Below are 244,309 nucleotides of genomic sequence, written 5' to 3' on the forward strand. Positions count from 1 at the left end.
ACCTATTTAACTATTACAGTGCAAAAAAGCACACGCACCCCACAGCCAAAATAGTTAAACGTGCATAGAAAATATGCATAGACCAAGCCTTATTCTTATGAAGGGGAGTTTATATTATATTAAAAGATACAGAGTCAAATTGAAAGACACTAACATCTGAAAACGTTGTATCACCTAAGATTACTGAGGCTACTTAGTGAGGAAAATTCTCCATTCGGAGTTTTTGTGCATTTGGCAGAACTTTATCTATAGTCCATTGACCAACAGAAAAGCCCCTTCATAAACAAATGGGAGCAGAAAAACCACCATACACACAGTTTTTAAAAGGCCTTTTAAAAAAAATTTCAGGCAATACTATTTAAAAGGTGCTCTCATAAAAAGGATTTTTTTTCAAAAAAAAAGGGTCACTTTGAATTAACATTTTAATCCACAGTTCCAAATGCAAATTAATGATTATAAAGGGCCACGTTACCACCATTCCTCCCTCAGTTATTGTATAAAAATCCACAGTTATTGTATAAAAATCATAGAATATTGCAATTGAAACATTCTCAGGGAAAAATGGGTTTGTCACAGCATGGTATTAACGCCTGCTGGGAATGTGTTAAGTCTTAACAGCATGATTCCATAGTCTGTCCTTTGCTTTGCTCTCTTCCAGTACTTCTGTCCCCTCCTAAAGAACAGCTTGGCAAGGATGTTCTTGACTTCAAAAGACTGTTGTATTCTCATGCCTGCCCCAAAACAGCCAAACAATATTATGTTGAAGGAAAAAAGAACTGTGTGTTACTGTGGCTGTCTATGACCCAACCCCGTCACACAAACAGGGGGTAGCGGACGGAAGTGCACTGCCTACGAATCCTCTCCCAGGCTTTCCAGATGACCAGGTCAGGATCTGAAGTTCAAAACACAGGTGATGGCCCCTAGGATTGGGACAGCAATAGAGCCGCCCTTGAGATGCGGGGCAGCGTGGCCTAGCAGCCCAAGTTCAATAGGGCCACCTTGGGCTTCTGGGCAGCGTGGCCGAGCAGCCAGAGTTCAATAGAGCCACCCTTGGGATGCAGGGCAACATGGCCTAGCAGCTGGAGTTCATTTGGGGGGGGAAGGGCGCCCACCAAGGGGTGTGGCGGCCCCAGTAGGGGAGCCCAGGCCCACCCAACTCCACCAGGCCCCAACCCAGGGCCCTAAGAGTCGCGGAGCAATTTGCCACTGACTCAGCATGGGGGCGGGGGTCTTACCAAAACACGCTGAGGTTTCCCAGGTGGGAGGTACCACTTGGTCACCCTCCCTAGGTCACTTCCTACCAGTGTCTGTGTGGCGGTCTCCCATGAGGCTTCAGATTCTCCATGGTCTGTTGTGACGGTCGCCTCCTGTGGCTCCTCCAGTCGCAGGGCTTCAAGCTGGTCTGGGGAGGCTCTAGTTCCCGGCATAGACAAGGGCGGTGGCTGGTCCTTTGCAGGAGCTTCCCAGATAGGTCCTTCCCCTGCAGCCTCCATCCCAGAATGAGCTGGGCTTCCTCTCTTTATACTGCTAGAGCATTTGAAGCATGCCCAGTCCCGCCTGGGAGGTGAGACTTCCGCTGTCAATAATATGGGCTTAACCCTGTCTGGGCTAGTTCGGGGTAAGCAGACCCCGTCACACACCATCCCCCTTAAGAAGGGCCTCCGAGTGTGGTCTGTCTCTTCTTCCTCCCCTTCCTGTCTAGAAAAAAAATCTGTGTTAACGTGGGTCTTACCCGGACGATGAAACACGCACAAGTCGTAGGGTTAGAGTGAGAGGTACCAGCACATAATCTGGGGGTTCATATCCTTCATGCTGTGCATCCACCTGAGGGGGGCATGGTCCCTGATTAATGTGAAGATGTTCCGCAGCAGGTAATAGCGTAGGGCATCAATAGCCCATTTCATGACCAGAGCCTCTTTCTCTATTGTTGAGTAGTGTTGTTCCTGAGGAAATAATTTGCGACTCAGGTACCGTACTGGGTGTTCTTCCCACTCCAGCTCTTTGGAGATTAAGGCCCCTAAGCCCACCTCTGAGGCGTCACTTTGGAGTATGAACTCCTTTGGAAAGTCAGGGTGTCACAAGACAGGTTCCTGTGTCAGTCGCTCTTTCAGAGTCTTGAAGGCCTCATCACACTGGTCAGACCATCGCACCTGTCGCAGCTGAGAGTTCTTCGTCAGGTCCTAAAGGGGGGCGGCTATGGTTGCAAAGTCTGATATGAAACGGCAATAGTACTCGGCCAGTCCCAAAAATTGGCATACGTATTTATTCGTCTTGGGCGTGGGTGTATCCATAAGGGCTTGTACCTTATTAATTAGGGGGTGCAATTTCCCTCCCCCTCCTACGTACCCAAGGTATGTCACCTCTTCCTGCCTGAGATGGCACTTCGTCTGGTTGGCAGCGAGGCCGACTTCTCTAAGGGCCTGGAACATCCCAGCGAGGTGTCGCAGGTGGTCCTCCCAATTACTACTTTAGACTATAATGTCATCTATATAGGCCACCGCATACTGATGGTGAGGCATCAAGATCTTATTCATCAGCCGTTAAAAATAGCTGCAGCTCCATGTAGCCCAAACAGCATGGTTACAAAGTGGAAGACACCGAATGGCATCAGAAAGGCCATTTTTTCCCCCGAGAGTTTGGTGTTAGGGAGATTTGCCAGTACCCTTTGGCTAATCTAGGGTTGACAAATACCTTGATCCCCTGAGTCATTCTATGAGTTCTTCTATATGGGGCATTGGGTACGCATCAAACCGGGAGATAGCGTTGACCTTCTGGAAATCAATACAGAAATGAGTGGTCCCATGAGGGACCAGAACGATTGGGCTTCGCCATTCATTCTTTGACCACCCCCATCTCAATCATTGTATCCACTTCCTGTCATACTGCAGCCCACATCTTCCTGGGTAGCAGTCTGTGGTTGTCCATCACTCTCTGACCAAGTGCTGTCGCGATGTGATGGCTCATAAGGTTGGTTCGTCCTGGGTGGGTTGATAGAACGTCAGGGAAGTCCCTTATGAGCTGCTGTATTTGCTCCTGCTGTGCAGGGGCGAGGCCTTCCCCAAGTGTAGCCAGCCTTGGATCCGGGGGTTCCCCCATTAGTGGTCCAAGTTCTGGGTCCGGGGTTGACGGGATGATGAACAATGCCTTCCTGGCCTTCCAGGCCTTCAGAAGATTCACATGATACGTACGGGTCTCCCTCCATTGTCCTGGCAGCCGGTCTTCATAATCTACTGGCCCAACCCGCCGGGTTACCTCGTAAGGCCCCTGCCATTTGGCCAGGAGCTTTGACTCTGTGGAGGGCAACAAGAACAACACGCAATCCCCCGGGTCAAAACTCCGCACCTTGGTTCCCCTGTTATAGAACCGTTCTTGTGTCTTTTGGGCCTGCATCAGGTTCTCTGGGCGAAAGCACCCAGGGCCTGGAGCCGCTGTTGGTGGAGTAGCACATACTGGGTGATCCCAAGTACTTGTGTCTCCTGTGCCTCCCAATCTTCTCTCAGGAGGTCAAGGATCCCGCTGGGTTGCCTGCCATACAGTTCAAAGGGGGAGAACCTGGTCAACACTTGGGGTACTTCCCTTATAGCGAACAGCAGGGCTGGCAATAGTGCATCCCAACGGCTGGGATGGGGTCCTCCTCCTTGAATTTCTGCAACATGGACTTCAGGGTACTGTTAAAGCGCTCCACTAGACTGTCCGTTTGTGGGTGGTAGACTGACATCCGGAGTGTCCATATATTCAGGAGGCGGCACAGCTTTGCTATCAGTTTAGAGGATACGTTACTGCCCTGGTCAGTCAGAATTTCTGTGGATATCCCGACCCTAGCGAAGACCATCACAAGCTCGGCATCAATCACCGGCACCATGGCTATTCGAAGGGGGACAGCTTTGGGATAACGTGTTGCATAGTCCACGATCACTAGAATAAATCGATTCCCTGTCTTATTTCTTTCCAGGGGGCCAACCAGGTCCATCCCGATGCATTCGAAGGGTATGCCAACAACTGACCAGGGCATCAGGGATGCCTGGGGTACAACTTTCAGTCCAGCCCGCTGGCATTCTGGGCAAGATGCACAGTAGTCTCAGACCTCTTGATGAATGACAGGCCAAACAAACCAGTGAGCCACCCTCTGGAGTGTCTTTTCCCGCCCCAGGTGTCCTGCCCAGGGATTTGCATGGGCTAACTGTAGGAGGCTTCGTTGCAACCTCCAGGGGACCAAAAGCTGACAGAGCAGCTCAAGTGTCTGTGGTTCCTGTACCCCACAACGTAGGCAATCCTGACAGATCTCAAATCGGGGCCCCTGCGGAGGTCTCGAAGGTGCACCCCCACAAGCCTGGGGCGGTGGCCTGCTCCCAGGCCCTACTCAGGGTTGGGTCCTCTCTCTGCTCCTGTATGAAATCTATATCTCATTCCAGCTCTGCCTGTGCATCGTCCACGGATGGATACATCGCAGCGCGGGAGTTGGCAGCCGCCTTCTTAACCATAGACGTTCCTTCCCTGGGGTCTGCCTCCAGTGTGTGTCCGAGTAGCCCCCTCCCTGGAGGCTAGCCCCTTCTGCTCACGGGACAGGCGGTTGATACTTCCGGAGGATATCCCTGAATTCTGGCCAGTCTCTCCCCAGCACTACGGGATAAGCCAATCTGGGGGCCACACCCACGTGGAGGACTTCTTCCTGGTGGCAAAACTCCATCCTCACCCAGGCTGTGGGATAAGGACAGATATCCCCATGGACACATTGTAAGTGCATCTGTTCACCAGAGAGTTTAAGGTCAGGGACCAGTCCCTCCCATATGAGGGTCTGGCTACATCCCAAATCCATGAAGGCATTCGTGGTGGTCCCTTTGACCCGTACAGGGACCAAGAACTTTCCCGGACCTCTTTTTCGAGCTTCTTGGCCGGTGACCCAGACTTGCACATAGTTGCAGTCCATGAATGGACATTCCTGCCGAAAACGCCCCTCTTGGCCACACTCCCAGCAGTGATCTCGGGCTTCTGTGGGCCCTTCTTTTGGTGGGCTTCGTCCCTCTTGTGGGTGCCAATCACTTTGAACCCAAGTTTGGGCGACCCGGTGTCTGGGTTTGGGGCTGGGGGGCTTAGTGAGCATGGGGTACGTGATGGATGGGGGGTTCCCAGGCCTCCACTTCCCGTGAGTTTCCCTTGCCTGGCCCGTCCCTTCTGCCCAGGCTTCCAGATCCCCAGGGTGGTGCGTTGGCCCCCTCAGCCGCCAGATAGTCCTCCATCAGGCTCATGGCTGTGAATAAGGTCACTGGTCGGTGGTGTTGCACCCATTCTCTCCCTCCTGCCGGGAGGATCTGGGTGAACTGCTCTAGTGCCACCATCTCTGCCACCTGGGGCTTGGTCAAGCCTTCCAGGTCCAACCATCTCCAACAGTGGATCTGTACCCGTAGAGCCCTGGAGTGGGTGGGGGGGGGTACTGTTCTTTGCGGAGGTGCCAGCAGTAAGTCTTCGGGCTAATGCCGGTATGGTCTAATATGGCTGCTTTCACGCGGGGATACTCCAAGGCCTCCCGGGGATCGAGATTATGGTAGGCAGTCTGTGCCTGTCCAGTCAAATACGGAGCTAGCAAGGTGGCCCAGTGCTCCGAGGGCCACTGGGCAGAAGTAGCGACCTGCTCAAATGTGACCAGAATCGCCTCGGGGTCCTCCCCAGACCCCACCTTAGTGAGACGTATCGGCAGTCCCACCAAAGTCTCTTCGGATCCTGCCCCTGTGGGGGCGGGGGCTGAGGCTCCCAGCTGGTGTAACAGAGTTGCCACCTGCTGGACCAGGCGTTCTTGTTGTACTTGTTGCTAGACAGCCAACTCATGAAGGAGTTGCTGCTGCTGTTCCTGATGCTGGGTCATCTGCAGCAGCTGCTGCTGGCTGGCCATCTGCTGCATAATCTGATCCTGTTGCCGTCACTGTTGGGCTGCCTGCTCTTGCTAACTCTCCAGCACCCACTTTATAAACTTCTCGGTATCCATATTAGATGGCTGTGGGGCTCCCATCACCTAGGTTCCTTCCCCTGGACCTTTCAGCATGTCCTGGTCCTTGCCCACATTCTCCACCATCTCCTGGGCCCACCCAACTCCATCGGGCCCCAACCCAGGGCCCTAACAGTGGCGGGGCAATTTGCCACTGACTCAGCGGGGGGGGTCCTACTGAAACACATTGAGGTTTCCTGGGCGGGAGGTACCACTCCGTCACCCACCCTGGGTCACTTCCTACCAGTATCTGTGTTGTGGTCTCCCAGGAGGCTTCAGATTCTCCATGGTCTGTGCTGGTCGCCTCCTGTGGCTCCTCCAGTTGCAGGGGTTCAAGTGGGCCTGGGAAGGTTCTGGTTCCCAGCACAGACAGGGGCTTTGGCTGGTCCTCCACAGACAGGTCCTTCCCCTGCAGCCTCCATCCCAGAATGAGCTGGGCTTCCTCCCTTTATACTGCTAGAGCATTTGGAGCATGCCCAGGCAGGACTTCCACTGTCAATAATAGGGGCGTAACCCTGTCTGGGCTAGCGCCGGGTAAGCAAACCCTGTCACAGTTACCAATAATGAATGCCAGAAAATTTTTCTTTTGCTCAAGAAAAAAACCCTTGTAATTCATGAACTGAAGAAAAATCTGTCTCATATGCCATGAGGACTGTGTGATCTTATATTGAGCCTGAAGAATGATCAAATGTATTATAGCAAAATGCCAGGTCCTCCACTCAAGAGAAATGTAGACTGGTAACAATGATCAAAAGAGCTTAACTCTGACATGAACTAATTCACATTGGCAACTTGGGAGTAGGAGGGGCCTGTTAACATTGGGACATCTCACTACAGTCCACTGTGGTTGATTTGCTCCTTTTTCTAGCTAAGATACTCTTCTTTGTAGGCTGGCTGACTTGTATAACACACTGTAGCCTTTGTATGGATGCCAGTGGGCACAGGTCCACCTACAAAGTTGGTGATATTCTCTAACAGAGGAACTGCATTAACATTAATATGCACATCATTTATTGTTTTGCTATGAAATATCACATTTCTTGTTATGTGTGTTGTTGTGGGACAGAGGGGGCTCCAGTCATGAATCATGGCCATGGATCATGGCTAGGCACTATATAAATACGTAAGAAAAATATGGTCCCTGTCTCAAATAGTTGATAGGCTAATAAGTACAGTGCAGTCTGTGATACTCTTCTGTCTGCATGGTAAACTATAGTGATTTTTTGACAGGTTTCAGAGTAACAGCCGTGTTAGTCTGTATTCGCGAAAAGAAAAGGAGTAAATAGCTCACGAAAGCTCATGCTCAAATAAATTGGTTAGTCTCTAAGGTGCCACAAGTACTCCTTTTCTTTTAGTGATTTTGTTTTATTAAACCAATCCTCCAGCTTTTGATTTAAGGCAAAATTTATTGTCTTCTGATTTTTATATTCTCTGGCATATTTTGCATCTTTAATATTCAGTAAACTATCAGTTACATTCTCCTTAATTTGTACTTCCAGTTGGCTTTTAATTTAGTTGTCAACTTTCTTATAGCTAAACTCATATTCAGTCTCCACTTCCAAGAACTTTTAGCCTCAAAAAATGGACTTTTAAGGAAACTTTTTTTCAAATTGAGCATTTTAAATTGAACCACTGTGTGAACTCTTGCAAGGGGAGTAAATATATTCCTAGTAAGATAGCAATGGACAAGGTGGCTGGGGTAGGAGAATAGCCATAAGCCAGATTTCCTGACAGTATCAAGTTTTACTTTTGCTGTCAGGCAATTAAAAAAAAAGACCCACATCATATCTACACAGGGGCAGGGTCCAGAGGTGTTTCCTATTCTGTGTCATGGTCCAGGTTTTTATAATGTGCTCATCACTATGGTATCAGGATAGTGGTACTCAGTAGAGCTCACGCCACTTTCCCTCACAATTGCTTATACCGCTACTCATGTAGGTATTTAATTCACCCTGTCAGCTGCTTTTCTCAGCATCTGATTCTTATCTGGGTGTCTTGAGCTTGGGATATCAGAGCTATGGAATTCACTGAGGAGTACATAATTCTTTATCACTCCACAGCACCCCTGCTGGAGTGGCACTAATCGGCTCGCAACAGAATTCCAACCAACCAATCCTCAGGAGCTGAAAAGTGAACCAGACACTGGGGTGTTGAATCCATAAAGGTTTTATTGAGTTGTAATGAACAGAAAAGCAGGGTCATATCAGATCAGGGTCTTGCCACAGGATATAGAGCAGAAATGTCATACCACCACTTCCTGTTCTCCATAATCTGATAATAAAAGTATCAGTTGTGTGGCTTCGCAGAATGAGTAAAAAGATCATTAGATTTTCATTACTCCTCATGGTAGCTAGGTTTTGTTTCTGGACTTGTAAACTTTCTTAATTTTGGTGGCTGATTTACATAGCAGCACTGGTGAGCTGTGGTACGCAGTGCAAAGTATGCTGTAAACTGTGTGTAAAACACCAGGGTTTCACATGTATAATTGATTCCTCAGATTTCTTTATATTACCTTCTCTCTCCCCTTGGTAGTGCCAGTCACTGAGAAAAATATTAAAAGAAAAGTGTCAAGTTTTAGAAATAACCATTCCATGTTTTTTTAAAAAGTGTTTTTTCCCCAAATTCTATTAATTATTTTTCTATACATTCTACTTCATTTACTCCTTTTTTGTTGTTGTTTGAATTAGGAGATTCTTCAGTGTACACCAGCAAAAAACCTCACAACACCTGTGTAGATGAGATCTGTACTCTTTCTAGTTAGCACTTATAGATCATTTCATGTTCAAGGTACTTAAATTTTGCATCTCACAACAGCCCTGTGAGGTAGGCAAGTATTCTCTCTACTTTAAAGACAGGGAAAAGTGACATGAAGAAGGACAGTGGCTGTCCAAAGACATAAACAAAAGGTTTGTCTACACTTCAAGCTGAGGATGTAATTCTAAGCTTGTGGAAACACACTGTGCTAGCTTCATGAGAGTTGGCACGCTTAAAACCAGAGAGGGTAACCCCTGCTACTGGTCACATCACTGCAGCTACGTTCTGTTTTTAGTGCGCTAGCTCTAGAATGGCTCCTTGAGCTGGGAATGACATCTCCAGGTGGAAGCATAGACACATATCCAAAGAGTCAGAGCTGGGATTAGCATTAGGGACTTCCCAATTCTAGTCCTGTACCTACACTATCCCTCTTTCTGATTCCAGGGGGGATGGAGGGGAGAAGGGATAGTTTATAAATATGAAACACTTCATGGTTTTTATCCATAAACCAGCTGGAGAAACTGAAGAGTAGAGAAGTTCAACGACTTACTCTAGATCACACAGCAGGTCACATAACCACAGTTTCCTGACTCCCACTCCTGTGCCCTAATCATTGGCCCACACTGCTCCACTTAGATCTTTCATCCCTGAAGAATCCTACCTCCGTTCTTCTCTGCTGTGATTCCCCACTCTGACCATCACAGAGCCAACCAACACAGCTCTTTCACTAGTCAGGTGTGGGTCACTGTTGGGAGAGAAAAGGCAAAGACAGAGCACACTGGCTCTCTTTAGCTCTGTCTGAAGAAGAAGAATAGAGCAGGACTTAGACACACATACACATTACAATTAGATTTGAGTTGCTGATATACATTACAGCATTATACACATCAAAAAGTGTGGTGAGCACAAACCACAGTGACACTTTGTGTGAAGGCCACTGTTGCAGACCTACGTTATGGTCAATACTGTCTTTAATGACATCCAATCACACTGAGTGGTTTTGTAGACCCATGTGTAAACACGGAAATAAATAAATAAATAAATAGCAGCACAGTTCCAATAACGCATTATAAAGATCCACTCCTGAATTTTTTCCAATGTTGTAGAATTAGGAATTTAATACATTAAAATATTTTTTCCATTCAGTAATCAGGAAACAATTCCATCTGTCAAACACAAAGGTCCACTCTGTACCACAGTAAACCCCATTATCACAAAGTTCTGAGGCAATTCAGGGACAGCTTCAGATCTTACCATTTAATTGCTTGCGCTGTACTGAAATGCAGCCATACAAACCTGAAGTTCACAGCTTCCCTCAAAAGAACTTTGAATACCTTCATCAGACATTAAGAGCTCTGACAGTTTTTCATCTCCACTACGTAAGTTCGCAGCTCAGAAGAGCTCAGTGTCCAGGTTTTATGGATAAGAGCTAGGGTCAGCACCACCAGCCAGGTCTTCATTGGGGAAAGGAAGAAAGCCAGAGTTCCATAGGTCCGTTGCAGGAAGTAACAGGAATAGACTTGCCAGGCCAGCAGGAGCAGCATGGTTAGATGGATTGGCACAGCCAGGAAGTGCCTGGCATGACAGAGATGAGAGCAGAAGCTATGCCCCTGGCATCGTAGTAACAGGCACCAGCACAGGTAAGCCATCAAAGGCAAGTTAAAAAATATCACCTGGAAAGGCAAGCAGAGAGAAAGGAGAATTTAAATGTGTCAGGAATGTTATATTGAACAAGTCAGACCATGGGAAGATACAGGAGGGCACAATAACTATCCCATAGACTGGTCTAGTAGCCAGCAATAGCATTCCAGAGGTATAATTCCTGGAGTTAGATTCTTCCACAGAAACTATTGCTGACTGGTAAAATTGGGAAGGCATTAAACTCAGACTGGTGAAAGTGGGAGCTCATATCTATTTAACACAGAAACCTACTGACCAATTTGAAGGGTTTGCAAAAAATCTTAACCACTCAGTCCTCCTTGGCTGGAGCATGGCTCAAGTGTGATGGATCGCAGCAAGAGGAAGTGGAAAATCATAGAATCATAGAATATCGGGGTTGGAAGGGACCCCAGAAGGTCATCTAGTCCAACCCCCTGCTCAAAGCAGGACCAAATTCCCAGTTAAATCATCGATTCCCAGTTAAATCATCAATTCCCAGTTAAATCATCCTTTGCTTCCAACTGGTGTACAGAAGAGTCAAAGGAAAATTAAACAGAGAGAAGGAAAAGAAAGAAAAGGTTGAGAGAGAGAAGCAACATTGCTTTTCCTTTCTGCTCCCTCCCTAAGGCAGAGAAGAGGTAGTGTGAATTAATGATTGCTAACAGAAAGCCAAGATTTACTGATGATATTTAAGAAGGAAAACAAAGGAGCATCAATAAGTCAAAACTTCACAAGGGAGTGGGCAAAAATTGATAGAACTCCCTAATGAATGTTCCCCCTTTTTACTATTTGGAGTTTTCTCTTGCCAGTTCTAAACCCTATTCCTTCCTCCACTTTATCTGGCATGGATGATTTGGATGTTTATGTGTGTCGAAATATCACCTCTATAATACATCTAACTACCACTAAGGCAGTGGCAGCTACTCTACTAGATACCAGTTAAAACTGCATTCTGCATCACATCCACTCTCCCTAGGACCCAGAAGTGTGCATACCCCCATGCAAATTTCAGCTGAAAATTTTAATCTGTTGTCTATGATTTCTGTTGTCCAACTACACTTTGAAACAGAGCAACAGGTCCATTGGTCTTCCAAATGGAACCAGAAGTCTGTTGAAGAATTCTGTTTTCTTCTGTGGATAAAAGAGGGCAAAGATGAGGAAGCTGAAGGGAAGAAAAAAGGACTGAAAATTAACCAATTGGTAAAGACTAAAAAAAAAAAATAGAATTTAAAAATTAAAAAGAAAGCAAATAAAGTAGAGTTTCTGGAAAAACACTTGGGTAGGTGTTCTGTTGAGTTTTGTAGAGGAAAACCCATTCATTTGCATACTATGCTGCCAAGCAGTTCTTTTCTATAGTGTTTTTAGTCCCTAAGAAGTGATGTTGTCAGAGGAGGGAACAGTGAGCTTTCAAATGCTCTTCTGGATCTTATAATGGCTAGTTGTATTCTGTGTCATGTGTGAGTTTCAGCACTGACACAGATTCAAAAAGAGATGCTAGAGTTTTAAGAGTCCCTTTTGGCAAATACTTGAGGGCAAGAGCAGGGGAGCAAAATTGGGGTTCTGGTGTGACAATTTCTAGGACTCTGATACTGCAAAGGGGAAGGGAGGAAGGAAAATACTTAAATTTAATGAAAGAAATCCTACCTCACACCTGAAGCATAGAAAAAAAATCTAATGATTAGGAAAGGAGAAATAGCACAGATATATTTAGCTAAACAAACAAACTAGTAAACAGGAACCTTGCTGGCAAAATAGAGGAAATAAGAGCACCAACACATTAAGGATGTTTTCCTAAAAGATATGCTCTAGGAATTATTTTGGGGAAGTTCTATGGCCTTTGTTAAAAAGCCTTCTATCTATCCTTAATCTAACATCCAGGTTACAATGCCATCTCTCCTGCAGTATCTCAAATGGCCTCCGTATTTGCCAGGCAGAAAGCTCCAGGGTTAGCTCACATTTCTTAACCCTTTGACTCCAGGACTACAGATTTCCTAACAGATATCACAGTCAATAAAGAAAAGCCCTATAAAACACCTATGTTGAATTGGCTATACAGACAAAGAGCAGAGACTACTAAATGCGCTCCATGTAACTTACCAAATTCCACTTAAACTGTGGTCTCAGTTTGAAAGATCAGAGTTTTGACCACCATATTGTCACTTCTCCCATCTGCCACAACCCTCCTCCTCCACCATTTCTAAAATTCAAAGAGCTTGAAAAAAATCTCACAGGCTAAAGCAGCTTGCCAATGTTCATATCTAAATTCTCACCTGTAAAATTCCAACCACGAATGTCAAGCTGCCTTGCAGGAAATGTCCACCAACAATTACCCCAAAGGAAAAACAGGTGCCCACCTGGCCATCTATCACCTCGCCAATAAACCAGGGTCCTGTAGGAGAGGAAATAAATTCAACAGCAATAGTAAATACAATACAGAGATGACTTACTCTGCCAGCCCAAAGCATGAGCTAGTATTAGGAAAACTACTTGTTTGTCTAGTGATCACTTTAGAATGAACACTATGTATTGAGCCTGATAAACATTCCTGGGTGAAACTAACAAAGCATAGTGCATCATCAACAGATGCCACCTAAAACCCTGCAATGAAAATATTCTTATATAAATCTAATCTCTAACAATTCTTATACCACACAGAACATTTTGCTGCAGGTAGAAATGGTGTATCCATAGAAACTATCCTTCTGAAACACAGATCTTTCACTAGGGTTACAGTGTGTTTATGCACTAGTCTTTCACATGTTGTTTTAAATCTGTCTTGGGTTACAAATGAAAGTGAGCTTGGCACACTCAGTTTTAGTGGATGTTTTACATAATTGGTACCATTTTCTTAGGGAAAGACCAGACTAAGTAAGCAAGGTGTTTTGATGTCAAAGCTGAGGTGTCGTCATAAGCTATAATGTGAAACAGACATACCATGTGCTCACACTTTGCCAAGCCATAGCCAGGCCTCAGTCTTTTATTTTAAAAAGAATAAGTGAGTCCTAAGTTAAACAAAGTGAATTTGTTTTAAATGTTCACAGAATAATTTAAGAATACAAAGTCATGACATTCTAAGTTTGGAATACTTAACAAATAAGCCTTCAGTTTTATTGTACAAGAATTTTTAAAGTCACAACTCAGCTTTGTAACCCAGCTAACTTTTTTATTTTGTATATAATCTAAAAGTTTTTATTGAGAAACCTCTGAACATCTCTGCACATTTTAAAAATACAATGTACATCCTCTAGTATTCTAAGCTACATACCCAGAGCTGTATACAAATTCAGTATCAGAACAGAGTAAAAGAAGATGTTTGTTTTGCTCAAGACGTGAAGTGAAAAGGAGGTCAGCATTACTAATCCTGGAGGTCCTGAACGAAGGAAGCAGTTCAGAAAAATTATTAATTCAGAGCATACAGGATACATATAAAATGTGTCTGTTTAAAACAAATCTACACACTGTTTAAACAGAATATATAAAATAAGAAAAATAAATTAACAGAATATTGAGTAAGTTTTGAGCACCAACACAAGAGAATAAACAGGTAGCTTCTCTAAGAACATCAGAATGATCATAGTGGATTGGACCAATGGTCCAGCTAGCCCAGTATCCTGTCTTCTGACAGTGGTCAGTGCCAGGTGCTTCAGAAGGAATGAACAGAACAGGGCAATTATGAGTGATCCATCTCCTGTCATCCAGTCCCAGCTTCTGGCAGTTGGAGGTTTAGAGACACCAGGAACGCATGGTTGTTGCCCCAACCATCCTGGCTAATAGCTATTGGTGGACCTATTCTTCATTAATTTATCTAATTCTTTTTTGAATCCAGTTATACTTTTGGTCTTCACAGTATCCCCTGGCAATTAGCTCCACAGGTTAACTATACATTGTGTGAAGAAGTACTTCCTTTTGTTTGTTTTTAACCTGCCACCTATTAATATCAACATGTAACCCTTAGTTCTTGTGTTATGTGAAGGTGTAAATAACACTTCCCTAATCACTTTCTCCATACAATCCATGATTTAATAGATCTCGATCATATCCCCCCTTCTGTCACCTCTTTTCCAAGCTGGACAATCCCACCCTTTTAAATCTCCTTCTATGGAAGCTGTTTCATACCCCAAATCATTTCTGTTTCCCTTCTCTGTACCTTTTCCAATTCCAGTATACTTTTTTTTAGATGGGGCAACCCAAACTGCATGTAGTATTCAAGGTGTGGGCATACCATGGATTTATATAGTGGCATTATGATATTTTCTGTTCTATTATCTATCCTTTTCCTAAAGGTTCCTAACATTCTGTTAGCTCTTTTGACTGCCCCTGCACACTTTGCAGATATTTTCAGAGAACTATCCACAATGATTCCAAGATCTCTTTCTTGAGTGATAACAGGTAATTTAGATCCCATCATTTTGTATGTATAGTTGGGATTATTTTTTCCAATGTGCATTACTTTTCACATATCAACACTGAATTTCATCTGCCATTTTGTTACGTAGTCACCGATTTTCTGAAATCCCTTTGTAACTTTTTGCAGTCTGCTTTGGACTTAACTATCTTGGGTACTTTTGTATCATCTGCAAATTTTGCCATCTCTCTGTTAACACACTTTTCCAAATAATTTATGAATATGTTGAACATCACATGCCCCAGTATACTTGCAGGACCCTGCTATTTATCACTCTCCATTATTAAAATGGACCATTTATTCATACCCTTTGTTTCCTATCTTTTAACCAGTTACTGATCCATGCCCTGGTCTACACTAGGACTTTAGGTTGAATTTAGCAGCATTAAATCGATGTAAACCTGCACCCGTCCACACGATGAAGCCCTTTATTTCGACTTAAAGGGTTCTTAAAATCGATTTCCTTACTCCACCCCTGACAAGTGGATTAGCGCTTAAATCGGCCTTGCCGGCTCGAATTTGGGGTACTGTGGACACAATTCGACGGTATTGGCCTCCGGGAGCTATCCCAGAGTGCTCCATTGTGACCGCTCTGGACAGCACTCTCAACTCAGATGCACTGGCCAGGTAGACAGGAAAAGAACCGCGAACTTTTGAATCTCATTTCCTGTTTGGCCAGCATAGCAAGCTGCAGGTGACCATGCAGAGCTCATCAGCAGAGGTGACCATGATGGAGTCCCAGAATTGCAAAAGAGCTCCAGCATGGACCGAACGGGAGGTACGGGATCTGATCGCTGTATGGGGAGAGGAATCCGTGCTATCAGAACTCCGTTCCAGTTTTCGAAATGCCAAAACCTTTGTCAAAATCTCCCAGGGCATGAAGGACAGAGGCCATAACAGGGACCCGAAGCAGTGCCCCGTGAAACTGAAGGAGCTGAGGCAAGCCTACCAGAAAACCAGAGAGGCGAACGGCCGCTCTGGGTTAGAGCCCCAAACATGCCGCTTCTATGATGAGCTGCATGCCATTTTAGGGGGTTCAGCCACCACTACCCCAGCCGTGTTGTTTGACTCCTTCAATGGAGATGGAGGCAATACGGAAGCAGGTTTTGGGGACGAAGAAGAAGAAGATGATGATGAGGTTGTAGATAGCTCACAGCAAGCAAGCGGAGAAACCGGTTTTCCGACAGTCGGGAACTGTTTCTCACCCTGGACCTGGAGCCAGTACCCCCCGAACCCACCCAAGGCTGCCGCCTGGACCCAGCAGGCGGAGAAGGGACCTCTGGTGAGTGTACCTTTTAAAATACTATACATGGTTTAAAAGCAAGCATGTGAAAGGATTACTTTGCCCTGGCATTCACGGTTCTCCTAGATGTACTCCCAAAGCCTTTGCAAAAGGTTTCTGGGGAGGGCAGCCTTATTGCGTCCTTCATGGTAGGACACTTTACCACTCCAGGCCAGTAACATGTACTCGGGAATCGTTGTAGAACAAAGCATTGCAGTGCATGTTTGCTGGCATTCAAACAACATCCATTCTTTATCTCTCTGTGTTATCCTCAGGAGAGTGAGATATAATTCATGGTCACCTGGTTGACACAGAGTGCTTTTCTTCAGGGGACACTCAGAGGAGCCCATTCCTACTGGGCTGTTTGCCTGTGGCTAAACAGAAATGTTCCCCACTGTTAGCCACAGGGAGGGGGGAAGGTTGAGGGGGTAGCCACGCGGTGGGGGGAGGCAAAATGCGACCTTGTAACGAAAGCACATGTGCTATCTATGTAACGAAAGCACATGTGCTATGTATGAGTCGAAAGAATAGTAAATATGGCAGGCGACCAGCTTGGCTTAATGGTGAAATCCTAGCGGATCTTAAACATAAAAAAGAAGCTTACAAGAAGTGGAAGCTTGGACATATGACCAGGGAAGAGTATAAAAATATTGCTCGGGCATGTAGGAATGATATCAGGAGGGCCAAATCGCACCTGGAGCTGCAGCTAGCAAGAGATGTCAAGAGTAACAAGAAGGGTTTCTTCAGGTATGTTGGCAACAAGAAGAAAGCCAAAGAAAGTGTGGGCCCCTTACTGAATGAGGGAGGCAACTTAGTGACAGAGGATGTGGAAAAAGCTAATGTACTCAATGCTTTTTTTGCCTCTGTTTTCACTAACAAGGTCAGCTCCCAGACTGCTGCACCGGGCATCACAAAATGGGGAAGAGATGGCCAGCCCTCTGTGGAGATAGAGGTGGTTAGGGACTATTTAGAAAAGCTGGACGTGCACAAGTCCATGGGGCCGGACGAGTTGCATCCGAGAGTGTTGAAGGAATTGGCGGCTGTGATTGCAGAGCCATTGGCCATTATCTTTGAAAACTCGTGGCGAACCAGGGAAGTCCCGGATGACTAGAAAAAGGCTAATGTAGTGCCAATCTTTAAAAAAGGGAAGAAGGAGGATCCTGGGAACTACAGGCCAGTCAGCCTCACCTCAGTCCCTGGAAAAATCATGGAGCAGGTCCTCAAAGAATCAATCCTGATGCACTTGCATGAGAGGAAAGTGATCAGGAACAGCCAGCATGGATTCACCAAGGGAAGGTCATGCCTGACTAATCTAATCGCCTTTTATGAGGAGATTACTGGTTCTGTGGATGAAGGGAAAGCAGTGGATGTATTGTTTCTTGACTTTAGCAAAGCTTTTGACACGGTCTCCCACAGTATTCTTGTCAGCAAGTTAAGGAAGTATGGGCTGGATGAATGCACTATAAGGTGGGTAGAAAGCTGGCTAGATTGTCGGGCTCAACGGGTAGTGATCAATGGCTCCATGTCTAGTTGGCAGCCGGTATCAAGTGGAGTGCCCCAAGGGTCGGTCCTGGGGCCGGTTTTGTTCAATATCTTCATAAATGATCTGGAGGATGGTGTGGATTGCACTCTCAGCAAATTTGCGGATGATACTAAACTGGGAGGAGTGGTAGATACGCTGGAGGGGAGGGATAGGATACAGAAGGACCTAGACAAATTGGAGGATTGGGCCAAAAGAAATCTGATGAGGTTCAATAAGGATAAGTGCAGGGTCCTGCACTTAGGATGGAAGAATCCAATGCACCGCTACAGACTAGGGACCGAATGGCTAGGCAGCAGTTCTGCGGAAAAGGACCTAGGGGTGACAGTGGACGAGAAGCTGGATATGAGTCAGCAGTGTGCCCTTGTTGCCAAGAAGGCCAATGGCATTTTGGGATGTATAAGTAGGGGCATAGCGAGCAGATCGAGGGACGTGATCGTTCCCCTCTATTCGACATTGGTGAGGCCTCATCTGGAGTACTGTGTCCAGTTTTGGGCCCCACACTACAAGAAGGATGTGGATAAATTGGAGAGAGTCCAGCGAAGGGCAACAAAAATGATTAGGGGTCTGGAACACATAACTTATGAGGAGAGGCTGAGGGAGCTGGGATTGTTTAGCCTGCAGAAGAGAAGAATGAGGGGGGATTTGATAGCTGCTTTCAACTACCTGAAAGGGGGTTCCAAAGAGGATGGCTCTAGACTGTTCTCAATGGTAGCAGATGACAGAACGAGGAGTAATGGTCTCAAGTTGCAGTGGGGGAGGTTTAGATTGGATATTAGGAAAAACTTTTTCACAAAGAGGGTGGTGAAATACTGGAATGCGTTACCTAGGGAGGTGGTAGAATCTCCTTCCTTAGAGGTTTTTAAGGTCATGCTTGACAAAGCCCTGGCTGGGATGATTTAACTGGGAATTGGTCCTGCTTCGAGCAGGGGGTTGGACTATATGACCTTCTGGGGTCCCTTCCAACCCTGATAGTCTATGATTCTAATGTTAACAGCAAGGTTTACCCTGAAAGAGTGTAGCCACTGTTTTATAAAATGTGTCTTTTTAAATACCGCTGTCCCTTTTTTTTTCTCCACCAGCTGCATGTGTTTCAATGATCACAGGATCTTCTCCTTCCCAGAGGCTAGTGAAGCTTAGAAAGAAAAAAAAACGCACTCGCGATGACATGTTCTCCAAGCTCATGCTGTCCTCCCACACTGACAGAGCACAGACGAATGCGTGGAGGCAAATAATGTCAGAGTGCAGGAAAGCACAAAATGACCGGGAGGAGAGGTGGCGGGCTGAAGAGAGTAAGTGGCGGGCTGAAGACAGGGCTGAAGCTCAAATGTGGCGGCAGCGTGATGAGAGGAGGCAGGATTCAATGCTGAGGCTGCTGGAGGACCAAACCAGTATGCTCCAGTGTATGGTTGAGCTGCAGCAAAGGCAGCTGGAGCACAGACTGCCACTACAGCCCCTGTGTAACCAACCGCCCTCCTCCCCAAGTTCCATAGCCTCCACACCCAGACGCCCAAGAACGCGGTGGGGGGGCCTCCGGCCAACCAGCCACTCCACCACAGAGGATTGCCCAAAAAAAAGAAGGCTGTCATTCAATAAATTTTAAAGTTGTAAACTTTTAAAGTGCTGTGCTTAAAGTGCTGTGTGGCATTTTTCTTCCCTCCTCCACCACCCCTCCTGTGCTACCTTGGTAGTCATCCCCCTATTTGTGTGATGAATGAATAAAGAATGCATGAATGTGAAGCAACAATGACTTTATTGCCTCTGCAAGCGGTGATTGAAGGGAGGAGGGGCGGGTGGTTAGCTTACAGGGAAGTAGAGTGAACCAAGGGGCGGGGGGTTTCATCAAGGAGAAACAAACAGAACTTTCACACCGTAGCCTGGCCAGTCATGAAACTGGTTTTCAAAGCTTCTCTGATACGTACCGCGCCCTCCTGTGCTCTTCTAACCGCCCTGGTGTCTGGCTGCGCGTAACCAGCAGCCAGGCGATTTGCCTCAACCTCCCACTCCGCCATAAACGTCTCCCCCTTACTCTCACAGATATTGTGGAGCACACAGCAAGCAGTAATAACAGTGGGAATATTGATTTCACTGAGGTCTAAGCGAGTCAGTAAACTGCGCCAGCGCACCTTTAAACGTCCAAATGCACATTCTGCCATCATTCTGCACTTGCTCAGCCTGTAGTTGAACAGCTCCTGACTACTGTCCAGGGTGCCTGTGTATGGCTTCATGAGCCATGGCATTAAGGGGTAGGCTGGGTCCCCAAGGATACATATAGGCATCCCCACCAGTTATTTTCTGGTCTGGGAATAAAGTCCCTTCCTGCAGCTTTTGAAACAGACCAGAGTTCTTGAAGATGCGAGCGTCATGTACCTTTCCCGGCCATCCCACGTTGATGTTGGTGAAACGTCCCTTGTGATCCACCGGAGCTTGCAGCACTATCGAAAAGTACCCCTTGTGGTTTATGTAGTCGGCGGCTTGGTGCTCCGGTGCCAAGATAGGGATATGGGTTCCGTCTATGGCCCCACCACAGTTAGGGAAGCCCATTGCAGCAAAGCCATCCACTATGACCTGCACATTTCCCAGGGTCACTACCCTTGATATCAGCAGATCTTTGATTGCGTGGGCTACTTGCATCACAGCAGCCCCAACAGTAGATTTGCCCACTCCAGATTGATTCCCAACTGACCGGTAGCTGTCTGGCGTTGCAAGCTTCCACAGGGCTATCGCCACTCGCTTCTCAACTGTGAGGGCTGCTCTCATCTTGGTATTCATGCGCCTCAGGGCAGGGGAAAGCAAGTCACAAAGTTCCATGAAAGTGCCCTTACGCATGCGAAAGTTTCGCAGCCACTGAGAATCGTCCCAGACCTGCAACACTATGCGGTCCCACCAGTCTGTGCTTGTTTCCCGAGCCCAGAATCGGCGTTCCACAGCATGAACCTGCCCCATTAGCACCATGATGCATGCATTGGCAGGGCCCATGCTTTCAGAGAAATCTGTGTCCATGTCGTGATCGCTCACGTGACCGCGCTGACGTCGCCTCCTCGCCCGGTATCGCTTTGCCAGGTTCTGGTGCTGCATATACTGCTGGATAATGCGTGTGGTGTTTAATGTGCTCCTAATTGCCAAAGTGAGCTGAGCAACCTCCATGCTTGCCTTGGTATGGCGTCCGCACAGAAAAAAGGCGCGGAATGATTGTCTGCTGTTGCTCTGACGGAGGGAGGGGCAACTGAGGACACGGCTTACAGGGTTGGCTTCAGGGAGCTAAAATAAACAAAGGGGGTGTCTTTACATCAAGGAGTATTTCAGGCAGGACTTCACGGAGGGTTCCAATAAGAAATGGTGCACCTAACTTATTGTTCTTATTGGAACAAGGAGGTTAGCCTGGCCTCTGATTGATACATGGCTAGATTTACCTCGCTGCACCTTCTCTGTGAGTGACTGCAGTGTGACCTAGAAGAATGAGTCCCCTAGACAGGGGAGGGGGGGGGGAAGCAAATGAATACAGAACAAATCTGGTCTATTTCTTGTTTTGATCCACTCCATCTATCTTTTACATCTTTGGCTGGCAGCAGACGGTGCAGAAGGACTGCATGCCATCCACATCTCATGGCTGCTCGGCAGAAGATGGTACAGTACGACTGCTAGCCATCCTCATCTCTTGCCTGCCTGGCAGAAGATGGTACAGTACGACTGCTAGCAATCCGTATCGCCTGCCTGCTCACCATAAGATGGTTCAATAGGACTGACTGCAGGACTAAAGAGAATGACCTGGTCAAGTCACTCCAAATTTAGTCCCTGCACCCATGTCTGTCCAGGCGCTCGCAGCCGACGTGGGCAGGAGCACCTCGGACATGACGATGATGGCTACCAGTCGTACTGTACCGTCTGCTGCCACAAGGTAATGGGTTGCTGCTACTGTGTAGCAATGCCGTACCGCGTCTGCCAGCACCCAGGAGACATAGGGTGACGGTTACCTGAGCGGGCTCCATGCTTGCCGTGGTATGGCGTCTGCACAGGTAACTCAGGAAAAAAGGCGCGAAATGATTGTCTGCCCTTGCTTTCACGGAGGGAGGGAGGGAACGGGGGCCTGATGATATGTACCCAGAACCACCTGCAACAAAGTTTTAGCCCCATCAGGCATTGGGATCTCAACCCAGAATTCCAATGGGCAGCGGAGACTGCGGGAACTGTGGGATAGCTATCCACAGTGCAATGCTCCGGAAGTCGACTCTAGCCTCGGTACTGTGGAAGCACTCCGCCAAGTTAATGCACTTAATGCACTTAGAGCATTTTCTGTGGGGACACACACACTCGAATATATAAAACCGATTTCTAAAAAACCGACTTCTATAAATTCAACCTTATTCCGTAGTGCAGACATACCCCATGAGAGGACTTTCCCTCTTAATCCCATTACTGCTTAGTTCGCTTAGGAGACGGTGGTGAGGGACCTTGCCAAAGGCTTTCTGAAAGTCCAAGTACTTTATATCAATTGGATCACCTTTGTTCATATGCTTGTTGACCCCCTCAAAGAATTCTAATAGATTGGTGAGGCACGATTTCCCTTTATAAAAACCATATTGACTCTTCCCCCAACATATTGTGTTCATCTGTGTATCTGATAATTCTGTTCTTTACTATAGTTTCAACCAATTTGCCTGGTCCTGAAGTTAGGTTCACTGGCCTGTAATTGCCAGAATTGCCTCTGAAGCCTATTTTAAAAAATTGACATTACATTAGCTATCCTCCAGTCACCTGTGCAGAGGCTGATTTAAGTGACAGACTACATACCAGGTAGTAGTTCTGCAATTTCACATATGAGTTCCTTCAGAACTCTTGGGTGAATACCATCTGATCCTGGACTTATTACTATTTAGTTTATCACTTTGTTCTAAAACAGGGGTGGGTAACCTACAGCCCGCAGGCTGGATCTGGCCTGCCAGCCATCTTAATCCCACCCTCGAGCTCCCGCTGGGGAGCAGGGTCTGGGGCTTGCCCCACTCTGGTATGCTAGCCGGGTAGCAGGATCTGGGGCCACTCTGCACAGATCCCAGAAGCAGCAGCATGTCCCCCCTCTATGCATAGGGGCAGTCAGCGGGCTCTGCTCCGCACGCTACCCCCACCCCAAGTGCCGCCCCTGCAGCTCCCATTGGCTGGGAACTGTGGCCAATGGGAGCTGCGGGGGCAGTGCTTGCGGACGGGGCAGCATGCAGAGCCGCCTGGCCACGCCTCCACATAAGAGCTGGAGGGGGGACATGCCGCTGCTTCTGGGAGCCGCTTGAGGTAAGCGCTGCCTAGAGCCTGCACCCCTGACCCACCCCGCCTGTGCTCCAACCCCTTGCCCCAGACCTGATCTCCCTCCTGCCCTCTGAACCCCTCAGCCCCAGATCGGAACACCCTCCTACACCCCAAACCCCTCAGCCCCAGCCCAGAGCCTGCACCACAAGCCAGAGCCCCCAAACTGCCCTCCGCACCTCAACCCCCTGCCTCATCCCAGAGCCCCCTCCCACACCCTGAACGGCACATTTCTGGTCCCACCCCAGAGCCCGCACCACCAGCCAGAGCCCTCAGCACCCCCTGCCCCAACCCCCTGTCCTAGCCCTGATCCCCCTCCCACCCTCCGAACCCCTCGGTCCCAACTGGAACATCCTCCTTAACCCCAAATCCCTCATCCCCCTGCCCCACCCCAGAGCCTGCACTTTCAGCCGTAGCCCTCATGCCCGCCCCCCCCACCCTGCCCCAGCCCGGAGCCCCCTCCCGTACCCTGAACTCCTCATTTCTGGCCCCACACTGGAGCCCACACCCCCAGCCAGACCCCAACCCAAATTTTGTGAGCATTCATGGCCTGCCATACAATTTCTATACAGGTAAGTCGCATCATACGCGCATTTAACTTAACGCGAATTCAACTATACGCATGCAGCAAAAAAAAAAAAAAGAAAAATAACACGATACCTGTAAATAGTGCAGGCAATTCCACCCACCATTCCACTCAAAGAGTGTATGCCCTGGAGTGAGCGTGAGATGGGAGACGTGAATCTGCTGTTCCCGCGTGCCTCTCAGAGTGTGAGCATCTCGCCGCGCTGAGTGTGATTCTAGTGTTTAAAGATACTCTACGTATTTTTCGTACAACATGGCCCCTAAACGCAAGCCAACTACTTCATCTGGTGCTCAGCTGAAGAAACAGCTATCTGTTCCAACGCTGGAGGAAAAACTGGCTGTGTTGGACTTATTGAGAGACGGTATGTCAGTCTCCAAAGTGGTGCATAAATATGGCCGCAACGAATCTAGCATCTGTGCCATCAAGATTCGAGAGAGAGAAATTCGTCAAGCTGTGGCATCAAGTGCTCCAATAACTGCTAAAGTGACGAGCCAGGTGCATGGTAAGACTTTAGTGAAGACTGAAAAGGCATTAAACTTATGGCTGGAAGACATGAACCGTAAACGTGTGCCTATCGATGCCAACACGTTGCGAGAAAAGGCACTTAGCCTCTATGCGCTGTTCAAACCTCCCGCCGAAGAGGGACAGCCTTCTGATGAGAAGGAATTCAAAGCCAGCCAAGGTTGGCTTAACAGTTTTAGGAACCACTTCCACCTCAAAAACGTGCAGACTACTGGTGAAGCTGCATCTGCCAATGAAGAGGCAGCAAAAGACTACCCCGAACAATTAAAGAAAATCATAAAAGAAAGGGGCTATCTCCCGGAACAAGTTTTTAATGCCGACGAGACTGGGCTCTTCTAGAACAAAAATGCCCAACCGCACTTACACTTCGAAATCAGAAAGACAGGCCCCTGGCTTCAAAGCAGCTGAAGACCGTGTGACCGTGTTGTTTTCTGGCAATGCGGCTGGGCATTTAATAAAGCTGGACTTGCTCTACAGGGCTGCAAATCCCTGTGCCCTAAAAGGCAAGAAAAAAATCTCCTGCCTGTGTTCTGGCAATCAAATAAAAAGGCTTGGCAGCATTATTTCTGGATTGTTTCCACAAGTGTTTCATTCTGGAGGTCAAGCGGTACCTCGAAGAGAAAGGAGTTGACTTTAAAGTGTTGCTGATCATAGACAATGCTCCTGGCCACCCTGCGGCACTCCGATTTGCGCAGAACGACATTGAAGTATTCTTTCTCTCCCCAATACCATCTCCATCCTCCAACCTCTCGACCAAGGCGTGATTCGCTGTTTCAAGGCCACGTACACGAGGCTTACGTTCTCACGGATATGTAGTGCTATGGATGCTGATCCCAATCTTAATGTGATGGAGTGTTGGAAGTCCCTCAACATTGCCAATTGCATCACTTATATTAAACAGGCAATAGATGCAGTCAAGCCTGAAACAGTCAATGCATGTTGGTGAAACCTATGGAAAGAATGCATGAATGATTTTAAGGGTTTCCTGACCATTGACAAAGAAGTGAAATGCATTGTTCAGGTGGCCAGGCAAGTGGGTGGTGATGGCTTCGTCGACATCCTTGAGGAAGAAACTGAAGAATTAATTGAGAGCCATAGAGAAGCACTGACTAACAGAGTTAGAGGAACTGATAAAATCGTCTACAGAAGACGAAGATGATGACAACGAACAGGAAGAGCCAGCAAGTTTGCTTAAGTGTTCCAAGTGTAAATTTGCTGAAGTGTTCCAAGCAGCAAAACACTTGAATGACTAAATTTCTGAATATGATCCCTCTATGGAACGAAGCCTCAAAATCACATGTAGTATTACGGACGATTTGAGACCGTATGAAGAAATGTTTGAGCAGCTCAAGAGACAACAGCGACAGTTGCTGATCACCATGTTTTTCAAGGAAAAACAACCAGCAGCAGATGAGCCTACGCAATCAACTTCTCAAGCTGAACCAGAGCCAACCATTTCGTCTACGACTCACTCTCCATCCCCCAAGCTCTCCATCACCTCCGTCTCCTGGACTGACATCAAGCCCTGGAGACCCCCTGTAATAAACCTCCTGTAATTACTCCCTGTAATTAAAAATATAGTACTGTAAAATTATATTTTGCATATGTACTCTATTATATACTGTACATTACTGTATACATTATACATATTACTGTACAGGGTTGTATACACAAAACCATGTACAGTATACTGTACTTTATGGGCAATTTAAGGGATTTTTAAGAGTAATTTTGACTATACGCGATTTTCGCCTTACATGCTGACTTTAGAACCTAACCCCCATGTAAGATGGACTCCACTGTACCCAGATATGACTCTCAGGCCAAAAAGTTTGTCCACCTCTGTTCTAAAATCTCCTCTATTGACACCCCAATCTGGGAGAGTTCCTCAGATTTGTCACCTAATGGGGTCGCCAGGGCTGGCTTAGACTTGCTGGGGCCAAGGGCTAAAGCCAAAGCCTGAGACCCACTCCCTGGGACCAAAGCCCAAACCCTGGGTGGTGGGGCTCAGGTTATAGGCCGTCTGCCTGGGGCTGAAGCCTTTTGGCTTCGGCTTTGCTCCCCCCTAAAGGGTATTGGGGCTTGAGTGGACTCAGGCTTTGGTCTCCTCTCTGCGGTCATATAGTAATTTTTATTGTCAGAAGGGGTCATGGTGCAATGAAGTTGGAGAACCCCTTGACTAGACCATATTTTATTTGACATTTCAGAGATTCTCTGAGCCCTTCTGGAAACAAAATGGCAGCTTCAAGGGACCGACTCAAGCTGAGAGGTGCTACATGCAACGCTTGCACAGTAAATAGTAGTATAATTATTATTAGGGTTTTTTTGCTGTCTTGATAGCACAGGATAAAATAGTGAATAGAGTGTGGAAAAAAATCAAAATCCTCTTAAAAAATACAGACAAAACACTGACTCTTACCTTTGAGCATTGGCTTTCTAAGGTACCTGAAAAGAAGAAGCAAGGTGATCTGAACCAGAACAGTCAGCCCAAACAGTACTCGAGCCTGAAAACAAGCACAATTATTCCAATAAATCAAAACTTTAAATGGTATCTATCTTCTTAGTACAGCTGTGTGAAAGTGAGAAAAATTAATGGTTTAATTAAAACAGGTATTTTGAGATTCCAGGTGCCATCACATTTAAAAGTAACAATGAGACTTCAGAAACAGGGGAACTTGAGAAAAGTCAATAAATTCAGGTTAGTTCTGGTTTCTATCAGAAATACTTTCACAGTGAAACAACACTGACTGCGGTAATACATTTATAATAATTTGCAAATTAGTACAACAGTTGTAAGAACTACCAATAATTAAGTTTCCATATCAAAGCAAAATGGAAGAGGAATTTTGCAGTTGGTTTCATTGGGTTTCCAAGCTATTGGGATCACACACATGCCTTGCTTTCTTCAATAAACACAAAAATAAAAAGTAAATTAAAATATATTTCACATAGGAAGACACTTATCACCATATACATTTTCAGATTGCTGTGCTAAGTAAAACTACAGTTTTCTTTTAAGTGACTCTGATGAACATCAGAGTTACAAATTTAGAGAACTAATATCAGAGTTTTCAGAAAGTCACAGGTACAACCTAAAGCTTTCTTTATATAATTCTATTAATACATATTAATTGTATGATTCCATCCTCCTGTTTATTCCAGTTCTGGTCCTTTGTAAGGGTGAAATCCTGTAACTGTTGAAGTCAATGGGATTTTCTACTTTAACAGGGCCAGGATTTCACTTTTCATGTTATCTAGTGTTTGTACCAAGCACACCTTGAGCAGATGATGTACAAATTCTTCCTATAATCCTGCTAGTCCACTTCTGTAGTAATCTTTTTTCACTACTCTTCTTTAAATTTAGTTTGGGCTTCACTTTACTCCAAGCCAGACTTGGTGGCTTCATTTTTGTATAACCACTCCTACAAAATACATACCTAATTCATGCACAAAACATGCATGTGTGCAAAATGGACAGCTGTGGATACAAATGTGAGGTTTTTTCCATGTATAATCAGTGCATGTTCGTCTCTGATTGGTGCAATTTGGGAACTGAAGTCTGAAAATATCTGCAAAGTTTCTTATATGACCCCATCACTGTAATATCTGAACAACTCAAACATTACATAATTTATTCTCAACATGAGGTAGAAAAATGGCTCTGACAGTCTCTAGGAGAAAGAAAGTAGGTATGACCGCTATTTTGGCTGAAAGCACCCACCAGGATGTAGTGGTCTGTAAGGAGAATGAGAGATGACAAGAAGCCAAATCTGAGAGAGAGGTTTTCGTTCACAGCAAATGTATGACCTTGAGTGCTGCTCTTCCCAATGGCATCCTGGTTGGGAATAAAACAGAGAAGTAATCAGATGTAAATTGTGCCAAACAAGCGTCTTTCAAACCACTTTCCAGAATAATTCAAAATTTCAGGTTAAGGCTCCTGGCTAGGATTGCTAACTTCTCTGGAAAGATCTCATTAGTATGTACACAGACTGGTAGATTGCTGTACTAAATACATATTATTGCACAGGTATATTCTTTTTAGGTGAATTATGACAATGTAGTTTTATGTTGCAAGCAAATGTTTAGCCCTGAGTTTATAATCAGGAAGTGTTGCATGGGAAAGGGACCCCTTCAGAGACTCAGCAACTTGCAGAAGGGGCTAACTTCAGCCATCAGTTTTTGTTTTTTGTACACAACTCCAGAGACCCTCACCTCTGAAACAAGTCTGGGGGCTGTGTTGTGTTCCATTTTTGATATTTTCTTTAACTAAATTGTAATTGCTGTGCTCTCACCTATAAGCCAGAGTATGGTAATACATTTTCTTCCCAGTACTGCTAGTATATTTATTCAACATAATTCCATGATTTTTATTTGTACATTTATAGCACTGAGAACCTGTCTCCCAGGACATAATAAATAGGATATTTATCAAATTGTCAGGAGTATATAGTACATGTTAAAATATAGGTATGATCACAAGGATTTAAACTTTGAACAGTCTCATAAAATTGTGAATATTAAATACTAGACAAATTAGAAAAAATTATGAGAATTCACATTTTCTCCAGCTAAATAATCAGAGTTAAAACCTGACCCCTCTGCTCCTCCACTGGGACATTAGCTTTTCAGAGCATTCAGTTACTGGATGCGTTAGTGATGTATGACTGGAGAGGACCAAAAGTTCATTTTTATACAGCCCCAAACTATTAAAATGGTGGTAAATGCATATATTCGCACACTGTACTACTGGTAGACAACCAGTCCCACTCAATCCTAGTTGCATGTTATCTAGTGTTTGTGCATGTGTGTAATGGGGCACACAGGTCCCACACTGGCAAGGAGGAGGGTTAATGAAGGCTTGTAGACCCACTGAGCCCTACCCAACTACACTTGCAACAGATATCAGCTGTGGAGGTGGGAGTTAAAAGGAGAAGGCCCAGCTCAGATCACAGCTGGCCAAGAAGAATAGAGTTTGGCTTGTCCCATGCTGAGGAAAGTTTGGTTTCAGCCAAGAGTCCGAGGCAGCTTGCTGCCTGGACGAGTCTCCTGGTGGATGAGACGACAAGGTCCAGGGAGACTGACCAAAAGGACAGAGTGCATGAAGACAAGCCCTGCATAGAAGGGTGAGGTCCTGCTGACGACTCATAGGGTGGTTTTGAGTTTGAAGCATTTCTTTATTTTTGGATGCAAGTATTGAGGAAAGGGTGAGGTTCAAGTGTGTTTGTCTTAGCTGGAGGGCTAAAGCACCATTGTAGTGGGCCTCATGAGAGATGGCAACCAACTGTTGGAGGTCCTGTGACAGAGTGAGTAGTGCCCTATAGAGCCACAAGGGGGCAATCTGGAAATGAGCCCTGTAACAATGGTGGCTTTCCCGCTTCATTTGAGAAGAATCAGTTCTGAAATTTTAATGCTTTCTTTAGGAAGAAAAAATAAAAGGTTAAGAACAAGCTAGGATGTCCAACATTAACAGTACAGCAAGTTGACTACAGAAAATCCTTACTGTCCTTATCTTGCTGTGTGACAAAGAGAGAAAGTTACATATATGGATGAGAACACTTACCCTAACCATTAAAATCTCAGAATCTGAAGTCTGACTCCCTTAAAGAAGAGAGTTTTCTGCCCTACAGAAATGCTGTCTGGCTAGGCAATGCATGGTCATAGTGAGACAGAAACTGACTTTCTCAATACTATTGATTTCTATGCATAAATGTATACAAAGATGGAAGAGTTTGCTCAGTTTCTATTAGAGCTTCTTAAAGGCACAGTACTAAACTACAGCTGCCAAAAGGAGAACTGTTCCTCACAATGTTATATTCAAACAACATAATGTCAGTAACAATTTGGTGTTCTGTGATATAAAAAACATGTTAGGTGTTAGCCTTTGACAAATTTTTAGATGAATTCCAAACAAACAAACAGTTTACTACAACTTCATCTCCAAGGCCCTTGAGATTTGGATCCTTGCCCTTACTAGGCAAGGATCTGCCTCTTTCTTAACTGTCTAAAAATTTGCTTGAAGAAACATCACATTAACATATTTATTGTCCAAGTTAGAGTGCCCCTCTTTTGAGGCAATCCTAAAATAGCACTTGTGATTTGAAAAACCTTGTTTACCAATGATCTGATCTCCCCTTGTATCTGACATCAATACATTTTCAGTTTGAAGTTTAAATCCTTTTGTACATACCCTTAAATAAAGTCTCAATATTAGGGATTCAGACTTTTTCATTGAATAACTCTGATTTCCATTTCTGCTGCCTGGCAGACAAAACTGGAACGTATGAATATTTATTTAAACTAAACTCATCCCTACTTACATGAGGCAGTACGTTGATAGTCTAGGACAGTGGTTCTTAACCTATGTATCACTGTGGGCTGCATATGCGGCCCACAAAGTGTTACCCGGGCCACAGGTTGAGAATCACAGTGCCCACCACCTAACCTCCTCCCACACAACCCCCTATGGCCAGCGCCCTCCGCCCAGAGACCCCAACATAGAGTGGGGCCGGGAGTGGAGAGCTGGGCATGGGGCGGGGACCCTGACCCCCGACCCTACTGCAACCCTAGACCTCACTGGGTGGGGCAGGGAGGCAGCCAGGATCTCAGACCTTGCTGGGTGGGGCCGGGCAGCACCCGGGAGCCAGGACCCTGCCATGTAGGGCCAGACAGCAGACAGCTCCCAGGACTCTGGATTCCACCGTGCGGGGCTGGGCAGCAGCCGGGACCCCGGACCTTGTATGGGGCCGCGCGGCAGCCCAGAGTCCAATGTGCTGGGCTGAGCAGCAGCCAGCAACCCAGACCCCTGACCCTGCTGCGCAGAGCCAGCAGCAGCAGGCAGCCCAGACCCAGGAGCCCACTGTGGGAGCTAGCGGGAGCCAGCCACCCGGAGCCCGCTGTGGGGCAGGGCAGCGGGGAACACACAGCCTTTAGCACACAACTGAGGTGGGCCACAGCTGTGTGCTAATTGGGTCACATGCAACCCGCAGGCTGAGAAATGCTGGTCAAGGCATTATAGGTTAAAGTAATAAATGCCAGTAGACAGCTCACCTGGACAGTCACATCTATGTGATGTAATCCTTCACTGTAGTTTTGAGGGTTCCACTTCAGTACGTAGAGAGGACCAGACTTATGATGAGCATCCCCCAAATGAACTCCATCAATACTGACCTTCACAGAGGTGATTAAAGAAGGAGAGAAGACCAGAATTCTAAGAAGTAAAAACAAACAGGTTCATCATGAGATTTGCAGGAAGGTTTGTCATTACCCCTTGGAGACAAGTCATTAGGTTATACTTCCTAATAGCTAAAAGTTCAAAGGATTAAAAAAGGGAAGAGCTGGAGTTATTGTGGGAAATCCTTGAGATGTTAGATCCTGGCTGTAATTTACAAAAGAGGGGGACACCCTCCCTAGCTATACCCCTAATCATCCTCGTCAACTTACTGGGAGCCAAGAGTGAAAAGGAATGTGGCAGCCCTCTTCTAAAAAAGTGGGAACAGTCTAGGAGAAGAAAATCTTAACAAAACCGTTAATACACAGGGTATATGTAGTTCTGCTGAATCTATATATGACATCAATTCCCATGATCTCCTCAAATATCTTTTTACTGAAATAAAAATTTAACCAAAGTCTGTATTGGTGATTTACTGGTAGCACAATGCCATGCAAGAGATTCAAGTACAATTCTCAGCCTGGATTTCTGACTCTCTATATTGGCATCCCCAAGGAGAGATGCTCTGGAAAGGAGGCTTTTTTTATTGTATTCAACTATGTCTACAATTTACCTTTGCCAAGGTCAGATGGTGCAAAACTGGACTGTAGAATTGATAAAGTTATAGGTATCCCTAGCACCCTAACTGGAACAGACTTAGCTAGACCAGATAAAAGCAAAGGGGATCCATTTATGTCAAATATTTCATACCACAATTGGCAGACATGGGTGAACACGCATACTCGTGCACACACATGCATAGAGATTTTGCTGACATTTGTCAGTCCTTTTTAAAAGTTCTTTTTATTTTTTTTCCCCAGCAGTAGAATAATTTGGTTTATATAGCTCAATTTTATGAGAAACATCAACACCCAAGTATCTTAAACAAGAGGACGCTATTTTAATGGTTTTCCCTTCAGTACTGTTGCCATTTCAATTACAGCATCGCAGTTTGCTTTTTCCCCCATGGTAATTTTGTACCCTAAAATCTTTCCAAGTTCTTTCATTTCTGGTAATGCAATAGGCAAAGTGGAGTAGGGCTCCCTCAAATGAAGTAGGCTATTATGCACATATGGTGAAATACAGCTGTGTTTTCCACCAGTTAATATACGAGGTACTGTTGGGATGATACTGAGTTAGTTGGATGAAAGGTTCTAACAGGATTGGAAAATTGGAGGGGGGCAGGAATGGACAGCTTTGTCTGGGCATTCCTTTCTAACTGAAGAGGGCAACACATTTCTGTATGTTCTAATTCTACCCATACATGATTTAAATAAAGAACCAAATTAAAATATTTTAGTGCTTTTAAGAGGAAACCCCACTCCACCCTATCAAAGATCCTAGAGTCTAAACTTCAGATAGCTCTTCCTGTTGACTGAATCCTCTGTTTTATTTAGCATATGAATACTGACTAAAATTACTTTCTGCTACAAAGCCTGCTTAAGTTCAATGTACAAGTTAATACTTCCTCAAGTGTTAAGACTACAATTTTCATGCAAATGTGAGAATCCTGATTCAACATGGAGATTGTATTACAAGATGCGCACCTCACTGGATCTCTAGTTTGTTTTTAAAATACAGATTGCAGACAAAGTTAACTGTTGAGAAGAGATTTCTTCCTCAATGATCTAGCTGAAAGTTTTCATAAGATTGTAGTGATTTTGGCAAGTAAGCTTTTGTAAACTTCTGTAAAACTATCTGCTTCAAGTGCTTTCACCAAATTAAGATGAAATACAGCTTTAGAAACTTCAGCAGGTGTAACACCTTTTCATAGTTCCTATTTCTTTTCCTTTGTAAGTTTACCTTTTGCATGTTATTTTATATCTGTTGTTGATTCACAAAATTCAGATGTGTAATAAGACTTGAAACATTATCATACACTACAGACTCGTTTTTTGGATCTGGTAATTCCCCAAATTCATCCAACAGCTCATTAGTTGTTTTTAGAGTTTCTTTCTTAAATTACTAAATGAGAAGCTTTCATGTTTTATTCCTTCAATCAAATTCTCTTGCTTTATTAAACTGTAATGATTTCTTCCTGCCATTTCAAAGTTAATTTTCCTATATTCTTGCCTAATATGAAGTTATAAACATTCCCATCTCTGCGTGTGCATGCACGTGCACGCCCCAAGAAACCCTTAATGCCACCTGGCAAGGGGGTTACAGGAATGTCCTGATTCTGGTTTGTACATTCTTGTTCACCAAATGATGTCATGTGAGGTGTCAAATGAAAGCCAAGGGTCTCAGTGGACATTAATATCATTGTGAAATGTATGTACAGATACTATGCAAAGAGTATGTTTTAAAGTCTGTGTTAAGGCAGAGTTGACAAACAGGTTTTCTGTCAGGCAAGAGTTGTTTATTCACTTCTCTCTCTGTTGAGATGTAAATTAAGCATTGTAAACTAACACAATGAATGTCTATTTACATATAAAGTCAAAAGGGAGATGTGAAATCAACAGGGAAGCAGCACATAGGAAAAATAATCCATGGATGGTTATTCTGACTCTGAGAACAGTAAATATAAGTAGAAGGCAAAAAGACACCTCTTTATCTTGCACTTAAGAAGTCAGTATTGATTACATTTATGAAAACAGGATCTCAACCAACTTGGTTGAAATGCTGCAGAGAACTCTGGGGGTGAGGTAAACTTCTGTAGACAGGAGGTTAGCTTGTTAAGTTTATACTCTAGAAAGCATGTTATAATTTTGTTTTATATGTAACCTTTGGTTTCCATTATCCTTACTCAATACCTCTTGAATCTTTTGTAATAAACTTATCCATGTTTTCACTATAGATATATCTTAGTGCTGTGATATTTAGCAAGGGGCTGATCCTGAGTTGATTCACACAAGCTGGTGTGTACACTGTTCCCTTGGGGACAGCAGATCTGGTATTCCTATGAGTGTTCAGTAGATAAGGGACTGGACACCGCAGAGGAACGCTTCAAAGGAGCTCAAGGACTGGGGTACATCTATTGTTAACCTGCAAGGCAGAATAAGGGTTGGCATAGCCCAGAGGAGAGTGCTTGGGTGGCTAACAGACTGGTGGTGTCAGAGAGTTGACACCAAGTTAAACACAAGCAAGTCTCCATTGTAAACAAGGTTTCAGAGTAGCAGCCGTGTTAGTCTGTATTCGCAAAAAGAAAAGGAGAACTTGTGGCACCTTAGAGACTAACAAATTTATTTGAGCATGAGCTTTCGTGAGGTACAGCTCACTTCATCGGATGCTCAAATAAATTTGTTAGTCTCTAAGGTGCCACAAGTACTCCTTTTCTTCTTGTAAACAAGGTGACTCTCAGTTCTGGGTACCCCAAGGTAGGGGTAGGTGTAGGTGTAGGTGTGTGTGTAGTAACTGGCAATTAGAGATTAAACCATTTATTTCCCCCTGCCTTTTTTTTTTTTTTTTTGCATCCCCAAGAGGAAGCAGCAACAGGGTATACCAGATCCGCATGAGAAGGTCTCATCACTGCCCTCCTTCTAATTTCTAAAAAGCCTTCTAGGGAAGTAGATACTGTGCCACATCCCCCTCATCATATGGGGTGAGCACACTCTCTCAGGGAACAGCTTATGAAGGTACTTACTCCCCTCAGAAGCCCCAGTTACATTATCATTTTATAACTATGGATGTTTTAAGAGAATTGTCTGTCTGTGGAGGAAGATGGAAAGGGCATGCCCAGGAGAACAGGAGTAATCAGGAAACAAACTGTATTATTCAGTATTCTTATAAAGCCAGCCATATTAACAATTTAAAAGTAAATAAAAATAGAAATAAAGTAGTAGAGTTTTAAAAATACATAAATATGGAAATAGGCAGAAGTAGAGGGTTTTTTTTATAAAAAAAAAAATTGAAAATAGGCAGATGCAGGCTAAAAAAACCTGATGAAAGCAGAGGCATAAACACACACAGAAACACTCAGATGAATATAAGCAAATATAAAAACTGAAATTGATAGATGCAGTGGTATACTGAGAGATTAACAACTATTATCAAGGACTGATTATGTGCCTAGTTCTGCCCGCTTTGATCACACAAACAGTTCCATCAGCTTCAGTGGAAACACTTGCATGAGTAAAGCAAATGTAACGTGGCTCTATATAGCCTGCTTTTATCATACAATAACCTTCTAGAGAATTGGATTTGGAGAGGAATGAACATATGTTAACTTATGATACATCCACACTGAAGAAAACAAACAACCCAAAACCAAAACATGGCAGCAAATCTCAGAGCCAAGGTCAACTGACTCAGGATCACGGGGCTTGCATTACAGGGCTAAAAATAGCAGCGTATATGTTCCTGCTCAGGCTGGAGCCCAGGCTCTGAGACTTCCCTCCCTTCACCAGGTTTCAGAACCTGAAAGGGAACATCCATACTGCTATTTTTAGCCTTGTAGCATGAGCCCAAGTCAAGTGACCTGAACTCTGAGGCTCGCAACGGGTTGGTTGGTTTTGTGCAGTGTAGACATACCCGTATAGACACATCTACATTGATTTAGTCACAGAGAAACACCCAACTGTAAAAGAACTTGTTGAAAGTTTCAAGAGACCCCAGGATACCTGATGTGGGTGGAGTGAAGAATTTTCACTAGTGGTTCATGAGTAGAGCTGCTATAAAGTAACGATTTGGGGTTGGTGATGAGAACAGCTGGCCATTCCTCAAAGTTCATATCTGCAAAGCTAAGGAGGTCATGATCAAATGCAAGGATCCGGTACCTGATGATAAGAAGTTAAAACAAGACAATTTTGTTAATGTGGGCTATTGCAAGGGCAGAGAATTCACAAATTGCTCCAAAGCTTTTAAATAAGACTGATGCATTTATTTTCCAATTTGTGTGTGTGTGTGTGGAATGAGTAGCAGGTGATACAGTTTTTAGACTGAGACTTTCAAATTCATTTTACTTATTGTGGAAGCGCCATGTGCAGTCCCATAGTTAAGACTGAGTTGAGTTTTGATCTTGTAGCAGGCATTCAACCATTTTGTTATGTATGAAGAATTATTCTTATTAATTATTTGTATTACCATAGTACTTAGAGCTCTAGTCATGGACAAGGACCCCACTGTGCTAGGTGCTGTACAACCACACTTATCCTCCCTAAAATCACAGCATTTACTTTTTGAGCACAGAATGAATTTTCTGATAATTTACAAATCAATGGGTTAGTTTAGGATTTAACAATTAAAATGGGTCCTTTTGAGATATTTACATCCCATATCACACAGTTTCTGTCTCACAAATTATCTTAATAATAGGCTAAGGTGGATGCTTCACACTTCCGTTATAGTTAAAACTCACTGAAATTTTGAGCATAGGCTACCTGTGAAGACTTAAAAAACCCCCACATGATTAAAGTTCATTCCTCCACCCTCCCCGACCTCCCATTCTTCATAATTGAAAGTTTCCTCTTCAGCAGGATCTGACAAACTATGTTCTACTACAGAAAATTCTATGTAAAACTGCCCACTTTTAAAACAATTGCCATTTCCTGTTGTTCTCAATGGGACTGAGGACATAACTTGCCCACAGTTAGACACCTTTCTGAAATGGCCACAGGCTGCTCATGAGGATGGCTGCTGGCTTCACTCTCACTGGGAACAATGGTAGGCAGTGGCCATTTTGAAAGAGGACACCTTTCATTGTAACAGTACAATGAGAGTAAGAACAAAAAAGAGAAAATCCAATGCATCTTTAAAAGTTAGCTTAAATCTAATCTGAGACCACAAATACTAACATGCTTTAATTATATTGTTATTGCATGGTGTCACTACTTGATAAAGTTAAGGTTGTTTGGGTACCTTAACTGTGTATTTCCACACCTCAACATTTTCAGATTTCATTTAAAATTAACCTGATCTCTGAATTGCCTCAGTTTTATAATGATTGGGTGTTGGGATAATTACAAAATCCCTGCATGACAGGGTGTGCATCCTACACCATCCCTGATGCAGGCCCTCATTAACCCTAAGGCCAATTAGGTTACCTGGCGTCACAAGCGAGAGGGAGGTCCAGGGTTAATTTAAGAGTCAAGCCCAGCTGGAGAAGGGCTGGAACAAGACTATAAAGCCAGGTGGCTGAAAGCAGAAAGGGGCTGCAGGGTAAAGAGCTCCAGTCACTCCCTGGGATGAGCAAGGTCATCAAGGTCAAGAAGAAAGTCCAGGGGGAGAGTAAACCCTGAGATCCTGTCCTGGCATAAGGAGTCTAGCAAGAGGCTAGGAGAGGGTGAAGTAGCCACGGGAAGTAGAGTAGACTCCTGTGGTAAACCCAGAACCAGGCAAGGGAAGTGAGACAAGATGGGTAGGAAGGAACCCAGGGAAACACCAACAGGGATGGGGATTGAGCAGACCTGGATTGTTGTGTACAGGGTCCCTGGGCGAGAACCCAATGTAGTAGGTGGGCCCAATTCCCATGTTAGCCACTGGTATAGTGGCAAAGTGCCCCAAGCAGGGGCTGAACACATCCAGAAAAGGCATTGGACAGTGGTCCTGTTGGACTTTGTAACCCTGGAAGGGGTGGACTGAATGGGGACCTGGCTGGAGGGCCATCATGTCTGCTGACCTCTCCACAAGGAATAAAAAGAAAGGGTCACCACTTCACCAGGTAGTGTCTGTGTATAACATTTGCTTTTTCACTGGAGGTTTACTTACTTCCTATTTTCCATCCAATCTCCCAGCTCCAGTTCCAGAGTGCCCTGAGGGTGCCGACTATGCAGGACTGGCATCAGTCCACCCAGTGTATGGAAGTGCCCACACAAATAGGCTGTGGCAGAGCTAGTCAAAAACAATATGATTATTATTTTACTGGGAAGAAAATGCCACCTCAGAATAGCTGATTGTTGAAGTGGGGTAATGCTGGAAATATGCAGAAAGAGAAGAGAAATCTTACCTCATTACCATTCGTACTCCTGGAGATGGGGAGATGATTGTTGAAGTGGGGTAATGGCCAAACCAGATGGTTTGGTTGCTATGATGACTTTCTGTGGCCAAGGAAGATAGCTCTTCCATTTGACTCTGAAATAGCGGACAAATTGAAAAGGCGTTTCATTAGCATTCAAGCTATTTGGATCCAAGAATCAAACAACACATACCAGAAATCACCTTTAAACTATAAAGAGTACTTTTTTTAATTCCTACAGAAGCATGCACATAAATGGAACTTTCAGAACTTCTGTCAATATCCCCCAATTCAAACAAAATAAAATGATCAGACATTGGAAAAAATAAAGTTACATAGCACTCAAAGTACTCCTTTCACTTAAGCAGTGGCAAAAGCAGCATAAAGATCTGCATTTGATTTGTTTTTCCCCAAGGAGGTTTTTGCCCATTTTTGCTTCAGCGTAAAGAAGGCATGCACGTTAAGAGAGGTGACAGAAGTCCAGAGGAATGTGCTAAAATGTTGAGAATCCTTCCTGGAGAGACAACCAAAAAGCAGTGAAGGGAAACTACACTTTCACCAATAGAACCCTCACTTGTGGAGTCCCATAAGGATCAATTCTCTCTCCAGTCCTTTTCAACATCTGCACACAGCCATTAAGTGAACAGACCCTAGTGTCAGCAGTATGTAGATGACATACAGCTCTGCCTATTCTCTACACACAACCATATTGCTACTGCCAAGATGGCCCATAATATAAATGGGATCAGCTCATGGATGAAGAGCAGCTGGCTGAATCTAAGAAAGACAGAAGTGATGCTAATGGGTAAAGGAAAGCATTTTGGAGAGTTTGCAGCTGCAGTGCTGCTTCTGTTGGTTGAAAGTACACACCCACAACTGACCAATTCACTCCATAGTTTAGGACTACACTTGATTCCTCACGGATGCTAAAGCTCTCACACAGCAGCATCCACAAGTAATGCCTTCTATCATCTCCAATTGGCTAGGAGACTCTGATCCATCCCAACAAATGGAGAGCTGGCTTTATTTATTCATATCTTTGACACCTCTCAGCTATACTACCACAATATGATATACCTAGGCACAAAACTTTCAATATTTAGGAAACTCCAACTAGTACAGAATGCTGCAGTGCATCTCCTTAGCAACACAGGCTACCATAATCACATCAAACCCATTCTCCACTCCATACACTAGCTTCCCATAGAATCTTGAATCAAATTAAAGGTCTTGTTCCTTATCTTCAAAGTTCTCCATAGTTTGGGCCCAGGATATCTAAAAGTTCGCCTAAAGCTCCAGGATGAAAACAGTGGTTGACAATTATACTCCTCTGGCACAGTTGAACTCTCTTCAGCAAAAGTAAAGCTTTTCTGTGTCGGGAAGTGTCTTGGGAATAGGTCTGAAAGTGTGGAATGAACTTCTCCAGAAACTAAGGACCATCACGAACCTCATCACTCACCCCTCCAAGATAAATACATCGCAACACATATTTATTAAAAAACCACCCAAGTCTCTATTTGGGGAGAGAACAAAGACATGACAGCTGTTAGTCACATCGCTTAACGCAGTACTGGAAAGTGCTCAAATACAAAGGTGATGCGTGTGGTATAAGAACCGATACAAAATAAAATAGAAGCTTTGGGTTTTGTTTTGTTTTTTAAATCTGCTTATTTTTTACCTTAGAAGTTTGAAGTCTGGTCATCTTTGGTACTGCCAGGGACCTACTGTAGGGATGAAAGGGCTCAGAGAATGTGCATTGTCAGCTCTAACGCCTTAATTGAAGGGGCATAGGTGCTGAATCTTTAACAAAGACATTCTTTCTCCAAAATGTTTGACATTAGAGTTAAAATATTCAACAAAAAGTTTTAAATAGTGACTAAAATTCCTTTCCCTCAGTTGTTCAGCTTTCAACCTCTTGACTCTTGTGATAAAATTTCACAAGTTCCCCAATTATCAGAGTTCAGAGAGACTTCCAGGATTGATAACACCTCAATTTCTAACATAAAAAGGTTAGAGAAAACAAAACAGGGCACAAGCCCATTGGTTTTCCCCCTTTGCAAGTGCCCTTTAACGGAGTCCAGGAGGACAGCCAACATATTTTTCTGCCTTCTCACCTGAAGGTAAATGTTGCAACATATAAGCAGAGAGGGGAGAATCTGAGTTATAATCATACAAAAATGGGATGAATTCTGGATGTCAAACTATGTTAGCATAACAATGCTTTAGTAGCTACAACTAATATTTCATTTGCCTTGAAGGATTTGTGTATTTTCTGCACCCATGTTAAAAACCCCAGGTGTACAATCAAGTCACTGATAAAATCATAGATACATAGCGACAGATGTCCACTGATCCTGAACTACCTATTTTTTCTCCATCCAACAGTTTTGTGCAAATGTTTGCAAATGACACTCTTCTTACTCCCATTTGCTTGCTCCTAAGTAAAAGCATGCTTGATTCACAGCAGTCAAGGACAAGAGATCAGACTCAGAAATAAACAGTCTCATCTTGAATTCTGCCTGCAAAGCTAGTGCATCCAGCATTAATTAGAACAAACAATAAGAACAATAATACTGTATTTTTGCACTGCTATAGCATCTTTCCTACAATTATCTCCAAGTGCTTTACAAACATTAACTTACTTAGGGTTTGTCTATACATGGAGTTATTCCAGAATAACTGAATAGTGTGTCCACTATTCTTGAATAGCTTTTTGGCTTTAAATTTAGATCCTAAATTATTCCAGAATAACTGGCATGTGTACATGAACCCTTAGCCTCAACACTCATTTGGGGGTAGGTAAAAGTTAGGGAACATTTTACTCATCACTCAACGCAGTCATCTCAGGGGCAGAAGAGGACATCTGTTTAACAGAACATAGCAACACTAAACAATATTTTAGGAGAATAAATGAAAAAGAATACCATATCGATCAGAAACTAGAGAGGGAATTTAGGGAACCAAAATGCAACTATTTGAACTGGAATTTGACCTAAACATCAGGATTAATATTCCTACTCTTTCAAATATTGCCATAGCATCTTTAATGATCACAAGAAACAGGACCTCAGTTTTACATCTTATTCAAATGGTCCAAATATCTATACCTAGGATACAGACCAGCTTTCACATAAGCTTCATGGACTGCAGTACCACATATTCTCAACATAATTGATGATGCTCATGCACAAATAAGAACATAAACAAAAAAGAAACAAACACACAAGGAACATGTTTAACAAATCAAAAAGGACAGAATCGGGAAGGAAAGCATTTTTATTTTAAAGCTTCTAAGGAGCTGATACCAACATTGATGTGTAACAAAAACAAAAAACATAGGAAGTTCTTGACAGTGTCCTTTAAAAAAAAAAAAAAAAGGCCTCTCAATCTTCGTTTTGGTATCAGAACGATACCAAATTATTTCTTGCAAAAGAGAGAGAGGGAAAAACATTTTCTCCTACTTTTAGAGTATGGTGTAAGAAACATTAATTTTCTTAAGGAAAAGACAAAACAATATTAACATACAAAGACTATCTTTTAGACGAATGGTAGAGTTTGAAGTGTTGTTGTAGCTATGTTTGACCCAGTATATAACAGAGAAAAGTAGGTGAGGTAATATCTTTTATAGGACCCACTTCTGTTGATGAAAGACACAAGTTTTCAAGGTACACAGAGGAAGAGCTCCATGAAGCCCAAAAACTTGGCTTGTCTCTTTCATCAACAGAAGTGGTTCCTATAAAAGATATTATCTCATCCATTTTGTCTTTCTCATCAGTTTGAGACATTTCTCTCTTTAAAAAACAACAAACAAATACCAAACCATATATTATTTAAGCTCAGTACCAATGTGGACACAAGAACAAATGGATATAAACTGGCCACCAGGAAGTTTAGACTTGAAATTAGACGAAGGTTTCTAACCATCAGAGGAGTGAAGTTTTGGAATACCCTTCCAAGGGAAGCAGTGGGGGCAAAAGATCTATCTGGCTTTAAGATTAAACTCGATAAGTTTATGGAGGAGATGGTATGATGGGACAACATGGTTTTGGTAATTAAATATTCATGGTAAATAGGCCTAATGGCCTGTGATGGGATGGGATCTCAGTTACCCAGGAAAGAATTTTCTGTAGTATCTGGCTGGTGAATCTTGCCCATATGCTCAGGGTTTAGCTGATCGCCATATTTGGGGTCGGGAAGGAATTTTCCTCCAGGGCAGATTGGAAGGGGCCCTGGAGGTTTTTTGCCTTCCTCTGTAGCATGGGGCACGGGTCACTTGCTGGAGGATTCTCTGCTTCTTGAAGCCTTTAAACCATGATTTGAGGACTTCAATAGCTCAGACATAGGTGAGAGGTTTTTTGCAGGAGTGGTGGGTGAAATTCTGTGGCCCGCATTGTGCAGGAGGTCAGACTAGATTATCATAATGGTCCCTTCTGACCTAAATATCTATGAATCTATTACAAGAAGTACCAGCAGCTTGTGAACTGGAATGCAAATTCTTCTACAGTACCATGTTTAAAATCCCAAAGAAATTGTATGGTCTCTTGGGGCCTGGGCTGAGGGTGGCATCCACACAGATGAATGAATAGTTTCCAAAAGGCGTCCTGTGCACATAATGGAAAGAGCCATCCTTATGCCAGGCAGAGTATCTCCTGGCAAAACAAGATGGAAATATTGCAGTCAGAAAAGTTTAGAGCAGTGGCAAAAGAGAAAGGATATAGAACAAATGTAAGATTTCCCATTTACCTCAACAGGAAGACGGAATTTAAGTCCACTCTAAAAATCTAACAGCATTGGAAGGTCTGTACTTCAAAGAGGACAAACATTCTGACCCATGTACCACATACTGGAGTTAAAACCAGGTTAGCACTCAAATGGTTAAAACAGGGGTCAGAGTAAGTAAGTTTTCCCTGTGCAAAATGGTGCTCTTTACAAATAAAGGACATGGACAAATGCAGGACAACACCAGGCAGCTCAGCTGAATGACAGGGTAGCAGAGCCACTCGCAACCCTAATTAAAGGAGACCTGCAGAGGATACAAGTTGAGTTTGTATCCTGTGTTTATTCTTGGTATACAGAGAAGGCCTGAAAGAATTTTCTTTTGGGGGGGGGTGTGAAATTGTGCTTACTTCCTTAGAAATACCAGGAATGTCAAGTCTTGTCTTCCCTATGTTACTGGAGTTCTTTCCTAGATCATTCTAATATGGACTATAAAAAAATTTAAGCCATTGCCTAAAAGGATTGGGTATTGGATTGTTAAGTTTCAGAGTAACAGCCGTGTTAGTCTGTATGCTCAAATAAATTTGTTAGTCTCTAAGGTGCCACAAGTACTCCTTTTCTTTTTTGGATTGTTAAGTGTTTTCCAAAACAAAACAAAAACAAAACAGAACACCACACAAAAACTTTTGAACAATGAATAAAAATAACTTCCCCTCTCACTCAAGTTTAACTTTCCTGGTTGCTGTGCTACCATAATCCCACCAGTTCTCCAGTCACTCACAGAGTCACAGGAAAAACAAGACTTGAATTTCTTATGTAAAATACAAGCAAATTTTTTTAAAAAAATTTCAGACCTTATGGGAAGCTTTCCTTTTCACATTACTTAATACAAGTGTTGGAATTAATTTATTTTAAAAAGAGGTTTTTAAAAATAGGGAGAGATGGAAATAAATTTTCCTGTTCAAGGCATTATACTAATTTGTCATAAAGAAATGAGGTATAGAATAAATGTTTCTTCCTGGTATACAGGTGTCCTTAACACTAGACATTGCTGAGTTCTAAATAAAGATCGATGAAAGTGTCATCTTCTTGAAAGATTTTAGTGCTTTGCTCCATTAGGACAAGAAGTCAATCTTCCAGCCAATGGCATTTATTAAGATGCTCAAATGAAAGTTGATAAATTCTATATGACATCTAAATTATAATTGTGCAAAATTCTACAATTAGCTGAGTTTTTTGTTTTTAATTCTGGCATTTTCTAAGTCCCATGGTAGGTACAGGGTAAAGTGTCCATCAATTTAAATAAGGAATATAATTTGTTCTGTTCAATTAATGCATCCAGAAAATGGAATTTGTAACCTCCACCAATTAAAGTAATTGTAAAAGGCCAGAAAGCTAGGGCTGAAGACAAGAAAAAAACAATACCTTAAAAATAAGTTTACTGAGCATGTATCAGCACTGCAATTGGAATGATCATCTTCTAATACAACATAAGACTATTTTACCAAACTTATTGTTAAGGACTGCCTTAACACAGCACCTCATGAATTGCAATAAGAAAAATCTGGGAGTTTGATATCGCCACCCTAAGAAGGCTCTGTTTTTACTCTCACTTAAAGTATGGTGAACAGATTTGAGTTTTACCCTCACTATGTTCATGAGGCAGAGAAATAATAGGCACTGCCGTTCTTGAGTTTAAAAAAAAAAATCACATCATTTTGCTAAATCTTTGCATTCTAAGTACAATTGCTGCCTTTTACAATTTTAATACTGAACACTTAACAGAAGCATGTAATGTTGAGAAAAAACATACTCCCCCACCTCTCCCCTATTTTTGTTTTTAACATCCTGCAAGCCATAGTACTATAAGGTGTGCAACAAAAACAATGTTTTTTTGGAAGTGTACAGAGGCAGGGGATTCATCTTCCTTTGACCCAGACAAAAGACCTATTGTTCTGAATCATTGCCTAGTCCTGTTTAAATAGGAAAATGCCTCCATAATTCTTCATTCTACTCTCCCATCTCCTTCTCCCTCATTCCCCACCCCTTAAGCCTAATATTATTTAATTTGGACACCCGATGAATGAGCCTCATCCTCCAATACACCAGCATGCCTTGTACTGATGCTTAACAGTGTTTAATGATTTCAGTGCAGTTTTTCAGTCCAATACAGGAGGAACCAGGAGTCTCATCTTTAGGACCCGCCATAACAGCAAGATAACTAAACATAGTTACAAAAATTTACTAAAACAAAAGTAATTTATATTTAAGGATGAAAAACTTTTCCTTCCCTCACTCCACCTCCAACACCGGAGTGTTCAGAAACTGACTATCTGGAATTATAATAGCACCTTTACATAATTTTCTAATGATGGATCCAAAGGAGTTTATAGTGTATGGGCCAAATTAGTCTTGGTGTATAGCAGGTGAGGTCGGAGACATGTATGCTTAAAACATATATGGGAATATCAATCTGCTGTTAAGTGGACTAAATGCAGTTGCTTAATAAGGAATTTACCCAGTGCCAAAATAATTCCATAAAAACAAGTCAGCTCAAAGTTAATGAGCAGAAGTCAACATCGTCTCTCCTCCTCTGTGCTTTTCCAATCTCCTTCAGTAAGGATATGTCTGTGACATTGCACTCCATATGATTTTATGAAAATATGCTAATAAGTGTGAATATAATGTAACTGGAATATGCTTCATGCAAAAGGTCTCTTGTAAGGTATCATTACAAAGCTTATAATCTACTGAGTGTGGTCATCCTCCTTTTATAAATGTATTATTCTTGTATCTGAAACTAGAAGTATGAAATATAACTCTGAGTCCTATTGTAATTAAGCAAAGTGTGGGCCATTAATGGTGGTTTGGAATCTTGATGGCTCCCATTAACCAGGACAATTAACTATAGATGACTTCTGTTTACTTGCAAGCCTTCCTGAGAGTCAGGCCGGGAAGAATGAAGGCTTTGGGGTCTCACAGGACATGTGACCATATCATCTGGTACTGAAATCCATCTTAAACCTGGTGCTTTTCCATTTAGAAGGTGGGGTGGGGACCCAGAGAGACAAAAGATTCCCGCCTTGTGCCAAAGCTATAAAAGGGGGTAAAACAGAACAAAGGGGGCTGCAGTCATGAGAAATCCCCTAGCTACCACCTGAGCTGGAACAAGGACTGTACCAAGTGAAAGGACTGGGCCCAGACTAGAAAGGAGTCTAGTCTGTGAATGAAGCTTGTTGGAACATCTCTGAGGCTGAGATTTACCTACATTTAGTTTCTTAAATGTATTGGGCTTAGACTTGCATGTTTTGTTTCATTTTGCTTGGTAACTTTGTTCTGTCTTTTATTACTTGGAACCACTTAAATCCTACTTTTTATATTTAATAAAATCACTTTTTGCTTATTAATTAACTCAGAGTAAGTAAGTAAGTCCTGGGGGAGCAAACAGCTGTGCATCTCTCTATCAGTGTTATAGAAGGTGGGCAATTTATGAGTTTACTCTGTATAAGCTTTATACAGAGTAAAATGGATTTATTTGGGGTTTGGATCCCATTGGGAACTGGGTATCTAGGTGCTAGAGACAGGAGCACTTCTTAAGCTCTTTTCAGTTAAGTCTGCAGCTTTTCAGGGATGTGGTCCAGACCTGGGTCTGTGTTTGCAGCAGGCTAGCGTGTCTGACTCAACAAGTCAGGGTTCTGAAGTCCCAAGCTGACAGGGAAAACGGTCTCAGAAGTAGTCTCAGCACATCAGGTGGCAGTCCCAAGGGGGTTTCTGTGACCCAACCCGTCACAATGTCTTTACAGCAGAGGTAGCCTGCATGTTCTGTTCCCAGTTCTGAGCAGCTGGCTTACCCCAGAGGTAAGGAGCAAGACTGCAAAGCCATACCAAAGCTACCAGGTCTCAATGGTGCTGTATCCTCTGTGTGTTTCACTAAGATTTATGAGGACATAGCCCATGTTTTTGTGCTACAGTAAGCTCAGCTGCTCTGATTCTTTCCCACTGAACTGTGGGAACACTCATCTGTCCTTCTGGCACATAGGAGGAATTGTGGGAAGGCCCTGGAGGACTATCTACACTCTAGTGATTTAGCCTGTGCTCTCACTGCAATGAAGGTGGGTTCCCAGCCCAAGTGAAATTAGAACCCGTGTTCTAACCTACATCCTCCAGCTGTTTCAGCTAGCCCAGTTGAAAGCATCACTAAATTCAGATGAGAGATTGGTGAGAGAGGAAGGACCTGGAGGCAACAGCCAGATAAGACCTCAGGCTAATTTTAGCAACAATGAAGACCCTACCTAGGAGGCTGACAGAATCAGAGTTTAAGCACTTATGTATCTTTCACACCTCTAGCCTACGAATGCATTGTTGTCGTCCTACTTACTAACAGAGAATGATTTTCTTCTGACTTTCATCAGTTGCTATTTATAGGGTGTACATTTCCTGAACCATCCCACTGAAAGTTTTATACTTGAATCTCTAATTTATTCCTTAGGGTTCTCTCTTTCTCTCACCTGTGTCTATACTCATTTTCTTAACTCCCTCAGAGCTGATGAACCAGCTCAGGTAGGGTCCCTCCTGTTGTGCAGATGTAAATATTCCTGGGGATGCAGAAGGGAACACTAGAAAATGAAAAGGATGATAAGGGAATCCTTCTAAAATGCCAATGGCACACAGGTTAGTCACTCAAGTGCTCTGGGAGAGAATGATTACATGATGTTCTGAGCACTTCCTAGTTAGGGCAAGAATTGTTACAGGCATTGCTACAGGCACAGCTACAAAACATACAGGAGGGAGATATTAAAAGGGTGGGCAAAAGATACTCTGGCTTTCTGTAGCAGCCCATTCAAATGTTAGTGGCTAATAGGGGCAGATTGGAAGACTAAAACCAAACAGAGCCCTATGCTGGTAAAAAATCAATTGGTCATGATGTGTATTTGGCAGAGGTGAGCTAAAAACAGACTATTCCCTGTCCACAACACAATTCACTTTACTCTTGAATGTATGGACTCAGTGAGGTATTTAAAAAAAAAAAGAGTACCTGTAGTAATTTTGGATGCTGTCCAAGTGTGGAATGTTGAAAGAATCTGTAGTGAAAGAGAAAGAAAAGAGACTATTCAAATGAAGCCAACTATTGCTCTGAGTCTTCTATTGCTCACTGTTGGACAGCAGTCTCAGCAGGCTTTGGCAGATTGTACTGACTGTAACTGTAACTTATCTCTATTCTCATTGAAATTCATGAAGTATTGTTCCTTGCCATGTGAAATCATCTGGATCCAGTAGCCTCCTTTAGCTCTTTGTATATATGCATCTGGAGATACAGATCATACCTTTGACAAGCTCAAACCACCAGTCTGGGTGATAGACTAGCATGTTAGCATTTCACCTCTGGAGACTGGTTAGGTCACCAGCAAATTTCCCTCTAAAGGCTTGTCTATACAAACACTTAGTTTATGACAATCTGGTGTGTAAATCTGTTCAGCACTAGTCTGCCATGCGCTAAGTGTCTGTGTGGAACTTGCTGCCACACACTAATAGTTTCCCAATGTGCTTTAATCTGTTCCCTTTACAAAGCGCGGTAGGTCAACGCACATTAGGTGCATGGCAAAACACACAAGCATGCATGGCAAGCACACAAAGTCATGGCAACAAGGTCCAAATGGACACTTAGTCTGCAACAGGCTAGATTTATACCCCAGTTTGCTGCAAACAACTCCTAAGCTACATGCATGCCCAGCTGCAGTGCCTGCCACAGAAAGAAGCTTTCTACGCTGAGGCATCTCCCTCTTTGCCAGTGGGAGCTCTAAATGCACTGGCAGTCATATAGCCATATAAGTTGGAAGACAGCCACAAATATAGCTACCTTGATGCCATATGGATACTGCTACAGGAGAAAGATGAATCTGAGCAGTTACTTCTATATGAAGTAACTGCTCCTGGAGCAGCTTCACACAGTGGAGCACCGCTTTTGAGCTTGGCCAACTATCACCAACTTGCGGGACAAGACAGTAATGCAGAACTAGGATGACCTGCAGTGGTGGCAGAAGTTCAGGATACAGAAGACTACTTTCTTAGAGATTTGTGTAGAGCTCACCGCAGAGCAGCAATGGTGGAACACCAACATCAGAGTTCTCATCAGCACAGAGAAATGCATGTCTAATAGCATCTAATGGCCCACCACCCCCAATTGCTACTGGTCAGTAGCTAACCAGTTTGGTATTGGTAGATCAATTTTCAGAATTGCTGTCATGTAGGTTTGTGCTGCTATTAAGAGGGTGTGCATGACCCACATCAATGCACAGAGGCAATGCACATGACGTTGATGGATTTGCATGACTGGGGCTATGAGTTGTATAGCGGCCACTAATGTGGGATGGTCTGAAAAGGTCTATAGTCTTTAGAACTCATTTCCACTTTATGCAATGAAAAAAATGGGACTTTTGCTCCAAAGACCATTATGGACATTAACAGTGTTGTGATCTCCTGTCATTCTGGGAGACACAGCTTACTGAAGTTATGAAGCCTTTTACTGGACACCTGAATAAGAGAAAGGAACTCCTGAGCAGCTGCAGAACAACAACAGAGTGCACATTTGGAAGAATGAAGGTAAGGAGTTGGTGTCGTATGACAAGGCTGGATCCTTTTGAGAAATATCTGCTTCATGTTATAGTTGCTTGCTGTGTTTTGAACAACATCTACGAGAGCAAGGGAAAGTGCCTCATCAAGTCAGGAGTGAAGAGACTTGTAGAATTTTATCATCATCCAGTGATGGTGCCTCTGCAAAATGCCCCAATTGGTCAAAGAGGAATTGTACTCCTACTTTGAGATCAGGATGTAGCAGAGGAAAATGTAATGTAACCAAAGAAATTAATACTCTTTGTGTGATGATATTATTTAGGAACGGAGGTTATTAAGCGGGAGTTCTACCTCAATGAAATTTTCAGCAGAGTTGTAAATAAAAAGCCTTTATTGATTTAAACAAACACAGAACAAAGTTAAAACCATTGGAAATAGGGCACACATGCTCCAAGTGCTGAGTTCACACATCTTTATGCAGATAGAGTCACAAAAATGTATAGGTGGGTTTGTAGCTGTTTTCCTTCTCTTGAGCGATGGAATAGCATGGGAAGGGACTTTCCCTTCTAATCGGAGCCTTGAAAAGGTGTTCCCAATATCCTGTATTCTCAACAGACTGCAGGCTACGGCTAGGCTGGAATATTGGGCATGAGTCAAGCAACACATTGTTTTCCAGTAGATTCGTCTGCTTCTGTGATCATGTCCAACATCTTTTCCTTGATGGTCCCTTTCTCGGTATATAATCCCTGTCCTCTTCTCTCTCGTTTTTTTTCTGGAGCATGAAAATTTCCCTCTAATCTTCTGTCTTTTTGGCGCTCTGTTGGGATGCTGTCACTAGGTCAGCAACTGTCTCCTCCCTTGTCCTCTTTCACTTCCCTCAGAGATTTGCCAGGCATTGAACAACTGATAGTGCTCTTTCTGCAAGGGCAATGGCACATTGGGTGCTTAATGCCTGGGTCTCAGGTGCCTGGGTCTCTGGCTCAGGTTGGGCGTATAAAGAGTTCTTGGCTGTCTTGGCGAATCTCCTTCTCGCAGGATTCTAGGATTGGTTTCCATACTGAAATAACTCATTCTGATATGAAGTTATGTCACTTCCTAAGTGGATTAATTAAAGTGGAATAAAAAGCCAGAAAAACTGTAAATATAACTTGTGTGTGTGGGCACAAGGCAGTTTATGCTGAAAAAAAACTAGTTTTACAGAAAAAACCTTTAAGTGTAGACAAATGCTAAGAGCTTCAGGAACAGCTGCATCCCATAAAGAGATGGCTGGTCAACAGTTGATTTTGGGAGGAGAAGGAAAAAAGAGGACAGAGATAAGATGAGGGAGAATGTGAATGAGGGAAAAGAGAATGAATGGGAAGATGGGAAAATGAGTAAATGAGAGGAAAACAGTGATAAAAGGAGGGAGTAGCGAACATAATGGAATTTAGGAGAGTGGGTAGGAATGGGAGAGATTGAACGAGAACAAGTGAGGAGAGTGAATAAACCAATAAATGTGAACATGGAGGGGGGAAGAGCAGGTGTTCCTAAGTATTTAATTTGCACTTACATTCATTCCTTACACAGAAAATAAATTAGTCACCAATTAAAATTAATCTGGGTGATCTCAGATTAATCCTTAGCAATGTTCTTGACAACTGAAGAAAAAGCACTGAAAGTTTTCTGAAAGATACATGTCCAGCCCCTCTCAGTGAAGGGAATTCACTATGACAAGGGACCTTCAGGGTGTGAGGACTGTGGAATAATGAGAAGAATGCACCATGCAGTCTCAGTACAGTCCTTTATCAGTGATCAGTATGTTTTTGAATTTCCCTTCACAAAGAATTTCTTGTCAGGAGAGTGATGAGTTGTTGAGACTCCACATTGTAGTTTTCAGGGATATAACCAATACCCTTCCCTAAGAGGAAAGCTACATCAGGTTTCATCTCTAAATTCATTAACTACATAAGACTCCTACCATGTGGAAACAAGGGAATGAGCTAATGTAGAAACTAATGAAATTGTGAGGCTACATAACCAAGTGGATGAGAGGAAAGGCAGAATTCATTCTCTCTCACCGAGCAACGACTCTCATACTGGGAACAGGTAAAGAGACACTCTGGTAACAACCAGACAGAAGATTCACTTCCGTGTAATTTGTTTTACTGGGGTTCAATGTTGTAAAACAGTTTTAGCCTCAGAATAAGAAACTTAAAGGAAACATTTACCAAACAAAAATCCCTGGTGCAATGAACTTTGTAAACTGACCAGAGAGCCTGTCAGTATTTGAAAGTTTAACCTTTTTATTTATTTATTTATATGCTTCCATTTTTGCTGCAGTTAACTTAGCATTGGAAATAATTTGACTGCTAATTTGGGTTTAAGATCAAAAAGAACAAAGTAGTCATAAACGAAATGTTTTACAAGTGGAGGTAGAGAAACTAAGGTAGTTTAGTTTTTTAATTGGTCAAAAAGGTATTATCTGTGAAAACTGCAGAAGTGTTTCAAAAACTCCTTCAGAAATCCCTTCTATGCGTCAGGAGCTAGACCTATCTATGTGATTGTTTATTTAAATGAGTTTCTTTAAAAATTTTACTCAGTTATGAGCCAGTCAGCAGCAAGAAGCAAGGGAAAGCCTTCCTCCTTGTTCTCTAAAGGCCCAATCCTACAATCCCTATAGACAAAAACACTTCTACCGACTTCAATGAATTGGGCCCTCAGTTGGCAAGCATATTTTAGGAGTTCAAAACATATATCAGTTTATTAATGAATATTAGCATCTTAAAATGGAAGGTTGCCTAGAACTTCCATTTGACTAGGTTAAGTTTCTTCTTTCCTGGGATTATTTGGCTGCTTCATTAAACTATTAGTTTTTTGGCTCTCTCTTACCATGATTCCCTTTGATGTCTATCCACTTGGTTTTCTCCATGACTCTTGATCTCTTCAGGATCAACTGGTAAGTTTGCCACTCCACCTCAATCTGCTCAGAGCCCAGTTTATCTTTTGTTTTGGCATCTGTCAAATCACCTGTAAGGGCACAAGGCCAAGACTGAACTACATGCTTCATTCTTCATAAATCACACAGAAGAGCTATATAATGCAAGCATTCAGTGCACATGCCTTACGCTCAACACAATGACAGACCTTCTGTGAACACATTCTAATGCCTACTGCCATTTGGTACTAGATTTATTATTGTAAGGTAAAGCCCTCTTAGCAAAGGCAGGCCACCTATAGTGTATCAGTTACATTCAAACTTGTGTTTAACATGTCATGGCAACACTCTTTAATGCCACATCCTTGCCTACAAGCAAGAAATATTTTACAAGAATGCATTACATTTTGAAAATACTAAGGCAGAATCCTCAATTACAAATAATGAAAACATCTTGTCACCAAGTTAACTGTTACATTTCCTGGTATAGAGGATCAGCCATTGCCCATTTTAGTACTGATTAAAATACGAGGTGTGTCTCCTGTCGCCTTTGTTCACATTTTCATTTTACTTTCCCTAGGAGTCTGTATTTTAAACCCTTCTTCCTTTACTTAAATGATGCACATTGTTTAACTATCTCTAAAAATAGATTAAAATGTTTCTGAACTGCTATAATTTATGCAAAAAGCTGTCTGGGAAGCAATTTTGCTCAACAAATGAGATATTCATTTACGGTACAAACTCTACTTAGTGACCCTGCTAGCACTTAGATTCTGGAGTCTTTCATACAGCTGTTACTGCAAAGTCTCCTCAGACCATTTAACAAATACTGATCCATATTGATAATTGTGGCAGAACAGTTAAATAAACAGTTTATGTCTCTTTTATTTGTCCTGATATGACATATGGTCAAAAGAACATGAGCAATGCAAATAAGTAAAAATGAGTTCTCACAATTACAAAAAAGTTATATAACTGAACAGAGGTTATTCTTTTTACCCTCAGAATACAGACATAGTAAGCTCCACCACCAAATCTGATGCTTGTTTTTTAGCCTGTGTATGAATGAGTTGATAGGATCTGTACTGAGACCTAGGACTGATGTGCATTGGCAGAACTGTAAGGAAAACTTCAGAATGCACCCAATATGTGCACCACCTAGTTACAGTCAGTGATGATGAGCACTAAAAATTCACTATTAACCTTCTGCTTGCACCTGTAGAATAAATTAAAACAATGCTAATTCTGCTGGGCATAGGAAAGTATCTTTTTGTGGTCTAACAACTGTTTTTTCACCTGCAATTTGATTTTCATTACTTAAGATGCCTTAAGCTTGGACATTTTACTTTGAGAAGCTAGACATTTTACTAACCTGAATGTATTACCAAGGAAGGGGCAATAGGTAGAGAAATATAATTTCTGAATTGCTTACCTGTCACTAGAACAAGCACTGGTTGAATTATATCAATTGTTTCAGAACAGAACTTTTCGAAGTCAGGAACTCGTTTGGGATCCCGAAACCTACTGATGTGAATGTCTGATACCTACAGAAAGAATATATTGGATAAAGGTATTGTATCACAGACGGAGAGACCAAAAAATATATTTAGGGAGAGATCATTGCCAGAAACAACTCTAAATGTTTTGCAAAGCAAGAGCCATCTAAACAGGACTTGAGAATAAATTAGTAGTTTCATACCAGGACCCAAATAATTTTTCCAGCAGCTTTACTCAAAGATTTCTAAAAATCACCCATGCAGAGATCAAGTGACAAGTCTTATCTCAAGAATGACAAAGACGGTTATTAAAACAACTAAACAGAAAGTGTACTGGATCAATTAGAAATGCCTTCATCAATGTGAGGGCTACCCAAAAGGGATTACTAGACCTTTTATATATTTTGAAGGCAGCTTTTCTTTTGAACCAAGACATTCAAATAATTCCACATTTGAAAATTATTAGGTTAGATAGGACTGACAAAAGACCAGACAGAACAAATTTGTTTGAATTATGGTTTACTTTTGTAAGCAGAGTCAGGATGAGCTCTACCCTGACATCTGTGGTGAGTTGTGGCGGGTTGTGGAAAAGAACTTCAGGGGCTGATCTCATCTGCATAGGCACACCCACCCCGCCTAGATGGTCACGTTGGCTGCTGTGGGATCCCCAGTTTCTCTGTTATTAAGGCAGGAAGAATAAAGTGTTATTATCCTGATTATGTGAATCAAGGACAGTGGAACTGTACTTGGCTTTTTGTTATGGTGGAGGGATTCGCCATCAACTAAGTAGCACTCGCCAGGCAAGGAACATGGGTTCCAAAACTCAGTGAAGGCTGGGGACAGGCATTTGTACATTGTGGTATGGGCCTCTTCTGAGAGCCCTAAATGCCAGCTGCATCGCCTCCTCTCTCTACTGTGTAATAGCAGAGCTAATTTTGATTCCACTAGGAACCTGGTTACAGATTGCAGAGCTAAATTCACTTTGGGCCAATGGTACACCAGCACTGGGGCTCCCCTATTATGAGCTGAAATCACTGAGTACAGTGTTAAGTAGTAGGGGGCCTGAAGATATATTGGTGAGTGGCTTGCAGGACAGCTACTGGAGAGGAGCAGCTGGAAGAGTGGCTTGCAGGATGGCTACTGGGAATGAGCAGCTGGCGGAGCAGCTCAATGGACGACTAGTGGAGAGGAGCAGCTGGAGGTGAAGGCTTCAGCAGAAACCCACGGAGAGGCGGGGCAGCCGTTTATTCTCTCTCTCAACCCCCCCATTTCCACACAGGCCGGGGTGGGGTAAAACTCTCCAGATGAACTTTTGAACTCTGGACTCACCAGAGACGGAGACTTTTGGGTTGCTGGACTCAAGAACCAAACGGAAAGGACACGGCCCAATTTGCTTGGGGTGGGTTTTTGCTCGGGGTGGGTTTTTGCTCATGGTTTGTGTTATGAATCCTGTTGGTGGTGTTTCCCCAACATAATACCACATTGTTTCTCTCGGTTATTAAAATGCTTTTGCTACACTCAGACTCTGTGCTTGCGAGAGGGGAAGTATTGCCTCTTAGAGGTGCCCGGGGGGTTGGTATATATTTGTCCCAGGTCACTGGGTGGGGGCTCGAGCCGGTTGTGCATTGTGTTATTGGAATGGAATCCCTAGATACTGAACCTGGCCCTTGTTGATGCCAACTCTGACAGGCAGAAGGGTTACATTTTGTCAGCAAAGACTTTCAATCACATTTCTTTAAGCTAGATATAATGGATTACTACACATTAGTCTTTCAGCTCAGGAGACCTGTGTTCAAATCCTGAATACCTCACAAATGAAAATTAGATTGTCCATTTCACAGCTCTTCATTTGTCCATAAGGCAGGTTAGGACTGAAGTGCGTTGTTTGGAAGATTACACAGTACTTGACAACAATAAACCGGGCTCTAATTTAAGTTATTAGTTCATTTTTATAAGAACCAAACTCACACAAACACTTATAGCTAATCTAAAAAGCAGCTGAGGTGCAAAACAACAAAAAATAGTCATAGGTTCCTCTCTACTTTTCAGCCATTTGAAGGAAGACTGCAATGATAAGAATTCTTATGTCTTGGGACCTGATTCTGCAGTCCTCATACAAGAAAATCTCCCACCAACCTCTATGGGAGCTCTCTCTATATCAGAACTCGACCTCAAGACAGATAAATGTATATTAAACAAATAATATGTGTTATATTTCATATCTATTTAAAATATTATGAACCTCACTAATTTGTACTAATGATGGGTATGCTGACTGCAAATGAATGAACTAGAGTGTAAAGAGATAGCACAATAAAAAAGTGAAGGTAATGAATACACCATAAGTATACCATATTCTTTATTTGACATGTTACATTTGATGCTAAATACTAATAAATATTTTGTGAAAATAATGAGGTCTTAGTAATATGAAACCTCACTACAACAGCTCAATTAGACCTTTGTTGAGAAGTGCTGCAAAACTGTCATCTTTGGTGTGCAAAGTAGTGAAGTTCTACTGAATCTGCAATTTGCTCATTTTTACACCTAAATAAAGTGATAACACTAATGAAAATATGTTGCAGTTTTCCTTTAAATCAGGGATCCAAAAAAGTCATACTGCAAAATGAGAGTTTAATTCAAAGTTCTCTCTCCATCTAGTCCTGTTGTCATCACATGTGAGATATAACTGATATTAGTAAAATGAAGACTCACTTTTTAGTCACTTATTTGCTGAAAAATTAAAGGTAGGTAATATTTTATTTTTTAAAAATATGCTGATGTAAGATTGACTTTTTGTGTATGTGTTCCTCACATTTATCACACACTGCATTACTGACCTATGGTAAGAAAAAAAAAAGTAGTTTTCCCTACTCAATGTATATATCGTAATGTCCCCTGGAATGCAAACAAGAACCACTCCCTGCTATCTCCTTGAAAATAATCATGAACATATAACAGGGCCTGGGAGCACTGTGCAGAAAGGAGTGGTTTTTTTACACAGCAGTGACATAACCAGGCACTGGAAGGAATCAGTTTCAGTCCTCCTTAGCTAAAAGAAAGTTGGCTGTAATGTGGAGTATGGAGGTTGTTGAAGTAGAAAGATTTGAAAGTTATGGAGAGCCTCAGGACTCCATGAGAATCACGGAAGATCCCAGGGATGGGAGAAGGAAAAATCTCAGCATGTGCCAAAATGACAGCTGAACTGGAGGAGTGACCATGTGGACGAGGGAGGTGATTCCATATATTCAAAATATCTATAACATAAGTGACAGTTTAGACTAGTGCACAACTAATATAGAAATGTCAGACATGTCACAGGAAACATTTACAGAACTGCAGGATAGCAGGAGAAAGCAAAGCAGGAAGTGTTCATGCAGATAAAGGAAGGGCTGTAAAAAAAGGCCAGAATACTGATCATGTGGATTTATATCTAGACACTGACCTGGAATTAGCCTTGTGGAATCACCAGGGAGCCAGGAGCATATTTCCCCCAAGATCAGAAGCTATTTTGGATTTAGCCTTTGGAAATTAATCAAAGCGGGTTAATGATAAAGCAGCTGTTAAAGATTTATACATGGTTGATAAGATTGCAGATTTAGTAAAGATATATTTGAAAGTCAGGAATATTTCAATATTATTGAAATTAAAGACAAAACTCTCTCTGCAGAGATAACTTCAGTGTAGGTAACTTGAGTTCACACCTCTTTAATTAGCCTAGATTGAGTGAGAGCAGGCAAGCTGCAAAATAATACTCTCAGAAACAAAGGGCTGGAAGGGACTCAAGAGGTTAATTCAGAGGTTCCCAAACTATGGGTACCCCAAATGAGGTCACGCCATCAGCAGATGGGATCATGGGTCCAAGAGGCCAGAGTTGCCTGAGAGACAATGCAATCTGCCTCTGAACCTGGCCAGACTTTCTCCACAATCACTATGCCAGGAGGCTACCATTTTTGTCTACAAAACTGTGGCCTCTTCATGGTGTTACCTCACATGTATGGTGTGTGCAAGGTCACACTGTGCAGAGGCCACTATTTTGTAGATCAAAATGGTGACCTCATGGGGTGGTATTTGTGGAGCAGTTCTGGACATGCTGGCTATGCAAACACCAGTTTGGACACTTGCACTGTCCAGCTATGCGAGCAGCCAGATGAGAGACTTCAATACAGAAGCTCCTTATCTGTGGGCAGCAGCCTTATCAACAGAGCATCCTCGCTGCTGGAGCAGGCAGGAGCCTTTGATAGCCTTTTCTGAGATGGGAATCTGCAGTGGCTTGTAAACTTCTTAAGGTGGAACCTATATCTTCTTTTATGTCACGCTGAGTACCCTGCTGGCACTTGATAAAGAATAACTGTAAGTCACTGTCTCTGTGCTGCCCTAGTATCACCATGCAGGGTCTTCCTAAGTCCTGGCCTCATTTGCTTAACAGTGAATTCCTCTTGCTCATTTGTGATAAGAGGCACAATGGACTCATTTTTACACAGAGTATCTGCTTAAACCTCTGGCAGTGAGTCTGGTGCAAAGAAACATGTTTGCAAATACGACAAGGCTTTCTTTGAGTATGGCTTCACCAGTGTTTTGGTCAAGAACGAAGAAATGCCAAAGTGCCTGCAATGTCACACAGTGTCATTTAGCAAAAACATGAAACCTAATAAACTTGAGTCACATTACAAAACTCCACACAAGGAGCACATTGGAAAACCAAAGGTCATTTTTCCAGCGATGGAAAGAATTCTTTCACAACAACAATCACAATTCTAGAGAGCCATGTCAGCCTCTGATCAGGCTCTAGGCTTCCTTTGAGGTGAGTTACTACATCACACATGCCTAGAAGCCTCACACAACTGGACTTTGATTTTGCCACCTGCAAATCAATATGGTGAACATGTGTGGGGAAACAGACGCAAACCAAACTCAAAGTCATACCAGCCTCCAACAACACAGTGAAGCAAAGGATTGAGGCAATAGCTGCAGATCAGGAAAACAAACTGGTGGAGCATCTGAAAAAATAGATTTGCTTTTGTTCTTCAAGTTGATGTGAGCACTCAGGGCCATGATGCACATTTCTTGGCTTATGTGAAATGAGAAGGTGCAATTCCCAAAGGCATTCTGTTCTCTCTCCCTCTTCCCAGACATGACACAGCACAAGGGATATTCAATGTGCTACATGCAAGACAAAAATATACCATGTTATCGTCTGATGGGCTTTTGCACAGATGGAGCTCCATCTATGACAGGCCACAAAGCAGGTCTGTGTGCCTTGGTAAAGAAATTTGATCCTTCTGCTGTGTGATTCACAGAGAACACCTAGCATCTAAAGCTCTGAGTCCAGAGTTAGGGGAGTTTTGCACCAGGTCATGTCTATTATGAACTACATCAAGATTCAGCCTCTTCGCAAGTGTCTGTTTGCAAAACTGTGTGAAGAAATGGGGTCCGATCATGACGTGTTGTTCCACACTGAAGTTCTTGAGAGGACATGCACTGGTATGATTTTTTGAACTAAAAGACAAGCTGCATGCACATACAATGGTCTGCAAAAAGAAAGAGTGAATTCACTGATTTTCTATGTGACCAAAGAAAGATGTGCCTTCTTGCCTATATCACAGACATATTTGGGAAACTGAATGAAATGAATACAAGTCTGCAAGGAAAGAACACCCACATCCTTCAGCTGAGCGATCAAATCACAGGATTCATGAAGAAAATTGTTTTCTGGAAGACTAATCTATTGAAGACAAACTATGAATCCTTCCCACAACTTTGCAGGTTCCTGACTCACAATGGAATTATTCAACGTCCCACACAGGTGATGACTGAGCTTCTCAGCCAGCAGGAAGAAGAGTTTGCATCCTTTTTCCCCCAACCTAGATGTGACAAAGTATTATTGGGTGCGAAATTCCTTTCAGTGCAAGTCTGATGCCATGGATTTGCCAGCTCATCTAAATTTCCTGCAATTGATTCTTGCGAGAAACATATGCCCAACTTTCTCTCCCAGAGTTCTGGTTCGCTGTCAAGAATGAATATCCTGCACTCTCAACATACACCTTCAAACTGATGATGCCATTCTCGAGCACATAGTTGTGTGAAGCTGGATTCAGTACACTTGTGTCCATCGAGTCTCGGTACTGATCTACCATTGATGTCATATCAGAGATTAGATGTTCAATTTCTACCACGCCACCGGATTTTGAGAGGCTGTGTCGCAACATGCAAACTCATGTCATATTACAGCATATTAATTAATGTACTTAATATGTAAATTCCTTGGATTCCTCCACAACTATGTTGCTTTGTTCCTGTCTGAGGTAATAGGAAACAGTAAGTCTGAAAGTGGGGTCACACAGGCAAAAAGTTTGGGAACCCCTGAGTTAGCTGTAGAGTGACTACTGAATAGAGTGACTGTGTTAGCAGCTGACAAGTTGTGCTAACCTGAGCTGTAGCGGATACCTCCTGGTAGGCCAATCACCTTGAGTTAAAAGCACCACCAACATTGACTCAAGGTTTTTGATATGTGGATGGGACTTGAGTTGGGCAGCACTTGATTTTAAACTGAGTTAACTCTACAATGATAACAAGCACTGCATGAGTTGAAGAAAAATAACTTAAAATAACTTATCTGGAAAACCCATAGAAGAGGAGTGGGAGGAAGAATAGGAGGACAAAGTTTGGGAACCGTGGTTATGCACAAGGAGCTCCAGTTGAAGTTAGTAAATTACTGAGCATATACAGGGGCAGATTTTTTCCCTAAACCTACCAGAATAAAAGTGAAGTGTCAAAGGTAGCATATAGCTCAAACAAAACAAAAACACATATCAACAATAAATAGGAAGCTATTACCACAGGAACCTATTAATAGATATGAAAGGTGGATGAATCATTACAAAACAGTCAAAGAAAAAATAATTACAAAGAAGAGTATAACTGAGCAGCAGGAACACAGGACATCTCAGCTGAATTTATTGTAAGTACATAAACAATTGGTGCACATTAAAACACTAAGTATCAATGGATCTAAACATTTATATAATCTTATGGATATGCACTGTATAACAGAGACTTGAGAAAAAATGAAGGCCAAGGAAAGGTTTCAGATATGACAACCCAGTTCAGATGCTATCAATGAGTTTTACACTAAAATCTTAAATTTGGTATTTTTAGAAAGTTTTATATAAAACCCAATATGAATTAAGAAGTGTTTTAACTTTTAATTATATTTAGAACTAATATTCATTTTTTATGCTAGAAAGGAATTTAACCATTTCCCTCAGTTATATAATTCCCAGAACAGCACCACCATTGAGGGCAGAACGCCTCTGATGTCTCACTAGAGCAGGGGTGGGCAAACTTCAGCTCGTGGTCTGGATCCAGCCCCTCTGGGCTTTGGATCTGGCCCGCGGATTTGCCACCCCCGTGGTGCTGTGGACCAGGTGCTGCTCCGGGAAGCGGCCAGCACCACATCCTTGTGGCCCCTGGAGGAGCGGGGGCAGAGGGCTCCGTGCACTGCTTTTGCCTGTGGATACCTCCCCTGATGCTCCCATTGGCTGGGAATGGGGAACCGCGGCCAATGGAAGCTTCAGGGGAGGTACCCACAGGCACGTGGAGTCCTCTGCGCCCCCTCCCCCAGGGGCCGCAGTGACATGGTGCCGGCTGCTTCCCAGAGCGGTGCGGGGCCAGGGCCAGGGCCAGGGTAGCCAGGCAGGGAGCCTGCCCTGGCCTCCGTGTGCGCCGCTGCCACCCCGGAGCCGCTCCAGGTAAGCAGTGCTGGGTCAGAGCCCTCATCCCGAACCCCTCCTGCACCCCACACTCCAAATCCCTGCCCTGAGCCCCCTGCCGCACTCTTCCTGTACCCCAACCCCCGGCCACACCCTGCACCCCAACCCCTTTCCTGAGCCTCCTGCCGCACCCTGCACCCCTCCTGCACTCCAAACCCCTGTCCTGAGCCCCCTCCAGCACTCCGCAACCCTCCCTGCACCACTGCCCTGAGCCCCCTCCCGCACTGTGCACCCCCTCCTGTACCCCAACCTCCTTCACTGAGCCCTCTCGTACACCCCACACTAGGGTGACCAGACAGCACGTGTGAAAAATCGGGATGGGGTGAGGGGGCTAATAGGAGCCTATATAAGAAAAAGACCCCAAAATCAGGACTGTCCCTATAAAATTGGGACATCTGGTCACCCTACCCCGCACCCCATCTGTGCCTCAACCCCTCGCCCTGAACTCCTTCCTGCACACCGCACTCCCTCCCACACCCCAACTCCCTGCCCCAGCCCTGCATTCATGGCCCTGCAAGCAATTTCCCCACCCCAATGTGGCCCTCGGGCCAAAAAGTTTGCCCTAGGGTATTAACCCTTGACTTAGCTGGATGAGTTCCCTTATCTTTCATATCTCCTTCAAACAAAGAGACATAGTCCTCCATCCAGTCTGGTAAACTGGTCAAGCCCCATCAGTTATAGTTAATTGTGAGAGAGACTGGGAACAGGAAAGTATTTTCCAGTTTACCAGGGGAAAGATGCCAGAATTTAGCCTAAGGAAGATCAACACTGTCAACTTGCCAGGAGTTTGAGAGCTGCAACAACTTGCATAAATAGGAGCAGCTTGCAGACACTCTCATCATTATATAGAGGAATAACCCACACCAGGTCCTGGCAAACACCTCTACACGTAACAGGAGGCCATGAGCCACATTTTGCTCACCCCAACACAGGGCTGGCACCTATCCTGATATTTTTGGTAACACGTCAACGCTGTAAAGAGATCTTGCATCCAGGAACCTGGCCTTGCAAGAGTATTAACGCTTCCAGGGCCTGCAAAACTTCAGCATGTTGCGCCATGATGACATTTCAATACAACGTTCCCCCAGTACAACATGAGTGACATGCGCATGGAACATCACACCGGAGGCCACTGCCATTTCACCATGATGGAGGCCATCGCCTCACAACTTCAGGGCAGAATCACCACTAGAACCGGTCAAAAGCGGACAGACATTTTGAGAGACTTTGAAAATGAAATACATTTCAACCAAACACGTCTAATCCCTCGCTCTCATGGCCGTGCATCACCATGGCTATGACATCCCCCGACATCACACCATTCGCTGCCACGCTGCTAGCACAGGCCACCGCCGCGCCACTCTACCGCAGGGGAACCCCTCTGCCGCCACGGGGAGGCCGCCAAGCCAAGCCAAGCGGCCCCGCTTCCCCGCCCCCAGACATCGCCATGGTAACGCTCAGGCTGCCCCTCCCTACAGGCCTGAGAGCAGCGGCCACCGAGAGGGCAGCGCACCCCGCTGCAACCGGCCGCCCCCGAACACGGAGCCCGGGATCCTGCCCCGCCCCCACTCACCTGCACCACCCAGAAGAGGTTGGAAGCCTCTGGCCCGGGGGCCGGCTCCCGAGCGAAAGGGCGGCGCTGGCCCAGGCGCTGAGGCCCCGCTGGGCCGTACCAGTCCAGCAGCAGCGCCACCAGGGCCGCCGCCAGCAGCCCCGCCGCCAGCCGCAGCATCCTCCCCGGCCCCACAACCATTCATCCACCCCGGGCAGCACCTGTCGCTGCGGCCGCCGCCTGCCCTTCTCCGGGCCACCCTGCTGGCTTCACCGCTTCCGCCCCGCATCGGCCCGGCCAGAGCGGGCCCTCGCGCCAGGGCTTGTCAGGCCGCCACTTCCTCCCATCTATGGTCTTCTTGGAGGACTCCTGTCTCTCCCTAGGCTAATCCTGTTCCCGTTGCAGTCAGTGCGGGAGGGGAGAGGTGCAAGTTAGTTGAATGGGATTTCAGCTCAACGCATTGAGTCTAGCAGGCCTTGCCAAGCGTCAGTGCTGTGGGGGAAGGAGGCCTCCTTCCTGCGGAGCCTGTGTTTATATAACGTATCATGTTTTAATTCATGTACTCCCCCATTGTCAGGCTGATGGATTTTGCTGCAGATGTTTTATCTTTCATTCAAATATCTCACCGATCGTTATGTGAAATTTCCCCCACAGGTGTTGGTCCCAGCTTTGTCCCCACTGGAGCCAAGGGTGAAAGTGGGCCGCTACGGCGTACTGGTAAAAAGTGGCCGCCGGTACTGGCCTGTGCGCAGCCAAAGTTAAAGCGCTGTTGCAGCAAAGGACCCTGCTGCACTTTAAAGTCATTGCTCCTTATGCCCCCCTGGGCCACTGACCGGGGGGGGGGGGCAGCAAAAGGGGCATCTGCCCTGGGGCCAGCTATTTAAAAGGGCCCAGGGCTCCCAGCCGCTGCCACCGTGACCACAACAAGAGCCGGAGCCCCTGGTGGCACAAGCTAGGCAGCACGGATGGGCTGGCTAGGGGAGGCTGACTCCCAGCCCTTCTACCCAAGGCCCCACCCCTTCCGCTTGAGGCTCTGACCCTTCTGAGGGTCCAGAGCCAGGCCCCCATACTGGTAAGAGCTTAATGTTATCTTCACCCCTGACTGTGCTGCTCATGTACTTGAAGGACATCAGTGTCAACTCTCCTGGTAGTTGGTGATTTTCTTAAAACCTTGTTGATTGTGTTAGCATATGTATTATGGCTCTAGAGCCTAGGGCTTGAAGAAGAAGAAGAAATCTCAGTTTACTGCTTTCAAAAAAAGTAGTAACTCTCTAACCCTCAAAAAACTTGAAAATTTGCACCCAACAGGCTCAAAAGACAAGAAAAATAAAAAGAACTCAAGATATATTAATTTAAAAATCTCAGTTTTTAAATTAATCTCATGAATTGGGGGGCAGAGGGAGAGACTCAATTTTTAATACTTGGAGTTGGCAATATTAGGACTCACCCCCTCTCACTTCTGTATTACTTTCTTGCAACAACCGTCCTTCAAAAAGGATGGCTGCATGGAGATTCCTTTAGAACTTATTGGCAACTTATTGGATACCCCTTTCTTGGCCCAGGGAAGGCCACCAACAAAGCAACATTTGTGGGGACTTCCTTTGCTTGAGTGGCAGATGTGTTGAAGTTGGAATGCTTTTTTAACTTGTCTCAAAAACAATAATATCAATTTAGGGATCTGAGGCATTTGCTGGACAAATGGCCAGATTAAATTCACTTACATCACTCTCCCCAGCATGGTAGTTGGAGTCACTGTGTATTCTGCACATTACTGCAGCTAAAACTTGAATTTTAACCCTTGCTGGATTGCCACCTTTAGAGGTGTCGTTTGTTCAGGGCAATTTTGTTGCATAAAATGTTGTCATTTATTTGTACAGTGATACTCTGAAAAAATGGTACATCAAAATGCAACTTCATTGCATGAAGTATGTCAAGGTTCCTTTCCCACTCTGAACTCTAGGGTACAGATGTGGGGACCTGCATGAAAAACCCCCTAAGCTTATTTTTACCAGCTTAGGTTAAAACTTCCCCAAGATACAAACTATTTTACCTTTTGCCCTTGGACTTTATTGCTGCCACCACCAACCGTCTCACAAATATATAACAGGGAAAGAGCCCACTTGGAAACGTCTTTCCCCACAAAATCTTCCCAAATGCTACACCCCCTTTCCTGGGGAAGGCTTGATAAAAATCTTCACCAATTTGCATAGGTGAACACAGACCCAAACCCTTGGATCTTAAGAACAATGAAAAATCAATCAGGTTCTTAAAAGAAGAATTTTAATTGAAGAAAAAGAATCACCTCTGTAAAATCAGGATGGTAAATACCTTACAGGGTAATCAGACTCAAAACATAGAGAATCCCTCTAGACAAAACCTTAAGTTACAAAAAGACTCAAAAACAGAAGTCTGCATTCCATTCAGCACAGCTTATTTTCTCAGCCATTTAAACAAAACAGAATCTAATGCATATCTAGCTAGATTACTTACTAAATTCTAAGACTCCATTCCTGTTCTGTTCCTAGCAAAATCATCACACAGACAAAGAGAGCCCTTTGTTTCTCTCCCCCGCCTTGAAAGTATCTTGTCTCCTCATTGGTCATTTTGGTCAGGTGCCAGCGAGGTTATCCTAGCTCCTTAACCCTTTACAGGTGAAAGGGTTTTTCCTCTGGCCAGGAGGGATTTTAAAGTGTTTACCTTTCCCTTTATATTTATGACAAAGTATCAAAACACAATTTATGGTGATACCATAAATTCCGTTTTAAAATAACCCCCCTTACTTCCAACAACCTTCAGCCTGTGTGGGCTTTGGCACACACAGAGCTAGGCTCCTCCTGGTCAGTGCCATGGGCTGGAGGCTCTTGGGCTTTCCTGGGGCGCCAGCCCAGCCAAGAGGCAGTGGGGGAAGGAAGGAGCCTGCTGGCAGGCTGCTAGTGAGCTAAGCACTCCAACCAGGGGCTGATTCTCCTCACAGTGCTGGGAGCAGGACATGCTCCGCCGGGGGGCGTGGAGAGAATATGGAGGAGCTGGGAGGCAAAGGGACAAAGCAGGTGGAGGACAGCAAGAGGGGGAACATGTAAAGGCTGGCGCCTGCCAGCACTCACCAGCTGCCGCAGCTCACAGCCAGCACTGGCCAGAAATGGAACAGGGGGTGGGGCCCTGCTGGCCAAGAGCCGGCACGCAGCGGGAGCTGCGCTGGCAGACCGGCAGTGGGAGTGGCCTGGCCCTGCACACTGCAGCTTCACCCTGCCACCAGCCTTGCATACCCACCCCCATCGCCAGCCACTGGACACCCCACCCTCCCACTTGTTGTTGGGGGGGGGGGTGTGTGGTGTGGTTGGCTAGCAGGGATCTCACCAGCAGCAGGACCCGCCAGTACTGATGCAGGGGAGGCAGAAAATATGGGACAATTTGCCTGTTTTTAAGAAATAGTCAGGACACCTGCAGGATGGCTTAAATATTGGACTGTCCCTTTAAAAACAGGACATCTGGTCACTCTAACTATGTATACATACAATAGATTTCCAAAGGGGTTCTGTATCTCCATTCATAATTTTTTAGGGGTCTGCAAATTAAAAAAGGTTGAGAATCACTGGACTTGATGACCCTTGTGCTCCCTTCTAATCCTATTGTTCTATGATTTCTACAGCAACAGCTCTGCCAAGCTGCTTCAACTAATCCTTCCACCATTCAATACAACTACACCCAGGTCTGAGAAAGAAGTTGGAGTGCATGCAGATAAGTATTGGAATTGAAATCTGTGGGGCCCACCACAGCCAATGGCGCATTCTCTTAGAACTTCCGCATCTCTCTTTATTAAGGCAAGGTTACATTAAATTCCATAAAACTTTCTTAACATTTAGAGTTAAAGTTGCCCAGTGATGACTGGTGGCTACCAGCATATGGAGAGAAATAGAAAGATAAGGTATACACCACCCTCACAATGCAGCTTCCAAATCACTACTGGGAATGAGTCCAAAGGGGGTTTGGACTCATTCCCAGTAGTGATTTGGAAGCTGCATTGTGAGGGTGGTGTATACCTTATCTTTCTATTTCTCTCCATATGCTGGTAGCCACCAGTCATCACTGGGCAACTTTAACTCTAAATGTTAAGAAAGTTTTATGGAATTTAATGTAGGTTGTCTAACACTTTTCATTATACAAAAGAGTCTTCTGACCTTTTGTGGAAAAGCTGTAACACCTCCATTGTTTGCAGCAGATCTTTGAAATTCAGTAGGTGGTAACACTTTGGGTTAGAGAAATTCCTTTCTTTATCCCATGACATTCCCTTCAGGTTTTGCCTTGGTATCGTCTATTTGAGAAATTTGCAACAGTTTAATTTAAGTCTGTTGAAAAGCAATAAAGCGTTTGTCTACACAGGAAAACTATACTTACAAGATGTGAATGCAAATGGCTGATGTTCTACCAGAATGACTGTGTGAACACTCTTATTCCAGAGTAAGGGCAGGTCTACATTTAAAATACTGACTAGGTGCAGCTGCACCGATGCAGTTTGCACCACTGTAGTGCTTAAGTGAAGATGCTCCTATGCCAATGGGAGAGCTTCTCCCACTGGCGTAGTTAATCAACCTCCATGAGAGTCAGTAGCTACCTCGACAGGAGTAGCTCTCCCACTGACATAGCATTGTCTACACTGGGGGTTAGGTTGGTGTAACTGTGGGTATGTTTACACTGTGAAGCTGTTGACAAAACTTTTTTGTCTCTCGAGGGTACTTAAAAAAGCCCCCTCCTCCTGCGAAAGACAACAATTTTGCCGACACAAGTGGTAGTGTGAATGCGGCTTTGTCGGCAGGAGCGCTCTCCTGCTGACAAAGCTAACGCCACTTGCGGGGCTGGAAGTATTTTGTCAGCAAAAGTGCCGACAAAGAGCATTTACACATGCTGACTTTTAACGACAAGGCTGTGTTGACACTGTGTTGACAAGGCTGTGTTGACATATAGGTATAGTTAAACTGATACAGTTATATAGCTCCTTGTTTGGACACATATTCTGGAATAAGGCCAGGACTACACTACAGACCTATGTTGGGATAAACGATGTTGCTCAGGGCTGTGAAAAATCCACACCCCCATGGGCTTGTCTACACCACGCAGCTTTTCGCGACAAGGCTGAAAAGCTGCATGGTGTAGACAAGCCCATGGGGGTGTGGATTTTTCACAGCCCTGAGCAACATCGTTTATCCCAACATAGGTCTGTAGTGTAGTCCTGGCCTTATTCCAGAATATGTGTCCAAACAAGGAGCTATATAACTGTATCAGTTTAACTATACCTATATGACTGGTAAGAGCAACTTCTTGTTAATCAACTTACTGTAAACCAAAATCCGAGTGGCCACACAGGGCTCTGCACTGGTTTATCATCACAGTGCAGCTTCCTCCTATGGACAAGCCCTGACGAGAAGAGCAGCCTTTAGCGCCACAGCCCCTCGGAAGGGGTGTTGAGCAGAGGCACCGTCCTTCTGCCGTCCACCCGCATTCTGGCCACCCGCGCTGGCTGCTTCCGTCGAAGTTCGCTTCCGCCACCACTAGGCGTCGGAAGCTCCGTCCCCCCTTCCCGCCCTTCCCCTTCCTCTGCCCAGGAAGCAGGAAACGGGATCGGCTCTGAGAGCAAGTAAGTGCAGCGGCTTCAGCGGCTGTGACTGAGCAGGCGCAGGTCGCTGGCGCATGGTCGGTGGCAGCCAGGTGCGCGCACTGTCGGCAGGCAGCTTGGGGCGCTGCAGCTTGGCCCGTCGGCCCCGGCAACTTGTTCCCGATCGGCTCGGTGGCGGAGAGGCGGGGCGGGACTTGCCTTGGCGGCGGTGTCAGTTGCCCTCAAAATGGCGGATGGAGGCGGTGGAGGAGCCGGATCAGGAGCGGCGGCGGGAGCGAGTGGTGGGATGCCCGTGCCGCCCCAGGAGCGGGCCATGGTGAGACTCCTGTCCTATGGGTCCTCCCGGGGGGTCGCCCGTGCCCGGCCCGTGGTGACTTGGTAACCTCCGCGCGGACAGGTTGGAGCCTCCAGCGGATGGGAGCCCGGCCCCTTGCCCGCTGCGGGAGTAGCGGAAGCCCTGATTGCCGCCCCTCAGGAGAGGTGAGGGCCCCCATCCGCTGGGGGTTCGCGCCCCGGGCTCAGTGTGGACGCACCTAGCCCCCATTGTCTGGCCTGCGGTCAATGGCTGTTTCCCAGTGGCACCGTCCCATGCGAGGGTGACACCCGTGCGCTGTGTAGTCTGCACAGCCTAAGCCTGAGTTAGGTGACCAGCGACCATCGATTGTCTTGTAGAGATGAGCGTCAGTGACAGGCGGAATAAAGTTTTCATTGTGCGAACTTGAGATAAGGGATGATGGCGATATTTTGCTTAAACGCAAGTTGCCCTGGGTTTGTATAGCAGAAAGACTGCTCGATATGCTTTAAGCAGCCACTCAGTGGCATGACAAGAATGGCCCTGATGCACCAGTAAAAGCAGTGTTGCAGCTGGGTACTCTCAGCAATATTTTGGAACAGGCTGTTAAAACAAGCAGTTGCCTAATAAAGGGTGATCTCTTGTATAGGTTTGGGTCACTAGTGAAAAGTAATATTTTCATAAGGTCAGTTGTTGAAAGTGATAAAATTAAATCATCCACCTCATCATTCTGATCTGAAGGTTGTCTTGAAGAATAATAATCTGTTGAAAGGCTCTGTGATTTTTCCATCTTCCTAGATTTGCACAGCTGAAGTCAGGGGAGGGGCCTTTTTGTCAGAGGTGATACATGTCATGAAGTTACATTTAGGTTTAAAATGGAGGACAAATATTCACTGAAGTTCTGGGTTGCTATATGGAATTTATTCTTTGGGACAGGTATGTTTAGGGGCCCTTTATTCTTTATTGTCACTTTATTATTGTTTGTATTAGTGTCTATATGCCCATAGAACTGGATCTTATTTTCTTTCATCAGCCCCTGGAAAGCTGATGACTTCAAATGAAAATAAAGGGAATGGTATTGAATCAAAAACTTTAACATAAAATCTTGCCTGAAAACTCTAGTCTGAGAACTCTTTTAAAAGCATAATAGTCTACTCTCCTATAACAGGACAATGTTAAGTGGGAGCTGCACATTTATCAAATAACTATTTTACCTATTTATCTTTTTCTTCTAAAGCAGACTTTAGAAATACCCAATAAGGCAGCAGTTCTTAACCAGGAGTGTGGGGCCCTGTAGGGGGCTGCAAGCAGGTTTCAGGGGGTCTGCTAAAATAGATCAGAGAGCAGGGCCGGTGTTAGACTTGCAGGGGCCCAAGGCAGAAAGCCTGAGCCCTGCTGCCCATGGTTGAAGCCCAAGCAACTTAGCTTTGCAGGGCCCCCTGTGGTGTGGGACCCCAGGCTTGCTACCCTCTAACGCTGGCCCTGGCTCTTAATCTACTGGATATGCAGAACAGTTGTGTGGTACACGTGGGCTGTGGAATTTTTATAGCATGTTGTGGGGGAAAGAAAAAGATTCAGAACACCTGCAATAAGGTAGTCAGTGTCCAATGCTGGGAGTCTTCTGAGCTATAGACTGGGCTTCAATGGTCACTGGCTTCTACTTTAACTAGCAAAACAACTGTTTTGTGCACTAAAGTAAAATTCAACCTTGTAAGAGTTTATTTTGAATGTGAGTTGGGAATTCCAGCTGCTTGACAGAATAGCAGGGAAAAGCAGAGTGTTAATGTGATTGGTAAAATGTAGTAGGATTGATACCATTCAACTCTCAGCCCCCAAATTCACAGAATAGGATAAGAAATAGAAAAATAATAGATATGGTGTCATTGGATTTGGATTAATTTAAATAACAACAAGCCTATTGCAAAGCCTAAATGAGAGGATTTCTTTATCATAGCACTCAGAAATCTCATTTGATACTTTGTGATCTACAGATGAAAATCATTTTATAAAAGTTTGTGTTCCATTTCCATACACACCTGTTCAGATAGCCACAAGTAGCTTATGGAGAGGTGACCGTCCTCTTCTTTGTGCATTATACCGTCTTAGTCTCCCTAAAGGGATGTTTCTGTATCCAGACAAGTGCAATTCTCTATCTCCCAACCCCTTCCAAGGTAATGATCATTTAAATGAGGTTTGGCAAAAACATCCACAATTCATTCCCTTCTATTTAGGGGAAAACTGCTCACCATACAATAGAGATTAACTTTTTGAAAGGTCTTAGTACATTTCCATGTGGAAAGACATTTGTCTGTTTTTACAGAAAAAGTGTCTGAATACAACATAAGATTCCTCTCCCAAGGATTCTTAGTGGTGTGTAATGCCATAAGACAACACTTCTGTAATCTTAAAAACCATATCCTTCTAAAGAGACACTAAAATGACTGGTAGAAGAGACCAAATGCCCTAAATAACTGTGGATTCTGCGTGAGCTCTTTTGACAAAAGTTGCAAAATGAGAAATTCCAAAGTTAGTCATTTGCAGCACATTGAGTTCAGGAGGAGTTGCCAAAATCCAAATCCAGATGCTGGAAGAGGAGGAAGTACCGAATGGGGAGGGAAAGAAAGAAAATGATGTTGTAGATGCAGCATTAACAAAGGCCAGGAAATATGGGAATAAATGCCATATAATAATCCTCCCCAGAGACCCCAGCTTCTTCTGTATGCTTAGCCACAGGTATCTAAATACAACTTGTGCTGCTTATGCTAGGTGCAAAGTTGTGTTTAAAACTGTGTTAAATTGTGGTGGCTTCTGCTCAAATAAATTTGTTAGTCTCTTAGGTGCCACAAGTACTTCTTTTCTTTTTGCGGATACAGACTAACACGGCTGCTACTCTGAAACCTGGGGTGGCTAATGCATTTTTAAAATAGATCATTTTTTGTAGTTTAGACATTCTCTGTGAACGATTAGAAGGCAAAAATAGTACCTTCACTTTATGCATTTGATAGTACTGTGTGCACAAACAGTTTCAGTTTCACTGCTTCCCTGTAGAATTGGTCCATTTCCCTGTTTGGGTTTTTCCCACAGCAACAGAGGAGAGAGAACATTTTTAAAATATAGGGAAACATGATTGTAAAGTGTAGGGAAACTCAGGGAGAGTGTAGTACCTGAAACTGCTGACATTTCTGATAATCTGTTACCACTTTTTTTGTTTTCTTGTTTGACTAGATTTCACATTCATGGTACCCACTAAAACAGTAAACTGTTCTGAAGTGATCCCCTGCCTTGGCAGGGATATGGTATTGAATTACTAATAGGTCTCTCTCTTTTCTAACTTTTATGACCCCTTACGGCTACTACTCTGATTTTCTTCATTTGCATTACTAAAATTCAGGAACTGGACATGCTAAGTTATGGAATTGGAATCTCTGACAAAGTACAGGGAGGCCAAGAGGATTTGTGCTCAGGAACAGGACTCCATGGGCTCTGAGAGAAGAGATGAGATCAACTGAAAGTCAACATTTGTACTACTATAGTCTGCTTTGCTTTCAGATTCAGTAACTGCAGCACTAGGAAGCTCACAGAATACCTGTTAAATTTAAAATAAAGCATTGATCTTATGACTGTGATTGTGTACAGTGAAAATTGAAGGGAAATCTCTCATAATTTAAACTCTGCTGTGAGAACAATGATGGCCAATGATTTGTTTTCTACCATGTCATCTAGCTGCAGGGTTAGACTATGAAATGGTAAAAACACTGGTGGTCAGTGTACAGTAGACCTTTCACTACTGCCAGCATTATTGGTGGGAGATCACCTAAAGTTCTCAGTGTGGACAAGGACGTAGATGTACTGATGTTGAGAAGATGAGGCACTTTATGGAAATTATGCAGTTTTTAATAGTCCGATGTTAATTATAGGTGGGTCTAATAGCATTGCCTATTATTAAGGTTGCTCAACCCTTCTCATGATAAGATCCTGTTCAGTTGCTTAGAACTTTGCTAGTTTTTACCATTTGGCTGAAAAATTCTAAACGGTGTCTGGTTCAAGTTGAATTTTTTAGAAAATTCTAATCAAAATAGTTCAGCTGTTTCCAAGAATGAGGGTAGGGAAAAATGTGTTGTTTATGTTACATTCTTGTCTTTGAAATGCTCTCATGGTTTGGAGCAGAGACTTGACATTTGCCTAGCGGTAGACTTTGTGTTGTGCCTTTTGCCATCCCTGTGAAAATTTGCCCAATTTTGGCCACATTACAAGCCTTTGAAAAAATTGTAGTTTGTACATGCATAAAGACTTGAGATTTTAGCTGTTGAGCTCTAGCAAGAGTCTGTCCTCACTGAGAATGCTCTAGCTCCTCACAGCTCTTAATACTGAGCAGACTGTACATGGTCCATCCCCACAAAGGGATTGAGCATGGTCTAGTTAAAGGCTATGGAGCTCAGGAAGGACTACATTGTAATAGCTGCTCCCAGCTGCTCAGGACCGGGTTGGGGATGAGCATGGGAATAGATAGCCTGTCTCTCCTGTTCTCTCAGTGAATCCCCGTGGGCACCCAGGTTGAGTGGAGAAGGAAGCAGTCTGATTTGAATGCAGAGGGGCCAAAAGCCAGACTGGGGGAGGTAAAGGAGTAAGTAGGGACAAGTAGCCAAGGTGAGACTGGGACTGTGTGGGGGTGTATAGGGGGAAGAGACCTGAAGATAGGGAATTGGAGACAAATCTGACAAGGAGCTTGGGTGTGATTGAGAGAACTGGGGGTGGCTAGGCAAAGAGACTGAGACAAGAAGCCAGGGCAGGGGCAGAAGTGGAGAAACTGAGATTGGATGAGGAGTCCAGGGAGAGAGCCTGGGACTGGAAACCAGTGAGGGATGGAGAGACACATTGGCTGAGGACTCAGGAGCCAGGGGTTGTACAACGAGTTTGGGGTGGAAGGATGAGACTGACTGGGCAAGGAGACTGGATCTGGGTGTGGGGAGAGACTGCGTGTCACGGAGATTGGGAAAAGGGACAGTGAGCTCAGAGCAGGAGACAAGTACTGGCTGGGCAAAGAGACTGACAAAAAGCTTGAGGAATGGACACTGGGAGTGGGTATGCAAGGAGAATGGGACTGGGACAAGGAGCCATGGATGGAATAGAGATATGACTTGGACGAGGACAAGTTGGAGGGGAGAGAGGCAGAAAGTATTAAGTTTGGGGAAAACAGACAAGTCTGTGCCCATCACAGCACATTCCTTTTCAAAGACTGAAATGGAGCCCAAGATTCCAGAGTCTCAACAATCAGCTGCTGTTGGCACGTATCTGTGAAATCCACTAGCAAAGTGTGGTACTTCCCCCCCCCCCCCTCTAATGCTGGCCTACCGAGAGGATGACAACCTACTGCTGCTACCAGTTATTCTGTTAACTCAAGTGGTAGAAGTCTGTGTGGTGAATCTAAATGTTCCAGCCCTGTTTATGAACCATGAAGGTGTCAATATGGTGCCCCATGATTTTTCTGATGTTTTTTTCAGTTGCTGGGAATAATTAAGAAAGGGATAGATAATAGGACAGAAAATACTGTGTTGCCTCTATATAAATCCATGGTACGCCCACATCTTGAATACTATGTGCAGATAGGGTTGCCCCATCTCAAAAACAATATATTGGAATTGGAAAAGGTTCAGAAAAGGGCAACAAAAATTATTAGGGATATGGAACGGCTTCCATATGAGGAGAGATTAATAAGAACACTGGGACTTTTCAGCTTGGAAAAGAGACGGCTAAGGGGAGATATGATTGAGGTCTATAAAATCATGACTGGTGTGGAGAAAGTAGATAAGCAAGTGTTATTTGCTTCTTCTCATAACACAAGAACTAGGGGTCACCAAATGAAATTAATAGGCAGCAGGTTTAAAACAAATAAAAGGAAGTATTTCTTCACACAACGCACAGTCAACCTGTGGAACTGCTTGCCAGAGGATGTTGTGAAGGCCAAGACCATAACAGGGTTAAAAAAAGAAACTAGATAAATTCATGGAGAATAGGTCCATCGATTGCTATTAGGTTTTATCTTTAAGTTAAATGTGAAGTTTTTTTGTCTTTCATGTGACAGATTTTCTTTAGTTGAGTCCACTAACAAGTTGAGCAGTCTATTCCTTCCATGTCAGACTCCCACCCTTTCCAAATTCCAATGGACTTGTACTTTTTGCTTGCTGGCTAGAGAAAATTTTATTGAGGGAGGATCATTTGTGAAAATAACTTGTATTTATGGGAAATATGCGTGTAGCTACCTTCTGACAGATGTATTTTTTTTGGCTTATGTTCACTAGAAATGCCTCCGACTTTAAAAAGAAATTAAAGAGTGGGAATACTATGAAAGAAGGCATGAAGTTCAGAACTGAAGAAAAGAAATCGAGCAGTTGGAAAGCACCTGTAGGAGTCTAAAGAGCTAGAATAGGAGCAAATAGCAGAGATGTGTCGTGGGGCAAAATATTAAGTCTCAAAGGTTCTAAAACTAAATATGAACTACTTTCTGTTGTTAATTTATCCTGTAAATGTGGATTTGTATTTTTCCTGGTGCACAGAACTTCAGATTGTTGAAATAGAAAATGCCCCTGGTTTTGTAGTAATCATTGTTTCTCCTTAGATATCCTCATTGCCTTAATTTTATTTCTCCACTGACGTATTACCCCAACTCTAATTTTCTTGCAGTGGTGGGATGAGAGAGTTGACTTTCAGGCTGCCTTTTTACAACAACTGGCAAAGTATGTTCCAGACATCTACTCTGCTGAAATGGACCCCTTGCTGGAGAAGCAGGAAGAAATGGCCCAGATAACCATATTTGACCCTCTGGAGTGGTACTTGTTTGGGGAAGACCCGGATGTCTGCCTGGAGAAACTGCGGCAGTGCGGAGCTTCTCAACTCTGCGGGAAGGTGTTCAAAGGTGGGGAGACTACATATTCTTGCAGGTAAGGCACTAGTCATCATGAATATTTCCTGTGAGGTCACTCAGCAATAATAGACTTTATAAAATTATTTTTGCTGCTAGATGGATCCCGCTAGGATCCTTGAGTAAGTGGCTATGATAATTGTTTTGCTATCACAATCTACTTTAAATTGAGCACAAATTATATTATATGTGAAAAGCAAAAGTTGAAGTTCTCTGGGTGTTTGCAAATCATATTAAGTTTCTTGACTTTAAATTGTCAATAGGTGTGTAGAAGACTTAGTCCCCAAAGCACAAGAAGTCTTTCAACTGCAGCATGGTTTGATCTACAGTCCTCCTATCCTATCATCTTCTTTTGTCATACTCCCACAATGCACTAGTCTGGGGAGATCCCCATCCCTTTTTATTTTAAAGGCACTGTGCAAGCTGAAATAATTGTAAAATTTAGCTATACTTGCTGATTTTTTTTAAAGAAGCTACATTTAATTTAGACTAATTAAGTATGTGGGATGAATCAAATTTAAGATAGAAAAGAGTGAAATATACTAGTTCCATTCAATGACTATTTCATTATATGAGCCGAATGTTATTCTAGGTGAGCTGGGAGCACTGCCTATTATAAGGTTTCCTGACATTTCCCTGAACATTTCATCTGCACTAAGCATGCTCCATCCATCACCTCACCACTCCTACATATGACCAGACCATCCCAACAGAGCAACTGAATGTGCCCCATCCTGGGATAGGGCAGGACTTTCCCTGCAGTTGTAGCTCTGGGCTGCTGCAAGTCAGGCTGGGGACTGTAATTGAGAGCAGGGAGTCTGTCTCTACTGTGATCTCAATAACTGCCCTGCTGGGCACAGACAGAGTGGAAGCAGAAGCTCCCTTATTCAAATGCAGAGGGGACAAGAGCTGGACTAAGGTGGGGGTCAGGGAATGTAGATTGGGACAGGGAGCCTGGAAGGAAGGTGACTGGAACTAGAGAATGGTGGCTGGGATTGGAAGCAGAGGGAAACTGGGAATTGGGGCAGGTAGAGGCTGGGAATGGGAGATTGTGGTGAAGGGGACTGCTAGCCATTGGAGAAGGGACAGAAATTGGATGAGGAACCAGGAGGGAGGGAATTGAGACTTGCTGTGGGGGGAGGGACTGGGAGTGTGCATGGGAGACTGCAATAGGGAGTCCAGAGATTTGAGGCTACCATTTGCTGGGCAAAGGGACTGGTACTGGGGTGAGAAACCTGTGGAGTAGAGACTGGAACTGCCTAGATGAGGAGAATGGGACTGGGCTCAAGAGCTAGGGATGGGGAACAGACAGGATAGGGTTAGGTTAGAGAGTACAGAGCAGAAAGGATCATGCTTTGGGGTAAAGGGCAGAAAAGTCAGTGCTCACCAGAGAACTCTCCCATTCAGAGCCTGGAATGGATCTCATGATTCCAGAGTGTCTCCATTCCTGTGCTGTTAGCAAGTATCTGTGAACCCAGTGGCAAATTGTGTCCCCTCTCGCTCCAATGCTGGTCCACATAGAGGATGACAACCGACTGTTGGTATCCATTACTCCTTTAACTTAAGTAGTAAAAGTCTGTATGGTGGATTTAAAGGTTCCAACCCTACTGATGACCCATATGGGTGTCATTATAATGCCAGATGATGGAATGTCAGTTGTTTTTGGTTTTTGTTTAATTTTTTTTCCAATTTGCTTGTTTAAAAACCTAGGAAATTGCACACACAAGGCTATGTTAAGATTGCAAAGTCCAGCACTCAAATATTAGGAAATGCCAGAATGAAAGTTGTCTATGCAACCTTAATTCCATTCCCTTGTGGGTATGTATTATGATATAGTTTGTTACATGATCACATACTATTTTCTCCACTGGACCCCTTCACTATTCAGTAAATGGGAAGTACAGTTGCATATCTTCCTTACTCAGTATGCAGGGTGAACATCTATTCAATCATTTGTTTTATCCTCTTTGTTTTAATGTGTGGCCCTAGGCCTTATTTACTGCACATTATTAAAATCCTGCTCCGAAGAGTCAATTATTAATTTCCTCATGGGCTTTTTCTGTGATGGTCATCACTATAGTATCTGAGTCCTTCACAAACATGAATTTATTTTCACAACACCCTTGTGAGGTAAGGGTTTGATATGTCCATTCTATGGATAAGGAGCTAAGGCACAGAGCTATTAAGGTCAAAAGTATCTACTAAGCTTGGGTGCCCAATTTGAGGCACCATGACCTGACTTTTCAGTGTATTTAGCAATATGAAGCACTTTGTATGTTCAAAACATAGCTCCCATTGACTTCAGTAGCACCAGTGAGTGCTCAGCATTTCTGTAAATTAGACCCAGGGTCTCAAGTCAAGCACCCAGAAAATGAGGAACACACCATTAATGATCACCTGTGAAAAGTTTGTTTTGAGTGACTTTCCCAGCAATAGAAACTCCGTGGCACTGGCAGAATCTAGTTCTTCAGGGCAGCGTTTATTTGTTTTTACCATGAGACCATATTTTCTCTTCCTGCAGTCCCCTGCCTCATTCCCTACACACCTTCCAAGCTCTGCATAAATGAGGCAGGGTCTTACAGATGACAGCCTTCTCTACACAACAACAATTCATTCCCAGCACAGGTCTGTCCAGTGCACTGAATGAGGCAGAGGTCCCGTGGAAAAAATATAGTATGAGCTCATGTAATTTAAGACTGTATCATAATGTATACACACTAGGGGGCTGAATTCAAGTTGAGCTGGAAACATTAATTTTGGCATTTCCGAACTTGAGAGCTTGACTTTGGAACATTAAAAACTACATTAAAAGAACATATTATGTGTAATTGTATTATAAAGGGACCCTTTCCGTATTATAAATTGTAACTGATGTAACACAGATGTAACATAGCTTTTACATCAACATCTTGCATTGTTAAGATGATTACAACTCTATTCAGAAACCACATTATAGACTACCCAAGAGTAGTCTCTAACATCTTGTTGTTCTTTAAGATCCCTGTCCATGCTAGGCAAGGGAACACTTGTACTAGCAACTATTGTTGGAAAATGGTAGTCAGGCTGGTTTTAATAGAACCCTGCTTATGGATGTTTAAACGGTAGCATTGCTAATATGGTTCAAACCAAATGTGGAAGGGTTGGAACATTCATTCTATATCAGTAGCATGACATAGCCATGCTTTGATGCCTGAAATTGAGTTTGGCACCAGCCGTAAAGGTGTAACTATGGCAGCAGTTCTAGTATATGAATATTTTATTTTAGAATGGTATCCAAGTTAGTATTTTTGTTGCAGAGACTGTGCAATTGATCCGACATGTGTACTCTGCATGGACTGCTTTCAGAATAGCATTCACAAGAACCATCGTTACAAGGTATGAAAATCTGTACTGTAAAGTTGTACATGTTGCTATGGAGAAGTTTTCTTGTGTGTAATAGCAATACACACAGATTATGAGAAACTTCAATTCCTACCCCCTGAAAATTACCAATTTGTTGAAATGAGTGCTGGAACAAAAAAGAGCATGTCTTTCATAGATCTAATTATTGTTATCCCTTTTGACCAGAGCAGTTAGACAAAAAAGTGTGGTCTAGTAGGTTGCTCCACTTAGGAGGGGAAATTGGTGCTAGTCAGATATTTGTTTGTTTGCAGTTTTGTTTATTTACAAGGCTGTACAAAGCCCTCTGTCTCTGAACAAGGAAGAAATCAAATAGCAGAAAACTGCTTCTTTTGCTCTCAGAACCCGAGAACACTTTTTTAGGCTGCATGTCTGACCCAGAAAACTCTTCCCTGGTTTCTTCCAGGATCAGACACTGTGCTTTCAGCTGCTCCTTCAGGCTGTCTCCCCGAGGGCTTGTCTCTCTGTGGGTTAATATGCACTAACATGTTTGTGCACTAGTTGGTCCGTGTAGACATTGCTGGTGCGCACTGCAGTGTACAGTGTCGTACTGCACTATGTTAAGTGCACTGTGAAACACCAGCAGCGTTTACATGGGCCGATTAATGCACAACATATTGGTGCACTTCAAAAGTCAGACCCCTATAAGTGCATTTATCCAACCGTGTATGTCTTTCCCTGTTTTTTGTCTGTTCTGTCTTACCTGTATAAAACAATACTCAGCAAAATCTCCTGGGTGGGTTCACATCCTCCTTTTGTTTTAGGTGAGGGTTTATCCTTACAGGTGTGAACTCACCCTTCAACAAACATAACTATCGGTCTCAATGAGGTTTTGACTCAACACATAAAAAGGCTTCATCCAGCGCATAACGCTATAATTGCATATTGGGAAAACTAGTTTTCGGGAAACTTTAGTTGCAAAGTTAAGCACTGAAAAGTAAGGTAATTGCAGAATTAAAATTGCAAGGACAACCTTAATGTGGCAACCTTATGTGTTGGCATTGTGATAGCTTTGCCCAAAATCATATACAGTAGACACCTGCAACTAGATACCCACAGGCCAGCCAACTCTGGCTCATGGGCTCCAGCTAGAGCCCGGAAGTCTACACAGCAATGAAACAGCCTCATAGCACATGCCCAAGTTGGCTCTCACAGGCCAGGTGCTGGTGTCTAGTTGCTGTGTGGACATACCTATAGTAAGTAAATGGCAGAGCTGTGCTCTCTTGTCCTGAATCCCAGTCCAGTGCTTTAAACAGAAGAGCATGTCATCTCCCTACAACTGTCTTACTCTGTCTATTTTGTGCGCAGAGCAAACAGTATGTGATCACATAGTTAGCCTTAGTTATCATATAGTCATTATGATTTGGTCATGGCAGTCATGGATTGTGTGACTTTACCAGATCTCTGTGACTTCTTCGGCTTCAGCCTCTGTGACTTCTTCGGCTGTGTGCCCCTGCCTTGTGGCGGGGGCTGTAGTTGGGGCCCTGCACCCCCCTCGTGGCTTCCGAGGGCCATGTGCATCTCCCTTCCCGCCAGTGGCCGGGGCTGTGCACCTGTGGTTGGAGGTGAGGCTGTGAGCCCCTGTCCCGCACTGTGGCCAACTCTGGAGCAGGGGCTGTGCGTGCCCCCGTTGCGGCTGGAGCCGGGGCTGTGGTGGCCCCCCCAGCCACCATGGCGAGGGGGCTCGGCCTGTCAGTCTCTGCCCCATGGGACTCCAGCTGTCATTCCTCCTGCCATACCTAGCTCAGCCACCCGGTTATTTTTAGTAAATTCACAGACAGGTCATAGGCTCTTGTGAATTTTTGTTTATTGCCTGTCCGTGACTTCTACTAAAAACAGTGACAAAATCTTAACTTTAATGATACACGCGCGCGCGCTGAACTAAGGTTGCACAGGCAATAGTAATAATCCTTGTAACTGGTAGATTATTCCAAAGAATTTAACAGACAGGTAGGTTGCCTATTAGATATAGAGGCCAGATTTAAATCTCAGAAATGCAGTGCACATGTTGCACATCTCAATTCCATCACTGTAGTTAGGGATGTGCAGGAGCAGGTTTTTTGGTTTTATTGTAGAGGTGTCAATTTCCATCTCCACATCGGAGATTTAAATCTGCCTTTGATTTAGTAGAGTACATTAAATATGCAAAATAATAAGTGGGCAGAGGCACTTTTTCCTCTCCTCTTCTTTAGCTCTTAGTGGAAAGAACAGAAAATACTGGAGCTCTCTAACCTCTCTCTTGTTTTGATATGATGTATAACTTTTTGGGGTGTTTATGGCTTTTTGGGAATGTGCAAAAGATATCTCAAACTCTTTCATTTTAATTGGTTTCGCTGTGCTAATCAAGCAACTTTTTAGCAAATCTGAAGAGGATAATTTAATTCATAGGACTGAGACACTTGTTATAACTTACAATTGTTAAAATCCATAAGAGATTACTTGTTCCTTTTGTTACTCTGATTGTTATTTACAATGCTGAAATTTCAGTTAAAAAGCGCATGTTTATCGAGCTTGGTAAAGTACTATAAATAGTACTTAAAAATGACATGTTTGCAAGCTGACCTTGATAAAGAGGTTTCCAAACCCATATTTGGTAACAAAATAAACATGTATGTATGCACAGGGACCAGTACAGTCTTTTCACCAGTCAGATCACTATTGCAGTCTACATACTGTTTTTGTCTATTTCTGCATTTGGATTTATGTAGTTTTTTTAAACTGCTTTGGGCTTGGGGCAGGGGGTATGGGTAGAGAAATTAACAAATGTTAAGTTTCAAATGCAGGAGATTGCTTTAGGCCTGGATTTTCTCTTCCTGATGGCCTTTTGATGGTCTCTGAGCCAAATCCATGTGACCAGTGAGAAATTCTAACTGCTGCTCCCTTATTTGGGGAAGGATCATTTGAAGTAACTCCTCAGGCTGCTCTCTTCCTGAACTGTCCTTTGCTGTCCCCTTTTCTGCCTGACTTCACTGGTGGTGGTTCCCTTTCAAAAGCCATTGCAACAAATGCTCAGTTTTGTGAACTGAGTGGAAGCATACAGGGATCATGAGCCTTTAAAGCTGATGTACCTCTGCAGAAAAGTTACACTAAAGAGCATCTAAACCACCATATATTCAACTTAATTGTAATCTTTCACAGTTTAAAAATGTACTAGGTTTTTAATGAGATTCATTACTTTGGCTGTTTAACTTGCATCCACCTCAGAGGCTCTTTCTACCTGCATCAAATGGCCATGACTGCCCTTTAAAGAGGAAGTGCTGGCTATGCGTGCACACATGTATTTAGTGAGTGCACCTTCACTGATAATCAAGTCAGGCATGCTAATCTAAGTGTATTATCCTGACCATAGGGTAGTCCAGACAAGGTGGGTGGTGAGAGAAACAAGCTTTCAAACTACACGGAGCTCTTCTTCAGTAGGGTAGCCTGGCAGTTTGGGAATAGGTTCAAAGAGCCTCCAAAATATTAGGGTATGTCTTCACTACCCTCTGGATCAGCAGGCAACGATCGATCCAGCGGAGATCGATTTATTGCGTCTAGTCTAGACGTGATAAATTGACCCCCGAGCGCTCACCTGTCGACTTCTGTACTCCAGCGCCGCAAGAGGCGCAGGCAGAGTCGACGGGGGAGCGGCAGCAGTTGACTCATCATGGTGAAGACATCACGATAAGTCGATCTAAGTACATTGACTTCAGCTACGTTATTCACATAGCTGAAGTTGCATAACTTAGATGGATTCTCCACTGCCCCCCACCCTGGTGTAGACCAGGGCCTAGGGAGTGGTAATGAGGAAGAAGGTGTGCTGAGAATAGTCAGATCAAGTACATTATTCTGCACTTCTGTGAAACTCTTCATCTGATGATCTTAAAGTGCATTACAAGTATTCTTTAAGCCTTATGCTATCCCTGTGAACTATATAAATAAAATATATGTAGCTTCCATATATTTTAGCTACATATATATGTTACATATGGATGAACTGACTCCCATAAAGGATACATTAAAAGGATAAATAGAAGCCAGGAGTTGAGTTTCCAGTCTTCTCTTCCTAGTCTCTTGGTAATTTAAGATGGCTTCTTTAAGGGCAAGTAACAGTAGTTGGAACATGAAGATAGCAGGTAAGTGGTTGTGATGTTTCCCCAGTTCGTAAATACATTCTAAACCTTTAAATTATGCTTTTTTTTTTTTTTTTTTGAAGGGGCATTTTTAATAGCAAATAACATTTTAAAAAGTATTTTGTGTGATAAGGCCACTTATTATTACTTCTAATAACTGTTTTATAAGTACTCTTGTAACTGGGATATCAGGGCAAATTATGTACAATTACTGGTCTTTCCTGCACTTCATCTTAACTTTATGCTGGACCACTAGCCAGTTCAGACTTCTCAGAAAGCATTGTGCAGACTCAAACTTGGGGCATTGCATTAAAACCCTGAACTTGGTTTTAATATCTCACAACACTGGTTCGAGAAAATGCTACACAGCTACTTAGTATACGAATTATATATATTAGTTTGCTAGAATAAGGATTTTAAACAGTACTTTGAAATACTTCTAAATGACTTGTAAATAAAGCTATTAGACAGCTTTGCTATCTGTAATCTTGTCTATAAAGACTTTCTATAGCAGTCTGTTTTTGCTACTTATGCAAAAGGTACCCCTGGAACAAATATGAATAATAACCTGCATCACAACTGTAAAGGCTGCAGGGCATTGGCATTCCTTTTTTTGATGTGTGTGCATGTGTACACACTCTCTTCCATTCAGAGTCTTTTCCAGAGATGAACTTGTGATTAACTGTGGGACCTAAGGTTTAATGCTTGTCAATGAGTTCTCAGACACTAAAATGAAAACGTAGTCGCTCCACAGTAAAAACAGTTATGCCTTTCCAGCATATAAAAGAAAACTCTAGTGCATGATATCCTTTCAGCAGCAGTTCAGTCTTGTGCTGATGGATGATTCTCTTGCCTCCCTTTCCCTATCTGATAGGAATTCTTGCTTGTAGCTGAAACATTACCTGTTTTGAAACACCACACACAAATTAATTCATTCCTTGGATTTCTGTAGCACACACACTCTGTAGGGTACTATCCTAAGCCACGCTTAGTCAAATAAGGAATCTACTAACCCTCATCTGTTGAGTTGTGCTCTTTTCTCTCACGTTGATCTAGAATCTCAATTTGAAACAATTTATCAGATAACTAAATGTGATTTCTATAGGCTTTAAGGATAATAAAAGCTCCTCTCACAGCTCTCCCTGTAGGCCCACACATCGTTTTTATTAAAGGTTTCCATGGTGGCTTAAGGCTGGCATAAACACTTACCTGTAGCTAAAATGTTACAGGCTTTCAGATCTGCCCTGACAGTAGTCACATTCCTGGCCTATCTTCCATCCTTGAGTCAAGTTTAATGGGAACTCTCATTAGCTGCTCTAGATATAATATTTCCCTTATCTGCCCACAAGCCCTCAATGGCTCTACCCCAGAGTCAAAGGCATGTTAAAATATGTAGAACTGCCTTAATGGTCACTTATATACTGGCTTCAAGCAGCTACTGGGAGCTTTCAGAAAATACTGCAGTGTCCCACTCTCCATTCTGCCCCTCTGGTCACCTGGGGTTCAATACATAGCCCCGCTAAAGGCAGTGCAGGTCCATGCAAATGCAGGGTTCTGCCTACATGGAACAATTTGCAAGGTTAAGACCCAGCTGTGTTCCCTACTCTGCTCTCTGCACATGTGTAGACACATAAATAATTTCAGCAAATCCCACCCTTCTACCCCACTGAAGTTCTCCCTTTCTTAATTAAAAAATAAAATAAAATGCTGCAATATGAAAGCATATGGGTTACACAATGACACTTCCTACAGGATAGCTATTTATCACTGTGTTAGAGGCACATAAAATGTGCATGTATTGGCGTAACAAATACATATTTTTCTTGTATTCTTGATTTTTTTTTACATGCGTATTTGTATGTCTGAAATGCCTCTTAATTTTTCAGATGCATACTTCCACTGGAGGAGGGTTTTGTGACTGTGGGGATACAGAGGCATGGAAGACTGGACCACTTTGTGCTAACCATGAGCCTGGAGCAGCAAGCACTACAAAAGCGGTAAAAATAATACATAAAGAAAATCAGAGATGAATATTGTCTGTAAAGCTTCAGGCTTTGCAACATGCTCCCTACCTGTCTAGAAGAGTTACCATTTGCTCTGCGAGGGGCAGGGTAGAGAGGAATGATGGCAGTATGTTTTTCTGCGTCTGTGAGGATGAAAAAATGTGCTCAGGATCAGGCTGCTGGCTTTTAAAAGGGTAGACTAAAATTTGAGTTTGCTGAATGATCTTTTCTAAATGTTAAAGGACAAGTTTCAATACACTACATTAAAGAAAAACACTCTAGACAATTTTTTGCATCTTGTCTGTTGCTAGTATTTACAACATAATATAAGGCATGCACATGTAAAATTCAGTATCCTTGGGTTGGGGTGAGGGGGGAACCAACCCAAACCCCTCAAAAACCAGAACTTGCAATCAAAAGGTGCTACACAAACTTTTAGACATCTAAGTCTGGGAAACGGAGCCCAGAAAAGCAGATGCTTCAAACCAAACAGTGGCTAAAGAGTGGTTGTTCTGCTCCTCCAGGCTTTCTCAGGGCGTTGACTGCTCATTGTTGCCTTCCAGCTCCAAATGCCCTGCAGAGCTCCCTGGTCCCTAGTATCCCCTGTCCCAGGCTCCCAAGGGTAGCTTGCATCCTACCTTCAAATGCATGTTGTAAATAGTAATAACATTTTTGAAAAGCTTTAAGATCGTTAAATTTGGGTATACATGTCTGTAACTTAAGGGTAAAAATCCTTTTCAGGAACATCATAGGGATTAAAAATACCTGACTACTAGCCAAGAAAATCAGTTAGTTTTTAAACTTAAAATCCAAACACACATTTTCGATACTTTCAAATATTTGCATTTCTTAAGTTTTAACCTAAACTTTGCTTTTTATGACTTTCTAACAGTTCTTCTGGGTGTTTTTTTTTTTTTTTTAATTTTTGCACTTTAAATTAATGTTAGGCACTCTGTACCTTAATTCCATCTTCATGCAGTTCTTGTAACTGAATACGATATAATATCATTTACTTATTGCTTTTCATCGTCAAGCTTTCCAACTGTCTCTGCTAACTGATACTTACTGTACAAATTGTTGCAGAGGTGAAATATAGCCACTTCTGAGGTGAAATGTAGCAGTTGTTTCATAAACATTGTGAAGTTAGCATAGGAAGTTAAGAATATTTTGTACAATTGATTACAGGATTGGACTCACAGGTATTTTTCAGGCTTATGCAGTTAATTCTTAATTATCCACAAGCTTTATGGTAACAAGAAAAGGAGTACTTGTGGCACCTTAGAGACTAACCAATTTATTTGAGCATAAGCTTTCGTGAGCTACAGCTCACTTCATCGGATGCATACCGTGGAAACCGCAGCAGACTTTATATATACACACAGAGAATATGAAACAATATCTCCTCCCACCCCACTGTCCTGCACAGTGGGGTGGGAGGAGATATTGTTTCATATTCTCTGTGTGTATATATAAAGTCTGCTGCGGTTTCCACGGTATGCATCCGATGAAGTGAGCTGTAGCTCACGAAAGCTTATGCTCAAATAAATTGGTTAGTCTCTAAGGTGCCACAAGTACTCCTTTTCTTTTTGCGAATACAGACTAACACGGCTGTTACTCTGAAACCTGTCTTTATGGTAACAGTTCTCACCATTTCCCTGAAAGAAAAGAGAGGAACCAAGCTGCCATTGCAGGGAGGGGGGAGAGAACAGGCCGAACACATCCTCCGTTTCATTCCCTGTAAGTTTGTAATGGGGAGAGAGGAAAAAGATCTTGTCCATTCTGGGTTTGGGTGTTTTCTTTTTTTGTCCCTTTTTAGGAGCCCAGAGAAACCATTAATTTACCAGGAGTTTTTTGGTATCTATTAAAGAGCGAGATATGGAGAGAGGTGCTCTATCTGCATACTTTCCTCACCTGAATGAGGGAGGGTGGAGGAAGACAGGGGGAAGTCTTTTCATTACAGGGTTGATTGCCTTTTGTTTGGAATATCCTTGTCTATAGCAGCCTGTTTTTATCCTTTACCAAAGGTCTGTGCTTGGTACGATTTACCCCTTCAGATGCCATACTGTAACTGAAATTTAGCTCAACACAACAGTGCTTCTATGAAGCCCAATTCACAAAGCTTCTGCCTGACACTTATCCTTTCTCCTCCAAATTTAAGAACATTAGTAGTATAGTTGGAGTAGGAAAAAAATTAAGCCCAGATATTTAAGACCTCTAATACCCAGGATCTGTAAGAACCTGACTTCAAATCATCACATGGGTGCAGAGAAAGATATTTATAAAATCTGTAGACATTTTAGTTGGCAGCCTTGACTTGGAATTCCTCTTCTAAAGCTCATCAGGACAGGAAAACTCTCTAGGAACTGTGGAAGCCATTGGTCATTTCACTTCATTACTTGTTTCATTTCTATTCCAGGTTTCCCACCACATGCACACTGTGTAGTTTTGATTTCTTTTTTTTATGCCACCTAGAAGCTTATGGGCTACGTGAAACTGCATGCTGCTTTAGGAAGTTTCCAAAGTCATGGTTCTTGACAATATCTAATTATATCACCAATATGTTATACCCACTTCTATCAAACCATATACTATTCCATGTGAATGGAATCTGGATTTGAGATCTTGGTTTTGGTAATTCTCTTTTCTCCCCATTTTCTTTCCCTTTCTCCCCATACAACATATATATTCTGAGATTTGCAAGCAGTTTAGTGCAACCGTAAAATTAATGGAAAATGCATCCAGATACGCTGGACTGCCTTGAAAATATCAACCGCTGTGTCTAGGTCACAAATCTCTGAAGTTTCTCCATTTACATCTCTAAACGTGGATACCAATATAAGAAGCCATTCCATATATTCAAAAGATGTAGTATTCCCTTATTATTAATGTCCCGCATATTCAATCCCTTCTTTTCACAGGGAAGGGTGACAGTGAAAGAGATCTGTGGCTGATGGCTGTATCTGTATGTTTGGTTACCTAGTGATTCATGAAAGGATGACTTACAGACATTTTGGGAGAATATGCAAACAGACTGAAAGGATGAGACATCAGGGACTGCAGTTCATAGATGACAAATCCAGGCCTGAACATCTTCATATGAGTCAGAAGCAATGTTGCCATCCTTTTTACTTTTGTAACCTAAGTTTCCTAACCCATTTAATGAAGCTTTTCACAGCCTGTGCTTAGATCAGAGAAGTTTACATGTTTTTCTGTATCTTATTTTCTTAACTAGTATCTTTAAAAATGCACCTATATCGTGTTTGATTTGGTGGATAAAACTGTTGTTGGATTATTTCTGAGAAATTTTGCAGGTAGTGATAGCAAGGAATTGAAAAGAGGTGTGTTTCACTTTTCCCCAATGTCACAAAGAGGCTTCAGTGGGGCTGTGTTCTTATACAAAAGATATCTTTCTGGTTGTGCAGTTCTCATTCATTCTCCTCAGCTTCATTAGTCTTGCTCCCTTTAGTGTAAAGTGAATATACCAGAGTGTATTGTAGGGCAATATATTTACCATTATGCCTGAGGTCAATATACCTTTCTAATGACACACACACAACTGTAATATGATTTCAGCTTTGCGTTGCATATAATCAAATTCAGTACTTTTATTGTTTCTTTAAATTATACTTATATGGCAAGGATTTTTTTCTGGAAAGGATATAATAATCAGCTGCTATATTACCAAGTTTTTTTCTCCGTTTTAGTATATCTATATTCCATATTGATATCTTGTCCTATCTTATAGAATTCTGAATGCCAGTTAAATGAAGAACTAATGGCACAAGCAAAGAAGATGTTCCCGTCGGTATTAAAATACATTGTAGATATGACTATCTGGGAAGAAGAGAAGGAGTTGCCTCCTGTGCTCATGACCAGGTGGGAGATATTGCCAATGATTTCTAAGTATTGGAACTGCCATTCAGGTTTTTTGCTACCCTATATAAACTTCGTAACACCCAGATCTCTAAATAGAACTATAACATTCCTGGACTATAATCTCTATAAAGGTACAACACTTCAGGGAACGTTTTGCATATAATAGTGTCCAATTAACCACAATAGAAATTGTTCAAAAATCCTCCTCCTCCTCCAAGATGAAAAGAGACCATTCATTTGATTGGTGACGAGAGCAGAATGGGATCCTTAAGTGCCAGGGGGAGAGGAGAAACAGCTACAGGATTAGCAGAGTACGTAAATACCTTGTTTCAGAGTAGCAGTCATGCTAGTCTGTATTTGCAAAAAGAAAAGGAGGACTTATGGCACCTTAGAGACTTAGAGAGCTGTAGCTCACGAAAGCTTATGCTCAAATAAATTGGTTAGTCTCTAAGGTGCCACAAGTCCGCCTTTTCTTTTTTCATAAATACCTGGTTGTACTTGAGCTGGTTTAGTGTCCTAAGTAGACAGCTTGGGTGAGGTAGGATGGGGGAGGGGAGGGCCTTTTTTGATTGGTTTTCATTACATGGTGCGAAAACCACTTGAGTCTTAGCCATATACTAACACTAGCACTTACACTGGTCTCAGCACCACAGTGTAGCTGCACAGTTTCTGGAAGCACTTACTAAACTTCCTAGGCCTATAGGAGAATGACAGTTTACCGTGCCCTTTAAATCTGTTGACAGTTCTCAAAACTTCACTGGACTGACCTCCAGTTTGAGCTAGGTGTGACAGTGAAGACCCAATTCCTAAATTCCTGAGTGGCATTAACATAAAAATATTGACCTTCTAGTTATCAACTGCAAGGAAAACTAGCATGTAAAAACTTTCATTTGGGGTGGAAGTGTAGTTAGTCTTAAATTTCCAAAACTTGTTAAAGTACTTTGTATCACCAAGAAGATCATGATGCTCCTCTTGTAATCAGTGGTCAGTGCATAGTTATCATGCTCTGTTCTTGTCTCAGTGAGAGGTGGAACTGCTTGCCTTTTTTCAGAATCTGAAGTTGATGAACTCAGTTTTCCCCTAGCATTTATTTGGATATATTTGTCACTTTCTCCCAGGAGTTTGCAAGTGATTTGTAGCCAATATCTGGATAGGAGATGGTTTTTATTTTCTCTTTGCTCATCTAATGAAATAACTGGCTTATCCCCAGTAGAGAGAAGACAGACCACTACTACTGTGTCCTTTTCAATGATGAACATCATTCTTATGACCATGTCATCTACAGTCTCCAGAGAGCGCTTGGTTGTGAGCTCGGGGAAGCCCAGTTGCACACTACTGCCATAGATAAAGAGGTCAGTGCAGTGCGTGTGAAATAGAAATTCTCTTTTTAAGGATTATACGCTGCTTCTCTATATTCTCTCTCATTCTCTGATCGTAGTAACTGTAGCTGTGATGTTGGAGCTTGGAAAGAGACAATGACAGATAATGCAACCTAATTGTTAATTGTAGTTGCATGGAATATGAATGCTATTAAAGAAGGTGATCTGGTTTTCATATCATGCTTATTTGTTGTTGAAGACACAAACCAGGGTCCAGAGGAGGGGAGAAGCAACTGATTTCTTAGCTGAGGTTGATCCACTTTCATCTATTGTCTAACACTGCCAACTTTCTCTAACTTTGTTATAAAGGTTAGTTTTATCTTATCTGATTTGCACTTCTTGGATGAGAAAACGACACATTTCAGACATACCACTAAAATAAAAATATATTGGTTTGCCTATTCAATAGTAGGTTACATTGTGCAAACACTTTTATAATTTTTCTGGTTCAGTTTCTGTCCTGTAATAATCTTTAAAGTTGTGATGCAAGTTATTAAAACCAGGGAAATTCCATGGTGAAGCTGATGTTGACCGTTCCACTTTTTGTTTCTCAGAACAACATTAAACATTCCTAATTATCTGTTCAAAAATTACTTGGGGGCATTCTGTATGCATCACAAAATTATGAAGTGTGCACATGTACGTATGCAAAGATTTTATACATATGGACGGACATATCCTTTATTAAAATTGGAAGAATTTTTAAAAACTTGCTTTTGACCATTAGTGCTGTTTACTTTCAATATTTGTCTTGGTTTGGACTATGAAAAAATTAGTTTATTTTTGTCTAGTCTCACTTTCAGCTTCTCATGTGCTCGGACAATGCTACATTGCTTGGGCTACATACACTACAGAAGGCTGTTTTCCAAAAATAGTTCCATAGTAACTTTAAAAAAAGGTAATATTTGTGTTTTTAGGGTGTATATAAATGGTTATTTCTAATAATAAAACCTAAATTTTAGGTCTAACTTGACTTGAGTATGCTTTTACAATGCAGTGGAAATTGTGATGTTCGCTACACAAAATGTACCACAAAATGTACTTTGCTTTAATGGCAGTATGTTTACAGGAAGCTATTGCTTTCTCTTCATCTCTTCTCAAATTCTGCAATGTGGAAGGGCCATGTTAAAGGCCACACTTGTATTTTCTTTTCTTTGGAATTTGGGACCAGACAGTTCTTGTCAACGTTGTTCCAGACTCCATTAAGCGTGCTGTTGCATGTTGCTCTGAACATTCCCACTATCTGATCCTCAGAACTAGGAAATCACTTGATAGGCAAAGGTTGAAAGAAAAGAGTTCAGGAAGAGTCCACTTTCTGCTAGGATGAAAACTGACACTGCTTCTGGATGGGAGTATTTTGCAGAAGTCCAGTTCTTCCATTTTGTCGCACCAATTTGTTCCTCTTACATGATGATGCGAATGTGTTTGTTTTTAACTTGCTGTTTTAATTTAATTCAAATTGGTAGGGTTATCCAGAGATTGTTTGTTTGTACCAAGTGGATTACTATCTCAGAATTCCTAGAGCACTATATTAAATGGACTCTAGGCACCACACAGAAGATGGGCCAAAAATCAGACCCTTTGTCCAAATTTATGCAATTTTAATATTCTTTTACTGAGAAGTTATAAGGTAATAAAGCAGTGACAAAGTTCACACTTGAATCCTGTATTCTTGTATTAAACCCTAACAAAGGCCTCATTTTTTAGGTCAAGTTACCATCAGTTGAATCCTGAGATGTTTTAATTGGTTTTATTACCCTTTTTCCTACATCATAAGGTAACTGACCTTTCTAACTATATGAATGTTGTTTTGTTACCTTCAAGAGGACTATATGGTTGTAAGGCCAGAAATAAACAAATGCCTCTTAGTGTCCCCACACATGCCAAACTGTTCCTTCTCCTGCTCTCTTCATTTAAATTTCTGTTTAACACTTTGAGTAAGCCTGCATTAAACTAAAACACTAACATCAGAAATGAGATGTGACACACCAAAAGGTCTTAAAATATAATTAATATCAAAATAGAGGTTTCAAGTCATCTCCTAGTAAGTGACACAGAAATCTACATAAACTATGCTACATTCAGTTTCTCTGTGTCAATGCAGGCAATGACTCCTGGCTAAAAGGATCAAGATTCCACTTAAAGAAGCTATAGCTGGCAAAGTGAGACCATAAACCTGAGTGTGTCTAAATACACATCTCAAATTGCTTTTGGAAATTTTATTACCTTTGAGCAAACTAAACAATGGTTCCAACACAACCATTAATGCACCTCTTAGCAATGTACAAAGGAATACATTAATTTAAGTAATCACCTCACAAAATACCCCAATTCAGAAGATTAAGAAAAGTAAACAATCGGTTTTTTAGCCATTTGGAGAACAATAGAATTTTAAGGCCAAATTTAATGACATCTCTATTAAAGCTAGAGGTGTTCAAACAAAGATTTTTTGTAATAGAGTAAAAAGAAAAGGAGTACTTGTGGCACCTTAGAGACTAACCAATTTATTTGAGCATGAGCTTTCGTGAGCTACAGCTCACTTCATCGGATGCATACCGTGGAAACTGCAGCAGACTTTATATACACACAGAGAATATGAAACAATACCTCCTCCCACCCCACTGTCCTGCTGGTAATAGCATCCGATGAAGTGAGCCGTAGCTCACGAAAGCTCATGCTCAAATAAATTTTAGTCTGCTGCAGTTTCCACGGTATGCATCCGATGAAGTGAGCTGTAGCTCACGAAAGCTCATGCTCAAATAAATTTTTACCAGCAGGACAGTGGGGTGGGAGGAGGTATTGTTTCATATTCTCTGTGTGTATATAAAGTCTGCTGCAGTTTCCACGGTATGCATCCGATGAAGTGAGCTGTAGCTCACGAAAGCTCATGCTCAAATAAATTGGTTAGTCTCTAAGGTGCCACAAGTACTCCTTTTCTTTTTGCGAATACAGACTAACACGTCTGTTACTCTGAAATTTGTAATAGAGTAGGTATTTCTGGAAATATATACTGTAGTTGGATAAATTCATATATATGAAGATATTTTTAATAACAAATTTTGGTGGATACAATCATAGTGTATGCTTATATTAGTAAATCTAGAAATGTATAAAGATTAAGTGTAGCAATTGTAAAATTGTATTTAGAAGATATTATTAGAAGTAGGACTCTTGTTGTTGTGTTGCAGTTGTTTTGAAGTATCTAAGACCATGCTTAAAATAGCTAGAGTATTGTAACCATTTGGAATTCAAATATTGATTTTATAAGAAGTCTGGAAGTTGTTTACAATAAAAATCAAATTGGGGAAAATTCTTCCTACCCTTAAGAGGAGATAAACTTAATTTTTAATTTTGAAGAGAGTTTAAGAAGAAAAGAATAAAGCTTCTAGAAGGTAATTACCAAGTTACAACGAACTATGAGAATTTTATTCTGTTAAATGTTTCAGGGATAGAGGTCTACTTGAGCCTAATTAGTAAACCAGACCTGAATCCATCCAACCTGACATGAGAAGTTCCAGTTGTTTTCCAACCCAACCCATCCTGAATCCAGCACCTGTAGTCAGGTTTCATTGGGTCTGGTCTTGTTGCAGGGCTCTATTCCAGAAGTCACAACAGAAATTGAGCCAAAAGACAGTTCGGTTAGTGTATGCTCTAATTAAACAATGCTAAACAAAGATAAAATTAGGGAATTTGAAGGAGAGGCTGGAAACCGTTGGAAAGGTGGACTTTTCTGAAGCTTGGATGCTATCTGCTGGATGGGAGGAAACATGTGATGTCACTGGATCTGTCAGGTCTTACTACTTGCAACCAGATCTGCATACATCCCAAAATCTTGGACTGCCCAATGGAAAGATGTCTGAAGCAATAAACTGCTCCCTTTTTGGAGTTGGGCTAGTCCCCCAAACAACAGAATGAAGAGAACTCATAAAAGTGTTGCAAAATCTCAGTTCGTTGTTCTCTCTCCACTTAAGAGATCCAGCTCTCTTCACCTTGGAGATCGTGTTCATTGCAAGTCCTGAGGTTTTGAATGCTGAGTGTCCAGATTCTGAACCAAGAAGAGCCCTCCTATTCATGTAAGCAGTGTTCAATGACTTTGCTCTCTAAAGAGAGAGTTTTTGTTAAAAGAAAGTCCTTTTTCCTGAGAAGAACCTGGGTTTTGGGACTTTTAAAGTCCCAAATATAAGGAGCCTTAGGGAAGAAAGCTGTCCTGAAGATGAAAGATATCAAGAAGAAATAATCAGCACACCAGAAGGCTCCCTGGATGACAGAAAGCATAGAAAGATTTAAGAATAAGTATTTACTGCTGAGATTCCATAGGGAATTTCTGGGCTTTGAAGGAAGCCAGAAATTGGCCTTGGAGAGCAAAAATACTACCTTTCTAGAATCCTGTACTTCCTTGTAGTTTAGATTCTGGTTCCATAAATCTGGACCATTGTTCTGGATCCTTGAATTGACATTCCAAAATAATAAACCCTGTTAAGATGTCCTTATTCCAAATAAATACCAAGAAAGATTATAGTAGAAGTAGGGAAGAAATAAAACTTTAAACTAGCCTTAACATTTGAAATCTTCTACAGTAATCATGGTTGGATGTAACTTAATGCCTTGTAACAACATGTGCCTAAATTCAGTTGTTTGCTCCTCACCTAGAGGACACTGTAATTGTGAGGAAATTATATTTGCACTTTTTATGTTAAGGGTGATCTAACTATTACCAGCTTATTAAAGTTATTTTGCTGTTGCTTAAAGAACTAGCCTTGAGCTTATAGCTGTTTTTACCGTGTATTTCAAGTATCTGGAATTGAACTGTAGATTGTTAGATCTGTGAAAATACATTGTTTTGTTATCTTATTTAAACTCAGTTCCTAATTGTAAGTGCTACTGAGAACTAGTAACATAGTTTAAAATACTGTTCTGCTCTGTGCTGTGTCTTACTCACTCACCCCCTCGTAGCTGTGCTGTGGTTGCGTGTGTGAATGAGTTATTTGCCAGTGAAAGAAGCATCCTCAGATTTCTCTCCCTTCTAACATTACATTGTGAGTAAGAGAAACTATCTTTCTAACTTCAAAAACTCACTTCAGGCCTCATTGCTATATGTTGTAAATTCAAGAATATTTTTATGCTGGCTTTAATTTTATGTTTCTAACCACAGAATTATCTGATGTGTTAATACCAGTGGTGAGCTGGAGCTGGTTTGCACCGGTTCACGTGAACTGGTTGTTAAATTTTGAAGCCGGTTTAGAACTGGTAGTTAAAGGGGTGGGCAAACTCTGGCCCATGGGCCACAGTCGGCCCGCAGGACCATCCTGTCTGGCCCGCCTGAGCTCTCGGCTGGGGAGGCTCCCTTGAGAATCCCTTTTTAATTTAACTCATCCGGCGGTACTCCGGGTCTCCGGTGGCACTTCGGCAGTGGGTCCTTCACTCGCTCTGGGTCTTCGGCGACGGGTCCTTCAGTGCCGCTGAAGACCCGGAGCGACTGAAGGACCTGCTGCTGAAATGCCACTGAAGACCCAGAGCGAGTGAAGGAACCGGTTCTTCAGCTTTTGGCAGCTCATCACTGGTTAATACCTTATACTTTTAAACTACTTTCATCTTTGTGTGTGGTAACTTAAATTGTTGCAGGTTTATCTTTGTTTATTCCAATTACTAGGAGCACTGCGCTCCTTAATTATTTTTTTTGTATATCAGTGTTGCTAGTGTTTATACTTAAGAACATAAGAATGGCCATACTGGGTCAGACCAGTGAACTGTCTAGCCCAGTATCCTGTCTTCTGACAATGGCCAGTGCCAGATGCTTCAGAAGGAATGAAAGAACAGGGGAATTATCAAGTTGTGACAAAGTTCCTGCTCTACCTTGGTGGGTCTTGTGCTTATTGGTGGATTTGCTTGCCTTGGAGTTTCACGGCAGCCCTCAGCTTGGCTGTTTTTCTGAACCCACAGTCCAGGTCGACTCCTCCTGTGTCTGACCAGGAGTTTGGGAGGATTTGGGGGGAAACCCAGGCCCGCCCTCTACTCCGGGTTCCAGCCCAGAGCCCTGTGGAATGCAGCTGTCTAGAGTGCCTTCTGGAACTGCTGTGTGACAGCTACAACACCCTGGGCTACTTCCCCATGGCCTCCTCCCAACACCTTGTTTATCCTCACAATAGGACCTTCCTCCTGGTGTCTGATAATGCTTGTACACCTTAGTCCTCCAACAGTCCGCATTCTCACTCTCAGCTCCTAGTGCCTCTTGCTCCCAGCTCGTCACACGCACACCATAAACTGAAGTGAGCTCCTTTTTAAAACCTAGGTGCCCTGATTAACCTGCCTTAATTGATTCTAGCAGCTTCTTGATTGGCTGCAGGTGTTCTAATCAGCCTGTCTGTCTTAGTTGTCTCCAGAAGGTTCCTGATTGTTCTGGAACCTTCCCTGTTACCTTACTGAGGGAAAAGGGACCTTCTTAACCTGGGGCTAATATATCTGCCTTCTATTACTCTCCTGTAGCCATCTGGCCCGACCCTGTCACAAAGTGTTCCATCCCCTGTTGTCCAGTCCCATCTTCTGGCAGTTAGAAGTTTAGGGACACTCAGAGCATGGGGCTGCATCTATTTCTTTTTTGAACCCAGTTATACTTTTGGCCTTCGCAGTATCACATGTAAACGAGTTCCACAACTTGACTGTGTGTTGTGTGAAGTAGTACTTCCTTATGTTTGTTTTATATCTGCTGCCTTTTAATTTCATTGGGTGACACCTAGTTCTTGTATTATGTGAAGGGGTAAATAACACTTTCTTATTCCCTTTCTCCACACCATTCAAGGTTTTATAGACTTCTATCATACTCTCCCTCAGTGGTCTCTTTTCCAAGATGAACAGTCCCAGTCTTAATCTCGACTCATATGGAAACTGTGCCATACCCCCCTAACCATTTTGGTTGCCCTTCTCTGTACTTTTTCCAGTTGTAATATATCTTTTTTTTTTTTTTTTTTGAGATGAGGCGACCAGAACTGCATGCAGTATTCAAGGTGTTGGCGTACCATTGATTTATATAGTGGCATTATGCTGTTTTCCGTCTTCTCTATCCCTTTCCTAATGGTCCCTAACATTTGTTAACTTTTTTGCCTGCCACTGCACCTTGAGCAGATGTTTTCAGAGAACTATCCATGATGATCCTAATCTTTCTTCAGTGGTAACAGCTAATTTATCCCATCATTTTGTATATCTAGTTGGGGTTCTATTTTCCAGTGTGCATTACTTTGCATGATCAACATTGAATTTCATCTGCCATTTTGTTGTCCCATCTCCCAGTTATGTGAGAACTCTTTGTAATTCTCCTCAGTCAGCTTTGGATTTAACTGTCTTGAGTGATTTTGTATTGTCCCCAAATTTTGCTACCTCACTGTTCACCCCTTTTTTCAGATCATTAATGAATATTGTGAATAGCACAAGTCATTGTACAGATCCTTGGGAGACACTGCATTTACCTCTTTCCATTATGGAAACTGTCCATTTGTTCCTACCCTTTATTTCCTTTTACTCTGTTGCTGGTCCATGAGAGGACCTTCCCTCTTATCTCATTGCTGTTTAGTTCGCTTAAGAGCCTTTGGTGAGAGACCTTGTCAAAGGCTTTCAGAAAGTCCAACTGCACTATATCTACTGGATCACTTGTCCATACACTAGTTGACTCCCTCAAAGAATTTGAATAGATTGGTGAGGCATGATTTCCCTTTACAAAAGCCAAGTTGATTCTTCCCCAACATAGTTGCTGAACCGACTAGTGGGGATGCCATTTTAGATTTGGTTTTGGTGAGTAGTGAGGATCTCATAGAAGAAATGGTTGTAGGGGATCATCTTGGTTCAAGTGATCATGAGTTAATTCAGTTCAAACTGAACGGAAGGATTAACAAAAATAAATCTGCAACTAGGGTTTTTGATTTCAAAAGGGCTGACTTTCAAAAATTAAGGAAATTAGTTAGGGAAGTAGATTGGACTGAAGAATTTATGGATCTAAAGGCAGAGGAGGCCTGGGATTACTTTAAATCAAAGCTGCAGAAGCTATTGGAAACCTGCATCCCGAGAAAGGGGAAAAAATTCATAGGCAGGAGTTGTAGACCAAGCTGGATGAGGAAGCATCTCAGAGAGGTGATTAAGAAAAAGCAGAAAGCATACAGGGAGTGGAAGATGGGAGGGATCAGCAAGGAAAGCTACTTTATTGAGGTCAGAGCATGTAGGGATAAAGTGAGACAGGCTAAAAGTCAAGTAGAGTTGGACCTTGCAAAGGGAATTAAAACCAATAGTAAAAGGTTCTATAGCCATATAAATAAGAAGAAAACAAAGAAAAAAGAAGTGGGACCACTAAACACTGAGGATGGAGTAGAGGTCAAGGCTAATCTAGGCATGGCCCAATATCTAAACAGATACTTTGCCTCAGTCTTTAATAAGGCTAAAGAGGATCTTAGGGATAATGGTAGCATGACAAATGGGAATGAGGATATGGAGGTAGATATTACCATACCTGAGGCAGAAGCAAAACTCAAACAGCTTAATGGGACTAAATTGGGGGGGGCCCAGATAATCTACATCCAAGAATATTAAAGGAATTGGCACCTGAAATTGGAAGCCCATTAGCAAGAATTTTTAATGAATGTGTAAACTCAGGGGTTGTACCATATGATTGGAGAATTGCTAACATAGTTCCTATTTTTAAGAAAGGAAAAAAGTGATCTGGGTAACTACAGGCCTGTTAGTTTGACATCTGTAGTATGCAAGGACTTGGAAAAAATTTTGAAGGAGAAAGTAGTTAAGGACATTGAAGTCAATGGTAAATGGGACAAAATACAACATGGTTTTACAAAAGGTAGATCGTGCCAAACCAACCTGTTCTCCTTCTTTGAGAAAGTAACAGATTTATTAGACAAAGGAAACGCAGTGGCTCTAATTTACCTAGATTTCAGTAAGGCCTTTGATACTGTGCCACATGGGGAATTATTAGTTAAGTTGGAAAAGATGGGGATCAATATGAAAATTGAAAGGTGGATAAGGAATTGGTTAACGGGGAGACTACAGCGGGTCCTACTGAAAGGTGAACTGTCAGGCTGGAGGGAGGTTACCAGTGGAGTTCCTCAAGGATCAGTTTTGGGACCAATCTTATTTAATCTTTTTATTAGTGACCTCGGCACAAAAAGTGGGAGTGTACTAATAAAGTTTGTGTACGATACAAAGCTGGGAGGTATTGCCAATTTAGAGAATGACCGGGATATCATACAGGAGGATCTGGATGACCTTGTAAACTGGAGTAATAGTAATAGGATGAAATTTAATAGTGAGAAGTATAAAGTTATGCATTTAGGGTTTAATAAAAAGAATTTTAGTTATAAGCTGGGGACGCATCAATTAGAAGTAACGGAGGAGGAGGAGGACCTTGGAGTATTGGTTGATCATAGGATGACTATGAGCCGCCAATGTGATATGGCCGTGAAAAAAACTAATGCAGTCTTGGGATGCATTAGGCGAGGTATTTCCAGTAGAGATAAGGAGGTGTTAGTATCGTTATACAAGGCACTGATGAGACCTCACCTGGAATATTGTGTGCAGTTCTGGTCTCCCATGTTTAAGAAGGATGAATTCAAAGTGGAAGAGGTACAGAGAAGGGCTACTAGGATGATCCAAGGAATGGAAAACTTGTCTTGTGAAAGGAGACTCAAGGAGCTTGGCTTGTTTAGCCTAACTAAAAGAAGGTTGAGGGGAGATATGATTGCTCTCTATAAATATATCAGAGGGATAAATACTGGAGAGGGAGAGGAATTATTTAAGCTCAGTACCAATGTGGACACACGAACAAATGGATATAAACTGGTCATCAGGAAGTTTAGTCTTGAAATTAGATAAAGGTTTTTAACCATCAGAGGAGTGAAGTTTTGGAATAGCCTTCCAAGGGAAGCAGTGAGGGCAAAAGATCTATCTGGCTTTAAGATTAAACTCGATAAGTATATGGAGGAGATGGTATGATGGGATAACACGATTTTGGCAATTAATTGATCTTTAAATATTCATGGTAAATAGGCCCAATGGCCTGTGATGGGTTGTTAGATGGGATGGGATCTGAGTTACTACAGAGAATTCTTTCCTGGGTATCTGGCTGGTGAATCTTGCCCATATGCTCAGGGTTTAGCTGATCGCCATATTTGGGGTCAGGAAGGAATTTTCCTCCAGGGCAGATTGGAAGAGGCCCTGGAGGTTTTTTGCCTTCCTTTGTAGCATGGGGCACGGGTCACTTGCTGGAGGATTCTCTGCTCCTTGCAGTCTTTAAACCACGATTTGTGGACTTCAGCACCTCAGACATAGGTGAGAGGTTTTTCGCAGGAGTGGGTGGGTGAGATTCTGTGGCCTGCGTTGTGCAGGAGGTCGGACTAGATGATCCTAATGGTCCCCTTCTGACCTTAGTATCTATGTATCTATATTGTGTTCATCTCTGTGTGTGATAATTCTGTTCTTTACTATAGTTTCAACCGGTTTGCTCCCTGACCCTGTAATTGCCAGAATTGCCTCTGAAGACTTTAAAAAAAAAAAAAAAATCGTCATCACATTAGCCATCCTCCAATCATCTGTGCAGAGGCTGATTTAACTGATAGGTTACATACCATTTAGTAGTTCCGCAATCTCGTATCTGATTTCCTTCAGAACTCTTGGATGAAAACCATCTGGTTCTGCTGATTTATTAGTTTAATTTATCAGTTTGTTCCAAAACCTCTGCTGCTGACACCTCAGTGTGAGACAGTTCCTCAAATGCATCACCTAAAAAGAATGGCTCAGATGTGGGAACCTTCCTCACGTACTCAGTGTAGTCTGATGCATAGGATTCACCTGGGCCTTGTCTTCCTGAAGTGTTCCTTTAGCATCTTGATTATCCAGTGCCCCCATTGATTGTTTAGAGGCTTCCTGCGTCTGACTGACTTAAAAAAAAATTGTTCTTAGTTTCTGTGCTTTTTTTCTAGTTATTCTTCAAATTCTTTTTTGACCTGCCTAATTATACTTAACGTTTGGCAAGTCCAGTGTAAACGTTACTCTCTATTTCCCATATTAGTATTTTACTTAGGATACCTTTTTGTCTCTAACCACCTCTTTTACTTTGTTGGTTAGCCATGGTGTGATTTTTTTTGGTCCTCTTATTATTTTTTTAAATTATGGATTCACATTTTTTTTCTTCCTCTGTTATGGTATTTTTAAATAGTTTCTGTGCAGCTCGCACGCATTTCACTCCTGTGGCTTTTCTTTTTAATTTCTTTTTACCTCACTTCCTCATTTTTGTGTATTTTCCCCTTTCTGAAGTTAAATGCTACTGTGGTGGGTTTCTTTAGTATTGTCCCCCTGCAAGGATGCTAAATTTAATTATATTATGGTTGCTAATACTGATGATTAAGCTATTCACCTCTTGTACCAGTTCCTGTGCTCCACTCAGGACGAAGTCAGGAATTGCCTCTCCCCTTGTGGATTCCAGGATTAGCTGCTCCAAAAAGCAGTCATTAATTGTGCCTAGAAAATGTATCTTTGCATCCTGTCCTGAGGTGACATGTTCCCAGTCAATATGGGGTTAATTGAAATCCCCCCCTTTATTATTGGGTTTTCTGTTTTTGGAGTCTCACGTCTAACTCAGCTTTTCTAAACTTTTTGCCTTGTGTAAAATTGAGACCGCCACCTTACACAATACTTGGTTAGACTCTGTTACTATCTTTCACCATTTCCGTTTAGCCTATTAATTCAACCAAAACAGAGAGAACCCTACCTGTTCCTTCCTTGGGTGATTTATATCCCAGCTTGCATAGAAATAACAATTTCTAGCTAGACAGCTGTGTCTGAACACTGATTAATGGTGAGCTGTAATTGTCATATGACCTTGAATTCATTTAGTTAAATCCTTTGTTTAGTCCTAGAATTCTGATTTCTTAAGATAGAGCTGAGGAGAATTATTTGTTGTTTTACTAGTCTCATTTAAGTTATTAAACTCAAGTACACTATCCTATTTATTTTTCCCAGTTTTATTCTTTTTCTTTAATCTAGGAGATTTTTTTAGATAGTTTTATAACCTAATTTACTTTAATTGAATTTACCTTGGTTACTTTACACTTAATGTGTTTACTGAAATGTTAATGATGTTTAATCATTAGCCTCTCTCAGTAGGAGACTAAGGGTATGTCTTCGATGCCAACGTTAAAGTGCTGCCACGTTAACATGGCTGTGTAGTTATGGCACTAGCACTGTGCTCAGGGGTGTGTTTTTCAGCGCTGTAAAGTGGCAGTGTAGACAAGGCCTTAGGGTTTATCTACAGGAACAACTAGACCACGGCAAGCCGGGGTGTGAACCTGCCCTGCAGTAGTTGATCATGGCCTTCGTTAACCGTTCATTGGAATGCAGCTCAAAACATTCTAACAAACTCAACAGATCAACAGAATGCATATGGACGTTGGACCACATTCACAGTAACGTCAGGGTAGATTCACACCCCAGCTTGCCATGGTTTAGTTGCTCATGTAGAGAAGTTCAAATACCCATTGATATATTTAGTGCCTTGAGTAGATGACTGAATATAGCATGGTTGTTGATTCTTATAGCTTTGAGTTTTATTCTTCTATGATAGAAATTTTGCCAATATTTAATCAATTTTTGTTGTGATTTTTCTCTTACATTTTAGAATTACATAAGTAATTACAAGTTAATTTAAGTATTAATACTTTAATACTCATTTACCTTTTATTTTATATGCTTATCTCATTTGCCTATTCATTGCTGATTGAGTTGTGTATTAATATTCTCTTGTCATTTTATATACTTATTGATTTATTTTGTGTATTGATTTTTCTCTTTATTTTAGTTATTTAAATATTTTCTTAATTTTGAAGAAAATAATTGTTGATTATGAGGCGTCACCTAGTGCATTAAAAGAACCCCTGCTACTAAAATAATAGTCTCCTGAATAGTCTGTATCGATAATTCCATCTTTTGATTTTGGTTTCCCTGAACTAATTTCATGAGAAACAATTATTTATTAATTCCATCTATTTAATTGTTGTTTCTCCCACTTATCAACCCTAATTGAATTATTTTTGTTTAGTAATTTTTAGATAAAATTAATTGGCAGTCAGATACCTGTTTCCTCACCACACCTGCCTTGTGCTGCCTGCTTATTTTGAATAATGTCACCTAGCAGGGACCTGGCCGAAGTGTCTTTTTTTAATTTAATTTAATTTAATTTATTCTTTTTTTTTTCAATATTTTATTTATTCATTTCTTATTTAATTCCTTGTTATTTAAACAGGGTCGTAGGGCTGTTAAAGAGGGAACTTATGTATCCTGTCAGGAAGCAAAGGAAGAAATCAAGGTAACTTCCTGAAATCTTTATTCCAGTCTTACAAATTTTGGTGTTCTTTGTATTTTTTTTATTACCTTTTTTTTGTTATTTGCAGTGATGATGTAGCCGTGTTGGTCCCAGGATATTAGAGAGAATCTGTGTAAACTCAAAAGCTTGTCTCTTTCACCAACAGAATTTGGTCCGATTAAAATATATTACCTCACTCAATTTGTCTGTCTATATTTTTGTTATGTAATCTTTATAACTTAATACATGCAGATTTTTTTATAATCTTTCTTTAAACCCCTTGAGATACAATTTATTCCACCATCTTTTGGTCAAGTTAGATACACGTGTTAAACACTGTCCTAAATCGGGAGTCAGCTGGTTTAGGTGTCTGAAGCAAAAATTTGCTTAAGTGAGAGGAGGGTTCGTGAACGGGTTAAGAAGATTAGAACTTCTGGGCCTTCTCTCCTTCAAACTTTATTTTCTTGTTTTTACCTGACTTGTAGAGGCACTCTGAGAATGTCTCCCAACGACCGCTTCATGTGGAGGTTCTGCATGCTGATGTTATGGCTCATCAGAAATTTGCTTTGCGTCTTGGTTCTTGGTTGAACAAACTTATGAGCTATTCAAGTAAGCATATAATTTACTTTGTTCCAGTAATGGGCTGCCAAAACTTTAGCAAGATGTACCCTCAAAAAATATCTCTTTAGGCAGCAATACATGTGATATTCCCTTGTTTAAAATACTCCCATTTTTCTCCCCTTAAAATAAATAATCTGTTTCTCTCTTCTCCCTTGCAATAATATATCTATCTTTTCATCACTTCACCCCTCAAACTGTTATGGTGTGTTCCCCTCCTTTCCCCGCCTCCAGAATCTCATGGAGACTCTTTAGGTGGCTTTCCTGTCTGTGTGCTGATTCTTTGGGAACGTTCCAAACCTAACTGACTAATTTTACATAAAGTGTGTGTGGAGAAGAGATTTTTAAAGTGTCTTGCTGCAGAAGCCAGCTGCTTGCTCCTTTCAGTCCTAATAATGTGTTTCTTTTCAAGATTCTTCAAAATGAAAATGGTTAGATTGTTTTTTGAAAACTTAGATTCTCCTCCCTGAGGCCCAAAGGCTGACTGTGTTAACAAGAGACTCTCAGGTCCACTCCAGACTCGTTATTTTTCCAAATTTAGAATGTTGCTTAGAAAATAAAACAAAAAATCCATTCATAGGCCCCTTTCTCTTCTCAGAGAAGTGGGTGCTAGGTTTAGTCCTTATTAAACTGAATCAAATCACCACTGTTTTTGCTTCTTGATTGCAAAATTGCATTGCACATAAGAAACCTCTAATATAAGGACTCATTTCCTAATTCTCTTTCACCAATGCTTTTGTCTTTAGAAAAGTGGCTATCATACATTCATCCTACTTCTGCAAATAATTTGTTTATCAATAACTTTAAAGAAATATAAGATGACATTTTGGAATCTTACACAAAGCCTATGTAATCCAACTTCGTAAGAGTACCCTGTGTAGGGGCTGGAAGAGATAAAGTCACATCCCAACCTGGCCTGCTCACCTGTGTTCAGATCAGGTGTAGAATTTTCTGTGCAAGGCTGTCTTGACCCCCTTCCTAGTGAAATGTCAGTCCTCCACAACTCCCTAAATTTCTCTCGTAAGTAGGTAACTCTACTCTGTGGAAATTAGGGAAGTTATTCTGCAGAGCAACAAGGTATGCTGAGATCACACTTGTGTAGAAATATTAAGGTTAGTCAGTGATCTGTGATTTTGGTTTTTAAGATCAGAATCCAGAAGTAATTTCTGTATGAAATTATCTCTTAAACAGACTTGTATTTTGTTGGGTGGACCCCTTGATTATTCAATGACATTACACAAACTAATGTATTTCTCTGTCTAGGTGACTTCCGCCAGATCTTCTGTCAAATATGCCTCAAAGAGGAAGCTGACTCTGAAAAGCCCTGCCTCATAAGCATGTTGATGCTTTGGGATGCAAAACTTCATAAAGGTGGGTGGGTGTATGTAAGTTACTCTGAACTGAAGTTGCAATCCACTTTAATATATTTGTTAAATATGCTAAGTAAATAAATGCCCTAAAATGGAAGCCATAGTAGTATAAGTTAAGTCTTCAATGTAGTTCTTAATTCTAGGGCAGCTGAAGTTTAAGAATATGATTGAGTTTTGTTAAGTGTTGGCCTCCTTATCCTTTCCTTTCAAATTTACATATTTTGGAGGATGTACTCTGGGAATGTAACTTGACGATGAAAACCTGCTCTCAGTTTTCAAATGTAAAATGTTACAAAATAGAAGGTATGAAAACATTTCAGCTACAGTGACATAAGTATAATTGTTTATATATGTATCTATAATGGCTAAGTAAAGGACAAAGGGAAGACGCACCTTCATTACTGAGAGTGGTAGGATATTCCATACAAAATAACCAGAGTAGAAAGTGTCTGAGAAGAGAATGATATGCCTGATTGGCATAAAAGATTTAAGAGCCCAGAAACTGTTCACAAATGGAGACGCAACCCTTCAGAACTAGAACATTCCTCCTGTTTCCAAACTAAGTAAAACCACAAAATGTCAAAGAGGATCTGTTACCCTTAAACAGCGAAGCTAAGAAAGCTTAACACGCATGACTTGGATGATTTAAAGAAACCTGTCTGCATACAATTCTTATACTGATTTAATTATCAGTTTAGAAACTAATATAGTTTGGTTGTAATCCTGTCATGTGGACGCAGTTACACAGGTATATTGGTGCTCGTAGCATGTTAGCTTATTTGTTTCTAAATTCTATATAGTGTAATTGCTACAAACATTGAATGTGGACTGGTCTTAGATCTTTGCTCATTGGCTTTCAAAGAAAGCTAAAAGGAAGTTGAGCTCACTGTGTCCCAAGCGGGTGGGGGGAAACAGAGCCATGTTGGACAAGTGGATTCCTGTATCTACCAGAGCTCTGAAGCAGTTACCTAATGAATGTTGTTAAAATGAATAATAGGCTACTTGCCAGTGGGTTGATTATATGTGTATATGCATAACTGTCTTAATACTTCTAATGATATGGAGTTTCCTTCTCTTTCCACCTGCTCTTTTCCTGCACAAAAAAAAAATAGTGTTTAGTGGAGTAAGAGTAAAACAAATTTTATTATCTTCACAGGGGCAAGGAAGATCCTTCATGAACTTATTTTCAGCAGTTTTTTCATGGAAATGGAGTACAAAAAACTTTTTGCTATTGAATTTGTCAAGGTAACTAGATGTTCATATTTTCTTACATATTGTGGTTATAAATTTTAAACAGGTGATGTCCTCAGAAAAAAACGGGAGAGTAAAAATTATGGATGAAATCTTAAACTGATTTTCATTTCCTAACTCTTCTTGTTTGTGCTTCCATGACCATGGAATTTTAAATTATAGTTAACAATATATTTTAATTTTTAAAATATATCGAGGAAGATATTTATGAGAGAGTGGAATGGTTACTCAGAGAATACATGGTATGTTTATGCCCTCTTTAAATGTACATTGACTTGATAACCCCATAAAACCGTCTGTTTATGGTGTTTTATAAATATTTTTCATGTTCACTAGCCTAATTTCAGAAAGTTTTTTTTTTTGTTTTTTCACATCCGTACTGATATCAGTTTTAAGGTAACTTGCAGTTTGTACAGAAATGCAGCATAGGTGCTGTCCATCTGTAATTCAGGATTCTCAATAAGGTTTTGTCAAGGATTATTTAGATACACGTGTAACTTATTCATTATCACATTGTAGCAATAAAGTTCTGTGGATACTTAGTCCAAAACAGTTCTTCATGCTCCAACCTTGAAAGAAGTTGCTGAAGTGTCTGAGAAGCAATACTGTATCCACTTAAGGATATAAATTAGTATACAACAAAAACCAAAACATATAAAAAACTTGTAAGCTGTATTCACTAGTTGAGATGGGTGCTAGGCAATTTGGCCCAGAGAACCAACAATCTTTCTCTAATCTAAAATGAGGTGCAAGTTCAGCCATAACCTAATGGAATGGACGATAAAAGCCATAGACTTGCCATTCTGGTATTAAGTTTAGAACTATGGAGAATTGTTTTGATTTTAAACTAATGAACTTCCAACATGGAGTGCGTTAGCAACCCTCCTAGCTCAGCCAAAAAAATATGAGACTTCAAGGTCCTTGCTTCAATCCCCGCTTTAGACATGTAGATGCTAATGTGCAACTGTGATGAGCACAGTGTATATATAGCTTTACTACATGCTGCTAGATTTCTGCTACCATTGAAGCAGTGGGTAAACTATCTGATCTTTTTTTTTCAAAAAGATAATGCAATATTTGAGAAATAAACATGAAGTAAGGGCTAGCAGAACATTTTTGTTATGAGAGACAATCCATTTATATTACGAGTGAAAAATGTGAGTGACATTGTTCCTCTTTGGAATGGAAATGTAAGGGAAAGAATTATGCTGAATCCTTAGAGCTTTTGGTGGCAGCTCTTCAACAGAACAGTCCATATTCTGTTTTGTGGAGGGGATAAAGACCTATTTTATGATTCTTGTAATTTCAAGAGCTAAGAGACTGACTGTGTGTGTGTGTGTGTGTTTTGTTTCCCTCATTGGAGAAGGATGGCAGTGTGGGAAATAAAGGAATTAGATTCCATCCGGCAAAGCACCTAAGCATGTGCTTAACTTTAAAGAAGAATCAGTGGTTCTACTCTTGTGTAAAGTTAACCACATTAAGTGCTCTTCTAGATATGGGGCTTTGTGCAGTTCATGTGTGTTGATCTGGAGCTGTTGGGGAGTGATAAAGACATCTGTTTTAACTGTAGTGTTTCTTCCAAGTGAAATTAAATTAAATGTTTTTTGGTTTTATTTAGCTTTAGCTGTTAATCATTTTCCCAATGTTCTCCTTTTCACAGTATTACAAGCTGTTGCAAAAAGAATACATCAGTGATGACCATGATAGAAGTATCTCAGTGACTGCACTCTCAGTTCAGATATTCACTGTACCCACTCTGGTACGTATAGCCAGCACCTCAGTAAATCTATCATGATCCTGGAGTGGTTTATCATGATACCATATCTATAGACTGCTGATTCAATTAGTAGGCAGTTTCCATACATTTGTAGCCAAAGCAAAAAGGGTATTTAGAGTTTGCTAAAATAAAAGGGTAAATTGTTTTGTCTGAAGTTTTTACGAAAATTCATCACAGAAATGAGAAGGGATGCAAGTAAATGGAGTTCTGCACAAGGTCATTCTATAAATCAGCTAAATTTCTTTTAGTCTGCAGCTCAAGATTACCTTTTTCCCTGCAGAGGGGAAAAAGTGTGTGTTTGTGTGTGTGTGTGTGTGGGGAGACCTGGGGGGAAAGAAAAGGATGAAGAAGTCCTAAAAGACAGGAGGCGGCATCTGTGTGTGTTTCGAAGGTAGAGTTCCTGCTTGGTTTTTACATGAGAAATTCAGATCTCTTCTACCTTGTCTTTCAAGGAAGTCTTTATAGATGACTGGGGAGCTAGTAGTTTGTCACTGCAGCTATTAAGGAAATACAGCGTGATCAGTTGAAATGAATGATTTTTGTTCAGCTTGTTAACAAATGTTTTGGACACCTGTGTAACTTGTACTCTTGCCAAACACTTAGACTCCCTGGCTGAAAAGAGTTGGCACCGGTCCCTCTTCAACAGAAGAATGAGAGCCATCCCACTCCAGTATTTTATTCCGCTAGTAAAATAAATAAATAAATAATAATAAAGGAAGACATGATTTGATGTTTGTAACATTTCTAAAGTAAAAATAATGAGGTTGTGTGTTCATACATCATAAAGAAACAAAGAACACAAACACATTTTCTTTCCTTTACAGTTTTGCCTTTCAAGTCAGGCACTAGATGAAAATACCAGCATACAGAAAATGAGCCAAATTCCACAGAGCTGATACAGAGAGGGATTACACCTGTGCAGAAGGAGGAATTCACCTTGGCATAGGGCAGTCAGTGTTGTGGTCACACCTTTTTCCTCAAGGTTTTCATGAGCTTTAACTCTCACCAGCTCTAACTTACCTACAGGAGATTCATTGGTAGGAGCCACTGAACCGGCACACATCCCTCCTCTCTGGCCACACACTCTGCCAGCCACAGCCATCCACTTTTCAGGTGATGGGACCATTAGAGCCCTACTGCCTGGCATTACTGCTATTACAGTAGCATAAAGCAGCCTCAGTCTTGTCCCTTGGCAAACTTTCTACCACAGGAGACTTGTTCTGTATCCCTTTGTCCCCAGATAAAAGGGAATCTCACTTCCCTGAAGAGAATGATATGGAAGTTGCTCAGAGGCTGAAGTTACTCTTTTTTTCACTTAGTGTCTCATAGTTCAGGTCCTGGCATTGCGTACTGTACTAGGGGGTCAAAACTGCGATATGGCACTATACGTTTTTAGACACCATCCTCTTTACTGCAAGTGTGGCTCAGCTGACACGCAGCACTAGAGAATGTTTGGCAAAGTATAAACCGCTTTGCCACAAGTGTCGAACATCCAAATTATGAATTAATAGGAGCAGAGAGTGTCTACCTATTCTTGCAGCCAGGCAGATTCCTATTGTTGAAACACCATTTCCCACACAGGCACGCCATCTTATTGAAGAGCAAACTGTAATAACCATCATCACAGAGACACTACTAGAAGTGCTGCCAGAGTACTTGGACAAGAATGAGAAGTTCAACTTCCAGGGTTACAGCCAGGACAAACTGGGTCGGGTGTATGCAGTCATATGTGACCTCAAGTAAGTGTACATTTGAGGAGGGAGTATGAAAAACTTCCACAAACAGATTGCCTTGTTGTCACCTTGCTTTAAAGTAGATCCCAACTAGTTTAAAGTATCAAAAGAAACTGCAAAAAATGCAGTACTACAACAAACCCAGTGGACACACATCTTTAATTTTGCCCTCATAAGATGGCTCCACTGGTATTTCATGGTGTCTGATAATGCCAGCATAGTCATGGGGGTAACGGTCATGCTAATTGTGAATTAGTGACACATAGTGGTGATGGATTAGTTTTACATTGTTAATGTATCTAATGCCACATTTCTGGCTATTGAATAGATGTTCAGTGTGTAGTTCAATAGTTGATAGAATTTTGTGACCGTTCTTTGACGTGTCATTCTTAACATAATTTGTTCTGAAAATTTTGGTTACAACAGTTATAAATGCATGCTTTAAGGTTCTGTTATGTATGTTTAGGTTATGCATCATGTACACTAAAAATAGTGTAATTGGGCAAGTAAGCAAAGAGATTTTAGTTATTTAAATCTCATTGGGTACTGTCTATATATTCGCACGCATGATCCCAATTGTAAATACCCATGACAGTGTATTGTGTTCAGAAATAGATTGATATCACCAGTTAGAATGATGAAAGTAAACCATGGAAAGATACAATTGGTGGATCATTACCAATGGAAAAAGCTGCTGTGAGACCATTTTTGCACATTTAAAGGGGGTCAGTTGCTTTGAATTTTTTTCATAAAACTATTAGAATGGCAAATATTTTTCTTCAATTTTATTTTAACCATAAAACCAAGAATATTAAAGTTTTAGAAGTTAGTGTTACAAAGGCAAGAAAAATGTGAACTTAAAATTGGTCAAGAAGTTCTCCAAAATCCTTTTCTTTTATGTAAAGCAATGAGAATCTCCAGGAAACACTGAGTTTATCAGGCTATCAACTATTCTAGCACACTCGTCATCCTTGGTTACATACATGGTGAGATATATACTAGAAATGAATAACAGAAATTACCTACTATGTTAAGCCCATGAATCTTGCACTGGCAAGGACTTCCCTACAGTATAACCTCCTTGCTAGCAAAAAAAATGACCTTTTTATTAAAAATGTTCCACTTACTGAGAACCTTGTTACACATCTCACTTCAAGGCCCGATCTAACTTGCCTTAAAATTAATGAGATTATTCTCATTGGGTGCACTGAGAGTTGGATCTTGTTTCTTTACTGGAGGTCTTCTGGTGACAGCAGAAGTGAAGTGAAGGCTTAAATCCAGTATGATTCTTAGTGTAAAAAACTTAATTCAGGACATAATCTAAAATAGCAGAATGAAGAGTGGCTATTATGCTAGTTTTTATACTGATACGGCTGCTTAATGAATGAGGTCAAAGTTCCCTAAACTCAGACAGTGGTGGTACTCCTAACATATCTTTCAGAGTAACAGCCGTGTTAGTCTGTATTCGCAAAAAGAAAAGGAGTACTTTTGGCACCTTAGAGACTGATCAATTTATTTGAGCATGAGCTTTTGTGAGCTACAGCTCACTTCATCGGACGCATACTGTGGAAACTGCAGAAGACATTATATACACAGAGACCATGAAACAATACCTCCTCCCACCCCACTCTCCTGCTGGTAATAGCTTATCTAAAGTGATCATCAAGTTGGGCCATTTCCAGCACAAATCCAGGTTTTCTCACCCTCCGCCCCCCCCCCCCCCACACACACACAAACTCACTCTCCTGCTGGTAATAGCCCATCCAAAGTGACCACTCTCTTTAAAATGTGTATGATAATCAAGGTGGGCCATTTCCAGCACAAATCCAGGTTCTCTCACCCCCCCACCTCCCCCCCACAAACTCACTCTCCTGCACCCCCCCACCTCCCCCCCACACCCTCCTGCTGCAGGAGAGTGAGTTTGTGGGGGGGAGGTGGGGGGGTGAGAGAACCTGGATTTGTGCTGGAAATGGCCCACCTTGATTATCATACACATTTTAAAGAGAGTGGTCACTTTGGATGGGCTATTACCAGCAGGAGAGTGAGTTTGTGGGGGGGGGGGCGGAGGGTGAGAAAACCTGGATTTGTGCTGGAAATGGCCCAACTTGATGATCACTTTAGATAAGCTATTACCAGCAGGAGAGTGGGGTGGGAGGAGGTATTGTTTCATGGTCTCTGTGTATATAATGTCTTCTGCAGTTTCCACAGTATGCGTCCGATGAAGTGAGCTGTAGCTCACAAAAGCTCATGCTCAAATAAATTGAGCAGTCTCTAAGGTGCCACAAGTACTCCTTTTCTTCTAACATATCTTGTAATGTTTTATTCTAGCTGCTTGGATGTGCAACCCCAAAAGCCTTCCTCCTAACTAGTTTTGTTTCTAGAAACTATTGCGCTAGGTCAAGCAAAGGGCATATTTTCAGTTGGTATTAGATGAAAATAAATATAAAAATATTGATGCTAAAAAAATGTATCTGATTAAATCACTTGTCACTGCCTTTGCTCAAAAAGACTTGGCAAAAGTACATTAACTGTGCAGATGACCGTGATGGATCCTGAGTTCACTAAAAAGTACAAAACTGCAAAATTTATTAAATTATACTTCCAGGCTCTGCCTTATCTCACTTCACTTTATATTTCAGTATAAAATATTCCCATAATGGAGGATGGGTAATAAGTATAGCTAAATAATATGTTCTTGCAAAAAGCTTTACAGCTACAAAGTGTTAAGTCTTAGAAGTCTTTTAGTTAGTGAAGACTATATGAAGAGAAATTTAGCACTAGTAAAGTATTATATGGACAAACATCTTTTCCTGTATTGACCCTGAAATAGGCTGGGTTGTTTCTATTCAGAAATCTGAAGTGGCACAGTGGATGACTAGAGCTGGTAAAAAAAATTGTGAAAGTTCACCAAAAATTGGAATATCTCATAGAAATATAAAGGTCTAAATGGAAAACAAATGTTGATGAAATTTTCCTGACAACTCCCCTTCCTTGTGCATTTTTAAAAAAATTAGCTCTATGGATAAGAAACATAGTAATACAAAAGTATACCCCCTGCAGTAAGGCGGTCTGGGAAATATGACTCTTTAATCCTTGCCATTCTAGTACACCTGGCAAAACTTCATAATACTCTACATTTGCATAGTACTTTGAATCCTGAGAGATTCCAAGTTACTTTTATGCACAGGATTAATAGTAATAATTTAAGAGTAAGATACCTATAGCCTGTAATACCTTTGCATTCAAATTACAGTAATTCCAAACACTGGAACCCTGTAGCTGATACCTCTGCTAGTTTGGGAAGTCCCTACCGAGCGTTTTTGAGATAAAGGATGGTGGTGTGACATGGTGATGATGCTAATGACTTTAATGAATTTGAAAACATTCTAGATATAAATATGGGCAAAAGAAAATCCTAAACTATGAGCAATACCATTTTTTGGGACAGATATATCTTAATCACTAAGCCTACAGTGTGGACAGACAGACTGAGGGTACGGTTTTTGGAAGGATTCCGGTCTTTCTTGAGAATTCTGACTTGTATGCAGGTACAGTGCATTTAATAATGTTTTTCTCATGTGCCATTGCAAAGATATTGGAATATTTGTCATCTGTTCACATAGTACTCTCTGTGGTAATGTTCTGCATGTTGCAGGCACAAAACTGAGATCACAGGTTCTTAAATCTGTATCTTGCGTGGGTGGAGGTAGATGTAACACCATTCCTATTTTAGCCATCTGTGAACAGCCTGCGTTTTTCCCTCTGTTTATGGGGTTTCCTGTTGCTTGAGCATTTGATCACTTACCTTGGTGAATATTCTACGGGGTTCTTTGTTGCAGGGGATGGAGGAGATACAGAGACAGATTGGTCAACATATCGAGGTGGACCCAGATTGGGAAGCAGCCATTGCCATCCAGATGCAGCTGAAGAACATTCTTTTGATGTTCCAAGAGTGGTGTGCCTGTGATGTAAGGAAATACTATTTGTGGTTCTTATGCATGTGGCTGTTTAGTGAACTAGAAGCTTTTCTGAAAAGCTGCACTATTGTACAATACAGAACCTTATAGTTCCCCTTCTTTAAAAACCAACCCATGAACAGATTAGTAAAAGAACTGCAGACAATTAAAAATAAATACATACAGCGTGGTTACCTGACTACTTGTTTGTTTGAAAGGAAATTTCAGGCCTGCAGAGACTTGGAGTTTCTGGGGGGGGGGGGGGGGGAAAAAAAAAAGGTCCCATTCCTCTTCTAGATAGTAATATAATCTGATACGAGAGGGTATGGTACAAGAACCTAGTTAAGGAACATAGTTGTATTTAGACACTAGTTTATAATCATCTGTATGTGTTTATAGGTGTACCTGATATAAAATACCACTGTAGCGAAGTCTGTTAAGCATTTCTATTGTAATCTCTTCTCTTCACAGGTTTATATCTCAACTGAAACTAAACTCGCTTCAGGTTGAAACATAACTTAGTAGGTCAGGAAAGAATTAGTTTCTCAAATAGTGGAGTTTGAAAATAGTCTACTGGAGTACATTGAAAGATGTAGTACATATGGGCCCTTCGCTATTTGTCTGATTTTTATTTAGCGGTGCAGGAAGGGAAGGGGATGAAAAATTAAAGAGAGAGGAAGGAATCTGAAAATGGGAAAGTCACAATGCATCTGTTTCCAAAAATCAAAACCAAATGAGATTTTTAAGTCAAAACAAAATGGACAATTTTTACTTTGAATTGTGGATTTGAAATGAAATTTTTCATTTCAGATTTGACAGTCAAATTCAAGATTTTTATAGAAATTCACATTTTTCCTTGTAAAATTTTGATATGTTTTTTGGGGGGGGGGAGTTATGCAGGTAAATAGTAATGATTAAAATATAGGTTTAACAAACGGGGGCAAAACTTTGTTTTCTGTAGCCTTCTACATGTACATTAATATATGGGCCTGTACTAAGGAATAAGGAAATAACTGTCATGGATTTTTAGTGACCTCATTAAACCATGAAAACAAATAGCAGGAGGATGAGAGGTGTATTTGTGTGTGGGTTTTGTTTAATGAACTGCATAAAAATCTTTTCAATTCTAGGAAGACCTGTTGCTGGAGGCTTACAAAGAGTGCCATACAGCTGTGATGAGGTGCAGCACAAGTAGCCGTTCACGGGAGAAGACGGTGCTTCAGTTATGTGGCCACACTCTGGAAAGCAAACGTTACAGAGTGTCAGTAGATCCTGTCAGCATACACCTGCCACTGTCCAGGACGCTTGCAGGTGAGAGTCAACATGCTTTACTTTTTGAATTGCTTTTTGTAATTGGAATTTCATCTTCCATCTCCACTTTGTCATTCTTCAGGTATGTTGTTCAATCTCTGGCATTGTCCAAAAATGTATTTATAGTTGAAATGTGGAAAAGTAGTATAAAATTTGTTAAAATAGCCATTGCTTTGTACTGGGTTTAAAAGTTAAATGTGGGGGTTTCTCTGGAAATTGTTACCCAAGTTAGTGTTTTTATAGCACCAGAGTAAGTATATTGAATAAATCATGTGACTATAGTATATTTTTAAGAGGGGGAAAACTCACTACAAAGGAAATGATTTTCAAATTTTACTGTATTTTAAAAACAGAGATTTGAACTTTTTCAGAGGCAATGCTCTGGTCCCCTCCACCCTGAGTTTGAAACTGCAGAGTGAGTAAGTGCAACTTGCTTATCGCCTGTGGGAAGGAGGAAGGGATGATAATTTCTTTCCCCCTGTTTTGCAGCACCCTGTTCTGTCAGGGAGCCTTTTTTCCTATAAGGTTGCTGTGACACTGAGTCTTTTGGGGAGAGAAAGAGGGTGGTTTTTGCTGGTTTGGATGGCAGTTTCAGTTTCCAAATATATTTGATATAGCCCTGTGTAGAGCATGCTTCAGTAGGCTGATCTTGAAGTGACAAAGATTACAGTAGCTATGTCCACACTTAAAATGGAGGAATGGCCAGGCGCTAATCTGGAGAGTGGTGTGGGGGAAGCTATCCTAGGTGCACATAATCATTTAAAAGCCACTGAAAATCTAAGACATCCATATTGCTTCCCCCAGTCTACTATTATCACCATGTGTCATAAATATAAAGGGAAGGGTAAACCCCTTTGAAATCCCTCCTGGCCAGGGGAAAGCTCCTCTCACCTGTAAAGGGTTAAGAAGCTAAAGGTAACCTCGCTGGCACCTGACCAAAATGACCAATGAGGAGACAAGATACTTTCAAAAGCTGGGAGGAGGGAGAGAAACAAAGGGTCTGGGTCTGTCTGTAGTCGTCTTGGCCGGGGACAGAACAGGAATGGAGTCTTAGAACTTTTAGTAAGTAATCTAGCTAGGTATGTGTTAGATTATGATTTCTTTAAATGGCTGAGAAAAGAATTGTGCTGAATAGAATAACTATTTCTGTCTGTGTATCTTTTTTGTAACTTAAGGTTTTGCCTAGAGGGGTTCTCTATGTTTTTGAATCTAATTACCCTGTAAGATATATACCATCCTGATTTTACAGGGGGAATTTCTTTATTTCTATTTACTTCTATTTTTTATTAAAAGTCTTCTTGTAAAACACTGAATGCTTTTTCATTGTTCTCAGATCCAAGGGTTTGGGTTTGTGGTCACCTATGCAAATTGGTGAGGCTTTTTATCCAACATTTCCCAGGAAAGGGGGGGTGCAAGTGTTGGGAGGATTGTTCATTGTTCTTAAGATCCAAGGGTCTGGGTCTGTAGTCACCTAGACAAATTGGTGAGGCTTTTTACCAAACCTTGTCCAGGAAGTGGGGTGCAAGGTTTTGGGAAGTATTTTGGGGGGAAGGACGTGTCCAAACAGCTCTTCCCCAGTAACCAGTATTAGTTTGGTGGTGGTAGCGGCCATTCCAAGGATAACGGGGGTAATATTTTGTACCTTGGGGAAGTTTTGACCTAAGCTGGTAAAGATAAGCTTAGGAGGTTTTTCATGCAGGTCCCCACATCTGTACCCTAGAGTTCAGAGTGGGGGAGGAACCTTGACACCATGGCATTCTCTGGTCTGAGCCTTGGCTAATGTACTTCTTTCTTTTCCCCATTTGCTGCTAAACACTGACGGAGATGCTTAATTGCATCCTCTGGGCCATATGAACTGGAGACGTAAAGCTGGGAATTTTAGGAGAATGGAACTCTCTGTTCATGAGAGCACTTCCTTAACTCCTGAGGGAAGATCCTCAGAACAGATCCCTCACTGTGCAGGGAAACTGCAGCCCTGACTTCAGACCGCATGAGACAGTAATTAGTCCATGGCATGTATAACATCCAATCCTGCAGTCTCTTATTCTAACCCAAACACCAGCTGGCCACGCACAATTGGTCTGCAGACTCTGCATGAGTTTGCACAGACAACTACCTGGGATACTCCCATTATGGTCATGGTAGTCATGAAGTTTTGGGCTAACTCTGAATAATCATAATCTATGTGGATTGTAAAATTCCGGGGCACTATTGGCCTTGATGATTTCAACTTCCCATAAGTCAAGAGGAACTTCATCAACTCATACAGGGATTTTGTGGGGCAGCAGGGCAATCTGTGCACCAACCATTTATACTGTCTTAACTTTATCACAGGATTTACAAGTCGAATAGGCTTACCCTGTCAGACTTAGTTTTGAGGCAAGATTCTTCCTACATTTAGGTTGCATGCAAACAGCAGAGTTACACATCCTTCTTGACCATCACCACCCTTTAGCCCTATGCTGCAGAGTGCCTAGCTGAAGAGAAGGAAAAAGAGTTCAGCAGTGTCAACCACTGCCCTATATCTTACTACCATCAACATATCTTCCCCAACACTGCCGCAAAAAAAAACAAAAAAAAAAACCAACCAACCCCCCAAAAACAAAAAGACCCACACCATTTTTCATGCCAGTCCAGATTTTCAGGTTGAACATGTAGGACCTATGCAGTGAGTGGCTACTGCTTTTCCTAAAGCCCAAATAAAACCAGATGCTGTTCCTAAACTGTGTTTTCTTGTCACTACACCGGCCACAAAGGCAACTTGTATCAGATCTTGTAATCTTTAGTGAGAATGCTCCCTTGGTTATGTAATATGTGACTACAGGTTGTAACTTAAGCAAGAAACCATAAGTTTGTAAATACTATTTAGCAAACACTGCTTATAGTTTCTCAGTTTTCCAACACTTTGGTCTAGCATTTATAATCTGATTGAAAAGCCAACTTGGTTGCCTTTGATTTTATCTTGAATTTTCTCCCCTTTGTTCTATAGGCCTACACGTACGATTAAGCAAGACTGAAGCAATCTCAAGACTGCAGGAGTTTGTGCCTTCCGTAAGTGTCTGCTTCAGATGGTAACTGAGCTTGGCTTTTATTGCTGAATTACTTTCTGGTGAGCATCTTAATAGTGAGGGAAGAGAAAAGATGGTTTAACACTATTTTTAATAGTTTGCTAGAACAAATTGCTGTGCAGAAAAAAGAAATGGTTGGTTTGGTTTCTTTTTAAATACGAGAGCGCTCCCGAGGAATCCTCTGCACTAAATCAACATTGTAGGAAGGGAAGGACATACAACCTTACTTTAGAGCAGGGGTCTCAAACACGTGGGGCGTTATTTGCTGTGGCCACCAAGCTCCCCTCACCCACATGCGCCCCGCGTACCGTGTCCCTGCTCCTCCAGGTGCTTCCCGGCGGTGCTTAGCACTTTCCAGGAGGGAGGGGGGAGAAGCGGGGAGCTGTGCACTCAGGGAAAGAGCCAGGGCAGAGGCGAGGATTTGGGTAAGGGGTTGGAATAGGGGTAGGGAGGGGGCGGAGTTGGGGTGGGGACTTTGGGGAAGGGGTTGGAAGAGGCAGGGGTGGGGCCTCCATGGAAGGGGTGGAGTGGGGGCAGGGGTGTCAATGATGCGGCCCTCGGGCCAATGTACTAGTCCTCATGTGGCTCTCGTAGTAATTTGAGTTTGAGATCCCTGCTTTAGAGGCATTACTAGTGTTCAAGAGAGAGTGCTAAAACCTCTGTGGTTAACTTGTTCCCTGAAAAATAGTAGAATCCCACCTGTCAACTGTTCTGTCTGTACCAACTTAAAATTCCCTAGATGACATCTGATCCCAGGTTTTCTGTATAGCATTACGATGTGCTGCTGTTGTGACTCGGAGTCCAAACTGTTCTCTTTCTCAAGAGAGATCTGTGATATGTTTTGAACAAGACTGCTTTTTCCCTCAGTGTTCTTATATTTGTACCCCTAGAATTGTCTGATTCAATGCCTAGTAAAATCCTTCCAATGTAGCAGGTCAATGGTATTACACTATTTTCTATTGTGCCAATTGCTGTAGTAACAAATTATTCTTCTTCAAGTATGTCCCTGGGGTGCTTACACTGCCTGAATCTTTAGAGAGTTTTGATAGTAGTCATGTATCCCATACATCTTTGTGCCCTGCACCAAGGCTATATAGGGCTGCATGGTCGAACTAACCCCAGTTCCTTCTCAACTGCTTCTGTCTGAGACAGAGCATTAGTGTGCCTTTCTGTTTGAAAATACACTATCTCCCACACCCACGCACCCACCCCTTTCTGGCCGAGCGCACACAGAAGTCAAACGTGGAGCTAAGCTGGGATTCACCCAGTTATGCCTTGTTAATGAAGTCCTCAAAATCAATAACACCATCCAGAGCCTTTGGCAAACGTTGAGGGATGCAGAGGACACCTTGCAGATGATGTCCACAGCAAATCTAACCTGGAGCGTGACCTGGCTGTCAAAGCCAACTCTCTGTGCATTGATCAGGAGAAACATATGAGAATGCATAAGACCTTCCCTGATACTCTTAGGCTGTTGAGGTGCACATGGGTCAATATATAGCCCTAAAGGGGGTTCTGCACTGATTAATGAAATCATTTGTGGGGGAGGTTACATTGGTTGCATACAGTGTTTTAATAATATGTGATTATATTTTCACTTATTAAAGGATGTACTAAATATGAATCAAATTCGGTCGGTCTCTCAGTCAGTCGGTCTCAGTCATTTCCCACCTTACAGGATGGGGAAAGGGTGGAGCTTTTTCCTCAGATCACTTTTGCACTCCAGGCTTCAAATGGTGCCTCACTTGCCTGGTCAGTGGTGGGCATTTCCAGTGTATCCACTGCCTGGGGGAGTTGCATATTCCTCAGAAGTGCTTTGTCTGTTCTGTTTTTAAGGGTAGGGTTGAAGAGGAATCCTGAGATAAGTCTCACACTCTTAATGATGGAGCATTCTCTCCACCCAGCTTCAGATCCAGGCCAGGACAAACCCCTTGGACATCGGCCTGGGAGTGAACACAGTGTCCCTTTGATTTCAGCATGTTCACCTGGATCTACTTGAGGTAAATCCTCGGAGAAGACCCATAAAAAGAGTGACCATCCTCCTCAGACGGAATCTACTTCAAAGAAGTCTTGGTGTCCTGGAACTAAAGAACTGGGTATTGTTGAGTCTCCAGGTACTATCAGTATTAACCTCATGTGCATGGCTCCAGGCTCTTCTAAGAACAGAGGCACCAAACATGCTTTCGTACCAAGACTTTCTATACTGCAGAAGCAGAGCACAGGAGTTTAAGCACTCCTTTTTCTAAGAAGGTGGTACCTATAACTCCTTCGGTAATGTCTGTACTTATGTCATTCTCCAGTTCATTCTCGGTACCAAGTAAATGCCGTGCTTCTCATACAATCTTGGTTCCTTCTAAGACATCCTTATTGGTACCGACTATATCTACCAGGAAAGACCTATTGGAACAGCTTATGTCTGCAGTGGTCATGCAGAAAGCATCTTGGCTTCAGCTTTAAGAATTTACAAAGGAGGTCCAAAACACTGTTGCTTATGGTGGAGATGCTTTGTCAAAGAAGAGAGACTTGCATTGTGCTCTGAAATTTTTAGATTCTGGATTAGTTTGATCTCCTGTGTTCGTTCATTCCACAGCTGAATTCCAACAACTGCAAATGTTTTACTTACAGCTCTTACAATCTTCTTGAATTTTATAAGATGCATTGTCTGTGAGGAGTGCACGTATCTTGGGGCAGATCACTGATGGAGACGTAATTGCTGATGTCTCTGGGTCGACTCGATGGCTTGGAAGGTGAAGATCGATGCTTAGAACCAGCGGTGGAAATGTACAGGAACCGTAGGAGGGATCAGAACACTGGGGAGCAGTAGCATAGCTAGACGGGGAGCGGGGCAGCAGCCGTTCTCCCACTGAACAGAAGCGGCGCCTTTTTAATTTTTACTCACATGGTGGCGCTCCAGGTCTTCGGTGGTGGGTCAGGCGGTGCTTTGGGTCTTCGGTGGCACTTCAGCATTGGGTCGTTCACTCACTCTGATCTTCGGCGGCATTTCGGGTGCAGGAGGGTCCTTCAGTGCAGCTGAAGACTGAAGCGAGTGAGGTACCCGATGCCGAAGTGCCGCTGAAGACCCGGAGCGCCGTTGGGTGAGTACTAGCGGGTGGCGCCTTTTTTAATCTCCGCTCCTCCTGTTTTTTCCACCTGGCTGCGCCACTGCTGGGGAGATAAGCTTATGGTGGCCCTTCCTATTGAGGAGTTTGGCAGATGCATTCTGTATAAGCTGGAGCCTCTGTCTTGCATCCAGATAGTGATTTACAGCATTTTGCTTTAGACATGAGGAAATTATCGATCGCTGTGACCAGATTCTTGTCCTGGAGGAAGGAGTGATGTTCCCTATCAAGGTGCAGGTAGAAGGCACTTTTCACCACTGATGCTGCCTGATGATTAGGAATGACCTTGAGGATTCACACCACTTCTTTTTATCAATGGGGAGTGTGGAGCAAATGCTTTACATGCAAGCGGAGACCAAAGTCCCAGCTGGCTCTTCAAAAGTTTTTTGTCCTTCCGACCAGTATCTCTTCACTCTTGGATTTAGTTTGAGCCAACTGTTCCCCATCCATGAACTGCTCTCTTGTACAGTCTTGCAATGATGCCAATTACATGTTGAAAGTGAGGTATGCAGCAGGGTGTCACCTGCATGTTGTTGGGACTGGAACATGTGATGGCTTACTACCTTTTAAAGTACTTCCATGTAGACTTTGAAGAAGGAAAGGATTGCTGTGGGATCTCTGTGTACCTTTTAGGTCCTCTTGGAGAAGAATGGTTGGAGCCACTGTACTGCTGAGATACCTACTCCAGACATGTAGTAGGCAGGTCAGTAGTGTGTTGTGATCAACTCTATGGAAAGCTGCAGAGAGGTCAAGCAGTATGAGCATTGAGATATGGCCTTTATCTATTGCCACAAGGAAGACCTCTTTTAGTGCTATGAGTGCTGCCTCTCTCTTATGCCTTGGTTTGAAGCCTAACAGTGTAGCATCCAGAATGTTGGAAGATGTCATATATTGTTGGAACTTGATTGTTACTACTATCTTGATTTTTATTTAGCCGCAAAGCTGGTCTGCGTTAGATGTTGACTTCCTGAGGATTGAGTAGACTGTTGCATTTTTCAGGAAGGTTGAAATGTTCACTTCTTGGAAGATAATGTTGAAAATTTCTGTTGAGTGGGCAATATTATTGTTTCCTGGGTCTCCCAGCCAGAAAGGGAATGGGTCTGCTTTGCAAGTGGTGGCTCAAATATTTCTATGGAAAAAGAAAAGGAGTACTTGTGGCACCTTAGAGACTAACCAATTTATTTGAGCATTTCTATGGGTTTCTTGAACTTTAGTGGGTGTGATGTGACCAAACTCAGGGGTAGGAGTGGGATTTGGTGTTTCCTGGAACAATTTTAAAAGGTCTGCCTCAGAGTTATTTTCCTATTTGGGTTATCTTTCCTATTAGTAAGAGAAGGATTCCTTACAGTGGCTGCTTTGGGGCTGATGTTTGGATTACACAGCTGAATTGATTAGTCAGTTCACTCTACAGAACAGCAATTGTCTCAACGTAACATGGGCACGGATACTGGAGAGAGATTGCAGATACCCTGCACCCATGTGAAGTCCATTTGAACTCACTGAGGTGCCACATAACCACCTACCTGGTTCAGTTTGTTTGATCAGGGCTATGGTGAGCACCAGAGTAGAAAATAAATTATGATGAGATCAGAAGGCTTTAAAAGGGGACACCAAAAGGAAAACTGAATTCAAAATATCCCACTGTGCTAAGAAGTACTATTTTCTTTTCTTTTTGTGTCCAGTTTAGGTCTTTTTTTGTATTGTCTTGTAATCATTGATTTTTATTTTTTTTATTCTTCAAGATTTGTACTATGTTAAATCTATTGACAGTTTTAACTAACTTGATTTTTTAGGAACAATTCCAAGTGGAGCTGCTAGTGGAATACCCTTTGCGCTGTCTAGTGTTGGTTGCTCAGGTTGCTGCAGAGATGTGGAGAAGGAATGGGCTCTCCCTAATAAGCCAGGTACTCTCTGTAGTATGTATTAGTGATTTTGTGTCCTGTTAGTTTTGTGCCAACATTTCCCATTGGTACTAAGGATGGCTGAGCCACCTGCTGTAGAAGAAGCTCGTGTGGTAAGCCTGCATAACATAAGTATAAATTACTCCTGGGGGAATTGTGTGCCACTGCGTGTACGCAGAATTCACGTCTCCCACAGATTTCTTTGCTTCCCTGCAGAAAAATGACCCTGACAGGGAAGCAAAGGGAAGCTGCAAGAGTAGTCATGCACCATTCCCTAGCTGTGCAGGTATGTCGTTTCAGGCACCCGGAGCAGCTGGCAGAGAGGTAAATCACCACAGGACTGGGGACCCCCCAGCCAGCGGCTCCTACCCTGAGCCGAGATCAGTTGCTAGTCCCAGCTGGGCTGGAGGCAGGAGCGGATGGGACGACTTCTTCCCCTGCAAGGAGTGGCTGAGGCTGTGTCAAACCCACCCCCAGAAACCTCTCCCAGCTGCAGGAAGCTCAGCATCCTCCCCAACTTCCTGCCCCCATTGCTCCTCCGCTGCAGGGGGAGGGGTCGCTGCAGGGGGAGCTGCTCACCTATCCGCCCAACCCCTGTGCATCCGGACCTTCCATACCCAGATACCCCCACCAAGCCTCACTCTGTACACCCAGAACCCCTCTAGCCCTCCATACCCAAACCCCACCCAATTGAACTTCAGCCCCTGCATCTGGAGTCTCCTGCACCCAGATGCCTTGCCTCTGGACCCCCACTCCTACCCTGATGAGCCCCACCACCCTGAGCCCCCACATCCAGACCCCCACACCACTGACCCCCCAACTAGCTGCATCCAGACCCCCACCCCACTAAGCCCCACTGCCTCAGCATCCAGATCCCACTGTTGAGAACCCCACACCAAGGCCCCCCCACTGAGTCCCAACCACTTTTACCTAGAACCCCCTGCAGAGTCCTGTTGTCACTGTACCTGGAACACCCGCAGTGAGCCTCTGTGCATCCAGATCCCTCCACACCCAGACCCCCCACTGAGCTGCCTGCACCCAGATTGTCCCACACAGAATCCTCTCACCCCACACCTGGATCCCCCACCTAGTGATCCCCCTCCATACTTGGATCCTGCCTGATTGAATCTGCCTGCCTCACACCTGGCGCAGAGGGGCAGGGCTTCAGGGTGTTTCTGTGGCAGGCCCAGGCCTTGTGTTGTGTCAGGGTAGGGTGCAGCCTCACCACTGAGTCCCAGGAGTGGAGAGGTTACAGGGTGATCTCCCACCTTTGTGCAGCCAGTGGCCTGTGGTCCCTGCTGCCATGCTGGAGACTGTATTTATTTATTTATTTATTGACAAATAAAACTTGATTTTTTTTGTCGCAGAATGCCCTTAGGAGTAATAAATGTAAATACCAGGTACTACTTAGCCTATAGTTATTATTGTGTGAAAAAATGTAACATGAAGGTCTGCAAGTCCCAAAGGATTCTTAACGGGGTACCTCTTAATTATCAATAACAAGCACTTCTGTACCGCATTGTATTTTGTAGATGCCATGGAAAACTAAAGGCAACATTCTGCCCTTTAGATACATGGATATAGTCTCCTTTTGCTTCAAAACTGTGGAGCATTCTTATTTCACACTGGAGAACCTGGGATGTTGTTTAACTGGTGAGGAGCAAGTAGTTAATAGCTGAAGATGTTACATTTACCTTATTTTCCCTATTTAGTGGGTGCATGTTAATCTAAGACTATGAATTGAAACGAGAGGTGCGGTATATGTGTCATCTAATGGATTGTACAAAGACTTGAAAGCTACAATATCCCAGTGTAGGCTCACTTTTTAACCTTCTGGGAACAAATGTTTGAAGCTTTTTTTGTGTGAAAATAGAAAGTGCAGGGAATATAAAGGAACTTCTTAGATGACTGTTGTTTCCCTAGTGAAACTTGTTTGTATTATTTGTTTACACAGGTGTTCTATTACCAGGATGTTAAATGTAGAGAAGAAATGTATGATAAAGACATCCTCATGCTGCAGGTAGAAACCTTTCAAATTACTGCCGACACAAAGTACTTCCCAACTTCTTGTCTCATTCATCAAATTTTGTGTGATTTTGCTTTTAATTTTAATTAGTGCTATGTTGCAACACAAATTATAATAAGCTTCCCTATATCTGGATAGTACCGATTGCACAAATGACCCAGCCATACATTACAAGTCATACGATGTAGAAATTTTTCTCTACTTTTTATTGTCATTATTTGTATGCTCTGTCCCACTTTTCCCATATCATGTTTGCCCCAAACACAGATCCTCTATCTTGCCTAGTAGTTGAAAATGATATATTTTGTAAGTTACTCATGAGATGGCCAGATAGGATATTTAGTTCTGTTTTTTTGTGTGGTTTTAAAGAACTGACTTAATGTCTGTTAACCCTTGAAAGGGAGCCAAGACTTCCAAAAATATCAAGAAGCCATGCATTGATTTTTCAACTGAAACACTTTTTAACATTAATTTGTGTATCTCATAACTTTGTGCTTTAAATCTTGAACTGCTTTTGCTGTGTCCTTGCTCTGAATTTGTTTCCTATTTAAAATGGATGTTGGAAGAGGGATATTTTTCATACTTTAATGAAGAAATTTGATGCTAACTAAAGCTCTTGGGATGTGGGGTATCTGGCAGATTGGTGCATCGCTTATGGATCCAAACCTTTTCCTGTTGCTGATACTACAGAGGTATGAACTTGTCAGTGCCTTCAAGAAGATCATGCCCACCAAAGACCAGGTAAACAGCAAGGAACTATTCATGAATTCTCTTCTTTCAAGGTTATAGAACATCAACAAGGAAACTAGCTGCAGCTGTTTCACTGCAATCATAAGACCATACCAAAAATAGTAACATAAGTTACAGGTGATCAAGTGGTTAGCTAAGTGATTTTTTTTTCTCTGTAATAGAAAGTTTCTTGTTCTTAGTGTAAAACAAATAGTTTTTGCTGTCTTCAATGTCTCTGTCCAAATTGCTTGCTAGTTACCATGCAATTCAAAGAATGTTAACGCTGGAATGGCATAGGATTGTATCAAGGAAAAGCAATGCGTCTTTCTCCTATAATTCTCTCCACATTCTGTGTTAACATCTTACTTCAGGATGTCTTTGGTTTACATCCTTTATCCTCTGTATGCATTAAGTAGGATTACTGGTTGTATACAGAGTGGGTGTCTCTACCAGTACTGTTATTTCCTAGGTTGCCTGATAAAAATCAGGAAGCTTTTTCCTCTCAACATGTCTTTGTCCTTCAAGGCCTGTTCACATATCTTTTTAGTCTGAATGCAATTTTCCTGGTTTCTCCTGTCAATTCTTCAGGGTGTGGGGAGTTTTCACCTACCTCTTCATTCAGGACACAATTTTCCCAGTTATATCCCTTCCTACTATGTTAATTTTGCATTTTATTCACAGAACAATCCCCACAGATGATAGTCTACACAGTGTCTCCAGACTGTAATGCTTCAGGTTGGAGGGTGTTTTTTCTATTAAAATAGTAAATTGTGAACATTTGGGCTGAGACCAATGTCATCTGTGGAAACCCTTAACTTCAAGCCTGGATTTCCCACTTAACTGCATCATTCCCTGACTCAGCAACCTTTTTTTTAACCCCTATAGGATTTGACCAAGCAATGTAATATATTAATAGAAGAAATGCTGCAGGTTCTCATCTATGTTGTGGGTAAGATACTCTGTTTACAGTATAAATGAGATCTGATTTTGTGTTTTGGAGTTTCTTTTGCTTTTTGGATTGGCTGTAATTTAGCTTCTTTCCTCTCTGCAGGGCAGTACTTAGATATTTGCTGCTGGAAGGCACAGACTTGATGGATGACCTTTTCTGTTAGACAATTCTCTGTATTTTAATTTAGAGGATTGGGGTTGGTATTGGATAACTCTTAAGTAGATGGTTCTGTGACATGCAAACATGACATCTGAAACCAGTGTGTCTTGTATACAGTTTAGCCTGTTAGATAATTCCACACTTTGTTATTCAGGTATAATAAGAGAAGAATCTATCCCTTAACTTTATGCCTGATACCCATTATCCTGATGTGAGATGTAATTAACTATAAAATATTTCTAATGTTGTATACATTGCTGTACCATGTATAGGTGACAGTACTTGAGAAAGCAAAGCAAATCCCTATACCTCACCAAAGAAACATTATTATAATAAAACAGTAATAACCCTGAATATTTGGGTTTGTGATGATCGGGAGATAGGGTTTCCCAATTTTGGTTGGATGTATTCCTGGAGGTTTCAGCACATGACTTAATCTTTAATTCCTGTAGACTCCAGGGCAATGCTGGAGGGATGGCAACCCTACCAGGAGAACCACATGGTGAATTGCCTGCTGGGCGCAAAGATTGGGGACCTCTCAAGACATCTAGACCGACTTATGTGTAGTGCTGGGGAGGATCTGGTGGTTGTGATACATGTAGGTATCAATACTTAGGGAAAGGTAGGAGAGAGGTTCTGAAGGCCAAATTTAGGCTGCTAGGCAAGAGATGAGAGTTCAGGACCTCCATGGTAGCATTCTCTGAAATGCTTCCAGTTCCACATGCAGGGCCAGTTAGACAGGCAGAACATTGAATGCATGGATGAGAGGATGGTGTTTGGGAGGAGGGATTTAGGTTTATTAGGAACGAGGAACCATTTGGGAGATTAGAGAGGCTACAAAAACAGATTTCAGAGTAACAGCCGTGTTAGTCTGTATTCGCAAAAAGAAAAGGAGTACTTGTAGCACCTTAGAGACTAACCAGTTTGAGCATAAGCTTTCGTGAGCTACAGCTCACTTCATCGGATGCTTACTGTGGAAACTGCAGAAGACATTATATACACGGAGACCATGAAACAATACCTCCTCCCACCCCACTCTCCTGCTGGTAATAGCTTATCTAAAGTGATCACTCTCCTTACAATGTGTATGATGATCAAGTTGGGCCATTTTCAGCACAAATCCAGGTTTTCTCCCTCCCCCCCCTTTTTTTTTTCCAAAAACCACACATACAAACTCTTGGATTTATGCTGGAAATGGCCCACCTTGATTATCATACACATTGTAAGGAGAGTGGTCAGTTTGGATGAGCTATTACCAGCAGAAGAGTGAGTTTGTGTGTGGGGGGGTTGGGGTGGGGGGTGGGGTTGAGAAGACCTGGCTTTGTGCTGGAAATGGCCCACCTTGATTATCGTGCACATTGTGGGGAGAGTGGTCGCTTTGGATGGGCTGTTACCAGCAGGAGAGTGAGTTTGTGTGTGTGGTTTTCGGAAAAAAAGTGGGGGGGTGAGAACCTGGATTTGTGCTGGAAATGGCCCAACTTGATTATCATACACATTGTAAGGAGAGTGATCACTTTAGATAAGCTATTACCAGCAGGGGAGTGGGGTGGGAGGAGGTATTGTTTCATGGTCTCTGTGTATATAATGTCTTCTGCAGTTTCCACAATATGCATCCGATGAAGTGAGCTGTAGCTCACGAAAGCTTATGCTCAAATAAATTGGTTAGTCTCTAAGGTGCCACAAGTACTCCTTTTCTTTTTACAAAAACAGAAAATCCAGTAATAATATGGGACTTCAACTATTGCCATACTAACTGGGTATATGTCTCCTCCAGATGGGATGCAGAGATAAAATGTAACACCATTTCAAAAAAAAGTCTCCAGAGGCAATCCTTAAAATTACAGGCTGGTAAGCCTAACTTCAGTACCAGGCAAATTGGTTGAAACTATAGGAAAGAACAGAATTATCAGAGACAGAGATGAACACGGTATGTTGGGGAAGAGTCAACATAGCTCTTGTAAAGGGAAATCATGCCTCACCAATCTATTAGAATGCTTTGAGGGAATCAACAAGCATATGAATAAGAGTGATCCAGTGGATATAGTGTACTTTCTGAAAGTCTTTGACAAGGTCTCTCACCAAAGGCTCTTTAGCAAACTAAGCAGTAATGGGATAAGAGGAAAAGTCCTCTCATGGATCAGTAACTGGATAAAAGATAGGAAACAAAGGGTAGGAATAAATGGTCAGTTTTCAGAATGGAAGGAGGTAAATGGCGTGACACCCAAGGTTCAGTATTGGGACCTGTGCTGTTCACAGTATTCATAAATGATCTGGAAAAAGGGGTGAACAGTGAGGCAGCAAGTTTGGACATGATACAAAAGACACTTAAGTCCAAAGCTGACTGAGGAGAGTTGCAAAGAGTTCTCACAAAACTGGGGAACGAAATGGCCGATGAAATTCAGTGTTGAGAAATGCAAAGTGTAATGTACATTGTATAGTTGAGATTATTTTTTCCAAAATGACGGTCTAAATTAGCTGTTACGGTTCAAGAAAGAGATCTTGGAGTCATTGTGGATAGTTCTCTCTCTTAATGATCAGCTGTGGTCAAAAAGGCTAACAGTATGTAACAAATTATTAGGAAAGGGATTGATAATAAGAAAAGATAAATCCATGGTGAGTCCACACCTGGAATACTGCTTACAGTTCTGATCTCCCTATCTCCAAAAATATATTAGAATGGAAAAAGCACAGAGAAGGGCAACAAAAAATGATTAGGTGTATGGAACAGCTTCCATATGGGGAGAGATTAAAAAGAGTGGGTCTGTTTATCTTAGAAAAGAGGTGACTGAAGGGGAATAGGACAGATTGATAAAATCATGAGTTGTGTGGAGAAAGTGAATAGGGAAGTGTTCACATAACACGAGAACCAGGGGTCACCCAATGAAATTAAAAGGCAGCAGGTATAAAACAAACAGAAGGAAGTACTTCTTCACACAACACAAAATCAACTTCTGGAACTTGTTGCCAGTAGAATGTTGTGAAGGCCAAAAGTATAACTGGGCTCAAAAAAGAACGAGATAAGTTCATGGAGGATAGGTTCCATCAGTGGCTCAATAATTGCCCTGTACTGTTCATTCCCTCTGAAGCCACTAACAGGCCACTGTTGAAAGACAAGATACTGGGCTAGAAGGACCACTGATCTGAACCAGTATGGGGTTCTTATGGGCAGCAAAAAAATTTAACAGTTTAAAAAAAAAAACAACAAAAAAGAAACTTCCTCCCTTTTGCCCTCAAATATCTTTTGGGAGATAGTTTCACAAATTTGTCCTATGAAATATCTGTACAGGAGTATGGTGGTTCTTTGACTGATTGCACATGTCCATTCTATTTCAAGTGTGCGCATGCCCAGCGCACTAGTGTCAGAAATTTTTCCCTCCGATGTACCCATCAGTATCTTTTCTCGTGTTGCTGTGCAACGGTATAAAAGGTGGAGCCAACCCATCTCTGTTCTTTTTATCGCCTGTGACGATTGTCGCAGTGTTTTACCTTGCTGTTGTAGGTGTTTCCCTTTTTCTTTGTGTTTTGTTGTTTTATAGTCTTAGTTTAATTTTCTACTATTAGTTTTCCTTTTTTAGTAGTTTACTTAGTATAACTGGTTCCCTCTGGATTGGGTTCTGATGCCCAGGGCTAGGGCACACTTCAGTCCCCAGGTTTCAAACTTTGCGATGCATGCAAGAAACCAGTGCCAGTCAGTGACCACACTGTGGGTGCCTGAAGTGCCTAGGAGAAGCTCATGTTAGGGAAAGGTACCAAATCTGCAGGGACTTTAAGCCAGAACTAAAAAAACCACGGAGGTCAAACTAAGCATCTTAGGGAGACAGCTTTGTTCCCACCCTTGGAGTCTTCCTACTCAGGGTAGGCACCAAGTGCCTCTGCTTTGGTCAGGAGCACTTCCACTGTGATGGGAGAGTCTCAGCGCCAATCTCCTTCTCCGGTACCTAAGAAGCAGCAGTGGAGGACTGCATCTGAAGACCTGTAATCCCAGGTGAGCAAGGTCCCCATCCAGTGATCAAACTGGGAAGAAGAGGAGAAAGGTATCTGCACCACAGAGTGCTTCAGCACCAAGTGCACTCTATCCTCAGCAGCAAGAGAGTCTCCCGATGCCGTCAACACCCAAGGTATATGCCATGGCACACAGTCTTCACTGAGCATCCAGCAGACATCTCAACCATTACCGATGGACAATATAACGGATTTGCTGGCTACTAGTGTTCCGTACCCAATATCAGGGGGTACCAGAGTGTCCACAGGGTACCCATCATATGCAGCCCATCTATAATTTCCCCAATGTTGTCCTCTAAGGACTCCTGGGACCACTCTCTGGCACCAAAGAGACACCTCTCTTCCCTAGCCAGATAAGTTAGAAGTGGGATCTTGCATGTCATGGCTGCATCACACAGGCCTTCAATCTCCTCTGAGAAGTTCTCACCTTTGGTATCCAGCAGAGCCTCCCTGTTGGCTGGCTAGTAGGGAGCAATGATTGGGAAGAAATTGGGCTCCAGAGCCATATCAGTGGCTGTATTGGAACTCGTGGGTTTTCTTGCTGTCTCCAAATCCTCTCCATACCCTCCCGCCTCTACATTCTCCGGTAGACATTGTGAACCTGCATGGCAAGAACTGCAGGAAGCCGCTCCCAGTGCTAAGCCCAGTACTGAACATGGGGAACCTGCCTAAGTGAGTCTCCATTTGGAGGGATTGGGCAAATCACCTCAATTAGTGTTGGATTCCTCCTCCTCATTGTCTGAGTAGTATCTGGTGTTTCCTCACTTGCCCCAGATAATTATTGGGCACACCAGGACCTCTTACAGAGGGTGGCTTCCTCACTAAATATTCAAGTGGAAATAGGTCAGGGGAGCTCATGCAGATTGATTGATATCTTGGGATCTGTGGACCTTCTTGAGCAGTGCTCCCAATAAATGAGGCTGTTCTGGAACCCACTGCAGTATATTATGGCAACCATCATCTTCCCTGCCTCCTAAAGCCCTAAGTGGACTGATTGGAGGTATCATGTCCCCTTGAAGGGGTTTAAACACGTGTGTTTGGTCCTGTCCCGTCCCCCCACCCTCCAGCCCCAAGGCAAACCCACAGCAAGACCAGGGCTGTTCTCTCAGCTGCCTAGACTCACCCCTCCAATAGAGCCTGCAGTGACTCATCACTAGGGCTGTGTCTACGCTACTGCGGTAAGTCCTATGCTACGCAACTCCAGCTATGTGAATAACATAGCTGGAGTCAACGTACCTTATGTTGAATTACCACGGGGGGTCGACGGGAAAAACTCTCCCATCAACTTACCTTGCTCTTCTTGTTGGGGGTAGAGTATGGGGTTGGTTAGAGAGCGATCTGCTGTCGATTTGGCGGGTCTTCACTAGACTCGCTAAATTGACTGCCGGTGGATCGATCTCAGAGCACTGATCCTGGCTGTAGTGTAGACCTGCCCCCAGGCATGCTGCAGCAGCTCAGCTTCACTGTCTCATCCCATAAGCAGAGCCTGCACTGACTCAGCCCTCATGTATGCTGAAGCAGTTTATTCCTGAGCAGAGCCCGAATGGCGCAGTCCCACAGTTTGGGGACCATTGGGGTAGAGAGTGGCTCCACCCTTTGGTACCGCTGTGTAACAGTAGGAGGCAGCAGAGGGGGCATGCGCTGACCTGATGGGTACAGCTGAGGGAAAAATCTCCAACACTAGTGCACTGGGCATGCGTGCATCTGAAGTAGAATGGACAAGTGCAGCATATTTTGAAGAAGAACAATTACAGAGCAGGTTAGTAACTGTTTTTCTGTATGAGTGAATCATAAGTGTTTTTTTAACCTTCATGTTTTCCTTTTTCCTCCTTTTATGGCTTCCTGGTAGGGGAAAGATACGTGCCTGGAGTGAGTAGTGTGACAAAAGAAGAAATTACCATGAGAGAAATTATTCATCTGCTCTGCATTGAACCAATGGCTCACAGTGCTATTGCCAAATCTTTGCCTGAGAATGTGAGTCTTTTTCTCTCCCTCCCTCCCCCGCTTTCTCCCCGCTTTCTTCCCTCTTCTTTCTCTTTTCTGCTCCCTGTTTCTTTAGATGAAAGTGTTTTTTGCTTTTTCTTTTGGTGGAAACCACAGATCTTGGATTTAGAGTTACAGTGAAATATGACTGCATTTCGGTAAGATGAGTATTTTCCCCCTTGTTAAAGGTAAATGCATGGTGCTCTTCAAGGGAAATTTAACAGTCCACAGTTACTCGTGTGTCTGTGTCCTTCAGACTGGCACCCTGCAACCAAGAACATCCTAGAACCAGCCATTGTCCTAGTACAATATACACATTCATAGTATGGTTCTAATCTGAAAAACTACTGTAGGAGGATTGCATTTTGGTACTCAGGGAGCAGAACTATTGAGTTTATTCTGAGTCATAGCTACTAACTTCTATGACAAATATCTTTTAAATGATTTCTTCTGTTGGACCTCCAGAGCTAGTGTAGCTGAAAGAGGGGGAGCCAAACTCTATTCCATCTTGTGCATCAACAGTATTTTTTATTAAATTCTAATTGGTTACCCTTGTGCAAATCCACTGAAAACAATTGCACAGGTGTAGTTGAAAGTATAGTTTTGTCCTTCTGATAAAGAACAAGATGGAAAGAATTCATTTTAATTGTCACAGCCCAGACTGATTTTATGGGGTTGGCAGTTAAAAGAAAAAACCATCATTTTTGCTTTCAAACTGAGTATATTATGAAAATTATTGTAAACCCTAAACATAGAATCCACAAATGACATTTTTAGAGACTAACCTTTCAGAATTAAAAACTGTGTGGCCTGCCCTCCCTTAATAGTAAGGTGAAAAATTGCTCTTTGGATGGGGCACATCTCTGATACAAGTAACGTCTGATGGTAGTTCAGTGAGCAAAGGAGTCTTGATGTTCTTTTGGACATCCTTTTACATTTCCCATTCCTGGGGTGGGCGTACTTAGTATTTTACTCATCACCAAATTTGTAATTTGAATATCTGAATTTTGGATGAATGTTGACAAAAAAACATTAGTCCATAGGTTAAATATGGAATTGATCTAGATGGCTCTTCATACTTTACCATGCAAACTGTCAGTGGGTTTTTGTTGCATTAATAATGGTGTGTTTCACAAGTGATCAATTTGAGGTGATTTTATTAGAGTAGATACAGGCTGGTATAGATTCTGATACTTATAGGTTAGTCTTGCATGTTCTGAACTGTCATATTTTAGTCCTAATATTCTAGATTGTAACCTAATACTGTAGTATATATGTGTATGTAAAAATATGCTCTGTGTTTAAATGTTTTAACAGGAAAACAATGAAACTGGCTTGGAGAAAGTAATAAACAAAGTGGCCATATTCAAGTAAGCTCTTAATACTACTTTATAGATGACATGCAGGTGAAGGGATGAGAGCTCCCAAGGGATGATATGTCTACACTGAAATAAAAAAAATCCACAGCACTGAGTCTCAGAACCTGGGTCAATTGACTTGGGCTTGTGAAGCTTATGCTGCGGGGCTACAATTTGCAGGGTAGACACTCGGGCTGGAGCCCAAGCTCTGAGACCTATCCCATTCGCAGGGTTTCAGAGCCTGGGCTCTGGCCCAAGCCCAAATGTCTACTCTGCAGTTTAGCCCCATGCGCCGGAGTCAGCTGACCTGAGCCAGCTGCGACCATGCTGCTTATCTTTTATTGCAGTGTAGACGTACCCTTAGACTGTTGGTCATGCTACACAAACTCCTCTCCTGTTTTGTAAGCTTGAAGTATATTTGCTTTCATTTTTGCATAGAAAAGTAAGTGTAAAATAGGGATATGGAAGTCCCACATACTAATGGAAGAGATTTTTCAAAACTCACTTTCTTTTGTAGTAGCTGTCCACCATACTGCTATCTGCCTTTTTTACCTTTTGAAAATCTCCTCAGTGTTTGGTTTAGACTGCTCTTTACTTGTTTACTTGCTTTTCTGTCAGAAAACTGTTGACTACCAGCTGTAGGTAGAAAAGATCCTTTTCATAGGTAACCAAGGAAACCATTGCTTTGGTACTTTGACATCTGAATTGGTTTTGATCAGTTATGATTCTGTCAAAAAAACAAAACAAAAAACACCACACAACAAAAACTTCCAATTCAATTGCTGTAGTCTCCCTTATTTTGAATTGCTTGTGGCTTGCTCCTTTTACATTTAACCAAAGGGAACCATAGATATAGCTAGGATTTTTGTTCTGAGGGTAGGATGGGGGTTAAAAGAAGAGACCATTCAGTGTACTTCACTGGGAAGCATATCATTATGTTTCTTAGATTAGTGCCTAGCTTGAAAAGGAACTGCAGATTATACAGTGAGGCACCATGCAGGCCAAATGCCTGAAACTCGAGGAGAAAGTCTTAATTAATTCATCTGTGAATAATCTCCTGGTACCATGTGTCAGAGAAGCTCCTGCAATGGGCAGGATCCATAGGAAAGTGTATTTCTGGTAGTGAAAAGCTGGTAACTGAATTTATCTGCAATTTGTAATGTAATGAAGTTGCCATCCTTGTTTAAATATGCAGAGCCAGGTCCCATTGTGTTCCATTTCACTCTTAACATTTCCTTAGGAAGTAATTGCATTACTTGCAACTTGTGCTATAAATAAACACTGAGGATTTGTTGTTAATCCATGTACTATAAATGTTTTTTTAGGAAACCAGGTGTGTCAGGCCATGGAGTTTATGAATTGAAGGATGAATGCATGAAAGAGTTCAATATGTTCTTTTATCACTATACCAAGACTCAGCACAGCAAGGTAGGCAATGTGAAGGGAAGAGGAGAGCACACACTTTTTCTCTGCCTAAACAAACCTGGTGTACTGAAGGTAGGGATATAATGGAGTCTCAAGATGGTAGAGTGCTTAATAATATATCTCTGATTTATTTCTTTTAATGTATTCTACTTAACCCTCAAACCATACTCATAAGGAAGCTAACTTTTGGTTTTTTGACAGAGGAGACAGCGAAGACGTTTTTCATGTGACAAAAACTGTTCTTCTGTAATTAAGCTGTAAAAAGCTACCACCAATCTTCCAGTAAAACATTATTCAGATTCACAAACACAACTCTACTAATACACAAAGAGAATCTTGATAATCCCAGCTTCTGTGCAGCACAAGAAAATACCAATGTCGGGGTTTTTGGTGTATGTGTAGCTTTTTTTTTTTGCTTTTTTTTAAAGAAAAATCAGTTCTAATGCATCCTGTGAGTTCAGAATATTTAGGCTGGGAATTTTGATAGGCGCCTAAAGCATTTAGGTGCCTGTCTCCCACTAAAATTCAGGGAGAGTTGAGTGCTTAACTCACTTGGATCCCTTTGAAAACTCCAGCCTAAATTTTCAGCCTTTTAACAACAGGTGACAAGCAATGTAGATTGCATACTGGAGACAGACTCCAACTAGGGAACATATTATAGAAAGTGTAGTGAAGACACAATGGGACAGCTCCTTTGCCAGTGTAAATCCATGGAGCTATGGTAACTTACACCAGCCAAGGATCTACCCCAAAGCATTTTAAGAGCAGTACCTGTGTGGTTTTCCCTTCCCCATCCCCACATTACAGTTATTTTTTCCCTCTGTTTCTGCTATGAAGTTTGAAATCTCCATTTACTCTCTTCATGTTTAAGTTCAGCTAAACCTTTAGTTGCACATTATAGCTTCCTTTTGTGTATGGCAGTAAAAGGAATTAGATCTCTTTGGGATGCCAGATGTCGCACAAGACTGTTAAGCTCTAGTAAAAAAATACCCATTTAAAAAAATAAGATGCCAGGTCAAAAAAAGACAAAATACTAGCTCACCCAAACAGGAGAAAAAGCATAATTTGGCCCTAAATAAATGTGCATAGTTCCACAGTGCATTTAAAAGATTTAAAAAAATTGTCTTGTTCTGTGCCAGTGGCCCTCAGAGTATGGGGCGTGCTTTGCTAGGTGGGTGTGGAGGACTGTCCGTGGGGTGTGGCGGAGAGGGAGCAAGCCAGCGCCACCCAGCCCCTCCCCCCCAGCTCTGCTCCAGTCCCGCTCCCGGCTCCACACAAGCCCCCAGCAGCCGCAGCTTTGTTCCTGGCTCGGGGCCAAGGCTGGGAGCAAGGCCAGGAGTGGAGCCACAACTGGCTGCAGGCCCAGCTGCCAGCCTCCACTTCAGCCTGGCTGCGGCTCTGCCCCAGCCTTGGTCCCGCTCTTAGCCCCACCCCAAGCTGCAGCCCGAACCTCAGCCCCCTTAACCCTGTCTACCCTCCCACCCCGAGCTGCGGCCCCACTCCTGGCCCTGGCTCCAGGGGTGGGGGAACATGGACAGAGGTAAGGGGGGGGCAGGGCGACCCTCAAAAGTTTGGGGACCGCTGGTCTGGGAAAAGTGAAGTAATTGCGTTGCTTATTTGTAGTATAATATGAGTCAAAGCAGATCTTTACAAATCATTTATCAATTTTTTTGTATCTTTTAGGCTTCCCTGGATGAGCAGTATTGTATCGAAGTTTTAAAAAAAAATCAAACTAATAAAAATTTGCAAAATATATTAGATATGGTTACCCATAAAGAGATCTTCAAATTTTTTTCCCCCTTCTTTGAGATATGCAGATCCGAAGAACTACTAATACATTTCTTACATTCTTGCAATAGGGGAAAGTTTAAATGCATAGGCTCTTTTTGAAAGAATTGACTTCCTCATAGATGTTCACAAGAGAATATGTTGAATTTGTATTTGTATTAATGGATAGGTACTATACCTAGAACTTCAAGGGAATAATTGTAGTTTTCCACACACTGTTACAAAATGTACTAAGAAAAATTAATCTTATCCCTACTATAGGTATACTGTCATGTTTGCACTGGCTTTATTATCCAGGCCCGCAACATGTTTTCATATGCTGATGTATTATACAGTGTGAGTGGAGTGTCAAAGTAAATCTCAGTGGATCTTCCAACGTTTATTAGTCTAGTGTCCCTGATGGTTTCACTAAAGAATCCTCCTTTGCTGTTGGTACAGTAACGTAGGCCAACTTTCTTACAGGCTGAACATACGCAGAAGAAGAGAAGAAAACAAGAAAACAGAGATGAAGGTAAAAAGTTGGACTGGATGATAGAGCAAGTGCTATGGTTTGGTGTACCAGTCTTTTTGTGCTTACAAAATAAAAATTTTGGTATGTGGCTCAGGGATTGACAATGGGATAGAAATTGTATTGAATCTAGGGTCACAGGTTGGAAATAGACTTAGGTCTTTAGTGACCAGAACTTGTTACCACCAGACATCTTTTTGGTGATTATTGTTGTTGTTTTTTTAACAATTGGGAGGGCTGTCAGTTTAGTTTTTTAGTGGACAGATGCCCACAAATTCAACCCACCGTCAAAACAGTCACACTTGTTGACAATCTAGAAAGACCAAGGGGACTAAAGTAATTTTTCTCCTTTTTATAGGTGGTTCTTCTGGGATAGGGTTGGTGGGGTAGTGTAGGGAAGATTGTACTGCTGCTGCCAGTGCTGTGCCTGTTCTATGGATGACTTCATTTTAAACTATCATAAATCTGATATCTTTCACAAACAATTTAAACTCACTTTAAAAGTCACAAACTCCATGTATCAGAAACTTAGAGATAAGACTATAATGTTTCAGTTGTAACAGAACTATTATCCCCTCTTTCCCTAACCTCCCTTTTTAATTCCACAATCACCATTCAAACCTCACTCACTCACTCACTTGGTAGCAGCGTACCTGTTGTCTCCACTTCCTGCTCACAATCTGGTAGGAAATATTAGGCAGTTATTAATATGCCTGCATGTGACTTCTTTTCTAGCACTGCCACCTCCTCCCCCTCCTGAATTCAACCCAGCATTCAGCAATGTGGTGAAAATTCTGAACTGTGATATCATGATGTATATCCTCAGAACTATCCTTCAAAGGGCAGTACAACTGGAGACCCACTTATGGACAGAAGCTATGATCCAGATGGTATGGATTGCATTAGTATTTTCCTCCTTAATTTGGGTTAACTATTGATGCTAAAACACACTCTTGTGCGTTTATATGTAAACACACAGCACACGACAGTAAACTGTAATCTTGCATATCTCTTGAACATTAGCATAACGTAGTAGATTTGATTTCAGAGTAGCAGCCGTGTTAGTCTGTATCCGCAAAAGGAAAAGGAGTACTTGTGGCACCTTAGAGACCAACAAATTTATTTGAGCATAAGCTTTCATGAGCTACAGCTCACTTCATCGGATGCATGCAGTGGAAAATACAGTGGGGAGATTTATATACACAGAGAAAAAGCACAAGAACAAATCCGCACAAACACACCCCTGGAACCCTGACCAGGGGTATTCTATCTGCTACCCAAGATCCATAAACCTGGAAATCCTGGACGCCCCATCATCTCAGGCATTGACACCCTGACAGCAGGCTTGTCTGGCTATGTAGACTCCCTCCTCAGGCCCTACGCCACCAGCACTCCCAGCTATTTTCGAGACACCACTGACTTCCTGAGGAAACTACAATCCATAGGTGATCTTCCTGAAAACATCATCCTAGCCACTATGGATGTAGAAGCCCTCTACACCAACATTCCACACAAAGATGGACTACAAGCCGTCAGGAACACTATCTCCGATAATGTCACTGCAAACCTGGTGGCTGAACTTTGTGACTTTGTCCTCACCCATAACTATTTCACATTTGTGGACAATGTATACCTTCAAATCAGCAGCACTGCTATGGGTACCCACATGGCCCCACAGTATGCCAACATTTTTATGGCTGACGTAGAACAACGCTTCCTCAGCTCTCGTCCCCTAATGTTCCTACTTTACTTGCGCTACATTGATGACATCTTCAGCATGTGGACCCATGGAAAAGAAGCCCTTGAGGAATTCCACCATGATTTCAACAATTTCCATCCCACCATCAACCTCAGCCTGGACCAGTCCACACAAGAGATCCACTTCCTGGACACTGTGGTGCTAATAAGCGATGGTCACATAAACACCATCCTATACCGGAAACCTACTGACCGCTATGCCTACCTGTATGCCTCCAGCTTTCATCCAGACCATACCACATGATCCATTGTCTACAGCCAAGCTCTACTATACAACCGCATTTGCTCCAACCCCTCAGACAGAGACAAACACCTACAAGATCTCTATCAAGCATTCTTACAACTACAATACCCACCTGCTGAAGTGAAGAAACAGATTGACAGAGCCAGAAGAGTACCCAGAAGTTACCTACTACAGGACAGGCCCAACAAAGAAAATAACAGAACGCCACTAGCTGTCACCTTCAGCCCCCAACTAAAACCTCTCCAACGCATCATCAAGGATCTACAACATATCCTGAAGGACAACCCATCACTCTCACAGATCTTAGGAGACAGGCCAGTCCTTGCCTACAGACAGCCCCCCAGCCTGAAGCAAATACTCACCAGCAACCACACACCAACAGAACCACTAACCCAGGAACCTATCCTTGCAACAAAGCCTGTTGCCAACTGTGTCCACATATCTATTCAGGGGACACCATCATAGGGCCTAATCACATCAGCCACACTATCAGAGGCTCATTCACCTGCACATCTACCAATGTGATATATGCCATCATGTGTCAGCAATGCCCCTCTGCCATGTACATTGGTCAAACTGGACAGTCTCTACGTAAAAGAATAAATGGATACAAATCAGACGTCAAGAATTATAACATTCAAAAACCAGTCGGTGAACACTTCAATCTCTTTGGTCACTCGATTACAGACATAAAAGTTGCAATTCTTCAACAAAAAAACTTCAAAACCAGACTCCAACGAGAGACTGCTGAATTGGAATTTAATTTGCAAACTGGATACAATTAACCTAGGCTTGAATAAAGACTGGGAGTGTATGTGTCATTACACAAAGTAAAACTATTTCCCAATGTTTATTCACCTCCCTCCCCCCAGTTCCTCAGACGTTCTTGTCAACTGCTGGAAATGGCCCACCTTGATTATCACTACAAAAGGTTCCCACCCCACCCCCGCTCTCCTGCTGGTAATAGCTCACCTTAACTGATCACTCTCTTGTTACAGTGTGTATGGTAACACCCATTGTTTCATGTTCTCTATGTATATAAATCTCCCCACTGTATTTTCCACTGCATGCATCCAATGAAGTGAGCTGTAGCTCACGAAAGCTTATGCTCAAATAAATTTGTTAGTCTCTAAGATGCCACAAGTACTCCCTTTTTTTTTTTTTTTTTTTTTTTTTGTAGACTTGATTTGAAAATCTTCCTACATTACACCTTAATTATATGGCACTGGATGACACTTTAAAGTTAGTTATTTGTAGTGTTTGGTAGATTAGCATAAGCTTGGTAAACAGAATCTTACTTTTTCTCTCTTATAGTAATACCATTTCCAGTACATTGTATAGCTTTATTTTAAAGGCACATTGTGTTAATATTTCCAAACTTATAAATGTGGTTAACCAATATTTTAATTGGAAGAAAGGGATCTCTTTGATCCAAAAGGCTGTTTTTATAAATTTTACTGATCTAGCAAAAGGTTTCCCATTATCTGCCTCCTCTATAAACTTTAAATGTAATTTACAGTAGTAATAAGCACTTCGCAAAAGTAAGTATTGCAGTTACATAACTTGAAGTGTCTAACAGTCTTGCCTTGTCTCATCACTGAAAGCTGTTTCAAGACAGTTGCGTTGTCTGGTTTTCTGACTTACAATGCTTTAACTTTCCTTTCTCTATGCTAACCTAAGGACTTCCTCTGTTGTGTTCAGTTGACTAATAAACCCTACTATTTTAACAGTGCCGTATGAGCATCACTGCAAATGCTTTGAGGCACATTAATTCATTAAGAGTGTACAAGTCATCAGCAAAAGTGCAAAACTTGTAGATGGCTGATGTGAAACATGTAAGGATCAACTAAGCTTAATGCAAGGAATAAGCAAGGGCCATGCCTCGTTAAGGACACTAGCATATTCTGTGTATGGTTATTGAATCTTCTGTGTGAGATCAATGCACTTTTGCACTGTGTGATATATTCCTTAAGGTCTTCTGTCAATATGTCCAGTTTTACAGCCAATTGGTAGCAATTGAGTTTTATCACTTCTGTCTTTCACAGGTACTTCACCTCCTTTCTCTGGGCTTACTGGAAGAGAAGCAGCAGCTAGAAAAGGCTCCAGAGGAAGAAGTGACCTTTGACTTTTATCACAAAGCATCAAGTACGTTTCACTTTTTCTGAAGCGGGGAGTGAATTATGCTAACTTCTTATTATAAGGACAAGATTAGACTCAAAAGAAGAGTTAAATCATTGTGTTCAGCAAGGATTTATCCTGTCTTTATTTTCATCGTAGCATTCAGAAACTAAGTGAGACTGCTAGAGTTCTGCTTTGCATCAGTAGAGAAGCCAAATCAGGAATTACATGTCTATGCTCTGGCTTGACAGGTGTAGTGAGGAGAGGATGTGCTGGTTTCCAAAGAAAGTGCTAAGAGTAATATTGAAGATAGTTGTGCCCATCTGTGAGGGTTACAGAAGAGGTGCCATATTGGGCCACACTGTTGTCCTGTATCCTATCTCAACAGTGGCCCATATTAGAGCTTCAAGGGGAGGGTACAGAAAATGGCAATTATGGAGTGATCCACCCCTGTTTTCCACTTCCGGCTGCTGGTTGTCAAAGGTTTAGGGTCACCTCAACCATGGGATTGCAACCCTGACCATACTGGCTAGTAGTCATTGATGGACCTGTCCTCCATAATCTTATCCAATTCTCTTTTGAACCCAGTTATACTTTTGGCCATCATGAAATCCCATGGCAATGAATTCCACAGGTTAGGTGTGCATCATGTGAAAAAGTGTACTTCCTCTTGTCTGTATTAAATCTGCTGCCTGTTAATTTCATCAGATGACCCTGGGTTTTGTTTTGTGGGAAAGGATAAATAACGCGCCTCTCTCTCTCTCCACTTTTTCCAGACCATTCATGATTTTATAGACCTATCATATCTCCACTTAATCTTCTCTTTCCTAAACTGAACAGCCCTAATGCTTTGTTTCTCCTCTTCTGGAAGTAATTTCATAGCCTTGATAGCCCTTCTCCAATTCCATTATATCCTTTTTGAGGTGGAGCAAGCAGAACTGGACACAGTATTCAATGTGTGGGTGAACCATGGATTTATAAAGTGGTATTACGATATTTTCTGTCGTATTTTTTTATCTCTTTCCTAATAGTTCCTAACATATTGTTAGCCTTTTTGATTGCTGCTGATCGTTGAGCAGAACTTTCAGAGAACTATCCACAGTGACTTCAAGATGTCTGTCTTAGATGGTAACAGCTAATTTAGAACCCATCACTATATGCGTGTAGATGGGATTATTTTTTCCAGTGTGCATTACTTTGCACTTATCAGCATTGAATTTCATTTACTATTTTCTTGCCCGGTCATCCAATTTTGTGAGATCCTTTTGTAACTTCTTGCAGTCTGATTTGAACTTAACTATCTTCAAACTTTGCAATCTCTCTGTTCACCCTCTTTTCCATCTTATTTTATTAATATTTTGAACACAACAGGTCCCAATAAAGTTCCTTGGGGGACCCTGCTGTTCATCTCTCTCCATTGTGAAAACTGATCATTTATTCTTAGCCTTTGTTTTCTATTTTTCAGCTCGTTACTGATCCATGAGACCTTCCCTCTTATCCTCTTAGTTTACTTAAGAGCCTTTGATGAGGGACCTTTGTCAAAGGCATTCTGAAAGTCCAAATACACTGTATCGTGTGGATCACCCTTTTCCACATGCTTGTTGACTCCCTCAAAGAATTCCAATAGATTAGTGAGGCATGATTTCCCTTTGCAAAAGCCATGTTGACTCTTCTGCAACAAATTGTGCTTATTTCTATGTCTAATAGTTCTATTCTTTACCATAGTTTCTACCAGTTTGCCTGTTACTGAAGTTAGGCTCTCCAGCCGGTAATAGCCAGGATTGCCTCTAGAACAGGGGTAGGCAACCTATGGCACGCGTGCTGAATGCGGCACACAAGCTGATTTTCAGTGTCACTCACACTGCCCGGGTCCTGGCCACCAGTCCGGGGGGCTCTGCATTTTAATTTAATTTTAAAAGAAGCTTCTTAAACATTTTAAAAACCTTATTTACTTTACATACAACAATAGTTTAGTTATATATTATAGACGTTAAAATGCATTACTGGCACACTCAACCTTAAATTAGAGTGAATAAATGAAGACTCGGCACACCACTTCTAAAAGGTTGCCCCTGCTCTACAACCCTTTTTAAAAATCAACAATACATTAGTTGCCTTCCAGGCATCTGGTACAGAGGCTGACTTCAGTAATAGGTTACATACTATAGTTAGAACTCTTGGGTGGATACCATCTGGTCCTGGTGACTTATTACTGTTTAGTTTATCAGTTTGTTTTAAAATTTACTCCACAGACACATCAGTGTAGGACAGTACTTCAGATTTGTCACCCAAAAAAATAACTCAGATGTGGGTCTCTCCCCCACATCCTCTGCAGTGAAGACTGATGCAAAGGATTAATTTAGCTTCTGTGCAATGGCCTTGTCTTCTTTGAGCACTCCTTTGTCATTTAATGGCCCCACTGGCTGTTTGGTAGGATTTCTGCTTCTGATGTATTTAAAAAAAAAAAAAATGCTGTTTGTAGCAAGTTGCTTCTCAAATTCCTTGTTGGCCCGCCTCATTGTACTTTTATATTTTACATGCCAGAGTTTGTGCTCCTTTCTATTTTCCTCATTAGGCTTTGACTTCCAAATTTTAAAGGATACCCCGCCCCCCCGCCTCGAGTGAAAGAGAGGCTTGCGTTTAACTGGGTGTCCGTTCCCTGACTTCACCAGCCTGTTAGCTACCCAGTCCCCTCTGGGCTATGCCAGCCCTTACTTTGCCTTGCAGAATTATAGGTGTACTCCAGTCTCCAAGGCCCTTTGAAGTGTTCCTTTGTAGTGTCCAGCCCCTTATCCACTGAATGTTCACAGAAATACCAGCTCTGCTTTCCCCAAGGGAACAGTGTACACACCAGCTTGAATGATTCAGCTCAGGATCAGCTCCTTGTATAACATCACATCACTGAGATATATTTATAGTGAAAACAATGATACATTTATTGTCAATGGTTTGAGATTCAAGAGATAGTGAATAAGGATAACAAAAACAAAAAGATTACATATCAAACTATTTCTAGCAACTAAATTTAATTTAGCAGGCTAACCACCTGTCTTAAAGAATTTTCTCACCCCAAATGTGTTTTGCAGTATTTCAACCCAGCCTGGTTTTGATCCTGTTTTCATGAATGAAATAAGTGTCTTCTTTCCTTCTACTTATGTTCCCCAAATTTCATTCTGTCCTCGGGACAGTAACTCCTCCCCCTCCCCTTGCTTGTTTTTACTGAGTCCTGCTTCTTCCCTGTTGACTTTGTATGTTAATAGGCCATCCATTATGTTGGCTTACAATGCTTAATTTAAATGCTGTCAGAGAGTAAAGTGAATAAACATCTTTTATCTGACAGCAAATCTGTTTGTCAATTCTGCCTTGATACAAACTTCAGGAACATATTTTCAGCATACATACATAACTCCTTTCATAGTATCTGTACGTACATTTCACAATGATATTAATTACCTGTGTGATCCTGGCTTTCATTTAAGATCTCCCATAATTTTCTTTGGTGAACCAGAATGTACATACCAGAATCCGGATATTCTGGTAAACTGTTTTGCCAGTTGGTATTGAGGGCATCCTGGGTCATAGTATCCTCCTTCCACTGCAGGACTATCGTGAAGGAGAAGAGGGAAATGTGAATAAGAATTCTTTGAGAAATGACAAATGCCTATGAATGAGCAATGTTTAAAAAATAAACTAACCACACATTTTGGTACCCTTTGACTTGGACAGATCTTAATTTGCCTCCAGATTAAGGGGGTTTTATTACACTAGCGACAACAGTGTAAAAAGGCGAGATTTCACTTATAAACTATATGCAGCATGGTCTTGTGCTCCTTTCCCTTGACTCTAAACCTTATCATTTTTATCTAGAAGATCCTTTGGCTTGCACTAAAATATGCTTAGGTTGAAGGTTGAGTCCAAATCATTTGCATATTTAATCTTCTATTCTTTTTATCTTGTGTAGAATTGCTGCTACATTGTGTAAGGATAAATAGAGAGAGTCCCTTTTGCAAGCTGAACATTATTAGCTCCTGTGATATGGATAAAAAATGAGAAATATGAATCCAAGCCACTGAAGTTGCTTTTATTTAAAGCTTTTGAAAGCACTGACCTTATGAATAAGGTAATCGTGGGTATTTTTAGTAAAAGTCATGGGCAGGTGTCAAGGCTGATTCCCCACTCTGGCACTTAGAGTGCAGAAGGTTGGGACCTGCAAGGATTCTAAAAATTAATACTAGCCACTCCAGGCTTCTATTAAACTCTGAAGGTTACAGCTTCTCTCTGAGCTTGGATGGGTAGATGCTGCCACCACCCAAATGCCAAAAACCCCCTTTTGAATGCAGGAAGGTGCACTTGGGAATTCCTCCCTATGGGGTACCCTCAAGCCCACCCCCTAGGAAGAGCTGAGAGAGAAAACAAAGGAAATCAGCTGTTGCCACCAGCTAATTAAACAACATATGCACAAGCCTCTTAGGACACAAAAACTCAATCCTGTTCTTAAAAAAGGGTAAAAGGTAAATTTTATTAAAAACAAAAAGAAAGAAAATACACATCTGGAACTTAGGCGTTTGCTAGATGTTAAAAGATTTTAAAATTAAGCCTCAAGAATGGTTTTCTTGAGGTCCAGCTTAATGGTTACAAACAAAGCAAAAGTCTTTGGGGGTTAGCACAGAAGAGTCCACAAACCATAAAGAGATAAACCTAATCGCGTCTTTCTAGACATTTCCTGGTCTGCTTATGTGTCTGGGGTTTCAAATGAGTCAGTTCTAGGTATGATTTAATGATTTTTCATACCTTGCTTAAAGCTTTTTACAGCATAGTTCCAGCCCTGTTTTTGCTCTGTCCCCTCTCTCCGGAGAACAACAGACAGACAAAAGGGGAGTCTTGTTTCAATTTTTAAAAGTTCTGTCTTTCCATTGGCTCTTTTGGTCAGGTGCCCACTCCCTTCCTTTTATCTATGGGCTTTTTTAACTCTCTATAGGTAAAGCAAGTAGAGAACAGCTACTAACAGGGATTTTGTAGCCAACTGGCTGGCTGGGTGTACATAAAAGGGAGCTACCTTCCCCCTTCATTTATCACAACAGGTCACAGGCAATAAAAAAAATTAATGGCTTGTTACCTGTCCATGACTTTTACTATAAATACCCATGACTAAATCTCTGCTCCTGCTGTGGAGGCTGACTGTCCCCAATTGCCTGCTGCTCCAAGGCCTCTGGGGACTACTCTTACTACAGCCTCCGAGGCCCCTGCTCCAGCCTCCCCGGGGCCACCGCTGGGACTGATGCTCGGGCACTCCCCAGGGCCACTTATCCAGCCATCCCGGGACCGCTGCAGCTCAGGCACTCCCTGGGGCCAGCCACACAGCTGGTGTGGCCCAAGCAGTTGCCATGGGTCTCCTGAGCAGCTGGCCCTAGGGTAAGCTGCACTGGCCGCTACAGCTGTGGAGTTACGAAGGTTGCGGAAAGTCACGGAATCTGTGACTTCAGTGACTTCCATGACAAAATCGCAGCCTTACTTATGAACAATATGCAGTAAAAGGGGATATTAGGGAGTCTGAAAAGTACAATCTCTTAATCCCCATTTTTTATCATTCATGTCTTTCTGTTTGTCAAGCAAATTAAAGAGACACAATCAAATTGAACATCCCACTTCTGTCTGGAAAATTTTATACCTACTGTAATTACAAATTCACCAAAGATTACTATTACTGGAAAAATGTCAGTGGACGAATTCCTTGTCAGTATATTTTTGTATATGACAGCATTTTTTGTATAGCGAATTCTGTTGTTTTCCCCTGCATGATCAATTAGGTTGTGATCCTACAAACTGCTCCAGCATCCACATTGAACACCATTAAAGGCAGTAGAGTTCAGTATGAATACAATAACAGGAAGAAGCACTAGAGCATAGATCTGAAAGTCAGGTCTGTGTTACCTATACTTCTACTTTTGGAAGGAACCTAAATGAAAGCTTTCAGAGTAGCAGCTGTGTTAGTCTGTATTCACAAAAAGAAAAGGAGGACTTATGTGTATTGCCAGTATTTTAAATCGTGTTTATAGCAGCAAAAATGTTAGCCAGTATTTCTGAAAACCTGCACATTTATACTTCCTTTCTTTGTAAAGGAATGGGAAGCTCAGCCTTGAATGCTCTGAACATACTAATGCTTCTGGAAAAATTAAAATCGGTTCCTCAGTTAGAAGCGCAGAAGGATATGATCAACTGGATACTGCAGGTAAACAAGGCAGAAGCCAAGTGTAATTTGGCTTTAATAATTCAGCATTTTAAAAGAAAAAAGTTTGACTGCTTTAGCTAATGCAGTAGACACTGTTCACACCTGCCGTGATCTCTTCAGTATCCTACTGTGTTGAAAAGCTTTTTTTTTTTTTTTTTTTTCAGTTGCTGAGATGAGGTGGGGGTTGGTTGGTTAGTTAGTTAGTTAGGACACCACGTGCTAATACAGAATCCAGTGCATGAAAGGGTTACTACTTAAAATTTTGTAAGTCAAAATTTTAGCTAAATAATATTTAGTCGTGACTTTAAAAAAAAAAAAAACTTTCCAATTGCCTTAAATAACTCAGTATTTATATTTCTATAACTTCATTATTCAAGATATTTTAAATAGTAGAGAAGTAAAAAGAAGCTTTGGTGACATCTGTTTGTATTAGTAAAATTGGAAAGTTTTTAAGGTCTGCTAAAATCTCTATATATTTTTGGAGAGGGTTAAACATTTTGTAGACTCAGTCTGCAAATTAAATGGCTAAAGTGGAAAAATTACTTTATAAAAAGCACAAAGTTTTAAATGGTATATAAATTAAATTTAAAATGTTAGAGGTTTTCAGGATTTCTGATAAAATAAGAAAATTGTTGGAACAACAAATCCAAACTTAAAGGCACAACCTTAACTTTCACAGTTTTTTTTTTTTTGTTTTTTTTAATGGGATGTTGGATCAATATATGGGGTTTTTGAGTTTAATTTTCTATATTTTTTTAGAAAAGAGGAAAATCTGAAGCTGCAGTTCAGAGGCAGTTTCGAACTATAGACTTTTTTGTTGATGCCTAGTTCACCTTCAGTCAAATGCCAGTCTCTGAAATTGTCAGACCAAAAGACTAATGTGTCCAAGTTAGGAATATGTGAAATTGAAGAGGATCCTGTCCCCCCCACCCCACCCCACCAAAAAAACCCCCAAAACAAAAAAAAAAAACCAAACAAACAAAAATACCCTACTATAAAAAGTCATTTAACATAACATTAACCTAACCTGACATTCCACAAAAAGGAAGCAGCTGGTATAAAACTTTTTATGAAACTGAGTACCAAGAAGAAATATACATCAACTTTCATAAAGGGAAAAGTGGTTTAATATTAAGGTGTGCTGAGGACATCTATCAAATTATCCTTTTTGATAGTGTTGATATTTAAAGTTGAGGCTAATTCTCTAAGAGTGAATAACTGAAATTACTATGCAAGATGAGGATTAGGAAGGAAGTTGTCTTAAGAAATTTGTCATGGGTTAGAGAGCCTTTCACCTCTGGGTTTGCTAATTTAAATAATGCACTGGACAGTAGTGACTGAATACTATTACCACATGATGTCCCTTTTTAGTAGCCTATATGAAATGATTTTGCATTGGTGATAATTTCTTAGTGAACAGAGATTCTTATGAAAGAACATCTCACTAATTTCTACTAATTAGCATCCTTAGTAGTAGTTTTAGCAATGGCTAAGGACTGAATAGACCAGAGAAAGTGAACTACCCTTTCACACCTAGGGGTGCTCCTTACAGTTGTGGGGTTGGGGACACATTGGTATTGTGGGAAACTTGCTCTGGCGCAGTAGAGGCTTTCCATACTTTGATAGCTCCAAGTACATTTTTACCAATATGAAATTCTCAAAAAATGTTTAACCTTTTAACAGCCCTTAGGTTCAGTAATACGGCATGCACAGTGCAGTCACGTTTTATATTCTCTTAACACCTAAATATCTATTCCCAGATGTTTGACACAGTGAAACGATTGAGAGAGAAATCAAGTTTGGCAACAGCAGCAACTACATCAGGATCAGAAACTACAAAAGGCAATGAGGTAATAACAACAGGGAAGGAACTGAAGAAATGTTCCACAGGGAGACATTTGTATTTGCAATCTTAAGGAACAATTTTCAAACACAAGTGCTTAAATTTAGGTTCCTAAATCCATATTTGAGCATCTAAATACCAGTTTTAGGCATTAAGTGATGATATAGTGCCTTAAACTGGTATTCTGGGGTGTATTAACAGGAGTGTTGTCAGTAAAATATGAGAGATAATTGTCCTGCTCTACTCAGCACTGGTGAGGCCTTAGCTGGAGTATTGTGCCCAGGTTTGGACGCCACACTTTAAGAAAGATGTGGACAAATGGGAGAAATCAAGAGAGATTAAAAAAAATGATTAAAGGTTTAGAAAACCTGACCTATGATGAATGGTTAAAAAAATGGATATATTTAGTCTTGAGAAAAGAAGACTGAGGGGGGACCTGATAAGTTTTCAAATTCATTATAAAGAGGAGAGTGATAATTTTTCTCTATGTCCACTGAAGGTAAGACAAAAAGTAATGGGCTTAATCTATAGCAGGGGAGATTTAAGTTAGATATTAGGAGAAACTTTCTAACTACAGTACAAGGACAGTTAAGTACTGAGAGAGGTTGTGAAATCTCCATCTTTGGAGGTTTTTAAGAAATGCCTGTCAGGGATGGCCTAGGTATACTCGGACCTGCCTCAGCCCTGTGGGCTGGACTAGATGACTCCTTGAGGTCCCTTCCAGTTCTATGACTCTGTGGTTTAAGTACTTAAATCCAAAGTTAGATATGCGAGTTTGAAAATTGGGTGCTTACTGTGCACTTGTTTCACCCTGATAATGATAGCTATGTGGTTTCCATAGAGAATTTGTTACAGTACAACAACTGCAAAAGAACAAGAAGAAATCTCTTTCCTCTTACCACTAACACTACTACATGCCAACATTTAGTTGGAATTTAGTAGATATTAAATGTGTGCTTCCTCAGATCATAGATGGCAGTATAAGGGTGCGTGGCTTGGGGGCATATGATTTTATGTAGTGTTGTTGTAGCCATATTGGTCCCAGGATATTAGAAAGACAAGGTGGGTGAGGTAGTATCTTTTTATTGGACCAACTTTTTTTGGTGAGAGAGAGAAGCTTTCAAGCTTACACAGAACTTTTCTTCGGGTCTGGAAAATGTTCTCAGAGTGGCACAGCTAAATACAAGGTGGAACAGATTACTTAGCATGATAGTTAACATATATTTCAAGAGATCATTCAAGATGAAGTGGCCTGCTGAAATCCCTCCCATCATAGGGAGGAAAAGAGGGGCAGGGGAAGCAGCTGGGGATTTGTTAGTGGGTTATAGATTGTTGTAATAAGCCATAAATCCAGCATCTCTCTTCAGTCCATAATTTTTAGTGTCTAGCAAGTTTATGAATTTAAGCTCCTAGGCTTGTCTTTTGAAAGTATTGTGAAGGTTTTCTTTGAGGATGAGGACTGATATCTCAGATATAGCATGATTACTTTATGAAAAATGTTCACCCACAGGTGATGTGATGGCTTTTGTCTTTTATCTCTTTTGTGTGTAAGTTCATTCAAGATCATAGTGCTTGTCTGTTTTCACCTACATAGTTGTAATTGGGGCATTTAGGGCAAAGCATGAGATAAACCACATGTTGTGATAGACATGTGCAGATCTCATGGATCTTGAATGGTGTGTTGTGGGAGGTAGTCTGCAGGTTTTGCATCTATTCTGGCAGTGTCTGCCTCTTTGAGTTGGTGTGTCCTGGTCTGTGGGGAGCTTGCTTCTAATGATGAGCTTGGAGAGGTTGTTCCACGATGCAATCTACTTCTCTGGTGGATTGGCCTTTGGTGAAGGTGGTTTTGAGGGTGTTAAGGTGTATATCCTGGACTTTCTGCTCAGAATGCCTAGCTGTAGATATCTGATTTCTTGGGGTGGTTACTGGACCTGTGAAGGTAGGAGTGGTGATGTATGGGTTTCTTGTATATATTTGTCTGTAGGGTTCTGTTATTGAAGCTGATTGTGGTATCCAGGAAGTTGATGCTCATGTGGAAGTGTTCAGCAGAGTGTTTAATGGATGGGTGATGGTTATTGAAATTTATGGTAGAAATTTGTGAGGGAACTTTAGTCATCTGTCCAGAGGATAAAAATATCATCAGTTTTCAGAGTAACAGCCGTGTTAGTCTGACTTTGCAAAAAGAAAAGGAGTACTTGTGGCACCTTAGAGACTAACCAATTTATTTGAGCATGAGCTTCCGTGAGCTACAGCTCACTTCATCGGATGCATACCGTGGAAACTGCAGTAGACATTATATACACACAGAGACCATGAAACAATACTCTCTCCCACCCCACTGTCCTGCTGGTAATAGCTTATCTAAAGTGATCATCAAGTTGGGCCATTTCCAGCACAAATCCAGGTTTTCTCACCCTCCGCCCCCACCACACACAAACTCACTCTCCTGCTGGTAATAGCCCATCCAAAGTGACCACTCTCTTCACAATGTGTATGATAATCAAGGTGGGTCATTTCCAGCATAAATCCAGGTTTTCTCACCCCCCCACCCCCATACACACACAAACTCACTCTCCTGCTGGCAATAACTCATCCAAACTGACCACTCTCCAAGTTTAAATCCAAGTTTAACCAGAACGTCGGAGGGGGGGGTAGGAAAAAGCAAGGGGAAATAGGCTACCTTGCATAATGACTTAGCCACTCCCAGTCTCTATTTAAGCCTAAATTAATAGTATCCAATTTGCAAATGAATTCCAATTCAGCAGTTTCTCGCTGGAGTCTGGATTTGAAGTTTTTTTGTTGTAAGATAGTGACCTTCATGTCTGTGATTGAGTGACCAGAGAGATTGAAGTGTTCTCCGACTGGTTTATGAATGTTATAATTCTTGACATCTGATTTGTGTCCATTTATTCTTTTACGTAGAGACTGTCCAGTTTGACCAATGTAAATGGCAGAGGGGCATTGCTGGCACATGATGGCATATATCACATTGGTGGATGTGCAGGTGAACGAGCCTCTGATAGTGTGGCTGATGTTATTAGGCCCTGTGATGGTGTCCCCTGAATAGGTATGTGGGCACAGTTGGCAACGGGCTTTGTTGCAAGGATAGGTTCCTGGGCTAGTGGTTCTGTCGTGTGGTATGTGGTTGTTGGTGAATATTTGCTTTAGGTTGCGGGGCTGTCTGTAGGCAAGGACTGGCCTGTCTCCCAAGATTTGTGAGAGTGTTGGGTCATCCTTAATGCGTTGGAGGGGTTTTAGTTGGGGGCTGAAGGTGACGGCTAGTGGCGTTCTGTTATTTTCTTTGTTAGGCCTGTCCTGTAGTAGGTGACTTCTGGGAACTCTTCTGGCTCTATCAATCTGTTTCTTCACTTCCACAGGTGGGTATTGTAGTTGTAAGAAAGCTTGATAGAGATCTTGTAGGTGTTTGTCTCTGTCTGAGGGGTTGGAGCAAATGCGGTTGTATCGCAGAGCTTGGCTGTAGACGATGGATCGTGTGGTGTGGTCAGGGTGAAAGCTGGAGGCATGTAGGTAGGAATAGCGGTCAGTAGGTTTCCGGTATAGGGTGGTGTTTATGTGACCATTGTTTATTAGCACTGTACTGTCCAGGAAGTGGATCTCTCAACCTCAGCCTGGTCCAGTCCACACAAGAGATCCAGACGTTCTGGTTAAACTTGGATTTAAACTTGGAGAGTGGTCAGTTTGGATGAGTTATTGCCAGCAGGAGAGTGAGTTTGTGTGTGTGTGTGTGTGTGTTCCCGGGGTGGGGGTGGGGTGTGAGAGAGCCTGGATCTGTGCTGGAAATGACCCACCTTGATTACCATGCACATTGTAGGGAGAGTGGTCACTTTGGATGAGCTATTACCAGCAGGAGAGTGAGTTTGTGTGTGTATGGGGGTGGGGGGGTGAGAAAACCTGGATTTATGCTGGAAATGGCCCAACTTGATGATCACTTTAGATAAGCTATTACCAGCAGGACAGTGGGGTGGGAGAGAGTATTGTTTCATGGTCTCTGTGTGTATATAATGTCTACTGCAGTTTCCACGGTATGCATCCGATGAAGTGAGCTGTAGCTCACGAAAGCTCATGCTCAAATAAATTGGTTAGTCTCTAAGGTGCCACAAGTACTCCTTTTCTTTTTGCAATATCATCAGTGTATCTCAGGTATATCATTGGTTTCGTGGTGTATTTGTCCAATGCTGAGAAATACAGGTCCGCTTAAAAACAACAGCTGTAAAATTTTTACACTAACCATCAGCAGGTCAATCTGCTTATCTATTTCAGACCATCAAAATGTAGCTCTGACTTGATAAACTGTAAGATCTACTCAACATTTGGCTAATGCTGGTAAAAGGGTGAACAAAGATTGGGCTGCTTTGATTACATTGTATAAGTCAGGTTATTTTGATTATTTTGCAGGGTATTGTATAACCTTGAATTTGGGTCTTAAGAAGTAAATAAAGGACAAATGGTGTTTCAGATGTTTTAATTATAACTTTCTGTATTTTTGAATTCATAAACATGCTCTACTAATGCCTTGAGAGCCTAATCAGCTTTTAAGATTTTTTTTTTTTTTACAACTTTTAGATTTTTGTTGTGTTTTGTTTTACAATCATGGGATGCCCAGTTCACTGGGGAATTTGATGGGAGAAATTAGAATTCTACTTTTTGAGAATACTTCTTTGTATTTTTTAGTTGTTGTTCTTAGTCTATAATTTTTACTACTCTTTCCTAATAAGACTCAGAGCACTCAAGACAAAGAGAAGGCTGAACGGAAGAGGAAGGCAGAAGCTGCCAGGCTGCATCGCCAGAAGATAATGGCCCAGATGTCTGCTTTACAGAGGAATTTCATTGAAACTCATAAACTCCTGTATGAAAACACACAAGAGACACAGGGAAGAGAGGACTCTGTTATGGAGGAGGAGAGGTGAGACGAGACAGATACCCAGAGTTCTGATGGAAAAATAAATTTCCTAAAAAGTGGTTTTAACTACATAAGGTTTAATAGTACAGTTGATAGGTAAAGTGCATCATCCCAATCAGTAGCCCTGTATCTCTTACTACTTATATTTTTCAATGTCCTGGATTAGAGAATCCTGTGTAAACTAGCAGCTAAATACTAATGTCAGAAGGCCAAATCAGTTTGGGGGACACCAGACCTGCTTGTTATATAAGATGAACTCTGGAAAAATATTCTTCAGGTAAAATATTCTTCATGTAACCTACCATTTCAGAAAACAATGACTTAATTATAAAACACCCCTAGTTGATATTACTATAGTTTAGGTAATAATGGGCTTTACTTTTTGAAGACCTAATTTGAGTGTTTAATTCAGCAGAATCTTAACATACAAGGTCCTGCCCAGAAGCTGGTATGTTTGAAAGTTAAGTTGCAAAAAAAAAAACTTACTGCGTTCATAACCCAAACTGTTTTTTTCAGAATGTGATTTTGTATATCATTAATCCCCCAAATTGTTTGATCTCTTTATAATTGTAGAAGGAAAAGAAATAGATTTGTTTAAAGTCATATTTTAAATAGCTGGATAATGTTATGATCAGCAATTACATGTAATTGCACATCCCAGGATAGAGTTACTCAAATCCTGTGCTGTAGTGCACAGACTGTTCACTATAAGGTTCAGGGGAAAAAAAGTTCTCTTATACAGCATTTATTTGCCTAGGTGCATTGTGGATTTATTTTGCCTTCCTTTGAAGCATCAGATACTGGCCACATTAGTGTCTTAACTTGATGGACTAATGGTCTGACCCAGTATGGCAAATCCTGCTTTCACTGCACAGGGCAGTAATCCTTTGTTCCACATTTTGTAGTATTCATAATGAAGACTTTGTACATACCCATCTCTTTTAGTCCCTATGTTCTCTTGGCTATCTGGCTATGTTATAGTCCATCTGCTAAATGTTAGTCATGTGAAGTGTGGGTTTTTTGTTTTATTGTTTTAAAGCTGGTCTAGTGGGAAGAAAATGTGCTCCAATTCAGGAGACTGAAATACAGATTCAGTCACAATAGGAAGTGTCTCTTGTCATTCATGAGTGGCTATGTCTAGTTGATGCTAGGAGTAGAATTGTCAGGCTTGAGTAAGAGCAATGGTGACTGTGCATGTGCAAGAGAGAGTGTGCTCCAAGTCTGCACTACAAAATTTGTCAGTCTAGGTTGTGAAGAGATGTGATTTATGTCTGATATATCTGTGCTGGGGAAAGTTCTTGCAGTAGATGCAATTAAACAGTCAAAACTATGTGTTAGCCAATGTAGCTTATTTTGCTTGGGGAAAATGGGCCTGGAATAAACTACGCAAGTGAAAATACAATTTTGCTACTATAAGCTGTGTCCAGATCAGGAGCACTTTTATAATATTACCAGAATAGCTATATTGACAAAACAGTCCTACTATAGACCAGGCCTAATATATGATTTGTGAAAAAGGGGGTGGATAATATCAAACGAAGAGAACAAGATAACAGATGAATGACTAAAAACCAATACAGGAATTTCTGCCTGCTTTGTCATTTAAGAATTCATGTTCTGTAAGACATCCTCAAACTTGTAAATGCGGGGAAGCACCCTCTTAACTATTTCTTATTGCATGTTGCCTGAAAAATGGAAGTAAACTTGTGGCATCATCAAACAATAAATGGAATAATGGAATTTATTTCAATATACCGTAATAGATAGTTGCCACATTCCGTCTTAAAGATGGTTGTATTTCAGTGGTGACTGAAGTGATTCTGTCATTTATGTAAGGGCTTTTGCAGTAAAGTTACTGTTAAATATAAGCAGTAAATTATAGTTTTAGATCTCTTCGAGAGGATCTTTATTTCTTTACAGGGAGTCTGGTAATTGTTTGTTGATCCTTGTCTTTTGATGTTCTTACAGCTTACCTTTGGCCATTGAGTCTTCGAGAGTTGCCTTGGGACCCAAACGAGGTCCATCTGTTACTGAGAAGGAAGTGCTGACCTGTATCCTATGTCAGGAGGAGCAGGAAGTGAGGCTGGAGAGTGCTGTGATGGTATTATCAGCTTGTGTCCAGAAATCCACTGCCTTAACTCAGCACAGGGGGAAAACTCTTGAACTCTCAGGTGGTAGGTGTACCTCTTCAGCTAAGAATATCAGCTGTTGCTGTTCTCTTCTTAGAACTCACTTCAGTTGTATTTAATTAACACTTTCAGCTAATCAGATTACTGAATGGTTACTTTTTTTAATGAAAGTTTAGTTAAGAATTTTAGTCATGTATTTTAGATGGTCTTAAAATCCTTGCCATAAAACTAAAAATCAGACATGGAGGAGAATTTACTGCCATTCTCCCTTGTAAAACAAAGATGAATTCCATGTGTACATGACTCCTACTTTGAGTAAATAAAACAGTACACAGTCCTTCCAAATTAATTTTCTGAAGCAATTGAGTTTTGTTCCTTAAACCGAAGAGTGTGTATTCTAGCACAGAAGATACAAAATGAGTGGCTGTTTCTCTCTGTTGCATATTGATCCAACTGTAGAAATTGATTTTTAATTAGCTGTTCCTGTCTTGTTATAAACCCCAACCAGGCATCTGTACAAATCCTGCTCATTCAAGTTTATTAACATAACATAAACAAGAACGGCCCAAACATTGGAGTGTGTAGAAAGATGAACCAAAAACATCCATTTTTCTATTGTTTTTTCTTTATTATTTGTAATATGCTAGTGCCTAGGGACCCTAGTCATAGATAAGGACCACATTTTGCCAGATGCTGTACAGACACATCTTGATACCAAAATTTAGGTTAAATCACAGATAAAGATGCCATTCATAGAATCATAGAATATCAGGGTTGGAAGGGACCTCAGGAGGTCATCTAGTCCAACCCCCTGCTCAAAGCAGGACCAATCCCCAATTAAATCATCCCAGCCAGGGCTCTAGTGTATCCAGTGAAGCTCATCTCTAGTAACTTTTCTCAAATCCTTCCTGTAACAGTATGCCAGGTTACCAAAGTAGCTGGGGAAAGAAGGAAACAAATCTTCTTCACTTGCCGAAGGCCACTTGCAGATAGATATTTTAACTCCCCTTTAGCAGCATATTCAGTTCTTCTGTAGCTCACCTAAAGGAACAGGTCTTTAAGTGATTCCCTTCTCCCCCCACTTGGAGAGCTGCATGAGTGGGGAAAGTGTATGTGCCTGTGTATATGTTGACACCAGTATAACAGTGGTCTGACGCCAGGGTGCATTATATTACATTCTTCACTTGACTTTTAGTACCTGTAAGGTATAATTTACTATTACATGCAAACAGAGGTCTTACTTTAAATTCTTTTCTACTTTCTTTGTGTTCATGTTATAATACAAGCATATTTGTTCGAACAGAAAGTTCTACCCAGCTTACATAAGGAGTTCTATTGCCATTCATTTCTGTACTATTCAAGGCCACCTTTTGTGAAAAATTAAATCCTGTCGACTGCATATTGCAACACAACAGAATCTGTTAAGTTTTCATAATGGTTGCCAGTGATTTCTTGTATGTTAAGAATTAGTCTTTGCTTTTGGATTTGGTACAGTAGTTCTTCAAATGCTTGCTCATATCAGTTCCAGTGTAGGTGTGTGCTCACCCCAAGCATCGCCACTGGAAAGTTTTTCCCTCAGAGGTATCCATCAGGTTGGCTCTGGTGCCCTCTGGAGTCGTGCCCTCATAGTTCTGGTATATAGGGCCCCACTGCCCCCTCAGTTCTTTCTTACTGTCCGTGACGGTCGCTGGAACTGCTGCTTGTCCTTACGTTTTTCCACACGTACCTCTCTCAGTGTATTTTGTTGATTATCTGTAAATAGCTGTTTATCTAGAGTTTAAGTTTCAGTTAGTTGCAGATTCTGCTTAGCAGGATTAGCCCTTCCCTGGCACTGGGGTATGCCTTCGTCCCCAATATTCAAGCGGTGTGTGTTGTGCCATAAGCCAATACTGGTTAGTGACCCACACTGCAGCTGTCTCAAGTGTTTGAGGGAGGCCCATGTGCAGGAGCGTTGCAGGATTTGCAAGAGCCTCAGACTTCGAATGAAGGAGGACAGGGACACTAAACTCAAATTCCTCCTTATGGAAGCAGCACTTCGTCCCCCTTTGGAACCAAATCACGTTACCTGGCACTGAGTACTTCGGCTTCAGTACGAAGCGTCCTGGCATCTCTAAGAGGGATGCAGCTCAGGGATCCCCCACTGTCGGCAGCAGCTGGTCGGCTGCAGGGCCCCCAGTGTCACAGAGATCATTGGATGTCACGGATTCCACAGATGTCACATAATCTTAGCCTTAGTGATACCCAATGACTGAAATGAGCGAGGGCATCCCACCAACAGTCTGGCTACTGGGGCAGTGGCAGATGCAGCTACAGTGACCATTCTGGAATTCCTGGGTTTTTCAGCCAGTCCAGGGTCCACACTCGAGGAGGTCCTACTCGGTTGCATTGGAGTCAAGAGCTCTCGCATCACCTACCTTGGAGCAGGGACCAGTCCTCAATCCTGAGCCCTGTACTGAAGTGCAAGACCCGGCATCACAGGACCTAGCTGGTGCAGAGGATGAGGAAGAAGGCTCCTTACTGGTAAAGGCATCCCCTTCCTCCTCTCCTGACAAGGCAGTGGTGGGAACAAGTATAGTACCTTCCCAGGATGACTACAAGGCACACTGGGAGCGCCTCAGGAGGGTAGCCCAGAACCTGGGTATCCATGCCTTGGTGGACATCTTAGTGGCTTCAGGGCCATTGTGGGTGGCTCTGCCTTTGAACTATGCCCTTTTGGACCCCATGAAGGCCTTTTGGCAGATGCGTGCATCCCTCCAACCTACTGCAAAGAGGATGAAGAAAAAGTATTCTGTTCCTCCTAAGGGGTATGAATTTATGTCCACTGATTTCTCTCTCCCGCCACCCCGGGCTCAGTTGTTTGAGCGGCAAATGAGCAGGAGCAGCAAGGGTTGGCTCCCAAGGCCTAAGATGCCAAAAAAATAGACCTTTTTGACAGGAAGGTGTAGTCAACTGGTAGTCTCCAGTTCAGGATAGCAAACCAGCAAATGCTCCTAAGCTGTTATGATTTCAACTCCTTTTGCAATGGCAAAATTCAAGGAGCTTTTGCCGCAGGAGTCCAGGGGTGAGTTCTCTGACTTAGCTGAAGAGGGGAGATTGGTGGCAAGAGCATCCCTTCAGGCAGCTTTGGACATGGCAGTTTCTGCAGCCTGATCCATGGCTTCAGCTGTGGTCATGTGGTCATGAGAGGACATATACTTCAGTCCTCGGGGTTACCCTATGGCTTGCAGCAGACTGTGCAGTACCTTCCATTTGAAGGCAAGTCGCTCTTTTCAGAGCAAATAGACTCAAAGCTGCATAATCTGAAAGACAAGAAGAACCACCCTGAAATCACATATACCGGCTCCCTCCCGGAAGCACTATAAGCTCCAACTGACAACCCGCTTCTACTCGCCACAGCGCAGACAAGACTATAGCAGGAGAAGGAGTAGAGGCTATAAGAGGAGGCTTCTGTCCCGGTGCCAGGCCTCCCCGCCAAGACACAGTGTGGTCTAACAGGCCTCTTGATGGGATGCTCAAGGGCGACATACCAGGACAAATGTGTGGATCCAGTTTCCCCTATATTTGTGGTCCAGTTATCCCACTTCTGTCGGGCATGGGCCCACATTGCCTCAGATCACTGGGTGCTATGCATGATAGAACTGGTATACACCCTTCAATTCAGTTGTTCTCCCCCTTCCCACTCTCCCTCCTTGTCCCTCTTCAGGGACCCTGCTCACGAGCAACTTCTGGTCCAGGTGGTGTGGTTGCTCCTCAGGGTTGGAACCATGGAAGAGGTTACATTGGAGCTAAGGGTCCAGGAGTTCTACTTCCTAATTTCAGTATCCAACAGGGATCTCAGACAGATCCTGGACCTGCAAAACCTCAACAGATTCATGAAGAAACTGAAGTTCCACATGGTCTCCTGGGCCCCCATTATCCCTTCTCTGGATCCAGGGGATTGATATGCTGCCCCAACTTGAAGGATGCGTATTTTCATATTGCGATCTTTCGGGGACACACAGTTCCTATGATTCGTTGTGAACCACATGCACTACCAATTTACTGTGCTCCCATTTGGCTGTCAGTGGCCACTCAGGTGTTCGTGAAGCACATGACAGTTGTTGCAGCCTTCTTGAGAAGACAAGGGGTTCAGGTCTGCACTTACGTCAACTACTGGCTGATCAAAGGTCAGTCCAAGGGCCAGGTGGAAGCAAATGTGTAGTTAATACAGTCAACTTTCCAGGATCTGGTGCTGTCAAGGTTCCTTCCCCACTCTGAACTTTAGGGTACAGATGTGGAGACCTTCATGAAAGACCCCCTAAGCTTATTCTTACCAGCTTAGGTTAAAAACTTCCCCAACGTACAAACTTTGCCTTGTCCTTGAACCATATGCTGCCACCACCAAGCTTTTTAAACAAAGAACAGGAAGAGCCCACTTGGAGACATCTTCCCCCAAAATGTCCCCCAAGCCCTACACCCCCTTTCCTGGGGAAGTCTTGATAAGAATCCTCACCAATATGTACAGGTGAACACAGACCCAAACCCTTGGATCTTAAGAACAATGTTAAAAGAAGAATTTTAATTAAAGAAAAGGTATAAGAATCACCTCTGTAAAATCAGGATGGTAAATACCTTACAGGATAATCAGGTTCAAAACATAGAGAATCCCTCTAGGCAAAGCCTTAAGTTAAAAAAAGACACAAAAACAGGAATATACATTCCATCCAGCACATCTTATTTTACCAGCCATTAAAAGGAAATCTAACTCATGTTCTAGCTAGATTATTTACTAATTTAACAGGAGTTGTAAGGCTGCATTCCTGATCTGTTCCTGGCAAAAGCATCACACAGACAGACGAACCCTTTGTGTCAAACCCCCGCCCCCCTTCCAGATTTGAAAGTATCTTGTCCCCTCATTGGTCATTTTGTGTCAGGTGCCAGCGAGGTTATCTTAGCTTCTTAACCCTTTACAGGTGAAAGGGTTTTGCCTCTGGCCAGGAGGGATTTTACAGCACTGTATGCAGAAAGGTGGTTACCCTTCCCTTTATTTTTATGACAGGGGCTATCAATAAACATGCAGAAATCCACCCTTCCCAGGTTCAAAGAATATAATTTGTTGGGGCGATCCTTAACTCAACCTAGGCCAGAGCTTTTCTTCCAGAAAACCAATTCAGAACTCTGGGGGGTCCTCAAAGAGAGCCTGAGGAATCACCCCATGACCACAGCAAGGAACTGCTTAAAGCTTCTGGGGCATATGGCATCACATAAGACTATGGCTCGGATCTCTCCAGGCTTGGTTAGCGTCTGTTTCAGCACCAAGCCGACACGATCTGGACAGGGTGGTCTCACTTCCCCCATGGGTGATTTTCATCTTCCTTTGGTGGCTAGACTCCTGGACAGTATGTGCAGGAGTCCCATTCTCGAGACCCCAACTGTCAATGTGTCTTGTTACAGATGCAGCAGTGATGGTAAAAGGGGCTCAATTGGGGATGCTCAGGGCCTCTGGTCCAGGGAAGAGCTGTTGTTACACATCAATATGAGGGAACTGAGGGCGTGCACCTAGCCTGCCAGGCATTCCAACCCCAATCGGAGGGCAACTGCATGTCGATCCTTACAGACGACACGACAGCAATGTTTTACATAAACAGACAGGGCAGAGCACACTCCTTTCCCCTGTGCCAGGAAGCTCTTTGGTTGTGGGAATTCTGCATAGCCCACTGAATCCACCTCAAAGCCTCCTACCTCCCAGTGTCTTAGAATGAGTTAGCGGATCATCTCAGCAGATCCTTTTCCAAGTGGTCCATTCATCGAGATGTTTTGAGCACCATTTTCCAGAAGTGGGGCACTCTCCAGGTAGACTTGTTGACAGTGGTGCACAACAAGAAGTGTCTTCAGTTCTGCTCCTTCCTAGGCCACAGCACGGGGTCACTAGTAAACACATTTCTCCTCCCTTGGACGGACCATCTCTTCTATGCATTCCCTCCCATCGTTCTTATACACAAGGCCCTGCAGAAGGTCAGAAGGGGCAGGATGTGCCTTATCCTGGTAGCCCTGGCCTGACCACGTCAGCACTGGTTCACCACCCTCCTCGATCTCTGTGGACACGCAATCAGTCTGCCCCCATTTCCAGACCTGATCTCTCAGGACCTTGACCATCTACGTCATCTGAGCCTTGAGTCTCCATCTCATGGCATGGAAGCTCATGGCTGAACCCCACACAACAGGCATGCTTTGGACCTGTTTGTAAGGTGCTTTTAGGGAGCAGGAAACAGTCCATTGGAGTAACTTACCTGGCAAAGTGGAAGAGATTCTCAATCTGGTCAGCACAAGTGTGTTTTGTGTACTCAGTCAACATTGCCTTTCATTCTGGATTACCTACTACACTTGAAACTGTCAGACTTAACAGTAAAAAGAAAAGGAGTACATGTGGCACCTTAGAGACTTGTGGCACCTGTTGTGTGGTGTGTGGTTGCTGGTGACTATTTGCTTCAGGTTGGGGGGGCTGTCTGTAAGCTATCAAGCATTCTTACAACTACAATACCCACCTGCTGAAGTGAAGAAACAGATTGACAGAGCCAGAAGAGTACTCGGAATTTCACCTACTACAGGACAGGCCCAACAAAGAAAATAACAGAATGCCACTAGCCATCACCTTCAGCCCCCAACTAAAACCTCTCCAACACATCATCAAGGATCTATAACCTATCCTGAAGGACGACCCATCACTCTCACAGATCTTGGGAGACAGGCCAGTCCTTGCTTACAGACAGCTCCCCAACCTGAAGCAAATAGTCACCAGCAACCACACACCACTCAACAGAACCACTAACCCAGGAACTTATCCTTGCAACAAAGCCTGTTGCCAACTGTGTCCACATATCTATTCGGGGACACCATCATAGGGCCTAATCACATCGGGGACACTATCAGAGGCTCGTTCACCTGCACACCCACCAATGTGATATATGCCATCATGTGCCTGCAATGCCCCTCTGCCATGTACATTGGTCAAACTGGACAGTCTCTACGTAAAAGAATAAATGGACACAAATCAGACGTCAAGAATTATAACATTCAAAAACCAGTTGGAAAACACTTCAATCTCTTTGGTCACTCGATTACAGATATAAAAGTTGCAATTCTTCAACAAAAAAACTTCAAAACCAGACTCCAACGAGAGGCTGCTGAATTGGAATTAATTTGCAAACTGGATACAATTAACTTAGGCTTGAATAGAGACTGGGAGTGGATGTGTCATTACACAAAGTAAAACTATTTCCCTATGTTTATTCCCCCCCTCCACACCCCACTGTTCCTCAGACGTTCTTGTCAACTGCTGGAAATGGCCCACCTTGATTATCACTACAAAAGGTTCCGCCCCGCCCTCTCCTGCTGGTAATAGCTCACCTTAAGTGATCATTCTCTTGTTACAGTGTGTATGGTAACACCCATTGTTTCATGTTCTCTATGTATATAAATCTCCCCACTGTATTTTCCACTGAATGCATCCAATGAAGTGAGCTGTAGCTCACGAAAGCTTATGCTCAAATAAATTTGTTAGTCTCTAAGGTGCCACAAGTACTCCTTTTCTTTTTTCGAATACAGACTTACACAGCTGCTACTCTGAAACCAGACTTAACAGTACCATGTATTAGGTTTTACCTAGCTGCAATCTTGGCCTTTCACCTGTGGGTGAATGGCTGGTTGATCTTCTTGAACCCAATCTGTGGTCGTTTTCTTAAGGGTTGAAACAGCTATACCCCCAGGTACACAACCCACTCCCTCCCTGGGACCTCAACTTGCTGCTGGCAAGGCTAACAGGTACCCCATTCAAACTGCTGGCAAGGTGCTCTTTGCTCTACCTGTCCTGGAAGGTGGCCTTCCTGGTCCATTAGTTCTTCCAGAAAGCCATCTGAGCTCTTACTTCAGAACTACCATACACTGTAGTCTTCAAGAACAAGATGCACACCCGACCTTCCTGCCAAAATTGATCTCACAATTCCATAGTAACCAGGATATCTTCCTACAAGTCTTCTACTCGAAACCACATGCTAACAGGGAGGAACAGAGACTCCAAGCATGTGCTAGCATTTTACACAGAAAAGACTAAACCCTTTCCGAAATCCACTCAGCTCTTCGTAGCCATTGCAGACAGAATGAAAGACTGTCCAGTCTTGGACCAGAAAATCTCATTGCAGATCACTTCCTGTATCCGCACATACTACGACCTTGGGAAGGTCACGGCTCCTCCCCTGACAGACTATTTTACAAGAGCTCAGGCATCATCGGAGGTGTTTGTGGTGCAAGTTCCCATTCAGGACATCTGTAGGGCAGCAACGTGGTAGTCAGTCCACACTTTTGCGTCCCATTACACCAGGGTTTTTCAACCTTTTTCTTTCTGAGGCCAACCTAACATGCTATAAAATCTCCACAGCCCACTTGTGCAACAATAACTGGTTTTCTGCATAAAGACCAGGGCTGGCATTGGGGGATAGCAAGCAGAGCAATTGTGTGAGGCCCCACGCCACAGGATGGCCCTGCAAAGCTACATTGCACAGGCTTTGGCTTTAGCCCTGGGTTGTGCGGCTCAGGGCCCTGGGTTTCAGCTTCATGCAGTGGGGCTCCGGCTGTCTGCCTTGGGCCCAACTGAGTCTAACAAAAGAATGGCCATACTGGGTCAGACCAAAGGTCCATCCAGCCCAGTATTCTGTCTACCGACAGTGGCCAATACCAGGTGCCCCAGAGGGAGTGAACCTAACAGGTAATGATCTAGTGATCTCTGTCTTGCCATCCGTCTCCACCCTCTGACAAACAGAGGCTAGGGATGCCATTCCTTACCCCTCCTGACTAATAGCCATTAATGGACTCAACCTCCATGAATTTATCCAGTTCTCTTTTAAACCCTGTTATGGTCCTAGCCTTCACAACCTCCTCAGGCAAGGAGTTCCACAGGTTGACTGTGCTGAGTGAAGAAAAACTTCCTTTTATTTGTTTTAAACCTGCTACCCATTAATTTCATTTGGTGGCCCCCAGTTCTTATATTATGGGAACAAGTAAATAACTTTTCCTTATTCACTTTCTCCACACCACTCATGATTTTATATACCTCTATCATATCCCCCCTTAGTCTCCTCTTTTCCAAGCTGAAAAGTCTTAGCCTCTTTAATCTCTCCTCATATGGAACCCGTTCCAAACCCCTAATCATTTTAGTTGCCCTTTTCTGAACCTTTTCTAATGCCAGTATATCTTTTTTGAGATGAGGGGACCACATCTGTACGCAGTATTCAAGATGTGGGTGTACCATGGATTTATATAAGGGCAATGAGGTATTCTCTGTCCTAGTCTCTATCCCTTTTTTAATGATCCCTAACATCCCATTTGCTTTTTTTACTGCCGCTGCACACTGCATAGACATCCTCAGAGAACGATGCACGATGACTCCAAGATCTTTCTCCTGATTAGTTGTAGCTAAGTTAGCCCCCATCATATTGTATGTATAATTGGGGTTATTTTTTCCAGTGTGTATTACTTTACATTTATCCACATTCAATTTCATTTGCCATTTTGTTGCTCAGTCACTTAGTTTTGTGAGATCTTTTTGAAGTTCTTCACAGTTTGCTTTTGTCTTAACTATCTTGAGCAGTTTAGTGTCGTCTGCAAACTTTGCCACCTCACTGTTTACCCCTTTCTCCGGATCATTTATGAATAGGTTGAATAGGATTGGTCCTAGGACTGACCCTTGGGGAAGACCACTAGTTACCCCTCTCCATTCTGAAAATTTACCATTTATTCCTACCCTTTGTTCCCCGTCTTTTAACCAGTTCTCGGTCCATGAAAGGATTTTCCCTCTTATCCCATGACGACTTAATTTACGTAAGAGCCTTTGGTGAGGGACCTTGTCAAAAGCTTTCTGGAAATCTAAGTACACTATGTCCACTGGATCCCCTTGTCCACATGTTTTGTTGACCCTCTCAAAGAACTCTAATAGATTAGTAAGACATGATCTCCCTTTACAGAAACCATGTTGACTTTTGAGCAACAATTTATGCTTTTCTATGTGTCTGACAATTTTATTCTTTACTATTGTTTCAGCTAATTTGCCTGGTACTGATGTTAGACTTACCGGTCTGTAATTACCACAATCACCTCTAGAGCCCTTCTTAAATATTGGCGTTACAATAGCTATCTTCCAGTCATGGGTACAGTAGCTGATTTAAAGGACAGGTTACAAACCATAGTTAATAACTCAATGTGAAACTGCAGAACTCTTTCAGAACTCCTGGGTGAGTGCCATCTGGTCCCGGTGACTTGTTACTGTTAAGTTGCTCAATTAATTCCAAAACCACCTCTAGTGTCACTTCAATCTGTGACAATTCCTCAGATTGTCACCTACAAAAGACGGTTCAGGTTTGGGAATCTCACTAACATCCTCAGCTGTGAAGACTGAAGCAAAGAATTCATTTAGTTTCTCTGCGATGACTTTATTATCTTTAAGTGCTCCTTTTGTATCTCGATTCACCAGGGGCTCCACTGGTTGCTTGTTTAGCAAGCTTCCTGCTTCTGATGTACTTAAAAAAACATTTTCTTATTACCTTTTGAGTTTTTGGCTAGCTGTTCTTCAAACTCCTTTTTGGCTTTTCTTATTACATTTTTACATTTAATTTGGCAGTGTTTATGCTCCTTTCTATTTACCTCACTAGGATTTGACTTCCACTTTTTAAAAGATGCCTTTTTATCTCACACGGCTTCTTTTACATGGTTGTTAGGGCACGGTGGCTCTTTTTTCAGTCTAATGCTGGCCCTGCTTGGCGGACCCCCTGAAACCTGCTCTAGGCCCCCTAGGGTGCCCTGGAACCCTGGTTGTAAACCACTGCATTACACCATCACCCAACAAGCCAGAGACAAATGCGGGTTTCGGCTGAGTGGTGCTGCAGTCAGCATGCCAATGAACTCTGAACCTTCCACTGGCCCAACTGCTTGGTAGTCACCTACTGTTGAAAGTGTAGGTGATCATTAGGAGAATCTTCTGTTGCTGACCTCAGTCAGCAAATCACCTCCATCACCAGATACTGGAGCAAAGAGAGTACAGCTGAAATCCCTGGCAGATAAAGTGATTGAACACACTGATGCCTTTTTCCAAAAGATAATTCAACAGAGAAGGATTTCATTTATTGACTGACCATTGATTTCAGATTTCTTTTTTTTTTTTCCTTTGGTAATTTCACATTAAGCTAGGACTGGATAGAACAAGGGGTGGAACTGTAGCAGCATAGTTATGCTTGTGCTCCCCTGTCAGGGCATTGTTGTGAAGAAGTTTGCAAAATCAGATTTCTAAATTGAATGTGCTTACTGTGGATAAATGAAAACTTAAAGGGGTTTTTGTCTGAATTGACCAAATGTGTACTAATATTCTTTTAATTTTTTTTGCCGCCCCCCCCCCCAATCTTTCCAGATACATTAGATCCTCTTTTCATGGATCCAGATTTGTCATGTGGAACCCATACAGGAAGCTGTGGTCATGTAATGCATGCAGCCTGCTGGCAGAAGTAAGAGGATATCTTTGCAATACTGTTTCATGTTTTATCTCAGATTGGTGTCTTAAGTATCTAAGAGTATACCAACAATCTCAGATTGGTGTCTTAAGTATCTAAGAGTATATCAACACAGCAATACAAAATATTGAAGTTCAAATAAGAAGTAAGCCAGTCCAAGTACTCAACCAGAGAAAAATCAAAGAAATCTGGTACAAGAGCCATATCAAAAATCAACAGAAGGCAGTACCAAAAGGAGCCAAGTCTCCATTGGCCTAAAGAATAGTCTAAGTGGGGTAAAACTGGTCAAGAGCAAGAAGCCACCTCTCATAGATGGGACCTGCATCATGCCCTTACGGTATGCAACAAGGGACACTGATAAACGTCCAGGAGAGAGTTACGCAGTGAATGATCTTCGACCATGTATGCATGTCACTAGACCAGGGCTGACTACACTTAAGGACCAAAGCAGGCCTTCCCCAACCAATCATAACTGTCAAGTGACTGCAATTGCCTCTGGACAGAAATACTTAAGGACTTGACTACGAAGGGCTTTTTGTCTACTAGTGCTTTTATATCACAATGAGTGACATGTTGGTTAGAAAGAGAGACAAATAAATATTGACAAAAAGCCTTAGATTGGTTTAAGCTGTGAAAAGTAAAGTTAGACATTTCTTCACAGTGAGATATCAGAAAGATATGAAGAGCAGGATCAACCTATTATAAGTTACTTTGTGATATCACATGATACAGACACTATCTTGGAGGCTTTTTGATTTTTATATTTGTATGTGTCAGTTGGCTATAGTCTAGTTATACTTTCAGTGCTTATTATCTATTTTTAACATATGTTTTTATGGTAAATATCAACATAAAACAAATAAGCACCCTAAAAATCATACAGAAAAATGTTTCTTGAGTATTCTACATGAATGACTTCTACTCTTGGTAGATCCTATCCACATACATCTAAATAGAACTACATTGAAACCCGGTTTCCATGCCCTTGTAAAGAAAAATCTAACTTACTCTGTGAGTAGATAGGATTAAAAGAAATGGACAGAAGACTCTCTTCTCTTATACTAGATTTTGCAGAAGGTTTGAGTATAATCTTTTGTTCATTACATAACTGATATGTTAATGTTTCAGTTTTACTCAAAAGAATGCCTGCCACTTACATTTTAAAGGAAAATATATACACACACAGCAGACAAAATACTGCAAAACATACTTTGTCTAACAGACTGTTTGGAATGAATGGAATACCTATGTAACTTCTATTTTACATTTATTGCAGCTCTTCTGCCTGTTATATTGTATAATTTGGAAATATAAAACGTGTTTTGATTTTTGTAGAGTTTCATAAACATTTTGTATGTGTAGACCATTTTTTCAGATATCTTTGTCATCTTTCTTTTGTTAGATTTGCTTGCCTTTTCCTTCATTGCTCTTAAAATATTATCATTTAATTAGAAGATTTTAGTTTAAATTTAGACCTAAAGTTAGACAGACAAATACGTATATAAGCTGCTTGTGTGTCTGGTTTTCACATATGTGCTGATTTTAGATGCTCAACTTTGAGCAAACAGATTTGAAAATTGGTTTTCTTCTCTACTAATGGAGGTATCCAGGCCATCGAGACCTTGGGTGAAATCTGCGTGCTTACTGCATGGATAGGGAAAATTAACAATGAAACCTGGAAAAGATCACTCTTATTACACCAACTCCTATTTTAATAGACTGTCTCAAAGTATTCCCATACATATTGAAAAGTAATCTGCTCCCACCTTTTATTGGGAAAACTATCTCAATTAAACTGATTTTCTTTCCTTTGACCACATATTTAATGTGGGTTTCATTGTGGTTTTTTGTTTTTAAATTTACTTATACCACAGTTCTATGTATCCAAGGTGAATTTTCTGTAAGGATGTCTTTGAAATGTAAATTATCCCCTTCCATTTTACTTCAGCAAAAACAAGGATATATTTTTATATCTGGTGGTGAGACTGGATCCTCACAACAGATTAGTCACTTATGGACATTCATCCATGAAATGCTATTAGCTGTTGTTAAAATAGCATTTATAGGATATTTATGTATTTACCTTTGCTGTGGCTTAACTTTAAATTTATAATCTAGGAATATAATGTGTGTATGCTTGAGGTGCTTTAGGATGTAACATTAGTTTAAAATGTTGGGGGCGGGTAGGTAGCAAATTTCAGTATTGCTTGAGTGTAAATATATTAAATAAAATACACACTTATATGGAGGTTAAAAGTAGGGAAATCTCTCTGCTGTTCTTGCCTGGAAAGTGCTCTGAAATTACCTGGTTCACATATCTGTTCAAAGATTTAATTTTGTTTTGGTGTCCAAGCATGTGCAACATCTATGTATTAGTTGTGTAGCAGAAGAGGAGTCTGGTTGTTGGCATAGAAAAGTACACACCAGATATACCATTTTGCCATTTGAATTCTTATTTCTGTGTTGCACAGAGGCCATTTTCCTTGCTAGATTTTTCTTTTCAATGTTGCAGGTACTTTGAAGCCATGCAACTGAATTCTCGACAGCGTCTTCATGTTGAACAGATTTTTGACTTGGAGAATGGAGAATACCTTTGCCCGCTCTGCAAGTCTCTGTGCAACACTGTGATTCCCATTATTCCTTTGCAGACTCAGAAGATAAACAGGTGAACTCCAGGGACAGTCTTATTTCATGATTCTAAGAATAAAAGCTGTCTAGTGCTTGTAGGGGAGTCAACCTCTGATGGAAAATTTTGAATAATCTTTCCAACTGCTATATAGGGCTATTTAAATCCTTATTGATCACCCACCCTGTTGTCTGTCCTGGAATCCAAAATCTATTCTTGGAAAAAATTTCTAATACCATGGACCACTTAGGTTTCTTACCAATGAGAAAGTATTTCTAGTACTTAATACAAATTCTAAAGTTTAGTTAATGTTTGCTTAGGGTACCTAAATACTTGTGTAAATGCTAACTGTGAACTTGTTCTTTTTCACAGAGATGTACTATATGTTTTTCAAAGATTAGGCTTCAGGTCATCAGGTCACTGTTTACCTATGTTTTAACATAAGCACTGCTTTTTATTTCTATTCTCAGTGAGGATGCAGAGGCAGTAGCTCAAGTTCTGTCCCTGGCTAGGTGGTTGGAGATTGTCATGGCCAGGATATTGGGGTACAGTCTGAAAAACACTAAAGGTTTGTTATCTTAGCTTTTGTACTTTACACGAAGATCATTTCCAGAAAAATACCCTTTGAATTTTTCATTATAGTAAGAAAATTCGAATCTTTTTATTTAGAACAGAAAGTATTCTGATTCTAGAACAATCAGCTGGTGTTTTACGTACAGAGTTCGCTGCGTGATTCTTCAGTCATGTAGTCTCACTATAAGGAAATACATAAGAAATTTAAAGTATTTGTATACTTTTCCTTTGTGAATGGAGGATTCAAACACATTGTACGCTCTCTTCTTGTCTCTGAAGGCCTCTGTTCCAAAAAATGGTGATCCAGGGAAAAATTTTCAAAAGTGCTTAAGTGATATAGGAGCCCAAGGGCTTGTCTACACTTGAAATGCTACAGCTGCACTGCCGCAGATGCCCTGCTATAGTGCTTCAGAGTAGACGTTACCTACACTGATAGGGGGAGTTCTCTCATGGGTGTAAGTAGTCCACCTCCCTGAGAGGTGGTAGGTAGTTAGATGGAATTCTGTGGTCAAACTAACGCTGTCTACATTGGAGATTACGTCAGTTTACCTACCTCTTTCAGAGGTGTGGATTTTTTGTATCCCTGAGCAACACAGTCAAGCCATTTTAATTTTCTGGTATAAACCAGGAATCTTACAGGGGATTTAGGTTCCTAAGTCATTTCATACTTTTGAGAACTTTACCCTTAAGCTTTAAAAATAGCTCTAAATAAATGAGCAACTACATTAAATCTTTGAACAAGTTTATTAAAGTGGCTGATTACTTTTTAAGGGAAAAATGTCATTATTCAGCCAAAAAAAACCCGATCATTTTCAGTTAATTTTCTAGGCGGTGCTAATCTGAACAACACTTCTGTCAGTCTTATTGTGCAACTGTCATGCATAAGTTGTCAGTAATATACAACAAACTGTTTTTAGATACATTCATTTCTTATGGGGGTACTTTTTCAAAGTACCCTTAAATCAGTGACCTTTTTTGACACAGCCATGTGTCCGCATTAGTTAACTGAAGCATAAGAAGAGAGCACCAATACTGTGCTATTAGCTGTAGTCATGGATGCCTGCTAGCTATCTCAAAAACATTCAAGGAGATGATGGTCTAGGTCTTTAAAAGCAGCACTCCAATGAAGGGCATCTTTGGGTTACTCTCTTGCAGTGTGAGGTACGTTTCCATTTATTTCCAGATATTTATGCTCATGACATTTCCAGGAATTTAATAACTCCTTTCCCTGACCCCTTGGAAGACCGTAAAACGTGCACTTGGCAGGATCAGCAGGAACACAGCCCAAAGACCCTATTAGGCTTTTTTGGATTAAAATATTTCATTGAGAATTATATAAAAATGAAGAAGGGAATTTTAAAATAAAAGGCCAAAAATAAATCTATCTATTAATATTGCAGGAAAGCATCAATATGCTTAGTTATAGAATATTGACACATTCCAGGGATTCATACTTAGCAGGAAAATTCTCTTTGGCTGTTTCTCTCACTGTCTGCTTACCAGCCAAGCACTGCTTTTGTGTCTCAAATTTCTGAGAACAGAAGAAAATGCTATTTAGGGAGGTGGATTAGAACACAGATTAGCTGGTGAGAAAGCAGTGGTCTGTTACAATTTCAAAAGCAATTTAAAAGAAAAAGGAAGTCTGTGTATGTTACCGCAGTTGTGTTTAATGTGATCTAATTTTTTTTTCTGGAAGGAGAGAAGCAAAATACTCCATCTTTAATCAGCAAAGGAATGGGAGACTTTACTTCAGAATTCCATTCCATCCTTAGTTTTGGAGTTCAGCCTTCGTAAGTGTTGCCAATAGTTTGTATTTGCTGGAGGAATCTGAAAGTTCTATGTTCTGTGTTTTTTAAAATGATTTAGATGTGTCTCAAGATTTTGGAACTTGCCTTCAATCTTTTTATTAAAAAAAGATGTGCGTTTGTTCTGAGCACAGAACTGGGAGCCAAGAACTTCCTGACTTGTAACTGCAGCTTTGCCGCTGACTCCATGTGCATTTAACCACTCTGTGCCTTAGTTTCCTCAGGCATCATGTTTCTCTGTTTTGTAAGAATTAATGTTTTTAAAGTACTTCATTGATAAAGTTGTTTGTTACAGATTTACTGTGGGGAATAAGATTGGGATGTCTAATATTGTACGGAAAAGAAAATTGCCCCTTGGGATAGAGAGATTGAATAGACAGATCCTTTGGCTTTGGATCTCTTTACAGTATGCCTTGGTCTTTTCCGTCTCCTCCAGATACTGCTCCAGCTAACCTGCCCACTGTACTTCTACTGCCCACAGCATGCTGAATAGGGTGGTAGTTCTTCACCCCTTGTGTTCTCTGCTATCCATGCTTAGTGTGGTTATACTCTGAAAAATGTAAAAAATTGCATCGGTAGCTCTTTACTTCTGTTATGTTGTTCCATATCAGAATTGCTTCAAGCACAAATAAAAGCTTTTTTCCCCAATTGCTGCTGCAGCAAATGTATTCTGGTCAAAAAGCTAAATTGGGTTCTTTGTCCGGCTCAGGCATCAGGAAGAAATATTCTGTTTGGAACTTAGTTAAACATTCTGATATTGATGTGTGAGCCAGAATAGAGTCCAGTTCATTGTGTCATAGCTGTGTTAGTTGAGCAGGAATTGGCACTTATACTTCGAACACACACAAAGCAGATCTGTTCTTTAAGAATGTGCTGGTTTTGCATAGTCACTTTTCTGATCAGAGTTGTCCCTTTTAAGGAATAAGCAGGTACGAACTTTAAGGAGCTCCTTTCTTTTAGCAAAACTGCAGAATTATTCAATTTAATTTTAGGTTTGAAATACTGTCTCCCATTGCTAGTCCTTTATGAGAGATGGATGAGAGGAGATATGTTTTCAGTGTGACAATTAAGTTTCTCTTTCCCCACAGTGTAAGTTCATTTCCCCAATTTATCACTTTTTGTAATAAAATAGTTGTTGGTGCTCTTTTCCTGAATATGGGGTATAGTATGCCATGCATACTGAGGCCTATATTTTCCCAAATTTGCCCCCAGCTTATTAGCTCTCACCCTTCTCAGTTCTCAAACATTTGCTTGTTGAGGTCACTAAACCAATGCACGTGTATACCAAGGAGAAAACCGAAGTGCAAGAATCTGTACCGGTTCTCCACGATGCATTAGGACTTGTTTTATGGATTTATGGATACAGTCGCTTCCTTGTTTCTCTTACTGCAGATAAATGGTCTTGGTGTTCAGGAGTTCTTTCACAGGGAACCGTTTGTCTTCTTATTAATGACCTTGTTAGCCACTGACCTTTAAGTTGCAAACACTATTACTAGTTCACCAGCTGAAGTTAACCTTGCCTTTCCTTCACAGAGCCAAATACTCAAACAGTATTAAGGAGATGCTGGTTTTCTTTGCCACCACTGTTTACAGAGTTGGATTAAAAATTGCTCCCAATGAGGCTGATCCTCGCATTCCTCTGATGACTTGGAGCACGTGTGCTTTTACTATCCAATGTATAGGTAAAGTAGATGTTTCCTCTTTCTCGTGACTCTGAACATTTCCTCTTATTACATTAATTTAAAATTGAGATGTTTTAGTTTGGATAAAGGTTTATTCAAATGTGAGAGCTGGAGTGCCAATCATGATAAACGTCTAAGGTGACCTGCCAGAGTACAGTCTCGCCCACAACTCTGTGTATGTACATTGGTGGCTAGCCTGTAGCATCCCCCATGCTGCTACAGCTACACTGCTATTTTTAGTAAGCCAGCTGAATCAAAGCTAGCTCAGATATTGCGTGCACATGCTACAGTTGTGCCTCCTGATTACTGTGTAGACCTGTGCTATGTGACAGCTGTCCAACAGGGTTCATTAAGCTGTATAGTCTCTCGTCGTCCTTAGCAAAATGTCTCAGAATTAAAAATGAGGTTGAGTGCTCTTCACCTCAATTTTGCCGAAAGGAAGAATTTCATGATGGTTGCCTTTATAATTTAAAGAAATTGTGGGGATGACAGAGATGCCTAATTGAATTGAAATGATGGGGAAATCCCGAGGACTCTTCATTGGACCAGTTTTTGAGTAAGGTTGCAAAAAATGCCCCTTAATTATCCCTGAATGAATTGTGTGGTATTTTTCATTACTTCCTCAGTGTTCGTCCCAATGGAACTTTCTCAGAATTGGTAGAAGCAGTGTGAACTTGACTTGACTTACCTTAAAACTGCTCTCTGGCAAAGATGCTAAGAGGGTGCCTTGTAGCGATTTAAAAAATGATTTCTAATTTCTCCCTGGAGGAAGATCTGTTTTTACAAAGATGAAATAATCTGTACCAATAAAAAGTATTGCATTGCTTAGCTAATGTATTTGTTGTTTAGCTTTCAACCTCACTTCATCTGTTAGCACTGTTTGCATAGCTATAATCCCACGTAAATGTATTTAGTTGGATGTGCCATTTTGCCTCAACATAGCTGGCAAGATGCAAATTCAGTTTTGTATAGATATATAGTGGAGCAACAGCATTTTGAATGTGAAGCACTGGGAGCCCCGCAACTGGGTTAGAATTAATGTGCCTTCTTAACTACTGTGCATGTTGCATTCAGCTGATCTCCAAAATAGGATTGTGGGCTGACACACTCCATATAGGAGGAAGCATGTTACTTGTCAACAGAGAAATAAAGTGCAGTGGTAGTTGTTCACAGGTGTTAGCAGTAGAACAGGCTATGGAGTAAAGTGAGAAAACCAGATGGATGATCAGGCAAAGCAGGTATAAATTTGTACAATCTTACTGAAAGCTCTCTCTCCTCCTTCTCATAAATCCCTGAAGATTACTGTGTGTGGGAACATCCAGTAGTAGACCACAGGGAAACTACTGCAGGCCTCCATGCAGTTGTAAAAAGAAAATTGTCTACTTGGTTTCTTGGGACATACGCTATTTTTAAACCTAGTCATAACATGCATTTTCAATGAGTGATTGCACACATGTATTCCACGCAGCTAAGTGCATGCTGGAGCCAGAGAATTTTCTGCAGATATTGTGTCAGCCTCATGTGTGCCTTGCACATACTTGTGGCCCCTCCGAAGGCTATATAAGAGTAGCCACCACCCTGAATCCCCTCAGTTCCTTCTCTTCACCAGTAACCAGAGCTAGAACTCCCCATATAGTTTTTAATTCTGCATAGTCAACAAGTTTAGCTCACTACTGTACCTGTAAATAGTTAATGAGCAGTTAGTGACCAGTAGTTAGGTTTCGTCTTTTATTTTATTTTATTTTATTTAGTTATTTTAATAGTTATCTTTTGGTGCAAGGCACTGGTGGCATCAGTGCTTGCTGGGTCTTTAAGCATTGCCCATAATGTGGAATGTCTATCTTGAATAGTGACCCCCCAAGACACACACACATACACACTGCATTTTGTGCCTCAATGAAGTAGAGGTGTAGTATCTGCTATTCTTTGATGAAAAGAATACAGATTTCCAGAGATTTGTGCCTCAAACCCCATCTTGTGCAGCAGGTGATGAGACCTGCTTTGGCCCCAGGGCCCTTGAGTGAATGTCCTACTGCACACATGCAGTCCATTACCGTGGCTGCAGTGGCCTCGGACAGACCCCTGGACTCAGACGCCTCTCTCCAGGGAAAGAGGAGTCAGTCTTCTCCATGACCTCCCCCAAAGAGGACCCATAAGACAGACCGGAGCCACTCAAAGTTTAAAAAAAAAAAAAAAAGGCTTCTCCTCTTCAGAAAAGGACTTGGAAGGTCATGAAGGGTCTTCAGGAACTCAGACTGGCTCATTAGCCCGCGCCTCAAGTACTGCGGCAGGAAGATATTGGTACCATCCTGACCACTCTGTTACCATGTGCTGGTGGATAGCCATTGAGTACAGTACCAGTGAGGACACAGTTTCAGCGCCAACATTATTGGTACCAATGGCCCCGCAAGTTTATGAAGCTGTAAAAGACTTGCTCTGCCTCTTCATCCTGGACTCTCCTATGGTGCAGGAGTCCACTGCACTGGCAGCACCTTATGCTGTCAGGACCATCTGGCTCTTCCGCTCCAGTGCAAGCAGAGCCAGTGTTAGTATTAGCTAAGAAATGTGGCAAAGTCTCTGCCCCGGTACCATCTTTAGCATTGGCACCAGTACAGTCTTTGACCTTGGTATCAGTTATGCTACCTGGCTTGGCGTCTGTGGCTTTATGCTTGAATGTTCAGCTGAGTTGATACCGACCATAGCCTGTGCTTCGGCCCTGATTATAAGATCTTTACCAGCACCAATTTATGGCACCTCAACACCTCAGAACGCTTTTGCAGTCCTATCTACCTTCCCTGCCTCAGTACTGAGGTTGGCCTCTTCACAATGGGCTACAGATAGTCACTACATGAGGCTTTGCACCTCCTGATGCCCACTGGATACTCTGGCTCCTCGAAGTCTGTTTCAGAATCCTCCAGTACTTTGCCAACCCCTATTAGGTGCACTTGGTCACCTCCCAGAGGAGAGCATCAGTGAAGTGAGCTGTAGCTCATGAAAGCTTATGCTCAAATAAATTGGTTAGTCTCTAAGGTGCCACAAGTACTCCCTTTTTCTTTTTGCGAATACAGACGAACACGGCTGCTACTCTGAAACCACCGAGAGTGGGACACATCGTTGTGGCCTGGTACCTACTGGATACCTATGACATGTGCTCTCCCTCAGTGACCTTTTTGGAATCGCTGGGGTATTTTGAAATCCCGCAGGTCTCAATCACTTGCCCAATTGCGAGGAAGGTTCCCAGAAAGTTTGACAGAGCAGCTTCCAGAACCACCTAAGTTGGAAGCATGCAGAGACACCATTCCCTCTGAGCAGCCAGTGGTGCAGGAGGAATCACCGGAGGAGCAGCCAGCTCTTCTACAAGAGGATCCATCCTATCTTTCTCATCATCTGATGACTCAGTGATCCCTGACTCCAGTTCCCAGGAATTTTTAAGCCTTATCAAGAACTGATGAGGAGAATGGCCATTGACTTTAGGCACTCAAGGTGAGCTTGTGCGAGAGAACATTCACAAGGTTTTTGGACATTCTCCAGGATAGTCCTCCCAAATTATGAAGCTCTCCTAAACCTTATGGCACACACCAGCCTCCTTAGCTAAATGAACTGGGATATGGTATCATTTATCCATGCAAGGCTTTGAGTACTTTTATTCCTATCCTGCCCCAAACTCCCTGGTAGTTACATCTGCCAATTGGAGATCATGTCAAGGGAGATGTAAATTAATTTCCCCCCAAAAAAGAGACCAAGAGAATTGATTTGTTTGGGAGAAACATTTATTTCACCACCTCTCTCCAGATGCTGATAGCGAAATACAACTTTCTAAACCAGGACATAATCTCCAAGTTTATTGACAGACTACCAGAAGATGCAAGGGAGGAATATAAGGCTTTCTAGGCAAAAGGTTGTATGGTGACCTAGACATTGATCCAGTCCACACTTGATGTGGTAGACGCTTCCAGAGCAGTGGTTTTCAACCTTTTTTCATTTGCGGATCCCTAAAAAATTTCAAATGGAGATGCAGACCCCTTTGTAAATCTTAGACGCAATCTGTGGACCCCCAGGGGTTGGTGGACCAGAGATTGAAAACCACTGTTCTAGAGTGATGGCCTCTGCAGTAACACTGAGGATAGCCTCATGGATCTAAAGGCAGAAGAGGCCTGGGATTACTTCAAGTCAAAGCTGCAGAAGCTATCGGAAGCCTGCATCCCAAGAAAGGGGAAAAAATTCATAGGCAGGAGTTGTAGACCAAGCTGGATGAGGAAGCATCTCAGAGAGGTGATTAAGAAAAAGCAGAAAGCATACAGGGAGCGGAAGATGGGAGGGATCAGCAAAGAAAGCTACCTTATTGAGGTCAGAACATGTAGGGACAAGTGAGAGAGGCTCAAAGTCAAGTAGAGTTGGACTTTGCAAAGGGAATTAAAACCAATAGTAAAAGGTTCTATAGCCGTATAAATAAGAAGAAAACAAAGAAAGAAGAAGTGGGACCGCTAAACACTGAGCATGGAGTGGAGGTCAAGGATAATCTAGGCATGGCCCAATATCTAAACAGATACTTTGCCTCAGTCTTTAATAAGGCTAATGAGGATCTTAGGGAGAATGGTAGCATGACAAATGGGAATGAGGATATGGAGGTAGATATTACCATATCTGAGGTAGAAGCGAAACTCAGCTTAATGGGACTAAATTGGGGGGCCCAGATAATCTTCATCCAAGAATATTAAAGGAATGGGCACATGAAATTGCAAGCCCATTAGCAAGAATTTTTAATGTATTTGTAAACTCAGGGGTTGTACCATATGATTGGAGAATTGCTAACATAGTTCCTATTTTTAAGAAAGGAAAAAAGTGATCTGGGTAACTACAGGCCTATTAGTTTGACATCTGTAGTATGCAAGGTCTTGGAAAAAATTTTGAAGGAGAAAGTAGTTAAGGACATTGAAGTCAACGGTAAATGGGACAAAATACAACATGGTTTTACAAAAGGTAGATCATGCCAAACCAACCTGATCTCCTTCTTTGAGAAAGTAACAGATTTTTTTAGACAAAGGAAACGCAGTGGCTCTAATTTACCTAGATTTCAGTAAGGCGTTGGATACTGTGCCACATGCGGAATTATTAGTTAAACTGGAAAAGATGGGGATCAATATGAAAATTGAAAGGTGGATAAGGAATTGGTTAACAGGGAGACTACAGCGGGTCCTACTGAAAGGTGAACTGTCAGGCTGGAGGCAGGTTACCAGTGGAGTTCCTCAGGGATCGGTTTTGGGACCATTCTTATTTAACCTTTTTATTAGTGACCTCGGCACAAAAAGTGGGAGTGTGCTAATAAAGTTTGCATACGATACAAAGCTGGGACGTATTGCCAATTTAGAGAGAGACTGGGATATCACACAAGATGATCTGGATGACCTTGTAAACTGGAGTAATAGTAATAGGATGAAATTTAATAGTGAGAAGTGTAAGGTCATGCATTTAGGGATTAATAACAAGAATTTTAGTTTTAAGCTGGGGACGCGTCAATTAGAAGTAACGGAGGAGGAGGAGGACCTTGGAGTACTGGTTGATCATAGGATGACTATGAGCCGCCAATGTGATATGGCTGTGGAAAAAAGCTAATGTGGTCTTGGGATTCATTAGGCAAGGTATTTCCAGTAGAGATAAGGAGGTTTTAGTACAGTTATACAAGGCACTGGTGAGACTTCACCTGGAATATTGTGTGCAGTTCTGGTCTCCCATGTTTCAGAAGGATGAATTCAAACTGGAACAGGTACAGAGAAGGGCTACTAGGATGATCCGAGGAATGGAAAACCTGTCTTATGAAAGGAGACTCAAGGAGCTTGGCTTGTTTAGCCTAACCGAAAGAAGGTTGAGGGGAAATATGATTGCTTTCTGTAAATATATCAGAGGGATAAATACTGGAGAGGGAGAGGAATTATTTAAGCTCAGTACCAATGTGCACACAAGAACAAATGGATATAAACTGGTCATTGGGAAGTTTAGACTTGAAATTAGACGAAGGTTTCTAACCATCAGAGGAGTGAAGTTTTCGAATAGTCTTCCAAGGGAGGTAGTGGGGGCAAAAGACCTATCTGGCTTTAAGATTAAACTTGATAAGTTTATGGAGGAGATGGTATGATGGGATAACACGATTTTGGCAATTAATTGATCTTTAAATATTTCATGGTAAATAGGCCCAATGGCCTGTGATGGGTTGTTAGATGGGATGGGATCTGAGTTACTACAGAGAATTCTTTCCTGGGTATCTGGCTGGTGAATCTTGCCCATATGCTCAGGGTTCAGCTGATCGCCATATTTGGGGTCAGGAAGGAATTTTCTTCCATATTTGGGGTTGGGAAGGAATTTTCCTGGAAGAGGCCCTGGAGGTTTTTCTCCTTCCTCTGTAGCATGGGGCACGGGTCACTTTCTGGAGGATTCTCTGCTCCTTGAAGTCTTTAAACCATGATTTGAGGACTTCAATAGCTCAGACATAGGTGAGAGGTTTATCGCAGGAGTGGGTGGGTGAGATTCGGTGGCCTGCATTGTGCAGGGGTTTGGACTAGATGATCGTAATGGTCCCTTCTGACCTTGATATCTGTGAATCTCTGGGTACAAAACTTGAGCATAGCCTCGGACAGTGTCCATTTATGTTGTTGGGTTTAGTGTGCAACTCCTGAGTGGTTTTGGTGACTGTGTTATATATGAGGTCAGACTAGATGATCTAGTGGTCTCTTCTGGCCATTGACTCTGACGTCCAGCAAACCGTAGACTAGTGCTTCTTAAACAGGGATACATGTACTCCTGGGGGTATGCAGAGATCTTCCTCTGGAGTATATCAACTCATCTAGCTAGTTGCCTCGTTTTACAACAGGCTACATAAAAGCACTAGCAAAGTTGATACAAACTAAAATGTCATACAGACAATGACTTGTGTATACTGCTCTATATACTATACACTGAAATGTAAGTACAATATTTATACTAAAATTCATTTTTAATTATATGGTAAAAATGAGAAAGTGGGCAATTTTTCAGTAATAGTGTGCTGTGACACTTCTGTGTTTTTTATCTCTGATTTTGTAAGCAAGTAGTTTTTAAATGAGGTGAAACTTGGGGATATGCAAGACAAATCAGACTCTTGAAAAGGGTACGGTAGTCTGGAAAGGTTGAGAACCACTGCCATAGAAGACCTCCCATTTGATATGTTCTTGTGTTCAGATAAAACTGATGAAACTTGACAGTCATTTAGACTCTTGTGCTACCCTTTGTTCTTGGAGGTTCTATACCGCAGCCTCCAAAAGGCATCCGTACAGACTCCTGCAACAATATCAGCATCAGTATTATAGGTAGCATTTATACGCACCAAGGCAGCATGATTTTTTTTAGAAGGAAGCATAAATCAGAGAGAAAGAGGCACTCCAACTCCAGCTTGTCCTCAGTCAGCTGTGGGGAAGCAGCCCATTTGACTGCTTCTTTGAGAACAGCAATACAGGTGTCAGTGATCTTCCTATTCTCTCCTTCCTCCCCTCAGATGGGGACATATTGTCCCATTTCTTCAGTGCTTGGGAAACCATAACAGTGGACAAATCTCTCCTAAGCACTGGGAAACTAAAATATTGTATCCAATTCTTCTCCACACCCCTTTTCCACCCTCCTACCCCGTCCCTTTTCAGTGACCCATCTCACAAGTCAGTGCTCTTTCAAGAAGTTCACACCTGCTCACTCTAAGGGCCATAGAAGTTCCCCTTCAGCACTAGGGAAAAGAGTGTTAGTCTCAATTCTTGCTGATCCCCAAGTCCAAGCGGGCTCTGAGACCCTTGAAATCTCAACAAGTACGTAAGATTTCGTATGATTTCCTTAGCATAAGTCATACCTTCCTTAGATTGCAATGACTGGGTTTTCTGCCCTTGATCTCCGGGGAACCTACTTGCATGTGGCAGTACTGCTAAGTCACTGAAAGTCTGAGGTTTGTAGTAGAGGGCCAACACTATTAATATACAGTACTTCCCTTTGGCCTGTTGTCAGCCGTGACTATGTTCACCAAGTGCAAGGTGATGATGATGGCCTACTGAGGAGAACGGGAATTCACATCTTCCCTTACCTAAGGATCAACTGAACAGATATTCCCTTGGACAAGTTGATCCAAATTCCTCCTGCAGTCCTAGGTTTCCTAGAGTGGTGGATGTATCAGAACAACTTATGCCCAGGTGTACCCTTTTCTTCCCACTTCCATCCAGGACAGTTATGCCACCAATACCTCTCTTGATAGGTTAGGATGCTCACTTAGAAGGGTTGTGAACACAAGCATTCTGAACAGAGCACAAATTGACTCTTCATATCCCTGTACCTGAGCTCCAGGCAGTTCACAAAGCTTTGCTGTGTTTTTCTTTCTCACATCAAGGACTTGTTGGTCCAGATACCAACAGTACAACTGCGGTGTACTACCTAAACAGATAGGGAGGAACATAATCCAATCATCTTTGTCAAGAAGCTATGAATCTGTAGGACATTCGCATCCAGGAAGCCATTACTCCCATTGCCACTTGCATAACTGCTTCCTAGAATCAGTTGGCCGATCACCTCAACAGGAGATTCTCCTAGAATCAGGAGTGGTCCCTCAAGAGCAGTGTATTCAGGACCATCTTCCAAGTTGGAGGTATTCCAGCAGGCATCGTATTTGCAACAAAAGACAACAAGAAATGCCATCAATTCTGCTCCCAAGTGGGTCACAATCCATGCTTACTGACCGGTATCTTTCTTCTGAGATGGGGATCGAGTCTGACTTATGCATTTCCCCTCATTCCACTTATCCCACAAGTTGTCCTCAAATTGAAACAAGATCAGTTCTCACTGCACCAGCATGTTCAAGATAGTGTTGGTTCTTGGATCTTCAGAGTCTCTCAATTCAGATTCTATACCTTGTGCCTCCTCTTCCAGGCCTGCTCTCCAAGCCGCTTTCAAATAGGGGTGAAGATTATCTGCATACATTGAACGTAAGGTGAGCATTGGCCTTCTATCTGAACAGGATCAAGTCTTTCAGGCTGTCTCCTCGGCTCATTGTTTCGTATGCTGAAAGAATGAGAGAGCAAGAAGTTTCACCACAGACAGTTTCCAGATGGATTATTTTCTGTATTATAACGGTGTATGGGGAGGCAAACAGCCCTTCTCCACAGACTATAGGCCAGCTCAACAAGAGCTCAAACTACTTTGGTAGCTTTTCTAAGCTAAGTCCCCATACTGGATAGTTATAGGGCTGCTACTTGGTCCTTCATGCATAACTTCACTCATTATTATATAATCATAACTACTTCAAGATCTGATGCAAACTTTAGGTAAGCAATATTGCAGTCACTGTTTAAATATACCCCAAGCCCCATCTCCTAATGGTACTGCTTGTGAGTCACCTGAAACGAAACATGTGTGCAACCACTTGAAAAAGAAAAAATATCTGAATTGTTAAGTTTGCAAGGTCTGAAAGATGTGTGGTATTTTGTGTTTATTTTTTTAACTAGTTTTACTTTTAAACTAAGCACATTTATGTGGAAATCATGGAGAGACAATAAACATGGAACCTCACAATAGCAATTTTACAGAGTTGCTTGTCAGAGTAATGCTGCCTTTTAACAGCAGCCCTGTAACTGGGAACAGGTTGATATTGGACTAGCATAAGTGGATGGAATATGTGAAGACCAGATATGCAGACTACTGTAGCTGCTTTAAGAGCCCATGACTTACCGCTTACTTTCTCTGTTTTAATTTTAAGAAAACCTTCTCGAAGATGAGGGCAAACCTTTATTTGGATCTCTGCAAAATAGGCAGGTATGGATAATCCAAGAAGCAATTAATGTTAATAAACACTGGACATTTGGAATTGCTGGCATCAAATACAGTAGTAATGTCTAAAGAAATTCTCTGTCATGATCTCTGGAGTTTTTAAATATTTGTGCTTTCCACATGGACTGATAACCAAAAAATGGGTCTTGATGTAGCATACATCCCTAACTCTTGCATAGAAGTTCATACTTGATTCATTTATACTTCTTCAGTTATACTGGACTTGAAGGGGGAGGTATTCTAGCACTATCATGATTCATTAATTATTTATTTCCCTTTCCCCTGTCCCACATTCTCTTCTTGTGCTCTAGCACAGTGGCCTTAAAGCATTAGTGCAGTTTGCAGTTGCTCAGAGGACTACATCACCGCAAAGCCTGATTCAGAAACATCTGATTCGTCTCCTAGCAGGTAACACATTCTTCTCCACCTCCTTCTAGCCAGTCCCTGCAGTGATTTTAAGTAATGTTTGTGTAAACTTTCCTTAGGAAATGGCAAACACCAATAATATAGCATAGAGAAGAAGGATGTTCTAGTGGTTACCGTTCTAATCTGGAACTCTGGAAACCTGAGTTCAATTCCCTGCTAGCCAGACTTCCTATCACCGAGTCTCTTGTGTGTCTCCTTTCCCCATCTGTAAACTGGAGATAATACCATTTCATCTCACAATTGTGACAATAAATTCATTAAAGTTTGAGGTGCTCAGATACTACACTTATGAAAGGTTGATAGTTACACAGTTCAGAAAATGTGCCCATATTGAGTGGGTATGAGGAGGTTTTTATTGCTTTTGTAGCTGACTAGTCAGAGCCCATTAGGATGGTAGAGGTTCTATAAAAAATGGCCTCTCAACCTGCCATTGTAATTCCAATGAAAAAAACAATTAACATTTTTAATCAAATGTGTAATGAACTTTTGTTCTTGTAGTTCTTCTGCCAAACTTAAAAATGGAAGACACGCCATCCATTCTAGATGTAGATATGTTTCACATTTTGGTAAGCATGTTCAGTTTGTTTTTGCAATTAAGTGTCTTGCCTCTGATGCATTATCTGTGAATACCACTTTAGATTGTGAATACCATTTTAGATTGTGATACAGCATGGCCAGAGGGCAGCAGGAGAGTGTTAGAAGGGAGCCTTATTCCCTGTAGAGGGAAGAAAGTTTTCTAAGATTAATTAAAGCACCTGAACCAGTCACCTGATAAAACCCCCCTGCTTCAATCAGACAAGGGGAGGAGTTGAAGCAGAGTGGATTGGTGTTGGAGCAGAAAGCAGTTTGGAGGAGTCGAAGCAGAGAGCACTTTGGAGGGAAGCAGAGGAGAGTTTGGAGAAGTGCTCCAGTGGGCTAAGAAGACCAAGACCCTAGGTAAATGGACACCTGGTTTGTGCAGAGGTAGGGCAGGAAGCCCCACAAGCTGAAGGGCAGAGGAGAGGGAAGTAGCCCAGGGGAAGAACCGCTAGTTGAAGCAGTTTACCGCTATCCCTAGGGCCCCTGGGCTCGGACTCGGAGTAGAGGGCGGGCCTGGGTCCCTCCCTCTCCACTCCCCTCCTCTAGGACACTAGTGGGGCAGTTAATACCCCAGTTCAGGGGCGAGAAATGGTGCCCTGAACCCTCCCCAAGAAGAGAAAGCGTGAGACCCATCAAAGTAGTGCCGGCAATTTGCCACAAGATCTACATGCAATTGCTGCTCTTTGTAATCAATTAATAGGTATTTTTGTGTCACCTCGTGAGTAGACTTTGTTTGTGACTTAGAGCTAAAAAGATCATCAAACTAATTTAACTGAAAACATGGTCTCAGATGTTACAGGTTAGTGCTAAATAACTATACCACCATTAGAGGATTAATGAATAAGCCTAGGTGATAACTTATTTTCTTGTTATCAGGTTTGTGGTGTTTGTTTACCCCTGAAACTACTACTACAGAGTCTGGTATTTCACCAGTACTTCTGGTTGTTTTGTCTTTTTCTACTCTAGGTAGGTGCTGTGTTATCATTCCCATCTTTATATTGGGAGGATACTGTAGACTTGCAACCTTCATCTGTTAGCTCTGCCTATAATCACCTCTACCTCTTCCATTTGATCACTATGGCACACATAACACAGATCCTTCTGACTTCTGCAACAGGTAAGGGTACTTCCACCTTTAGATTTTCCAGGGATTTTTATCCAGTTTTTGCAAAATGACTTTGTAAACATTTTAGTGGAAAACTGTTAACGCCTTCTAGTTGTAAGAGCTTCATCATAATAATAAACATTCAGTGTTAACTGTTTCCTTAAAAAACCAAAATGGGAGTCTTTTTTCACTTGCCTAGCTCTGTTTATGCATCACTTTTGTGCCATTTATATACCTGTAACTAACTGAGGCAGCCATACAAGACTAGTAGCTTTCCACATACTTTTGCTCTCTAGAAAAAACAAAGCATTGACAAAGTACAGACCACTCAGAGCTAAAGGTTTAGAAGGGACTTGGGGACTCTGGTTTTCTGGCACAGTGGCAGCCTGTGAATTTAGAGGTGAAATATGGTACTTGATAATCTGATTAGGATGGGAGTTACACTACTCACTGCTATGGAACAGTACTAACAAAAGCCTCACAGGATGCCTCTCGTTATGTTTCCCAAGAAACCCCACCCCCATTTAATGTCGTATCATAGAAGAAGAAGATATGTAGTTACTAATGTAAGGGAGTAATGTCAAAAAATAAAGGGGAGGAAGCAGTTCTGTAATGAGGATGAGCAATCCCCACATTTACATCATGCAGTTTTGTGGGGGGATAGTCTTGTTTGTTGGGTTGGGCACAAATAGGAAATGATCCAATAAAATGAAATGTTAATTTTTTTTGTAACTTGTCTATAAAAAGTTTAAAGTAATGGAGATTGATTCTATGTATATAGAAAAGAAATCTCCAAGTGCATTTACGACCAGGTTAATGTTTTTGTGCACAGAATCCCCCACTGCTCAATCACAAGATAATAGTGAGGAGACTCATACTGCTGAGTCTTTCTGTAGAGAAGTTTGCCAGTACACAAGTGGGTAAGTAACACTTCAGTTGTAACAATAAATGTTTTATAAGATGCATTGAAAAATACATGGAGATTCACCTGAGAAATACAAAAGAAAAAAGGTTAGACATACTTTATAGGGGGTTAGACCAGGAATCCATGTGCTGTGTCAGCAGTGTCTCCCACACTCCTAAAAATTGGAAAAGATCTAGATCTTCTGTCTGAATGTGAAGTGTGTTTTTCCCCAGAAAATATGGGTATTGTATACATTTAAAATGGATTGTGGTGTATCCAGACTAAATTTTGATAACCTACATTGCAAGAATGTTAGTAGTGCTGATTATAATCCATCTTTTCCATCACACATGATATCAGTAGCCTTTCCATTTTTGTCTCCATGTCTACTACAATTGTATTGTCAGTTGTGACTCCCTGTAATTGTTTAAGGTATTGATTTCTTCATACTTATTCCCAACTCTCTCTAAGAAAATTTGAGGGGTTTTTGACAGAATTTCAAAAAGTTAAGTGTCTGCATATGAAAGCCGATTCAATTTTGCAAAAAACAAACATCATTGGCTTTCTGTAAGAAAAGGAAAACTATATGATTTAATTGCTGTATATGACATGCTTTGGAGCTGCCAACATCCTCCTAGGTCCCAGAAAAACAAAGTGAGGAAACTAAATGAAACCATCTTGAGCCAGTTTAGAGATGGACATCTGCTTGTTCTTAATAAAACTGAAAACGCATTTGGAGAAACAATAGCAAGTACGTGAAGAATAACAAAGATGTTCTAAACAAATTTAACACTCATGAAATTAGAAACTAGGTCTTGGGGGCTGTGTCTGACTGAGGATTTCAGGCAATTTCCTATTGTTGCGCTAACGCTACTGCAGCTCCACCAGGGTTAACAGTTAAAATTTTACTGGTTAAAAGTTTAACCGTTAGGCTCTGCTGCAGCCCTAACTGCCCGGAGACTCTGCTCACCATGGGTCCTGGCTGTCAGCCCCCTGCCAGCGGGTCCAGCAGCTGGGACTTTGGGGGCGGGTCAGCACCAGAGTTCCACAGCCAGAGTTTAAATGTTAAACGGAATATCTTACTGATAAGACTGATGCTTATCGGTTAATCTGTTAACCGGTTAACATTTTACATCCCTAGTGGGAGCACTAGCCATAGAACAACATCCAGAACTGTTCAACATGGTGATTACCTTGTTTTGAAAATTGCCAAAAACGTTCAGTATAGTTATGACCCAGGAGGGTATGCGTGCTGAGCTTTTACAGATATTTCTGATGTGTGTGTTATAGCTGCTTTAGCCATGATGTTCCAGGCTGGCATCTGTGGAACTGTGTTAAGAAAGGGATCACACCTTACCTTCGTTGTGCTGCTTTGTTTTTCCATTTCATGCTGAAAGTGTCTCCACCTGAGGACCTGCTGTTAGGTAAGTAGAAGAAAGTAATAGTTTAGTTTTACTTATTTTCCTTGCTGAATAGTGGAGTGCTTAAATGTTCAAGGTACAAGGTATATATGTTTTTACAGTAGTTTTTAGCATGTTCAAAATAGAACCTTAATGGTATAACTAATGTTAAGAAATCATTATAGTATTGCTTTGAAAAGAACAAACAAAACAGTATATATGGAAGGGACAGAAGCAAGGAATTAGATCATCTGGGCATTGCCTATATGGAAAAGTTTTTCTTTTTAGTGTAAGCAAATCTGTGAATTTAAATTGGTATAGTTATACTAAAGAATTTCAGCTTGTCTCTCTTGGGAAGGAGTTTAAGGTATACTGAAAAAAGCCATCCTTATATCCAAAAAGTGTCCACATTTTGGATTTTGCTGGTAGATCTGTTTACTATAACCTGTAAGGCTTTCCCATGTAGACTATCCTCTAAGAGGTGTGTGGATAGAGCAGAATGAAATCCAATAAAAAGATATAATCTTAATTTCTAGCTTCTTTATTCCTTTTTGTTATAAAAGTGCTCACGCCCTCTCCCTCTCTCAAGGATCCAAAATCACTACACAAATGTAATATAGGGATTACATCATCCACCACTTAAACGTAGTGAAACATGGCAACAATCTTAAAAGCATGCAGTGGTGCCACACAGCATTTTGAAAAGAAGTGAGGAACGAAAGTGCTATAAACGATTGAAACTAAGTATAAAACCTTAAACGGATTTCCCTCTGTAATGATCCGAGTTTGAATTTGGCTAGGACACTGTGGTTAGCATGCTGCCCTATCAAATACTGATGCTTGTGAAAAACATTATATAATGCCTAGAATTCAGGATCTCAGCTTTATGGTACATTCCATTGCCTCATAACACCAGTCTGGAGCCCTGGTTCAGTAGAAAGGAGTGTCCCCTGGTGAATCATGAGCATCATTTTCTGGGGTCCCTGAGCATCACTGGGCACTTTTCTGTATTGCAAGAGAGTGCGCTCTACGGGGGCGTGATTTTTAAAGCGCACTAACATGTGCGTTAATTGGTCTGTGTAGACCCTGCTGGTATGTGTTGAAGGTTCTGTAGTGCACCTTAATGTAGTGCTGTTTGAAACAGTTAAAGCACACTAGGAAACCTTTTATGCACGCCAGCAGAGTCTACACCAACCAATTAAGGCGCAACATGTTAATGTGCTACAGAAATCTTATCTCCCCCCCCTCCCCCCCACAGTGTACATTACCCCACTGTGTAGACAAGCCCTAAGAAATCTCCCAATCAAGTACAGATCTGACACAGCCTCGTTTAACCTGTAAATTCTGACTGGATCATAAGAAAATTGAATATGATTGCAAGCCAAAAACATAATGAAATATGATGATTAGAAACACGTATAAAGTTCTTCTTTGAGTAGTGTCCCTATGGGTGCTCCACTGTAGGTGTGTCTGAATCCCTGTGCTGCTGATCAGAGAACTTTGGTAGCAGTGTCCATTGGGCCTGCGCATGCACTGTTTCTCCTCCTGCGTCACAAAGCTAGTCAGCGCGCATGGGCTAACCCTCCTCAGTTCCTTCTTAATTGCCCATGACTAGAGACAGAGCCATTAGCAATCCATTAAGACTAATTGTTCTTGTGTTCGCATTCGCACTTAGTTTTCCACAGTTCTCATTGTAGTTTTAGTTGTTGTTTTTGTTCTTTTCCCCGCCCTTCCAAAAAAAACAAACAAACACAACCCTTTCTGCCTTTCCCCACTGGGGACCCTTCCCCTGCATGGGGTATGCCCACCTTCCTGGGCTTCAAGAAGTGCCACACCTATAACGAGGCAATCCCAGTTGTGAATAAGCAGTTTCAGTGCATCCCCTGCCTTGTCAAGGACCACATATAGCAAAAGTGTACCCTCTCCCAGCAGCTCTGGCCAAGATCCCACAAGGACAGAGCCAAAAAATTGTCTTCATGGAGGCAGCTCTCTGACCTTAACCTCCTGACGGACGTGCGTCTTCCCCACGACCTTCAACTTCTAAGGCCAATGGGTCAAAGAAGCAGGCTGGTGACTCCTCTCACAAGTCTAAAGAGAGAGTGAAAGTTTTTAAAGATAGCAGAAAGCGATCACCATCTCGCTTGGTATCCTCTGCGCCGCCAGCACCAAGACCACACTCCGGCACCCATGCCTCACCATGACTATCAGTAACCGGTACTGCTGACAGGCCCACAGATCCTTCAGGCATGGGCACCAAATCTGTGGTACCAAGAGATAAGGGCAAGCACCCTAAGACGACACTCCTGGTACTCGAGTCGTCCTTGGTACTACCAACAGCAGCCTGTCCAGCACCGGAAATACCAGTGCAGACAAGATCTCCATCTCCCTTGGACCACCACCGGGACACTTGGCACTGGCAGAATTCCGCCAAACCAGAGCCTTCTGCATGACAGAAGCACCCGAGTCTCCGCCTCTCAGTACTGACATTGTGGCTCTGAGCCTTTACAGGGCACCGGATATCCCCGCAACCATGCCCCTCCGCTGTCTAGCGAGCGGTTGGACAGTGAGCCAGAGGAGGTGGTCTCACAGTTCACCTTCCAAGCTCCATATGAGACCAACTACAAACAGGGTTGAGAACGTACCCACAGATGGCTCCACCACCACTGCCATCTTGGTATAGCCGCCCCTGGGCGCCTCCACCGGGCCCTGTGCCACCACAATGGTCATATTGGGACTCTTGGGCGGCACACCAGCCGCCTGTCTCACGAGCTTCAAGCCTCCCCTGAGAACCCTCCCAGCACATTCCCTCAACTGTGGCATCTAGGGCCTCAGGAGATGGAGGATCAATAAGCTGGTACTGAGGAGGATGCTACACAAAAGGCCATCTCCTCCTCCTCCTCGGATGAAGCAGTCATCCCTTCCCCACCTTCTCTGGTAGATGATTTCCCTCTTTTTCAGGAGCTGGTAAAGTGTGGCGGACACTCTCCACATGACACTAGAGAAGGTCAAGGACACCCACCATCAGTTCCTTGATTTTTCCACTCTTTGTTGTCCTCAAAGATTGCCCTCCTAATTAGTGAAGCCATCTTAGCCCCGGCTAAAATGGTGTGGCAAACCTTGGAATTGGTATCTCCGATGTGTAACAGACAAAAAGTATGTTGTCCCCGTATAGGAATCGGAGTTCCTTTTTTCTCTCACTGCCATCCAGTTCTATTGTGGTGGACACTGACAATTCCCAGGACTGACCACACAAATCCAGGGCAATGCCGTACAACAAGGATTGGAAGCGCCTTCATCTCTTTGACAGAAAGTCATATTCCTCAGCCACCTTACAATTCCATATTGCCAACTATCTGATGCTCATGGCCAAATACGATTATATAAACTACAACAAATCTCCCCAACAACCACAACTCTTCCACACAACTTGGACTATGCTCAGACTCTTAAAAAGTCAGGATTATCCCTAAACTCTCTTAAGGTCCATCTAGCAGCTGTAACATTCACGAACCTGTAGAGGGATATTTGGTGCTGTCACACCCAACCACTAAAAGGTTCCTCAAGGTTATAATAAACCTCTTCCCTCAACGCAACTTCCTAACCCTATGTAGGACCTAAAGCATGCACTGAAAGGGCTGACTAGGCCTCCCTTTGAACCCATGGCCACCTGTTCACTGATGTACCTATCAATGAAAACGGCTTTCCTGATACCATTTACCTTGGCCAGATGAACAGGAGAGAGAGCAGCTCTGATGGTGCATCTCCCTTACACAGTATTCTTTTCAGACAAGGTTATGCTCAGGCCACATCCAAAATTTATTCCCAAGGTAACCTCTCCCTTTCACATGAATCAATTAATTAATTGCCAATCTTCCAACCCAAGATTCACCAAGACAACAGGAAGGCTATACTTCACACTCTAGATGTCAGGAGAGCCCTGGCCTTCTACCTTCATAGGACAAGAACCTTCAGGAAGTCCCCTAGACTTTTCCTATCCATTATGGAAAGATCTAAGGGCTCAGCAATATCAGCCCAAAGACTCTCTAAGGGATCTCAAATTACATCAGACAGTGACCAAATTCGCAACATGACCCCTCCAGATTTGATTCATACACAGTCCACAAGATAGATCTCCTCTGTTGCCTTCAAGAATGTCCCTATCTCCCAGAGATCTGTAGAGCAGCGACATGGGCGTCAGTCCACATTTTTGCAGAACATTATGCAATCTCTGGGGACACCACCTCAGAAGCCATCTTCAGCTTCACCGAGAGTGCGGTTATCTATAATTGACCTAACTCTGAAGCCCCAGCCTCCGGAAGGGATACTGCTTGGGAGTTACCTACAGTGGAGCACCCGTAGGGACACTACTCAAAGAACAGGTTTCAGAGTAGCTTATGCTCAAATAAATTTGTTAGTCTCTAAGGTGCCACAAGTACTCCTTTTCTTTTTTACTCAAAGAATAAGAAGTTACTTACCTTGTGCAGTAACAATAGTTCTTAGAGATGTGTCTCTCTATGGGTGCTCCACAACCTACCTTCCTCCCCTCTTCGGAGTTCTTGTCTATGTCTCTGTGGTAGAGAAGGAACTGAGGAGAGTTAACCTGTGTGCACTGACTAGCCTCGTGGCGCAATATAAGAAGAGAGCACATGTGTGGGCCCAGTGGACACTGCTATCAAAGTTTTTTCCAATCAGCAGCACAGGGAAGCAGACATACCTACAGTGGAGCACTCATAGGGGGGACAGCTCTCAAAGAGACATTGTTACTGTACAAGGTAAGTAACTTCTTCTTTTCATCAAACAGCATAATCCTGCTGCTGTAATGTATGTACAATAATCCTCAGCCAGATCCTTAACTAGTGTAAATTGCATAGCTCCATTTAAAGTCAGTGGCGCTACATCCAGTTACAGTAGCTGAAAAGTTGCCCTAAATCTTTAAAATAGTCATAAGAATAAGTTGTAAAAGGAATCAGAAGAATTCTGGTTTTCTGTTATGTCTGCTGCTGATTGTGTGCCCTGTTCAGAGAGACCTTTAGAGAATGGACTGGCTGAAACTGTTTGATGTATTCCTAATATTTCCTTCTTCTTTTGCAGTTTCCGAGGAAGGAGAATTCAAGGCCCTCTGTAGTTATTTATCTCTACCCACAAATCTGTTCCTGCTTTTTGAGGAATATTGGGGCACTGTAAGCCCCTTGCTCCAAAGGTACTTGTTGGAGATGGGGGAGCAGTGGAACCAACCTTCCATTTTGTGATGGCTGTAAGGGAATTTCAGATGAAATTAGTGAATAATTGGTTACACTCTGTCCAATACCATATTGCAGTTGCAAAAGAGTTGGCTTGATGAACAGAGTGTATACTGAACCACTTAAGGAGTTTGGAATTCGGGGGAGAGATGGGAGGTGTTCATATAATCTCCACACCTGATTCTAATATTGACTGGAAAGAAAATCAAGAAAGAGAGAATACAGCAGTGGGTATAAGAAAGTACCAGTACCAATGATGCTAACAGTCAGGTAGGCGATATTAGCAGTAGAAGGACTGTACCTAATTGGGTGAGGAATCTGGGCAAAGCTAAGCAGAAACAACTAAAGTGTTTGTACACCAATGCAAGAAGCCTCAGTAACAAAATAGAGGAACTAGAACTACTGGTGCAGGAAGGGAAACCAGATATTGTAGGGAGAAAATAGTCATGACTGAATTACAGATATTGAAGGGTATGTGCTGTTCAGGAAAGACCAAAATAAAAATAACGGTAGTGCAATAGCATTGTATATTAATGATGAGGTAGACCATAAAGAAATTAGAAGTGATCCAATGGATAACAGAGTCTAGTTGGGTCAAAATCACTTTGGGGGAAAAAAACTACCAGAGGCTTTTTGTATGTTACAGACCCCCGCCAGGATCCAATTTGGATATGAATAGAGACCTTTTTATATTTTAATGAAATAAATACTACTGGGAATTTGTGAGATTATGGAAAGGGCAAGTGCTACTAGTAATAGTAGGGCCCAGATTTTCCTGGATGTGGTAGCTGACAGATTCCTTCCCTAAAAAGTCACCAAATCTAAGAGAGGCGATGCCACTTTAGATTTGGTATTTATTGGTGAGTAGTGAGGATCTCATAGAAGAACTGGTTGTAGGGGACAACCTTGGTTTTAGTGATCATGAGTTAATTCAGTTTAAACTCAATAGAAGGATAAACAAAAATAGATCTGCATCTAGGGACCTTAATTTCAAAAGGGAAAACTTTAAAATATTAAGGGAATTGGTTAGGGAAGTGGATTGGACGGAAGAACTAAAGAATTTGAATGTGGAGAAGGCTTGGAATTAGTTTCTGCAAATTTGACTTTAAAATATCTGAAGCCTGTATCCCACACAAGGGGAAGAAATTTTTAGGGAAGGATTGCAGACTAAATTCAATGAGTAGGCATCTCAAACAGGTTCTTAAGAAAAAGCAGAAAGCCTACAAGGAAAGGAAGATGGGATGGATCAGCAAGGAAAGTTACCTCTTAGAGGTCAGGAAATGTAAGGAAAAAATGAGAACTGCCAAAAGCCAGGCAGAGTTGGATGTTGCAAAGGAAATTAAAACCAATAGTAAAAAGTTCTATAGTCCATCTAAATAAAAAGAAAACAGGGAAAAAAGAAGTGACCGCTAAACACTGAAGATGGGGTGGAGATTAAAGATAATCTAGGAATGGTCCAACACCTAAACGAATGCTTTGCCTCCATGCCCTTTACTTTGGGGTTCTGCCCCAGCAGGACCCCCATGCTCTGGGTCCACATTCTTGGTCTCCCCTTCCAGGGGACCCCCCAACCCTCTTAAACCCACCTTGTCTCAGTGGCTACTGCCAGTCGTCATCTAGTCCCCCGCTCACTGGGGCAGACTGCAATCTGTAATGGCCACTCATTATTGGCAAGGGGTTAGGACCTGCTGCCCTTGCCTATTCCCAGGCTGTATCTCTGCAGCCCCAGTACCTCTGTAGGCCTTCAACAAGGTCTGCAGGCTGGGGTTTTACCAGGCTGGAGCTCCCCAGCGCCCTTGCTCTATTCCCCAGCACTGCTCCAGTTCAGGTACCTTCCTCTCAGGCAGCTAGCCCTTCTCCCTCCAGGGCTGGAGAGAGACTCTTCTCGGCTCCTGGCCCACAGCCCTCTTATAAGGGTCAGCTGGGCCCTAATTGAGCTGGCCACAGCTGTGGCTGCTTCCCCAATCAGCCTAGCTTGGCTGCTTTTAACCCCTGTTCTCCAGGAGTGGGGCATCCGTGCCACTACAGGGGCCAATCTTCTTTTAACATTTGTATTAATGACCTTGACACAAAAAGTGGGAGTGTCCTAATAAAATTTGCAGATGACACAAAGTTTGGCTGTATAGCCAATACAGAAGAGGATCAAAATATTATACAAGAATATTTGGACAACCTTGAAAACTAGTGTAATAGAAATGGGATGAAATTGAATAGTGCAAAGTGCAAGGTCATGCACTTAGAGACAAACAACAAGAATTTTTGCTATAAAATGGGGACTTATCAGTTGGAAGCAACAGAGGAGGAGAAAGATCTGGGTGTATTGGTTGTTCACTGGATGGCTATAAGCTGCCAATATGATGCGACTGTGAAAAGGCTAATGCAGTCCTAGGATGCATCAGGAGAGGTATTTCCAGTAGGGGCAGGGGAGTATTAGTATCATTATACAGGGCACTGGTGAGACCTCATCTGGAATACTGTGTGCAATTCTTGTCTCCCATGTTTAAGACAGAGAAAACCTACCTTGTGAGAAGAGACTCAAAGAGCTTGGCTTGTTTAGTCTAATCCAAAAGAAGGCTGAGGGGAGATATGATTGCTCTCTATAAATACATCAGAGGGATAATTTGCAGGGAGGGAGAGGAGTTATTTAAGTTAAACCACAGTGTTGACACAAGAACAGATGGATATAAACAACTCATCAACAAGTTTAGACTTGAAATTAGATGAAGGTTTCTAACCATCAGAGGAGTGAAGTGCTTCCAAGGGGAGCAGTGGTGGCAAAAAGCTAACTAGCGTCAAGACTGAGCTTGATAAATTTATGGAGGGAGTGGTATGATGAAACTACCTACAATGGCATATAGCCGGTGTGTGACTGCTAGTAGCAAATAACCCCAACAGCCGGTGATGGGACTCTAGAGGGGAAGGCTGATTTACTACAGAGAATTCTTTCCCAGGTATCTGGCTGGTAGGTCTTGCCAAAATGCTCGTGGTCCAACTAATCGCCATATTTGGGGTCCCCTGGATCAGATTAGCAGAGACCCTGTGTGGGGGTTTGCCTTCCTCTGCAGCATGGGCACAGGTCACTTGCAGGTTTTAAACAAGTGTAAATGGTGGATTTTCTGTAACTTGAAGTCTTTAAATCATGATTTGAGGACTTCAGTAGCTCAGCCAGAGGTTATGGGTCTATTACAGGAGTGGGTGCGTGAAGTTCTGTGGCCTGCAATGTGTAGGAGGTCAGACTAGATGACTGTGATGGTCCCTTCTGACTAAGCAGTTTGAGTATCTTAGAATAATTTATCATGGTTGTATTAAACCAGAGTAAATGAGTCATTTGGAATTGGTGCATGTAGAGAGGATTACATTCATGAAGGAAGTTATTCTGGAGTGTTGCTTTTGTGTTATATGATTCCTTGGTCTGTCCTGTCTGCCCTATCTGCCCACAGGACAGGTAGCGACTATGATGATATCTGAAAGCAGGGTTCTTAGTATGGTATAAAGTATAACCTGCCATTTCTGTTTTTTGGGCTATACCTGCCTAATTTCCAAAGCAGAGTCTGATTAGGTGCTGTAGTTGACCCTACTAGTTAAAAGTAGGGTACTACCCCAACAATATGGATGTAGAAATCTATCTGTAAAGGAAGGATTGGTTAAAACTAAGAAAAACTACTTAAACTTCCACATCACTGTCTTGAAGAATGTCCACATTCAGCTGAGTCCATTGTGTGCAATATTAAAGTTAACATTTTGTTGTAGTAATTGGTTTTCTTGGTTCCTGGTGAAATTATCTGCTTCATCACCAGTTTTTCTCACTTGCCCTCTGTCATCATGAGGCATCTGTGTTGTCTAGCATACTTCAACCAAAGAGACATTTTGAGCCTGTTGACTCCAACCTTCTGTCTCAATGCTGTCTCAGATTATCCCCAGATGTACTAAATATAATTTGGTTCATTTTTATTTGAAGAACAACCTCCAGTAAGCAACTGGGTTTTTAAGTCCCTTAAATGATCGCTTATCAGAAAAAAAAAAAAAATATATATATATAGTGTGTGTGTGTTTTTAAGTAACACAAGACATTCCTTCCAGCTGAGGCTGAATACATTATCTCCACAATAGCGCTCCCAGCCCAAAGCATAGGGATTCCAAATGGGAGACCAGATCTTTTATGTAGTAATAATGCTATTGTGTGTGTTTTTATTTATAAAATCCGTTGTTTCTGAGAAATCCTGTTGATACAGATCAGTTAAAATGACCAGTTGCTGGAGGTCCCTCTTCTCTTCTGCTTTGTATAAGTAATATAAAATAACTGTATCAGCAAGAATACCAAAGCAGTCATTTCATTCCTGTGATTAGCAGCTTGGCAGTATAGTAGCTTACTACACTGTGGAGATGGATATGTTCTTCCATTATAAACATAAATACAGTAAACATTTTCAATGGTGCATTTTAAAAAAGTGTTTGAAAAGCAATCACTAGAAGCAATAAATACTACATTTAAAATGTAGGATATTTTAATGTACAACCTTCATCAATAGGTATTCCAAGGGAAACAGTGTGTGATAGTCCACATTCACATTCTGAGAAAGTCAGCATTTGCAGATGGTGCAAACATTTTTTACGTGTGTGTTTCATTCTAGTGAAATCTTTATAATTTGTGTTTTTAAAAATAGATTTCTCTCTTGCATAAACTTTCAAGATTTTTCACTACTTTTTGTATCTGTTTAGTTACGGTTATTAATTATATATAGTGTTCATACAATATAATCTGTCAATATTTGTCTGATACAGGTGGTGTGCTGACCCTGCTGTACTAAGTTTTCTTAAAGGGAAAAACATTTCAGTAAGGTTAGTTTCATTTTTTTTTCTGGGCTTTGTTTTTGATCTGTAACAGTTGAAAGAGCTGGGCTCTGAGTAGTTAAATGAGGGCAAGTCTTGCAGTTAGGGATTCCTTGCTTCCTTTTGCACCTTTGCCATAAACCCACCCGCCTCTTGAAATGACTTTACAGGATTCCTTTATCAAGACTAAACAATTACTATTCCCTCAGAACATCAAACATTTTACCACGCCAGTCAGACATCAGCGTTTTTCTGGGGTAGGCTAATGTAATGATTGGTAACATGAGAGAACCTTCATTGGGTTGTAAAATGTATGCCCATTCCATGCAAACTTAGTTTGCTTACCTTTTGTTGTACATTTACTGTGGAAACATTTCCTGTGTGGTTTGTCTTATATCCCTTATTGTAGCTGCTAGAGGTTGTGACATGATTCTGGGCCCTGAGAGTTTGAAAGAGAGGACAGGGAGTTTACCAACGTGGTAAATTATTGGCAGTGTATGTCCATTCTGTTTGTTGTGATCTTTGTGTGGCTTTATCCTTCATTAATATTTTTTACAGTATTTCTTCTTCTACTCATTTACTAGATATCCAAGGAAAAGAAATAATTTGATAGAGCTTCCAGAAGACTACAGTTGCCTCCTGAATCAAGCCTCTCAGTTTAGGTAAAAAGTAGCAGTTTGATCTGCCTTCTTGTCAAGTGTTTTTTCCTTTTCATATCCTTGCAATTAGTGTAACCCATGTGAAACGTGACAAAACTATTAACAGAAACAATTCTGGGATGGAAATCAGATGCTGCCACTTCACCAATCCAGGAAGAACCGTTGTCTGTGATGTTCAAGTCTGGGAAGGGTATTGCAAAATTTGTAGTGAACATACTGTTTTGTTCCCAACCATCAGTAACCAGCAGTCCATTTTAAGTATCATGCTACTTACTTTTCACATAATGACCATATATAAAACTATTACAGCTTAAAGCACTGACGCACTTCGGTAAACAAATGTAGGTTTGATATAGCTGACATTTGTTTTCACCATTGCCCACTTCAGGACCAGAGGTTTGGCATTGGCTTCGAGTAGGAATGCTGAACCTGGCCCACAGGTGAAGTGTTGGTAGCAGAGGGGACCGTGTGAAAATATATCGTTTCACTTCCTGTGGAAAAACATGGAATCATGGATATAGTCCAATGTGCTTTTTAATTCTTTCTAAAGAGAATTTTGCTCTTGGAAGTTTGTTTTGAATTTTAACAGTAGTGAACTTAATGCTCATGAATGAACCACTTGTTTGATCTGTGAATAGTGAGGAGGCAGGCACCGAGCAAGTTATGCTATGTCGCCCTGCCAGTGCTGCTCCTGACCTACATCACCTTACCCACTTTGGCATTCTAGTACTGTGCCTGTATGTCAGTTTTGTTATTTGTATAAATGGGCTAGAATAACATCACCAAATTTACTTCCACTTTTGACTTGACTCAGTTCCTAATGCTGCATTTCCTCAGTTTAGTTTTAATAAGGCACATTTCTCAAATTGGGTATCTGCATTAATGATTTACTGAAGAGAGGTACATTATTCATGGAGAGGAGGAGGTCTTCTCACTCCATTCGTGCTGGTTTAATATGCATTTTAGCAATCTTTGGGTCCTGTTGGAATCTATACACTGATGCAGCTTTCTCCTTTTGTTTGTTTCCATTAAATACAGCAGGAGTTTCTCAACGTGTATAGTGTGATCCACATCTTAGCAGAAAGATGGTTGCCGACCATTCCCTTCCATTCACCATTGCGTGGGTCACCTTATCTGCCATTTGCAATTGAATAAGATTGCAATGGCAACTAGAGCCATTGATTACATGGAAAATTAATAGGAAAATATTAAATGTAGTTTTAGTTGTGTTAGCAGTTAGGAAATGAAAAGGAGAATTACTATCATGTGAGCAGGCCTGGACTTGGAGCAATGCTTTGCAAGACTGGAGCTTGAGAACCTCTGGAACATCACTTGGTAGATGTAATGTTGGGAAGAATAATGTCCCATGTGATCACAAAATTGACAGTTACTTTAGAAAAGCTTTCACTGAATTTATACCAAATTTCTCCCCTCCCCAGCTGATCTATACTAGAGGGAAGCACCTCTTCCTTATGGGAAAAATTAGAACGAATTTTACCAGATAGTTTCAGAGGAGGCGTTGTGATCGACGGTGCCTCTTTTCTGAAAAAGGCCTTTGTGTCAAACCAGCATGACTGACTGTATTTTTTAAAATCTTTTCAATGTATTTGCAATAACTATTTTGGTTCCATATTGCACTTAATAATTACCACCTTTCTCTTTACAGGTGCCCACGGTCTTTTGACGATGAACGAAAGCACCCAATGTTGTGTTTGTTCTGTGGAACCATGCTGTGCTCCCAGAATACCTGCTGCCAGGAGTTGGTGAATGGGGAGGAGCTGGGAGCCTGTACCTCTCATGCTCTCCATTGTGGAGCTGGAGTGTGTATGTTCCTCAAGTAGGTAACTGATCAGTATGTAATTTTTTGCAGAGGAGAATAATTTAAGAAGGCCAGATGACACAGAAGGGCAAAAAACCTCATACTCTTTGGGATTGGGGAGAAAGAGCCAGCATGTTGACATACACTGTAGGCCAGTAGTTCTCAACCAGACTGCTGTATCCCTTTCAGGAGTCCCATTTGTCTTGCGTACCCCCAAGTTTCACCTCACCTTACTTAAAAACTACTTGCTTACAAAATCAGACAAAAAAAATACAAGTGTCACAGTGCACTATTACTGAAAAATTACTTACTTCCTCCTTTTTACTATACAATTATAAATGAGTTGGAATAGAAATATAAACTAATCATTGTCTGTATGAAACTTTAATTTGTACGGACTTTGCTAGTGCTTTTTATGTAGCCTGTTGTGAAATCAGGCAAATATCTAGATGAGCTGATGTGCCCCCTGGAAGACCTCTGCATACCACCAGGGGTATGTGTACCCCTGGATGAGAACCACTGCTCTAAGCCACCAAAAAGTTAAATCACCCTGCAGTAAAACTGCAATGTCGGTCAATGGGCAGTGCTATAGTCTGAAGGTGTCCAGTCAAACTGCACCCTTTGTCGTGTGTTTACAGAACACCACAAAGCCAATAAGTCTATATTAAGAGTAACTACTTTTCAGGTAAAATATCAAGTCTATGCTGCAGGATCCTGTACTTGGCTTGCATTTTCAAAGTATCATAAGGGAGTTAGGCACCCTACTCCTTTAGGTTCCTTAGAAAATCCTAGCCTTTTATGCATGTTTATTGTCAAGTTGTTAATGTATGTGATGGACAAATTACTTACACCTTTAAAATTACTTACAGCTTTTTCTGCATTGTTGAGTACTGTAAAGGGGCAAAATCTGATATTTGTCTTAATTTTGTTCTCTGTGGCTTAAAAATGGCTGAATTGACATTGGGGTGGGACCAACTTGTTCCGAGGGCTTGAGGCTTGGGATCGAGTGATTTTGGAGGGAGCAACATGCATACCTCCTCTGTATCTGAGAGGTTTGCTGTAGTGTGGAGCTCTTAAGGGGGAGAAATAACAGAAGTACAAGAGCATCTGGAGGAGGAAGAAATTATTTCCTGGAGGTTTCAAAACAGATTTAACTGTCATCTGAGCTTTTACCTCCTTGCACTGCCCATCAGGAGTGAGTTTGCACAGAAAAGGAAGGAGAGCGGTATTTATTTTTTTTAAGACTCCAATAATTAACTAAAGTATCTCAGTTTTAATAAACATTGCTAGCACGTAGCACATTCTCTGTATATGTGGTATCTTCCCGGTTAGTGAAGATTAGCATGGGGTCACTATGAAATGTTAAGAATGGTCTAGCTCAGAGGTTCTCAAAATAGGGGTCGGGACCGCTCCAGGAGTTGCAAGGTTATTACATGGGGGGTCACGAGTTGTCAGCCTCCACCCTAAACCCCGCTTTGCATCCAGCATTTATAATGGTGTTAAATATATTTAAAAAGTGTTTTTAATGTATAAGGGGGGTCGCACTCAGATGTTTGCTACGTGAAAGTGTTATACCAATAAAATAAAAACCAGTAGGATCTTATTAAAGGGGAAAAGGCAAAATGACACATTTATTGTGAATACAGAAAGAATCATAGTAAGCAGTTAGTTATAGCTATAACATTCCATTCCATTCAATTTCATATTTATTCACACATTCATTCATACACACACACACAAGTTCTGCAAGGTTGTTATCATAGTTACCAGCCTTAGAGTTGCTTATGCCAAGCCACTGGCTAGGTGGCTTGGACATGAGGAGGGAACAGGGCCTTTTCAGATGCTCATCTGACGCTCCTGGAAGTTGATTTGCAGAATCAGACCCCAAAGTTCTCAGTTTCTAGAGTCCATTTTTATAGGAATTTATTCCTATGCCAGTCTATGGGAATTGCTTCGTCATGCTGTTGCTGAATCAATCAGCAGACGGCACATTCCTGGTGGCTCCATGTTGTTCTTCGGTTCTCCCACCATTGAGGCTGTTGGGTGGATTCCGGTCTGCGGGCCAGGGGTCCTCTGGTTGTTTCCACTTGACGCCTTCTTCGGCCGATGGACACTGGATTCTTAGGCTGGCACCTCCCTGATCATTCAGTTATTATCCACACCAAGCATCCATCCACGTACATCCTCTATCTCTATTTTAATCACAATTGTTAACAAAGCAAGGTAAATACAACAAAAGGGCTGGGAGTCTCTGTGTGCTGTTTCTGTTGTTACAAAGTATTGCTTTGAGAACAGACTTTGTCTTAGGATGTACTAACACAATTAGCAGCTTGCAAGTTTCACACAGAGAGGGAGAGAAACAGTACCAAAAAACAAGATACCTCTTAATTAGTAATACCCTGGAATTTAAACTATGAGGAATCAAACTCATTTGTGATTTTAATACAGAACTTCTTTAATATAATCCAACAAAAGGGGTCACCAGTACAAAAGTTTGAGAACTACTGGTCTAGTAGCCAAGTGAAGAGGCAGTTGACTGACCATATCCAGATAACAGAATAGCGCAGTCCACAAAATAAAGAAATTTAATAGCTGATTATTCTTCAAGTAATTTCAATGTCGTTTCCACTCTTGGGTGTCCGTGTGCCCAGCATACAGCCGTCAGAAACTTATTCCATCAGTGGTACCCATTGGGCAGCTCAAGCTCAGCCTGCTGCTGCACACCATTGTGCAGAGGTGTAAAGGGCAGAGCTGCCCCTAGCCCCGCTCAGTTCCTTCTGACTGCCAGTCATTTGAACTCTACGCTACCAAAGCAGTTCTCTTTCTCGGCCTTCGTGAATATTTTGTGTGTGTATTGTTAGTCCAGTCTTCAGCATAGTTAGGATAGTTAGACTTCTTTTCAGACTTGTTTTCCTCATTTGTCCGGTTTTCTGTTCACAGTACCAGAGTATGTCCCGATTATTGGGCTTCAAGCTGTGCGCTTCTTGCTCAAGGCCTATGTCAGTGATCGATCTGCGTAATAGCTGCCTGAAGTGCTTGGGGAGGCATAAAGGACTTGCGAGGGGATTTCAAGCCTAGGACAAAGAAGGATAGGGAGGCTAGGCTGAAATTCTTGCTCATGGAGGCAGTGCTCAGGCCTCTTTCAGAGCCGTGCCAGTCTGCCTCAGTGCTGAGTGCTACAGCTTCATTGAGAAAAGCGCCTCCAGCTTTAGAGGAATCCTAGCATCATTCTACCTTGTTCACACTGAGGAAGAAATACAGACTTCCAGGAAAGCCGCAACCAGGGGAAGGTGTCCACCTTCTAAGTCTGGTGAGAGGGGCGAGAAGGAGTTGAGTAGAGTACACCTGAAACCTAAACACTCCTCCAGATTGGTGCCTAACTTGACTGAGTTGACTCCAGCAACACAAGGAGCATTGTCAAGCCTGCCACAAGAAGCGGCACTGTCAGCTTCTTGGGCACTGCAACAGGAGATCATTTCCATGCCAACTACCCCGGAAGCACTTGCAGCGGCAAGAAATCTGCTCTGCCTCTTGATGACTGTCTCCTTCCTTATAGGAGTCCAATTCCTCTGCATTGCTGCCCTGTCCACCAGTGATTTAATCTCCAGTACCCCAGTTGCCTGCTTTCTGGATAGGTGGGCCCTCGTTACCCTCCAAGGGGAAGCATGCAGTGATGGTGTTGCTTCACCCATCGCCAGATTCTTGGAACTGGTCAACAGCACTGACTGGATCAGCCCTGCCATTGTCAGAGGAAGGGGAATCGTTGTCGTTGGGTTTAGAGGTGGGATTTGATGTCTCACAACCCCAAAACAGGACCCTCTGGGCCCCTCAAAGATCCTCTCTTCTGACCTACCACCCTGACCCCTGAGTGGGACCTGCCATGAGAATGTGGCCAGGACAGTGGGGCCTTGTCCTGTATCAGTGCTTGTTTTGAAACACTTGGAGGTTTCTCCCAACTTTTAGATTTTACCCACACCGTGTGTACTTGAGATCCTCATCTAGAAGAGCAGAATCTGCACACACAGAGGCTCCGTCCCCAGAGTCCAATACCAGGCATAGTACGAAGAAGAGGTTCCAGAACCAGAGCAACAGCCATTAGAAGAGATTCTACCCCATCTGGTCTTGGCTTCCTCTCCAGATGAGGCTGTTTCATCTGGGATCACTTCTCTTCCTCCCGAGGATTTTAAAGTTTATCAGAAGTTGTTAAAGAAAGTGGCTGCAGATTTAAGTGTACAGGTCAAGGGGTTAGGGAGTCCTCACATCACCTGGTGGCCAATCAATGAGGCTATACTAGAGCCTATAAAGGCTTTATGGCAGACTCCATCCTCTGTGGCTCCCACCTCTAAAAGGGCTGAAAGAAAGTACTGTGTACCCTCCCAACGTTTTGAGTACCTTTATACTCCCCTTCCCCCCCCCCCCCCGGCTCATCAGTCATCACAGTGACTAATGAGAGGGCATGACAGGGGCACCAGGCTGCCATGCACAACTCAGAAGATGCTAAGAGGCAAGACTTATTCAGCAATAAGTGGTGGACACATCACCTTCATATTGGTGCACATAACAAAAATCATGTGGTGGGGGTGGGGCCGAGGGGTTCTTGTGGGAGGGGGCTCGGGCAAAGGGTTGGGGTGCAGGGGTCTGGGGTGCAGGAGGGTGCTCCGGGGCTACTGCAGGGAGAGAGGACTCCCCCCAGCACTTTCTCGCTGCAGCAGCACCTGGGCTTCGGGGGAGAAGTGCATGTCCCCGCTGCAGGAGGGCTGGGGCTGGGGCTGCAGGAGAGGTGCCCCTCCAGCAGGTCCAGGCCAGGGGAGGGCCATGCCTGGGGCTGGGCCGCTCTGGCTGCAGCAGGTCTGGGCTGTAGGGTGAGTTGGGGCCAGGGGAGGGACGCCCCTGCCCCGGCCGCAGCAGGTCCCCAAGCGGGTTCCCTAAGTGCCTGTGTGGTGCTAAATAGGCTGCTGTGCGGCTGTGCAGCTTACAGGGAATTTAGGTTTCCAGCTCTGGGCCCTTCAAGATAGCCTGGAAGTGCAGTCATTTTGATGGCCAGTTGAGACTGGTATGTCTGTCTCCATCTCTTCATACCCAAACTCCCTCACCTTTGCAAACTGTCTGTTCCTCTTTCACTATGCTTGGTCCTGAGTTACTTCAGACCATAGGGTCTTTAGCACTGTGGAAGTGGAATATACTCTCCAGTTTGTTTCTGCCCCTCCTCCCACCTTCTCTCCCCGTCCTTCAGGGACCACTCTCGCAAGAAACTCCTTATCGAGGAAGTACAATAGCTCCTTCGCTTTGGAGCCATAAAGGAGGTTCCATGTGGTCACAGAGGGAAGTGGGTTTATTCCAGATATTTCCTAACCCCAAAAGTGAAGGGGGATTTCAGATCAATCTTAAACCTGTGTCCACTCCACAAATTCTTAAAAAAGATAGTTTTGCACAGCCAATTTTCATGCTAACGACAGCTGCTTCTGCTCTGGGGTGGTGACCCCACCTGGATTCTCATTGGATAAGAGCTCACCTGGATAAACATTGCTAGCACTTACCACATACACAGAGAATGTGCTATCCTCCCGGTTAGTGAAGATTAGCATAGGGGTCACTATGAAATGTCAAGAATGGTCTAGTTCAGAGGTTCTCAAAATAGGGGTCGGGACCCCTCCGGGAGTTGCAAGGTTACTTAGACTTAGAGTCCGTGGTCCTCAGAAGACTCAGCTTTACACATCCGTGCCAAAGAACTGAAACCTGTCAGTCTGGCATGCCAGGTATTTCTGATGTAGATCAGCGGAAGCAGCTTGTTAGTCCTCACAGACAAACAATGGAAATGTTTTACCTGAACGAGCAATGGGGAGCCTGCTCTTCTCTGCTCTGTCCAGAAGCAACTTTACTCTGGGAGCTCTGCATTGCCAGCTTGATAGATCTAGAAGTATCTTACCTGCGAGGAATACAGAATGACCTAGCAGGCCACCTGAACAGATCATTTACAAGTCACCACAAGTGATGTCTTTGCCAGATGTGGCCAGTTACATCTTCCAGCAGTGGGGGCTTCCCCAGATAGACCTATTTGCAACAAAGTCGAACAGAAGTTGTCCACTAATTCTGCTCCCTATGGAGTCACAGCCCAGCTTCCATAACAGGTGATAGGCTTTTCTGTGCTTCTCCACCAATTCCATTAGTTGACAAGGTGTTACTAAAGATAAGACCGGACCAGGCCAGAATCACAAGTAGAGTCCCAGCAAGGACCCATATCAGCACAGGTTCTCCACTCTTCTGGCACTATCCGTGAAACTTCTAATTTCACTTCCACTAGACTTGGACCTAATCTCCCAGGATCACAGTTGCCTACTCCATCTGAGCCTACAGTTCCTTCACTTAACTGCAGGGATGCTCCATCGCTAGGCACTAGAGAGCAGGCCTACTTGAAAGACATCAAGAGATCCTGCTGAATAGCTGAAAGCCTTCTACAAGAGTAACTTGCCTCTGTCAATGGAAGTGGTTTTTCTATCTGTTCTTGCCAGTGTGGATTATTGCTGACAAGTTCTTCAGTTCACCAGATTCTAGACCTGAATTATTATACCTGAAACAGACAACCAGGGTTTGGGGGTCAGTTCCTTCAAGGTACATAAAACAACTATTTCAGTACTCCATCCTAAAGTGGACAGTCACTCTATTTTCTCCAGTGATATGTCAATAAAGTTTTGAAAAGGCTTAGTCAAATTAAACCCTTAGGTGCAAGACCAAGTTGTCCTGTGGGATCTAAACTTAGTATTGTCAAGATATATGGGTTCCCCATTAAAGCCACTAGCTACTTGTTTTCTGCTGCATCTGTCAATTAAGGTTGCATTTTTGGTGGCCATTACCTCTGCCAGAATAATACGGGAGCTGTGGGCATTAATGCATTCATATCTGATCTTTTTTAAGGACCTGCATTCTCTCTCAAAGGTGGTTTCTTCTTTCCACATAAACCAGCCAATTTATTTGCCTGTAGTTTACCCAAAGCCACACTTGAGCAAGGAAGAGGAGCATTTGCATACCTTGGACATGGGGAAAGCCTTAGCGTTTTACCTGGACAGAACCAGACACTTTCTTAAATCGTCCCAACTGTTCATAGCAGTGGCAGACAGAAAAGGAGGTCAGTCTCCATCCAGAGAATTTCTTCCTGGATTGCATCCTGTGCACATATGTGCTAGGGCTTGGCTAATGTCACTCTGCCTGACAGTGTCTCAGCTCATTCGGTGAGGTTGCAGTTGACCTCAGTAGCCTTTCTAGCACAAGTTCCATTTGTTGACATTTGTACAGCAGCAACCACCTCAGTCCACACGTTTGCCTCCCACCGTGCTGTGGATCAAGACTCCAGAAGGATGCTAGAGTTGGACAAGTTGTTCTCCAATCTTTATTGAAATAGACTCTGATCCCATCTCCTGTTCTTATGGCTTGTGAGTCACCAAGATTGGAATGCACGTGTACAATCACTCAAAGAAAAACCGGTTATTAACCCGTTTTGTAACGGTTGTTGCACATGTCTGTTCCATGACCCACCCTTTTGTCCCTCTACATTGAAGTTCCAGCAAGAAGGATCTGAGGGGGGGGAGCTAGGGGCAGCTCTGCTCTTTGTACCTGCATGCAGTGGTGCACTACAGCAGGGGAAACTCGAGCTGTCCACCAGGTACCACTGAGGAATATGTGTGAGATGGCTGTGCAATGGGCACACCAAATCTCAAAAGTGGAATTGACGTGTGCAGCGCATCTTGAAGAACAGCTACAGAACAGGTTAGTAACCATTTTATTCTTATTGATGATAAGGCCCCTTGTGTCACGGGTATCTAATACTATACAATCACTTACATATTTATTGCTTTTGTGAAAATCTGTAGGGGCTTGTCTGAACACAGAAATTTAACCAGTTTAGCTCAAATAGATTTTTAAAAGTTGTTTAGTTAAACTCTTGCAACCCCCTGAGTGGATGCTCCTTTATGTTGGTTTAGATCTGGATTATATCAGTTTAACTTTCAGATGATTTACAGATGTATGTGATATACTAAACCAATATAAGACAGGTTTAAATCAATATAGGAGTGTCCACACAGGGGGTTACACTAGTTTAGCTAAATCTGTTTAAAAGAACACTTCTAGTTAAGCCAGTGCAACTTTGTGTGTAGACCTGTCAAAGTTTAAGCTTTTTTTAAGGTTGCTTATAAATAGTACCTGCAAAATTATATGGTTAATAATATTTTAAATGTGACTATTTTTGCCTTAAGAATCAGGGAGTGCAAAGTAGTCCTGATAGAAGGTAAAACCAGAGGCTGCTTATATCCTGCTCCCTATCTTGATGAATATGGAGAAACAGACCCAGGCTTGAAGTAAGTGCATGTTTAACTTTTTATTTGCTAGGAGTCTTAATTTTGTTCCCTTTCTTTGTTGTTCCCCTTATACTGCGCGCAGTTCCTGCATAGTTCTGAGCAGCCCCATTTTTGATAGACTGGAAGTGTGATTGGTAACCATTTTTCACCATCATTCAGTATTTTCCATGGTTATACCATGGGTTGTTAATGTGGGACTGTTAATAGACACTTTGTCAAGTGCAAATAAGTCTAGGCATAGCCATAGACTCAATCAAGAAAGAGAGAAGAAAAGAAAACAAAAGGCCCAAAAATGGGGATATATAATGTTGTAACATGCCTAATGAATGTTCTCATTATTTCTTCCATGAAGAAGAGGCAACCCTCTGCATTTATGTCATGAACGTTACCGGAAACTCCATCTTCTATGGCAGCAACACTGCATCATAGAAGAGATTGCCAGGAGCCAGGAAACCAATCAAATCTTCTTTGGATTCAACTGGCAGCTGCTCTGAGTCCTAGCTTTTAATTAAATCCAGATGACTACAGATGATGTTTTGACAAAGGAAAAGGGGGTGGGGGGTATTACAGAGCCTTATCTAAGGGCTCAGACGTATGACTGATGCATTGAAACAAGAATAATTCTCATTTCATAGGATGTTTGTTTGTTTTGTTTTTGTTTTTTAAAGATAAACCCTATGTGGTGACTGTTGTAGAATATTCAGGGACAGAAATATCTTTTTCCAAAGGTTGTAGGCTCTACTAATTAGATGAGGGTAGCTTCCCACATTCACCTGCCTTCCATATGCACACACCAAAAATCCCAAACTGTCATTTATTGGCACTGGAAATACACCTGGAGGTGTGTTGCTAGGAAAGAACCAAGTAAGAGAAGCTGTTAATATTTCCAGTCATATGGTACAATAGGCATATCAGGGTTGATGTGATGTCTGAAATTGTTTGTCTTGAAATCTAGCTGGAATTTTGTACAACCCGTCCTCGTCCTTACTGTGTGTCTGGGTTCCTAGCCCTGGCTTAGAACTTAAAATGGCCAAGATCTGTGGCATATTTTCAGAGGGAGAAGTGATGCCAGGCCTCTACTAATCCATAGCAACAGGCTCAGCAAGCATTAAGTGTTGCAGCAGAAACTTGCACTGTGCCAGACCCTGGGATTTATTGGAGAGTGCTTTCAAAGGATAATGTTTCCACTAATCCAGTCTTTAAAAGAGGGGCAGAAGGAGTGAATTGTGTGGGGGCGTTTCCATCTTGCTTGGTACATGTAAAATTAAACAATGTGTGCTTATTGCATTGCCAGTACTGCACCTTATATAATGTAGCTTTAGGCTACTAATTCTGGAGACTACCCCAAGGAGTCCAGCACCACACTACTGTGGTAAGGCTGTGATCAGATTTACTATGTTTGTAATAGTACCCAGAAGTCTGTGCAGAGACAAACTCTAGACTGCTGATCTAGTGGTTCTGCACTCTATTTAGCCATCTGTCAGCTACAAAAAACATAAACTGCAGTAAAATGCATTAAAGTTGAATTAAAAAGCAAGACCCTCTAGAAAATAGCATGGCAAGATTATCTATTTAGAATCACTAAACACAGGCATAAATCAATACTTTGTATCTCCATGTTGGAGGGGCTTCCCACTCTTCATTCTTGTGTTATCTGTTTGGCGCCGTCCATAAACTATCTGTTTCTGGAGTCAAGCCAACCAGATGCTCGTTGTAACTTAAAGGAAAAAAATAGTTGTCTGTCTCTTTTTCAGAAACTAATGGCATTCTGTGACTGAACCATTTCTCATTAACTCATTGTTCTGTTTCCCAGATTTTAGCCATAATAATATACGTGAAGGGATCTTGTGATGTGACAGGTAAAAGTTCTAAATATACAAAGTCCCTATAACTATTACTTTTCCAGGCAGTGGCATTTCTGTCTGAAAGGCTGAACTATCCTGAGAATGCATTTTAGATCTGTGTGTTCTGCTTTCCCCTCTTGCTGTTTGTGTGTGTGTATTGTGTGTGGGGGGGTGTTTTGTTTTTTAATGCTTTCTTAAGGCTTAGAAAGGGAGGGCTATAAAGAATTTTGTGACCTGCTGTTTGAGAGCGTGTGTGTGTGTGTGTATATGCGCGCATATATATAAAATACACACACACACACACACACACACACACACACAAAATGTTTGCGTTCTTTTCTTAATGGTGCAGTGACATGCCATGTGGGAGGCAGAATCGCAAATCATGATTTCATGCTTAAGTATAATTTCCTCCTAGTTTCTTGAAGTTCTTAATGAACAGCAGTCGCTACTCCATTTAAAAGTGAAATTCAAATAGGTTGGAATATCAAATCATTATTTTCTAGCATTCAGATAGTCCTTAAAATTTTTGTTCATTTTTCATCTTATTTTCCCCAGACAGTGTAAATAGTTGTCTTCAGTATCTTTTCCTATCTTCCTCTCATTGCAATGAAGAATTCTCTCTTCATTTTGATATTTTCAGGTTTTTAAACTGAAGGTAAATCCCTCTGCAAAGAAACAATGGTTTTGTTCGTCTTGTTTAACCAGCTCCATGGAGATTTGCGTGCAGTGGCCAGTTCAAAGGTTACCAATAATACTGCTTACCAGCCAAAGCACTGTATTGAAATTAGCAAACATGCTTCACGGAGTTTAGCACTGACTTTATAGCTGTGTTCACTTACTGTTTCCCTGTAATTTATCTAGTCATGTATCGGATATTTTCAGTACTCCTGCGCTTTCAATGATGCAAGAAATTTGTACTCATGAAATTCAGCTAACAGACATGAAGCAAGATCACTTTATTTTGTGATGTTGGTAATGAGCAGTTCAAACTGTGCTATACAGAGACAGGAGCTGGTTTGAGCAGGCAAACTCTCTTGCTTAACATTCCCAAATGTCTTTCTGTAGTTGGGAGAGGTAGGAAAATGAGGGCAAAGGAAAAAATGTTGCATCGTTTTCTGTTTGTTTTCACTTTCTATTCTAGCAAATGGGCTCTCAGATCATCACTAATGAGTGTGGTCATTTCTCATTTCATAAATTACTATGCAGTTTGGTTCACTGTGAGTATTATCTGTATTTAGTGATTGCAAGATACCACTGATTTGAATTCCATCCAAGATAAACTGAAGAAGTTATTTGAATAATGCGTATATTGGTATCCTTAATTGCAAAAATGTAAATTTGAAACTTGTATAATGTTCTTGTGCTTTTGAAATAAAATATCTTATATATGTATATTTAAAAGAGGAAATAAAGTAACTTCTCATACATTGTTGGGCTTTTATGGGGAGGCAGTTTAGTATTTTACATTTCTCTTGCAGTGATGCCACCAGTATGGAAGGGGAAGAGGTGGCTAGTAAATAATTGGCAAACAGTACCAGTTACCACTATGGCTGATTAGTACTAGTTAACAGCTAGTTGTACTAACATCATAATTTTTGCTTCATGTTTAGAGAAATGCTTCATTCTGAAACTCTTCCTGTTTTTTAGCATCTAAGCTGCTAAGTCCTTTAGTACTTCTCTCAGTGCAGAGAAAAGGTCTTAATTATACAACTTAATTTTAAACCAGCTATTCATCTTAATGACACTGAGAAACTTGACAATCTAAATCAAAGAAAACCTACTATACTGTCTGCTGTGTATATATAGTAGCTGAATATCCTTAAAGTCATTGTCTTTTGTTTGGTTGGGTAATGTTCAGGTTCACATGAAAAGTGGAAATATTTAAAAAAATAAAAAATAAAAAAACCACCCAGACACAAACATAGCCAGAGAAATGGGAGAACTGGCATTCTGTTTCTTCCGGACTTGAATAGATGCAGCCTTCTGTAGCAATTTTCAGATTAAAGTAAAGCTCTCAAATTGTCTTTTTAACAATACGTGCTACCAGCAGCTAAGCATCACCCCACTCTCACTGCTTTTAATGTTTGCATCAGTCACCATTAAGAAACATAAGAAGATAATTTTGAATTTAACAATGGCCTATGTGATCTTTCCTGATTGGTTGAAAAATTACAAAATTTTTTAGATTCAAGCTGGGAGGTTGGAAGGGAGATGGGTCTGTAAGAATCTTCCTCAAAAATGGTCTGAAGTATATTAAAGGTGGAGAGCTGCTGGTTTAGAAAAAGCATGGCTGCATTTCTTACAGAATAAAAAATTCTTACATATTTCACGTATCTTGGGATACAGCTTGTAAAATTCCAGCTACAAGGGCTTAGCCAGCACACACTTTGATTTAGTGGTTGAAGTCTCTACTTTATACTCTGGACTTCAAGATTTCTGGACTTTATGGAGTATAATTATAACAGTCTCTTCTTTGAGGTATAGGATGAAAACCTAAATGAGTCATCCAACTCTCCTAACTGATTATTTGCCTAGTTCATATTTATAGTCTTCTTCAGAGAAAGTATTGGTCTTATTCTTCCATTCAGTCTCCTAATTGTGTTGCATGGTCGGTTTGATCTCTTTTAACTGTATTTTGCTGTTATACAAAATGTAATTTTTGAATACAGAAAATATAAATTACCCTCCAGGGCAGGCTGCTACACTCCTTTTCTGTGGTTAGCTATATCCCTTCGAAAGTCACGTTTTAGGGTGCCTGGGCTGGTAGAACAGTGAGGAAATACAACCCTGAGGAAGGGGGGTTAAGTTGGGAGTGCCTTGGTACATGATGTGATGAGGCAAGATGGAAAAGTGTTAAAAGAGGCGTGAATTAGGGCTGAGATTGGTATTTAGTTGCATTGATTTTGCATCTCTCAAGAGATTGGGGTGTCAAGGATTCAGAATTCAAGGTTTCAGTATGTGTTGTTTTATACCAGGTTGGTGATCAATATGGCTTCTACCAAGCTTAATTTGAGGAGGAGGCTTCAGACTTTGCACTTGGGTGGATGATACTGCATGGCATGCTGTGATGCAGCTGGTGCTGACTGGGCATTTGATGCAATATGAGCCATAATGGGATCAGCATTGAGGGGCTGTGTCAATGCTACAGAACAGGATGTCTCTGTCCTCTAAAATGCATAAAATATACTGTATTGATATTGTGTGAGTCCTGGGATAAGGTGAGAATGGGTCTAGTTTTCGTGAATAGTTCACCCCAATGCATTGTAGAATTGCTGCTTGAACTAATGTCTGAAGTAGGAGTCTTGCGAGTTCTTATCCCAGAGTTCTTTCTGCAAGTCATGTTTCTCATTGGTGGTGACAATGAAATTAAAATGTCTTAATCAGCTATCAAAATGACCTAGGCATATGTATTTCCCTAATTCAGTGCCATGTAGAAGCCATGGTTCTGCACTGATGGGTGTGTCTGCACAGGAATAAGAGTCCACCTGTGTGGATTGGAATAAAGGATTATCCATCTAAGTGATCCAGGGCCACCTTACAGCTGAAGACTCCACCTGTACTCAAGTACCCTTTACCTTTTATCTTCCATCACTGGATGAAAAATACCTTCATATGTGAAACTTAAAACATTGCCCTGGATGTATTTTTATATAAAGCAAATGTGTATTAGTAACAAGTTGCTGCAAGCTTTTGAACTTTGAATGTTTCATTTGTCTTGAGGCAATGTATTATAGTAAACAAAATTTTAAAATTTTAAAAAATTAAGAGATGTTGCTAGATCCTAAAGAACAAATTGGTTAAAAACTTTGTTCCTCATACCCTCTAATAAAGAACTACAACAAAAATGTCCTTTCCAACTAAATACATTGTATTTTATATCCAGGAGGTATATTCACATTTTTAAAAAAAATTGTTAATCATGTAAGTATTTTTCTTCCATTTCATTATGAACCCAGAGCAAGTTTGAAGATGGATTTTTATTACAGCATCCTCAGTGATGACCAGAAACCTTTAAATGGCTAAAGATCATCATCTTGCAGCTTATTAGGGAACTGCTGTAATTCTTTCATCAGAAGTTGAATATTAAATCACTGCTTTTGTTTTTAACTCTATTAAGAACGGCACAGATTGGGGTCTTTTTGAGGCAGAATTGAGTTCCTAACCCAAGAAGTTTCAAGTATTTAATGCAGAAATGTATTGTCCTTGTTAATTCTGATTGGATTAAGCATTGATGACAAATAGGATAAGTCCCCTGCAAATCGTATTTATTTTTGTACCTGAGCAGATGCCATGGTTTACAGACTTGGCTTGCTAATGCTTTGTGTCTTTGTAAATTAATGAGAATTAGGGAGAGGGTCTGTGCTGCTAATTTAGTTTGTTTTCCTTGGTACAGTAGTTATGATATTAAAAACTCTGGGAGAGCCAAAACTACTTTGCCAGCAGGTTGCAACACAGTAGGTTAGATCTGTGGGATATGACAGGTTCACTGTCTAGCAAATCTAATAAAGAGAAAACAAATAATACATCGTGAGGTTCATGAAATTAATCTTCAAAGTAATGAAAATGTTCATTAAAAAGGTATATCTTTGTCAATACGTGGTTGAGGTTTTCAAATTAGTGCTGGAGATTCATCGTAAAGTCTTCAGGGCAGGGTCCATCTTTTCATAATACATACGTACAGTGCCTAGCTATACATGTATCTTAATCCCTGACTGGGGGCTGTCAGTGTCACCGCTGTACAATAATGAATAATTTCTGCAGCCCAGCATCTCCCATAGTTCTGGACTCCTGGACTGCTCTTCTCTTTCTAGCTTCATGGAGGTGAATCAGTGTTTTGGCACTCCACGCTCTGGCCACACATCCTCTGTTCCTGCTTGCCACCAGATACTCTGCCTTTGCAGCAGCAGACAGTGGCAGTTTCTGTTGCTCCCACCCTGACTCTTCTACTTTTAGGGGGGGTTTTCTGCTCAGTTTTTGGGCAGTGGGGAGCAGCATTCTCTTTCTTCAACATTATTCCTCCTCCCTGGGTCAGTTAACTCCTCCAGAGAGATTAAGACACTGCTTTCATCTAGGATAGTATCAACATTAAAAGCATACTTTTTATCTAGTCCAGATTCTGGACGACCCCAATGCAAAACCTGGAATTCTGACCATTCTGGACATCCTCCACGAAGGCACAGACAGAGATTTTCAGCACAGTACAGTTGCATGTCAGCTATCTGCTCTTAGTAGTGTGCTATTTGCAAGATCCTGAGGCTCCTTGGAAGACAATCCACAGATAGCCAGATTCTGTCGAGCAGTTTGATTAGCGAGACCAGTGGTCAGACCACCGTTTCTGCTGATTTTGAAAACCTGACAGGCCATCCCTTTGAACCTTTGACTTCAGTGTCAGCCTTTTATTTATCCATTAAGACTTGTTTCTTAGTAGCTGTCATGTCTATTATGTGAGTGTTGGAGCTGGCAGCCTTCTCTAAGTAGGATCCTTACTTTGTGTTTCATGAAGACAAGGTGGTGCTAAGGACACCAGAATTCTTAGATTTTCAAAGCTCTTCTGTTATTTATCTCGAATACAGAAACCATTAGAAAATCAGCCTCTCTATTCGTGTCCTTCCACTCAAAATGGCAGGGACTTAGCGTTTCCAAGTCCCCCATATTTAGGTGGATTAGACTATGTATTGTGGAAGCCTACAAACCATCTGACGTTCCTGTCTCAGAAGGGATCAAGGTGAACTCCACAAGATCCTTAACCTCATGGGCGGAGCATGCAAGTGCATCCACTTTGGAAATCTGCAAAGTGGCCACTTGGCCTACAGCTAAGCCGTTCAATGTGGACTTTCTATCTTCTGCAGAATACTTCTTTGGCAGGAAGATGCTGCAGTCAGTGGCCCAGAAATAATATGGACTTTTTAAACAAATACATAAAAAAGCGGTGGTACTTTTGTACCAAACTCTTGTTTCATAATCCTCCCTACATATGATCATTGCTTGCTACTTTCCAGACATCCAGAACTGTTGGAGACACTGGGCTGCAGAACAGAAAACTTCTTACCGAAAATTTCCTTTTTGCAAGCAGCGTCTCCCACAATTCTACCCACCCTAAATGGCGGCTGAGCTACAGGTCAGATACAGTAGAACCTCGGAGTTATGAACATCAGAGTTACAAACTGACCAGTCCACCACACACCTCATTTGGAATCAGAAGTACATAGTCACGCAGCAGCAGAGACACCCCTTCTCCCCCCCCCCCCCCAAGTCAAATACAACACAGTACTGTTTGTTTATTTTTAAGTAGTTTACATTTAAAGGAAAGTTTGTTGTTGTTTTTTTTTTAAATTGACAAAGTAACAAAACTGTTTCTGTGTTTGTTTCATTTACATTAAGATGGTTAAAAGCAACGTTTTATTCTGCATAGTAAAATTTCAAAGCAGTATTAAGTCAATGTTCAGTTGTAAACTTTTGAAACAACAACCAAAATGTTTTGTTCAGTTAGAAACATTTCAGAGTTACAAATAAACTCCATTCCCAAGGTGTTCGTAACTCTGAGGTTCTACTGTATTCTTGGTCTAGTGTAGGTATTTCATTGTCTCTGGAATATTTGTTAATAATATGCATGTTTTACATCTTGGGAATAACTTGGATGATGGCAAGGAGAAGCAGAGGGGACGTGGCCAGAGAGTACAGTGCCAAAATGTGATCCACATTGGGAGAGCAGCCCAGATGCCCAGAATTGTGGGGTTAGACTGCTTGCATAAAATAAATGACCAGTAAGAAGTTTTCCAATCTTTACCAGTAGTGATCAAACGTATTGCCACGTGGCTGTTCATGAACGGATCTCTGTGAAATGTGTACTGATCCTCAATTCCATACCCAGGTGTTCACATCACAAAACCATTCTCACACCTGGTGCCATTGTTGGTGTCATAATCAAAGAGATGAAGGATTAAACCATGAAGTATTAACTAGACTTTCCTCCCAGAGCAGGTCCTGCTAGTGTAAGGCTAAACCACAGTGTCCTCACTGGAGGATGTTTGCACTATGCTCACACTATGCCTCTGTAGATAGAGGACAGAATAAAGTAAAAGTGTGGTGTGACTATGTAAAATGGTACCTTTATGCTAAACAATCTTCTCCTTACATGTAATGAGTCATATATTTGCTGGCTTTAGTAACCAAAATTTGATGATTCTTTACTCCTGCTAGCCTTGTAGAGCCAAAAACAGAGAGATATGTGGATGCAATTCCTCCTCCTGAATCAATAAAATTCTTTACTTTATTCCAATCTTTTGTGTAAACTCACTGAAGGCAGTGGAACTATACAGGTGTTACTGAAGACATAATTTGAAAACAATGGGGCTGAGCAAGTGATAGCATCCAAAGGTCTAGGTCCCCATTGTGCTCAGTGCTGTATAAAAACAGAAAAGAGACCATCCCTGCCTTGTGTTTTAGATTATTTCCCCCAGATTTAATATATTTTTTTAATATTTATATTTTCCCAAACTGAATCTTAATTTCTTTATCCTCAAGGGTATGCACTGTTTGTCCTAAGTTAGTAACAGTTAAGTAAGCCATTGCCCAGAAAGGCTAGACTAATATCTCTATTGTTAAAGCTGTTTTAATGAGGAAAAACTACAATTTTTTCACTGAACCAAATGGCAAATTTCACAGGGATCCATTTAAATTTCACAACACATTTTAATGGTCAGTGTACAATGATGCCTTTTATAAAGTGATAAATTGTTTCCGTACGCACCTAAAGAAAAAGAATATTTTCTATGCTTTTAGCTTGTTGGGTTTTACTTTGAAAAATTCCAGGAATCAAAAACTAGTTCAAGTATAATCTGTTTAAAACAAACTTTATTCAAATCAATTTAAACAAACATCCAGGAGTTTGTATTGTAATAAGGTTTTTGTTCAATTAAGATAATTTAGCTACAGCATGCTGTCTAGATGCAAATGATCTGGTTTTATGCCTCTACATTTCTCATTAAGCAATGCATTCTAATCAGAAAAGGAATTTTCAGCACTTGCACTGAGGATTGGCACACAGACAATCAACTGCAATGTTTGCCAGTTCTGGGAAACATTATGTGGTGGCCTACTAAAGGTGAATTATATTTTCACTCCAACGGAGCTGATTTCTTGAATTTCTCAAATGTAGATCCCAAGTAAGTAATTGTTACAGTAAATGAAAAACTGGCAGAGAATTTGAATGCCACCTTTTCTCCAGAGATTTTGTTTTTAACTGCAAATGCTCATTTTAATGTTTTTCATTATTTTATTTTCATAGTCATCACTCATTTAGTTTAGCACAAACTGTGGACATTGTAACTTGAATGTCATGTTTTCAGAAAGGATGCACTGATGTAAATTGCTATGAACAATTATTCTAGGGATCCTCAGATCTTTGGAGTCAAGGATTAATCATGGCTATGTATAGTTTCTCACTGATGAAGGAGAATGGTTTTAACTAAGGCCCCAATTCAGCAAAGTACATAAACCCATACCTATCCTTTAAAGCATTTGAGTAGTCCAATTTGAAATCTATAGACATGTGCCTAAGTATCTTGCTGTCTGAGAGCCTAAATTACCCATAAGATGCATCTTATCTACAGTACATCCTTGTTTAGTCTGTTATAGGAAACATTGAATAAGTTTGGATAATCAAGGGAATTGTTTCACTGTAACTATTGTACAATATAACAATGGGATGCATGGCTCTGTTTTGGCAGCAGGGAGATACAGAAAATTGTTTCTTTATTGTATTTGGTTATTTAAATGAAATGTATGAGGTGCCCAAAGACAAATTCCAACAAATAAGTTAACAAAAAAAGTATGAAGTAAAAATGTTTTATTTGGCCTGTTCTGTATCTTTAGCTACATATTAATCAGCTTAGTGTGTGATGTGTACAATATATTGTCATGCTATTGATGAACCTCACACCAACATTCAAAGGACTAGGCTGGTCGTCTAGGAAAGTGACAGAATGGGAAAGAGAGTGCCATTCTGTCTTCACTGGGCCTAAATAATCTCCAATATTTCACCTCCCGAATCTGTAGCAGTTATTTGGACAGAGTAGGGGATGTTTGGGGGGTTGGAGGCAGGAAGAAGGGATTATATCTTATTCTATAATACATCTGTTTATGAGAAGTGCTGTTTGCTTTCTGTTAGTGTGTTTTGTTTGTTGGTACAACTCTAATTTCAACATTTTAATATTCTTAGCATTAAGCTTCCAGTTTATTTCCTGTATAAAATTTCATCGAATGGGATTTCTTCTTGCAACTTCCATTGACTTTTGAAAGACTAAAGTGTGAGAAAGAACAGTCATAGTTGAAGACAGATTTCAGGGTTTTTAAAAAAAAGTTATGTAAAATTAACTTGCATTTTCTTACTCTACCATTTCAACTTGATTGCAGTTGGCTAATAAATTTCCTTTGAAGCTCAGTAATATGCTGGGAATTTGTCCAAATTTAGCAGGGTCACTTGGATTTTATTGTAGCAGCACTTTCATTTGATGATAGTTTGTCATTTCTTAAAGAACTTTATAATTCAAATGTAGAAAGACTGAAATAGTAGCTCCTTCATAGGTGTCCATTCTGACTCTCCTCTGCTATATAGTCTTCGCTCTGATTTTCATGTTTTTCAGACCACGTGAGGAATATGTGGGGCAGGGTATGCAGTGAGAGATGGGGAAAAACTCTATTAATCCATGCCATATCATTTTATGCAGTATTAAAAAGCAGGGCTTTCACAAGAGTGAGTAAAGAAGCCAGAAGGACAGGAACTCTGGCGTACAGAAGCTATATCCAGCCCAAGGAGTCTCAGCTTTTGGACTTGCCGCCACCACGCTGTGATTTGTCCAATTACCCAGTTAGTGTTCCCATTTTGTCCCCACCAGTGAAAAATCTGGTAACTTCAGGATTGCAGTTAAGGTATCAAACCATATTTACGTCTTCAGTAAAGCATCTGTCATGTCTAGCTAGCTTTGGGGATGGATTTTGATGGAACATTGTCTGGACCATAGTTTGCAGTTTGAACATCCATATTGGGATCATTCGTCTCTGAGACAGTAGAGATCTGATTGGCTTTGCCAAGGTTCTTAATGATGCTGAAGTTGTATTTGGCAGTTTCTACAAAGCTGTTCTCCAGTAACCAGCCATCTGACTCACACTCTGGATCACCCAATAGGAGAACATTCTTCATTGCCGTTTGCAGGTAACGGACCCCAATAAGTACAGAGATCTGTAAGAAAAGGATAATAGTTAACTATGGAGTGCATATTACAGCCTGAATTCCACTGGTGACAACTGGCTGTGTCCTTTAGACATTAGTGTGATTATTAGTATTGGGTAGAACTGCTTAGATCCAGTAACAGATCTAACAAGTCTCCTGAAAGTGTTAGAGAGAATACCACCATAGAGAGTTTTATTAAACCCCTGTACTTTAGTTAGAATTCTCACTACAGCAAAGGATAGGACAGAATTTCTTTTGAGTACTTCAGCCTGAAGTGCTACCATTACTTACTGGCACCATTAGGCATGAGGGGTGAAATCCTGGACCAAATGAAGTAAATGCAGTGAGTGGGGCGTGGGCAGTTAGACCTAGTGGTTGCGGCTGAGTCACGCCTAGTGGAAGGCAGGGGAGCAGGGACCTGGAATATAGCAGGAACTGGGAGTGAACAGGAGTCTGGGATAGGAAGACCGGAACCAGGAGCAGGTGGGGAAACAGGAACTGGGATCAGGCAGAAATGCAGGGCTCAGGAGTCAGGTAAGCAGGAGGGGTCCATAGTAGCAGCCAGCCAGGGATTCCTCTAGTTAAGTGGTTCTCAACCAATTTACCATTGTGGGCCTTAGGAGGAAGAGGTGGGGCCTCAGGTGTCTGGTTTCCAGCAATTAAAAAGGTGGTAATCCTAAGATTAGGCTGCAAACAGATTGCAGGTTGAGAACCACTCCTGACCACTTCCTGTTGTTACTTCCTGGTTTATATAGAGTCCCTCAGCCAGTTGGGGGGCTGGATACTCCCCCTCTCAGGAGCTTTGGGGGCAGGGCCCTCTATCAGCTAATGCTTCACTGGATCTTTCCGTAGTTACTCTTATGAGCCACTGGGAGGCAGTTGTGGACTGGACCATACCTGGAGACCCATGGGCCTGGGTTTGAGGCCTGTGATTCCTCTCAGTAAATGGGAATTTTGTCAGTCGCATCCATGGAGACCCAGTTTTATTCAATGAGCTTTCATCATTCAGGATTCAGTCATGTACCTACATTTCAATGCAGGAATTGAAAGGAGATAGCCTACAGCGTAGGCTAAAGTCTAATCTTAGGGGAAAAAGCTTCCCACCCCCATAGATCAATGACAACCTGGAGGGTAGTTTTCCTAGTGGATTCCAGAGACTGAATTTTTCAAAGTTTCCAAAGGTACATTGGAATGAGGTGGTGGCTGTTTAAAAGGCAAATGAGTGCTGGTTTGGCAGGAAGAGCAGTACTGATGATTTCTGGCACCTTTAAAATGCATAGTGAAATTTTCAGTGGCAGATCCTTCCCCAGAACATAAATACATATTGCATGAATGTATTTTAGTGAAGATGCAAGAATCTGTCTGATCTGAAAATTGTTTCTGTATAATGTTTTAAAACAAAATGTTTAATGCTTATAAAGTTACAATCAGAAATATCAAAGTACTGTTAAAGAGGGATGAAAACTGCTTTTTAATCTCTGCCATTGGGCTCCTTTGAATGTGGATCAAAGCTTCAGTCAGTTTTCTCTGCAGCCCACAACAGCATGAATGCATTTTTGCAGATGCAAACAGTTTGTCTACATGGCTATTTTGGTTGCAGATCTGGAGGCTGCAGCTGAACATGTGTTCCATAATGGTATTTTCTAGCTGTATGATAACCCCCAGCAGGGCACTGTGAGATACTGATATTAATCCAAAGTTTGATTCATAGATAAAATTAACAGTTTATTTTAGTCTCCCTCTCTTTCCTCAGATTCCTTCTTAAAATTCACTTTTTCAAGCCATTTTTTCTCTTTTTTTCCCATCTGTAATACTTACACCTTCCTCACCTAATCTGCTATCCAGTGTCTTGTCCTGTTTGTCTCAGATTGTAAACTCTTCAGGGCAAGGAATGTCTTAATCTGTTTATACATTTACAGCGCTATATACATGATTTCTTGTAGTTATAATTTTCAGGGAGATTTGCTTATCCTTTTATGGACTTTGAGAAAACTGCCTGTACTCAAGAAAGTGTTTCTGGAATTGTATTGGAGACATTAGCTGACCAAGTCACTGGATGATTGCAGATGTGCCTCTTGCACATTACACTCTAGTCATTCCCATTCCTATTTCCAGAGGTCAGGCAGCCTGGAAGTGTTCACCTCCCAGTTCCGATATAGGAATCTCTCACAAACCACCACCTCAATCCTTACCTCAAACAACCAGACGATGAGCACAGTAAGCCCAATTGACCTCATGATACCAGTGTAGTAATCCAGCAGGGCCTGCTTGCATCCCTTCATCCAGATATTGAGCTCCTCCATCAGAAAATCATAATTATAGTGAGCGGTGTTATTTGTAAGCTGGTATTGGATACAAGGCCGTGGTGAATTTGGATTGCAGCAGCTGAAGGGCACTCCATCCACCAAGAACTTCCCATCAACATTACTTTTCAGACGGCTGCAACAAGATGGAAAGTAAAGGTATTATAGAGCTGGTAGTAGCAGCAGTTGATACATTGGCAATTTCTGCTGCTGTTGTTTAGAAGCTACGTCCTAACTGTGGATAGCTGCAGACCTTTCAAAGGTGGAATAGGGAGAATGAGAATACATTTCCCCAATATGCCAGGCTGTTCAATGTGGAAAGGAAAAATTTCTGCTAAAGTGTTTCCTCAAATGTAGTATCAGTTCTATGTTAATTATGACCTCTGATGAGGGGCTGTGTCCTGCATTTGCAGGGAGTGGATTCAGTGATGATATGGAGAATCTTTCTAGACACCTGCACTGAGAATATTAAAAAAGCAAAAACTATAATTTGGTTTTCTTGGTGCAATTCTAGTGCAGGACAGAGCATTATAATGCTGTGTTTTGCTAGCATCTCTGCTTCTCTAGTGTTTTTTGTAACACAAAAATGTCTACAAAACGTCAGCCAATACAGGAACAAATGTGAGCCACAGTAACCATGAGAGATTGCTTATTGACTGTTGAACATTGTATCCATCTGACATGGCTGGAATGACATGTATTCCCTGACCATTTACTATACATGAACGTCCCCTCTCTTTATTTTGCTAGTGGTCCTGTTAGAAATACTGAATAAGGATTTCTAACAGGACCACTAGCAAAATAAAGAGAGGGGACGTTCATGTATACAGCTATAAAGTTACTTGTTTAACATCCTGTCAAAATTTTATCCCTCAGTGAGCTACCACCAAATCTCAGGGAGGTTACCTGCTTTATCAGCTACAGGAATAAGGTAAGCATGAACTCCTCTGTCTTGTAGAGTCTCTACCTTAATTTTGCTGCTCTGATTCTCTGAGCTATTCTACTCCTGCTAATGGCAGCAGAATGAATCGGAGATAAAAGAACCTCATCAGTCAAGTGCCTGAAAGTGCATAGAGTATAACTAGTGTAAGTGTCAGAACAACAAATTGTCAGGAGAACAGGAAGGTGAACCAAAGAGACACGGAACTGAGGCCAGGAAAGAAACTGTAGTGGAGGGGAAAGGAGAGGGTGGGCAGATCAAATGGGGAAGTAAAAAATTCCTACCTTGGCCTGTAGTTCCCCTTTACTCATGATCCATACTCCCAATGTCCCCCGCCCCAACTCTAAAATGACAGAATAATGGCCCCTGTATGTCAATGACATGACTCCATTAGCTACATGGTGATTGTTAAAACTCACTCATTTTCTGGGGCCCTAAGCATTCTTTTATTCCCAGCCATTTTTTTTTTCATTTCCTTGTTGCTCACTCCAAGTAGCTGTGGTGAGAAGGGTACTCTATTTCTAATATCTGTAACAGAAGGTTCAAAAATCTTATGGGTGTCTCCCCATTGCCATAGTATTTCCCTCAGTGATGGCAAATAGCAAATTCTGACAGTTAATGTTGGAATTTGCTACTGCTGTACCAGTGGCAGAAATGTTATGGGTAAGAAGACTGGGCAACGTGGGGAGATGCTCATTAGAATTTACTACCTTAATTTAGTGTAATCAAATTACAGGGGTTCTTGCAGCAGGCATTTTTATGGTGAACAAAAACAGGTAACCCTGTTTACTTTTACACTCCAAGGATGTGCTTGTAACTAACCAAAGCAATCACATGATCTTGTTGATAGCACCTTTGTCCCCCTTCTACAACTTCCAGCGTTTGTTACCATTTCTTATCCTAGTGTGGTTTAATGTAGATTGGAGGCTCTACAGAGCAGGGACATTGTTTCATTTATCTAAACGGTGCACCATGTGCATTAATGGTGCCGTATAAGCAAATATTTTCTTGATGAGATGTGACACAGAACAGCATTTTTTCTGCAGGACTGACAGGAATGAAAAAGCAATTCATTTTACTTTTATGTCCAAAGGTCAGCTGATATTGTTGGGAGCGCCTATGGAGAGCCAATCTGCTGAGTATAACAGTTATATCACTTTTCAAAGTAGAACCATGCTTTAAAACACCTCTTCAATCAATCTGCCCTCTCTTGTCAATACTTCCCCCACACTCCTTCTCCTACGCAGTTATCCTAAGCCTTATTTTATTTACATGGTAAACAGCTCTGGGCAGGAAAGATGTCTTATCTATGTGTAACACCGTGAGACCCTGGTCATCGGCGGGCAAAATCTAACCTAGGACCTCTGGAGCTTTGTGCATGAGCCTCGACTGTATGAGCTAAAAGCCATATGGCTTGTAGTTAAGGCTACAGAGCAGACTCATTAATCTCTCTCTAAGTCGTCTCGGTGCCACTAGATGGGACAGAATACCACACGCAGGTGTGTGCTTTACATATGCTCTCTGAAGACCTTGGTAAACCTCCAGCACTATGTAAATGCTTAGTAGTAATAACTGCAATTTCAATTTCCAAGCTTTATACAAACTGGATCTTTGGTTTCACATCACCTGGGTTCATGCCCACTGAATCTTGAGTTCAAACATAGCCAAAAACTCACTCCAATCCAATTGAAGTGTATTGTTTTCCTTAGCTTCATGTTGAAATGATCAAAAGTTGTGTGTTTTGAGTAGCTTTGACATCAACCCACCAATCAGTCCAGACTTGCTCAGATCTTGGGCTGAGGTTTTCCTGAAAGGTTTTCAAATCTTTTGACAAGCCTGGCCCACATTCTGAGCTTGATATGAAAGCTGAAATGAGGCAGGTTTCAATAACATTTGCACAGCCTTGGCTAACCTTTCTTAGCTCTTTCATCAGAGTCCTGCTCTCTCCCCACCAACCATGCGGGTATCTCACAACACATTTTTCTCTTCATGCTGCTTGTGTATTAAAGAAAAACTGCAAATAATGTTGATTTGCTTGATACAGTGAAAAGCATAACTTGTTTATTTCTTTGAAGAGTCATATATAAAATAATTAAATATACATAATAAAGCAGGAAGCAGCCAAAGTAACAGTTTGATGACTTGTAAGAAGACAGGAAGACGAGAAAAGCAGATTTTCCCCCCCGGGTTCTTATGCAGACTTTCTAGACTTCTGGAAAATGAAATGGGGAGGGGAAAAGATAAAACTTCCTGTGTCTAGCTGCAGCTCTGATCTTTCTGTCTTGATACATGTCTTCAAACTTCGTTTCCTGTTGGAATTATCATTAATGTGGTTAGCTCTCAGAGGTTACACCGCTACACAAATCTCCTTAGTGAAGATTTTTTAAAACCTTTTCAAGAATTATCACACACTACTTTGTCAGGTGCTTCTTTAACATTCTGATTGTTACTTTTTATGTTATCTAAGAAAGAATTACTGTGGTCTTCTTAGTGCACCACTTCACTCCATGATTTTCATGGGAAACTAGCACCAACACATACAACTTTTCTCCTGAGTTTCCCTCCGTCCCCCATCTTTTTATGTAATGTATATGGCGTGTGCAATGTCATTAACTCTCCAGAGTGGAAGCGCAATGAGCCTTGAACTTAGATTTGTGGAGTCGTGTATGTGAAGGAAGAGCTTTCAATTTTTTTAAAATGCAATTAAAGATGACCAGACAATGTGGTGGCAGCACAATCAATGGTTTTCCTTCACTTCCAGAAAACTCACGAGCAGACTGCTCCAGGTAGCTGACTTGCCACCTGACAGAGGGAGTGAACATTTCAGTGCATTGTGTAATATACCCCAAAGTTGTTTTTTTTTAAAGGCAACTTTTTAATCATCCACATAGTTAACACATTTTGTTGTTAGAATGATCATTCCAGATTTGACTCTACAGCTCTTATTCAAAGACAGACATCCAGGGGACTTGGGGCTTGTTTCTGCTCCCTTTATAAATCCATCAAAACTCTCAGTGAGCAAGATAGTGCCCTTAAGTGCTACCACACTAAGCTTATGTTCATCCTTGTTCTTAGGGTGACCATGTGGCCGAATCAAAGTGCTATTACTGTCATTGTCTACTTGGCTGATACCATCAGATGCATTACGCAGACTCTGCATGTGTTATGTTACATCTCTGTGCTGATCTGATCACAGAAGTACTTCATTTCCTTGAGATGGACACACCACCAGAATTGATCAATGTGATCTTTGGAAGAATTCTTCTTTCCCTCACTCCCAAAATGTCCTAACCCTAACTACTGGAGTTTGATCTTCAAATGCAGGTGCAACAACCAGCTTTGCCCTGCTTTCCCCACCCTTCAGTGCTTATCCTCGCATATTGCTTGTCTAATATGCCTCTACCTTTTGCTCAATGCAAATTCTTTTTGACTGGGGTTTTTGGGGGTGGGGGTAAGATTTGTTCCTTCTCTAACTTTCTATCATGACCAATGAATACTTACTTCAAAACCTCTTTGGAGGCCATATTCAGATAACGAACAGATATCCACTGAATTTCAAACCAGTCTCTGAAACCATTGTTTCCACAGCACTGGAAGCCAATTTGTAATAGGTCTATGGTTTTCTTTAAGAAGCACCGTCCAGGGATGTCTGTGTCCTTGTAGAATTTAATAGCATCTCTCAATCCCAGATAAAGAGACTCCTCCAACTCATTCCTCATGGTGTAGCACATGACAGCACCCACCAGGATGCAGAAGGTGAAGCAGAAGGTGCACACAATGTAAGGGAGCATGACTAGCCTCCATCGGGAGAACTTGTTGGTGTCCGAACAGTCATAGCAGATTTTGCCACCAAGGAAGTTGATGATGCAAGCTATGACCCCTACTGAGATGAGCATGTTGGGGACAGAGTTAATCTCCCCTTTTGCCATTACCTCACTGCGCTTCTTGATCTCTATTTTCAGAAAGAGACCCAAGCTGAAGAGAATGACACCAGTTGCTACAGAAACCCAGTTGAGGATCCACAGGATCTGAGCCAATTTGTCTCTCTTAGTTTTTGTGAATTTTACTTTTAGGACAGCCATGGTCAGATCAGCGTTGGAAAAAGAAGCGTAGGTTGGGGAAGCTCATAAGCAGATTAATAGCAAGTATCTAGAGTGACGAAGGCATGCTGTAGAACCCTGTGAAGGAAAGGAAGAAAGATTACTGTCTGTCATTTATTGTATATTTATATAATATGTGCAGGGAACTTCCTATACACTCTGAAGCTCTATTGGAGATCTGCCAGGAGCACCCCACCTCCTGCTTGAATTTCCTCCAGGAAGGTGGAATTTAGAAAGATATAATTCTAGGGAGAGATTGGAAACACTTAAAACAAAAATAAAAAAATAAAAAAGCACTCCAACCAAACAAAAAACACAGTATACCAACAAGGGTGGCTTTAAGATTTTCACTATGGGAGAGTGCTCCCTTAATGTAGTGAAAATATTATTTTGTATGCCCAGACCTGGAATACCGTGGTCAGTTCTGGTCACCCTGTCTAAATGAGGATAGAACAGAAACAGAAGGGGTTTAAAGACCAGCAACAAAGATGACTTCAGTGCAGTTACTCAAGGAATGAACTTGCTCTGTTTTGTTAAAATACCATTTACACTGCTGTTTTTCTATGACCAAACTTCTCCAACTTTTTTGAATATCTAAAAATACATTTTATTTGTATAGTGTGAAAAGCTGAATGAATTCCTCATGAAAGATAAACTCCCCTCCCCCACAATTTTTTTAGTAACTTGATCTGACATGAAAACTCTATTTCCACCAGCTGAAAAATACCTGTCACCCCAGAAAGAATAAACAAATTCTCACAAACTAAAAATGAAACCAAATCATCTAAGATGCTCTAGTCTTCTATATGTCTAACTGCCTTTTCTCTGCATTTCAAGGTAATTATTAAAACTGAGTGTTTGGAACAGTGCAGTATATTAGTTGTCTACCATGTCTTCTCACAACCACCATGCTATCCTTTCCCTAGACATTTTTTTAAATGAGTCCCCCTCCTTCCTGTCAAAGCCCTAAAAATCCATCCCAATTTTACTTAACACCCGTGCTATCTTCACAGCCCTTGAGAAGGGCTTCCATCTTTCCGGCAAAAGAAGACTGGAAAAGTCTGTCTTCAGAGGCCACCCATATCTTAGTCACAGAAGTTGCTGTTTTGATCAACGTAAGGAACTCACTAGCTACCTGATACCCTATATTTTGCCTGTACCACTTTCTTAGTTTTTGATATATTATTTCCCTTTCTTTATTAACCTTCATTATCTAATTTAAAGAGGACATACATTGAATTATCTTTTGGATGAAACCTAAAATGAAGGTCCTAATCACTTGTCATCAAATATTCTATTATACTTTCTCCAAGAGCAGCGTTTTTATAACCCCAGTGTCATGGCCAGATTTAAACTAAGGTAATTATGTTCCTCCTATCTCACCTGCCCCTGTAGATTCATTTAGATAAAGAATTAATTTCCCTTCCCAGGCTGTTGTTTAGTGGTGGTGTTAAAAAGTTGCAGTGCTCCAGGAGCAGGTTGACTGAAGTGGAGCCTGGATCCTTCATGGATTCAGCACCTCGACCCAAATTCTAGGATCTTTGCCTACTTCCCCCCAGCTCTTTCTTTCTCCTGCCTCCCAGTTCCCTACCTTGTGTAATAATTTTCCTTTTAGTTAGTCCCTTTTCCTCCTCCTCTTTCCTGTCCATCTTGCTGGTTTGCTACTCTTCTGAATGAACTCCTGGTAGTGTGGGAATTGCTTGGAGCTGGACAGGCCCACGGCTGATGGCAGCTTCCTATTCTCTGGCAGATGTGGGCCCTCTTCCACAGCTGCTGCCACCTGCTGGGGGTTCCTGGAGGAGTTTCCACACTGATTACAACTGCTACTACTGCTTCAATCTACGGGAGATCCCTTGATCTTCTCTGTCATGATGCCTCCAGAGCGTTTGAACTCAGTGCTACAAAGCATCAGTATCTAATCCAGTTTAAGGTCTTCCCCTTCAAAGCCCTCAATTTCTTAGGGCCAGAATGTATCTTCCTCTGCGCCTCTCTCATAATATTATTTTCAACAGCTATAACTAAGCTGTTGGTGCCCAGGGACAAAGGTTGCTGGAGAAGAAGACAACGATTGTGGCTTGGAGCTCTGCTGAAACAGGTTAAAATCAGCTCCTGTTTTACCTCCTTTAGAGCACAAGACTCAACTGTTTGCAATAGGCTTTCCTTTGCTTAGGTGATGACACTGAACTCTCTCTTTTCCTCCCCTCCTGCAAAACGGTCCCCCCCTGAGGCTTGGTCTACAAACAGTTTTTGAACTGATTTAACTAGGGGTGAGATTTTTATACTGATATGGTTAAATTGGTGCAACCCCAAATGTGGATGCTGTTATACAAGTATAAAGATGTTTATCCTAGAATTGATTAATCCCATAGATTTATAGGAATACGATATGCTGGTGCAAAAGCTTTTATGCAGATATAACTGCATCCACGTAAGGGGCTTGTATTGCTTTAATTATACCAGTTTGAAACCAATACAGTTACAGAAGTACAAAAAACACATGTAGGAAAGCCCTAAGAAACTGACAACCCACAGAACTAGAATGCCATAGAGTAGAGAATATAGATGTGTCCTGAAGCTTAAGACATGTATTTAGTACCTAGACACCATTGCGATTGATGCATTATAAATACTTATGTACCAGTTAAAAAAACATAATGAAACAAACTAATTGATGATACTCAGTTGACTTCAGTTGCACATGTGAGAAGAGAGCAGTTCTGTTTGCACATCCATGGAGTGGGTTGCTTTGTTTGTATTTGGATGTGGGTGGGTGTCCTTATGATCCTGAATACTAGCGTGATGCCCTAATGTGTGTGAGATCAAATTAATTCCTGGTGCAACTCTATTAAGTTACACTAGGGATGACTTTGGTCCCAGGATTACGCATCTCTGTAATTTTCCTAAAAAGTTAAGGGCTTGATTTTTCAAGGTGCTGAGACCTGCAACTCCCTTTGACTTCAAATGGAGTTGTACCTGCTCAGCGTCTCTGAAATTCAGGTCCTAATTTTAATACTCATGAAAGGTGGCAGATTTTCACAGGCCTGGAGATTAAAGCTGTTTGTCCACAAATCAGCTATCCAAGGAGCAGCAGAAGAGCATGCTTCCCTCACACCATTCTCCAACAATGTGCCTCAACACTGTTCTGACGGGATCATCTCTACAGGTGAATGGATAGTTTAGCTTCTGTATAAGCTGAGTACTGGGCCTGTCTGCTGAGCCTGATGACCGTATCTTTGACTGTTTCACCAATTAAGCTGTTCATGACCTGAACTTAAATAGCTGTATGCAGCTGTTGCAAATGGGTTTATCTCCCAGTGATACTCAGATCTTGCAAACACAACGTCAGAGGGAATCTGTTTTAAAATCTCTTCACTGCTCACCTGCAGTGCACATTCAGGGGCCAGGCTATTTTAATGCATTGCATTAGTTTCTATGAAATGTGAGGAGGCACTTGCATCAGCCCACACAGGCGCCTCTTTGCTGGCGGTATGTAGTGTATGTCTGCAGCACTGGATAGACAACTTAAAAAATTTTCTTTAACATCTGAGCAAAATGTGCAATCTAAACTTCAAAATTTGTATTCTACCTTTCCCTTCGCCTTCATCCACTTGAGTTGAGATGCATGGGTCAAGGTGAAATAATTGAACCAAAGTAAGTGTGTGTATTATACTTCACTAGCCATAGATGAACTCTGGCTGAAATTCACTGCGGTGCAGGACTACTACTAGAGGCCCTGTGTAATGGGGTGACTTTAATCTTATGTAGCTACTGACACATCACTTAATTTCCTGTTTTTTCATCCCTTGAGGTTGTTAATAATAATACAATGAAATTTGCATATTAAGGAGTGACTCCACTGAGCAATTCCCCTCCCACCCAAGTAACTGTCTCCCTATAAACTATCCCCAATGTTTCTGTTTGATTTTAGTTGAAGGGTTCAATTCACTGTATATTTCCACTTGCATCTGCCAGTGAAACCCATGCTGCAGACTCCCAGCAACAGAATGTCTGCCTGGACTGAGGGCTCCAGTGTGAGCTATACTACTCCGGGAAAGAAGGGGAAAGACCCCACGGAAGAGTGTGACTCTGTGTGTGACTGCCCCTCTTCTCCACAAGTGTTGTAAAATCTGTGGGGTTTCACCACAGATCTTGTGGCTATTCCTGGGTGTGTGGAGGCTCTGGCTTCACCTATTCTGGAATTGGGGGACAACCCTCCCATCCATACCTGATGGACTGATCTGCAGGAAACTTCAAACTGAAAGTCAGAGTTTCCTTGACCCTTTGTGGGTATTTCCCATATAGGAACAATTTGTTCCTACGCTAGTCATTTATTAAATTCCTGAGGGGATTAAACTTTTAAACCAGGTGATGCTTTCCTAGCATTCCTCTCCTCTGCAATAATTTGTGTAAAGATATATTTTATTTTATACCTCCACTAACAGTTCGATTAAGTGGTGTGTGCAGGCACCTAGCTCAGATTGGGATACAGCATTAATAGTGCCCCATGGCAGCCTTTTTTAATGCATCACAGTGAAAGACTCATTCTCCAGCATACACATTTAAGTGCAATTATGGTGTAAAAAATGAATGCAAAAATTATATTGTCTTACAATTCACCATCAGTTCCTATGCGTTTTCAAGTTACATATGCAAATTTTACTACTATAAATCCGCTTTTATTCCTTTTAGCTGTGCAGAGCCCACACAACTGTCTGTCTAGACGATGGAAATACACATCACTGCTGATTCCCTTCCAAAATTATAGATGTGTAGACAAAGATTTATTTTTCTCTCTGTTATGGGAGAGCATTCTGAGTTCTGTTAACTGAAAAAGAGTTCTCTTCCAACAGCTGAAACTCAATAAGCATGGAATCCCCATGAGACCATTGTCACACTTCCCCTATTTTGACTAAAACTGCCTTTAAAAATGGGGCCCTCTGCAGTGCATTACACCTTCATTTCAGGATGTCCACTATATACTACTTGTGCTATGTCAAACTACAGTTGCCTGTCACAGGACAGGCACTACTTGTTTAGTTTTAATTTATTTATGGAATGGAAATCAACATAGGAAACTTGCCTCAAAGTTATGTTACAAACTAGCTATGTCTTATCTCACAAGCTTCACTAAAACCTGCCTCTTTAGTCACACGTGTCGTCTTATTTATCGTTACAACTGTTGCAAAGGAAACCACTAACCTGTTTCAGACCATTGAAGACCATCTCAAAACTGGTACCTTCCTGATAAGGGTAACCAGTTATAGGGGGTCACTGGACCATGCATCCTGAGGAAGAGTCAGCCACCAATATCCAAGCATCTAAAATCTCTACACAGCACTTACCAAGGGAGAGGGGGAAAGACTTAAACTCTCCTGCCCATACTAATCCCTGTTGCATTCCTAATCATGGCTAAGAGATTTATTGCAGGGTTCTTATGCCACCAGGTTAAATCCTGCAAAACAGGCCACTTAACCAAACGTAATCTGAGACCTCTGTGACATACTGTACTTACGGCAGCTTCTTTTATCAGCGACCTATAGGCCTGGGGCAGGAAGCAATTAATATTGCCTCTTCACATAGAGTACCCTGATTCATTTACCATCTCATGAACCACTTCTACACACACATTCTCTCTCTCTCTCTCTCTCTCTCTCTTGAATATAAATATGCCCCAAAGCTAAAAGGCTAGAGTAATGAAAGTCTCAGCTCTTTCTAGAGTGGAAAGTCAGCTCAGGTCTTCCTCATTTATGTGAATTATAATGTTACTTACCCACAGTTCCACGTGTGGTATTTTGTTGCTTTAGTTGGAATTTGTCTGAGTATATAAAAATTGTTACTGTAACTGTAAACATGAAGGGCATAGGAATTGTACAGGACATACCCTGAGGTGAATGGGTCACGCTGACTGTACAAGTAATGGATTCTGGTTTGGGAATTGTATTCAGATTCAAGAGAAATATGATAAAGGGTTTTGTCCCAGAGACAGGGAGCAGCATACTAGATAGCAGGGACCCTGTCTAAGGATCCTGTTTTGTTCTGGGTTCTCCACGTGGATCTTTTGAACCCTGCATGGAGTGATTCAGTGAGATTGTACCAGATGCAACCATGGTGAGCTTTCAGCGCTGGTGGCAAAGAACTAACTTCACAGCAAGGCTTGACCAGATTGGTGGAGGTGACGCAGAGCTGACTTTACAGTGAAGCCTGACTGGACTAGAGGCAGTGAGAGCACCAGATCAGAGGTCACAGAAGTAGACCATAGCTGCATGTTAGAGTGGGACCTGCAGACTTCTCTGGGCTGGAATGAACCAGTAGAGAAGACAGATTCCCATGACTCCTCCTTGACTACCACCAAGTCTATTTGGACCCGTGGGCGGAGATTACTATTGTGGTAAAGAGTTCTGGAGTAACACAAGCCAGACAATTAATACTTGAAACTCTGGGGTTGATCACATATACTCCTGATATGCTGACTGCATTTCCCTCCTATTCTTATATGTAAGTATATATATGTGATTGTTTTTATTTTATTTTATTTTATTTTATTTTATTTTATTTTTTCCCCAAACAAGAGGTATTTATAGTTCCATATCCCTGAGGGCTTCAGTTGTGAATGGGGAAGAACCACCTAGAAAGGTGACCAGGGAGTTTACCCAGAGGCAGAAATAGGAGTTCAGCTGTGGGTTGGGACTTGAAGCCATTGTTTTATTTATTTTAGAAAAGGATCCCTGGGCAGTTAAACCTGGCCTTTGTTTCTCCCATTGACACTTGGCAAAAGGGTTACACAGATAATTTCCATACAAAACGTTTCTCTCACTTAAAGATAAGCTTGTTCAAATGTGTTTCTGCACAGAGCTAACATTAACAGCCAGGAACCATAAGTTAACACAAAAGTTACATCCAACACTATACAAATCTCCCAGCATTCACCTACTGCTATCATGGCATTCATCACACCAATGCACTAAGACCATCTGTAAAATATTCAATTCAAAAGTATTCTCACCCTCAGTGCATTCATCAAAGAACTGCAATGCACAACATGGAAACTGAAGTACAGAAAGGTTGAGGACAAAAATGTTAAATTATCCACTAATTTTGGGTGCTTGCCCCCTAGACCCCATCTTTTAAAGGTGCTGCGAATCTGCAGCTCCTATTTATTTTGATTTGCGTTGCAGGTGCTCAGCACGTCTGATAAATGAAGATGGCTTGATTAAGTGCATAAGTATGGAATTAGGTGCCTAACTTCAGGCACCTAGGCTTGAAAATTTTGTCCTTTGACTTTATAGCACCATGTGCATCTACATTATGTCCGTTTGTATTAGTAATATAGAATCATAGAATATCAGGGTTGGAAGGGACCTCAGGAGGTCATCTAGTCCAACCCCCTGCACAAAGCAGGACCAATCCCCAATTAAATCATCCCAGCCAGGGCTTTGTCAAGCCTGACCTTAAAAACCTCAAAGGAAGGAGATTCTACCACCTCCCTAGGTAACACGTTCCAGTGTTTCACCACCCTCTTAGTGAAAAAGTTTTTCCTAATATCCAACCTAAACCTCTCCCACTGCAATTTGAGACCATTACTCCTTGTCCTGTCATCTTCTACCACTGAGAATAGTCTAGATCCATCCTCTTTGGATCCACCTTTCAGGTAGTTAAAAGCAGCTATCAAATCTCCCCTCATTCTTCTCTTCCGTAGACTAAACAATCCCAGTTCCCTCAGCCTCTCCTCATAAGTCATGTGTTCCAGACCCCTAATCATTTTTGTTGCCCTTCGCTGGACTCTCTCCAATTTTTCCAGATCCTTCTTGTAGTGTGGGGCCCAAAACTGGACACAGTACTCCAGATGAGGCCTCACCAATGTCGAATAGAGGGGAACGATCACGTCCCTCGATCTGCTGGCTATGCCCCTACTTATACATCCCAAAATGCCATTGGCCTTCTTGGCAACAAGGGCACACTGTTGACTCATATCCAGCTTCTCGTCCATTGGATTCTTCCGTCCTAAGTGCGGGACCCTGCACTTATCCTTGTTGAACCTCATCAGATATCTTTTGGCCCAATCCTCCAATTTGCCTAGGTCCCTCTGTATCCTATCCCTACCTGCCACCATATCTACCGCTCCTCCTAGTTTAGTATCATCCGCAAATTTGCTGAGAGTGCAATCCACACTATCCTCCAGATCATTTATGAAGATATTGAACAAAACCGGCCCCAGGACCGACCCTTGGGGCACTCCACTTGATACCAGCTGCCATCTAGGCATGGAGCCATTGATCACTACCCGTTGAGCCAGACAATCTAGCCAACTTTCTACCCACTTTATAGTGCATTCATCCAGCCCAGATTTCTTTAACTTGCTGACAAGAATACTGTGCAAAAAGAAAAGGAGTACTTGTGGCACCTTAGAGACTAACCAATTTATTTGAGCATGAGCTTTCGTGAGCTACAGCTCACTTCATCGGATGCGAAGTGAGCTGTAGCTCACGAAAGCTCATGCTCAAATAAATTGGTTAGTCTCTAAGGTGCCACAAGTACTCCTTTTCTTTTTGCGAATACAGACTAACACGGCTGTTACTCTGAAACCTGTCAAAAAGAATACTGTGGGAGACCGTGTCAAAAGCTTTGCTAAAGTCAAGAAACAATACATCCACTGCTTTCCCTTCATCCACAGAACCAGTAATCTCATCATAGAAGGCAATTAGATTAGTCAGGCATGACCTTCCCTTGGTGAATTCATGCTGACTGTTCCTGATCACTTTCCTCTTGTGCAAGTGCTTCAGGATTGATTCCTTGAGGACCTTGAGGCTCCATGATTTTTCCGGGGACTGAGGTGAGGCTGACTGGCCTGTAGTTCCCAGGATCCTCCTCCTTCCCTTTTTTAAAGATGGGCACTACATTAGCCTTTTTCCAGTCATCTGGGACTTCCCCCGATTGCCATGAGTTTTCAAAGATAATGGCCAATGGCTCTGCAATCACATCCGCCAACTCCTTTAGCACTCTCGGATGCAACGCATCCGGCCCCATGGACTTGTGCATGTCCAGCTTTTCTAAATAGTCCCGAACCACTTCTTTCTCCACAGAGGGCTGGCCACCTACTCCCCATGCTGTGTTGCCCAGTGCAGCAGTCTGGGAGCTGACCTTGTTCGTGAAGACAGAGGCAAAAAAAGCATTGAGTACATTAGCTTTTTCCACATCCTCTGTCACTAGGTTGCCTCCCTCATTCATTAAGGGGCCCACACTTTCCTTGGCTTTCTTCTTGTTGCCAACATACCTGAAGAAACCCTTCTTGTTACTCTTAACATCTCTTGCTAGCTGCAGCTCCAGGTGCAATTTGGCCCTCCTGATTTCATTCCTGCATGCCCGAGCAACATTGTTATACTCTTCCTTGGTCATTTGTCCAATCTTCCACTTCTTGTAAGCTTCTTTTTTATGTTTAAGATCCGCAAGGATTTCACTGTTAAGCCAAGCTGGTCGCCTGCCATATTTACTATTCTTTCGACACATCGGGATGGTTTGTCCCTGAAACCTCAATAGGGATTCTTTGAAATACAGCCAGCTCTCCTGGACTCCTTTCCCCCTCATGTTATTCCCCCAGGGGATCCTACCCATCAGTTCCCTGAGGGAGTCGAAGTCTGCTTTCCTGAAGTCCAGGGTCCGTATTCTGCTGCTTACCTTTCTTCCCTGTATCAGGATCCTGAACTCGACCAACTCATGGTCACTGCCTCCCAGATTCCCATCCACTTTTGCTTCCCCTACTAATTCTTCCTGGTTTGTGAGCAGCAGTTCAAGAAAAGCTCTCCCCCTAGTTGGCTCCTCCAGCACTTGCACCAGGAAATTGTCCCCTACATTTTCCAAAAACTTCCTGGATTGTCTGTGCACCGCTGTAGTGCTCTCCCAGCAGATATCAGGATGATTAAAGTCGCCCATGAGAACCAGGGCGTGCGATCTAGTAGCTTCTGCGAGTTGCCAGAAGAAAGCCTCATCCCCCTGGTCCGGTGGTCTATAGCAGACTCCCACCACTACATCACTCTTGTTGCTCACACTTCTAAACTTAATCCAGAGACACTCAGGTTTTTCTGCAGAGTAGAGAGCTGAAGCCGAGGTTATCTGTAGTTAGAGCAAGGAATTGATCCTGGGTTCTATTATGGCTCTGCAACTGTCCAACTATGTGATGCTGGGCAAGTTACTTAGGCCCAAATTTTCAAAAATGGCCTCTAATTTTGGGATGCACCTATTTATACACCATGGGCCTGACTTTTATAAATACTGAGTACCCACAACTCCAGTTGCAGTTGATAAGAGCTGGAGATGTTCATCTTCTCTGAAAATCAGCCCCTATTTTCTCAGGGTAGACACTCAAAATTTGGAGCACACAAAATTGTGGAATTTAAATATACCTTTCCTGCACTTCTGTAAAATGATACATCCCTGTCCTACAAGGGGAAATCATGTTGTTCTAGCTCTCCCATCCTACTACTGCTGCCTTACTGCTCACTGTATCCAAAGTGTCTTAGACTGGAAAAGTTGTTCCCTGATTATTTCTTTTCTGGAACTTACCTCTTCCTAGCTAACCCCTACCCTATTAGGGTTGCCAGCCCTCCAGGATTGTCCTGGAGTCTCCAGGAATTAAAGATTAATCTTTAATTAAAGTTTATGAAATCTCCAAGAATTCGTCCAACCAAAGTTGGCAGCCCTATACCTTATGCCACTGAGTTAAGGTGATGTCCTCTGCAGTCAATTTATATAGTTAATGTGGTAGAGTAAGATATTGTTAAGAAGTTTGATAACTGTATTAATAAGAATGTAGGGTTTCCAGAATGCTTTGGAAGTGCTCATTTGAAGTAAGGAGCATGGCCAAGATCTAGAGCCTTTCAAACAAGTCTGAGATTAGTCTAGTGTTTGCTGGAAAGAGTCATAATCCAAATGTGTCAGAAAGGGAGAGCGGTCAGCCCCAGAAAGCAAATCATCAAATAATAAATTTTGTATCCGGTTAGGAGAGAGTCAAAGTTCTAAATTGTTATTGTTTTTAAAACATCCTTCACTTCCTAGGATCTCAATGTACTCTACAAACATTAATGAATTATGTTTCTCGTACCCCTGTGAGAAAGTTAAGTAGTTCTTCAGTTTTACAGATAGAGTAACTTGAGGCACAGGGAGGCTAACTGATTTGCCCTATGTCACATGGATAGAGCTTGGTATAGATCCTTAAAGTCCTGTCTCCCAGTTCCCTGCACTAGTCATTAGAGGTTTCCTCAGAGATGAGAGATCATTGTTAGGTTCTACTGTAATGTAAAAGAAACAGGCTTATCAGAATCAAGGCCTCATTGTACATAGTCACAGTGCCTGAAAAACTTGCATAAATAATGCTGTCAATGCCAGCATTAATTTACTCGGGAAAATATTCATGTTTCTTGGAGGATGATGCCAAAGAGAGAGATTCTTTTCCACTTTCATTCCTTCCCAGTACAGCCAAGATAATATTTTAACCAATTTTTATGCTAAAAATTTACACTATCCCCATCCAAAATATCTGCAGAGCCCAGCTACAATAGGAGTGGATTTTCCATGCCTTTCACTGTCTCCAGGGTGAATATCTAGGGATGATTATGGTCTCAAATGCCTTGTACTAACAGACCAAGGCATCTTCCCTGTTGCTTTGAAATGTAAACCTGGTGCTTGTCTGCACTGAAGGAGAGGGACCAGCCGGTGGCAGTGTTGGTGCATGTGGACTGTACTATAGGAAGACTGCATTTGCTAGTTACGGACAATAGAGTAGAATCCACCCAAGTGCATCCTCAAGGAAGCACTAATTCAAGAAATAACATAAATCCAACCTTGCTGCTGTTAGAGGCCAAGGATATTGTTTTTTTACTCCCTGGTTTCATAGCTAGTGAAGGGTTAAAGCTACAAAGTGAAGATCCAAAGCAGGGAGCATTCAGATCTAGGATTTGGGTTCAGGAGGAAACCTGATTATACCTAGGCTTGGCAGAATTTAATTTTTTAAAATATAACTTTGACAGATATTAATGTTTATTTTAAAGATATTTTGAATTTTTAATCAATTTAAATTTTCACAGTTGTGCAAAATTATGGGTTTAAGCATTTTTTCCCAATTTTTATCAATTTAAATTTTCACAGTTGTGGGAATTTATGGGGGAGGGTCAGATAGTGGAGGTCAGACAATAATTATTTAGTGACCGTAGGTGTTAAGATTAAAAAAGTTAAAGCTTCATAACCATTAAAACACAAATTGTCAACATTGCATGTTAAAATATACAAAGTAAATATTCTTAAATCAAACTCTAAGTTCTCAAGCACATATTTCTTACCTGACTGATCTGTAAATTTTGATTATGATCAATGGAAAACCTTGTTTTTTGTGTGTATGGTGAAATGGATATTTACCAATTAAAAAGCTAATCCTTCCAAGCCTAATTATACCTGTTGCAGTTTAGTGACATGCTTGCTGGGAGTATCTGTATGCCAAGTACATAATATGCTAGAATAGCACTTTGGGACCGAGCCGGAGTAGTTGTTTGTGTATGTCTACCATCTACTGCCTGGAGGCCTGGATAGAGGATAAGGGTAGAACTGCTACTGAATGCTAATAGCGATAGCTCTGCTGATAGAACAGTTGCTTTGGGATCTGAGTGAAAAATATTTTTCAACCAAGTTAACAAATATTTAATACCTTACTTAGCTGCTAAGCACTGATACAGACGTGTAGTGACAAGTGGGTTGTGTATGTATTCACCCCATTAGCTACATGCATGTGAAAATGGTTTATGCTGCAAAAATACACAATAAATCTGTTTCCAGAAGTGAGTATTTTACTATTACATTTTGATAGCTTTCTTTTTCTTTAATTTCATGTGAATTTTAGTGACTTGTGAAAGGTGCAAGAATGACTGACCTGGAGCCTGAAAGAGCAGGTAAAATACAAGTAGGTGCCATGCAATCTTTCTCCAACGTGCCTCAGCCTCATGGGAGAAGAATCTATAGGAAAAGATTCTTTTGCGTGGGGGGGAAGATGGGGAAGGAAAGTTAGGACTTCATGGTCCATTCATTCCTTGGCTTTTTTGCTTAGATTGTCAACAAAAGTGTGCGTGCTAATTATGGTGATGGTATTTTGATGAGGACACATGTCCACTAAGAACTATTCTTAGGCCATCAAAC

General features: G+C 42.0%; 3 protein-coding genes across 14 annotated transcripts; 1 reads left to right on the forward strand and 2 right to left on the reverse strand.

Annotated features, from left to right (window-relative positions):
• Positions 1-8,130: 8,130 nt before the first annotated feature.
• On the reverse strand, positions 8,131-63,586 carry TMEM62 (transmembrane protein 62). 9 transcript variants are annotated; one of them, XM_073348578.2, is made up of 15 exons: positions 63,164-63,581; positions 54,342-54,494; positions 53,755-53,866; positions 52,277-52,414; positions 47,874-47,919; positions 42,630-42,771; positions 38,114-38,238; positions 37,876-37,998; positions 35,790-35,945; positions 31,071-31,230; positions 27,745-27,858; positions 26,443-26,527; positions 13,659-13,763; positions 12,664-12,782; positions 8,131-10,407 (listed from the first exon to the last, which is right to left on the reverse strand). In XM_073348578.2, exons 1-15 carry the CDS (start codon positions 63,341-63,343, stop codon positions 10,081-10,083), a joined length of 2,085 nt encoding a protein of 694 aa, XP_073204679.1. In that variant the 5' UTR covers positions 63,344-63,581; the 3' UTR covers positions 8,131-10,080. The 9 variants fall into 9 exon arrangements, with proteins under 9 accessions (XP_073204679.1, XP_073204681.1, XP_073204682.1 ...); XM_073348580.2 differs by lacking the exon at positions 63,164-63,581 and adding an exon at positions 62,833-63,008; XM_073348581.2 differs by lacking the exon at positions 63,164-63,581 and adding an exon at positions 57,264-57,683.
• Positions 63,587-68,711: 5,125 nt separating this feature from the next.
• On the forward strand, positions 68,712-218,459 carry UBR1 (ubiquitin protein ligase E3 component n-recognin 1). Of its 4 annotated transcripts, none has more exons than XM_073348599.2 (47): positions 68,712-69,069; positions 75,727-75,983; positions 79,261-79,339; positions 85,362-85,472; positions 89,224-89,354; positions 90,568-90,706; positions 104,022-104,084; positions 104,567-104,690; positions 105,963-106,070; positions 107,226-107,314; positions 108,981-109,079; positions 110,679-110,836; positions 114,279-114,378; positions 114,670-114,798; positions 115,917-116,097; positions 119,087-119,148; positions 124,078-124,188; positions 126,140-126,205; positions 126,851-126,952; positions 127,826-127,889; positions 133,900-134,024; positions 135,351-135,403; positions 136,717-136,888; positions 139,067-139,115; positions 139,848-140,002; positions 143,160-143,259; positions 149,352-149,461; positions 151,222-151,311; positions 156,041-156,228; positions 158,194-158,399; positions 169,786-169,879; positions 172,398-172,550; positions 172,982-173,079; positions 174,781-174,874; positions 176,423-176,571; positions 186,329-186,384; positions 186,711-186,807; positions 187,324-187,391; positions 188,371-188,521; positions 189,342-189,429; positions 190,704-190,837; positions 195,905-196,013; positions 200,836-200,892; positions 201,468-201,545; positions 203,209-203,379; positions 211,611-211,712; positions 212,065-218,459. In XM_073348599.2, exons 1-47 carry the CDS (start codon positions 68,980-68,982, stop codon positions 212,204-212,206), a joined length of 5,352 nt encoding a protein of 1,783 aa, XP_073204700.1. In that variant the 5' UTR covers positions 68,712-68,979; the 3' UTR covers positions 212,207-218,459. The 4 variants fall into 4 exon arrangements, with proteins under 4 accessions (XP_073204700.1, XP_073204702.1, XP_073204699.1 ...); XM_073348601.2 differs by having other exon boundaries at positions 136,717-136,819; XM_073348598.2 differs by having other exon boundaries at positions 68,713-69,069; positions 90,565-90,706.
• Positions 218,460-223,532: 5,073 nt separating this feature from the next.
• On the reverse strand, positions 223,533-231,115 carry LOC140913014 (photoreceptor outer segment membrane glycoprotein 2). Its single transcript, XM_073348589.1, has 3 exons — positions 230,535-231,115; positions 225,983-226,229; positions 223,533-223,799 (listed from the first exon to the last, which is right to left on the reverse strand). Exons 1-3 carry the CDS (start codon positions 231,113-231,115, stop codon positions 223,533-223,535), a joined length of 1,095 nt encoding a protein of 364 aa, XP_073204690.1.
• Positions 231,116-244,309: the final 13,194 nt, after the last annotated feature.

The sequence above is a fragment of the Lepidochelys kempii genome, chromosome 6 (genome assembly GCF_965140285.1).
Source record: "Lepidochelys kempii isolate rLepKem1 chromosome 6, rLepKem1.hap1, whole genome shotgun sequence".
NCBI lineage: Eukaryota > Metazoa > Chordata > Testudines > Cheloniidae > Lepidochelys > Lepidochelys kempii.

Excerpts from the sequence above, each read along its gene's own strand:
- TMEM62 (XM_073348578.2), bottom strand. The coding sequence starts at position 63,343 with ATGGTTGTGGGGCCGGGGAGGATGCTGCGGCTGGCGGCGGGGCTGCTG. Across the intron at positions 53,867-54,341 it reads TCCTGACTCTGCTTACAAAA|GTATCAGACATTCACATCAG; the intron begins GTAAACCATAAT and ends TTCTTTCTGTAG. Across the intron at positions 10,408-12,663 it reads TCGTGGTTGGAATTTTACAG|GTGATATTTTTTAACTTGCC; the intron begins GTGAGAATTTAG and ends TTGCCTTTCCAG.
- UBR1 (XM_073348598.2), top strand. The coding sequence starts at position 68,980 with ATGGCGGATGGAGGCGGTGGAGGAGCCGGATCAGGAGCGGCGGCGGGA. Across the intron at positions 149,462-151,221 it reads TGATCAACTGGATACTGCAG|ATGTTTGACACAGTGAAACG; the intron begins GTAAACAAGGCA and ends ATCTATTCCCAG. Across the intron at positions 187,392-188,370 it reads TAGATATGTTTCACATTTTG|GTAGGTGCTGTGTTATCATT; the intron begins GTAAGCATGTTC and ends TTTCTACTCTAG.
- LOC140913014 (XM_073348589.1), bottom strand. The coding sequence starts at position 231,115 with ATGGCTGTCCTAAAAGTAAAATTCACAAAAACTAAGAGAGACAAATTG. Across the intron at positions 226,230-230,534 it reads GCCTCCAAAGAGGTTTTGAA|CCGTCTGAAAAGTAATGTTG; the intron begins GTAAGTATTCAT and ends ATCTTGTTGCAG. Across the intron at positions 223,800-225,982 it reads TCATCGTCTGGTTGTTTGAG|ATCTCTGTACTTATTGGGGT; the intron begins GTAAGGATTGAG and ends CTTTTCTTACAG.